Consider the following 233370-nt stretch of genomic DNA (forward strand, 5'->3'; position numbering starts at 1 on the left):
TGAGAAGTTAAATTGCCCAGTTTTATCCACACAAATGCTGAAAATATATACATAAGTGATTTATGCATGTTCCACTTGCTGTCAAATGCATAATTCCCTTTGCATACTGGGACCCATGTACCTAGAACCCCAACCCTTCAAAACATAAGTACATAAGTAATGCTACACTGGGAAAAGACCAAGGGTCCATCGAGCCCAGCATCCTGTCCACGACAGCGGCCAATCCAGGCCAAGGGCACCTGGCAAGCTTCCCAAACGTACAAACATTCTATACATGTTATTCCTGGAATTGTGGATTTTTCCCAAGTCCATTTAGTAGCGGTTTATGGACTTGTCCTTTAGGAAACCGTCCAACCCCTTTTTAAACTCTGCTAAGCTAACCGCCTTCACCACTTTCTCCGGCAACGAATTCCAGAGTTTAATTACACGTTGGGTGAAGAAAGATTTTCTACGATTTGTTTTAAATTTACTACACTGTAGCTTCATCGCATGCCCCCTAGTCCTAGTATTTTTGGAAAGCGTGAACAGACGCTTCACATCCACCTGTTCCACTCCACTCATTATTTTATACGCCTCTATCATGTCTCCCCTCAGCCGTCTCTTCTCCAAGCTGAAAAGCCCTAGCCTCCTTAGTCTTTCTTCATAGGGAAGTCGTCCCATCCCCACTATCATTTTAGTCGCCCTTCACTGCACCTTTTCCAATTCTACATAGGCCCTTTTCATCTGTGACAAGGCTTTCCAGAGGGAAATGCCAAAAGCAGGGGCATAGCTGCTATGGGGCCGCGGGGACCTGGGCCCCCGTAGATTTGGCCCTGGACCCCCCCCCCCCCCCGCCGACGACCCTCTCAACTCCCCCCCTCCCGCCGTCAACCCACCGGCGCCGTCTGCTACCTTTGCTGGCAGGGGACCCCAACCCCCGCCAGCCGAAGTCTTCTTCCTTCGTTTGGTTTCTGAGTCTGACGCCCAGACTCACAGAAACAGAACGAAGCCTTGTGATCTGCAGGGCTTCGTTCTGTTTCTGTGAGTCTGACGTCCTGCACGTTGTACGTGCAGGACGTCAGACTCAGAAACCAAACGAAGGAAGAAGACTTCGGCTGGCGGGGGTTGGGATCCCCCGCCAGCAAAGGTAGGCGACGGCGGGCAGGGGGGGTCAAAGTTGTTGGAGGTGTCGGCAATGGTGGGGGGAGGGGGTCGCATCAGCAATGGCGGGGGGGTTGGCAATGACGCCGGGGGGGGGGGTCTGAGGTGCCGGGGGGGGCTAAAATGTGCCCCCTCACCTCAGCTCTGGACCCCCCTACCGCTGAAGTCTGGCTACGCCCCTGGCAAAAGTACAAATAAATATTCAGCAGAAGAAAAGCCCTTCCCTGCATACCATCCCAAATAGCCCTCCCTCAGCTGCAGTGGCATCCTCCCTTTCCACCACCAATCAAACTGAGCCGCCTTCTGACTGTCCGCCAGCAGGGTGGGCTCCTCCCTGCTTTTCCTCTCTGTTCTTGATATTTGGTAGGATGGATTCCACCAGTGGACTTGGCCCTCTGCCTCCCTCCTTCCTTCCACCATCCATCCACTTTCAGAACCCGCAGGCTGGCACCTTCCAAGTGCTGATCTCACAGTGCCTCAGCCTAGCAGCCAGGAAGTGCCTGCCCTGGAGTTTTGAAAATGCTTCAGACATGTACTGGCGTGTGCCGCAGCTTAAATGAAGCTTTGGTAGGCAAGGTGCACCCTCATGCATGCAGACATGTGCAGCCGCTCTACTGGCGCACCTCAAAAGCCAGCCCTGCAGGTTACAGTTTGCACTGTAATTTATCGATGAATATGGTACTTACTGACGCACTCATTAATCACTTATGAAGCAATATATTTATTAAGTTCTATTAGTAACGTAAGCGGCTATGATATAATCATTTGGCACAGTCTCCAACGCAGGCACATCTTTCACTTAACCACTGATATAGAATATTTTATACTTGCAGTTACTAGTTTCAGATACCTTAATGCCTCTTAGTGCTATATTGTCAACATAATGATTCAGCACAAAGCACCATACATTTAGTCATCCCAAACGATGCTCTTGGCAACCCTGGGTTCTACTGGGACTCACACGCCCATCATTTAGAATTCACTGCAAGGACATTTTCAGTTTCTTGTTTTGTTCTAGATTCATTTTGAGGTTCTACTACTCAAGAAGGATAATTGTATAGACTTTTAAAGGCAAAAAACTGTTTTACACATAAAAAAAATGCTTCTTTTTAGGGTCTCCATGCTGATGAAGTGCTAAGCTGCAGTATATTTGATTAAAAGATAGGTTTTAAATCATTTGTAAAATATAAAATATATATATAATAGCACATAGATTATTACATTACATTTAAGCTTATATATCGCTCTATACCAAATTGGTTCTGAGAAGTTTACAATAATAAAAAACCAAGGCAGCCCCCTGAGAATTTACATGAACAGCAGTGTACAATCAAGTTAAGGACGTATATATAAAAACTAACGGCCATGAGCTAATGTTGTCATTAGCACACAGCCATTTAAAAAAATTACTGTGTGAGCATTTACCACCACTCATTTTAAAGACAGTAAGGGCTCACACAGTAATTTTATTTTTGTTACATTTGTACCCTGCCCTTTCCCACTCATGGCAGGCTCAATGCGGCTTACATGGGGCAATGGAGGGTTAAGTGACTTGCCCAGAGTCACAAGGAGCTGCCTGTGCCTGAAGTGGGAATCGAACTCAGTTCCTCAAAGTCCACCACTAGGCCACTCCTCCACTGTTGCTACTATTTGAGATTCTACATGGAATGTTGCTATTCCACTAGCAACATTCCATGTAGAAGTCAGCCCTTGCAGATCACCAATGTGGCCGCGCAGGCTTCTGCTTCTGTGAGTCTGTAGAATCTCCAATAGTATCTATTTTATTTTTGTTACATTTGTACCCTGCGCTTTTCCACTCATGGCAGGCTCAATGCGGCTTACATGGGGCAATGGAGGGTTAAGTGACTTGCCCAGAGTCACAAGGGGCTGCCTGTGCCTGAAGTGGGAATTGAACTCAGTTCCTCAGGACCAAAGTCCACCACCCTAACCACTAGGCCACTCCTCTTGCACTAACCAGTTAGCACATGGTAACAGGGCCGCCGAGAGACTAGGCCGGGCCCGGGGCAAGGCCGCCCCACCTACCCCCCCCCCCCCCCCCCCCCCCCGCCGCTCCAGTCCGCGGTCTCACCTGCCTGCCTCCGGGCCCCCTTCATTCAAAGCGGCAGTCACAGATCGCGTCTCTTCTGGCCTTCCCTCCCTGTGTCCCGCCCTTGTCTGATGTAACTTCCGGTTTCCGCGAGGGCGGGACACAGGGAGGGAAGGCCAGAAGACAGGCGATCTGCGACTGCCGCTTTGAATGAAGGGGGCCCGGAGCCGTGGAGGCAGGCAGGTGAGACCGAGGACTGCAGCGCCGGCGGCCTGCCCCCGGCGCCGGGCCCCCCTTGGAGGTCCGGGTCCGGGGAATTTTGCCCCCTCCACCTCCCCCTCTCAGCGGCCCTGCATGGTAATGTAGCTACACTAAGGGCCCCTTTTACAAAGCTGACGCAAAAGGGACCCTGCGGTAGTGTCGGTTTGTGGATTTGCTGCGCACCAAGGTAAAAGGCTTTTTCCCTTGAAAAAAGGAAAATGACCGTGCAGTAAGTGAGCCACTTACCAGGCGGACGTTTCCCTTTACCGCCACCCATTTAGGAGGCAGTAGGAGCTCCCGCGATAACCTGGCGGTAACTGTGCCAATTACCACCGGGTAAGCCCCAGCACTAAAAACTAAAAGATATTTTTTAAGCCCGAAAATGATGGGTGCTGGGGGTAGTGCCGAAATGATGTGCGGCAAAGCGGCGGTATGGGTATCGCCTCTTTGTAAAAGGGGCAGTAGCTGATTAGCACAGGAATGCACCCCCCCCCCCAAAAAAAAAATAGAAAACATTTTTAGCACGTGGATTAACATGCGCTAAAATGGCACTTTCTGCAGGATACCTTGGCATGTCCTACAGTCCATCTTAACCTGCGTTAGACACACATTAATGCCTAGCACAGCTTAGTGAAAAGGAGACCCATTATCTATGTCTTTATTTTTTATTTTTTTGTTACATTTGTACCCCGAGCTTTTCCACTCATGGCAGGCTCAATGCGGCTTACATGTTACATTTGTATCCCACATTTTCCCACCTATTTGCAGGCTCAATGTGGCTTACATAGAGGGGCATAATCGAACGAAAACGTCTATCTCCATGGGCGTTTATCTCCGAGAACGGGTCCGTGAAGGGGCGGACCGAACCGTATTTTCGCAAAAAAATAGACGTCCATGTTTTATTCGACAATGTGTGAGCTGGGCGTTTTTGTTTTTCAGCGATAATGGAAAATGAAAGCGCCCAGCTCAAAAATGAATAAATCCAAGGCATTTGTTCTTGGGAGGGGCCAGGATTCGTACTGCACTGGTCCCCCTCACATGCCAGGACACCAACCGGGCACCTTAGGGGGCACTTTTACAAAAACAAAAAAAAAGGTAAAAGAGCTCCCAGGTGCATAGTACCCTTCCCTTGTGTGTTGAGCCCCCCAAATCCCCCTCAAAACCCACTGCCCACAAGTCTACACCATTACTATAGCCCTAAGGGGTGAAGGGGGGCACCTACATGTGGGTACAGTGGGTTTGGGGGGGTTGGACGACTAAGCATTAAGCAGCACAATTGTAACAGGTAGGGGGGGATGGACCTGGGTCCACCTGCCTGACGTCCACTGCACCCCCTAACAACTGCTCCAGGGACCTGCATACTGCTGCCTGGGAGGAGGGTATGACATTTGAGGGTGAAAATAAAAAGTTGTGAAACATAATTTTTTTGTGGTGGGAGGGGGTTAGTGACCACTGGGGGAGTCATGGGAGGTCATCCCCGACTCCCTCTGGTGGTAATCTGGTCATTTAGGGCACTTTTTGGGGCCTTATTCGTGAAAAAACAGGGTCCAGGAAAAGTGCCCTAAATTCTACCTACAAACGCATACTTATTTTCCATTATCGGCGAAAGGCGCCCATCTCTGTTCGGGTGATAACCACGCCCCAGTTCCGCCTTCACCACGCCTCCGACACGCCCCCGTCAACTTTGTACGCATCCGCGACGGAGTGCAGTTGAAAACGTCCAAGTTCGGCTTTCGATTATACCGCTTTATTCGTTTTTGTGAGATAAACGTCCATCTCCCGATTTAGGTCGGAACTTGGGCGTTTTTCTCGTTCGATTATAAGCAGGATAGTACCATAAAGGCGGTCGCCAATTCCAGTATGAACAAATATAGTAATGTTGTGGTAGAATAAGGTTCGTGTGTACAGACACATTAGGGAATCGTAGAGAGGAAGAGTTATTATATGTCCATTACGAGCTTTGGTTTCATTGTGCTGCAGGGTACAGGCATTTAGATCGAATGCTTATGATATTCACATTTATTGTGTAGACATTCTTCATCTTTGAGAACCGTTTACTAAGCTGTAGTAAAATAGAAGATTTGTGCACTATTTTACCATGGGACATTTATTTTGGGAGTACCACAGGTTAGTGAATTGCTCGGTAAATTTATTTTTGCATTGCTGAGGCCAGAAACATCACACCTTCTCTACTGCACCAACAAAATGATAGTGGCCCATAATGGTTAAAAACAATAGACCCCTTCCCCCCCTCATTGACCCAGTACAATTTGAAATTAGAGCAGTTTCTTGTCCCCCCCCCCCCCCCATCTCCACCCAAATCCATGTTCAGAATAGCACAGCCCCTGGCCAACCCTCATCCCCGATTCATTGGTACATCACAGCACTGCCCCCAGAACCATGTCTACAATCTGTGTTTTAAAACACCACACACCCTCCCAGACTCACCTCCGCCCCACCCATGTTTGAACTACAGAGCTCTTCTGAATATACCTCCTACCCCCTGGCACTCCTTGGCACTGTATTTGCACCATAAGACTAGTGTGACAATTTTGATTGAAGACGCTGCCGGGCCAGGAGCATAGAGGGATTGCTCCAGCACCCTCTACCCACCATGAACACACTTGGTAGATGTTGTGGCGGATCAAGAGGAGCAATCGATTTTAAACATGGATCGGGGGGGGGGGGGGGGGTTGAGAAAGCAATTTTTTTACACATCACTGGCCTCTTTAACTTGCTTCTCAGAAACATCAATTCCTGGGGGGAAAATTAACACCTCTTGACTCTGACTGTACATCACAGCCTTTGACGTTTACTGCAAGCTGCACTGTTCCTTATGCATAGTAATGAGCTGCTTTGCTTGTATTTGCATGTTTTTCAGCTCATTATTATTTAACTCCAATTGCGTAAGATGTCTGGCATTAAACTGAATTATGGGCAAATATCACACGTTTTATTACCAATTTATACGTGTTAATTGGCAAACAACACATGCTATTGTCATAACGCAGCTTAGTAAATCGAAGCCTTCATTTGTTATTATTAGCATATGTCTGGCACTGAATATTAAAGTTCTTAGTCAAGTCCAGTAATGACTTTTAAAACAGATTAAGAAGCCTGCGAGATAGAACCCTGGGGGAACCTCACGTTCAGCTGAGACAGTCTAAGAGATTCTTCCCTGCCAGATCACACTCTGGGTTCTGTCAGTCAGACATGCAAAGCCTGCCCCAAGCTTTGAACATAACAAATTTTCATACTGGGCCAGACCAATGGTCCATCTAGCCCAGTGTCCTGCTTCCAACAGTAGCCAATCCAGGTCACAAGTACCTGGCAGAATGCCAAAGAGTACCGAGATCCCATGCTACCAATCCCGGCGACAAGCAGTGACTTCCCCCATGTCTACCTTAATAGCAGTTTACCTCCAGGAACTTGTCCAAACGTTTTTTAAAACTCGGATATGCTAACTGCTTTTAGCATATCCTTCTACTACTACTACTATTTAGCATTTCTATAGCGCTACAAGGCGTACACAGCGCTGCACAAACATAGAAGAAAGACAGTCCCTGCTCAAAGAGCTATGTAATAAAAGTGAGCCAAGTATAGGACAATCAAGCCATTGTGACATCACTGATGAGGTTGGCTCTTATTGGTGGCCTGAGGCATTATGACATCACAATATTAGCTCTGGTTACAAGAGACTACTACTACTACTATTTATCACTTCTATAGCGCTAAAAGGCATACGCAGCGCTGTACACCATACATGAAAAGACAGTCCCTGCTCAAAGAGCTTACAATCTAATAGACAAAAAATAAAGTAAGCAAATCAAATCAATTAATGTGGACGGGAAGGAAGAGAGGAGGGTAGGTGGAGGCGAGTGGTTACAAGTAGTTACGAGTCAAAAGCAATGTTAAAGAGGTGGGCTTTCAGTCTAGATTTAAAGGTGGCCAAGGATGGGGCAAGACGTAGGGGCTCAGGAAGTTTATTCCAGGCGTAGGGTGCAGCAAGACAGAAGGCGCGAAGTCTGGAGTTGGCAGTAGTGGAGAAGGGAACAGATAAGAAGGATTTATCCATGGAGCGGAGTGCACGGGAAGGGCGAGTGTGGAGAGATACTGGGGAGCAGCAGAGTGAGTACATTTATAGGTTAGTAGAAGAAGTTTGAACAGGATGCGAAAACGGATAGGGAGCCAGTGAAGGGTCTTGAGGAGACAGGTAGTATGAGTAAAGCTTCCCCCATGTCTACCTTAATAGCAGTTTACCTCCAGGAACTTGTCCAAACGTTTTTTTAAACTCGGATATGCTAAGTGCTTTTAGCATATCCTTCTACTACTACTACTATTTAGCATTTCTATAGCGCTACAAGACGTACGCAGCGCTGCACAAACATAGAAGAAAGACAGTCCCTGCTCAAAGAGCTTACAATCTAATAGACAAGAAATAAAGTAAGCAAATCAAATCAATTAATGTGTACAGGAAGGAGGAGAGGAGGGTAGGTGGAGGCGAGTGGTTACAAGTGGTTACGAATCTTGCATGGAATCTTGTCACTCTTTAGGATTCCAGAATCTTGCTATTCTTTGGGGTTCTACATGGAATGTTGATACTCCTTGAGACTACTACTACTACTATTTAGCATTTCTATAGCGCTACAAGGCATACGCAGCGCTGCACAAACATAGAAGAAAGCCAGTCCTTGCTCAAAGAGCTTACAATCTAATAGACAAAAAATAAAGTAAGCAAATCAAATCAATTAATGTGTACAGGAAGGAGGAGAGGAGGGTAGGTGGAGGCGAGTGGTTACAAGTGGTTACGAGTCAAAAGCAATGTTAAAGAGGTGGGCTTTCAGTCTAGATTTAAAGGTGGCCAAGGATGGGGCAAGACGTAGGGGCTCAGGAAGTTTATTCCAAACGTAGGGTGCAGCGAGACAGAAGGCGCGAAGTCTGGAGTTGGCAGTAGTGGAGAAGGGAACAGATAAGAAGGATTTATCCATGGAGCGGAGTGCACGGGAAGGGGTGTAGGGAAGGACGAGTGTGGAGAGATACTGGGGAGCAGCAGAGTGAATACATTTATAGGTTAGTAGAAGAAGTTTGAACAGGATGCGAAAACGGATAGGGAGCCAGTGAAGGGTCTTGAGGAGAGGGGTAGTATGAGTAAAGCTTCCCCCATGTCTACCTTAACAGCAGTTTACCTCCAGGAACTTGTCCAAACGTTTTTTTAAACTCGGATATGCTAACTGCTTTTAGCATATCCTTCTCTTTCGAAAATGAGCCTGTTTGTGAATTAAGCATCTTTATTACCATGGGACACTGGAATGATCTTAAAGAGGAGATAAGTGGTTTTATTTTGAAATATGGTGATGCTGAATTTCTTCTTTTTCTTCCGATATACTGTGAAATATGAACGTGTGCGACAGTGGCGTAGCCATGAGTGGGCCTGGGTGGGCCAGGGCCCACCCTATTTGGACTGCGGCCCACCCAAAATTGTGCACTCTTGCTATGGCTTGCAGAGGTCCTCAAACCCCGTCAGCTGAAGATTTCCTCTTTCTCAGGCAGCCAGTGCTCTTTCAAACGGCAGCTGGCAGCGCTTGCCTCGAGCTGGAACCAACACCAGCCCCTCTTCACATGCTTAGTTTTCATGAATGCACAGCCTGCTGGCCGTGGCATCAGCTCAAGGAAAGTGCTGCTGGTTTGTTTGGAAGAGCAGGAGGAAATCTTCAGCTGGCGGGGTTTGTAGATCCCCTCCTGCTCAGGTATTTAATATTGTGGACTTGCAGGTGGAGGGAGGGAGGGATGAAGAGCAGAGCAGAGGGGGGCTAGGGGGGGGGGGGGCATGAATTCCATGCCCACCCAACTTGGACTCAGGCCCACCCAAAATTGGCTGTCTGGCTACGCCCCTGGTGTGCGATGATAGATAACAGCAGTGCTTTTTTTGTGCCGGTACAGCGTACTGGTACCTTTTTTTCCATTATTGTAGAAAAAGTCGTGCTCTAACCAGGGGATGAACGGGTCTTCATAGAGTGAGCTTGCTGTGCTGCTCTGTACAAAAATGGTAATAACAGTCCCATTGGCTATCAAGTTACCGTACTTTAAATTGGCAAGAATGCAAAGAAAGAAAAGAAAAGAATGCTCGATTGACTACTACCTTTAGGACGGAAAAAAGCAGCTTCTAAGCTGATGGGTTTCTTAAAATGAAAAGGTGGGTCCACATAATAGAACAGGAGACCTATTACTTAGTTCTGCTATTAGGCTGTAATAATACACTGGGATATGTTTTAAACGAGAGGAGCTATAAGCAAAGACCAGATGAGTATAATCTGCAGCTAACTAGACTCCATAAAGTGGTACTCTGAGGAGAATCCGCTTGGAGCTGAACCTCCAGAGAGCTTGATTCAGCTTCCTTCCCGATCACAGACCTGCTTTTCACTACCATTTAAGCAAGTCAGTTTGATGTGAGCTGAGGTTACAAGAGGGTGTGTCTACATCAGCCTAAACATGCAAAATCTTGATTTTATTTTCTTGGGGGAAGTGAAGGGAAATCCAAACAAGAGAGTGACTTCCTTAATCTCTTATACAAAAGAAAGGGGAGAAAGAAAGCTCACAAAGGTAGTGGGAATAAAGCACAATTATAAATTAAGGGGCCCTTTTGCAAGGCTCGGTGCGAGTGCAGTGTGTGCCAAAATGAGACTACCGCCAGGCTAGCACGCCCCCCCCCCCCTCCGGTGGTAATTTAGATTTGGCATGTGCCCATAACCGCCGGGACAAATTATTTTTAAATTTCCTACCGTGCATGGCATTTCCGACGTTAATCGGCAGTTGGTGCGTGCCGACTGGTCACGGAGCGTGTAGCTTGTGAGTTCTTACAGCTAGATCAATGGGTGGTGTTAAGGGCTCAGGCCGTAAACAGGTGTGCGCTGGTTTCAATTTTACCGCAGGCCCTTCTCCCAGCCCATTGAAAAAAAGCCCTTTTCCCCAGACATGGTGAAAGCTGGCCCAGCACGCGCCAAAAACACGTGCACACCAGGGACATAGCCAGACTTCGGCGGGAGGGGAGTCCAGACCCCCCCTCCACCGCCGACCCCCCCCCCACTATTTTTGACCCGCCGCCACCAACAACTTTGACCCCCCCCCCCGCTGCCGACCCTCTCGACCCCCCCCCCCCCGCTGCCGCCAACCTTCGCCTGCCACCACTGTCGCCTACCTTTGCTGGCGGGGGACCCCAACCCCCGCCAGCCGAGGTCCTCTTCTTCCGGCGCAAGGCTTCGTTCTGTTTCTGTGAGTCTGACGTCCTGCATGTTATACAGACCTCGGCTGGCGGGGGTTGGGGACCCTGCCAGCAAAGGTAGCAGACGGTGACGGCAGAAGGGGGGTCGAGAGGGTCATAGGCAGGGGGGTCCAGGGCCAGATCTACGGGGGCCCAGGCCCCCATGGCCCCACGTAGCTACGCCCCTGGTGCACACACTACCGCAGGCCATGTTTTGCTGTGGCTTAGTAAAAGGACCCCTAAGAGTGTAAATGTCACTATAACAGAAAAGTACTGCTGGCTTCTTATCATGGGACTCTTGCCAGCTTGATGCTATTCAGTGAGACCCCCCTTAGAACCCAGATCAGCACTTTTCACCCGATCTGCATCAATCAGAAAAAAATCTTCATAAGTCAGACCCTTTGTATTCATAGAATGATTTGACAAGGGCTCCCTGGAGCCTATTCCAACAAATTACTGCAATAAGAGCCTGTACACATTATCCTTTTCATTAGTCTCCATTAATTAATTAATAGGATTTATTTACCACTTTTTTGAAGGAGTTCACTCAAGGTGGGGTACAGCAAGAATAAGTCAAACATAAGAACATCATCAAGAACAAATAGCCTCCGCAGAGGTCAAACAGCAAATGAACACAGCGAAGGAGACAAGAAGGATGATGATCCAAAAAAACCTGTAACGAACGCAAAGAGTTCACATCAAACGTTTAATACTAAAAGCTCGATTCGACATGAATCGTGTTTCGGCCACTTAGGCCTGCCTCAGGAGTTCCTAAACAATGCAAAACATAAGAACAGACAATTACAGTAGTAAAAGTATAAACCTTGGAGCTGGGACCCCGTTCGACCCCACTTACCCCCCCTTTCCGACCTTGCCACCCCCCTAATAACTCTCCGACACTAAAGTTGGGTAACCATAGGCCGCAGCTTGCTTTATTAACCATGTACTTCATAAACTTAATTAACATGAATAAACAGGAATAAACAATGTGACCCCCCTACCCTGAGCTACATATGTCCAGGCTTAACAACAACAGTTAACTCCCCGCCCCCTCCGCCGCTCGCTGTATTAGCAAAGTGGCAATTTGTCGGCATCTTCCGGGCCCCGCCCTACCAGCAAGGGGCCTGATCCGTGCGGACCTCCGCACACCTTCCAGGTCGCCTGACCTGCCTGTCACGCCCTGGCTCAGCCCCCATGAGCCATAGCGCCTGTAGCTTGGGGCTTGATTGCTTCTTTTTGCTGCTGTGACAAAACTCCCAGGCCATCTGCTGGAATGAAAAAGCACAACCAGGAAACTGCCTCTCCTACCTCCTCCTCCCAACCACACCCCATACCAGGGCGGCAGGGTAGGCAAACCGCCTCCAAGGAACAGGACAATGCCCGTATCCTCGGAGGAGCTCTTTTCACTCTCCCCCTTAGCCCCGGCCTCCCCACGCCGCCATCCACCAATAGCGGCCCCCTACACGAGGCCCGCCAAGGGAGCAGCTTTTAACTGGCCACTCACAACGCGTCCTTCCCACGCGTCACACCCGTGGCCCTGTCACCCCTTCACCTCGCTCTTGCCCTTCCAGAACCGTCTGGAACGGGCCCAGCCCTTGTTTAACGGGGCCTGTCGAGACCAGCTCTTGGGCCTTTTATTCAAATGACAATACATAGTATGACACAGCATGCTACATTACAATGTCAACACAATATGCAATAAAACATTTTAATAGACAGCATAGGGTGTAAACAAAGTTGGAATATGTACATAGATAAGATAGAGTAACAGGAGTTAGAAAATACGTATTTGTGTGTACTAATTGTAACAAAACCACTTAATAAAAAATTAAAGTACGAAGGGGACTAATTTAAAGGAAGTTGCAATTGAGGTCAGAAAAGTGCTTGAATATTTTCTTCGCTAGGGTAGGAGTGGATAAACATGTCCTGCTATAGTATGTGCAGCTGGTGTCACTCCTTGTGTATGTGGGATAAACACGAAGGAATCCTGTTCAGTAGGAATGGATCCACAGAAGCTTAGCGGAGATTGGGTGGCAACACCGGTAACTGGGAAGCAAAGCTAGTACTGGGCAGACTTCTACAGTCTGTGCCCTGAAAATGGCAAGGACAAATCAAGGTCAGGTATACATATAAAGTAGCTTATACAATGAGTTTATCTTGTTGGGCAGACTGGATGGACCTTACAGGTCTTTATCTGCTGTCATCTACTATGCTATTTTGTTACTATATTTCTTCCATTAAAGGCCTAGTTCAAGATCCAAGCTTTTACCTGCTTCCAAAGGTAGAAATAGTCTTGTGTTAAGCAAAGCCTTTCAGGGAGTGCATTCCAGAGTGCGGGAGCTACTCCGCAGAAGGCTCGCTAGCAGGTATCACATTGTGTGATGTCCTTTGGAGAGGGTGTAATTAAGGATTCTCATTGGGAAGATCTTAGTGACCTTGGAGGTTTGTAGAGGGAGATCCTGTTCGTCAAGTACTCTGAGCTATTTCCTTTAAGGTCCTTGAAGGTCAGACATAGAGTTTTAAATTTAGCCCTGTATTGTACTGGTAGCCAGTGAAGTTTTTGCAAAAATGGTGTGATGTGATCATGTCGCTTGCAACCTTCTATGAGTCTTGCTACAGCATTCTGAATCAATTGGAGCTGGTGCAGGCCCTTTGTAGTCAGACCAGTGTAGAGTGCATTGCAGTAATCCAGTCTTGATGTTATCATGGCATGCACAACTGAGACAAGACTTGTCTTCTCAATGGAGAGAGACAGTATAGTTCTCACAAATGGTAGAAGCAGCTCTCGAAGATTACTTGGATTTAAGTTATCGGAGTAAGTGTTGAATCTAACTGTATTCCAATCCTGATTTATGGGAGAGTTTGTATTTCCCAGAAGAGATTTGGATGTCAGGTATGTGCCCACTTGTGTTAGGGACCCATAGAAGCTTGGTTTTACTTGAGTTCAGGCAAAGTTTATTTTTAGCCCATTCTTGAATTAATGTTAGACAGGTAATCAGTTTATTCAGGGCTGAGGGTAAGTCAGGTTCAAAGGGTATTGAGTAGCTGCATTTCATCTGTGTAGATGTAAAACTGAGTGTCCATCAACTGAATCAGCTCAGTTAGTGGCTTGAGATAGATATTGAACAGAATAGGTGACAGTATTGAACCTTGTGGTACCCCACAGGTCACTGCTCATGGTGGCAATAAGGGGCTGCTGAACAGTATAGACTGTTGGCTGTCTAATAGATAGGATCTGAACCAAGCAAGTATTGTTCCATTCATACCAAGCTAGCATGATATCAATGATCTACAGGGTCAAAAGCTGCTGAGAAATCTAGCAGTACTAACACCGAGGCAAATCCCCTGTCTCGTTTTCTGTGAAGATCATCTAGTAGGGATACAAGGACTGTTTCTGTTCCATAACCGGGTCTCAACCCAGATTGACATGGATCCAGCTAGTTTCTCTTCTAGCCAGTCATTGAGTTAAACACTGGAGTGGAGGAATGGCCTAGTGGTTAGGGTGGTGGACTTTGGTCCTGGGGAACTGAGGAACTGAGCTCGATTCCCACTTCAGGCACAGGCAGCTCCTTTTGACTCTGGGCAAGTCACTTAACCCTCCATTGCCCCATGTAAGCCGCATTGAGCCTGCCATGAGTGGGAAAGTGCGGGGTACAAATGTAACAAAATACAGACTGTGTGTTCTATAAGTTTTTTTCCTAGAAATGGGGTGTTAGATACTGGCCTGTAACTTTCAAGTTTGTCCTGGTCAAGATGGTCTTCTTTAGTAAGGATGGCAATGGTGGCAATTCTATAAGTGGGTACCTCCACTTGGGTGCCCCTAGGCTGCATGGTAGGAGATTATTCTATAGGAGCCCAGGTTCCATTATACAATACTAGTGTGATCCGGTATAAATGTTCCTAACATTTAAGTGTGCACACCTACACCAGCTGCAGTGCCAGCGCCTAAATGCAGCAGCTGCCTCTATAACATACAGTATTCTGTAAGTTGCATGCATAAGTGGAAGCACCGCCTATGTCCCGCCCATACTCCGCCCCTCTGTAAGTCCCATTGCAAATATAGCTATGAAATTAAGTAGGTATTTGCAGTATAACACGTTAGGTGCCTAGCATTTACCTGTGTATAAATGCTGGTATAATGCTCATGTGAGTGCCTAAGTTATAGAATTACCCTTTATAAGGGTAATTGCATCATGGGTAGGTGCCATTTTTTATAAAGACAAGTAGGCGGATGTTTGTCATTATAAAATACTAGTATATGTGACAGAGAACATGCTTTATAAGGAAACATGAACAGCAAAAAGTGGAGGCAGCCAGGGGGATAATGAAGTCACTGGAGCCACACTCTGGTTATAAATTTTATTTTTGACCCGACACAGCCGTGTTTTGGCAAGTGCCTGTGTCAGGGGTTCTTGTTTTTCAATGTGAGCAAACACAATAGGCCCAATATTCAGCTGGCAGCCAGCAGCGCTTTTGCTGTCCGCCACTGGTGTTAAACCCAGATATTCAATGCCAGGCCACTTCTGGCAACCAGCATTGAATATCCAGCATTTTTTAATTGCTAAAAACTTGACCGGCTAAGCCAATATTCAGCGTTAACCAGTTAACTCTTTAGCAGTTAAAGGTAGGACAGCTATTTATGTGGTCCTATTTGGCTGAATATTGGTCCCTAACTGGATACGTCACGCAATATAGCCGTTATGTGCTAGGCAGTAACCGACAATATTCAGTGGAGATAACTGGTTATCTCTCAATGGATATTAGTGGTTAGGCGCCAATATACTATTTAACAAGTCAGCAGCCATGTCTACAGGGGCGTAGCCAGACTTCAACGAGAGGGGGGTCCAGAGCCCGAGGTGAGGGGGCACATTTTAGACCCCCCCCCCCCCGGCACCGCCGAGCCCCTCCCTGCCTGCTGCCAACTTTCATCCCACCACCGCCGCAACCCTCTCGACCCCCCCTTTCCGCCGCCAACCCTCTCCCACCGTGTACCTTTGATGGAGAGGGACCCCAACCCCTGCCAGCCGAAATCCTCTTCTCAGCCACGCGGCGTTGCTGACCCCCCCCCATTCCCGCCGCCAACCCTCTCCCGCCGCGTACCTTTGCTGGTGGGGGACCCCAATCCCCACCAGCCAAAGTCCTCTTCTCGGCTGCGCAGCGTTGCCGAATGATCTGATCAAGTTTGAATCTGTTTCTGTGCGTGCGTCTGACATCCTGCACGTACAACGTGCAGGACGTCAGACGCACACACAGAAACTTGATCAGATCATTCAACAAGTAACGCCGCGTGGCCGAGAAGAGGACTTCAGCTGGCGGGGGTTGGGGTCCCCCACCAGCAAAGGTACGCGACAGTGGCGGGGGAGGGTTGGCGGCGGGAAGGGGGGGTCGAGAAGGGTGCGGCAGGGGGGTCCAGGGCCAAATCTACGGGGGCCCATGCCCCCATGGCCCCATGATAGCTACGCCACTGCATGTCTAGCTGGTTAAATAGCTTTGAATATCGAGGGGAGTATGTTCACAACCTTTAGTCTCTCATATAATCAGCCAATCCAACAAAATACTGCTGCACCATTCAAAATGGTATTGAAACAGAAAATCAAACTTGCTCCTTTGTGGTCATAAGAATAGCCATACTGGGTCAGACCAATGGTCCATCTATCCCAGTATCCTGCTTCCAACAGTGGCCAATCCAGTTCTCAAGTACCTTGCAGAAACCCAATTAGTAGAAACATTCCATGCAACCAATCCTGGGGTAAGCATTGCTTCCCCTATGTCCATCTTAATAACAGACTATGGACTTTTCCTCCAGGAACTTGTCCAAACCTTTTTAAAACCTAGATACACTAATGACCATTACCACATCCTCCGGCAGCGAGTTCCACAGTTTAATTATTTGTTGAGTGAAAAAATATTTCCTCCTATTTGTATTAAAAGTATTTCCATGTAATTTTGTCGAGTGTCCCCAAAATCTTTGTACTTCTTGAAAGAGTGAAAAATCGATTCATTTTTACCCATTCTACACCACTCAGAATTTTAAAGACCTCAATCATATCCCCCCTCAGCCATCTCTTTTCCAAACTGAAGAGCCCTAACCTCTTTAGCCTTTCTTCATACGGGAGGAGTTCCATCCCCTTTATAATTTTGGTTGATCTTCTTTGAACCTTTTCTAATTCCGCTATATCTTTTTTTGAGACACGGCAACCAGAATTGAATGCAATACTCAAGGTGAGGTCACACCATGAAGTGATACAGAGGCATTAGAATATTCTTGGTCCTATTTTGCATCCCTTTCCTAATAATTCCTAGCATCCTGTTTGCTTTTTTGGCCGCTGCCACACCCTGGGCAGCAGATTTCAGCATATTGTCTACAATGACGCTTAAATATTTTTCTTGAGTTCTGACTCCTAAAGTGGACCCTAGCATCAGGTAACCATGATTCTTCTCAATGTGCATCAGTTTGCATTTGTTCATATTAAATTTCATCTGCCATTTGGACGCCCAGTCTTCCAGGTTCCTAAAGTCTTCCTGCAATTTTTCATGATCCGCATGTGTTTTGACAACTTTGAATAGTTGTATTTTATCTGCAAATGTAATCATTTCACTCATCGTTCCAATTTCCAGATCATTTATAAATGCGTTAAATAGCACTGGTCCCAGTACAGATCCTTGCAGCACACAGCTAACTTAGGAACATAAATCCTTTTGGATATTGGGCCCAATGATCCCACAGGGCCGCCGAGACAGAGCCAGGCCCAGGGCAGGGCCGCCCCTGCCCCATCCCCCAATCAGGCCACCGGCATCACCACCCCCGGGGCAGTTGCCGCTCCCTGCCCCCTTACCTTCCCACATCTTCTCTTCTCCCTCGGTCTGTCAACCTCGCTGCTCCTGTGTGCTGGGACCTCGGACACACAGAAGCAGAAGAGAGACAGACCTTGGTGCCGGTCCCCCTTGGGAGACTGAACCCAGGGAATGTTGCCCCATGCCCCCCCCCCCCCTCAGTGGCCCTGTAATCCCAATCAACATATAACAGAGAGAGGGAAAGAGAGGCTTACTCTGTAGACATTGAGGGGCATAATCGAACGGAAACGCCTATCTCCATAGGCGTTTATCTCCGAGAACGGGTCCGTGAAGGGGCGGGCCGAACCGTATTTTCGAAAAAATGGACGTTTTTGAGCTGGGCATTTGTTTTTTTTAGCGATAATGGAAACTAAAAACGCCCAGCTCAAAAACGTCCTAATCCGAGCCATTTGGTCATGGGAGGGGCCAGGATTGATAGTACACTGGCCCCCCTGATATGCCAGGACACCAACTGGGCACCCTAGGTCAGTGCGGTGGACTTCAGAAAAAGCTCCCACATGCATAGCTCCCTTACCACGGGTGCTGAGCTCCCAACCCCCCTACCCCAAAACCCACTACCCACAAATGTACAACACTACCATAGCTCTTAGGGGTGAAGGGGGCACCTACATGTGGGTACAGTAGGTTTTGGAGGCCTCCCATTTACCAGCACAAGTGTTACAGGTGGGGGGGGATGGGCCTGGGTCCACCTAGCTGAAGTGCACTGCGGTACCCACTAAAAGTGCTCCAGGGACCTGCATATATGCAGGCCTCTAGGACTGGTTGCTGCTGTATAACATTGGCACACCAGTTGACACCTGAAGACTAATCTCTCCGAAAATGTCCTTTATTGGAATAACTGCATTTACTCACAGTTGACTGCAGATCAGAGGTTGTGCCCCACTGGCAACGAGTCTCCCTGGTACTGAGATGAGCAGTAGGTCAGAGCTGGCAGAATGCTGTACAATGCCCTCTTTTAGCCACATTCAAGGTAAGAACTAAGTTCTGTAACGGGGCTAACACAGGAAAGGGAACTAAAACTGGCTTACAAAAATGGCCACTATCGCATGGACTACAACAGGAAACACAGCAGGGCACACTCTGACCCAGTAGGCAGGGGGAAAAGCACCTTGGGAGAAGAGCCTACCAACTACCAACATCGTGAGACTGTAACACAAGCTAATGAAATCACGGAGCCCAATACCCTACACCCACCACAATGCAATGCTGATGTGACCCTGTACTGCACCCGAGATCTATATCTGACCCAGGGAAAGGCTGTGACAGGATCGAACACATTCTGCTGTCATGGAGGTGGGTACAGCATTTGAGGCTGGCATACAGGCTGGAAAAAAAGTTTGTAAAGTGGGGTTTTTTTGGTGGGAGGGGGTTAGTGACCACTGGGGGAGTCCGGGGAAGTCATCCCCGATTCCCTCCAGTGGTCATCTGGGTAGTTGGGGCACTTTTTTGGGACTTGTTCGTGAAAAAAAGGGTCCAAAAAAAGTGACCCAAAATCGCGGTAAAAACACCTTTTTTTTTTTTTTTTTCAATTATCAGCTAAAGACGCCCATCTCTCCTCGGCTGATAACTACGCCCCAGTTCAGCCTCCACCACGCCTCTGACACGCCCCATCAACTTTATTCGTTTCCGCGATGGCGTGCAGTTGGAAACGCCCAAAATCGGCTTTCGATTATACCGATTTGGGCGCCTTTGCGAGATAAACGTCTGTCTCCCGATTTAGGGCGCACTATAGGCGTTTTTCTCTTTTGAAAATAAGCAGGATTATCTCATGCCCTGTCTTGTGAAATACGTAGAGCAACATGTTTAAAGATTTCTGCATTGATACACGTGATGATATTTTCTTTCTTAGTAATGTTTTTTTTTAAATCAAGGGGTGTCAGTCTGACTTGCAAGCTTGTACAAAGCATCACTGTGGGATGCCTCAGGAAAGCAGGTGCAACAATGGGTAATATTAAAAAGAAGCAAAATCTTCAGAACCAGATGAATGTATGCGTCTGCTAATTAGGCATCCTTTTCCAAAAGTGCTTTATTTAAAAATAGTAGTGTCAGATCACCAAATGGAACAATTGTAATAACTTCAGATTATCTCTAGTTAGCCTTGAGAAACAAGGATTCATGTTGCAGCAAATATTTTCCTCGACTTACTGCTGAGTATCAAATATCCGCTCAAATGGAAGATTGATTAGGAATCAGTTTGATCGTAACATCAGCAGAAAAGCTGTAATGCTGTACTCCAAAAACAGCACAACACATATCCCTGGGTTTTCTATAGGCTGCCCAAATGTGGACGCCGATCCCGGATCTGTGCACAAACTAATTAATGGACTGTTAACAATCAATAATTGGTATTAATTGGAAGTCATATGAGTTTATGCGCAGATCTGCCCTGCATCCTATTCTATAAAGCGCAGGCCTAAATTTTATAGTGCACAACACGAGGGCGTGGCCATGGGAAGGGCATGGGTGGGTCAGGAGCATTCCCAGAAATTAGGGGGCCCTTTTACCAAGCTGCGGGAAAAAGGGCCTTGCGCTGGCGGCAGGGGCCGTTTTATTCCATGCGCCAGGGCCCTTTCTCCCGCAGCAAGTAACTCTTACCACATGGCCATACAATGGGGAGCCCTTACCACCACTCATTGAGGTGGCGATAAGGGCTCCCACGCTAACCCGGCAGTAACCGCAATGCCCGATTTCTGTCGGGTTACCGCCACGCAAGCAATTTCCGGGGCTTTACTTTTTCCCCCGGCAATGGCAAGCGTTCAGGACAGGACTACCACCAGCGGCTGCGTTGGGCCGGCGGCAGTCCGGAAAGAGCAAGCAGTAAGCGCACATTGGGCTTACCGCCGCTCTTTAAAAGGGCCCCTAGGTGCAATGTTATAGAATAGGATCACTTACGTGCCCAGCCGTCATTAGTTGCACCCCGGGATTCGTACCGGGTTTCAGCAGGCTGAAGTACCGCGGCCAAAATGAGGCACGACATCTGCGCTAAGCTATTCTCCTGGAAAGGACGCTCTGTGCAGAGCGCTCTTTGCAGAATACTAGTTTAGCACAGATATCACGCCTAACTTTGGGGTCCTTTTACTAAGCAGCGATAGGGCTAAGACGTTCCAAATCGGCACCACCGCAGGGGTAGCGTGGGTGCCTTGCAGTAGTTTTGAAGTTGGCAAGCGCTGTTTCCCACAGAAGGAAACATTTTTCTGTTTTCTACCGCGTGGGGCGTTCCTGGCGATAATCGGCCATGTTGGCGCACGCTGTATGATGACCACGCAAGTAGTGCATGAATCATTACCGCCAGGTCAATGGGTGGCGATAAGGGCACAGGCAGTAAATAGCTGCATGCCACTTTTAATTTTAGCTCAAAGCCATTTACTGGCCCCATCGAAAATCCCTTTTCCCCTGCCTTGGTAAAAGTGGCCCAGCGTGTGCCAAAAACATGCGCCCACACTACCGCAGGCCACATTTTACCACTGCTTAGTAGAAGGACCCCTTTGTTTGTTTATTTATTTATTTTATTATTTATTTATTAAGATTTATTTACCGCCTTTTTGAAGGAATTCACTCAAGGCGGTGTACAGTAAGAATAGATCAAACATGAGCAGTAGGCAATTAGAGCAGTAAAAATATTCGAACAACAAAACAAAGTATTTTAATTTTATTTTATTGCATTTGTATCCCACATTTTCCCACCTATTTGCAGGCTCAATGTGGCTTTCATAGTTTTAATAGCATTGTCATTTCAGGATATCAGATACAGTTAGTATTGTGTAAAGATTAAGTAGGGAAGAGAGAGGAAAAAATGGATTAGGGTAGTTATAGAAGGTGGGCTTTCATAACTGAGTAGATTGGTGGGGTGGTTTAGTGAGGTTATCAGTTATCGGTTCTCATTGTAGGTTTTGTTGAAGAAGTGTGTCTTCAGAGATTTGCGAAAGGTGGTTATTTCGTTGATTGTTTTCAGGTCTGTAGGTAATGCATTCCATAGCTGTGTGCTCATGTAAGAGAAGGTAGTGGCATGGTATACTACTTAACACAACCTGAATTACGGGAACCACTGATTTTAATCTAATTCCTTATTCTATTTCCTTTGGTAAATTATTTATTTGTTTGTTTGTTGCATTTGTATCCCACATTTTCCCACCTCTTTGCATGCTCAATGTGGCTTACATAAAGCCGTAGTGGCAATCGCCATTTACGGAATGAGAAATACAAGGTATTATAAGGTTTAGGGTACAAACAGTAATAAAATAAATTAAAGTAAGTGTATAAACAGTGCATAACAGGTCTAAGAAAGATCATTTACTGACAAAGTAATTGACGTAAACAGTATAAAGAGTTCGATATTATCTTGTTCTGGTAGAGTTTTGAAGTCAGGTCATTTATGAAGGATCATTATGATAAGTCTTTTTGAACAGGTTGGTCTTTAGTAGTTTCCGGAAGGCAATCAAGTCATGCATTGTTTTTGTGGTATTTGGAAGTGCATTCTATAGTTGTGTGCTGATGTAGGCGAAGCTAGATGCATATATTGATTTATATTTAAGTCCTTTTTAACTGTTGCTCTCCCAACAGGTATCTAAGTTACTACTTTTATCCAATTGGACCTCAACGCTTCCAAGCTCCATTAGTAGGGTGGCAGCTCATTTAAATACTGAGCAAAGTGTGATCTCTTTGAGACCAGTCAAGCTTGGAAGCGTTGAGGTCCAATTGGATAAAAGTAGTAACTTAGATACCTGTTGGGAGAGCAATACTCAATTACCAACTGGGAAATAGAATATGGTATGCTACTTGCAATGACAACACAATACGTAATAGAACATTATAATTGGTAGTGAGGGGTAAGGCAAAGTTGTAACATATAGATGAGTAAGAAAGTAGGAAGAATTAGAAAGTAAGGTGATTGATTTGAAGAAAGTTGCTCGTGAGGTCAGAGAGATGGTTAAATATTATCTCAGCTAGGCAGTGGCGTACCAAAGGGGGGGCGGTGGGGGCGGTCCGCCCCGGGTGCACGCCGCTGGGGGGGGTGCCGCAGCGCACGCCTGTCTCCTCCCAGTTCGCTACGCTCACTAAATTCTCTCATTCGCTGCAGCTCCCTCCCTCTGCCCCGGAACAGGAAGTAACCTGTTCCGGGGCAGAAGGAGGGAGCTGCTGCAGCGAACGAGAGAATTTAGCGAGCGTAGCGAACTGGGAGCAGACAGGCGCATGCTGTGGCACCCCTCCCAGTGGCGTGCATCCGGGGGGGGGGGGTCATTTCACGGGGGGGGGGGGGCGCATCGGCTTTCCGCCCCGGGTGCCGTCGAGGCTAGGAACGCCACTGCAGCTAGGGTAGGAGTGAATAAACATGTCCCGCGTCCTGGTCAAGGTTGTTTTTCTTCAGCAGAGGGCAAACCACTGCCCTTTTTAATGCTGTTGGTAGCTTGGTAGCTTTGTGTGCTATTTATACAATTCCCCCCATGGAGGGTAAGTTTATAGCGGGCACCTATAGAAATTCTTTAAAATGTACTTGTTTTATGCCTATTTCTGCTATTTTGTCTTATGAGATTAAAAAAAATAAAGATTGTGTTATTGATGCTGATGTTGAGGATTGTGGATCATGTGACCAAGACAGTTGCCATTGATGCTCCAACAAGGTATCCCGTAACTCTCACTCTTATAAAAAGAGTTGTGGTTTGTTACAGTAGCCAAATTAAGGGGCCCTTTTACTAAAATGGATAAAGAAGCATATCAGCTAATACAATTGCGCCATCGTTTTTAAAATGATTAAATAAATCAATTAAACATTTAGGGGCCTTTTTACTACAAGGCATTAAGGGGTCCTTTTACAAGGGTGTGCTAGCATTTTTAGCGTGCGCTAATGACTTAGCGTGCGCTAACGCTAGAGATGCCCATAGAAATGTATGGGCACCTCTAACATGTAGTACGTACTTATTTTTAGCGCACGCTATAAACGCTAGCTTGCCTTTGTAAAAGGACTCCCAAGCCCTTATTGTTTGTTTTAATATGGGACATTCTCGTGTGCTAAACCCAGATTTAACGTGGAACTTTGTAAGGGTTTTTTTTTAAATTTATGGATTGTATGCTAATGTTGCCATTAGTACATGGTTCCAGGGGCTTTGCCAGACCTACTACTACTTATCATTTCTATAGCGCTACTAGATGTATGCAACGCTGTACATTTGAACATGAAGAGACAGTCCCTGCTTGACAGAGCTTACAATCTAATTAGGACAGACAAACAGGACAAACAAGAGATAAGGGAATATTAAAGTGAGGATGATAAAATAAGGGTTCTGAACAAAGTGAATAAGGGTTAGGAGTTAAAAGCAGCATCAAAAAGGTGGGCTTTTAGCTTAGATTTGAAGACGGCCAGAGATGGAGCTTGATGTACCGGCTCAGGAAGTCTATTCCAGGCATATGGTGCAGCAAGATAAAAGGAACGGAGTCTGGAGTTAGCGGTGGAGGAGAAGGGTGCAGATAAGAGAGACTTACCCAGTGAACGGAGTTCCTGGGAAGGAATGTAGGGAGAGATGAGAATGGAGAGGTACTGAGGAGCTGCAGAGTGAATGCACTTATAGGTCAATAAGAGGAGTTTGAACTGTATGCAGAAACGGATAGGAAGCCAGTGAAGTGACTTGAGAGGGCTAATATGAGCATAGCGACATTGGCGGAATATTAGACCTCAAGGTGGGAGGGGGCCAGAGCCCAAGGCAAGGGGGCTCATTTTGGTCCCCTGCCCCCCTCCACTGCCTTGCCACCCTGCTGTTTCCCACCCACTGCCACCGCTGTGCATCTTGGCTGGCGGGCTCCCCAACCCCCCACCAGCTGAAGCCTTCATCCAGCTCTGGTCTCCGGCGCCAAGCTGCCACCGCAAGAGACCAGCACTGGATGAAGGCTTCAGCTGGCGGGGGTGGGGACCCCTGCCAGCCAAACCAGGGGCCCAGTGCAAATTTAGGGGGGCCCAGGCCCCCATGGCCTCACGTAGCTACACCACTGCATGGTTCCTGCAAAAAATGAATGCGGGAGCACTTACTGCCTCCTATTTAGGAGGTACTAAGGGTTCTCATGTTAACTCTGCATGAGTCAGAACACAAGGAGTGGGAACTGGATCAGGCTCTTCAAAAACAGACTCAGGACTGGCGTCCTGAGTCTGTTTTTGAAGAGCCTGATCCAGTTCCCACTCGTGTTCTGACCAGGGGCGTAACTGCGTGGGGCCACGGGGGCCTGGGCCCCCATAGATTTAGCCCTGGACCCCCATCCCGCTGCCCCTCTGCACCCCCCCTCCCGCTGCCAACCCACCATCGCCTATCTTTGCTGGCGGGGGACCCCCAACCCCGCTAGCCGAAGTGGTCCTCTCTTCCGTTGCAGCAAAGCTTCCTTCAGTTTCAAATTCTGAGTCTGACTCAGAACAGGAAGCTTTGCTGCAACTGAAGAGAGGACCTCGGCTGGCAGGGGTTGGGGTCCTCCGCCAGCTTTGCAACGGAAGGACCTCGGCTGGTGGGGGTTGGGGTCCCCCACCAGCAAAGGTAGGCGATGGCGGCGGGGGAGGGTTGGCGGCGGGAGGGGGGTGGAGAGGGTCGTCGGCAGGGGGGTCAAAGTTGGCGGCGGGGGGAGTCGGCGGCACGGGGGGGGCTAAAATATGCCCCCTCACTCTGGCTTGGCCCCCCCTCCCGCCGAAGTCCACATACGCCTCTGGTTCTGACTCTACTCACCTCGTGGGATCTTTTCATTCTTTCCACTGCCCGTGGTTCCTTTAACTCTGCATGAGTGACTTGGGCCCGCACAGAGTGGCAGGCGTGGCTCTGGCCATCTCATTGAGCAAAACTTGCCACAGAACATAAGACTAAATCCAAATCAAGAATGCTGTGGTAATAAATCACCAGTGCTTCAAAACCTGATGGAAAATGCCTCAGAAGTCTGCGGTACTCAATGAAAGTTCATGACAGTTCAGTACGCAACAGACATCAACTTCATCACCGGCCAGAAAAACCTCCCCCAATTTTTTTTGATCATTTCAAATTTTTCTTTGAAAACTTTCTGTTCTTTTATGAATCAGTGTTCAATAAAAACTTGATATCAACTTGTGTATTGAAATATTTCCTCCGAGGTATTTTTGTTTTTTTTTAAAAGCTGGTGTAGAACACAGGTTCAGTTAATCAGTAAATGAACCAGAGAGGAATGTTTGATCAAGCTGAGCAAATCCACCGAACCTGCCGGGAGCTGCAACTCAAAGATGGGAGAGGTTGCCTTTTCCTTGGTGTGTGATTTACTCTTGTGTGGACATGCACTGTTGATATCACCACCCAACAAGAAATAGTCTCAGAAGTGTATATCAACAGTGCCTGTTTTTCAGAGAATCTTGCCACAAACATGTTTTCATGTGTTATGTTACCTTTGAAATTAAAAAAAAAATCAAAACACAGCAATAGGTGGTTCCCCCACTTTCCGTCTCTGTTGACAACGCCCTCATCTTCCCCACCTCTTCAGCCTGCAATCTAGGAGTCATTTTCGACTCCTCCCTCTCCTTCTCTGCCCATATCCAGCAGACAGCTAAGACCTGTCACTTCTTCCTCTATAATATTAGCAAAATTCGCCCATTCCTCTCTGAACAGACCACCCGAACCCTCGTTCACTCGCTCGTTACCTCTCGTCTTGACTATTGCAACCTTCTCCTCGCTGGCCTCCCGCTTAGCCACCTATCCCCCCTTCAATCTGTCCAAAATACCGCGTGACCCGATACTCTCATATCACCCCTCTCCTCAAGTCGCTTCACTGGCTCCCGATCCGCTACCGTATTCAGTTCAAGCTTCTCCTATTGACCTTCAAGTGCACTCAATCTGCAGCCCCCCATTACCTCTCTACCCTCCTCTCCCCGTATGTTCCCACCCGTAACCTCCGCTCTCAGAACAAATCACTCCTATCTGTACCCTTCTCCACCACCGCTAACTCCAGACTCCGCCCCTTCTGCCTCGCATCACCTTATGCCTGGAACAGACTTCCCGAGCCCATACGCCATGCGCCCTCCCTGCCCATTTTCAAGTCCTTACTCAAAGCCCATCTCTTCTCCCTTGCTTTTGGCACCTAACCACCCTCCCCATTCATGATACCTACACTGACTACATAGTTTGTCACCTTTAGATTGTAAGCTCTCTTGACAGAGACATACAGCTTTATGGTTTATAATGGGCTAGGAACCCCATACAAGAACGTAAGACCTTTGAAGTCAGAATGATTGAATATTTTAACACCCAACAGAAAGGACTTAACAAGGATCTGGGGTTCCTAGCCCATTATAAACCATAAAGCTGTATGTCTCTGTTGATCACCCCACCCCTCACCAATCCACACCCATCCTATTAGAATATCAATGATATGCTTTGATGTCCCCATGCATACCTCCGACCCACCCCCATCCTCCCACCCTGTCAGACTGTCATAGCAATGCTTGAATGTTTTCACTTATATACACTGTCAGCTAGCACATTTGCTTATTTCCGATCTGACGAAGAAGGGCAACCTTCGAAAGCTAATCAAGAAATGTATTAAGTTATGTCCAATAAAAAAGGTATCATCTTATTTTCTTTTCCATGTTTTATTTTGTTTGATTTCTATTGATATACATGGAACTTTGATATCAGAATTTAGACATCCAGGTCAGGGCATGCTCCATTCCGCAAAGCTTTTTGGTAAAATATCTATAAGAGCATGCAGAAATGCCTTTGTATTTCCCAGCACAGCAGCAGGAGCAGCCATTTAAATAAACAGCATGAATCTGGCAACTTCCATGTCCAAGAGATGATTTTGCCACTTCAGTGTGTAAGTGGCATCGCTTCCAGGTATAGACATCCAGTCTTCAAATCTAGACTTGTTAGTGCAACCAATAAAGTAATGAGGCCACAATTTTTATTTTTCTTTGTTTTGGAGGCACAGATAAACCATGAGAGATTAAGGGGAATTAGGCCCTTAATCCGTCATGTAAAGCCCTGTCTGAAACAAGTACTTTCAGCAGATGTAAAAGCAGATGGGGAAATTTTTTTTTCATCATAAAGGTGTATTGCCTTTATAAAATACTTGTGTAGATTTTTGTCCTGTGCAAGGCACATCCAAATCATGTCCCCACCCAGAGGTGTGCTGGTAAATTTTTAACAACAGGCTCTCTCCCTGGTCCACCTTGGTGCCCCCCCCCCCCCGTCCACCACTGCGCCCCCCGTCCACCACTGCGCCTCCATCCACCTCTGCGCCACCCATCCACCTCTGCGCCCCCCAAAATTGCAGAGCTGGCTATAGCCAGTGGGTGGGGGAGGGGGCAATGCATTACTCTCTCCAGGAAAAAAAAATTAAATGATCCCAGGTTCCAATCTAATTCATGTTTAATGTGGGATAAAATGCCATAAATAAGTAAATAAATATAAACTTTTAATGTTGAGCACCTGATTCTCAAAGGGAACATATTCCAAACACTATAATGAAAATAAAATGATTTTTTTCTACCTTTGTTGTCTGGTGACTGTTTTTCTGATCATGCTGGCCCAGTATCCGATTCTGCTGCTATCTGTCCTCTTAACTCCATTTCCAGGGCTTCCTTTCCATTTATTTCTTTCCTTTCCTCCTTTCTTCTTCATTTCTGGTCCTCAGCTTCTGCCTATTTTCTTCATCCATGTGCAGTTTTTCTTCCTTTTCCCTTATCTTATCTCCTTCCTCACTCTTCCCTTCCCTCCATCCATGTCCAGCATTTATTCTCTCTCCCCTCCTCTCCTGCCCTCCATCCACCCATGGCCAGCGACCCTTCTCTCCCCTGCCCTCCATCCACCCATGTCCAGCAGTGACCCTCCTCTCCCCTGCCCTGCATGCACCCATGGCCAGCGACCCTTCTCTCCCCTGCCCTCCATCCACCCATGGCCAGCAGCTCCCTTCTCTCCCCTGCCACCCCCTCCCGACTTGTTCCGCAAATTCTCCTGCTTCCTCCCTCCCTCCCTCCCAATCCGGTCCCTCACCGACCCTACCTTGGCCATCAAATTCTTCGGGGCAGACAGTGTTGCCTGCCCGCTGCCATCGCTGACTTTCCTCCGCCGCTCGATCGCGCTTCAAAATGGCCGCAGAGACTTACAGAAGTCTCGCGAGGCCGCCTCTGGAAGTCTCGGCGGCCATTTTTAAAGCACAAACAGGCGGTGGAGGAAAGTCAGTGATAGCTGCGGGCAGGCAACACTGCCTGCCACGAAGAATTCGATAGTCAAGGTAGGATTGGTGAGGGACCGGATCCGGAGGGCGGAGGGAGGGAGAGCAGGCTCGACCTTTCCAACAACCGGCTCGCAAGTCTGGCCAAAATTTAACAACCGGATCTTGCGAGCCGGAGCAAGCCGGCTCCAGCACACCACTGCCCCCACCACACCCCTTTGAAATCACTGCGTGCTGTGGATCTCTTTGTGTGATTAGCAGCTTTCTGATGTGGAGGGGCGTAATTGAATGGAGCGCCCAAGTTTTCCTGAGGACGTCCTCGCAGTCCTCACGAAGGGGCGGGGAAACCCGTATTATCGAAACAAGATGGGCGGCCATCTTTCATTTTGGTAATATGGTCGGGGACGCCCAAATCTCAGAAACGACCAAATCCAAGCATTTGGTCATGGGAGGAGCCAGCATTCGTAGTGCACTGATCCCCCTGACATGCCAGGACACCAACCGGGCAACCTAGGGGGCACTGCAGTGGACTTCAGAAAAGCTCCCAGGTGCATAGCTCCCTTACCTTATGTACTGAGCCCCCCAAAGCCCACTCCCCACAACTGTACATCACTACCATAGCCCTTGGGGATGAAGGGGGCACCTAGATGTGGGTACAGTGGGTTTGTGGTGGGTTTGTGGTGGGTTTGTGGTGGGTTTGGGAGGGCTCACATTTACCACCACAAGTATAACAGGTGGGGGGGGGATGGGCCTGGGTCCGCCTGCCTGAAGTGCACTGCAGTATTTACTAAAACTGCTCCAGGGACCTGCATACTGCTGAGATGAAGCTGGGTATGATATTTCAGGCTGGCATAGAGGCTGGAAAAAATATTCAAAAAATTTTTTTTGAGGGTGGGAGGGTGTTAGGGACCACTGGGGGAGTAAGGGGAGGTCATTCCCAATTCCCTCTGGTGGTCATCTGGTCATTTAGGACACATTTTTGTGGCTTGGTCGTAAAAAAAAGAGGGCTAAGTAAAGTCGGCCAAGTGTTTGTCAGGGACACCCTTCTTTTTTCCATTATCGGCCGAGGACGCCCATGTGTTAAGCACGCCCCAGTCCCGAATTCGCTATGCTTCCAACACACCCCCAACGGAAAGCAGTTGAGGACGCCCAAAATCGGCTTTCGATTATGCCGATATGGGTGACCTTTGGAGAAGGACGCCCATCTCCCAATTTGTGTCGAAAGATGGGCACCCTTCTCTTTCGAAAATAAGCCTGATAGTCATTCATGTATGCAATGTACGTGTACAAATGCTGGCATTTACACACAAAGATGCTTATGTGGGCCCTGGCTGAATATCGGGCTGGGACCCGCATTAAAGAAAAAGATCTCTTATCCTTCTGATCTCCCCTCCTGCCCCCCCCTGATGAGTTCTGTAGGCCCCTAACCCCTTCCGTTCAATGTTCTGTAGAGCCCCCTACCAACCCAAACCTCTCTCCACAGGTCAGCATCCTCCCACCTCCCGGTCAGGATGGGACCCCCCCCCCCCCCCCGGGCCTACATGACCTCCCTGGTGGTCCAGCGGGCGTCAGGAGCAGGCGTGAACCCCCTCACGCCTGCCCCTAGCAGCAGCTTCCTCAAAATGGCTGCCATGACCTTTTCTGACAGCCTCATGGTACGGCAAGTACCTGGACTGCTAATTACCAAAAAACAAACTCTTAATCCTTAATCCCAATTCTTTATTTAATCCAATGTTTTGACAAGATAAAAAAAACAAGTCAGTCAAAGTTGCATTGAGATGGATTGGGGATTCTGCACATACAGATTGAGTCTGTGTCTGTGGTCAGCCTCTCTCCAGAGAGGAGGAACTGTCAGTGTCTGGTAATCTGGATACTGAAATCAAGCTGCACGATTAACAGTAAGCAGCCACACAGTGTGGTGAAAAATCATTATACCTTTCTAAACTGAGAGGATAAGAAACAAGCAGCAGTTTACTGCCGCAACATGGAGAGTTCATGCCCTCTACATGTTGGATCTAAGACCTAGGTACAGCTTCCAGCCCTCTTTCAATTCTCTCACAGAAAGCAAACAGAGGGAGGGGGAATTCTGCTCCTCCCAGCATGCCTAGAGGCAAGCAATAACAGATCTCTAAAAGACACTGCCAGGAGATGCACAGAACTCCAGCACTGTTCCCTACAGCACCGGAAAATACAGGCTCTCACACCAAGAAACAAATAGCAACCAATGCTCTACGCTAATAGCATTCAAATCATATGCATGATGTTAGTGTTGAGCATTGGTCGGTAAAAGGATCAGAATGTTCCTGGCACATGCCCACAAGAGCTGTGCCGTACGGTGGGTGGTAATTGTAACACTTGACCATATTTTAGTAAAGGGTCCCTAACAGGGGCGTAGCCAGACACCCAATTTTGGGTGGGCCTGGGCCCAAGATGGGTGGGCAGAAGAACCCCGCCCATCCCACAGGTGATTTGGTCTCTCCTTCTCTCACCTGCATGCCAGTGGCGTTCCATGGTTGCCTGACACCCAGGGCGGATCGCCACTGCTCCCCCCTCCCCCCTGGGTGCAGGGCAACACGGCACAGCACCCCCCACCCCACACAGTCCCCACTTGCCTTCCAAATTCCAGCTCCGTCCACCCCAGCGTGGCGCCGCCTCTGCCTCCCCCCTGCCGCAGTCAGTCCCCACCTGCCAACCAGGTTCCAGCTCCATCCACCCCAGCGTGGCGCCTCGCATCTGCAGCGCTGCTGTAAAAAGTGTTGGAATGTATTGTATTTTATATGCATTGCCTGTCACCAATTTTTTCACTGTGATTACTCTGTGACCTCTGATGTGAATTACTTAGAGAGGTCACACCCATGCAACTTCCTGTGGGGGTTAGGCACAGCACATGGAGCTCATGTTCTCTCCTAAGCTGAGAGGATCTATGGTGGTGTGAGCAACCATTACCATCTAAGCACATGGAAAGAGCTGATAATCCAAATGTATAGTATTATGTATATATAAGCCTGTCTGAATATAATCTAACTACAAACTGTGAGTAAACAGATGTTTTGTTACTTCAACTTTAAAGTGACTCAGCAGTGAATTATTCTGGGGTGTATGAGAGAGATGAAGAAAAGAAATTAACATTTCTAAAGCTGAAGCTGTGTGTATAAAATCTGCTAATTATTTACTACAAATAATCCAACAAAAGGGTTATGGGCCCAGGGCCAGGAATTGAAAAAGGAAGAAGAGAAATATTTTCTCTTAAGTTTTAAAAGAAAGATTCAGTCTGTCTCTCTCTCCCCCCACACACCAGACAGAAGGCTAAGAAAATGGCTGAGGGAGGAAATTCACCATTTTTCCACTCTCTCAAGGTGCCTAAATTAACTGAATTTAATTATCAGCAGTGGGAACTAAGATTCATATGTCTCCTTCAAGCAAAGAAATTAAATATATGTTTAGACCAAAACAGAACAGCTGAAAATATGGCTGAATGGGACAATGCAAACTATTATGTGAAGTGCATGTTTTTGGAAGCTCTCTCAGAGAAACAAGCCATATTAGTGGAGGCAAAAGATACAGCAAATGAAATGTTAGATAAACTGAGAACTATGTATGCAACTACATATGCAAAACAGCAACCAATTTGGTTGGCAGAGTTGAATGAAACCAAATTAAGGGATAAAAGTAAGTGTAATGATCACATTATGCATATTATGTCTTCATTTCAAAAGTTAGAACTTTCTGGAATTCCCATGTGTGATGCATTGAAAAGAGCATTTCTTTTTACCTCACTATCAAAGAAGTTTGATGTTTTTAGGTCTGTAAATGAAGCCATTGAAGGGCAATCTTTTGAACAGGCAGCATCAAAACTGAGGCAGGAATGCATAATTAATGATTCTGAGGAGATGTGTTCTCAAAGCAAGTCAGAGAGAAATGAAACAAATTTCTTGGCAAAGAACAGAGGAAGGCGGAGCTATGGGAAAACTCCACCCAAGGGCAAGCTGATTTGCTATTCATGTGGAAAGGAGGGACATGTATCTAAATGGTGTAAGGAAACACAAAACACTCCCTCTAGCTCACCTAAGCCAATGGAACAAAAGAATTCTCCAACCAGGAAATGTATGAAAGACAATGATAAACATAAGGGCTTTCTAATGGCAGAAAAAATCTTTGACTATGGTAAATAATAATTCAAATGAAAGTACTTGGATTTTGGATTCGGGGAGCACATGCCATTTAACCAATTCTAAGGATTTCTTCAGGAAATGTGTCCAGAAGAAGGTATTCTTAATACTGCAAATGCAGGGACTGCTAAGATCCAAGCAAAAGGCATTGGATTCTTAAAATGCAAAGTGTCTAATGAAGTTAAAGAAATTCCTGTAAGTGATGTCTTGTATATTCCCCAAGCAGTTTGCAATATGCTTAGTGTATCTACATTAGATAAGAAGGGATTTGTGATTCATTTTGAAAACAGTAAGTGCACAATCTCTAAAAATGATGAAGTGTATGCTGAAGCTTTTATGCATAATGATGTTTATAAACTGAGCATTTCAGGTGAAGCCTCACATCTGGCGCAAGTAAGGAAGAATGATGGTAATGTAGTCTGGAAATCTGGCACCGCCGCCTGGGACATCGTGATTTTAAGGTGATCCAGGATCTTCACAGTGGGCAACTAGCCACCGGCATTCAGATAAGTGCAGATGCTGGTAAAATGGAGAAATGCATAGACTGTGTTACTCAAAAAGGTGTGAGACCCTCATTTCCTGCATACACAGGAAATAGGAGTAATAAAGTGCTGGACTTAATACACAGTGACTTATGTGGACCGTTTAATATCCCATCATTGGGAAATAACAGATTTGTGCTAATATTCTTGGATGATTTCTCTAGATACTGTGTGGCCTATTTGCTGAAAGAAAAAAGTCAAGTCACAGACATGCTGAAGAAATACGTAGCCATGGTGAGCAATAAATTTGAAAGAAACCAAAGGTTCTTCAGACCGACAATGGTGGTGAGTTCACTTCACAAAGCATGCGCACATTTCTAGAACAAGAAGGCATTCAGCATATCACAACAGTAGCTTATACACCAGAGCAAAATTCTGTTGCAGAGAGAAAATTTAGGTCACTTGTGGAAATGACCAGATGTATGCTGTCAGATAGCAATCTCCCTAAAAGACTATGGGGGGAAGCCATTCTCACAGCAGTGTACCTACAAAACAGAATGCCAACTAAAGGCGCTGAGCGCACACCACATGAGACATGGCATGGTAGGAAGCCAAACCTGTCACACATAAGAACATTTGGAAGTACAGCATATGCTCATGTACCAAAGCAAAGAAGGCATAAGCTGGATTCCACAACAGAAAGGGGCATTTTAGTTGGCTATGCTCCAGGACACAAAGGATATAGAATTTTGAATCTGAAAACTGGCATTGTTGGCATAAGACATGTTACATATTTGATGAAAACAAAAGGGTTGATAAAGGCTGGATTATCCCAGATGAGCCTTATCATCCAGAATATGAAACTAGAACCATAATAGACATGCCAGTGTATATAAATGCCATACCAAGGCAGATGTCTGAAAGCAACTCATCTGTATCTAACGAGGAACAGGCAGAGGAAGCAGACACAGAAAGGATCATCGCAGGAGACAGTACAGTTGGAGAAGGGGAATCAATTGGAGAAGGACTCTCAGATTTAGAGGATGCGGAAAGGTCAGACCAACCTGTTGTCAGACGCTCATCCAGGAAAACAAAGGTGTTCCACCCCAAGACTGTCTTACCTAACAAAGTCAGCAGAAGCTCAAGAGCCCTTAACATGGGATGAGATTGAGAAAATGCCAGCAGAAGAAGCTGCTGAATGGCGTAAAGCTGCACAAGAAGAAATTGATGCATTGGATAAAAATAATACTTGGATTCTTACAAAATTACCTCCTGGCAAGAAAGCTATAGGATGCAAATGGGTATTCAAGTTAAAAAGGAATGCACAAGGAAAAGTGGAAAGGTATAAAGCCAGATTAGTCGCAAAGGGATATCTTCAAAATTATGGAGAAGATTTTGATGAAGTGTTTGCACCTGTAGTGAAACACACGACAATTAGAACACTTCTGAGCATTGCAGTCTCAAAAGGCATGCAAGTCAACCACATTGATGTGAAAACAGCATTTCTTCATGGAGATATAACTGAAGACTTGTACATGGAACAGCCAACAGGTTTCATAAATACAAAACAAAGACAGCTAGTGTGTAAATTAAACAAAGGTCTTTATGGATTAAAGCAAAGTGCGAAATGTTGGAATGACAAATTGCATGAAATATTGACAAATTTAGGATTTAAGCAAGGTGAAGCAGATAAATGCTTGTACACTAGGTGCAGAAATGGACAATATGCATACATTTTAGCTTTTGTTGATGATCTGCTCATTGCAAGCGAAAGTGAGCAAGAGTACAAGGACATTGTAAAATATTTAAACCTGAATGTTGAGATAAAAGAACTTGGTAATGTGTCATACTATCTTGGTATAGAAATTGAGAAACAAAATGATGGTTCTTATCTTCTAAGCCAGAAGCAGAAAATAAATGAGCTTATTGAAAGTTTAGGTATGCAAGATGCCCAAGTTGTAAGCACTCCCATGATCACTGATTTTCTGAAGGATGAAACAGTAAGAGAACCTTTACCAGATAACATCCAATATAGATCAGCCATAGGTAAGCTTTATATCTAACTACCACATACAGGGCTGATATAGCAAATGCAGTAGGAATTTTGAGCAGAAGGGTCAGCTCACCTACCAAATCAGATTGGACTGCAGTTAAAAGGATGGTAAGGTATTTAAAAGGTACCATTGATTGTAAATTAAAGATTTCAGCCAATAGTAATCCAAAACTAATATGTTACTGTGATTCAGATTGGGCAGGGGATCATTCTGATTATAAATCCACAAGTGGATATGTGTTTATGTATGGAAATGTACAAATTTCTTGGGCCAGTCATAAACAAAGTATTGTGAGTCTGTCTTCTACAGAAGCTGAATATGTGGCCGTATCAGAAGCATGCAGAGATCTGATGTGGATTGAAAAACTTTTGCTGGATTTTGGAATAGCTGAACAGAGACCAATCCAGTTAATGGAAGATAATCAGAGCTGCATCCGACTGTCACAGAATGACAAGGTTCAGTCACGCACCAAGCACATCGCAACGAAATACCACAATGTGCGAGAGCTGGCGAAAGAAGGGGTCATCAGTCTACACTATTGTCACACCAATGAGATGACAGCTGACATCATGACCAAACCGTTACCCAGAGAACGTTTTGAGAATCTGCGTATAAAGCTTGGACTTTGTGTGAATTAATAATTGCATGACAGTTATGCATGAGAAGGGGTTTGTTGGAATGTATTGTATTTTATATGCATTGCCTGTCACCAATTTTTTCACTGTGATTACTCTGTGACCTCTGATGTGAATTACTTAGAGAGGTCACACCCATGCAACTTCCTGTGGGGGTTAGGCACAGCACATGGAGCTCATGTTCTCTCCTAAGCTGAGAGGATCTATGGTGGTGTGAGCATCCATTACCATCTAAGCACATGGAAAGAGCTGATAATCCAAATGTATAGTATTATGTATATATAAGCCTGTCTGAATATAATCTAACTACAAACTGTGAGTAAACAGATGTTTTGTTACTTCAACTTTAAAGTGACTCAGCAGTGAATTATTCTGGGGTGTATGAGAGAGATGAAGAAAAGAAATTAACATTTCTAAAGCTGAAGCTGTGTGTATAAAATCTGCTAATTATTTACTACAAATAATCCAACAAAAAGAAGAAAATCGCCTCGTCGTCGGCCCTTCCCTCGCTGTGTCCCGCCCTCGAGGAAATAGGAAGTTATGTCAGAGGGCGGGACACAGTGAGGGAAGGGCCGATGATTAGGCGATTTTCTTCTTTTTACAGCAGCGCTGCAGATGCGAGGCACCACGCTGGGGTGGACGGAGCTGGAATCTGGCTGGCAGGTGGGGACTGCGTCGGGGGGGGGGGGACGGTTCCATGCCAAGGGGGGGGTGTGGACCCGGGGTGGACCGCCCCCACCGCCCCGCCCTTGCTACGCCACTGCTGCATGCCATATGGTCTCTCAAACAACCCCCTTCTCCCGCACACCTTTTAAACAGCAGATTTTCACTGGCAGCATGCAGCAGCTAATACACACTGCTCATGTTGGCCCCACAGTCTTCCCTCTGATGCAACTTCCTGTTTCAGTATAGGCTGGAATACATCAGAGGGAAGGCTGTGGGGCCAGAGTAAGCAGTATGTATCAGCTGCGTCTCACTGCAGGCGAAGATCTGCTATTTACAAGGTATGCAGGAGGGACAGTTGTTGGGAGTTTTCAGCTGGTGGGGCTTGGGAATCCCTGCCAGCTACTGGGTGGGCCTGAGCCCAAAGTGGGTGGGCTGTGGCCCACCCGGCCCAACGTTGGCTACGCCACTGGTCCCTAAGAGAAAAGTGTGGTCTGGCAACAGGACTTGATGGTGTGGAAGGTGAATTCCTGCACTTGTTAGAAGTGAAGCACTGATAACAGTCATTTTGGGGAAATGGAACTAGGGCTGGAGATGGACCACATGAGATTGGAAGGAGGGACTGGAATTGCTTTACTGCCTTGATGTTACATTTTGTGGGTCATTTTAGAAGCATCTTCATGCGTAAATGTCATGTGGGCCCAAATGAATATCAACTGGACTTGTATAAGCTCCAGATGGCCAGCCCAGAAAATGTTAGCCCCTGATATTCAATGCCAGTGCCCGGACATGGCCTGGCACTGCATATCAGGGGCTAATCTAGCCGGTGGCGATTGGAATTTAAGACCACACTGACTGCCGCCAGCTGAATATCAGGGGGTAGGTCTCACTGCATAAAATGGGGCCTGTGCTAACATAGCATGAGTTAGTAATAAAACAATACATCTTAACAGTAGCCCACGTTAGTAACTTCCTCCCTCGGGCCCCGATGCGCAAAGGTAAACGCGGGCGCTAGAGGCCATTTGCACCGGTCTAGCGCCCGCATTTACCTGCGCAGAATGCTCAGAGGGCTCTTGCACAGGGGACAATGAGCGAGCCAAGAGATACCGCAGATGGCGTTTATGTGAGATTGAAATGAGCTCCTTTCCTATTCCCCTGCATGCTCAGAAAACAGCACTGTGAAATTGGGCACTCCTTCCGCTTTAAACCCTTCGCCAGCTCAGAGCTGGCTTTAGGGTCAAAAGGGGAGAAACAGTGTCAAGAGGCAGACAGTCCAACAAGAAGGTCTTACTTGAATTAGGCTTAGAAGAGGGCAGAAACAGTGCCTGCCATGGGAAAAGTGACTTCCACTAAGGAGAGAAAAATCCCCTGGTTTCTCATAAAATTAGAACAACAGTGCTTTCTACCCACCAGCACAGAAGAGAAGCACCTTGGTGGTTACTCACCGGCTTATCCACTGATGAGAACTCGGGCTCCAGCAGGGGGGGGGGGGGGGGGGGGGGGAGGGGCAGGCACTGTCCGCCCTGGTCTTGGGAATGAGAGAGAAAGCAATGGTGGCACCACTCTCCTTCGTCTCCTCCTGTCCGCTTTTGCTGCCCTGCAAGGTGGTGGAGTTGCCCTGCTGTAGGCATCAAATCAACCACAGAAGAGCTTCCACCAAAAAAAAGCATTGCTCCCTCTCACCACCCCCACCCCCATCTCCAACCTGCCACAGCTGCAGGCAGTTCAGCAGATAAAAATACTCCCGCTCTTTTGCGCGTGTTCCCCCCCCTTGTTGCCCCCTCCTTACTTCCCAATGCTCAGAGGTAACCGCGCACATATAATTTGTATGCCATTAGCATTGCGCATTTGGGCGTTATTTTCCAGCATTGTTTTGTACAGTGCTGGAGTTTAGAGTATCCTCCTGTCAGTGTGAAGAGTTTTATATCAGAAGTATTGTATTGGATTGTTTATGCTTTTAACTATGTATGTTACCATTGTAAGCCACCAAGAACTTTCTGGATTGTGTGGGGTAGCAAATGCGCAGTAGAGACTTCCCTCTCTGTCCCGCCCCCGCGTCAATATGCGATGACGGGGGCGGGACAGAGAGGGAAACTACGCGAAGGGGAGGGAGGGAACCGCCGACGTCGCTACCGCTCCCCCCCCCCCCCCCCCCCCCCCCCGAGGTCGCTGCTACCGCTCCCCCCACCCGGAGTCGCCGCCGCCACCCCCCCCCTCCACCTGGCCCGAGCACTCTCTTCTTCGGTATTGAACTTACATCGCAGACACGCAGCAGGCAGATCAGCTGAGCTCCCGTCGGCCTTCCTTCCCTGCCTGTGTCCCGCCCTCACCGACGTTATGTCACACGAGGGCGGGACACAGGCAGAGAAGGAAGGTCGATGGCAGCTCAGCTGATCTGCCCTGCTGCGTTTTCGGCGATGTACTTTCAATAGCGAAGAGAGGGCCCGGGCTGGGTGGAGGGGTGGCGGCGGCGACTCCGGGGGGGGGGGGGGGACCGGTAGCGGCGACCTCGGGGAGGGGCCTTGGAAAAACCCCATACTAGCTCGTTTTAACGGGCTCAGCGGCTAGTAAATAAATAATAAGAGTTCTCCAAAGACAAGCAGGCTGATATTCTCACAAGTGGGTGACGCCACGTCGGCCCCGGAGGATTTTAAAGCAAAATCTCAAAATCTCTTTACGGCGTTCCGACGCGCGAGCGATCGTACTGCGCATGTGCGCACACCTCTTCCCGCTCGCCGTGCAGACACGCCCCTCAGTTTTTCTTTTTCCGCGTCTGAGGAGACACGGAGTTCGTTAGGGCTTCGTGTTTTCTTCAGGTCTTCGGAGTTAAATCTCTTTTTTATTTTTTCATTATGTACTTTTCATGGCAGGCTCATTGTGGCTTATATATACAGGTATTTTTTGTACCTGAGGCAAGAAAAAATTTAAGTAATTGCCAGAGTCACAAGGGGCTGTGCCTGAACAAAGCATTAAGCTTCTCTTTTCTTGAAAGTGCTGGCATATTGTTATCTGTGGGCTCTCTCTAGCCAGCAAACTAAACAAGCCCACATTTTTATGATCCATTTTTTAAAAAAACTTTACAAACGGCTCTCCAGACGCCTCCTGCTCTGCAGGTCATTCGGGCGCATCGGAGGATGTGTCTTGGGCCGGATCATCTCCCTGTGAAGCGCAAGTAGTGTCTCAAAGAAACGAGACGTATTCTACTCTGCCAGGGATGCCCAAAGGAGATCATTCTGGAATCCGACAGAGACCGATGCACGCTGGGTATAGTTATGCATCGAATAGGTCTCCACCTGCCTCGGCGCCTCCTGCTTGGCAGGTCATTCGGGCGCATCGGCGGATGTGTCTTGGGCCGGATCATCTCCCTGTGAAGCGCAAGTAGTGTCTCAAAGTAACGAGACGTATTCTACTCTGCCAGGGATGCCCAAAGGAGATGCCCAGAGCTTTGCTCCCTCGGTTATGGAGGTATCCGGGCTTCAGACATCAGTCGGTGCCGAGAGCGTTGCTCCCTCTGTTATGGAGGTATCTGGCATTGGACGTCGATGCACCGGTACGTCGGTACCAGGTATCGGTACCATGGGTCCCGTCGGCAACCGGGTATCATCGGTACCATGGGTGCCGTCGATGCCGAGTGTCATCGGTGCCATGGGTTGCTGTCGGTACCGGGTATCATCGGTGCCATGAGTGCCGTCGGTACCGAGTATCATCGGTGCCATGGGTACTGTCGGTACCGAATATCATCGGTGCGTCGGTACCGAGGAGTATCGATACCAGGAACATTGGTACCATGGTCGGTGTCATGGGTCCCGTCGGTACCGGGTATCATCGGTACCATGGGTCCCGTCGGCACCGGGTATCATCGGTACCAAGGGTGCCGTCGATGCCGAGTGTCATCGGTGCCATGGGTGCCGTCGGTACCGAGTATCATCGGTGCCATGGGTACTGTCGGTACCGAATATCATCGGTGCATCGGTACCGAGGAGTATCGATGCCAACTACATTGGTACCATGGTCGGTGTCATGGGTCCCGTCGGTACCGGGTATCATCGGTACCATGGGTCCCGTCGGCACCGGGTATCATCGGTACCATGGGTGCCGTTGATGCCGAGTGTCATCGGTGCCATGGGTGCTGTCGGTACCGGGAATCACGGGCACCATCGGCACCAGGTATCATGGGCACCATCGACTATCGGTACCAGGTATCATCGCCCATCGGTACCGAGTATCATGACTGCCATCGGTACCATACTATCAGGTATCGTCGGTACCGTGGATACATGGGTATCAGGTATCATGGATGCCGTCGGCACATGAGTACCATCGATACCAGATATCATGACCAGGTACCATCGGTGCCATGGGTGCCATTGGTACCAGGTGTCATGAGCACCGTCGGTGCCATGTGTACCATCGGTACCGTCGGTGCTGTTGGTGTCGGATATCAGGGGTACCATTGGTACCACATGTCATGGTTACCATCGGTACCAGGTATCATGGGTACCATCGGTACCGGATACCATGACTATCATCGGTACCAAGTACCATGGGTACCATTGGTACCGGGGTCCATCGGTACCATGTGTATCATCGGTACCGTCGGTGCCATGGTCTAGCAGTCTGGTTTCGATTCCCTTGCATTTCCAGACTTTGTCCTGGCTTCGGGACCATGGGTACCATTGGATGCCATGGGTGCTACCGCCTCCTGCGGCATCTGGCTTTTCACCTGGTCTCCTTCACACGATGCTGCCTCTGGTATGGGTGTTCGCACCCTACTGGGGCAACTTCTCGACCCTATTTAGCCTCCATATCGGACGTGTTTGGATCTGTGCTGCTCTGTTTGAGTAGTTAGTTCAGTTCAATGATGGTCATCTGACATTACAGTGGAGATTGTGAATCCCAATGCCCAGATGCTAGAGGTCCTGGACTACTATCTTCACCTGAGTCTTCTGCACTCAGAACAGATAGGAGTTCTAAGAACTTACTTTGGCGCCCCCAGGGCCAGAGCATACATCCTTAGCCTCTTTTGGAGAATGGCGTACCAGGCTGGCATGATCGCATCCCAAATCAAGTCTTGTCAGATCTTTACGAGCATTCCCACCGGAATAGGCTAGACCTTTTCACCAAGTGGTCAGGTAGCACACGGTGTGTCGCAGGTTCCTGTCCAAGGGCATTTTCGACACTTGTAATGTAACACCTAGATTTCTGCTCTAGGTACAGTGACAGACTCTCATGACTATGTGCCTCTCTCCTGGAGGAGGAGACTCAGCAGAAAACTATAGATATGCTGTACATACACTTCCTCATCTTGGAAGTTCTTTAGAGAGAGGAGTAGTTTTCCTTGTGCCTTAAGGGGTCGTACCTATACTCCTACTTCTCGACAGCCGGTTCGGGCTATGCCTCAGCACGCTCGTTCTAGTCAGCGGCGTGCACCTAATCAGGTCCCTGCAGCTATTCCCCAGGAAACAGAGGGGTTTTTGACTGGCTCCAATTCAGTATAGCCACTAAAAAAAAAAAAAAAATGTCCGTACCGGCCATTCTGCCTGTCGGGGGGGGGGGGAAGTTTACATTTTCTCCACCAAAGGTGACTTCTTTATCCTCCAACCGGTAGGGTTTTTCAACTAGTCCGGTTAGGATACATTCTCAATCTGGAATCAAACCCTCCACATTGTTCATTGGAAGCTTAATCCTTTAGCTTCCATCAAAAGTGAGTACTTGCAGAGGAACTCTCTGCTTTTCTCAGCGCCAATGCAGTCGAGCCCGTTCCACCAGGGCAAGAAGGGTTGAGATTCTATTCCAGGTCTTTCTTTGTGGGTTGCGTCCCATCATAGACATAAGGGGCCTAAACAGATTTGGTTCAGGATGCTTTCCCTGGGCATCCTTCTTCCCATACTTCAGGAAAACGATTGGTTATGCTCTCTGGATTTACAGGATACTTATACTCTCTTTGCATCCAGAGTATGTTTTTTTCCTAGTGCCTGGCTGTTGTTGCAGCGTATCTTCATGGACTGGGAGTGCATGTGTTCCCTTAACACGATGATTGCCTGTCTCAACAGATTACAGCACAGTACATATTGAGACTTCTAGACACATGGCTTCCGCAGTTCATGTAACTCCCATGGCACTTTCGCACATGACATCCGCTCAGTGCATCCTAGCTTCCCAGTGGTATCAAGTTTAGGGTATCTAGAGGATGTAACCCGACTGTTCACCAGTCTTCGGTATTCCCCTCAGAGGTGGTTAATTCTCTCTATTTTGATTCTGAGGCATCTTACTCAGTCAAAAGCTGCTGACGAAGGTTGCATCCCTCCTGGCTATCCAACCAAATTATTTTAATTCAACCAAACAATCGGGTTGTGATGAACTCGATAACAAAGGAGTACTGGATCTTGCCCTCTGAGTTAGGATGCCATGCAGATGTAGCGGTGGGCCCGCAATGCGGCATGTTTTCTCCAAGCCACTTATCTAATTGGTGTAAACAGCAGTCTGGCCGACAGGCTGAGCAGGATAATGCTACAGTTGAGCATGCCTATAGTTCGAAAGACCCCTCAGTGGATCTTTTTGCTACTTAGTCCAATCGCAAAGTCCCTCAGTTCTGTTCCAGGCTGCAGGTTCACGGCAGGCTACCATCGGATGCCTTTCTCCTTCTTTGGGAGACAGGTTTTCCGTATGCGTATCCTCCCATACATCTGGTGGAAAAGACTTTGCTGTTTCTCAAGCAAGATTGTGGAGCCATGATTCTGATTGCTCTTTTCTAGCTGCGTCAGATAGGATTCCCTCTTCTTCTGGAGTTGGAATGTTTTCCAGCTCTCATTACGCAGAACGAGGGGGCACTTCTGCATCCCAACCTCAAATCTCTGGCTCACACGGTCTGGATGTTGAGAGTGGGGTTTCGTTGAGTTTTCCAGAGTGTCTCCCGACTCTTGCTTGCTTTCAGAAAAGATTTCACAAAGAGGTGTTATTCTTTTTCATGGAAGAGGTTTGCCGTCTAGTGTGACAGCAAGGCCCTAGATCCTGCATCTTGTCTTATACAGACCTTGCTTGAGTTCTTTCTACACCTGTCTGAGTCTGGTCTCAAGACCAACTCTGTCAGTATTCATCTTTGTGCAATAGAGCTTATCATCAACGTGTGAAAGGTCAGCCTTTAGCTGTCCACTTCACGAGAGGTTTATCTCTCCCCCAATATTGAGAGAATTCCTTGTATGTGTCTAGGGGAGATTATTTCTGTTGGGCTTACCACCCACAATAATTTTGACAGTTGGCTCTTATGCTTCGGTCAGAGTTCCTATCACTCCTTATCCAGTATCTTGGGGTCCCAATGTCGTTTTCATCCAGCTGCTGCAAGCTCAATTCGGGCCACTGGATTCCTGCCATCTGAAGTATTGGACCTGGAAGGTCGTTTTCCTTAGTGGCTGTTCCTTCAACTCGTAAGGTCGGTGAGCTTCGGTCTCTAGTAGCTCAAGCGCCTTACCTTACTTCTCATCTTAACAGAGTAGTTCTCTGCATGCAGACAAAGTTCTTACTGGCGCTGGTATCAGAGTACCAGCTGATCCAGTCAGTTGTCTTACCAACATTCTTTCTCCCTCATCTTACAAGCCCTGGCGAAAGCAAGCTCCGCACTTTTTGCGTGGAGCAGACGAGCTCCCTCGGACGGTCCGCCCAGTTGTTTATTTCTTTTAATGCCAGTTGCTGTCGGAAACTGCATAATTTCTTCTTGGATAGCAGAGTGCATCTCCTTCATTTTTGTCCAAGCTGGACTGACTCTAGAAGGCCATGTCACGGCTCACAAAATTAGAGCCATGGCTAAGTCGGTGGCTCATCTAAGATCAGTCACTATTGAAGAGATCTGCAAAGCTGCGGTGTGGTCATCAGTCCACACATTTCATCTTACTACTGCCTTCAGCAATAGCCGACTCGTCAGTCGGTTTGGGCAGTCGGGGCTGCAGAACTTCTTTGGGGTTTAGAATCCAACTCCAACCCTCCTAAGCCCATTTTTGTTCTGTTCCAGGCTACACTCATTTAGATATTTCTTCTTTTCAGGTCAATTTTATTCTGGCCTCGCCGTTGCGAGACTCAATTGACCACTGTTTGTTGTGTAAGCCTGGAAGCTAGGGATACCCCACTTGTGAGAATATCAGCCTGCTTGTCTTTGGAGAAAGAGTAGTTACTTACCTGTAACAGGTGTTCTCCGAAGACAGCAGGCTGCATATTCTCACAAACCCTCCCACCTTCCCCTTTTGGAGTTGTCTCCTCTATCTTTTGGATTTAACTGAGGGGCGTGTCCGCACGGCGAGCGGGAAGAGGTGTGCGCACATGCGCAGTACGATCGCTCGCGCGTCGGAACGCCGTAAAGAGATTTTGAGATTTTGCTTTAAAATCCTCCGGGGCCGACGTGGCGTCACCCACTTGTGAGAATATGCAGCCTGCTGTCTTCGGAGAACACCTGTTACAGGTAAGTAACTACTCTTTTCAGGCTCTGGTAACCAGAGCTGATATTGTGATGTCATAATGCCTCATTCCACCAATGCCTAAGAGCCAACCACATCAGTGATGTCACAATGGCTTGATTGTCCTATACTTGGCTCACTTTTATTACATACAGTAGTGATTTCCATTTCTAGAGACATCACTCTTTTCTTTAGTTAAGTGGTGGTAATCTATGTGAGCTACCATTAAGACATGTTATTTTACTGTTAACCCCATTTATTAGTAACTAGTTCTCACTACATGAAATGGGACCTGTGCTAAAATAGCACAAGTTAGTGGTAAAATAGCATGTCTTACCAGTAGCCCACATTGATATCTATGTCCCTAACTGGGGAAGGTATCAACATATGCTCCCATTAAGACATGTTATTTTACTGCTAATCCCAGTTATTAGTAACTAGGGGGCTCATTTTCTAAATTTTTGAAAATGACCTTCTTTCCTATTCGGATTGACATTATGTGCAAAACGTCCAAAATCAGACTTAGATGGAAAACAGACAAAGCAGATACGTATATGAAAAAAATAGTATTTAATGGAAATAGAAAGCTTTCTAATTTCAATTTCCATTAAATACTATCGTTTTCATATACGTATCTGCTTTGTCTGTTTTCCATCTTGGAGTTTGCAGATCGGTTGCCCTGCTGTTTTCTTGGACCAAAATCAGACTTAGACATCGTATTGAAAATGCCCCTCCATGTCTCATTCTATAAAATGAGACTACACATCTTAACGGTAGCCCATTTTGATAACTACATCCCTAGTTTTCCTTTTTCCTTTTAAGGAATCCGTTCAATTACTCACTGCACCGGCTCACTCACTACCTCCTCCTTTCCCCCAGGAAATGTAAAGACTAAACTGATATGACTCATAAGAATGTTCTAATGAGCTGCAGAAAACATCCGGTAACTTAGTCACTGTGTCCACCACCAGCCTCAGCAGCGATGGCAGCCCTCTTCCTTTCCTCCAATCTTGCGTTATCTGTCTTCCTTTTTTGTTATTTGGTGATATAAAGAGCCACTGGACTTCTCACATTCAGTACAGGCTCTGTACCAGGGATCATAATGCCTTTCACCCTATATTATGCACTTCTACCAATGGCCAATAATGGAATGAGCCACAGATAGGAGAGAAGCTTCTAGAAGCAGTGGTGTAGCCAGGATTGAGTTTTTATTGGGTCCGAAGCTTAACATAGGTGGGTACTAAGTAGTGCAGATGCTAACTCCTCCCAGTTCTCCTTTCACTGGCCCACTAACTGAGTCTGGCTCCAAAATGGAGGGGCCTTGGCCCATCCAGGCCCACCTGTTCCATTGCCCCTCTCTTGAAGATCTCTGGGCTGGGAAAGAGTGAAGAAGGAAACTCTCTCAGCAGCAAGGAGATGTTCCTCAGATTTGTCTACACACGTGGTCTGGAGACCAATGCAAACATTTATCGTTAGTCAGGAGAGGACGAAGCTACTATGGTTAGCCAAGTTAGAAAGGTAAGTGCCAGTGTTGTAAAGTGAAGTGAGGAGGAGTGGTATTGAGAGAACAACCAGCAGTGTGATGGTAAATAGATAGAATATAAATCAAGGGATGTAACAAGGGAAGGTGAAACTTCAGAGAGGGATTTCCAGAGTTACAGAGAGTGCTTTGAGTTTTTCCCGTGAGGACAAAGTAGATAAGCATAACTGCTCTGGGTGGTGAAGTAGCCTAGTGGTTAGAGTACCAGAATGACATCCAAGGAAGCTCAGTTCAAATCCCACTGCTGTCCCTTGTGATCTTGGGCAACTCACTTAATTCTCCATTGCTATTTTTCAGCGCACCTTAGTAAAAGGACCGCCTAGTTTGCTAGTCTGTAATTACACGCTCAACTGGCATAGCACATAATTGTTATGGAGTTTTCACAGGGGAGGAGCATGAGCTGGCTACAGGCGGGGCCAACATTTACACGGGCAACTTACAGAATACTGTTAGTTACACACATAAATGTTGCGCAGTCCATAGACCTGTCATAAACATTCACGTCTACAGTTTGGTGCACTGATGTGAGTTTAAAATAATATTCTGGGTGTGCAAATGATAGAATCAGCTCACTGCTCACGTCATTCAGCTGCTTAATGGAGACGCCCTGTTGAAGAATTGTCTCCTGTAAATCCAGTTGGTAAAAGAGGGGTATGACTGACCCTATCATATTGTCAGGGTATCTTTTGGCTAAAGCAAGTAAGAAAGAGAGGAGCCGTACGTACAGTCTGCAGTGTGAGAATAATTCAGATCTCCAGGTACTCTGGAGCCTTTTGAGACAAATGTGACAGAGGAAATCCCAACCAGAGAGAGAGAGTAGCTGTCAACTTGAGGGAACAGATGATTAGAGACAGTGGGAGGTACAACAAACCTTAAATATTTCCCCAGCCCTAAAAGCTTGTGTTCATTGAAAGGTGCCAGGACCCTCCTTGGAATGGGAAAAGCTGGTCAGGGAGCTTTTCATTGCCCATGTTATGGAAAATGGGATGTGGGTGGATGTCGCCTGTTCTAAATGTGACATTAGTTCAATTGAAGAATGGAATACCAGGTCTTGTGCAGACCAGGGTGGTTGAACATAGAATCCCGTGATTTTCCAGAGAGGAACATGTAAAGCCCTGCAATATATATATATATATTTTTTTTGTTACATTTGTACCCCGCGTTTTCCCACTCATACCAGGCTCAATGCGGCAATGGAGGGTTAAGTGACTTGCCCAGAGTCACAAGGAGCTGCCTGAGCCTGAAGTGGGAATCAAACTCAGTTCCTCAGGACCAAAGTCCGCCACCCTAACCACTAGGCCACTCCTCCACTATTGCTTCTATTTGAGATTCTACATGGAATGTTGCTATTCCACTAGACGTCGGCCCTTGCAGATCACCAATGTGGCCGCGCAGGCTTCTACATGGAATGTTGCTAGTGGAATAGCAACATTCCATGTAGAATCTCCAATAGTAGCAACATTCCATGTAGAATCTCCAATAGTATCTATTTTATTTTTGTTACATTTGTACCCCGCGCTTTCCCACTCATGGCAGGCTCAATGCGGCTTACATGGGGCAATGGAGGGTTAAGTGACTTGCCCAGAGTCACAAGGAGCTGCCTGTGCCTGAAGTGGGAATCAAACTCATTTCCTCAGTTCCCCAGGACCAAAGTCCACCACCCTAACTACTAGGCCATATCTTCACCCCTGATGGTCATGAACCCACCTACCTCACCCTTTCTTATATAAAACCGAGACAGGAGGTACACAAATATACATGCGATGAATAAGCTGTTAACTAGTTTGAGGTCTGATATCCTGTCAGCCCTAGACTGCTCTGAGTCACACCATCACCATTTCTAGTCAGACAGCCAGAAAAAGTGCTGAACTGTCTTTCTTTTCACATCTTATCTGGGCTGATAGTACAAAGAACAGATTAAAGTGGGGCTAGAAAACTATGAAAATCACTCTATCACTCGCCTGCAGATAGAGCTTATTAAATGTGCGGGGAAGGGATTTTCTTTTATCAGTTTTATTTCCTACAGATTTTAATTCATTTTTTTTTCTTTTTATTAAAAACAAAAAGAATGACAGTGATCGTAAATGATATGAGAACACAGAGAAAATATTGTGCGACTTTGTTTTATAGGTTATTTGAGGACTCCTGGGTTCTAGGGCTGTAAATAAGGAACACTCACACTGGCGTATCAATTTGCATTGCGCCTTTTCTTTAAATTAGTTGAGTTGAACAATTGCGAGGAGCACATGCATTTGTGTAGCTCTTAAAGCTTGCATTTAATAAGGAAAACAAATTATTCTTTAAGGGGCCTTTTTACTAAGCCGCGTAAGCGTCTACATGCGCCCAACGCACGCCAAAAGGAGTTACCGCCCAGCTACCGTGTGGCTCTTGCGGTAATTTCATTTTTGGCACACGCCCTATATGCGTGTCCGAAAAATAATTTTTATTTTCGGACGTGCGTACTGGACGCACTCAGGTCATTATCGCCCAGTTGCCGCGTGAGACTTTACCACTAGGTCAATGGCTGGCGCTAAGATCTCAGACCCAAAATGGATGCGTGGCAATTTTCATTTTGCCCCAAATCCATTCTCGGCAAAAATATTAAAAAGGCGTGATTCTGCGCGCACCCAAAACACGTGTCTACACTACTGCAGGCCATTTTTCAGTGCGCCTTTGTAAAAGGGCCCCTAAGTGTGAGGGAAAGCCAGTAGAGACGAGCATTCATTTGAAATGACACGGGAAGTGTTGGCAATTACCCACCCCAAAACACCAAAAAAGTACCAAGAGCCTTAAAGAATGGGACAAGTCCTTTTATTCCACAACGTAGATCAGTCTTGCACAATGATGATCCGACATGGGCCACGTTTAGAAGTGTCATTTGCACCCTTGACTGCCATTAGTTGCACACCAGCACTTAAGTATATCTCTGTATATAAAACGCACCTCCAATGTTCTAATGAAGCTGGAACTTCCGTAGTTGTGTAGATCGCTTTTGCCCATGAGTGTGTGCCCCGCCCTCGCGTTACAACGTGATGACGTCGAGGGCGGAGCACTCACACTCAACAACTCACCGTGGGAGGGAGAGAAGGAGGGAGGGTGGGGGATTACCTTCCTAGCGCCCCATCGTCATGACGTTGAATTGCATCGCTCAGACGCATAACGCACCTATCCACCACCCGAACAACATCAATCGCCGGCGCAGAGAAGAAGAGAAATGTGGCTGTCGTCAGCACAGGTACGCGACGGCGAACGGGGAGGGTTTTCTGCGGGAAGGGGGAGTCGACAGGGTCACGTCACAGGGGTCAAGGGGTCAGTAACGCCGAGGGGGGGTGTTGAAATCGGAGGGGGGGGGAATCTGGAACTCGGTGGAAGGGGCGTGAGGGGGCCTTGAACTGGGAGGGAGGGACGGGCGTCAGGGGGCCTTGAACTGGTAGGGAGGGAGGGGCGGTCTGCAACTCGGAAACAAGGGAGAGAGGGAGGGGGTCTGGAAATCAGAAGGAAAGGAAGGAAGGAAACAAGGGAGGGAGAGAGGGAAGGGGGTCTGGAACTCGGGAGGGGGGCCTGGAATTCAGGAGGAGGGAGGGGGTCTGGAATAAGGGAGGGGGTCTGGAGACAGGGAGGGAGGAAGGAGGGGGGGAATACCTTGCTAGCGCCCGTTTCATTGCCTACCAAAACGGGCCTTTTATACTAGTAAGTACATAAGTATTGCCATACTGAGACAGACCGAAGGTCCATCAAGCCCAGCATCCTGTTTCCAACAGTGGCCAATCCAGGTCACAAGTACCTGACAAGATCCCAAAATAGTATAACACATGTTATGCTGCTTATTCTAGAAATAAGCAGTGGATTTTCCCCAAGTCCATTTTAATAATGGTCTGTAGACGTTTCCTTTAGGAAGCCATCCAAACCTTTTTTTTTTTAAACCCCGCTAAGCTAACAACTTTTACTTCATTCTCTGACAACGAATTCCAGAGTTTAATTACACGTTGAGTGGAGAAATATTTTCTCCGATTTGTTTTAAATGTACTACTTTGTAGCTTCATTGCGTGCCCCCTAGTCCTAGTATTTTTGGAGAGAGTAAACAAGAGATTCACGACTACCCGTTCCACTCCACTCATTATTTTATAGACACAAGGTTTCAGCAGGTGTAAGTGCCCCTGCTCAAAGTGAGGCACGAGATCTGCACAGAGCACTCTTTGCAGAATACTAATTTAGCACGGATCTTCACGGCACCTAACTTTGGGCGCCATTTACTGAATTCCCTCCTCAATATATAAGTACGAGGATGCATTAACATGGGAGGAGTGTGGGCAGGTCATGGATATGTCTTCAAGATACACACATACACCCAAATTCTATATATGGCACCTACAAAATCAGCCTCGAAAAAAATTTGCTTAGCTTGATACTTTAAATGGACGGCGTCCTTTATAGAATCACGGATCTCCAAAAATTAGAAAAATAGTCAAAGGTCTGGCAGTTAAAATTTAATTTCTAATACTGGGAATGTAACATTATTCAATTCTGTGCTCTCAACTAGTATTCTACATATAGCACAGTGTGCTATATTTAAATATTTAAATTGTTTCAATCAAGTCCCATGATAAAATTGTTAAGTAATTTATAAACCATCAGTGTTTTGTCTCCCATCAATATCAGAAGTGCTTTACACAATGTAGTTTATTTAGTAAATCAAGTACAATAAAAAAAAATTGCTTCAAATCATGCTTATTAAACCATAAACCAACTGTTTCCATCATCCAAATGTTGCTTATTGACATAAACGTTAATCAATATAATGAAAGGAGGGATTCCAACAACTCCACTGAAACTTCCTATTATTTCATAGTCCAGTGATAATAGTTCCAGATGTCCAAAACACTGATATAGAATAGTTAAAATTTAATGCCAAGAAGTACAGAGTGATGCAGTTAGGGTGCCGAAATCCAAAATAGATGTACCAGATAGGAGGGGGGAGACTGCAGGGGCGTAGGCAGACATGCCATTTTGGCTGGGCCCAGTGTTAACCTGGGTGGGCCCTTCTCACTCCCACCCCACCCCTACCTCTATGCAATATAGTGTTTGTTTGTTTTTTTTAATGACCCGACGTCTGCCCTTTTCTCTCTGAACCCCCTCCCCCGGTCCTACCTCAGAGCCGTTCTCCGTCGCACTTCCTATAGGCAACCTGCGCCGGCCCTGCAGGCTTCTCTCTACCACAATCCCACCAAAAAACAAGAAGTGACATAATTGAGGGCAGGACCTGATAGAGAGAAGCCTGCAGGGCCGGGGTAGGATGCCGCTGGCAGTAGCTCTGAGGTAGACTGGGGGGGAGGGGGTAGAGAGGCAGGCAGACACCAGGCCACAAGTGGAGAATAGGGAGAGAGAGTAGTGAGGAACTGCCACTGAAGAGCTTGGGGGGACTCATGGGCTGCTGACTGGGTGGGCCTCAGGCATGAATGGGTGGGCCTGTGCCCACCCAGGCCCACTCTTAGCTACGCCACTGGGAGATTGGTAAGCTCAGCCGAGGAGAGGGACCTTGGGATGATGGTGTCTGAGGATCTCAAGTTGAGGAAATAATGTGATAAGGCGGTGGCCATGGCCAGAAGGATGCTAAGCTGCATAGAGAGGGGTATATCTAGCAGAAAAAAGGAGGTATTGATGCCCCTGTACAAGTCATTGGTGAGGCCCCACTTGGAAAGTTGTGTTCAATTTTGGAGGCTGTATCTTGCTAAGGATGTAAAAAGACTTGAAGCGGTTCAAAAAAGTGACAAAAATGGGTATGGGATTTGTGTAGCAAGAAGTACAAGGAGAGACTTGATGACCTGAACATGTATACCCTGGAGGAAAGGAGAAATAGGGGTGATATGATACACATTCAAACATTTGAAAGGTATTAATCTGCAAACTTTTTCCAGGGATGAGAAGGTGGTCGAACTAGAGGACATGAATTTAGGTTGAAGGGGGGCTGTCTCAGGAATAATGTCAGGATATATTTTTCAACTGAGATGGTGGTAGATACCTGGAATGCCCTCCCGCGGGATGTGTGGAGATGAAAACGGTAATGAAAGAAACTGCTTGCCCTGGGATTTGTAGTATGGAATGTTGCCACAATTTGGGTTTCTGCCAGGTACTTATGACCTGGAAAACATGATACTGGGCTAGATGGACCATTGGTCTGACCCAGTATGGCTACGCTTATGTTCTTATATTCTTATCTAGAAGGAATGGATCCAAAGAAGCCTAGACCCCTGATGCAGGCATTTTATGCCGAAACACGGCAATATAGTGACGTTGAGATGTCTCCTTTCTTGAAGGCTTCTTGTGCTTTTTTGCCTAGTTGCTTTTGCACCTGTGCTTTTGGATTCCCCTCTCCTTTGTATTCACCAGCTCTATGGCTGCCATAAGTGCATGTGCCTAAAATATAAAGGCATGAATTTGACCTCTTAAGCTAGTATACTATCAAGAAATTAAAACTGATTTGCTTCATTCGCTACCTTCTTCAGCCATCAGCACTCAATGTCCTCGTTCGCTCTTTAGTCATTTCAAAACTGGATTACTGCAACTCACTCTATAAATCTCTCACGTCTATGGATGTCTACTGCCTGCAACTTATCCAAAACACAGCTATCAAACTTATACATGGTGCCCGGAAATTTGATCATGTAACTCTCCCTCCTGAGATCATCTCACAGGCTGCCGCCTCAACATATTGTCTACAAAATTTTACTTTGGGTCTTTAAAATTTCGACTACTGGAGAACCAGCCTTCCTAGCAAGTTTGCTGTCTCCTTATATCCCTGCTCGCTCTCTTCATTCACACACACAAAAACGCCTGATCGTCCCCTCATGTAAAAAAATTATTCATGCTAAAATAAGACACTCTATTTTCTCAATACAGGGCCCCGAGCTCTGAAACCAGTTTCCTTAACAACTACAAACCCAATTATCCCTTGTCCGGTTCAAGATAGATTTGAAGATCTGCCTTTTTCTGGAAGCGTCCCCCTGACGACCACCGCAGGATTAGACTGCCCTGAGCACGTTCCTTCCCTTATTTGTGTTCCTATATCCCCCGCTTTCCTATCATGATTATTGTAGTTCTCCCCCTTCTCCCTCTGGCTTCCTGTCCATCTTTGCTTTCTAACTATTTTTGTATAGCCTGTAAGCTGCCTAGCTGGTATTACTGACTACTAATACTTATCATTTCTATAGCGCTACTAGATGTACACAGCGCTGTACACTTGAACTTGAAGAGACAGTCCCTGCTCGACAGAGCTTACAATCTAGATAGGTGAGATACCAAGTTCTTAATAAACTTGGAACTTGGAAAAGTAGGTGCCTACTTTTTGGTATAGAATAGACTCTAAAAGGTGTCTTCCAGGTGCCTAAATATGATTCTCCTTCATAAAATTGCCTTCCAAAAGCCTTATTTAACAGAGTTTCTTTCAATAGGCACAGAATGGGAAAATTCTCTTTTAAGAGGGATCCAGGAGATGGAGGCTACGGTTGGTGAGAGTTTGATTAGGGTCTGAGAAGGTGGTGAGAGATAGGGAAATGAAGGTATGGATAGTGGACGGAAGGCTGGAGGGCGGTAAGGAAGGAAACTTATTGAGCAACATTGAGGGAGCAAAAGAAGTGATGAGATTTGATAGAGGGAAATGAGAGTGGTGGTGAAATAAGAAAGATAACAAGAAGCAAAGGGAAAGACATTGCAGAGACTGAAGGAGGGAGGAAAGACAGCAAGAAAGAGGAACATAAGGGAAGGAGAGCCAAGAAGGGGAATTAGAGAAGACAGACTAGCTATAAGGAAAGATACTTCAAATAGTGTTTCGGAGACAAAGGTAGATATCAAGCATCTTTATTTTTAGCTTAAATTACATGAGATTTAGTTGTTTGTCTTTTGAAAGTTTTAAATTATAGATCCATGTGTTTAAACAGCTTCTGCAGCTGTGGGTTATTGACATATCTGTTTCAGAGGCGTAGCCAGACACCCAATTTTGGGTGGGCCTGAGCCCAAGATGGGTGGGCAGAAGAGCCCCGCCTCATCCCACAGATGATGTGGTCTCTCCTTCTCTCACCTGCATGCCATATGGTCTCTCAAATATCCTCCCTCTCCCACATACCTTTTAAATAGCAGATTTTCACCGGCAACGGCAGCAACTAATACACCCTGCTGATGTTGGCTCCGTACCCTTCCCTCTGATGCAACTTCCTGTTTCCGCCTAGGCAAAAATACATCAGAGTGAAGGCTATGGGGCCGGTGCAAGCAGTGTGCATCTGTCATTGCTCACTGCAGGCGAAGATCTGCTATTTACAAGGTATGCAGTTGTTGGGAGTTTTCGGCTGATTGGGCTTGGGGATCCCTACCAGCCACATTATAGCTATGCTGGTACTGGGTGGGCCTGAGCCCAAAGTGGGTGGGCCTGGGCCCACCCAAGCCCACCCTTGGCTACGCCACTGATCTGTTTTAGTCATGTTAGTTCTATCTCTTGCATTATTTAGCTCGGATGATTTTTTTTTTTCGTTTTTGAGTAGGGGGAAGGGAGTTTACTGTCATTTGCTTCTTTCTTCTCTTGCCTCTATTGCTTCACAAAGAGCATCGTTTGATCAGAATAGTTATCACATGACCCAACCTGCTGAAAAGTTGCCAAAAATCCACAAGAAAGTTGCATTCAAAGACTGAGGCTCACGTCTAGTAGGAAACAAATAACTTGCAGAACTGCGGAATCATAGACGCCCCTTTCTCTCTGTATGCTTAGGGGGGGAAAAAATGAAATTAGACTAATCACTTGGCACAAAAGGTAAACCATATCATTTCTGTCCTGACTTGCATTTAATTTCTGAGGAGAAGTTAACATTGAAAGGTTTTTTGAATGCTTTCCCTACTCGGCCACACCCGTGGTAAGAAACTCAGAACCCTGGGCAGGCATTGCACTGGAATACCTAAAGCATATATATATATATATCTGCAACACCCGGACAGTGAATTCAGGGAGGGAGGTTTTTAAACACAGGGACCCCACTGTAATAAAGAGGCCCATCCTTGACCATCTTTAAATCTAGACTGAAAGCCCACCTCTTTAACATTGCTTTTGACTTGTAACCACTTGTAACCACTCGCCTCCACCTACCCTCCTCTCCTCCTTCCTGTACACATTAATTGATTTGATTTGCTTACTTTATTTTTTGTCTATTAGATTGTAAGCTCTTTGAGCAGGGACTGTCTTTCTTCTATGTTTGTGCAGCGCTGCGTACACTTTGTAGCGCTATAGAAATGCTAAATAGTAGTAGTAGTAGTCTCAAGGAGTATCAACATTCCATGTAGAACCCCAAAGAATAGCAAGATTCTGGAATCCTAAAGAGTGACAAGATTCCAGGCAGAATCTCAAAGAGTAGCAACATTCCATGTAGAACCCCAAAGAATAGCAAGATTCTGGAATCGTAAAGAGTGACAAGATTCCATGCAAGATTCGTAACCACTTGTAACCACTCGCCTCCACCTACCCTCCTCTCCTCCTTCCTGTACACATTAATTGATTTGATTTGCTTACTTTATTTTTTGTCTATTAGATTGTAAGCTCTTTGAGCAGGGACTGTCTTTCTTCTATGTTTGTGCAGCGCTGCGTACGCCTTGTAGCGCTATAGAAATGCTAAATAGTAGTAGTAGAAGCATGGGCTGAAAATGGTTCTTGTTTTTCTAAATGGAAGGAAAGGCATTAGATTTTTGAATCACCCGAGTTGCTACTGCTGGTGTTTGATGCTCTCTAATTAAAAGATGTGAAAACATGAAAAATAAAAATTGGTTTTGGTCTCACAAAAAGTTCAAATTCCTAATGAACGTATTTCTATCTTGGAGAACATAGTTATAACAATTGAAGAGAAGACTGAAAGTAATAGTAAAGATATAAAATTTTTGCCAACAGCTTCAAGCAAATATTATTAAGGAAAACAAGTGGTTGCAGACCAAAATTGAAAATTTGGAGAACCAGCAGAGATCAAAAACTCTACGATTAATACATTTTCCAAGATAGGAATCTGTCGCACCTTTAATGACTTTTAAAAAATATATGTTTGAAAATACTGGAACAAGCTTGCCCACCAGTTTCAAAAATGTACTATTTAATGCCTTATAAGAAAAAAAGTACGTCTGATCAACTTGTAGTTGAAGGAACTGAGGCAATTTTTGAAACTTTAAATCTTACACAAATATTAGAAGAAGACAATTTGGGTTTAAAACCTGCAACGCTTATTGTGACTTTTTTTGTTACAACCAGATAGGGATTGGATGTTAAAACAATTTTTCCAACATAGACAAGAGACCTTTCTAGGCTATAACATTAGAATATTCCCTGATATATCTAAAGCAACTCAAAAGAGGCGTCAAAGTTTTCTTAAGTTCCGTTCTTCAGTTTATCAGTTAGGAGGGCTTTTTTGGCTGAATTTTCCATGTAAGTGTGTAGTGAAACTGAATTCTGTGAAATATATTATTTATGATCCGTTAAGTTCCTTCTTGGAATCCAAGAGGGTAGCAGCCCCATCTCCAAATTCAGAAACGGTCTTGACATCTACACCCTAATCTGTTTTAGAAAGGTTCCTGTGAATCTCCCTTTAGGTCTCTAATTTTGTATTAGTGTATGAGATTATTTTTCCTTTGAGTATGAGACTTGTTCCTCTGTTGAAATTGAGGACTATAATAGGATGAATATATATTTAATTTAATTTTCTTGTAATAATTTGTAAATGGGGGGAAAAATTATTGTGATTATATTCTTCCTTTATTTTTGTACAAGAATAATCTTGGAATTGTAATATTAAACTTTCAATTAAAAAAAAAAAGAAGTACAAGATAATGTTTGAAGAATTGCGATATTAGAGCTAAGGGACCCTTTTACTAAGTGGCCGTAAGCTCAACGCAGACTTTGCGCAAATCTGATGCTGCTGTCCCAGCGTGGGCGCCGGGGATAGTTTCAGCCCTACCACATGCCATTTGCCACGCTAGGGAAAATAACTGGCTATTTTCTTGCGTGGCAGTTACCCGCAGTACCGTGCACTACCAGGTTACCAACAAGTTAGAGCAGGAGCCCTTACCTCCACCTTAATGGGTGACGGTAAGTGCCCTCCCCCCCCCCCCCCCCGGCACGGCCACATAGTAAGAGCAATCTTACCGCATGCTCATGTCTTTTTTTGTCCTTTTTACCCGCTGTGGTAAAAAGGGCCTCTGCGTGCGGCAAAAATAGCCCCCGCTGCTAATGCAGGACCCTTTTTACCACAGCTTGATAAAAGGACCCCAAAATTTGCTTAACGAATAAATAATTTTATTAAATTGTTGTAAAATTTGTAGCTACTGCAGCATAACCCTGGAACATACCACTAGGAAGCTGCAAAGAGATGCTTAACACACTTTAGTAAAAGGGCCCCCAAATCTGTAAGATGAAAGGAAAATTGAGCATGGGAGTGGGACATGCGCTATGCACAGATTCTACATCAGCAATTGTGCATGCTATAGAATACTAGTGTAAGTTCACATTCACGCACCTAACTATAGATGTGAGCACATACAGCACGTTGCTTAGGTGGTTTTATGTTGTTTGTACTTCAGTGTAATTTTATTGTTATATCATTTTTTTTTCATTTTCATGATGATTTGTTTTTAGGAGGGTGTAATTTATTTTCTGTTGGAAAACCATATTATATTCGCTAAGGGCCAAATTTTATTTATGGCGCCTACAAAATCAGCACCAAAAAAAACCACGCTTAGCTCCAAATAACGCCCAATTAATGCTGATAGTTGGTTGTTACCATCCAATTATCAGCGCTGATTGACTCATTATTCAATTAAGTTACGCGGGTAAATTGGGCATGAGCCCAATTTAACACAGTCAACTCCAACAGAAGGTAACCTCTCCACTGAAGATCAATGCCAAGCGAAAAGATGGAGAAAAACAACTTCTCGCAGATGGTGTCCTCAACAAGCTCTTTATTCAAAAACAGTAAGCAAAAAAGCGACCCAACACGAGTCGTGTTTCGGCCCTACCGGCCTGCATCAGGGGTCTAGGAATATTGTAAAGCAGTATACTTTCCTAGAGCGGTTGGATTGCAGCCAAACTCCTATGAAGTATGTATAGCTTTTTCTTCCATATGCAGTCAAATCTTCGAAGTTCAGCCCTGCAGCCATGGCAACAATATTGAAAGGCTTCCTGCGGCCGCCCTGCACTGTACCTTCCAACTAACCTAGGCACCATATACAAAATTTGGGAGTAACTGAAGAAGGGATATAAAATGTCAAATTAACCCGTTTTTGCTCGGTGTTCCTTAGAAATCTAGGGTAAAAATAAATATTTGAGCAAAAATGGGTTAAATTACATTTACCCTCCAGTATCTATTGATTCTCAGGCATCTAGCCTCTCCATGCAACACCTCAGGAATCCAGATTTCTAAGCTACAGTAAGAAGTGGCCTTAGTACACCCTTGTGCAGGTTTTGCCCATGTGTTAAAGCCATTTTTACTGTAACTGTAAAAATTGCGCTAATGTTGCCTTTAGCGTGCAATGTAAATACAGAAGAACACCAGTCTTCGCATGCTCACAATCACAAACAGCACAGCGAAGATGACACAGGAACATAGTTTCAAGACGATGCTGAAAAGTCCAAGTTTATTGTGTAGCTCTAAAGACTCAACACGGCCATGTTTCGGCCAACTGGCCTGCCTCAGGAGTCTTTGAAGTCTTAAAATATTGTCTATGGACAAATCTATCGATATGTTATCCAATGGAAATCTTGTGCATAAAACTCGATGCTCAAACAGCAAATCAAAGGTAGCCTTTTCAATGCTTTGACAGCTCTGTTCCACAGAGTAGACAGTAAAAGGTCGCCTCCTCCAACGTGTAAAACCTTCAGCGTGCGGCCATTAAGAAAATTAGTGCAAGTGCTCATACTGAGTGAATGTCTCTTTAGGTAACTGTACTGATCTCTCATGAGAAACTATTAATTGTATCTGTACTTAGTAAGCAAATAAAAAATATACTTTCTCATATGCACGTAGCCTTGGTCTTTTATCTCTACAAATTGTGGGTAACTGATATATGAAGATTTGGAGAGGTGGTAAAAAGACCTAAACATTTAGCAATTTTATGGGTTTAATTCAACTGCCACCCATTTTGTAGGCAGTAAAGGGTCACACGCTATTCCTGTGCTAACCAGTTAGTGTATAGTAATGTAGATATACGAACTTAGTGTAGAAAAGCTCGCTTTCTACCCCCAGACACACTCCCTCAAAAAAATTAAAACTATTTTCTAGTGCATGATTAGCACACACACATTTGCCCTGGGATTCCATATATTCTATTCTGACTCTGCACAAACTTCGGTCCATCCGTAGTTACCTTGACACTTCTATACAAACCCTCATACACGCTTTTTGGTGTCACGTTTAGATTATTGCAATGTGGTCTATTCCAGTGTTTCCAGCTTCTTGCTTCATCGGCTACAAACACTGCAGAATGCTGCAGCCCGTTTACTCCTTAGAGCACGTAAGTTCGACCATGTTCCACCACTTCTCGCATCCCTGCACTGGCTCTCAATCTTATACCGTCCTCAGTTCAAAACTCTTTGTTTAACACATTGGTGTCCCCTCTTATCTAGCCTCCCTTACCATACCTTATACCCCTACCCATACTCTGAGATCACTTGACTCAAATCATCTTTTTCTACCCTCACCTCGAATAGTCCATTACGAGTCAACAAAGTCTTCTGAGTCTTTCTTTCTGTCCCCTTATTTGTACAGAATCTGAGGTACTAACCCTCAGATTCTGTATAGCGTGCGTAGAGATCAGTGCCAAAATCCAAGCATATTTTATGACTGCAAGTGTAACTTAATTGGCTTAACAACTGGAGTAGAGGAGTGACCTAGTGATTAGAGCAAAGGTCTCAACATCCAGACGTGCCTGGTTCAAACCCCACCGCTTCTCCTTGAGATCTTGGGCAAGTCACCTAACCCTCCGTTGCCTCAAGTAGAAACTTAGATTGTGAGCCGTCCAGGGAAAGGGAAACTTCCAGTGTGCCTGAATGTAACCCACCTTGAGCTACTACTGAAAAAGGTGTGAGCAAAATATAAATAAATAACAAGCTAATCAGCATACTTAACAAGCAATAATTGACAATAATTAGCATTTATGCGCACAACTTGCTAAGGGTATTCTGTAACAAAGACAGCATAGTTATTTACACCAGGGCCGCCGAGAGACTAGGCCGGGCCCGTGGCAAGGCCGCCCCCCCCCCCCCGCCACTGCTGCCCCCTGCCGCTCCCCCTGCCGCCCCCTGTCACTCCCCCCGCCGCTGCCGCCCCCTGTTGCTCCCCCGCTGCTGCAGTCCCCGGTCTCACCTACCTGCCTCCATGGCTCCAGGCCCCCTGCATTCGAAGCGGCAGTCACAGATTGCCTCCCTTCTAGCCTTCCCTCCCTGTGCCCCGCCCTCGTCTGATGTAACTTCCGGCTTCTGCGAGGGCGGGACACAGGGAGGGAAGGCCCGAAGGGAGGCAATCTGTGACTGCCGCTTCGAATGCAGGGGGCCCGGAGCCGAGGAGGCAGGCAGGTGAGACCGGGAACTGCAGCGCCGGCAGCCTGACCCCGGCGCCGGGCCCCCCTTGGAGGCCCGGGCCCGGGGAATTTTGTCCCCCTGCCCCCCCTCTCTCGGCGGCCCTGATTTACACCAGATTTTCAGTGGCATAAATGGCAGCACTTAAATATACACATGCTCCCCCGGCCTATGCACTATTTTATATGCCACATCTTACTGGAGACATGGTTTATGGAATGCCGCTACATGCGTTATTCCGATGTGACTATATTGTAGACGCCATTTACTGAATCTGGCCCTTAATGTGTAACCCTTAAAAAACTTAGGACCACCACCCAAACTCGTGTGATGGATTTCCCATGCACATTTGCCATATGAGAAGCCATATTCTGCTGCAGAGAAATCTTTCCTTTTCCTGTTCAGCACTCTAAATGGTTAATGTTGCTTCATAGGCAGGGGAAGCTTTTCCCTTTTATAAAGTTTGAGTCCTGAAGATAGATCTTTTTTTTTCATATCCTAAGTGTCAGATAATTGGACTGAGTGAACGGGTGGGGCGAGGCTGAAAACTGTGCCACACCTTTGTCAGAACTTGTTGGAAAATGAAAGAACCGGAGAGACACGAGGGAAAGGGATTAAAAACAAGAAAAAGTGAACATTCTTGAGGAATCACTCAGCCACAACGCACCTTGGGAAGGACAGGATAAAAAGTGTAGGAGGGCAAATGTTATAAGAAGGACAGGACAGGAGAGAGGAAGAGGGATCAGGGTGGAACTGTGTCTGGGATATTTTTCACTGAAGTACATCAGGTAAGAAACGGAAAATTATATTTTGCTTACATATATCTGGAATCTGAATAGTTGAACCTGTTAATTTGCATGCACCTATTTTTGTGCATAACATGGAAAATGTGTAATGTGTCTCCTGGTTTTGTTTATGCTTAAAAACGAAGAAATTTTGGTTGCATTCTGGGGGCTGTTTTGGAGTTGGTGCATCTGTAGCTGAGAACAGCTAACTGTGAAAAATATTATAGAAGGGAGCAAGACCAGTGCAGAGAAACACATTCTTATGTGCCTTGTGTCGCCTGCTAACCTGAATTTGGCAAAACGTGTGGAAAGGAAGATCTACTGGAGGCTCAGAGGGCATAGCTTGGCTGAGCAGGTAGAAGGAGTTTGTCACAGCTGGAGCTAGAGGTGCAAACTTTCTATCCCTCACCAGCACAGATGTGTTGCAATATGGGTCGCAGAACAGGGGATTTTAGATCCAAATCCTGAACGTTGCATGACAGCCAGGGCTGTATTTATAGATCTGATTCCAAACTCGTTTTTTTATTGTGGTAAGATCTTTGGGTCTATTCTTCCTCAACAAATGTATTGAGACACACAACATGGACATCTGAACCTTTTTTCTATAAATTTGTTGAGCTGTGAGGTTCTTTTGGCTTTTTAAAACACTTTTCATCAGTTGACTGGAACTGAATAAGGTCTTTTACAGTACATGAATTTGTACCTGTCAAAGAAATTCTTAGGGATGACAGAAAGAATCGCCTGCTTGCTTTTTAAATGTCCTCCCTGGTTTTTGCCTGCTGGCCAGCTGTGTTTTTAATGTGATAACAGCAACACACATCCAGGATCACTGGTGTCATTTTCTATGCTACAGTAATTTTGTTGAGCACTGGAACTAAAGAGGGGTGTAGGTACATGTACATTTTTTCTGGTGTTTGAACTAAGCTGCAGCAGTGTTTAGAGAAACAGATGTGAATATTGAAAAGACTGGTATAGAAACAGTAGTTAATGCTGAGGAGAAGGGAAACTAGCTTAGGATAGAGAAATGGCATTTAACGAAAGGCAGGTTAAATCAGATTTGTATCTCAAGCTGAACTTCCAGATTCACCCTGTTTGGGTTTGAGTAAAGGTAGATTTACCTGGCTATTTCAAGACGGCCAAATATTTCAAATGTGCAACTACTCATACAGATTGGAAGTATTTTCAGAAAAACTTGATTTTCTAAAACAAAAGAAAATGATCTTAACTAGCTGGGATCTAAGCAGGTTTAATTAACCATGCAGATCTGAGTCACCTATTTCTTTCTAGATTTAAATCTGGAGTCCTGCTGGTGCAGAGACAGATTTGCCCGATAGGGTGAATCCGGTCAAAGATTTACCCCCATTGCAAGATGGAAACTATTTCCTGCATTCAGTGGTGTTAACTCAGGACTGGATCCACCTTGCCCGTTGAATCTGAAGCCGGTCGGTAAACCAGTGGGGTAGCCACAGGTGGGCCTGGGTGGGCCGGGGCCCACCCACTTACGGCTCAGGCCCATCCAACAGTAGCACATGGTAATGAAAATGCTGCTCTCCACAATACTGGCACCTTCGCATGCTCAGTTTTCAGCGCATGCCTGCTGCAGACTACCAAGGTGGAGACTGGAGAGAAGCATTTTCCCATCAGCTGAGATATTCTTTTGGTGTGGGGGTGGGGGAGAGAACATTTGGTGCCCACCCACTTCTTGCCTAGGCCCACCCAGAATCTGCTGTCTGGCTACACCCCTGCGGTAAACCTTGATGGAAGAGGGTTGTTTTATCTACCTAAACACAGAATAGTTCCAAAACCTAATATTTAGAACAGCTGGCCCTATCATTATCAGTGAGGCATCTGAACTGTGAAAGTCACCAAGGGTGAAATGTGGCCACCCAACATCCTCGGACCTAGAACAATTATTTCTAAATAGAATTTGGACCTTATGAGTGGACGAGTAACTCTGCTGCCCGTCTCGTCTTCTGCCAGGATCACTTTACTCATATTACCCCTCTCCTCAAGTCGCTTCACTGGCTCCCTATCCGTTTTCGCATCCTGTTCAAACTTCTTCTACTAACCTATAAATGTACTCACTCTGCTGCTCCCCAGTATCTCTCCACACTCGTCCTTCCCTACATCCCTTCCCGTGCACTCCGCTCCATGGATAAATCCTTCTTATCTGTTCCCTTCTCCACTACTGCCAACTCCAGGCTTCGCTCCTTCTGTCTTGCTGCACCCTGTGCCTGGAATAGACTTCCTGAGCCCCTACGTCTTACCTCATCCTTGGCCATCTTTAAATCTAGTTTAAAAGCCCACCTCTTTGATATTGCTTTTGACTTCTAACCACTTGCCTCCACCTACCCTCCTCTCCTCCTTCCTGTACATTAATTGATTTGATTGGCTTACTTTATTTTTTATCTATTAGATTGTAAGCTCTTTGAGCAGGGACTGTCTTTCTTCTATGTTTGTGCAGCGCTGCGTAAGCTTTGTAGTGCTATAGAAATGCTAAATAGTAGTACTAGTAGTAGTAATAGTGCAGTGGTATATCAAATTTGTTACCATTACTCCTTCTGTAACTTTGTGCTTGGCGTATTCCTGGGGGAAGAACCAGTTTCTGTCCTTTGGTGATACTGAATCTAGTAAAGCTGCTCAGGGGCACATATTTTGCCCCCACAGCCGTCCCTTCCACCCCCACTAGGGGGAGAGGGCTGCTGAATGCAACCTTTTCTAAATTCTAACTCTAGTTAGCAGATGATCAAAAGCCCCGCGCTGTTCCAAACAGCGCTGTAAAATAGCACCGGAACAGCGCGGGGCACTATTAGACCTATGATCAGAAATAATGCATGCAAATGTAAGCAACGCAATTATCTCTGATTATGGGGTAGAAGTGTGGGAGAATTGTGCCTGAGCATGGACGTCCTCAACTGCCCTGTTGCAGGGACGGCCAAATTTAAGGGGGTATCGGAGGTATAGCGACGGGGCAGTTAAGGACGTCCAAAATCGGATGGTTCTATGAGAAGGACGTCTTTCTCATAGAGACATCCGATTTTGGACATTTTTAACTGCCCGTTGCTGAACGTCCAAATTTTGGACATCCTGAACTGCCCTCGCTGGCAGGTTTGCTGTAGGGGGGAATGGGGGCCTGCCAGCATGCAAATGCATGCTGGACAGGGCTCACCATTCCTTCCCAATGATCTGCAAACCCTAACGCCAGCTCAGAGCTGGTGTAGGGTTTGTCGCGGCCAGCAACCCAATCTTTGGCGTGCTGGATGCTGATCATTGGGGATAAATGCGTTAAGCACTGATTAGCATGCATTTGCATGCTACTTGTGCTAAGAGCCCTCGAGCACGTTGTTTCACGTGCTCGAGGGCTCTGATCATGGGGCTGTAGCAAACGCCGGTGCTAGTATGGCGCTAACAGCCTCCAGCGCTGGCGTTTGCTTTTGATCATGAGGCCCTAGGTGAGTTAAACTTCAGGTACCTCCGCTATTTTCCTGCCCAAGAGGACATACAATAAAAAGCAAAGATGCCAAGTTACCCGGTTCCAGGCTGAGATTTTGAGCGGTCCTGGATCTCTGACCACCCCATCACGGTGCATTGTGTGACTTGGGACTACAAATCCCACACTGCTCTGGGATGTAAATTCAAAACCAGAACTATCCAAATAATCTCCGGCCTGGAACTGGATAAGTTGGCATCTCTGATAAAATGATTTTTCCAAGGCCACAAGAAGCATCAGTGGGAGAAGTGGAATTTGAACCCTGGCTTTCCGCTGCACCAACCATGATGGCTACTCCTCCATTCCAGTGAAAGTAACATCATACTGTAAAAATTAATCTGCCTTAAGGGCGTATAACACTGTATTTCACCAGAAAGTAAATCGCTAATTTATTGTAACTATTATTCAAAGATGCCAAGTTACCCAGTTCCAGGCTAGAGATTTTGAGCAGTCCTGGTTTTCAACTTACATCCCAAAGCAGCATGGGAGTTGTAGTGCCTGATCTTGCCCATTGAAATAAGCTCTGCAAGTCCCATAATGCACCAGGAAGAGGTGGTCAGAAATCCAGGACTGTCCCAAAATCTCCAGCCTAGGTAACGTAGCATCTCTGAGCAAAGAAAGGACAAAATTCTAATATACTGAAGCCTACATGTTATTAGTCAGATTCCTGCATAAAAATCAAAAGGTCGGTGAACCATGAGCCAGCTCAGTGGGTCTTCAGGATGTCAGCCATGTTATCTTCTATTTTATTTCTAGAGCAAGGGTTCTCAACCCAGTCCTTGGGACATACCCAGCCGGTCAAGCTTTCAGGATTCCCATAATGAATATGCATGAGATAGATTTGCATATAGTGAAGGCAGTGTGTGCAAATTTAGCTCATGTATATTCATCAGGGATATCCTGAAAACCAGACTGACTGGTGTGTCCCAAGGACTGGGTTGAGAACCCCTGCTCTAGAGCATTAAAGTTAGGGTTACCATATGGCTCCAGAAAAAGGAGAACACAAAAAAGGCGGAAGACAACCCAAAACAGACCAAAAACAAGGGCGTTAGAGCGCCAGAAAAGTTTAATAGGACCCTACACGGTCCGTGTTTCGGCCAGCAGGCCTTCCTCAGGGGTCCTGAATCTGACGTTTACAGGTATTCCTCCAAGATATTCATAAAACAAGACGCTGTATGCTGTCAAATGGCGAGCGTGAGCGTGTGTACTGGCTCACGCTCGCCATTTGACAGCATACAGCGTCTTGTTTTATGAATATCTTGGAGGAATACCTGTAAACGTCAGATTCAGGACCCCTGAGGAAGGCCTGCTGGCCAAAAATGGACCGTGTAGGGTCCTATTAAACTTTTCTGGCGCTCTAACTCCCTTGTTTTTGGTCTGTTTTGGGTTGCCTTCTGCCTTTTTTGTGTTTTGTTTTGTCTTCACGGGAGATTTGGACTTCTCTTTTTATATGCTCCAGAAAAAGGAGGACACATTGATCCAGTCCAGGTTTTGCTTCCATTGACAGCAATGGAAGCCAGACTGGCTCAACCTGTCCTCCTTTTTCTGGAGCCATATGGTGACCCTAATTAAAGTGTATATTTCCTTTCTTGCAGTGTTTGTCAGCAATCTACAGCATGTAGCCACATGGAAGAAGGTGAAGGAAAAGTGCGACTATTTAAAGCATTTAATTGCACATACTTATGTAAAATAGCATTGAATTAAGCCTGTCCTTACAGCCTAAGAGTTTGTGACAGCAGAGTTAACATTATCCCTGTTTGAACACACTAATCTTTCCCCTAAGCTAAGGCAATATTTAACCTGTTACTATTTCGTACAAGTTGACCACATCTACATGTGTTGCTGGGAATGGCATTTCATCCATGCATCCATGAAATGCATTTAGTCTACTGGCCTCCCTTCTTCTCTATGTCTGTGATTCACTGCTGCGGCTAGGAAAGCGAATAGAATGTTGGGTGTTATTAGGAAGGGTATGGAGTCCAGGTGTGCGGATGTTATAATGCCGTTGTATCGCTCCATGGTGCGACCGCACCTGGAGTATTGTGTTCAGTACTGGTCTCCGTATCTCAAAAAAGATATAGTAGAATTGGAAAAGGTACAGCGAAGGGCGACGAAAATGATAGTGGGGATGGGACGACTTTCCTATGAAGAGAGGCTGAGAAGGCTAGGGCTTTTCAGCTTGGAGAAGAGACGGCTGAGGGGAGATATGATAGAAGTGTATAAAATAATGAGTGGAATGGATCGGGTGGATGTGAAGCGACTGTTCACGCTATCCAAAAATACTAGGACTAGAGGGCATGAGTTGAAGCTACAGTGTGGTAAATTTAAAACGAATCGGAGAAAATTTTTCTTCACCCAACGTGTAATTAGACTCTGGAATTCGTTGCCGGAGAACGTGGTACGGGCGGTTAGGTTGACGGAGTTTAAAAAGGGGTTAGATAGATTCCTAAAGGACAAGTCCATAGACCGCTATTAAATGGACTTGGAAAAATTCCGCATTTTTAGGTATAACTTGTCTGGAATGTTTTTACGTTTGGGGAGCGTGCCAGGTGCCCTTGACCTGGATTGGCCACTGTCGGTGACAGGATGCTGGGCTAGATGGACCTTTGGTCTTTCCCAGTATGGCACTACTTATGTACTTATGTACTTATGTACTGGCAAAGCCCAAAGACTCACTGCAGCACTGCACACCACTGTATGGGAGGCCAGTGGCGTAGCCAGACCTGACATTTTGGCTGGGCCCAGAGCTAATATGGGTGGGCACTATATATATATATATAGAGAGAGAGAGAGAGAGACCTACTGTGCTGGGCTAGTGGGCTGGCAGCTGCTTGGCAGTAAAGTTGCACCATGGTTCGGTACCAACGAGACTGGAACTCAATTCTCAAAGAACCTTTCCCACATTTCCAGGGCCAGGCTCGCACTAGTTCAATGCTCAACAGCTCAAACCTGCGTGCAGCTATTTTTTTAGCCTGCCCTGATGGCCACAAGTGAGCGGACAGAGCGGAGCGAGAGCGAGGCTGAGCACGCCACCGCGCACAGCCACATCATACGGTCGGGCCATACCGCGTAGGATGGAACAACGAGCTGTGCCATGCCGCGACCTGTGCTGACTGCCGACTCCGAGTCTGCCTCTGCAAGCCCGAAAGGTAGGTGGGCTGGACTCACTGGAGCCTGGAGATCAGCTGAGCGGGTGCCGTCTGCCGTGGTACGCTACGCGATGACTCACGTCACACAGTAGAAAACATGTGATAAAAGGCAGCTGCAGTGTGTGCGCTTGGGTGGGTGGGCGGGCCTGAGCCTAAATTGGATGGGCCTGGGCCCACCCAGGCCTACCCGTAGCTACGCCCCTGTGGGAGACCTAGGTTCAGTTCCAGTTCGGGTTGTTGACTCCACCAAAATCACCTTCCCCATCCCATAGAGGAGAATCTGGCACTCTACAGTGGCATCTACCAGCCAGTATGGAGCATGTTTGCACTGGTACCAATGGAAACCACACTCCATTTTTCTTGGCATGGCCACAGTCACAGCCAAACTATAGAATGAGAGGTAAATGGCTTTGACAGGCCTGAAGATGAATGTGTGGATACCTAGAAGGGTCTACAGAGCTGAAGGCCCAGCACTGAGAAGCAGGAAGCTTTAGACAAATAAAAATAATATTTATTTTTTAATTCTGTGATTCAGTAGAGCTTGGACACCACTAGAAATGTGTAAACAAGTGAAAGTCAAATTCAAGCTATGTCTGGCTTGAATTTAATGGAAATTTCAGATTTCACCCAGTCCCGCTGGTGAATCTAGAAAAATCTGAAATAACCAAAGTAGATTTGACAAAAAAATACATTTCTGATCTTCCACAAATTCAAAGCAAATCTGCAAATCCAATAAAATTCACATCATTTTTTTTTTCAAGTCAATTTTTTTATCCACTTCATATATCTATCTAAAAGATTCAAAACTATCCACAAACCTTCAGATTTGTCGTCAAATCTATTTTAAAGATGTTTACACATCCCAAATCATTCTTGACGCATTCACTTAAAAAATTCCTAGACATTAGGACGAAGTTCAAAATTCATGTCTATAGGATTTTTTGGAAAGGGCAATTACATTTCAGCATAGACCATGATAATGGTTGGATGGTCTTTGGTGTTGGTAAGTCAGTGACACAAGAAATCATTGAAATGAAAGGAAGAAACATCATGAGAGGTTCAGGTGTTGAGCAAAGAAATTTTGCTTTGCATCAGATGTAGGGTTTGCCTGCGGTCAGGCACCCTAGAAACTATGGTTTTCGTGAATCCTTCGGCATTCTACATTTTGATTCTGAAGTCAATGTCATAATTGATTAATGACTTCTAAGCTTAAGCCTTAAACTATAATTAATCATACAAAAAAATTATTTAATTTAGATTGAGTCCTAGTTTCGCTGCAGGCCTCAGCATGCTTTATATACAAAAGATACCTTGTTGAAATCAGTTTTTGTCAGTCTACCATTCACTACCAGCTCTTTTGTTTGATGTATCATGCAGACTAGTTTTCTATTAGCTGTAACATAACAGAATGGTGGATAGACTCTTTATGAAAACAGGGCCTTAGACGTTAATGAAACATATCCTGTAGAGATAGACAAATCATAGAAACATGAGACATGACAGCAATAGAAAATGCAGTGCCCATCTAGTCTGTCCAGTTTCCTTTCCTCCTGCTTACCATGGACCCTGCTTTGATCTCTGAAACTACCTTTGGTTCTCTGCAACTAAGGATTCTTTGGCTTTTTGAATCCGGTTCATGTTTGGTTTCACTTGCACTGCTCCCAGTATCCACCACCACTCTTTCTGTGGATATTTCTGAAAGTTACTTCTGTGTCTACCCACCCTGAGACTCATGCCAGCAGCCTTGCTTTAGAACTTCTGATGATATTAAGGTTATATTTGAAAATAATGGTCCCCCCCCCCCCCATTCAGAGAGGAATATTAGAGGTTAAATGTTAGTATAGTAAATAAGATGGAAAAAAATGTTAGTACAGTAAATAAGATGGAAAATGATTAAATCCTGTCTTTACCAGATGCAGGAAACTTTTATTAGACATAAATATGTTTGGAAAAGAACAGGCAAGTTACTGTGATGTATACAGATGTCTGAGCATTAAGATGAAGTATGGAATAATGTTTGATAGTTCTGCATTCCTATAAAGGTTTGATTTTTACTGGAACCACTAGCAGTGTTGGGAAAGTACTCTCTCCTGAACTTGCAGATGTAAGCAGAATATAATCTAGCCAATGATTTTTCAAAGTTTGTGTCCCATGATTTGTGATGTGACCAGTTAAGTTATGACTTAATGCAGTGGCGTACCAAGGGGGGGGTGGTCAGCCCCGGTTGCACGCCGCTGGGGGGGTGCCGTGGCACGCGCCTGCTCCGAGTTCGCTAAACTTCGTCGCTTCGTCTGCCCTGTTTCGGAGCAGAGAGAGCTGCAGTGAAGCAAAGTTTAGCGAAATCGGAGCAGGCGCGTGCCGCGGCACCCCCCCCCAGTGGCGTGCACCCAGGGGGGGTGTCATTTCACCGGGGGGGGGGACGCTACACCCGAGGGAGGGTGCATCAGCGCTCCACCCCGGGTGCCATCCAGGCCAGGAACGCCGCTGACTTAATGCATTCTTAATCAAAGAGCAGAGGACCTGAGGGATTTTAAGACAGTTCTGGGTGAGCTCACTGTCATTATGTGGGACCCTCAAGCTTTCTCCCAAAGGCCTTTGAGATATATATTTTTTTTTCTAGTGGTATGGGTGTGTTTTCTGTCCTTTGGCCTTCTAGAGATGGGAGTAAAGCGCTGGGTATGTTACCTGCTCCGGTGGGGTCTTAGGCAATCACTTCCTTTCTACTAATGTCATAAGGTGGTTAAGTCTGAAATGCAGTGGTTCACAGTCTTAAAGGTAGAACAGCATCTGAGAACCACAGTTAGTCCTGCGTAGAAGCAGAATACGACTGAATTTTTATTGACATGTTAATATTTAACACAGGCTGCATACCAAATGAGCAGTCATTTTAAGACCCAAATTAAAAAGTCTCGAAAAAGAAAATTTTTATACTAACCAGAATTAAAACATCGAATGAAACATCCCAAGAAATTTTGAATTCTTTTATTTGAAGAAACTTTTCTATTTCAATTTGCGTATACTGCACAATACAGAGTGCATCTGAGAAAGCACAGTGCAGTTCTTGGTCTCACCTACCTACACATGAAGCACAGACAGTGACCACATTGAAGCACAGGCAGGACCAGGAGCGTAGGGTGACTGTCACTATTCCCTCTAAACTGAGCGAGAGTCCTCCAACCGCATTGCTGGGGGGATTAATGACAAAAGGGAGTTGCTGGAGGTGGCACCGAGTGGGGATGATAGAAACTTAATGGAGTGAGAAAGAAATGAGGAAGAAGGATGGAAAAAAATAACTGAGAATTGAAGAGGGAGCATGTGCATGTGGGCAAGTACAGAAGGGGGATGCAGGTGTTTTGTGCAACAGGAAGAGGGGAGAGATGGATACTGAGCATGGAAATGGGGTTAAGGCAGAAGACGGATGCAAGTGTTCTGTGTAACAGGAAGTGGTGAGGGAGAAATGGACACAAGCATGGTAAACATGGGATCAAGGCAGAAGGAGGATGCTGTGCATACGTTTGTGGGGGGGGAGAGGGAGGTGTGTACTGTGCTGTACCCACCACTGTAGCTGTTAACATTAGTAAGCTGAGACAAAGTTGACAGGGCTGCAGGTTTCTCAGCCAATTGGGCTCCTTTCCGTGACCCGCTACCGCTTTTTCACACCGCGTGCGGGTTGCGGGATTGTGGGCAGCTTTTTTTTGCCCCGCCGTGATTTTTTCGCTGGCCGCGGTTTTTTCGCACGGCCGCGGGCTGGCTGGTTTTCCCACGGCCGCAGCCAATAGAACCCCCACGGAGGCAGGCTTAATGATGTTACTTGTATGCAAATGAACTCATTAATATTTATTAATGGTGTCATTCATATGCAAATGACTTTGTGCGGTTTTTGGGGCTGGTTTTGGGCGTGGAAATTTTTTTCCATCTGGCAACACTGAGCTGAGAACAGGGCTGAGTGTAAGTTTGTCTAGGGCACACTGTCCTTGTCTGAGCAGTTCAGCATATTTGGAAACTGGCTGTTTTACAGCAGTGGCTTGTGTGCTTGTGTTTCCATGATACATGTACTTTTATTTGCAGTAAAAAGAGCCATTCACAGGGATGGAGGGTACATGGGTTATTTTACCCCAAACCAGTCGCAAATGCAGTGTACATGCCCCATTTGTATGTTCATACATTAGCTATGCCCCTTACAGAAAGCTGTGGGCTATTCAAAATTACACCCCCTAGTGTTCATCTCTGTGTGTGGGGGGGGGGGGGGGAGTGAATCTATTGGAAAACATAAAAAGCAAAAGGACCAACGGCTTGAGATACAGGCATAAGTGAATTTGTAATAATTACAGAATAATTGCATGGTGGGGGGAGGGGGAAACGCCAGAGGAAGAGCATGTAGGCATAGAGGAAATCAGATTGTTGGTTTGAATTAGTTCTCTTTCTAAAGGTAGAGATCCATAGGGCCTGGGAATAGAGATCCACTTGGTTGATTATTTAACACGCTCTATAAAGGAACAAGTCCAGAACAAGTCCTATCAATGAAAACAACAGTGCCTTTAGTCTTAGGGGTATGGTGAAACCATAAAGCACGAAGACCAGGAAAAAGCTGAGACATGAAAGGCCGTTCACTGATTGAGTTGCACAGCGTTTGGTGTTGGATGGATACCTGTGACTAAGGCTGCAGTGTCTGGAATATAGGAATTATGGGATGACAAACAGTCCTAGTGGCTTACCCACTCAGTCTCACCCCAAAAAAGCAATTCCATGCTCTGTGTGTTTATATTTTTTTGAAGGAAAAATCAACATGACAAAAGCAGAAAAAATACAGGCAATGTCTGTATATTCCACAGTCCAAAATCCTCTCCATGTGCACATCCTCATGATGCAAACTAACAGGCACTCAGGCCTCCCAATGCTCCCACTGGGGTTTTTGCCCCTTAACCCCTCTGGGAATCCTTCTCTCCTACTATGAAGAAACACTCACAGCAAAATACCTTCTTGGTGAACATATGCAGCATGGATGAAGCTCTTATCCCTGAGACCTGGGAATATTCCTTAATCCCTCTCCTAGGCATTGCTCAACAGAGACCTTCCCAGATCCGCTCCAACTGGTGGAAAGAGAGAACCCCACTATCCTAATAGTAACATAGTAACATAGTAGATGACGGAAGAAAAAGACCTGCACGGTCCATCCAGTCTGCCCTACAAGATAAACTCACATGTGCTACTTTTTGTGTATACCTTAGCTTGATTTGTACCTGTCCTTTTCAGGGCACAGACCGTGTAAGTCTGCCCAGCACTATCCCCGCCTCCCACCACCGACTCTGGCACAGACCGTATAAGTCTGCCCAGCACTATCCCCGCCTCCCAACCACCAGCCCCGCCTCCCACCACCGGCTCTGGCACAGACCATATAAGTCTGCCCAGCACTATCCCCGCCTCCCAACCACCAGTCCTGCCTCCCACCACCGGCTCTGGCACAGACCGTATAAGTCTGCCCAGCACCATCCCCGCCTCCCGCCACCGGCTCTGCCACCCAATCTCGGCTAAGCTGCTTAGGATCCATTCCTTCTGAACAAAAAGTCACTGCTCTTCTCCTCCCTGGAGAGCACAGTCAGCGAACACTCCCCTGGACTCACTGAGATCCCTGCATCCTCTCCCCTACCCTAGAGAATGAGCTACCACATCAATCACTCCTGCTTCTCCCATTTAGAAACCTCTCCTCTCTGGAAATTCCCCTGTTTGATAGACATTCACATAAAAACCTCAGTATATTATATATATCACTGTATAGATACAGTAACTATACCCACAGGGAAGTATCTTATTTAGGGTTATAATATGTACATAGATTAAAGAGACGATGGAGATTAGAAAGCCTGATTGCTTTAATTTGTAGTTTATTTTGGTGAGACGGAAAGGATTTGCATTTTCTCACAGCCTAGCCAAAAAGTCAACTAGAATCTCTTGAAATAAAGATCAAAACCTTTATAATTGCTGTTAAATCTGTACTACTTGGCCCCTTTAAGGACCTGGAACTCTTCAGTTTGTATTTGCATCAGACTTAGTGCCTGTAAGCTCTTGTTTCATCCAATGCAATGGGGAGAGATGGAAAGGGAGCAGAGATACTGTAAATGGATACTTGACAACAGTCGATTCTATGGAAGCACAAAATAGGTAGAGAAAACATGGGGAATTCAGTTCTTGTAGAAATTGTAAAACTGCCTTTAATGTTCATGCAGAGGTTTCGGCTTAACACACTTTAGCATGCTAAAAATGTTGAAAAATAAGAGCATAAAGATAGCCATACTGGGTCAAAACAAAGGTTCGACCTGCCCTGTATTGTGCTTCCAACAACGGCCAATCCAGGTCGCAGGTACATGGCAGGATCCCAAAAAGTAGCAAGATCCATTCTGTCAACTCCAGGAATACACAGTGGCTTTTCTCAGGTCTACCTTAATAACAGTTTATTATAGACTTTACCTTCAGGAATTTGTTCAAACCATTTTTAAACCCAGCTATGCTAATTGCTTTTACCACATCCTCTGGCAACAAGTTCTAGAGCTTAATTATGCATTGAGTGAAAAATATTTTCTTCTAGTTGTTCAAATGTACTACTTAGTAACTTCATGGAGTGCCCCCTACTCTTTGTACTTAAAAAAAAAAGTAATCAATCAATTTGCATTTATCCATTTCACTGCACGGAGAACTTTATAGACCTCTATCACATCTCCCCTCAGTCTCCTCTTCTCCAAACTGTAGATCCCCAACCCCCCTACCTTTCCTCATATGAGGATTGTTCCATCCCCTTAATCATTTTGGTCGCCCTTCTTTGTATTTTTTTCTCTTTTTTGAGATGTGGTGACCAGAATGAGCTAAAAATATAGAGAGTCATGCAAAGAAACTTCTTTAAATGTGGTGCAGAACTGCACTGATTTGTACATCTAGAAATGTACATTTTGCATTATATGTATGTAATAATGCAGACTTTAATACACACTAGTGCAGTGCAGTTAAGGTGTGGTTCACTCAAAAGGTTTTATGCATTTTAATGCAGTTTTGTAAATAGGCACCAGTGTATTACAACTTCATGTTCTAATATGCTGATAGAATACACTGATAGAACTGAAAAATGAACTTGCAGAGTTATTGTTAGTAATAGATAATTTATCTTTAAAATCAAGCATGGTACTGGAAGATTGGAGGGTGGCCAATGTAATTCCAATTTTTAAAAAGAGTGCCAGATGTGATCTGGAAATTATAGACCAGTGAGCCTGACGCTGGTGCAGGACAAAACGGTAGAGACTATTATAAAGAACAAAATTACAGAGTGTATACATAAGCATGGATTAATGAAACAATGCCAACATGAATTTAGTCAAGGGAAATCTTGCCTCACCAATCTACACTTCTTTGAAGGGGTGATTAAACATGTGGATAAAGGTGAGCCGGTCGATACTGTATATCTGGATTTTCAAAAGGCATTTGACAAAGTACCTCATGAAAGACTCCAGAGGAAATTGGAGAGTCATGGGATAGGAGCTAGTGTTCTATTGTGGATTAAAAACTGGTTAAAAGACAGAAAACAGAAAATGGTCAGTATTCTCAATGGAGAAGGGTAGATAGTGGGGTTCCCTGTGGATCTGTGCTGGGACCGCTGCTTTTTAACATATTTATAAATGATCTAGAGATGGGAATAACTAGTCAGGTAATTAAATTTGCTGATGACACAAAGTTATTCAAAGTTGTTAAATCACAAGAGGATTGTGAAAAATTACAAGAGGACCTTACAGGACTGGGAGACTGGGCATGCAAATGGCAGATAACATTTAATATTATGTGAGCAAGGGCAAAGTGATGCATGTGTAAAACAGGAACCCAAACTATAGCTATGTGATGCAAGGTTCCACATTAGCAGTCACCTACCAGGAAAAGGATCTAGGTGTCATCGTTGATGATACTTTGAAACTCTCTGCTCAGTGTGCTGCTATGCCTAAGAAAGCAAATAGAATGTTAGGTATTATTAGGAACGGAATGGAAAGCAAAAATGAGAATGTTATAATGCCTTTGTATCCTCCATGGTGCAACCACACCTCGAATACTATGTGCAATTCTGGTCACTGTATCTCAAAAAAGATATAGCAGAATTAGAAAAGGTATAGAGAAAAGTGATATAAATGATAAGGGGGATGGAACAACTTCCTTATAAGAAAAGGCTAAAGCAGCTAGGGTTCCTCAGCTTGGAGAAAAGTCGGCTGAGAGAAGATATGATAGAGGTCTATAAAATAATGAGTGGAGTAGAACGGGTAGACATGAATCACTCAACACATATTTAAACTCTGGAATTCGTTGCCAGAGAATGTGGTAAAAGCTTACCAGGGTTTTGAAAAGGTTTGGATAATTTCCTAAAAGAAAGTCCATAAGCCATTATTAGGATGGAATTCGGAAAATCCACTGCTTATTTCTAGGATAAACAGCATAAAATGTATTGTACTGTCTTGGGATCTTGCCAGGTACTTGTAACCTGGATTGGTCACTGTTGGAAACAGGATACTGAGCTTGATGGACCTTCTGTCCCAGGAGGACAATGCTTATGTTCTTATGTTTTCAGCTCTTGTACTGGGATTGTAAAATGTTTGTGGACATTGCTTGTTCAAAGAGCATCTACCAAGCTTTTATTATCCTTATTTGCCAGCTTGACCCTTAATGGTAGTACCATGAGACTACCACTAGGGGTCAGAGTTGCCATTTTAAACCTGGATCAGTGATGGAGAATGAGCATCCAGGGATTGTTCCTGTCTTTACTAGACTCCAGTGAACCCCAGGGATTGCTACAAGTGAAAGCTCTTTCTTACCATAGCAGCACACATATTTCAGTGCAAAAGCATATATCCTTCATTGGGCATGCAATCTGATACAAATCTAAGAACTTTTCCTAGCGCTGTGCCTTTTTCTTTCAGGTGACTATGGAATGGACAGTGTAACCAAAAAAGGCAGTCGAAACGGTTTGATCACCACTGGAAGAGGTAAGAGAATAGACCAGTTTCACCTCATAACACCACTCCAGACATCTGTCTATCTGTAATCCAGTGGTACTTATCCCAGTCCTCAGGATGCACTCAGTCAGTCGGGTTTTCAGGATACCCACTATGAATATGCAAGACAGAGATTTGCATATAATGGAGGCAGCGCATGCAAATTTATCTCTTGCCTATTGATTGAACGCTAATGGAAATACTAAGAAGCTACTACTACTACTGATCATTTCTATAGTGCTACTAGACGTACGCAGCGCTGTACACTTGAACATGAAGAGACAGTCCCTGCTCCACAGAGCTTACAATCTAATTAGGACAGGCAAACAGGACAAACAAGAGATAAGGGAATGTTAAAGTGAGGATGATAAAATAAGGGTTCTGAACAAAGTGAATAAGGTTTAGGAGTTAAAAGCAGCATCAAAAAGGTGGGCTTTTAGCTTAGATTTGAAGACGGCCAGAGATGGAGCTTGACGTACCAGCTCAGGAAGTCTATTCCAGGCATATGGTGCAGCAAGATAAAAGGAACGGAGTCTGGAGTTAGCGGTGGAGGAGAAGGGTGCAGATAAGAGAGATTTCCCTAGTGAACGGAGTTCCCGGGGAGGAATGTAGGAGAGATGAGAATGGAGAGGTACTGAGGAGCTGCAGAGTGAATGCACTTATAGGTCAATAAGAGGAGTTTGAACTGTATGCGGAAACGGATATGAAGCCAGTGAAGTGACTTGAGGAGAGGACTAATATGAGCAGCCCATAGGTTTAAATAGACTTCTTAGCATTTAGCATGCACTATATCCATTAGCACACACTAAGCATTAGTAAAAGGGCCCTTTAAAAAGGCAGGCTAATGATTAGCATGTGCTAAATGCCATATGGCTCATTGTATACCTACGGGCTGCATGGAACTTAATGCACACTAATTTGTTAGTACATTCTAAATCCATTAACACACCTTAGTAAAAGGACCCTTAGGGACCTTTTTACCAAGCTGCAGCAAAAGGGGGCCAGCACGTCTTTTACACGCATGCCAAGGCCCCCTTTTACCACAGCTGGTAAAAGGGAAGGTCTCGCTTTCCTGCAGGAATTGGCTGGGTGGCAAGTAAAGCACTTGCCGTGCGGCCATTTCATAGGGGGGCCCTTAGGGGAGGTGGTGGTAAGGGCTCCCGTGCCAACCCGGCGGTAACTGAGCAGCATGTGGCACTGCCCGATTACCGCCAGGTACAGTCTGACGCTACAAAAATTAATACATTTTTGTAGTGCCGGAAATGACGGCGCGGTAGGGGTGGGAAGTGCCGCCAGGCTGCTGTGGTAGCCTGGCGGTACTTCCGTTATAGCGAGTGGTAAGCCTGCGTTGGACTTACCGCCGCTTAATAAAAGGAGCCCTTAGTCTTTTGTCTTCAAAGTGTGCTTGTTACACATGTGTGTGAAGGATGGGAGTACAATGGAAGATGCTTTTGACTCGTTACCACTTGTAACCACTCGCCTCCACCTACCCTCCTCTCCTCCTTCCTGTACACATTAATTGATTTGATTTGCTTACTTTATTTTTTGTCTATTAGATTGTAAGCTCTTTGAGCAGGGACTGTCTTTCTTCTATGTTTGTGCAGTGCTGCGTACGCCTTGTAGCGCTATAGAAATGCTAAATAGTAGTAGTAGTAATCTCAAGGAGTATCAACATTCCATGTAGAACCCCAAAGAATAGCAAGATTCTGGAATCGTAAAGAGTGACAAGATTCCATGCAAGATTCGTAACCACTTGTAACCACTCGCCTCCACCTACCCTCCTCTCCTCCTTCCTGTACACATTAATTGATTTGATTTGCTTACTTTATTTATTTTTTGTCTATTAGATTGTAAGCTCTTTGAGCAGGGACTGTCTTTCTTCTATGTTTGTGCAGCGCTGCGTACGCCTTGTAGCGCTATAGAAATGCTAAATAGTAGTAGTAGTAGTAGAACAACTCTACGTAATAAGGCAGCTGGTGGGAGCTTCCATATTCTTCAAAGCTAGCTGGGTCATGGGACCATTTACCACCAAAAGATATCTGACAAACCAACTGTTGTGAACTTGTCAAAACTCTATTAAACTCAGTAGAAAAATCATATTACAATTAAAAAGAAATTCAACATATGCCACAATAGGAGAAATTCCTCTAGATGGTAACAGATCAGATGACTGTGGTTTGGAGAAACACCAATTACAGGTGTTTTCCGTCTACAAGACTGACCTTTTTTATTTTGACTAATGAGTCTATGAGACCAGTTGTCTATAAGAGAGAGAAAAAACAAATCTCATTGAAAGTTTTCAAGTCTTATATTAGAACATATTCATGTCATATGATATTGAATGCATTAATGCGAGTCTAGGGTTGTTTTTTTTTACTGAAGAATAAGCATAACCATTTCAATCTCTATGTCGAATATGGTCTCTCCATAGTCGATGATCTAAAGAATGATACAACCCAATTTCATACTCAGGAACGTTCATGTATTACTATAATTTATTCTTCCAATTTCTTACTCAGGAACTTTCATGTATTACCATAATTTATTCTTCCTTAACATATATATGCACACGATATATATCTATACCATGATCTGTTCACGTATGTTATGTTACATGTATGTTACCATGTATGTATGCAACTTAACACATTACCATTTGTAATTCTGTTACCCGGAAATGGCAACCGCCATTACGGCAAATGTAAGCCACATTGAGCCTGCAAATTGGTGGGAAAATATGGGATACAAATGCTACAAATAAATAACAAAACTCTTGGTTATTTTTCCATCATTACAGAGACTGTCATCACAACAAGACTGACATCGTTACCACCAAGTACGTGCAATTTCCTGTCATCGCAGTTATTCTTAGATGTCAATGTTTTCCATTTTGGTTAAGAAATAGGATCCGAGCACAGTTTCAGAATATTAAGCATGTGCAATGTGAATTCACTATGATTCCTCCTTAGTCTGGAAAAAAATTATTTTATTACAAAAAAAAAATTAGGAAGTGTGATATTCTAGATAATATTGGTCCAACCTTCCATACATTTCTTTTTGCAAGTTGCCAGTTTTGCCTCCCCCCCCCCCCCCCCCCTCTCCTTTAATCAATACTCTGAAGATCCCCCACCCCCACAAAGTGCTTACATTGGCCTCAAACTTTGGTGTAGGAAACTCTAGTGCTTCCAAAGATTTTAGGCAAGGATACAGCCCTAAAACTGTAAACCGCAGCTCACTTTTTGCCATCAGATACACCTCTGTGTTCGATTGAACCAGGCAATTTAGGTATATTACCATTTTCTCCCTTCCAAATGTTCCTTTATTCAAAAGCACTTCAGCAGAAGCATAGAATATTGCCCTATTTTCATTCCCAAATCTCCTTCTTAAGATTGTTTCTGTGTGGGCAGGTTTGAGAACTTCAAAATCCCCCACATGAAGAAGCCACTGATTGGTAACCAGCAAATAAAGAACAGAACTAAGACCTCTCCTAGGCAATACAGCCGTTGTTTCTTCTTCTCCTTCTGTGGTGTAATGTTATAAATGTGGCAGTGTGATTAACAGCTCTATCCTAGGGCCATTGAGAAGGGGGGCGGGAGGGCAAAATTCCCCGGGCCCAGCCTCCAAGCTTCTTCCTGCTTCCTGGTCTGTCCCGTGCTGGGCCCCGGGTTATTGCGTTAATACAACCATCCGGGTCCTGGCACATAGGAGCAGGAGAAGACAGACTGAGGAAGGTAAGGGGGCAGGGGTAGTGGCCCAAATGTGGAAGGGTGGCAGGGCATGCTAGCAGCCCAGGCGGGAGGGGGTCGGTCTTGCCCTGGGCCCGGCTGTGTCTCTTGGCGGCCCTGCTCTATCCCAGAACTTTCTCACCAAATCTCTTTCTAAAGAAGATTCTGCTGACAGTATGGGCTCTGCTTACTAACCAGACCAGGCTTGCTTTATCCGTAGGGACAAATTATATTGAAAACAAGTTCCAACTTAGTGCATTGCGCAGATCACATTTAAAGGTTTATAGCAAAATAAAGTATAAATCCTCCTGAAATCTATAGACCGGTTCTCGATAAAGAGCATACGCATACCTACAGAAATACATGTTGGAAGCACTAGAGTTTTTGCAGGTTGTGACAATTGTTAATTGTTTCAACACAAGAATGATCCAAAGATGTGCCTCAGCTTTTCAGAGCTTCTGTCTTTCCGTCAAATACTGGCTTCTCATAGCCAAAGGGTCTTCTAGGGCTTCTCATAGCCAAAGGGTCTTCTTGGGTCTTGGAAGCTCAGGTACAGTGCTAGCTCTGGATAATTTACATGTTGATCTAATGACATATTAGAACTTGCGGAGACTTCTATTTTCTGGAGAACCAAAAGAGCTACCAGACCTCTGCATATTGGACGTATGAAGTTCTTCCAGGGAAACTGTGTTTGCTTTAGAGGCAGGTGGCACCATAGACTAATCATTTATTGAGGCATGAGCTTATGAGGACCAGAGTATACTTGATCAGATGCCTCAATACATTGTTTGGTCTATAAGGTTTACTACCTCTGTCAATTTTATAACACCAAACTAAGATGGCTTCCCCTTTTGATATGTTTGTCTTAGTGATCCTGAAAACACCGTACAACTGACTGATAATTTAAGATGTTTTCTGGTAGAGCAGTACTGAATAACATATTTTACTATTCAGCCGAATATTATTATTATTATTATTATTAACATTTGTATAGCGCTACCAGACGCACGCAGCGCTGAACACCTGACACAGAGAGACAGTCCCTGCTCGATAGAGCTTACAATCTGAAAATACAGACAGACAAGACAATTAAGGGCGAGGGAAGTACTGGGTGAGAAGGAACAAGGGGAGGGCACTTGAGTAGTGGCTAGGAGCCAAAACATTCCATCTGGAATCTCCAATAGTAGCAACATTCCGTGTAGAATCTCCAATAGTAGCAACATTCCATGTTCCACTGCACTAACCACTAGGCTACTCCTCCACTAGCAACATTCCATGTAGAAGCCTGCCCTTGCAGATGAGCAACGCGGCCGCGTAGGCTTCTGTTTCTGTGAGTCTGACGTCCTGCACGTACGTGCAGGACGTCAGACTCACAGAAACAGAAGCCTGCGCGGCCGCGTTGCTCATCTGCAAGGGCAGGCTTCTACATGGAATGTTATTATTATTAACATTTGTATAGCGCTACCAGACGCACGCAGCGCTGAACACCTGACACAGAGAGACAGTCCCTGCTCGATAGAGCTTACAATCTAAAAACACAGACAGACAAGGATAATGAAAAATATTATTTGGTCGAATATGAATATTGAATACAAATAATAGGTTTTGAGCTTTAACATAAGAAATAATAGAAAAAGCAATGTGAAATCAGAGATCACATGTTTATTTCAATAGGAATTAGCACAGTAGAGCCCCAGATTATTCATATTCGAATTTAAATCACTATTCGGCCGAATACAAATAATGTTTTGGGGGTTGAATCGAATCAAATTCGGTACAGCCCTAGTTTCTGGGCATCCGCTAGACTGCTGTTTTATTGTCAATCAGAATGAGAAATATAATTTGTGTTGTTTTGTATCTGAAATGATATAAACCACTAAACAAAATTTTCATACGTGGTTCGTGTCATTTCAGATGCTTCCCAATTTCCCTTCCCATCCATCTGCTCAGCCTTAAATAAATCTGGCATCTCCTAGGCTCTCCCACTACCTTCCCAACTTACCCAATCTTTGCAAAAGAAGGTGGCTGCTTTTGAACCTTCCCAAAATGCTTCATTCCAAGCTTTGACAACAAGCCAGTAATAAAATAGCTAAACTGCCTCGTCAATGTTTAGGGATAAGCATCTTAATGTAACCAGCATAGCATTATCAGATCAATGCAAGACACTGTGTAGGAAGCAGGTAAGGGACAATCCTGCTTCACGTTCACTGTGAAGGATTTTGGGAGACCCAGAGGAGGGATTGGGGTGGTGGTCAGTTGACATCTGGAGCCACCTTCTTTAACAAAGATTAGGTGGGGCAGATTTTATTTTAAAGGGCAGATGAGTGGGAGGGGGCTCCTGGACCCACACCATGTTTTTTTAAAACAGTGGGCGGGAGGGAGATTGGAAAGGAGCCTTGGAATTTCATTTCTTTTTGTATTTTTAAAAATTTTAACAAAAGTTCAACTTGAAAAAAAAAACCCCCATCATGAAATGAAAGCTCTTTCACTGCACAACCCCTGACATCAACGTAGTGTTGATAATAAGACGCGCTCCCCATCCACCACTGCAACACCGTACATTTTCAGCTTTGTATGACTGCTTCCTTTTGTTCGCTGTGGTCCGGTCTGGTGTTTTCTGGGATCACTCATGCCTTATTTTGTGGGGGTGGGGATTTTGTTTTCCAATAGAAGGAGGAAACAGCAGTGGGGCCAAGGTATCATCACATAGCGGAGGGAGTGGAATGGAAAAGAAGGTTGTAACTCATGGGAGCAGCTACATCACCACAAGTAAGTATTAAACTGTACAGACCAAAAGTACTGTAGGAGGTTAATGGATTCAAAACCTGTACCCTGGTTTATAAAATTATTCATGGCGAGGCCCCGTCGTACATGTCAGACCTCATAGACCTACCAGCAAGGAACACAAAAAGATCATCACGCACTTTCTTGAACCTCCATTACCCCAGTTGCAAAGGACTTAAATATAAATCAACTAGTAAAAAAGGCCCGTTTCGTAAACTAATGAAACGGGCTCTAGCAAGGCTATAGAGAGAGTGAGAGTGTGTATTTGTATGTGTGTCTGTGTGTGTGTGACACAGAGAAAGTGTGTGTGAAAGAGAGTGTGCACAGGTAGGGTGAAAATGAAGAGTCAGCAGTGAAATTTTACATAGGACAGCTGAACCATTTGAGGCGTGTTTGTGTGTCTGTGTGAGAGAGTGTGTATATGTGTGTGGGTGCATGTGTGTGTGAGATAGAGACAGTGTAAGTGTGTGTGTGTGCGTCTGTGTGAAAGAGAGTGTGAAAGGGTAGGGTCAAAATGAAGACAGCATTATAATTGTACAGAGCACAGCACAAACATTTGAGGCAGTTCTTGCCTTATCTCCCCTGCCGCCCCCTCCATACCCAACGATTCGTTCCTTGTCTTCCATCCCCTCTGTGTCCCGTGTGTGTGAGAGAGAGAGGTGCTAGCAGTCCCTGTGATAGTGGCAGGTCAGTCGCTCATTATAGCCAATTAAGAGTGAGAGTGTGTGTATATGTGCTGGTTTTTTTCCTTCCCTCCTATGCCCTCCGTGTCCGTTGTTTGTGTGGAGAGCAGAGATCTATATGGTCCTTTTAGCGTTGCTGTTGACGTCGCGTAGCAACTGTGTGCTGGTTTTCATTGTTCCGCGATGTGTCTTATGTCATGTTCCGTCGCTTAGTAACGGGTTCGCGATGCGATTGGTTGAGTGTCATTGGTCCGCCCTCATGACGTTTGATGCGGGGGGCGGGGCCAACACTCATGGGCGAATTCCTGGTTTCACCACCACACATTTAGAACGTTGGGACTTGTGGAGGCTTCAGAATGTTGGAGGTGCGTTTTATATAGAGAGATATATGCATCTAGCTTCTCCTACATCAGTACGCAACTGTGGACTGCTCTACCACCTGCCATAAAAACTATGCACGTTTTGACAGACTTTCATAAATGACTAAAGACTAACTTGTTCAAAGAGACTTACCTAAAGGATCCTTCATAAATGACCAAACATCAAAACTTTACTATTACAAGTTAACATTGAACTCTATTTGTTTACTTTATTCACATTATTACTGTTGAATGTTTTACATTTACCCTTGATCTTTAATGCCTGAATTGAACTGTGTATACCACTTCTTATAACTTATTTTATATTTTCTGTACTCTAAATGCAATAATATTCTGTATTTCTCATTCCGAAATGGCGATCGCCATTACGGCATAATGTAAGCCACATTGAGCCTGCAAATAGGTGGGAAAATGTGGGATACAAATGCTGCAAAATAAATAAGTAAATAAATAATGGATTATGATCTTTAAACCTGTAAGGGTAAAGAGTGCCAGGTTCTCCCTATAAAGATTGCAATCGTAGATACTACAGGCAGCAAACTTGAGTGTGTTGAAATGATTCTCCTAACCAGGAGGAGAATTTAGTGCCCTGTGCTGAAAAAGAAGAAGAAAACGACCCCTTCTCCCAGAAGGTAGATTGAAGAATTTTGCCTGCATTTCTATCTCCAACTGCCCGGTCTTCCGTTCTCCCAAAGATCCCTTCTGTGCTATCCTTCTACCTACACCCTCATAGCTCTTGCCATGGCCAGCAGCTCACAACATCAGACACTGATTTGGTGCAATTTCATTAATAGCTGATTAAAAGAAAACAAATCATTCATTCTAGTTCCAATGTTCTCAGCCAGTCTGGATTTCAGGATATCCACAATGAATATGCATGAAACTGATTTGCATGCCCTACCTTCATTATGTGCGGATCTTCTCATGCATATTCATTGTGGATATCCTGAAATCCAAACTAGCTGGCTGTGTCCTGAGGACTGAATTGAGAACCACAAATCAGTCTGCTCTAGTCTAGTCTAGCTTACTTCTGCTCTTGTCTGCTGGCTCTATTACAAAAACTAGTAATAGTCATATGTCCTGCCTAAGGGTTATCAAATGTCGGTATGCAAGCTTTTGCCTTTTCCTATAAGAAAACCATTGCCATGGGTTCACTAAAAGGGTAATATTGAGCAAGCCAGCCAGTGGTAAAATTGTCCAGATAAGTCTAAGTAGATTTTCAGGACTTACCTGCAGATGTCTGCTGCTCAATTTATCTGGTTTACATTATCCAGATAACTACTACTATTACTACTATTTGACATTTCTAAAGCGCTACTAGGGTTACGCAGCGCTGTACAATATAACGTAGAAGGACAGTCCCTGCTCTGAGAGCTTACAATCTAATGGACAAATGTACAGACAATCAAGTAGTGGCAGTCAAATTGGGGCAGTCTAAGGTTAGGTGCCGAAGGCAACATTGAAGAGGTGGGCTTTGAGCAAGGATTTAAAGATGGGTAGGGAGGGGGCTCGGCGTAAGGGCTCAGGAAGTTTATTCCAAGCATAGGGTGAGGCGAGGCAGAATGGGCGGAGCCTGGAGTTGGCGGTGGTGGAGAAGGGTACTGAGAGGAGGGATTTGTCCTGTGAGCGGAGGTTTCGGGCGGGAACGTAAGGGGAGATGAGGGTGGAGAGGTAATGAGGGGCTGCAGATTGAGTGCATTTGTAGGTAAGAAGGAGAAGCTTGAACTGTATGCGGTATCTGATCGGAAGCCAGTGAAGTGACTTGAGGAGAGGGGTGATATGAGTATATCGGTTCAGGCAGAATATAAGACGTGCAGCAGAGTTCTGAATGGATTGAAGGGGGGATAGACGGCTAAGTGGGAGGCCAGTGAGGATATTTGGATAACTGTATTTGGATAACTTTAGGCTGAGCTTTGACATTCCAAGGGGAAGACTCAGGTTCAACATCAGGAAATCCTTCAGATCCCAGCACCCAAAGGTTGACAGCTGTTACCCGAAAAGATATTCCCTTTCAGCCTGTATCTTCCATGTAATAGAAATGATTTTGCCCCTTCTCTTCTTTCCCCAACCAATAGGCTATTTTTATTGGGAAATATGACAACCTTGAAAAAGTACAGTCCTAACCCTTAAGGAATGATTAATAATAATGGGAAGTAGTTATTGAATTTCCATGTTCAGCAATATATCATCCTATTTTGCACATCTATCATGGAAATGCAGCCTCCGAAGGGTCATTGTTCAGTGTGAAATCCCCCCCAAATGAAAAAGAACAAAGACTTTGACAGAATAAGCACAAGATAAACTTAAGAGAGGACAGGGAAGAACCAGACTTCAGTTCACAAAGGCACAGACTCTTTTATAATTTTTTATTTATAACCATTTAAATTTTTTACAAGCGACAAAACAACTTGCCGGAAATACAGAGAAAGTAATATATAGGAATTATTTCAGTCAGGTAATTCTATTCTCTTCCTTAGACCACTAAATAGGGAGAGTGAAACAAGACAAGGAGATCAATTAAACAGTAAACAGAAAAAAAAATGTGGTATTAACCTGATTATCCCCAGATATTACTCGTCTAATTCATTATTCCACATTGATCATCTGGTTGGCTTCTTCAAGGCCAATACGGTGTATAGTCAAATCATTTCATTAAAAACATACTTATTGTCCAATATTAAAGGCACAGACTCTTTGTATTAAACCTAAATCCATTATTTTTCCACTCAACTGATGCTCTAGTCAATCTTTCCTGAGGACAAACTTACCTTGACACCAGTGGTCTTTAAATTCTGGTTATCATTTTGTACTGCAATGTCAGGGGCCATGGAATATATATATTTATTTTTTTGAGAAGCTAAACCAAACAATTTTCAGCCCTGCCCCCCCCCCCCCCCCCCCAAAGCTCTCTAGTTGCTAATGCTACGTTGGGCAAAATACTGCTGCCAAGGTGGAAAGAAGCGTTTTCCCACCAGCTGAGATAATTTTTTTTTGGGGGGGGGGGGGGGAAGAGCACTTGGTGCCCACCCAATTCTTGCCTAGGCCAGCTCATTTTCAAAGCACGTAACTTTGTAAGTCTATGTGCTTTGAAAATGAACACCTTAATATACTAACTTATATTTAAAAATCCCCCTTCCACAAAGACCTGTTTTACACATCTGACTGACACAAAAGAGAGGGTAAAACAGCATACAAAATAATGCAGAAACAAAAAAGCAACACTGGGCCTTCAGGATTGAGATGATCAAATTTGAGCCTGCAAAGAGGTGGGAAAATGTGGGATACAAATGCAATAAATAAATAAATAAGACGGATAGACCCGAAATGGGCCGTGTTTTGGTGCACTGGCGCCTGCCTCAGGGGTCAGCTAATCCTGATCAAAAAATTGTAGGTGGTACTGTCACAGTGATTACACGACTCCTGTTTGCTCATAGTTTGTACTGTTATGCTATTTGGAGAGAAGGAATTGTGTACTCTTCAGTGCTTAGCCTTTTGATGTTTTAACTGTTCAAGCACCGTTTAAACATTTGGTGTGTTAACTATCAAAGCACTGGTCAAAACCTCTGGAAGGTGCTACACTGTGACAGTCATAGGAGCCAACTTTTCAAAATTATTGAGGGTGCTAAGCCCAATGGAAATAATCCCTACCTGGACACATACAAGGAATTTTTCCAATATTGGGGGTGCTCAAGCACCCACAGCACCCACAGAGTCGGCTCCAATGGTGACAGTACCACCTACAATTTTTTGATCAGGATTAGCTGACCCCTGAGGCAGGCGCCAGTGCACCGAAACACGGTCCGTGTCGGGTCTATCCGTCAATTAATAAACAAGAGACTTTGACCATCTCAATCCTGAAGGCCCAGTGTTGCTTTTTCTTCCTTCCTTCTTTCTTCCTTACACATCTGACTGCCTCACCAATCAGGAGGCAAGAACAGCGAATCAGACAAAACTGCTATTTGGAACCACAGTGCAACCAAACCACGAGCACTGGCAACCAGGAATCACTGAAGCCATGTCTTGGGACTCGTTTCTAGCTTTGCTTTCTGATTCTTTTTCTGATTTATAGGTAGCAATTCAAGATTACAAGTAGGGTCCTCGGGCTCAAAGCGGGCTCCATCTCCCAGCTCTACGCTCTCTGTTTCACCTAGCTCAACATTTGACAGGAAAACCTATACCTCCATTTCCCACCATGCAGCCTATGAAGGTAGGTGGAGCTATTGTTGTGATAACTAGATAGTTAAGCATGCTCCGGTGAATAAGTTGTTCTTGCATATGGCGGGAAGGATAATTTGATAACAAGGCGCCAATATAGAATGTCCAAAAGGCACCTACTTTATGTTCATTTTATGAAGGCACTTAGATGTCTTTTTATAAAATAGGTACCCATTAGTGCACAAGAAACCAAAGTTACTAGAACGGTGCGACATTCACCAGCAGTATGGGCTATCTGTCCCGCAAGATGACTGAGATACTAGGAATATTGATTTCTGATTACAGAGACAATAATGAATAAACATCAGATTTAGCACTGTAAAAATTATTTCTCTGTACTATGTATTGACATGAACGGTACACCATTTATCACTTCTCTGATGCTACTAGTCATATGCAGCTTTTTACATGTGTTATAGACTCTTGTCTATCTCTTCTCTGTGGAGCTTACAATGTAGTCAGGTCACAAAGACAAGTGGAGGTGTAGTCTAATGGTTAGTGCAGTGGATTGAGATCCTGGGGAACTGGTTCAATTCCCACTGCAGCTCCTTGTGACCATGGGCAAGTCACTTAACCCTCCATTGTCCCAGATGCAAACAATCTTACATACGTGCAGGATGCCAGACTCACAGAAACAGAAGCCTGCGCAGCCGCGTTGCTGATCTGCAAGGGCAGGCTTCTACATTGAATGTTGCTAGTGGAATAGCAACATTAACATTCCATGTAGAATCTCAAATAGTAGCAACAGAATCTCAATAGTAGCAACATTCCATCTAGAATCTACATATAGTTTCAACATTCCATGTAGAATCTCAACTAGGGAAAGGGAGATGGGACTTGATATACTGCCTTTCTGTGGTTTTTGCAACTACATTCAAAGCGGTTTACATAGTATATTCAGGTACTTATTTTGTACCAGGGGCAATGGAGGATTAAGTGACTGGCCCACAGTCACAAGGAGCTGCAGTGGGAATCGAACTCGGTTCCCCAGGATCAAAGTCCACTGCACTAACCACTAGGCTACTCCTCCACTAAGGAGATGCTTGAACTGTATACGGTATCTGATCGGAAGCCAGTGAAGTGACTTGAGGAGAGGGGTGATTTGAGTATATCGGTCAAGGCGGAAGATAAGATGTGCGGCAGAGTTCTGGATGGACTGAAGGGGGGATAGGTGGCTAAGTGGGAGGCCGGTGAGGAGTAGGTTGCAGTAGTCAAGGCGAGAGGTAATGAGAGAGTGGATGAGAGTTCGGGTGGTGTGCTCAGAGAGGAAGGGGCGAATTTTGCTAATGTTGTAGAGGAAGAAGCGGCAGGTCTTGGCTATCTGCTGGATATGCGCAGAGAAGGAGAGGGAGGAGTCGAAGATGACACCGAGGTTGCGGTCTCTGGAAAATGTCTCTGGATAATGTCTCTGGAAAAAGCAGAGTTGCTTTCTTCCGATTCCTCATGCATGTGCAGCATCTGCTATAGAAAGGGACGTCATAGAAATCACACGCTAGTGAAAAGCTGAGATTGTTCTCTGTTCTTCTTTAGGAAGCTCCAGTGGAAATTCTTCTCCAGAATACCCAAGAAAAGAATTTGGTATGTTTATGTACTGTTTCTCAGTAATTGAATGTTTATGTTGATCTCATTTATCACAAAAGTCAAATTATTAATCACTGGGGAAAAACTGAGCTTATGGAGGATTCACCTGTATTACTGGACTGCTAGATTAATTGATAGGTGATACAAATTTGATAGTTCCCATATTATGAACAGATGACTCTGGGCAAGTCACTTAACCCTCCATTGCCCCATGTAAGCCGCATTGAGCCTGCCGTGAGTGGGAAAGTGCGGGGTACAAATGTAACAAAAATAAAATAGATACTATTGGAGATTCTACATGGAATGTTGCTATTCCACTAGCAACATTCCATGTAAAAGGCTGCGCAGGCTTCTGTGAGTCTGACGTCCTGCACATACGTCAGACTCACAGAAGGAGAAGCCTGCGCGGCCACATTGGTGGAATAGCAACATTCCATGTAGAATCTCAAATAGTAGCAACAGTGGAGGAGTGGCCTAGTGGTTAGGGTGGTGGACTTTGGTCCTGAGGAACTGAGTTCGATTCCCACTTTGATTCCCCCATGTAAGCCGCATTGAGCCTGCCATGAGTGGGAAAGCGCTGGGTACAAATGTAACAAAAATAAAATACAATGTCACAGTCGGCTTCCTTATGCAGTAAGTAGAACCTAGGAGGGAAATGAAGTTGGCTTAATGCTGAAGAAGAGGGAAAGATAAGGAGAGTAGAGAGACACCAGGACACTGGAAAGAGATGGGCAACGAGGGAGAGCAGGGAGAAACATAAGGAGAATGACACTGATAAAACTGGAGATGACTGGATTGACATTGCGAGAGGAGTCCAAGAGGAAAAACGAGAGAGAAGAAGGGAATGGGAGAGAGACCAGTGGAATTAAACTACAGAAAGGGAGAGATACTAAAGGAGGAAGAGCTGGGAGCAGTGAGAGAATGACATGCAAGGAGGGAGTCTGGAAGAGCCAGAAGGCAAATTAGGGAAATAGGAGTTTGCCCCTGTGTGTAATACCAAAATAATATGATTTCATTTTTTTTTTTGTTACATTTGTACCCCGCGCTTTCCCACTCATGGCAGGCTCAATGCGGCTTGCATGGGGCAATGGAGGGTTAAGTGACTTGCCCAGAGTCACAAGGAGCTGCCTGTGCTTGGAATCGAACTCAGTTCCTTAGTTCCCCAGGGCCAAAGTCCACCACCCTAACCACTAGGCCACTCCTCGTGCTATTTGAGATTCTACATGGAATGTTGCTATTCCACTAGCAACATTCCATGTAGAGGTCAGCCCTTGCAGATCACCAATGTGGCCGCGCAGGCTTCTGCTTCTGTGAGTCTGACGTCCTGCACGTACGTGCAGGACGTCAGACTCACAGAAACAGAAGCCTGCGCAGCCTTCTACATGGAATGTTGCTAGTGGAATAGCAACATTCCATGTAGAATCTCCAATAGTAGCAACATTCCATGTAGAATCTCCAATAGTATCTATTTTATTTTTGTTACATTTGTACCCTGCGCTTTCCCACTGATGGCAGGCTCAATGCGGCTTACAAGGGGCAAAGGAGGGTTAAGTGACTTGCCTAGAGTATCATACATACTCACATTGCATTGTATTCATTTTCTCATGAAAAGGAAAGAACAACAAGCTCCTGTAATTTAAATTCTCTCAGAATTGAAATGAAATGAAAGGAATTTTCATGCATGATGCGTTTTGCTTCTGGCAGAACCTAACACTCCTTTTTTTCTCAATTTCTTCTCAGCATCTTCCTCCACCAGGGGGCGGACTCAGAGCAGAGGTGAGTTGTGGCCCAGGGTAACGCTAGTTCCCTCTTTTCACACCCCATAGAGATATTAGGCTCAGGGTTCCATATGGTTCATTTAGGTGCAATGTGTATAATGCCATTCTTGGCTATACCAAGGCCAGCTGTGGGAAAGCTCTCCCAGTAACTTCAGCGCTATTAAATAGTTCGGTCGCAAGATTCCACAGAAACAGACACCGGGCCCTGTCTGTGCATTCTTTGGGAACAACACTACAGACAGCATCATACAGTCATTATTTTAAACTCTCAACTCTAAGGAGCTAAAGAGCAAAGAGAGGCCAACCAGGAAATCAAACAAAGCACATGGTACATGCCATTAAATCCTTGCCATGCTCACAGCAGTATTTATCAAGACATAACATATCCTGTGCGAATCCACTGACAGGCAGCTTACGTTCTTGAAAACCTTTCAACCGGGCAAGATTGTTTACTGATGGAATTGGTGTAATTAGCTACTTCATTAGAAAACCTTTAAAATAGCCAGTTAATTACATTATATGAGCCTCTAAGGCAGGGTTTCTCAACCCAGTCCTCAGGACACACCCAGCCAGGCTGGTTTTCAGGACAGCCACAGTGAATACACGTACACTGCCTCTCCTGTAGGCAAATCTATCTCATGAACATTCATTGTATAACACTCACAGTATAAGTCTGATACTGTGAGTGTTATATAATTATATCAGTCTGATACTGTGAGTGTTATATAATTAAAAGAGTATTCAGTTATCATTGATATCTCGTTGAGTAATAGATGAACATTCATTGGGGATATCCTGGATACCCGACTGGCTGGGTGTGTCCTGAGGATTGAGTTGAGAGCTTGACGGAGATCTAGGGGTGCGAATATTGAAAACCTTGCAGGTATTAAAAGTAGGCAGATGCATGCTGGTTGGAATTCGCTTTTGCATCCAAGAACCTCCCAGCAGACACCGATCCCTCACACGGATTGTATAAATAGGCAGAGGAGCAGGATCAAGCAGGCTTCTTACCCTTTATAGAGGAATATTTCTATGGGGTTGTTATGTATTTTCACCTGCCTTTGCATTTTAGAGAGAACAATAGGGTCATAGAATAAGCAGGATTAGTGCCACAGGCAGCCCGATCAAGGCCAGAGTTTGGAATGTGAGATGCCTGGGCTTTGATCCCAACTGAAACATGCCCCAACCTCACGCTGAACAGGTCCCGTCCGGACTTCAGTGGGGTCTAATTACAGTTTTCCCTGTAATTTCCCAGCAAAAAAAAAAAAAAATTAGACAGAGGCCAATATTATAGATCAGAACTCCATTTGCAGTTATGTCTTTTCAGCAGCGCCAGTGAAAATTAACGTAGAATTTGAAACAGATATTTATCCATTTAAAGGTAGGCCTGCTGTTTACCCATCACCCCTTGGACAGCTAAATTTTGCAGCTGAACATACACCCCTTCATTCTATAAACTGACTCCTAAATATAAGTGCCAATTACGCACAGGATGACGCCAATAATTGGCAGTTATGCAGATACGTCCTAGACGCTATTCTATGAACAGTGCACCTAATTCACGGGCAGCCCCGTTTTAGACAAGTCGTAGAAGCAGGAATTGAGACGTGCAGGTCAGAAGAAACGCTCATTTATGTCCGACATTCAAAGCAATTTAAACAGTCCAGAAAGGCTCCTGACCGTTTAAATTGCTTGTCCGTGGCTTAACCACAAATTATCAGTGGCACTTAACCAGTTATTTATTTATTAGCAGAACTTTCTATACCGTTAGTGCCGCTGAATATTCATGGTTGGCGCCTGAGCCGAAACTGGCTAACTTGTGGGTGTTCTAGGGACGGAGTTGGCTGAGACTGAGACCCTTGCCAGCACTGCTTTTAACTCCTAGACCTAAACCTAGCCCTTCAACTGTCCCCTATCCCTGATATGTCCTGTCTGTCTGTCATAATTAGATTGTAAGCTCTATTGAGCAGGGACTGTCTCTCCATGTTCAAGTGCGAAGCGCTGCGTACGTCCGGTAGCGCTATAGAAATGATAAGTATTAGTAGTAGCACTGTCCCTAATTTTCCTAGCAGAAGCAGCTGTTGAGAAATGCTCTGTTTCCCTTAAAACATCATAGCCCTAGCTCAGCCCTAACAATCCAAGCCCAGGCATGTTACGCTTCCAGGTGAATGTACTTAAGGGACTTCAGTCACATTTCCACAGCAAAACAGTAATCCTCAGGTGAAACTATCACTCTCTTGACAGTTGCGACAGTCTCGCTCAAACCTGCAGCGTATTGACAGTGGAGCAGAAACCTGACAGCAAACTGATGGGGAACATGACAGAAAATGAAACAACAGCCGTCGACCCTAAGCCCCATCCGTAATCAGAATAGGGTGTCAGTATCAGGTCACCAAAGAACTAATGCTAGCTATTTTCTTCCTTCTACAGAGAGTGAAATCCGGGTACGGCTGCAGAGTGCTTCTCCCTCCACGAGATGTAAGTGACCCAGTGGCGTAGGAAGGGAGGGGGCGGTGGGGCGGTCCGCCCCGGGTGCACGCCGCTGGGGGGGTGTCCACTCCGTTGGTTCCTTGCTCCCTGTGCCCCGGAACAGGTTACTTCCTGTTCCGGGGCAGAGAGAGCAAGGAACCAACGGAGCCGATGCAGCTCCCAGCGACGTGGACTCGGGGGCGGATCGGCCCTCCCGCCCGCCTCTCGCTTTTAAATCAATTAAAAATGCTCTTCGGGGGGAGGGTGCACTCCGGAGGGGGGGTGCGCGCCTAGGGGGGGGCACCGTGCTGCACCCGGGGGGGGGGGTGTGCAGCGGCGACCCGCCCCGGGTGTCAGCCGCCCTCGCTACGGCACTGAAGTGACCCCTCTGTTCTTCTCTAAACCCCGCTGACCAGCTGCAAGTCCGTCTTCTGAATGTCCTCAGTTAATTGTCTGTCTTTAATGGATGACTTTGAAGTTAGCTGCTGCTCAGCCAGAGGGAGGGAGGATGTTCTCCGTGCGTGTGATATGGATTATCATACAAAATGCCCATAAAAAAAATTAACACTCCTATTAGAAATGAAAGCAGCTTCACCTGCGGATGTTAATAAAAAGTAATTAATGAGGGCTAATGATGATGATGGCAGTAATGATAGTTATAGATTAGTTCTTAACCTTCGGTGGGTAGCACAGCTTCAACCTCTGAGTGATTTGTGAGAGGCTTCTCCTTTAAATCTGCATTCTAATGTATCTCAAGCTATGCAAAGCTAGAATTCTGACAAATTCCCAAAGGGAGCAACCAAAAGAACATCTGCAGGTGACCTGGTAATGATAGGAATGCCCTTGCCTCGTACAGATGGATGTGAATGTTCACTGGAAATGTATATAATTTGTACAATGGTTATATCACAAACACTGTTTCCTCTAGAAAAGGTACAAAGAAGGGCAGTGAAAATGATAAAGGGCGGGGCTGGTGGTTGGGAGGCGGGACTAGTGCTGGGCAGACTTATACGGTCTGTACCCTGACAATGGCAGATACAAATCAAGGTAAGGTATACACAAAAAGTAGCACATGTGAAATTATCTTGTTGGGCAGACTGGATGGACCGTGCAGGTCTTTTTCTGCCGTCATCTACTATGTTACTATGTTACTCTAAGCTGAGCCAGAGTCCTCTTCCTATGTTTTTGCCAGTGGGTGGTGCTGCTTCAACATTGTGTTTTCAGTCTGTAGGGACAGGTTCCTGCTGAGCTTGTCTATTGAAAATGTGATGGTGAAACAGCACCACCCACTGGCAAGACCATAGGAAGAGGACTCAGGCTCAGCTTAGCGGAAACAGTGGTTACAAACCCCTCAAATGCTATGAATGGTACCCAAGTAAGGTGTACAATTGGGAGAACAGGTATAGAATTGGACCAGCGACACACATAACATAATTAACTACTTAAATTGGTGATAAATACCAATAATTGACATTAATAAGCATTAATTGGTGCTAATTTGCTATTACGTGTGTAACAGGCATTAACACGGGAGGGAAAGGGATGTGTCAGGAAGCTGAGCGGGAGTCCTCCATGTACAGTCCTGCCAGAAGGTGGTGCTGTTTCACTATCACATTTTCAATAGTGAGGGACAGGCAAGTTCGTAGTTCCTGGTGCTAAGCGCTATTCTATAAATGGTGCCTAACTTTGAGTGCCATGTATAGAATAGCCATAAGCGCTATCTTTTTCAGCACTGATTTTTTAGGTGCCATTTATTGAATTTAGTCCATCATTTACAGAATTCTGTAGCTTAGACATGTTTCTTCAGAATTTAGACACAGACTCTTGCACCAGTTTCGTGGCTGGTGTAAGTGCTGACGCTTAGACGCATGCGTACGTCTATACCCCATTACACTAGTATTTCATAATGGAAGTAGGCACCAAATTTCCTACATAGAACAGGCTCCTAGCAGGCGCCCTGTTAAAGAATTGCCCTCCACAATACTTAGAAAAAGAGGAACCAGATAAATAGTGACCTCTGTTTAAAAATATCAAGGGGTTTAAAAAGTCAGATGCGTCAATTCTTCTGTACCCAAACTAGTAAACTCCCCTCCCCCCATGGCATACATATTTCCATGAAAATACAAATCCAAAATAGAGGGAAAAAAATAGTTGAATAAGCAAATACCAAAATAAACAAAAGTGGAAACTATCACAACTTTCTTCTCAAAAGAAACTAACCCCCCCCCCCCCACCCCCCACCGTTTACAAAGCCTCGCTAGCAGCATTGCCGACACAGCCCATTCAAAGTGAATGGGCTGTGTCGGCAGTACTGCAGCTCCAGCCGCTAGTGCAGCTTTGTGATCAGGGGCCTAAGATTCTAATTGTGAGGCGCAAGCACCAGACGAAATCAACACCGGTCCCATATGGGAATTCCAGTTCCTTCATGTTCACAGCTCACAATTTCATTGACATGCAAACAGCCAAAGTACGTTCGTCAATGTTCGTTGACCAATGACCGAAATTGTGAGCTGTGCATATGAAGGAACTGGTATTCCCATATGGGATCGCTGTTGACTTCATCTGATGACATCAAGAAGCCAGCTGAGATCTTTTTCCTCCATTTTTCATGATTGTGATACCTATTTCCCTGGCAATTTCATATCCCAGTAGAAAAGCAATTTGCAGACTAAAAATGTTGACATTACATTCAGTTAGATTAGATCCTCAATTACGCAGTGTGTCTTCTCAAACTTCTCAAGAAGCTACGTCCTCTGCTAGATCCATATAGACTATTCGATTCCCTCTGAAGGAGCACGGGAAATGGTTGGATTTATTTGTCAAAAGTGGACTTTGTGTGAACCAGTTTAAGTTCTTAGAAATGTTAGCAAAGATATGCTCGTACCTTTTGGGGGTTTACAAGTTCTGAGCTCATTCTGATAATCCAAAGGCATTTATCAATTTAGAAAAATTAACAAAGGTTTAAAAGTAAAGGATTTTAGGGATGGGGAGTGCGGGGGTGGGGGTAGTAGGAATGTCAGTGGTTGGTGGGCATAGAGTTGTTGTTAGTTGGGAGAAAGGGGGGGGGGGATGTTATATTAAAATATCAATAATACAAGTGAATGTTTTTCTTCTGTGAATTTGACATGTTAACCAGCGTGGTGTCAGTTGAATTTAACAGGCTTTTATTTTTTTTGTTACATTTGTACCCCGCGCTTTCCCACTCATGGCAGGCTCAATGCGGCTTACATGGGGCAATGGAGGGTTAAGTGACTTGCCCAGAGTCACAAGGAGCTGCCATGGGGAATCAAACTCAGTTCCTCAGCTCCCCAGGACCAAAGTCCACCACTCTAACCACTAGGCCACTCCTCCACTGTTGCTACTATTTGAGATTCTACATGGAATGTTGCTATTCCACTAGAAGTGCTATTCCATGTAGAAGTCGGCCCTTGCAGATCACCAATGTGGCCGCGCAGGCTTCTGCTTCTGTGAGTCTGACGTCAGACTCACAGAAACAGAAGCCTGCGCAGCCTTCTACATGGACCTAGTGGAATAGGAACATTCCATGTAGAATCTCCAATAGTAGCAACATTCCATGTAGAATCTCCAATAGTATCTATTTTATTTTTGTTACATTTGTACCCTGCGCTTTCCCACTCATGGCAGGCTCAATGCGGCTTACATGGGGCAATGGAGGGTTAAGTGACTTGCCCAGAGTCACAAGGAGCTGCCTGTGCCTGAAGTGGGAATCGAACTCAGTTCCTCAGCTCCCCAGGACCAAAGTCCACCACCCTAACCACTAGGCCACTCCTCCACTCACAGTTGTATTGCAAATGTTGCTTCACCAATAAAAATTGTTGAAACATAAAAGTAAAGGATTTTATTAAGTCAAAAAATAAAGGACAAGGATAGTTCTGTGGTATTTTTACATCTTGTAACTCTATGGGGTCCTTTTGCCAAAGCTCCAGTAAGCCCTAATGCATGCTTACAGCAGGGTGCACTGAGGCATCCTGAGGTAAAATCCTGATGTGTGTGCATTACCCATGCCCTAAAAAATAAATTTTATTTTTTTAGCCGCGAGGGTGTATCTGGGGATGGAGACTGGACGTGTCTGTGCTAATCAGGGCGTAGCCAGACAACAGATTTTGGGGGGGCCTAAGCAAGAAGTGGGTGGGCACCAAGTGTTCCCCCCCCCCCATGACCAGAAAATATCTCAGCTGGCGGGAAAACGCTTCTTTCCACCTTGGAAGCCTGCAGCAGGCATGCACTGAAAACTGAGCATGCGCAGGTGCCGGTATCATGGAGAGTAGCGTTTTCGTTACCATCAGGGGGAAGTCTTCAGCTGGCGGCGCTTGGGATCCCCACCAGCTACCGCTAAACATGTGCTACTGTTGGGTGGGCCTGAGCCCTAAGTGGGTGGGCCCTGACCCACCCAGGCCCACCTGTGGCTACGCCACTGGTTAGCACAGCCATTTTGTCGCGCGCTACCTGATTAATGCGTGATTAGCAAGTGAGCCCTTACCACCTACAAAATGGATGGCGGTAAGGGCTCACACACTAATGGCATCATTAGCGCATGGCCATTAATGCCAAAAATAGAAAATAAAAAAAATCAGCCATTTTTAGACTGCAGGAAAAGTGGCCTAGCATGTGGGAAAGACCCGCATCAGGGAACACTTTTTGCCATGGCTTTGTAAAAGGGCCCCTGTTTATAAGCCTGAGAACTGAGCTGTTGAACGTCATCCATTCATGTATTACAAATTTTTTTTTAAAAATCACACAATGAAAGATTAGATAGAATAAAGATTGTTTTTAGAGTTGTTGCATTCCCACAGTCCTGCCGTTAAATGAACACTTTGTTTTCTCTCCCAGGGACAGAACTCGACGATGTGAAACGTTTAGTGAAGGGAGGCCGGTCCACCAGCCTCAGCCCCACTCGCTCCCCTTCGAACACTCTCCCCATCCCCAAGAAAGCCACTGTGGAAACCAAGATAGTAACAGAGGGTTCGCAATCAGGTACCACTCCGATTTGTAGATGCGCAATCACTGTGCGGTATCGATTTTGAGTCTATCTTATGGAAACACATGGGTGCCCCAACATGTCTGACCCTGAGTCACATAAAAGTATGTGCTGCCTTGTCACCATGCATACTTTTCTGTGTGGGGTAATTGTATGAAGCCTTTCACATGTTTAAAACTGTGCTTACCATGAAATGACCCCTCAATAATTTACCACATACTAAGTGGTTTTTGTTAGCATGACACTGTGCTTTTCAGGCCCTAGCTAGAAAGTTAGTCTCTACTCTGACCAAGGCTTCAGGGCCTACCCAGAGAATTAGCCTGACCAAGCCCTCTGGGACTTATTGTAAGCAGCTTTCACTCCTGGTCTGATCCCTGGTGATGTCAGTGTAAGCCCTGAACAGCGCAGTGTCACGCTAACAGTTTCAGTATCCACCGAAATCATATATCACTTATAAAATGAAACATAAATAAAGAAATGAGACAGTTTATTTCCTACAGACCCCTATCATAAATATTATAGGCCTGATATTCTAAAGGTTAAACCGTGCCGAGCAGGCTGGAAGAGGATATGAGCAGCAATGAACTGGGTAGCACGACGGACGGAATATTCCCTCCGACTGCTGCAGCATTCTCCAAGCAGTGCAGGGGGCAGTCTGAAAGCAAAGCTGAGGCAGAGTCAGGATTTATGAGCTAGTGATGATATTCAGTCCGCTAACTGGATAAGTATGCAGATAAAGTTGAGACAGCAAAAAGGCTGTCCTAATGTTATCTGCTGAGCTACCCAGACACCAGTCTGAGTATCAGCCAGTGCCCGGGTAAATTCTGGGTAGCCAGGCTGATCCAGATATTCAAAGCCGGTGCCCGACCTGGCCTGGCATTGAATATTTCAGGCTTAATTCAGTCCACAGCAATAAACAGCTGACCACTACCAGCTGAATATTGCCCCTATAATGCCAGTCTACCTGGCACTGTAAGCTTGAATATTTCATTGCTAAGTGCCTGCTTCTAAGTTATGAATCATTGCCTTTCTTTGTTAATATGCTCTATGTATTTATTTGGATTTTGCTCACACCTTTTTCAGTAGTAGCTCAAGGTGAGTTACATTCTGCCACATTGGGTATTTCCCTTTCCCTGAAGGGCTCACAGTCTAATTTTGTACACGAGGCAACGGAGGGTTAAGTGATCTGCCCAAGATCACAAGGCACAGTGGTGGGATTTGAACCTGGCATCTCTGGATGTTGAGATGGGTGCTCTAACCACTAGGCTACACCTCCCCTTAATGAAATCAGTCGCCTTAAATGCATATACTTGATAGCATGCCTCACAAAAAAAAAAAACCTGAAGTGTGTTACAAGGTTAAGTGCATAGTAGCCCAATATTCAAAGTCAACTTACACATTCACCCTGTATTTTAAAATCTGGTGGTTTTGAAAGTGCACGTGGAAATGTACAGTTACACACACTGCTTTCGGAGTTTGTAGCTCCATGACTTTTTTGTTATTGTTGTTAATTCAGCATCAGGAACTTATGATACAACCATCTTGGATGCTGCCCTTCCATCCTACATGTGGACCTCCACCCTACCCATCGGATCCTCCGTCAGTGGTTACCACAACAACATGACCCATAGTTCATCTCTGTTGAATGCAAACACGCAGTCAACGGGTTCAGGTAGAGTATCTGCAGCAGGACACTATGAAAGAAGTCACTGAGGTCCACTGCTCTGTCCTCCTTTGGGGAAAGGGATTGTGTCGCATTAGTGATGCATAAACGAAACTGTATGCCTTCCATATAAAGCTACTTTGCAGTACCCACTGTTAGGCAGTTTTTTTCAGACTCCCGTTATATCATAGTTTGACCTATTCCCCCCCCCCCCCCTAATTCTGAGTTTAATCGTAATTATAGGTAAAGAGCACCTTTCCCTCTAGGCTGAGTTGGAGTCCTCCACCTACAGTCCTGCCAGCGGGTGGCACTGTTTTACTATCACATTTTCAATAGTGAGGGACAGGCAAGTTCTAAAGGACTCCAGGGAACCTGCCTGTCCCTAGTGATTCAAAACACAATATTGAAGCAGCACCCCCTACTGGTAGAAATGCAGTTGGAGGACCCCTGCTCAGCTTAGAGGGAACAGTGGTAAAGAGTTCTTGAGTTTAAGGTTTTGTGGAAAACAACAGTGCATGTTTCTAGAAAGTAGCTAGTCTTAAGATGGACGACATGAGCCCAGATATAATAGCATTTCATTGTGCAAAGTGCATAGATCTGGTATTCTTCAATATTTCTTCTCTTGCAGTGTTTGCCTTTCCGAACAACCTGGCTCCCAGCCACCCTACACTGAACTCTGGGCTCAACACATCCTCTACAGGTTAGTTTCTATACAAAGTTGCCATGTTTCTTCTTACGTCTGTGTGTTACCCGCCTTGAACTATATGTGGTATTTGCAGTTTATAATATTATCAATAGAAATCAAACAAAATAAAACATGGAAAAGAAAATAAGATGATACCTTTTTTATTGGACATAACTTAATACATTTCTTGATTGCTTTCGAAGGTTGCCCTTCTTCCTCAGATCTTCTAACTCATTATAAACCATAAAGCTGTATGTCTCTGTTGATCACCCTCCCCTCCCTCACCTATCCACACCCATCCTGTTAGAATATCAATGATATGCTTTGATGTCCCCATGCATACCTCCGACCCACCCCATCCTCCCACCCTGTCAGACTGTCATAGTAATGCTTGAATGTTTTCACTTATATACACTGTCAGCTAGCACATTTGCTTATTTCCCATCTGACGAAGAAGGGCAACCTTCAAAAGCTAATCAAGAAATGTATTAAGTTATGTCCAATAAAAAAGGTATCATCTTATTTTCTTTTCCATGTTTTATTTTGTTTGATTTCTATAGATTCTACATGGAATGTTGCTATTCCACTAGCAACATTCCATGTAGAAGTCAGCCCTTGCAGATCACCAATGTGGCCGCGCAGGCTTCTACATGGAATGTTGCTAGTGGAATAGCAACATTCCATGTAGAATCTCCAATAGTAGCAACATTCCATGTAGAATCTCCAATGGTATCTATTTTACTGTCATAGTAATGCTTGAATGTTTTCACTTATATACACTGTCAGCTAGCACATTTGCTTATTTCCGATCTGAGGAAGAAGGGCAACCTTGGAAAGCTAATCAAGAAATGTATTAAGTTATGTCCAATAAAAAAGGTGTCATCTTATTTTCTTTTCCATGTTTTATTTTGTTTGATTTCTATTGAAAACCTTTAAGAGTGGACTAACACGGCTACCACACCTCTCAGTTTATAATAATAACCTGAAATAGTTCACAGGTTCTGAGAGCTTTGCAATTCCAATAGACGTAAGCAGACAAAAAGGCTGCTGTGCAAAGAATATTATGCAAACTCCTCTTTGCGCATAAAAGTGGCAAATAGCTTATGTTATTTGTGAGAGAATGCAGTATCCGGAATTTGAGCATGCAAAGTTTACTTTGCAAAACTTTTCTCCTGTGCAGATAATAACATTTCACACTTAGTTTTACATTTGTGGACTTTTTTTTTTTTTTTTTAAATTAATAGCTCATGAGTGACTGAAATACAAAATTTTGCAAAGCATACTATTTGTGATAGTAAAAGTGAGCAAAGCAGATTTCCCCCAAAAATAATAACTTTGCACTCCATTGTTCTACCATGTAAGTCCCAATAGAAAAATTTACACAGGCAGTTTTGCAAATAGTGTGCAAAAGCCCCTTCGGCTTAGTACATTGCCTTCTGTAATCTCATTTAAGAAAAAAAAAGAGAGAGAGAGAAATAAAAATCCTTCTTGGATATATATAAAGGTTGGACCGATAGTGCTGTAACAGTGCTGCTCAGGGCTCTGTGCAAAATCTGGATTTGATTCCAACACCCATCTTCCACCCTTCAGGGCGAAGATGCTGCATAGGCAGCGTTGACAGCCCTTCAGGGGAGGAATGGAGCAAGCAACCTGTGCATGTGGAATTCTAGGTGGAAGTGTGCTGGGCTCTCAAGGTCTGCAGCACTCTACTGAGGACTGTTGCTATGGTAACTGAACAGATTGGAGGGAAAAGCCTTGGTAGCCAGAAACAAAGGCCTTTGGGAGAGATTCTGGGCTCAGCGGCGTACCGAGGGCAGGGCGGTGGGGGGTAGTCCGCCCCGGGTGCACGCTGCAGGAGGGGTGCAGGGAGCAGCCGCGCAGCTATCGGCTCTGCCGGTTCCCTGCTCCCTCTGATGTTACTTCCTGTTCCGGGAAAGAGGGAGCAGGAATCTGGCGGAGCTGACAGCCACACAGCTGCTCCCAGCACCCCAGGAGATAAAAGTAATATACCCGGGGGGGGGGGGGGGTTGGAGGTGATGCGCCGGGGGGGGGGACACTACACCCAGGGGGTGTCAATGCTGCACTGTTGGGGGATAACGCTGCACCCAGGGGGGTGCGCAGCGGCTAGAGGAAAGCGAGCTAGACCAAAAAATGTAGGGGTCAATACAGTGGCGTTCCTAGGGTGGCTGACACCAGGGGCGGATCACCAATGTGCCCTCCCCCCCCCCCCGGGTGCGCGCAACCCCCCCACCCCCGGCAAAAGGACACCCCCCCCCCCCGGGTGCATTTTTACCTGCTGGGGGGGTGCCGCGCGCCTGTCGTCTTCGCTCATTCCATGCTCCCTCTGCCCCGGGAGTAACCTGTTCCGGGGCAGAGGAAGCACAGAACGAGCGGAGCTGACAGGCGCATGGCCCCCCCCCCCCCAGCGGCGTGCACCCAGGGCACACCGCCCCCCCCCGCCCCCCCCCCTTGGTATGCCACTGGGTCAATATTCAAAGTGATTTAATCAGGCACCAGAGGCTCCTACCCAGTTAAATTGCCTGTGCGAGGCTCTATCCACTGATATTCAGCCGCAATTAACTGGATTTTGCCGCTGAATTCAGACCACAGGAGTTAGCCCAGCTATCTTCCGCAGTCGGTCGGTGCTAAGCCCAGATATTTGATGTCTTACCGTTTCCGGTGACCGGCATTGAGTATCCAGTTTATTTTTGGCTGGTTCAAACTTAACCGGCCAAGCCAATATTCAGTGCTGGCCAGTTAGGTTTGAACCGGCTAAAGATAGGCCTGGTATTCATGCGACCAAATATGGCCACTAAACTCACGCTGAAAATCAGCGGATGTAACCAGCTAGCTGCAATCCAGAAATGAGGAGTGTTGTTATAGAGTACTTGCATTTGCGTGCTTAACTGCTATCAGCTGGGCGCAGGGATTTACACCAGGTTTGGCGTAAGTCTTCACACCCAAAGTTGGGCATGGGAATCCACTCTAAGGGCCTCTTGCAATAAGGCGCACTAGCGTTTTTAGTGTACGCTAATATTTAGGGTGCACTAACATTTAGTGTGCTCTAAATAATAGCGCATGCTAAAAACACTAGCGCGCCTTAGTAAAAGACCTCCTAACAGGCTTATTTTCGAAAGAAAAGGATGCCCATCTTTCGGCACAAATCGCAAGATGGGCGTCCTTCTCACAGGGCCGCCCAAATCAGCATAATCGAAAGCCGATTTTGGCCATCCTCAACTGCTTTCTGTCGCGGGGACGACCAAAGTTCACGGGGGCGTGTTGTTGGCGTAGCAAAGGCGGGACTGGGGCATGCTTAACACATGGGCGTCCTCGACCAATAATGGAAAAAAGAAGGGCGTCCCTGACGAACACTTAGACGACTTTATTTGGTCCTTTTTTTTTTTTTTACGACCAAGCCACAAAAATGTGCCCTAAATGACCAGATGTCCACCGGAAGGAATTGGGGATGACCTCCCCTTACTCCCCCAGTGGTCACTAACCCCCTCCCACCCTCAAATATCATGGGGGGCTCAGCACACAAGGTAAGGGAGCTATACACCTGGGAGCAATTTCTGAAGTCCACTTCAGTGCCCTCTAGGGTGCCCGGTTGGTGTTCTGGCATGTCAGGGGGACCAGTGCACTACGAATGCTGACTCCTCCCATAACCAAATGGCTTGGATTTGGTTGTTTCTGAGATGGGTGTCCTCGGTTTCCATTATCGCCGAAATCGGGGACGACCATCTCTAAGGACGACCATCTCTAAGGTTGACCTAAATTTCCAGATTTGGGCGTCCCTGACCATATTATCGAAACGAAAGATGGGCGTCCATCTTGTTTCGATAATACGGGTTTCCCCGCCCCAGTCTGGGGACGTCCTGCGAGGACGTCCTCAGGAAAGCTTGGGCGTCCCTTTCGATTATGCCCCTCCACATCAGTCAAAGCGCTAAGCAACCTTCATAGAACTGGCATTTAGTGTGGATCTTAACAGCACCTAACTTTGGGTGCCATGTACTGAATCCAGCCCTATGAGTGTACATTTGATTTTTAAGTCATCATTCCAGGCCACATGAAAGACCAGAGTTTCTAACACATATAGATTTAGATTCTATTTATATTTTCTGAAAATCTTTTTTGCAGTATTTGGCGTTCAGAACAACCTTACTCCAAGCTCCGGTCTCATCAGCAGCAACACAGTCACAGCATCGTCTGCAGGTCAGTAGCACATCCCCTGCTAACACTGGAACTGTACAGTTACAGCTACCCGGAGTCAGGTTTACAGAGCATCACAACTGGGTAATACTAGGCTTGTTATGGATGAAGCAAATCATTAGTGTGTCTGAACCTTCAGAAAATAAACATCCCAAAATTACAGACTGTGAGGTCCTTTTACAAAGGCACGCTGAAAAATGGTCTGCGGTAGTGTAGACGCAGGTTTTGGGTGCGCGCAGAATCGTTTTTCAGCGCACCTGTAAAAAATGCCTTTAAAAAAAAATTTGCCGAAAATGGACGTGCGCAAAAATCCAAATTGCCACGCGTCCATTTTAGGTCTGAGACTTTACCGCCAGCCATTGGCCTAGTGGTAAAGTCTCACGCGGTAACTGGGCGGTAATAGCCTTCATGCGCCAAATGCCACTTGGAACACGGCCGATACGTACGGCCGAAAATAAAAATTATTTTTGGATGCATATATTGGACACACACCAAAAAATGAAATTACCGCAAGACCCATGCGGTAGCCATGCGGTAACTCCATTTTGGTGCACGTGGGGAGCGCGTAGACGCTTACCCGGCTTAGTAAAAGGGCCCTTAAAAGACCTAGGCACTAAAGATTTTCACCTACTGCATATGCATCAGTTAAATGCTTAGTAGTACTCCACAGGGCTCTTAGGTTTAAAAATAAGAAAAATAATGTATGCTAGAAAGCTAGAAAAAGGAACAAGATGAGAATGATGGGAATATAAGAAAGTGATAACGGATACTTACAAAAACAAGGACATAAAAATATAAGGCAAACTATATCAGCAGTCGCTGGTGATATTCAAAACTGTCAGATATTGAGTTTCATGGATTATTATCAACCTTATATTTAACAGCTACTTAGATATATATTGTAGGTTCATATTTTTCCTTGCTGGTTGGAAGGAGGAGGTAGAGGATGCCCGATGGTGGTGAAGGCCGGTGTCCTGGTAGAGTTTGGGCATGCTTGACACAGTGGTGGGTGTAGGATGCCTGATGGAGGTGCAGTCCAGTGCATTGGTAGAGTTTTGGCATGCTTAGGACAGTGGAAGGAGTAGGGTTGAGATCCACACTGGGAAAGAGGAGCTGGTAGTTAGTTACTCATGAGAATTTAAATGCTTAGGTAGCCAAAGTGCTAGAGAACCAGTAAGGAGGACCACTGGGCAGACTGGATGGGCCCTCATAGCCTAGGCTATTCTACTACTATATCTTCAGTATTGTAAGCTCATAATTTCTTGCAATATTTCATAATTTCAGCCATGCAGCAGACACTATTGCTGATTTCTAAACTGAGTTATAGATCAGCTTCTGTTGCACAATTTAATTGTAAACTCTGTGGTAACTAGCTATTTTATTTAATGGCTGTTTTGCAGTATAGATAGCTGGAGTGCATTTCAGCACAAATCTTGATTTATATTCAGAATTGCATTTTATTGTGCAGCTGTCTGGTTTTGCAGCTCTGCCATGTGCTATATAACAACCCAGTATTATGCTTCATCAGAAGACCCATTCCAAACAATCCAAGTGGACTACATCAACGCCAGATCCGCAGTAAACAAAACAGCAATACTAACAGACTGGATCATGGCAGAAAACCTTGACCTACTCTTCATCAATGAAACCTGGATCCACGACCAAAAGGACCCCATAATCCTAGACCTCTGCCCTCCAGGATACAAAATCACACACTGGACCAGAAAATAAAAAAAGAGGCTGAGGCATAGCACTAATCTATCGATCCCATTTCACCACTGAAACCACTGCCGAGTCCATGACACCTCAACTTGAAATTGCCTCAATCAGAATCCACAACAAAACCCTATGTGATCATTTGAATTGTGTCTTGTTTTACAGACCTCCAGGCAATTGGAACGAAGGCCAGGCTAACTTCATGGACTTCGTTTCAAACACATGTGTAACTAACTCCAATGTACTAGTATTAGGAGACATCAACCTTCACTTAGAAGACCCAAACTCAATCAACGCCTGGGAATGTAAGGAATTCCTCTACCTATGTTATCTCAAATGGCCACAAATGCAAGCAACCCACGTCAAAGGGCACACACTTGATCTTATCTCACACAAACTTTCAACAGACCAGAAACTAATAATAACAGATATTAAATGGACAGAAACACCCAGGCTGATCACTACAAATTAAATTTATCCTTACACTGGCGGAAGAAGGGATTACACCAAATACAAGAACACACATCCTACAGCACAAGAGCTCAAGTAGACATGAAAACATTCTGGCAACAGATATACAACAATGATTGGACAGCACAAACAGACTCCATATATTACCTCTTGGAATGGGATAAAAGATGCAAATGCATATTAGATGAAATAGCACCCTTATGAACAAGAACTTCACTTAAGCATAACTCGATACCATGGTTCAATGATGAACTGAAAAAGCTACAAACACAATCCAGGAAACTTGAAAGAGCATGGAGAAAAACAAAAGACGAACACACACTCAACACATAGAAGCAATCACAAAGAAAATACAAATATGCAATAAGACAGACCAAAAGATCATACTATAAAACTAAAATAGGGACAGATTACAGAGACACGAAGAAATTATACCAACTCGTGAGCAAACTCCTAGACACCAACTTGGTCACTACATCGAATACAGACATCCCATCTGCAGACAAACTTGCCAAGTATTTCAATGAAAAAATTGCAAACCTACGCAACACGCTACCTCAGGACAACACTGACTTCGAAATCTTCCTTAATGAGTTGGACCCAACCACTGGAGAATACCCAGCTGACCGAACCTGGTTAAAATTCACCCTCCTTACTGTCGATGCAGTTGCACAGGCGATCAGCAGGTTATCAAACACCCACTGTAAGCTAGATACCTGTCCCAACTACCTAATGAAATCCGCCCCTGACAGCTTCATAGCAGACCTCACATCCCACCTAAACTATATGCTTCAGCAAGGTCTCTTCCCTAAGGAAAATGGCAATATCCTACTCACTCCGATACCAAAAGACACCAAGAAAAAAAACAAAAGAAATCACTAACCACCGCCCAGTAGCATCCATTCCGTTGTCAGTCAAACTGATGGAAAGCATGGTAGCCAAACAACTTACAGATTATATAAACAAATTCTCAATATTACACGAATCACAGTCAGGTTTTCGCCCCCTCCACAGCACAGAAACAGTACTACTCACTCTCCTAGCCAAATTCAAGCAGGAAATAGCAATAGGCAAAAACATCCTCCTCCTCCAATTCGACATGTCTAGTGCATTTGACATGTGGTAAACCATAATATATTAATAAGATTACTAGATAAGTTCGGGATTGGTGGAAACATACTTAGCTGGATCAAGGGTTTCCTAACCACAAGAACATATCAAGTAAAATCAAACTCAAACATATCATCGCCGTGGAAAGCAGACTGCGGAGTACCACAAGGATCACTGCTATCACCGATCCTCTTCAACCCATTGATGACCCCACTAGCCAAGTCCTTAACCCTTTCATCTATGCAGATGATGTCACAATATTCATTCCTTACAAATCTAACCTGACAGAAATCACCAACGAAATCAAGATCAGCTTGAACATCATGGACTCTTGGGCAAATGCATTTCAACTAAAACTAAACAAAGAAAAAACACAGTCTCATCCTCTCATCCCTACACAGCAAGGATAACCCCACTATTATCAACACCCCAGATTACACCCTCCCTATCTCAGACAGCCTAAAAATCCTCGGCGTTACAATGGACCGCAACTTAATACTAGAGAGCCAAGTGACATCCACAACAAAGAAAATGTTCCACTCAATGTGGAAACTCAAATGCATGAAACAATTCTTGCCGAGGGGAACATTTCGCAAACTGATACAATCAATGGTACTAAGCCATGTAGACTACTGCAATGGAATTTGTGCAGGATGCAACGAACAATCCTTAAAGAAACTTCAGACTGCTCAAAACACGGCAGCTAGGCTTATCTTCGGAAAAATGCAATTTGAAAGTGCAAAACCCCTTCGCGAAAAACTACACTGGCTCCCGATCAAAGAACGCATTGCTTTCAAAATCTGCACTCTGGTTCACAAAATTATCTACAGTGAAGCTCAGGGATACTTGACAGACTTGATCGACCTACCAACTAGAAACACATTCGAATCAACACGAACGTACCTAAATCTGCATTACCCAAGCTGCAAAGAACTCAAATACAAATCAACTTACGCATCCAGTTTTTCCTACATAAGCACACAACTGTGGAATGCATTACCAAAAGCCTTGAAAACTACGAATGACCACCTAAACTTCCGGAAAACACTAAAAACTAACCTGTTTAAAAAGGCATACCCTACCGATCCAACGTAAATGCCTGATCTTTGCAACACAGCAAAACTAAAGAACGTAATGGACATAACACAACTCTTCCATTGTACGATTCCCTAGTGTGGCTGTGCCACATGAACTTTATCCTACCACAACATCACTTTGTATTTGTTTACACCGGAGTCTCTCCGGTACTATGTAAACCACATTGAACCTACAAATAGGTGGGAAAATGTGGGATATAAATGTAACAAATTAATAAATATACAGAAATGGGGATTAATAAATATCCTTTTGGTGGTTTTATAAAAAAATAAAAATGGTGGCAGTTCAAAAATCAGATATGCCAATTTGTCCTAGTAACTGCTTTTTTCCACAGTCCAAAAACATCACCTAATGATATTTTGCCCCTTCTTTTTGTTCCATTGTAGCATATGGAGTTAAAAAGAATGTCCCTCCTTGCAGCCACAGCACTGGGGTCCTCAGCAGCACCATATCCACATCGGCTGGTAAGTTCTCCAGGGATATTCATAAGGATCAGCATGATGAGTCTATATCAGATACCCAGCTTAAATGTCCCTTAAAGATCACAGAATGATATGGTCAGGCTGCATAACCAGTGCTTATGCTATTCTGCAACTTGCTTCTCACAGGTTTCCCACTACACCATTTCTCTCTCCTTCAATCCGTTCAAAATTCTGCTGCACGACTTATATTCCGCCAGTGTCGCTACGCTCATATTAGCCCTCAAGTCACCTCATTGGCTCCCTATCCATTTCCACACATAGGTCAAACTCCTCTTATTGACTTGCAAGTGTATTCACTCTGCAGCTCCTCAGTACCTCTCCACTCTTATCCCCTCCCTACACTCCTTCCTGGGCGCATGGTTCATCAGATAAGTCTGTCTTATCTGTACCCTTCTCCCCCCACTTTCAACTCCAGACTCTATTTCTTGCTGCACCACATGCCTGGAATAGACTTACTGAGTCTTACATCAAGCTCAATCTCTGGCTGTCTTCAAATCTAGACTAAAAGCCCACCTTTCTGTTCAGTACCACGTCTGTTTTAATCATTCCCACCATAAGTAATTCCCTAATCTGTTATTTGTCCTGTTTGTCTGTCTCAACTAAATTGTTAAGTTCTGTCAAGCAGGGACTGCCTCATATGTGTTTAGTGTAGAGTACTGCGTACATCTAGTAGTGCTTTAGAAATGATAAGTAGTAGTAGTAGTAATTATCTTACTACTTAGTAGACACATTCCCTTACTGTTGTACCAGTACATGGATTAGGCTTACAAGTGAGCATGGCAGCATAGGTAAATCTCTCTTATCTGCACCTTTCTCCTCCACTGCTAACTCCAGACTCCGTTCCTTTTATCTTGCTGCACCATATGCCTGGAATAGACTTCCTGAGCCGGTACGTCAAGCTCCATCTCTGGCCGTCTTCAAATCTAAGCTAAAAGCCCACCTTTTTGATGCTGCTTTTAACTCCTAACACTTACTCACTTGTTCAGTGCCCATGTTTTATCATTCTCACCTTAGTAATTCCCTTATCCCTTATTTGTCCTGTTTGTCTGTCCTAATTAGATTGTAAGCTCTGCATACGTCTAGTAGTGTTATAGAAATGATAAGTAGTAGTAGTATTATACAGTGGCATACCGCGGGGGGGGGGGCGGTCCGCCCCGGGTGCACGCCGCTGGGGGGGTGCCGCGCGCCTGTTGGCCGAGTCTGCTCGTTCCCTCCCTGCTGCTCCCTCTGTGCGGAACAGGTTACTTCCTGTTCCGGGGCAGAGGGAGCAGCAGGGAGGGAACAAGCGGACTCGGCCAACAGGCGCGCGGCACCCCCCCCCCCCCCCCACAGCAGGTAAAAATGCACCCGGGGGGGAGGGTGTAATTTCGCCAGGGGGGGTGTAATTTCGCTGGGGGGGGTCGTGCTGCACCCGGGGGAGGGCGCATCGGCGATCCACCCCGGGTGTCAGGCAGCCTAGGAACGCCACTGGTATTATACATTATCAAGTTTGTCTTCATTGAGAATTTAATTCATAGTGTGTGAGTGTTCCTCACCAAAGTTTTTCCCCTTGATTTTTTTACAGCTAACACTGGGACCACCCGCAGCGACGATATCCTGATGAAGGATTACAAGTTCCTGCTGCTGGAGAAGGAGAATGCTCCACCAAAGAAGGAGTCAGACATCCTGATCATGTCCAAGGACAGCGGGAAGGTCTTCACAGCTTCCACCACTGGAATCAGCAGTACGTTCTCCCAACACCTTACCAACGGCTGTACCAGCTGTTTGGCTGCACAGGGCACAAACATTGCTCCTAGTCCACTGGCTGCTTTCATTAGGTGTGGCAAAGTGGGCGGGGAAGGAAGCCCCAGTGAACAAGTTGCACAGGGTGCAACCACAGCTTGGTACAGTCCTGTGTTCTCCAGTCTGGCGTGTGTCAGATGCTTCTATCAGTCAAATGAAAAGGGACTTAGATTAACTCTGCCACTTCTACAGGCCACATTCCTGGTGTGCTGCAAATTTATTTATATATCAGGGAGGACAGTTTTCAAAGCTGTTTACTTAAGTGAACAGAGATTTATCCAGGTAAACTGGCCTGTCTGAAAATTGTCCTTAGCTACAGTGTTATAATGCCGTTATATCGCTCCATGGTGCGACCGCACCTTGAGTATTGTGTTCAATTCTGGTCGCCGCATCTCAAGAAAGATATAGTGGAATTGGAAAAGGTGCAGCGAAGGGCGACTAAAATGATAGCGGGGATGGGATGACTTCCCTATGAAGAAAGACTAAGGAGGCTAGGGCTTTTCAGCTTGGAGAAGAGACGGCTGAGGGGAGACATGATAGAGGTATATAAAATAATGAGTGGAGTGGAACAGGTGGATGTGAAGCGTCTGTTCACGCTTTCCAAAAATACTAGGACTAGGGGGCATGCAATGAAACTACAGTGTAGTAAATTTAAAACAAATCGGAGAAAATTTTTCTTCACCCAACATGTAATTAAACTCCGGAGAACGTGGTGAAGGCGGTTAGCTTGGCAGAGTTTAAAAGGGGGTTAGACGGTTTCCTAAAGGACAAGTCCATAAACCGCTACTAAATGGACTTGGGAAAAATCCACAATTCCGGGAATAACATGTATGGAATGTTTGTACGTTTGGGAAGTTCACCAGGTGCCCTTGGCCTGGATTGGCCGCTGTCTTGGACAGGATGCTGGGCTCGATGGACCCTTGGTCTTTTCCCAGTGTGGCATTACTTATGTACTTATGTACAAATACATATGGGATTCACCACTTCCACACCATGTACTTTAAATGGTGCATTCTCAGTAGGTCAGGGTAATCAAGAAAGTGCACACAGAATGGAATTTTAAAATGTGCATGCAGACAATCTGCTTTTCGCAAAGTCCACAGATAATTTTGTTGCCAGGTGCCCCCTAAGCAAACTTTCAAGAGAAAAAAGACACACATCATTTTTTTTTTTTAAATTTTGGGTGCAAAACTACTTCTGGACTTTGCACTGGGACGGGTTTCTGAAAATTACCCCACAGGTTTAGCATTAGCATTGGGCAACAGGAGTGGGTGTTCTAACCCATGCATCGTGAGATGCTGCCTTCAGGAGTGTAGTGGAAGAGTTACACGCTTCACCACAGAGACCTCCTTCCACGAATACACCTCACAGATTGCTCCAGTGCTGTGCCAGCTCACTGCCATTAACAAGATAAGGCAAACAGCTGCTTCCCAGGATTTCTCTGGGCCAGGCTTCAGGACTAGAACAGCAAGAAAAACACACATGCAAAGCTAAATGGTGCAAGCAGTTCATTCTTCCACTGAGCAAAATCCACATTGCCCCAGTCCTTAGGCCAAAAATGTACATTTCACGGAAATGTTTGTTCCATGAGAACTGCACTTTTTATTTATTCCCATCTGGTGTAACATAGATCCCATCCCTTATCCTATTAAAACCATTATTTATCAGGACATTGTTGCACATAAATGGGACCTGCCTAGACCTGAAGATATAACGGGTTATAAATTTTCCTCTGGGCAATTGTGAAATGGCAGAAGGTTTGCTTCATGTATAAATTTGATGAAAGGCCAAATATATGCAAATATTCTTTTCACAAGCTAAAACACACAAAAAGCTTTTGTCCAGGACTTAAGTTTCACCCTTTAAGGCCAAGGAATTGTGGTTGCTGTATTAATCCACCTGAATATGTGAATTAGGGGCAACAAGCACGTTGTAGGTGACAGCTTCCGAATGGCCTAACTTCATACACTCTTATTTCCACATTTCGGACAAATGTCTCTCAGAGCTTTTTCTGCATAAATGTTTGTTTGCAATTTTTCCCCATCTGAAAGGTGCAACAAGTCAAATCCTTGGGCCAACAATGCTCTGTTTGATAACTCAGTATATGCCATAACACAGATCAACTTCACTGATCACAACAGCAGATAATCATCTATATCGATGTAAAAAAAGAAATTTCTAAAAAAATACAAAAAGTTTTGCATAGCTCAAAAGAAAAAAAACACGAAAAAATTTCTTTGAGGGTTTTTTGTCGATGATTACTTTTTTGACTGTGTGCATATAAATTGTGATAGTCACTCTTCACTGTGTGGTTTTTTTGATGATTATCTGCTGTTTGAAAACTCCACAACGAAATGTTCTTGCCAGGTCTTTTTGTATATTGTAAATGTTTGCATCACAATTAAAGTAAAGATGCAACTTTTCACAGTAACATTATACATTAAACCCAATATCTGTCTTCTTTCTTAACACCTTGATCAATAGATTGCCACCCACCCACCCATTCCCCTCCTCCTTGAATCTTCTTCACCCCACTTTACAGAATAATCCCACTGAACCAATTACATCAGCCATCCTTAAATTGCTCCCCCTGGTGCTCTGTTGTTCCTTCAGTGCACCAGCCCAGCCTACTTTCTAGATTATTTATTTTGTTTATTTATTTATAGCATTTGTATCCCACATTTTCCCACCATTTTGCAGGCTCCATGTGGCTTACATTTGCCGTAATGGTGGTTGCCATTTCCGGGTAACAGAATCACAAATGGTATTGCGTTAAGGTGCATACATACATGGTAACATACATGGAACATAAATATATATGGAACAGATCATGGTATATATATATATATATTATGTTCCCCTTCCTCTCCCTTTGCCCCTCTCCCCCCCCCCCCCCCCCCCCCACACTTTCTCCTGCCTCTAGAGTCTTGTTCCTTCAGTCCTCTTTCCCAAATCCCTGTTCCCATCTTGCCCTCCCAATACCTATCATAATGCTTGTCCAGGTCTTTGTTTGTTTGTTTTCTAATGTCCCAATATGTTTCCTCTTCCTTTCGACCAGCACTCTGACAGAACCATCCCTCATTTGCAATTAACAACTATGGGAGAGCTTTCCTATACAACTTTTCAGCTCAGACATAGCACTCAAATTTTACCTTTCTCTAGAAACTAGCTAATACACGACCACTAGATGTCACCAAAGGGCAATGGATGAGACTCCCTCCCCACAAGGGCTGTGAATGCTGTCTCTGTGACATCTTCATCCTTCTTCACCCCAGGGAACAGAAGTGTGACCTGGGAATCAAACTCAGGTCCTCTGCATGGATGTGTATGGCACATGCCACAAGGTCACCAGACTGGTTTTGTGGCTTACATCTAAAACCACAGAAAGAAGGAAGATTTGAATTTCACTCACACATTTTCAGTGCTAGCAAAAGGCAAGTTATGTTTAGATACAATAGGCATTTCCCTGTCCCCAGAAGGTTTACAATCTACCCCCTCCCCCCTTTTACAAAGCTGGATTAGTGGCTGCCGATGCGGTAATGCCGACACAGTTCAGAAGTATTCCCATAAAATATCTGAAAAACTAAGCAAACCATTTTGAAAGTAATTCGCACAGGTATACAAACCCAATGTAACTCTTTAAGATAACCAGAGACACTATCATAATTCCTTAATCGAATAATCAGCCGTACTGCAATATTCTGTAAAAGCTGGAGTTTGACTAATAACTTACTGCTCAGTCCAATATATAAAGAATTGCAATAATCCATATTAGATAACTCCAGCATCTGAACCAACACAGCAAATTGTGACCTTTGAAAGTAAGACCTGATCAACCTCAGTTGATGCAAACGAAAGAAGGATTTTTTCCAGACTTGACTAATCCGAGCTTCAAAGGTCAAAGAAGAATCCAAAATAACGCCCAAGACCCTAGATTCTTTTACCGCATTTCAAGTCATTCCATTAGGCATCGCTAAATTGAAAGGAACATCATTCACAGAATTAGAAAACCATAACAATTTTATCTTGGTCTGGTTTAATTGATGCTTGTGTTCTATAACCCATTTCTGAATTTTATTCATGGCACAAGAAACTCTATCAGACACATTTCACTCAACATAGAACTTGCAGGAACCAACATTAAAATATGATCAGCATATGAAAAATAACCGCTCACCATCACCCAAAACAATGTGAGAAAAAGATTGAATAACAGGGGGAACAAAAAATCATAATGTGTCCATACTAAACATTGGTGTGTGTGTGTGTGTGTGTGTGTGTGTGTGTGTGTGTGTGTGTGTGTGTGTGTTGTGTCCATACTAAACATTGGTGTGTGTGTGTGTGTGTGTGTGTGTGTGTGTGTGTGTGTGTTGTGTCCATACTAAACATTGGTGTATGTGTGTGTGTGTGTGTGTGTGTGTGTTGTGTCCATACTAAACATTGGTGTGTGTGTGTGTGTGTGTGTGTGTGTGTTGTGTCCATACTAAACATTGGTGTGTGTGTGTGTGTGTGTGTGTGTGTGTTGTGTCCATACTAAACATTGGTGTATGTGTGTGTGTGTGTGTGTGTGTGTTGTGTCCATACTAAACATTGGTGTGTGTGTGTGTGTGTGTGTTGTGTCCATACTAAACATTGGTGTGTGTGTGTGTGTGTGTGTGTGTGTGTGTGTGTGTGTGTGTGTGTGTGTGTGTGTGTGTGATTAAATGGAAGATGATTCATGTATGAATGGAGGAATGCCTCTCTGGATATAAGCTGTGAAGTTTCAGAAAATATAGAGAAACATATCGCCCGCAAAGGTATTTCGGTCTCTTTACATGTTTGTACTGTCTTCTCTCTCAGCTTCACTGGGTGAAGACACCCTCAAGAAAGAGAAGCAGATAATTATCAGTAATGGAGACTCCTATCTGAAATCGGAGGCAAATGGTGAGGACACTTTATATTGTATGCTGGAAGGGATGCGATAATTAACATTCAGCATCTCATTTCCTTACAGTAGCCTGGAGAATATTGTTTTAAAAAGGTTCTAATTACAATCTGTTAATTGTTTCATCACCAGGCGGTCTAAAAGTCACAAAGGACAAAGCCACCTATGCAGGTAAGTGAGTTTTCTAGTTATTTCTAGCAGTAAAGGCCAGTGCACTAATTTTCTGGTGAACAGTGAAACCTCTAATATTCCTTAACTCAGGGTGTCTGAGATTTTTCAGTTGTAGAAGATCAGAGACCTATGTGCTTGCGAGCACAATATTTTCATGCCACATGACCAGAAATCCATATATGTGTGGGTCACATATATATTTTATTGATAACTAGAGAAATAGAACCTGTTAGATACTCTAAAATACTGTTCACAAATAGTTATAATTACTTTATCACAGTAATTCTCACTTACAATTACAAATTCAGTTTCATATGTGCCAGCTCAGGTAAGAGCCACGTCTTAGACACCCCTGAAGGATATGGGTTACCTGGTTGGGACATATAGGGGGTCTTTTACAAAGCATTGGTATGCCCAATGCGGGCTAACCGAACGCTAAATTGGGACTACCATATTTGTCTGGGGGCTTTTTACCTGCTGCAGTAAAAAGAGCCCTGGAGCGTAGGAAAAACAGTCCCCGCTGCTAGCGCAGGGCCCTTTTTCCCGCAGCTTGGTAAAAGGACCCTATAATGAACCATTACCCTGGGAACAGTAACTCAAGCAGCAAGCTATCAGGAAATATACCTGGTAACAAAATCCAGCAGAGCCATCCTTCCTACAGAAGGGCGTAGTACATGCTGACGTGAAGAATACCACATGTATTACAATGCAAATTAATAAGGGGCATGCCGTGCATTTTAATTTCTGTAAATCTGTTAAAGACATGTGGCACAGAGGTTGTAATCCTTATTGCAACACCACATCACATCCCTGTTTATGTAAAATGTTTTGACGCTGCTCTGTGAAATGACGGAGACCAAAGTAAATTATTCCTTACTGTCTTCCCTTTCCTTTCGGCTTCAGAAATCCATAAAGATTACGGAGCAGGCGGAGGCGGAGGAGGAATAGGTGCAGCTCCGGCTTGGTGTCCTTGTGGTTCTTGCTGTAGCTGGTGGAAATGGCTCTTAGGTTTGCTCTTGGCCTGGTTGCTGCTTCTCGGTCTACTCTTTGGACTCATTGCTTTAGGTAACGACCAGTTAAAAGACAAATATTTCTGGTGTGTCGTTGATGCATTGCATTTGAGAGGCTTTAAGAGGACAGGCAATGGAAATCAGTCACATATCTGACCCCTAAAAAATTAAGAAAGGAAAGCATGCAGCTCTTAAAGACATAATTTGTCAGAGATCCAAAATGAATATCAGAAAGGTTGTCCATGATGGGAAGAAAGTCTGCAGATCTTTTTTACCTTCAGTCTTGGTACCAGTTTTGAGAGAAACTTTCTCCCGGATTGTATAGATGGTGCTGAACAATGTGCAACGGAATTTCCATGCAGATGGAAGATGCACAAACAAATTAATTAGCTACTGAGACATTATTGTACAATAAATTGATGTTAACAATCAATTATTGCAGTTAATTGGCAGTAATTGGAATTTGTGTCTGCATCTCCCTACGCGCTATTCTATAACACCAGACGCTCAAATCCAGTAGTGCACAACTCAAAAGGGGGCATGGCCAGGGGCAGGGCAGGAGCAAGCCAGATGGCAAGAGTTGGGCGCTGGCATGTATGCAAGGATTCAGCTGGCATAAATACCAGTGCCCAACTTTGTACGCAGGAATCATTTCTAAGTGCTATTCTATAAATGGCGCTCAACTCAGAGCACCATTTATAGGCTGGCGCTCTGCACATATTTTTTCCAGCTCCAATTTTTCAGCATCGTTTATAGAATTTACCCCTTGGTGCATAATGGAAGCAATCCAATAAATGGGTACGTGTAATTATGCACACCTAAGTGTCACCCTAATTGGCAAGATATACACCAAAATGCATGGGTGGAGCCGTGGGTGTGACATGAAGCGATGCATTCAACTTTTAGAATACCACGAGTTGTGTGCTTTGCATTGCACATTCAGGTGTGCGCACTTACACTCGCTGTTGACCTGACATAACTGATTGCGCCCAGCTTTCGGTGTCCCAAGGCAGGTTTACGCCGGTATTGTATAACTTTAGGTGCACCTGCTACATGCCATTATAAAATTGGCATTCATCATGCTCCATCGCAATGCCTAATTTGAGACGCCAGGTTATAAAAGTAACCTGTTCAAAAAGGCACACCCTACCGACCCAGCTTAAATGCCTGAACCCTGCAACACAACGAAACCAAAGCTCGTACTGGACATAACGTAACTCTTCCTCCCTACGATTCCCTAATGCGTCTGTTACACATGATCTTTATTCTACCACAAAATCACTTTGTATTTGTTCATACCGGAATTGGCGATCGCCATTGCGGTACTATGTAAGCCACATTGAGCCTGCAAATAGGTGGGAAAATGTGGGATACAAATGTAACAAATATAAATAAAAATAAATAAACTTCCAATATGTCACTTTGGAACTTGCCATTAGTACAAAGTCCCCACTGACATTTCTGCTTTTTTTGTGTGGTTATATTTTTGGTGGAAAATGGCATGCATAGTTTTGAAAATGCAGTCTAGGCAGTGGCGTAGGAAGGGGGGGCGGTGGGGCGGTCCGCCCCGGGTGCACGCCGCTGGGGGGGGTGTCGGCTCCGCCGGTTCCCTGCTCCCTCTGCCCCGGAACAGGTTTACTTCCTGTTCCGGGGCAGAGATAGCAAGGAACCAACGGAGCCGACGCAGTTCCCAGCAACGTGCACTCGGGGGTGGATCGGCCCTCTCGCCCACCCCTCGCTTCCTAATGCAAGTAAGAATGCACTCTGAGAGGGAGGGTGCGCTCCGGAGGAGGGAGGGTGCGCGCCGAGGGGCGGGCGCCGTGCTGCACCCGGGGACGGGGGGCGCAGCGGCGACCCGCCCCGGGTGTCAGCCGCCCTCGCTACGGCACTGAGTCTAGGCACATTATGTTCCTATCCTCCAAGAACGCCTCTTCTAATGGCAGCTGAATGATCACACACTGTACAACAAATGTTATACTACTACTTATTTCTGTAGCATTAATAGATGTATGCAGCACTGTACACAAACCCGTTAGTCAGTCCCTGCTCGACAGAGCTTACAATCTAGTGAGGGAAAGTCATTTTCAGTGAAGCAATTCTCAACCTAAATTGCTATTTACCCATTTAAATGGCTTGGAAATGTGTCCTCTCGAACGTTACTATTATAACTGTTCTCTTCTAAAAGAGTTGCTAGTCAATCCCAAATTATAATAGTATCAGATGCAGTGGCGTAGCCACAGGTGGGCCTGGGTGGGCCAGGGCCCACCCACTTAGGGCTCAGGCCCACGCAACAGTAGCACATATTTAGCGGTAGCTGGTGGAGATCCCAAGCTCTGCCAGCTGAAGACTTTCCCCTGATCGTAACAAAATTCTACTCCCCACAATACTGGCACCTGCGCATGCTCAGTTTTCAGTGCATGCCTGCTGCAGACTGCCAAGGTGGAAAGAAGCATTCTCCTGCCAGCTGAGATATTTTTTTGGTGGTGGTGGGGGGGAGAACATTTGGTGCCCACCCACTTCTTACCTAGGCCCACCCAAAATCTGTTGTCTGGCTACGCCCCTGATCAGATGCCCAATGAATTCCATCTCCCTGAACACTTTTATACAAAACAAAAAGGGGGAAACAGGGAGAATTCAAAATAGGCTGTGACCACAGCCGAGCTTAATTTCAGTGAGAACAGCTGAGATTTAAAGCTCTATACATCATTAATACTCCCTATATTTTGTATCCCTTAATTAATTGCCTTTTTTAAAATCAAACACTTATTTTACTTTACAATTTTATATATTTTATTATAAAGAATCAAGGTTGTGAAAAATTCAATGGGAATCCATGCAAGCAAAACTTCCCAACCGTTGACTGAAGAGCTAAACATAAATATGTCCAAAAACAAACAAAGCACCAGAAATGGAGGAACAGGAAGAAGCGAAATTATCTTGACTTGTGCTCTGTTGTCCAGGCAGCACCGGGGTCCCTGATGGAGAATTTTGAAATAGGGATTTCTGTTGGACGTTTGGGACAGTTAGTGCAATAGGAACGGAGTACAAGTTATAGCGACGGAATTCAAACATGCGTGGGATAAGCATAAAGGAATCCTGTGCCAAAGGAATGGATCCTCAGGAGCTTAGTCAAGATCGGGAGGCGGGGCTGGTGGTTGGGAGGCAGGGATAGTGCTGGACAGGCTTGTACGGTCTGTGCCAGAGCCGGTGGTTGGGAGGCAGGGCTGGTGGTTGGGAGGTGAGGATAGTGCTGGGCAGACTTATACGGTCTGTGCCAGAGCCGGTGGTTGGGAGGAGGGGCTGGTGGTTGGGAGGCGGGGATAGTGCTGGGCAGACTTATACGGTCTGTGCCAGAGCCAGTGGTTGGGAGGAGGGGCTGGTGGTTGGGAGGCGGGGATAGTGCTGGGCAGACTTATACGGTCTGTGCCAGAGCCGGTGGTTGGGAGGAGGGGCTGGTGGTTGGGAGGTGGGGATAGTGCTGGGCAGACTTATACGGTCTGTGCCAGAGCCGGTGGTTGGGAGGAGGGGCTGGTGGTTGGGAGGCGGGGATAGTGCTGGGCAGACTTATACGGTCTGTGCCCTGAAGAGCACAGGTACAAATCAAAGTAGGGTATACACAAAAAGCAGCAAATATGAGTTATCTTGTTGGGCAGACTGGATGGACCGTGCAGGTCTTTTTCTGCCGTCATCTACTATGTTACCTTATCTTATTTAGCACACCCACTAACTGTATAGATAGATAAGCAGCCTTCTAGTTCTATATTTCAATATTTTTGCATTGTTGAAGCCATACGATTATTTACTTGTTTCTAAGTTTTGTACTGTTTATAAAAAAAATTTCAATAAAATATTGAAAAAAAGAAAAATGGAAAAATAGCATAAAATTTTCCATAGTCTATCCAGATGAAGCCAGGATGCTAATTTATTTATTTATTTATTAGGATTTATTTACCGCCTTTTTGAAGGAATTCGCTCAAGGCGGTGTACAGTAAGAATAGATCAAACATGAGCAGGAGGCAATTAGAGCAGTAAAAATATTCGAATAACAATACAAAGTATGGCATGGTATACTACTTGCAATGACAACACAATATGTACTAGAACATTATAATTGGTAGTGAAGGGTAAGGCAAAGTTGTAATATATAGATGAGTAAGAAAGTAGGAAGAATTAGAAAGTAAGGTGATTGATTTGAAGAAAGTTGCACGTGAACACTTATCCCCATTCTTCAAGATAGGTCAGTATATAAACTAAATTCAAGTTATCCCTCAATTTTGTCTTTATCTTATTCATGACAGCGGAGGAGGTGAAGGCACTGAAATCTCGTGTGACAGAGTTGGAAAGCCTGAGTCACACTAATCGACTTACCTCTGTGGATATCAATGGTTTAAACCTTGCAAAGTCAGAACGCATACATGACCTGAAACACCGAACGGAAATCAATACCTTGGATGCAGATTTTCACGGTCAGACACGAGAGAACCTGTGGCTGTATATACGAGACAGAATGCGGACAGACAAAGACCTAGGTGAGGATCAAATCTGAACGAACTGAAAGCAAACGCCCGCTTTCTAGGACTGTGCGTGGATAAAAAAAAAAGTCTGTTTCATTTTGGTTTTGTTTTCTATTTATTTTATGATTTTTTCATTTTCTTTTATTTTCAAAGAATGTCAGTTCAGCAGGTAATAAATCAACTTTAACATATGCTAAAACGGTTTAGGGCCAGATATTCAAAAAGACTCTGCCAATATTCAGAGGCATTGCAGGGCCCTTTTATTAAATTGTGCACTAATAGAAATTGGCGCAGGCCAAGCGCCATGTGACCCATCAGTATAAAATAGGATGCACAGTATTTAGGGATGCTTTTACTGAACTGCGCTAAAAAGTGGCATGCGGTAGTGTGGACATGTGAAATTGGCAGGCGCTAGGGCCATTTTTTACCGCGGCTGGGAAAAAGGTTTTTTTTTTTAATGGGGGCAGTAAATGGCCATGTGGAGACATCGAAAGTAGCGTGTGGCTATTTCCTGCCTGAGCCCTAGCAGTAAGGGCTCATGCACCACTCGTGCGGTAATCAGGCAGCTCGCACCAATGTGGCTACATTGCTGATTACCACTGGGAATGCCCCCCCCCCCCCCCCCCCCCACGGTAGAAAATAGAAAATTATTTTCTACCGTGGGAAACGGAGCACGCCGACCTCGAAACTACTGCAGGGTGTCTGTGCTACCACTGCAGTAGTGACATTTTGGCACACGCTACCCAGGCCTTAGCCCTAGTGCTGCTTAGTGAAAGAGCCTCTAAGCGTGTGCTAATGCCTCTCAGCACACGCTAAGCTTTAAAGGGCCCCAATGTGATCGCGCCACTGAATATTTTTACAGCTTCCTCAGCATTATTCAGATAGTGCTGGTGATGAGCAAGATTAAAGCATGAGCTTTCTGGCTAACTTTACCGTTAAGTCATCGATCAGGCCACAATCTGCATCGCTCTACAGATAAAAGTAGACCCAGGAAAAAGGCTGTTAGGGTTGTGCAAACTTTAAAAATGCAGTCAAAGTTTACCAACCAGTTTGATGGACCTAAATAGGGCTGCATGTTTGTCAAATTAGTTTAATCCGAGACAAGGGGTGAGATGCTCCAGGAAAGCTTTATTAGGGACCCTACATGGTCCGTGTTTCGGCTTTTAAAAAAGCCTTCATCAGGGGTCGATAAGTGGTTGCTCATAAAATGTCGTCTCTGAATAAAATGAAATAGACAGTATTGCCTCGTACCAACAGGTTCAATTTGAAATAGTATTTTTTTCAATACTATTTCAAATTGAACCTGTTGGTACGAGGCCATACTGTCTATTTCATTTTATTCAGAGACGACATTTTATGAGCTCCATTGTCTGTCAGTATATATTCTGTGCAACCACTGATCGACCCCTGATGAAGGCTTTTTTAAAAGCCGAAACACGGACCGTGTAGGGTCCCTAATAAAGCTTTCCTGGAGCATCTCACCCCTTGTCTCGGATTGATCTCTTGAAGTTGTGTTTTTCCACTTTTTTCTTTTTTGTTGAACTTTTGTGGAAACTTCGAACCCCTTTTTGTTTCTGCGGTTGTCAAATTAGTTTGACACCCTGGTGGCTGTGGTGGGGGGGAGAGGTTAAACACTGAACAGATGCATCAAAGTCCAAGCATTTGTGTGGCCCTCAGTGGGTAGATTCAATGCAGATTAAAGAGTTGCACCCAGTAAAACAGGAATATAAGATCAGCCTTAAAATGATTATGGCGGTTGACAAATTCTAGAAAAGTGGGCATGCTTGTATTTGTCTGATGCCAGACATGGATGTGTCCTAACCAGAAAGGTCACTGCAATGATATATAAAGATACTATCTTGATTGCAAATAAGACATTTATTTATCTATTTTGTAACCTGCCTATTGCGTAGATGGGTACAGAAAAACATGCACAAATGTAAAAACATTTAAAAGTCACACAAAAACAAACACGCTGAGATTCCCCCTAAAACAACCAAGCAGAAATACTACTCCATCAAGTAGATGTAATAGCATAAACCCATTTTAAAAAATAAAGCCTGAGAAAAAAAAGATACGAAATGCAACCTAGGCAATATTTTGACCTTCAGAAAACAAAGAATGGAGGAAAATCAACTTCACTAAATATTTTCATTTTTTTCATTTCAGCATATTTCAAGGGAGAGAGGGGAGAGCCTGGACAGAAAGGTAAACAGATGTTTCATTCTTTGAAAAAGAGAATTTCTACTGTATGGTTTCTCAAAACGTGCAGCAAATCAGTTAAATAGAACATTTAGTGGCATAGTTATCAATGGGCCTCTTTTACTAAACCTCGCTAGCAATTCCCACGCAGCAAATGCGACGCAGCCCATTCAAAATTAATTGGGTGGCAGCACATTTGCCGTGCCGGAAATCGCTAGCGCGGTTTAGTAAAAGGAGCCCAATGTGTGTTACCGTTAAGATGTATTATTTTACCACTGACTCCTGCTATGTCAGTACAGGTCCCATTTTATGCAGTGAGACCTAGTTAATAATAACTGGGGTGAACAGTAGAATAACATGTCTTAATGGTAGCCCACGCTGATAACTTTCCCCTCTTAATTAAAGAAAAGACAAATGTCTTTAGAAATGGAAATCACTGCTGTATGTAGTAAAAGTGAGCCAAGTATAGGACAATCAAGCCATTGTGACATCACTGATGAGGTTAGCTTTTAGGCATTGGTGCAATGAGGCATTATGACATCACAAGATCAGCTCTGGTTAAATCACTGCTATATGTAATAAAAGTGAGCCAAGTATAGGGCAATCAATCCATTGTGACATCACTGATGAGGTTAGCTTTTAGGCATTGGTGGAATGAGGCATTATGACATCACAATATCAGCTCTGGTTACCAGAGACTGAAACTCTTCACACTAAGAGGCCATTTTACCAAGCTGCGGTAAAAGGGGCCCTGCACTAGCAGCAGTAGCCATTTTTGCTGCGCACCAGGGCCCCTTTTACCACAATGGGTAAAAAGCCCAAAACAAGAAATGGCTGTGCGGTAAGTTTGCACTTGCAACATGGCCATTTCGGAGGGAGCATTTACTTCCACCCACCGAGGTGATGGTAAGGGCTCCTGCGCTATTTTGGTGGTAACTGGGCAGTGCAAAGTACCGCTGGGCAACCCCCTCATGAAATAGTTTTCCAATATTTCTGCTAGCGCCATAAACGCCATGCATTGGGAGTGCAACTACTACCGGAGCCTGCATTGGGCCAGCAGTAGTTCTGGATTGCTGCGCAGCAACGCAACCCTTTAGTAAAAGGGCCCTTACGGGAGGAAGTTATCAATGTGGGCTAGCATTAAAAGTTTTTTTTGGGGGGGGGGGGTTACTACTAATTTGTGCTATTCTAGCACAGATCCCAGTTTATGCAATGGGACCTAGTTACTAGTAAGAGTTAACTGGGATTAACAGCAGAGGCGTAGCCAGACTTCGGCAGGAGGGGGGTCCAGAGCCCGAGGTGAAGGGGCACATTTTATCCCCCCACCCCCACCATTTTGACCCCCCCCCCCCCGTCGCTGCCACCACCACCCTTGACCCCCCCCCCCCCCCCGCGCCAACCCTTTCGACCCCCCTTTCCCACCGCCGTCACCGTCGGGTACTTTTGCTGGCGGGCGGCCGCATTGCTGATCTGCAAGTCTTCTTTTCTGTGAGTCTGACGTCCTGCATGTACAACGTGCGCCGGAGAACAGGACTTCCACTGGCGGGGGTTGGGGACCCCTGCCAGCAAAGGTACCTGATGGTGACGGCTGCGGGGCGGGGAGGGTTGGCAACGGGAGGGGGGGTCAAAGGGGTTGGCGGCAGGGGGAGCCAGGGTCAAATCTATAGGGGCCCATGCCCCCTTGGCCCCATGTAGCTACGCCCCTGGTTAACAGTAAAATAACCCAACTTCACAGTAGGCCAGGATAACTTCTCCACTTAACAGGAATATCCGCACACACTAACTGTTCTCTTTTTTCCCTCAGGTGATATGGGAATACAGGGTTCTAAAGGTGAGATTCAGATTCAAGACTTTCAACTTTATTGGCAATTTGTGCGTGATCTCTCTGCTTTAACATCCTGCCTGGCAGTTCTGCTGACTCTAAAATGCAGATAAAGGACACATCAGCAGAGCATGATGTGACAGGCTTCCATGCTACAATCCCTTAGATAGCTCTAGCAGGTCCCGGTATGGTAATACCGACAAATGCCATTCACTTTGAATTGCTGTGCAGGAGCCCGCTAGCGCAGCTATAAGAGGCCCAAAATGCTGTAAGTCAGTCAAGGTCAATATTTTTCAAACTGCCCACCTCCTAGTTCATTAGCATTGAAGGACAGTAAAAGCAAGTTTGGCATGCCATGGCCCAGTGAACTTAAGAGTTGCAAATACTGCTTGAACCCTGGCCATCTGGTCAAACAGTCAATGAGAAAGGAAATGTTCATGCCATCAGACTATAGCAACATACAATATGCCACCAAGATCAAGCAAGCATGACAATAAAGTATGATCCTCATCTGTGATTTCAAAATCGGTCAGAATTGATCAGGGGGGTATTTTGTAGGTATCAACATACCTTCCTTGTAAAAGCTTCCCAAGATTCCATGGTATATTAAACTTTTTATTGGAAATCCACTATCTCTAGAAAAGACTTTTGAATGTTGTTGGGCATGAATATTCATCAAGGCAAAGGACTCAGGTGTATAAACCTTAGAGCTCATTTTTAATGATACATACATGCACATTATTATTATTATTATTATTATTTAGTGCATTTGATAATACCACTGAGGCCTTCACATAGGCATACAGTAATTAAGTATATAAGTACATAAGTATTGCCATACTGGGAAAGACCAAAGGTCCATCGAGCCCAGCATCCTGTTTCCAACAGTGGCCAATCCAGGTCACAAATACCCGGCAAGAATCCAAAAATGTACAAAACATTTTATACTGCTTATCCCAGAAATAGTGGATTTTCACCAAATCCATTTAATAACAGTCTATGGACTTTTCCTTTAGGAAGCCTCCAAACCTTTTTTAAACTCCGCTAAGCTAACCACCTTTACCATATTCTCTGGCAACGAATTCCAGAGTTTAATTACACGTTGAGTGAAGAAAACTTTTCTCCGATTCATTTTAAATGTACTACATTTAAATTCATCACATGCCCCCTAGTCCTAGTATTTTGGGAAAGCGTGAACAGACGCTTCACATCTACCCGTTCAACTCCACTCATTATTTTATAGACCTCTATCATATCTCCCCTCAGGCACCTTTTCTCCAAGCTGAAGAGCGCTAGCCGCTTTAGCCTTTCCTCATAGTACAATTTTGTTTTTCTATACAGGTACTAGTACTGTCCCTAATGGGCTCACAATCTATGCAGTATTAGTTTATATTGTTCTGGGGCAATGAAGGGCTAAGTGATTTGCCCAGGGTCACATGGAGCTGCAGAGACTATTGAACCCAGGATCTCACTCCACTGCTGACCATTAGGCTGCAGCAGGCGTCAAACCTGGCTCCCCAGGTCCACAACCCATTGCACTAGCCATTAGGCCACTCCTCCCATGTATGCACATTAGACCTGCCTTGGAGCGGGTGGAAATGTATGCATTTAGTTTCTCTGAGGTAGTTTTTAAAGGCCTTTATTGAAAAGATGCAATATGTGTACTTGTGTGCTTTGACAGTCTAGATTCCCTGTTATAAAATGTCCTCCTGAACACTCATTAGTAAGACAGCTGTCCAGCCTATTTCAGCCCTAAGCTAGCAAGTTAGACTGTGGTAGAATCCTGGCATAAAGCTAGACAGCTATGATATGGCTGGCTAGATTCAAGCATGCCGTTCCCACGTTCATCACATAGGTTACTGGCTGGTGCTTAAATTTGCTCTAGCTGGCTAAGCTCCCCCAACCCAGTCATGCTTCTGTGGCAAATACCCTTTTTTGAGTGCCTAGACATATGCACCTAATGAACTTAGCTGGCTACATTTAGCCAGTGTGCAGGGGAAATTTTCAAAAGCTCAGATCTAGCCAGTAAACTCATGAAATTAACAACTAGATTCTTTGCTAACCTCCCTCTTAGCATCTATGTCCTTAGTCTTCAAGAGCAGCTCAACTCCTGAGAAATGTGACAACATAAAAACTCACAGCGCCCTCTATAGGATGCACGTCTGGTTTCTTAAAATTGTAATCCACCACACTGAACTGTGAGGTGGATGTGGAATACAAGAACATTTTGTATTTGCATTTGTATTTTAATAAATTCACCATCAATTACCAAAGACTTCCAGAATGAACTGTAAGCAAAATCTGCTTGAATACATAGCGCCGGGCAACAGGGTAGTTAATCATTGACCGACATCATAATTCTCTAATTAAAGCATAATAAATGGGAAAGGGCTACAGTTATAGGGATAATGCAAGGCAATGGTTTTGTGGGAAATAAATGATTAATGTGTTTTTAATCCTTTGTTCAAACAGGAGATCGTGGGCTCCCGGGACCATCAGGTATGCAAATCTCAGTAGGATATTCCATCAGCTTGATGGATTGTGTAAAGTTACCAAGCCACTAAGGGAGATGATGAAAGATGAGGATAGAAATTCCAGGGTTACTACTGTAGCTGAAGTTTGTTAACACTCTGAATGTCTTCTATTTGCTTACTGCTATCCCTCGCTTCTGAAAATATCACTGATATAGGCTTAGAAATCTTTATTTCAAATTAAATTATGGCCAGGTACTAAGTGTTTTTTCCCATTGGCACAAAAGGGGTAAAACCCATAGCTAAGGTCACCATGCCCAGCTATGGCAACTAGATTTATGTAGCTGTGGCTAGGGAAAACAAACAGAAAAGTGGGCACAAAACCAGGAGTCCCAGAGACTGGATCACAGTAAAGCTAAAACCAAATTTTATTAATTAGTATATTTGACTCGACACAACCATTGTGTTTCGGCCAAAAGGCCTGCATCAGGAACAGTGGCGTAGCCACAGGTGGGCCTGGGTGGGCTGGGGCCCACCCACTTAGGGCTCAGGCCCATCCAACAGTAGCACATGGTAATGAAAATGCTGCTCTCCACAATATTGGCACCTTCGCATGTTCAGTTTTCAGCGCATGCCTGCTGCAGACTACCAAGGTGGAGACTGGAGAGAAGCATTTTCCCACCAGCTGAGATATTTTTTTGATGTGGGGGTGGGGAAGAGAACATTTGGTGCCCACCCACTTCTTGCCTAGGCCCACCCAAAATCTGCTGTCTGGCTACGCCCCTGATCAGGAATCTAAATACTAAGGTAGACAGCTAATGATGATCCAGAATAAGAAATACTGGCGAATAGTGTATAAATGGTCTTTAAAAAGACCTTTGTATTGAATTGTGGAACGGATCACTTGCGCGAAGGGTTCAGCAGTAAATTTACTGTGATCCAGTCTCTGGGACGTCCTGGTTTTGTGCCCACTTTTCTGTTTGTTTTACAAAGTATCCATGGGTCTTCTTTGAGTTCTCCACATTTTGTGGATTCTCTATTGGCTGTGGCTAGGGAAGACATCCCAAAATACTCACAGCACACGCTCACTTTCATGCTACCAGAAACATTTATAGAAGGTTGTCTATTCTTGCTAAGTTTCCCTTATTCGGTTAGAAAACAAAGGTAGAAATGGAAAAAACATATTTCCTCTTCACTCTCTCCTGTTATTGCTTTCTGTTCTCCGTGGCCCAGCAGTTTTTTTCTTCTGCTCATTTGGGCTTCCAGCTCAGTCACAACCCAGGGCTGGAAACTGGTGCCATAAGCCTTCATTTGCAACTTCCTGAGGATTATTTTCCCTTCTTTCATACCCCATCCAAACTTTCTTTAGTGTAATCATTGCAGGTATAGTCCTCAGACAGGGGTCACAAATCAGGATTCCTTCAGGAGCCCAATAATCGTGGAACCTAAATTCAGCCAGTAGGTGACACTGTTGTGCAACAGCTGGGACTCCCGAATGCCTTGGAGAAGGCTGAAGGGGAAATGCCTCAGTACTGAGGTCCCTTTGCATGATGTCTTTTAGCTTCTGTGAGGTGAACTACTTTGGTTTGCCCTGTGAGCATGGGTGTGCTGGTACATTTTTAACAACAGGCTCTTTCTACGGACGTAGCCAGCTCTGCAGTTGGAAGGGCTAGGGGTAGCCGGGGGGAGGGGGGAGCAACACTTGTCTCTCTGTCCTCCCTCCCTTCGTGCAGGCACGCTAGGCATACCTTTGCTGGCAGCCAATAAATGGACTGCCACCACTCCCAACGTCTTCCTCTGAGCAGCATGCTGGAACTTCTCACACATGCTTGAGAAATCCCAGCCTGCTGCTCAGAGCTGGAAACAAGGGGCGGGGAGCAGCAGCAGTCTATTTACTTGGCTGGCAGGGCTCAGCATCCCCACCAGCAAAGTAAAAGATAATTCAGAAGGGGACCCAAGCCCACATTTTGGGAGCCAGTTGTTAAAGTAGCCATGGAGGGCCCTACTTTAACAACCGGCTCCCAAAATTCTTAAAAACTTAACAACCGGCTCTTGCGAGCCTGTGAGAGCCTGCTCCAGCACACCACTGCCTGTGAGGGTATAAGGTGGTACATAAGCCTAACAATGCATATGGATTTTTAGATTACCTTTTCTGTAATGAAGGAGTTGCATAGTAGCTATTTCCCTTCCCAAGTGTGCTTACAATCTGACTTATATCTGAGGCAAAGGAGGGCAATTGACTTGCCCAAGGTCAGAGGAGCAGCTCCGGGATTTGAACTCTGGCTTTTCTGGTTTTCAACCTGCTGTTCTAACCACTGGGCAATTCTCTCTCTCTGCTGTGCTGAATGTCCAGGAGAGAGAAGAATGCACCCAGAAACTGAAGGATAAGCTCTAAGAATGTCAGGACAACTGAGTGTTCAAAGCTTTCCCAGTTAAGGAGCTGTCTCAGTTTATCCATATAGAAAAGCCTTAGGTAAAAAGGTCACCAAAGAAGGTTAAGGATAGGGTCACCATATGTCCGGATTTCCCCGGACATGTCCTCTTTTTGAGGACATGCCGCCGACAGTTGAAGCGGCCTCACGAGACTTCAACTCTCGGCGGCCATTTTGAATCCCGAGCCGAGACCGAGAAGGATGCAGGGCAAGGCAGCGCTCCGGGCAGGAAAGAGGGGGCTCTTTCCTGCCCCGAAGAGGTCACTAGACCACCAGGGCAGTAGATAGTAAGTAAGGGGAGGGGAGGGGAACATGTGACAAGGGTGAGGGGAGGTGACGGGGGGGGGGGGGGGCAGGGAGGGGAATATGTGACCCGGGGGCGGGGAATATGTGACAGGGGGCGGGGGTGAGAGCGAGAAAGGGCGGGGCGAGGATCCGAAAGGAACGTGGTGTGGGTGGGGCAGGGGGCATGATGTGGGCGGAGCAGGGGCGTGGCATGTGTCCTCTTTTTCAGAGGACAAAATATGGTAACCCTAGTTAAGGAGTCAGTGGTAACAGTATGTGACTTTGATTCTCATTGTGCATTCTCACTTTGATTCTCATTGTGCCTTCCTGCCTCTCTTGTGCTCAGTGACTTCTCCTTCCATGCATTGTGCACTACCTATAAACACATGCTCTCTCCAATATATCTTGTATTGCCTGCTTTAACTGGCTGAATGCAAACCCTTTTAGCTCCCCTTTGCCTCCTCTTACTTTCCTTAAGCCCCACCCCATGTCTTACCAGCAGTAAAATAACCAGGTCTCTGTTCACTGCAGGGCCTCAAGGGCTTCTTGGACACACAGGACCAGAAGGACCCAAGGGAACAAAGGGCAGTACAGGTAAGGACAAAGTTATCGTCATTTTATTTCCATCATTCAGTGTTCATGACAAGAGACTTGCAGGGGGGAGGGCAGGGGGTGTTAGCCATCTCTAGTGCTGACAGTTAACAGGTAGTGCCTAACAACGCCTGACAGGAACATCCAGTAGTGTTCTAAGGATGCACAAGCGTGTGCTTTCCTGCTCCTAAGAACGGGACTGCAAAAATTCACTCTACTGGTGAACATCTATTTCTCGACTTCTAACGCCCTACTGTCTGTCTAGAATGTTGCGCTCAATGCAACAGAACAGGCTCATTGTTCCCTCATTCTGTGACATTGTGTATGATTCCATTAGCTGTTCCACTTTCTCCATCCAGGGTCCAGAACAGGGGTGTATCTGCGTGAGCCCACGGGGGCCTGGGCCCCCGCAGATTTTGCCCTGGACCCCCCTCCCACCGTCGACCCTCCCCCGCCGTCACCGTGGGCTACCTTTGCTGACGGGGGACCCCAACCCCTGCCAGTCGAGGTCCGCTTCCTCCTGCCTCTGCCTTTAAAAATATTCCTTCAGCTGGTGGGGGATCCCAACCTCCGCCAGCCGAGCCGAGGTCTTTTAAGTTCTTCTTCATCCTCCGTGCTGTTCGAAGCTGCTGAATCCAGTTTCGGAGTCTGACATTGCAGCACGTTGTACGTGCAGGACATCAGACTCACAGAACAGTCTGTGAGTCTGACGTCCTGCACGTACAACGTGCAGCGACGTCAGACTCCGAAACTGGATTCAGCAGCTTTGAACAGCACGGAGGATGAAGAACTTAAAAGACCTCGGCTCGGCTGGCGGGGGTTGGGGTCCCCCGCCAGCAAAGGTAGGTGACGGCGGCAGGGGGGGGTCGGCAGTGGTGGCCGGGGGGTCAGCAATGGCAGCGGTGGTGGCGGCGATGGTGGCGGCGGGGGGGTATATTGTTCCTCCTCACTCTGGCCCCCCCTACCGCCGAAGTTCAGATACGCCTCTGGTCCAGAACACTGGAATGCTCTACCAAACCACCTCAGACTCCATTCTTCCCTTCAACTTTTCAAGACATTTAAAAATTTACCTGTTCAGGGATGCTTACTCTTAGACAGTTAAGCTCTGGAACTCTTTGCTGGAAGATGTAGTAAAAGCTGTTAACGTATCTGGGTTTAAAAAAGGTTTGGACAAGTTCCTGGAGGAAAAGTCCATAGTCTGCTATTGAGACAGACATAGGGAAGCCACTGCTTGTCCTGGGATTGGTAGCATTGGATGTTGCTACTATTTGGGTTTTTCTGTCAGGTACTTGTGATCTGGATTGGTCTCTGTCGGAAATAGGATACTGGGCTATATGGACCACTGGTCTGATGCGGTATGGCTATTCTTATGTTCTTACATAACCCCTTCTTTTTCTTATTACCATTGTAATTCTTTCCTCCTTCCCTCATCTTTGTAGCCCTTGTCTGTCCCTTCCTTCTCTTCTTGTCCCCTATATTAGTCTGTAAGCTGCCCAGACATTTGCTCAATGGGTGGCTGTGACAAAATGCCTATCCACCCACCCGGAGATAACCTTGCGGCCACCTGGAGGGTCTGCCCCAGCACAGCTCAGGTCTACCTGCACCTGCCACCTGTGCTCTACACTAGCACCCTCCACCCCACCGACTGGGTCTCACTTGCCTCTGGATGAGTCTCCCACTCTCAGGTTATTCCTCAGTAATTTCTATGTTACTTGGGCCACATTCTCAGGGGTCCCACAGTTCTCAGAAAGCACCCACAGACTAAAACACAAACCACCAGGATTCTTAGTCCAGACAAGCAGAGGCAATTAACTAAAGAAGGTTTATTGTCATAAAAATATTGAACAGTGAACCCTATAAACAGGTGGAAAAGAACAGGCAAACTGAATATGGATCAAATATAAAACTAAACATTTATCTACTACCTAAATAGTACCTGGGGAGTTCAGTAACAACATATAGCTGTTCACAGGTTATCAAATCTAACTGTTCACAGGGTCTCAGGAAAAGAGAACCTTCTCTTTCCACTCCCTTATCTGCAAGAAAAAAAAATTACTTCACAGCTTAAACTAACAGCTTTTGGCAGGAAGAAGAAACTGACAGTTCTGTAATAACTCTACAAACAAAATATAGTCACCACCTGCTGGACAAACATCATAAACAATAGCTATACCTCTTTCAAGCAGGAAAATTCCCTTGTTTCGCCACAGTGGGATAGTAAATCTTTGAATAAACTTGAAACTTGAAACTGGGGAAGGGCAAGAGAAGGGACAAAGCTGGATTACAGGGGCAAAAGGAAGGAAGGAAGGGGGTAGGGCCATGAATCACCCCTGGAGGAGCACAGAGCTAAAACTTTGCCTGGGGTGTCAATACCTTTTTCCTGGACTTGTAGGTGGCTACCTTCTGCCTTCCATCCTCAGGATCATGCACTTTATGAACACCTACATCTAAACTTTGCCATTTGATGGGAGGAAATTATCACTCTGAGGAACCTAGTGGGCTGGATCCCTTTGAATCTCAGCTGTATTGTGACATCACAAAGAGTGTTCTAAAAGTTATTCTTTAAACACAGTGCCTAGTTACAGTTAAACATTATTCCAAGAGCAAGCTAATTTAAGAATGTAACTAATTTGTTTCAACTGGGTAACCCCAAGTGTTTATACCATGACTACAGATCTCTGAAAAGCTACAGAAACTTAATTAAAACAGCAAAGCATTCAGAAACTATTTTTATATCTAGCAGCAGTCTGAAATCCTAGGAAATTATGGGTTTTTCCAGAAAAAAAAATACTGAAAATCAAATGGTGTTTCTAATCAAAAATAAAAGAGTTACACATCCTGTTTGTCAGGCAGAGCAGTAATCAGTTACAATAGCCACATAGTCAACAAAGGTCAACAAATTCTAGCCACACAAGCAAGCAATTACACGTAACAAGTTCCTGACCACTGATCCTTTAAAATGCCACCCAGGTACCTGAAGAGCTAACACATCCAGATGTAGAGTCTTTACTGTTGTTCTACAGGGGTTTCTGCTTTATGAAACCCCAAAATTTGTTTTCCGGACTCCTAGGTTTCCAGTGAAAGGAGGTGTTGCTGGTGTCATGGAGCCTTATTGTTGGAGCATGTTGAATTTACTACTACTACTACTATTTAGCATTTCTATAGCGCTACAAGGCGTACGCAGCGCTGCACAAACATAGAAGAAAGCCAGTCCCTGCTCAAAGAGCTTACAATCTAATAGACAAAAAATAAAGTAAGCAAATCAAATCAATTAATGTGTACAGGAAGGAGGAGAGGAGAGTAGGTGGAGGCGAGTGGTTACAAGTGGTTACGAATCTTGCATGGAATCTTGTCACTCTTTACGATTCCAGAATCTTGCTATTCTTTGGGGTTCTACATGGAATGTTGCTACTCTTTGAGATTCTGCATGGAATCTTGTCACTCTTTAGGATTCCAGAATCTTGCTATTCTTTGGGGTTCTACATGGAATATTGATACTCCTTGAGATTACTACTACTACTATTTAGCATTTCTATAGCGCTACAAGGCGTACGCAGCGCTGCACAAACATGAATTTCTTATGGAAGGTGAAGGTTGGACAGTCATTTTCAGCAGAAGAGAAAATGCTCGTGCTTGTTTTTCAGGTGAATCTGGTATGGAGGGACCCATGGGACAGAGAGGACGAGAAGGTCCACCTGGGCCTCGTGGTGAGCCTGGACCATCCGGATTTGGGGAGAAGGGAGACAGAGGTAAGAGGCTTTCTTTCATCCATTCTTCGTTAGAAAAAGGTTAAATAACATTGTGTGATTCAGGGGAGCAATTGTAGAACTGGGCGACTATAAATAGTTGCCTAGAGGTTGCCTGGTAGGACCTTATTGCTTATTCTCTAAGGGGGTCTTTTACTTAGGCACACTGGCATTTTTAGCACCAGTGGCATAGCTTGGGGGGGCTTGGGCTCCCGTAGATTTGGCCCTGGACCCCCCTGCTGACTACCCTCTTGACCCCCCCTCCCGCCGTCAACTGCCTTTGCTGGCAGGGGACCCCAACGTCTCTGATGTCAGAGACAGAAAGAAGCCTTTTGCGGGAAGAAGAGGACCTAGGCTGACGAGGGTTGGGGTCCCCTGCCAGCAAAGGTTGACGACGGTGGGTTGGCGGCGGGAGGGGGGTCGAGAGGGTTGTCGGCAGGGGGGAAAAGTTGGTGGTGGTGGTGGTAGTGGCGGCGGCGGTGGCAATGGCGGTGGGGTGGATGTCGACGAATGTTGGCAATGGCGGGGGGGGGGGTCAGCGGTGCTGGGAGGGGCTAAAATGTGCCCATCACCTCGGGCTCTGGACCCCCCTCCCGCCGAAGTCTGGCTACGCCCCTCTTTAGCACGCGTTAAAAATAGGCACGCGCTAAAAGCTAAAGACGCCCATAGGAATACATTGGTGTCTTTAGTGTTTAGCATGTGCCTATTTTTAGCACGCGCTAAAAACATCAACGCACCTTAGTAAAAGACCCCATAATGGAATGTAGGTGTCTGCTTTCCTTTATTAAAAACAAAATACTAGCACAACGGCAAAAATACGCACCTACAATTTAAGCTTGAGCACTTATACCAGCCAAAGAGCTGGCTTGTGTGTGCCTAAATGCTGGAGCTATGTTTAGTTTATTCATTTATATTCCGCATAAAAAACTATGCGGCTAACAGGGAAAGATACGCAGTTCCAGAAAAATTAATACATAAATGTACAAATCACAATTGAACAATAAATACCTGCCTAAAGTTATGCCCATGTCAGTCCCACCTATGTTCCACCCAGACTCCTCCCATGTGTACACCTACCTGTAAAATACACATATTTTGGGAATAGTGCTTAGGCAGAATTTTGGCATATATGAAATATATATGTGCACATGCATGCATATATGCTAATGGCATACGTACATAATTATGGCGTAACTGTTCATCCATTCTTTATAGAACTGCTTTCCAGGTGATTTGTAAATCCGGTCAGCAAATAAGGACGATTCATTTCTGCAGCTGACACAGCTGGAATTAATTGTTCATTTTCTTGCACATTCCCGGTTTCATTTTGCTTCCAGCAGAGCAATGACCAATTTCTTTTTTTTTTGTATTATTATTAATAACAAGAAGAGAGATGGATTTTATCATGTGATGAGCTTAGGAGGGTAGGAAAGGCCTTTAAATGCTTCTGGTTTCTCACTTCATTGCGAGGATGTTTCATGATACTCCAGAGCCTATTAGGCCATGATTACTGACTAAATTATGCCACCGAAGAGAGAGAACCAAAATCATCAAAGAATCATTTCTGTGTCATTCTCAGTCGTTAAAGTGATTCATAAAGCTAACCAGAATGGAGAGGTTGTGCTTTCTTTTATTGTACAGCATCTCTTTCAGATTTTGTTTTCATTGTTGTTCTTAAGTGGAAATAATGAAAAGCCACCTGCAATGCCCCGATTGATTTGCCCAGTCATAATCGCTTTGGAAGTAATCAAAATGTGGAAGCCATTTAATAAATAAAATGACGAGAGGTGATTCACTTATAAGAAGGCTGTGAATGTCGCCAAACTGAGGGAACTCAATTTTGACTCATCTTGAGGATTTCCGCTCAAGAGAAATGTCTGTGGCAGACTTCTCCATGCCTTGTTGACCTGTAGAAGACCATGTATTTCTTGATTAGATGACTGATTGATTTAGCGGATTGATTGCCCACCGATCCTGAGTACCTACTGTTGGTGGATTACAAGAGATATCAAACATGCACCTTACAAATTCAATTTAACATCCCACCAATCCAAGCTCTTTGGTGGAGGGGCTACGAAGTTGGGCTTTTCCTGATGATCAAAACGTTCTAGTTGGTTCATACTTTGATAGGCTATAAATACTGAGTGGCAGTGTCTCTGATGATTAGCAGGTGACTCCTTGAACAATAGGGCAGGTTACAATGCAGCAAATTCATTTATGTTCTGATGTACTTTGCAGGTCCAACAGGAGAACCAGGTCTTCCAGGGTCACCAGGTGTACCAGGTTCGGTGGGTCCCAAAGGTAAAGAATACAATGTCAGATACAATGATCACCGTGAACTTTGCATGGTGAAATTCCTGTTGCATAGAAACAGAAGGGTCAATAGACAGATATTCAGCAGCACTAAGCAGATAGTGCTACAGAATACTTCCTCCAACCACCCTGACACCATCCAGAAAGTACTGGGGTGATTCATGGATAGAGCTTGGGCAGGGATGGAGGTTATCCAGTTGACCGTGATATTCAGAGTGCTAACCAGCTAGCTATCCGGATAAAGTTAGGACAACCGAAAGATTTGTTCAAAAGAGGTTTGGAAAAATTCCTGGAGGAAAAGTCTGAAAAAACAATATTAGCCAGGTAGATCTGGGTGAACCATTGCTTATTCCTTGAAATGAGCTATGAGAAATGTCGGTCTGTTTGTGACATCTGCCGGGTACTTGTGATGCAGCCCGGCCACCTTTTGAGAAAGGGTGCTGGACCTTGGTCTAGCTCAGCATGGATTGTAATCTGTTCTTATGTTCTAAGGCTGTAGACATTTAAGGGTTTGCACACCACTGTGTCATGATTTTTAATCGGGAAAAGCAGTTTATAAATTATTAAATTAAATCAAAAGAGCACATTTGTGTCTAAGCCTGCATGAAACAAGGCAGTTTTCAAACCCAAGGTGCCTGTGTACACTCGACCTGATATTCAGCACTTTTTAAAAGGCCAGAAACAGCTCCTTTGAACAGCACTAGCAGAGGGTGAAAAATGTCATAGCGTATCTAATACTCCCATACAGTCAGGCAAATCCTACATAAGTCCTAGCAGCGCAGCAATTGAGACCGCTACAGCGAAGGCATTAAGAAAGCGTGATACAGTGACGGCATTAAGAAAACGCTCTGTTCAAAGGAGTTTGCCTTTCTTTTTGTGTCTGTCTTCGAGAGCATTTGGACCCCTGAGGCAGGCATTGTTATGCTGAAACACAGCCCGCGTCGGGTCATTATGAATAAAGGACTCCCGATTGTTCCAGGCTTGGAGGCCCTGTTGTGCTTTTTTTCTTTTGCTGTTTGCCAGGTGTAAGTCTGGCACCTAAAAGTTCAGTGCAGAACCGGCACTAAGAGCAATTGTATAGACCACTTGTGTCCTTTATAGAATCACGCTTAGCGCCAATGTATTTGGGTGCTGAATTTTGAGTACCATTTACTGAATCCAGTCCTTAATGTTTAGATTATAGAACTGCCCTTAATTTATCAAGCAACTAAAAAATCCACCTAGCCAGACACGTTTGATTTTGGTAGATTAACTCTGAAAGTTCACCCCACAATTCTTAATATGATCCAAAAAGAAAACTGAAGGATTTTGTAGCTGGAATTCCCTACCTGTATCTCACAGCTGCTTTTTTTTTCATATTCCTTGTTCTTCCTCTAACATTTTACCCCTTTGTGAATGCAAACAAATACTTTGAAAGAACTGTTACACGTGAATCCCTGTTAACAATGACCTGGTCATGTTATACTTTCCTGTACAGGTAACTCCGGATCTGCTGGACCACAGGGCATTCCAGGTAAGTTTCTTGTTTATAATATCACTCCTCTTACTTTGGCCTTGGAGGATTAGGGTTTGTTAGCCACCTTTCTAGTGACATAAGTTCAAATAAGGTCCCCCATAGTGGGGATAGGGGGAGAAACTGCCCCCCCCCCCCGATTACCCAGCCCTAACATAATAGATGACAGCAGATAAAGACCTGTACGGTCCATCCAGTCTGCCCAACAAGATAAACTCATATGTGCTACTTTATATGTATACCTGACCTTGATTTGTCCTTCATTTATTTATTTATTACATGTGCACCCCGCGCTTTCCCACTCAAAGCAGGTTCAATGCGGCTTACATAGTAATTGGGATTACAAAGTATTGGTGGAGAGAAATAAGTTGAGTATTATCGGATTAATAAAAGAAATAGGAATGTAGAAACGCAGGGATGAGGGGAGCAGGAGAAGTACGAGCAAGGGTAAATGAGCAATTGGAGGGGTAGATCAGGCGGAGGGGGATGGGCAAGAGCGAAGGGAGTAGGAGAGGTGTGAGTAAGGGTAGGTGAGCATTGGGGGAGGGGTCGATGAGGCGAAAGGGGATAGAACAAGGCAGGGGCGTAGCCAGACTTCCGTGGGAGGGGGGTCCAGAGCCCGAGGGGAGGGGGCACATTTTAGCCCTCCCCCCCCGGAGCCGCCCCCCCTCACCACCATTGCCGCCCCCCTCCCGCCGCGAACCTTCCCCCGCCGCCGCCTACCTTCACTTTTGCTGGCGGGGGACCCCAGTCCCCGCCAGCCAACGTCCTCTCCGTCCTGCTCCTGCAATGTATTGCAATTTGCTGACGTCCTGCAAATTGCAATACATTGCAGGAGCAGGACGGAGAGGACGTCGGCTGGCGGGGAGTGGGGTCCCCCGCCAGCAAAAGTGAAGGTAGGCGGCGGCAGGGGCGGGTTCGCCGGGAGGGGGGTCCAGGGTGGAATCTACGGGGGCCCAGGCCCCACGTAGCTACGCCACTGGAACAAGGGATAAGCAGGGGGAAATGTGGCGGGAGATGTAGTCTAGGCCGTTGCCATTGTCTCCTGGATATGTGACGAATAGATGGGTTTGTGGGCATTGCCATTTTCCTGTTTAACAGACCTGGAACGACACCTGGCCTGTTAAATGGCACATAGCCGGCTATCTCCCACTGAATATCGCCAGTTAGCGGATAGCCAGTTATATCATATGATATAACCGACTGCCTATTTTTAGCGTGGGTTTTTCCACAGCCATCTTTGGCCACATGTGTAGCTGGTATATCTTTAGTCGGTTTGAACTTAACCAGCTAGTTACATTCAAACCGGCTAAACATAAGCCAGATCTTCAATGTTGGTGGCCAGAACTAGCCCAGCATTCAATATTTGCCAGTAGCACCAACTGTGGGAGTTAACCGGGCCATCTGAATATCGGCCCCTTAAAGCGTCAGTATTTGTTATCGCTTCTAGATTTTGGGAGGGTTGGGCTGCCACGGAGGGGGAGGTGACTGCCCGTGGGGCTGTTATAACTGTTTCTACCCACCGAGGGGAGAGGCATCTCAGGGGCTATTAAAACTGCAGGTGGCTTTCTTTGGGGTTGGGGGAGAACAGCTGTCCGCAATATCAGACGCAAGAAGGAATCCAGGGCTTGAAGGGGGCTAAGCCAATACTGCTGACAAACACATGCTTACATCAAGAAAGTTCTGTAAAAGCAATTCAGAGGACAATAAAACCCAGTTTCCCCCCAAGAAGCTGTTTCAGCTGCCCCTCAGCTTCCCACAGAAGGGGGCCAGCTCTTGCTGTTTCTCATAATGTCTGATCACAGTGATGTAAAGTGCATTCCCAAAATACCTTTACTTTTGAGCTTTACACTCCAGCCAGAAATCCAAACAGCCATGGATTTATAGCAAGCCATTTAATATTAGTTAAGATTTGTAATTTCATAAAGGCCCTGCCAGTTTATTGCTGTTTCCACCATTAGACTGTTTGCAATCTACCTCCCAGAGCTAATATCTAGGGACAAATCAATCCTGCAGCAGGATTGAACAATAAGTACTATATGATCCCCTGGGGTGATATCTAATGCTGCCCAGTTAACCTTACTGCTTAATATTTCATGTGTTCTACAGGTAGTCCAGGCATTCAAGGTTTCCGAGGTGAGGCAGGTCTTCCAGGTCCTAAAGGTAAGCCGGAACTACTGATTAATAATACCTCAGCCATAAATTAAAGCCTATAGGAGGCTGCAATCTATTGTAAGGCCACTAGATGACACTGTTCTGTTTTGTTTGTTACTTACTTTCTGGCCAATATTCAGCCCACAGGAGGCAGACCAGCTAAGTGCTGAAATTTTTTTTGTTGTTGTTGTTACATTTGTACCCCGCACTTTCCCACTCATGGCAGGCTCAATGTGGCTTACATATTGTATACAGGTACTTATTTGTACCTCAGCGATCGGTGCTGAGCCTGAATTTTCAATGCCAGATCATTTCCGATGACCTGCATTGAATATCAGGGGGGGGGGGGGGGGAGGTCGGCCAGCTTAAACTTAACCAGCCAAGTCAATATTCAGTACTAGCCGGTTAAATTTATAGTGGCCAAAGATAGGCCTGCTAGTTAGGCGGCCCAGTTTGGCCAACTATATAGAGCATTATAGCCAGATAACCACTATGCACTAGGTACTAATATTCAGCTGAGATAACTGGCTCTCTCGTGCTGAATATTAGCATTTAGCCAGCTCAGGGCCACCCGGGGGGGGGAGCATGGGGGTCAAAATTCCCCGGTCCAGGGCCTCCAAGGGGGATGCCTGACACCGGGGTCTTTCTCTCTCCCAACAGGAGCAGGAGAGAGAAAACTCCATCGCTGGGCCCCCCCCTTGGAGTCTGGGGAGGACCCGGAGGAGCAGACACAGCAGAATGGCGGGGGTCCCTCCAGGCCCTGCCAGCAGAAGAGATCTTCCTCCAGCGCTGCTGTTCTTCATTCTGCCGCATTGGCTACCAAGCAACTGCTTTTCCCCTCAGGCTGCACATGCTCGGTTTTGAAACCGATGCATGCACGACGTGAGAGAAAAGCAGCCGCAGGGGCAGGCCATGCAGCAGAGTGACGAAGAGCCATGCTGGATGCTGGCGGGGCCTTGTGATCCCCACCAGCCAAGGCATTTACAGTTGCAGCGGGGGGGGGGGGGGGGCGGCAGCAGCAGCAATGATCCTTTTGGGGGCAGTGGTCGACGGCGGCCCTACCCTGGGCCCGACTCAGTCTCTCAGTGCCCCTGAGCCAGCTTAGTACTATTTAACCAGCCAGGAGCCATTCCTGACCACTTAAATGACTGAATATTGGCCTGTTTATTTTCACTTCCTTTTCTGACTGATCCTTCACTGGAGGGATAACTTCTCTCCCTGTCTCAAGGTAGAATACATTGAAAAACCCTGTATACAAAACATATGTCCTGTGTCAGATTCCTGCTGAATCTTGTTCTTAAGTATTTTGGAATAAGCTTAGTTTGGAGCAGAGACCAAAGATGCAGAGACAGTTCCAGCAGGGAGACCAGACCTGAATGAACAATCATTCCAAACTGCTCCAAACTAAGCTTAAGTAGAACAGGAGGTGAAGAAATCCAGAGAGAGTCCAGTGAATGGCAGAAATTGATACTTACAAGGGCCAGTGTTTTGTCTTTCCAGTCACTGACACCCTTTTCAAAAATCAGCCAGGTTGGCCAAACAGTAGCCAATTTGCAAACCTAGACCACCCCCACCTTCAGTAGTTCTGGCCTACAGGATGAAGAGGCCTGAAATGAAAACAGATGAGTGTCATGCAGTGGCGTAGCCAGACTTGACATTTTGGCTGGGCCCAGAGCGGGTGGGCACATTTTACTAACCTGACTGAAGTCGTGACTGCAAAACAAGCAGAGTACAGCCGGCTCAGCCTTCCCCTTCTCTCTCAGTGTCCCACCCTTGCGTAAACAGGAAATGAGGGCGGGACTACAGCTGAGAGAGAAGGGGAAGGCTGAGCCGGCTGTACTCTGCTTGTTTTGCAGTCACGACTTCAGTCAGGTTAGTAAAATGAGTTTTGGATGTTGTGGGCTAGTTAGGGTGGGCGGGCCTGGAGTAAAAGTGGCTGGGCCTGGGCCCATCCAGGCCCACACGTGGCTACGCCCCTGGTGTCATGACATTGAAAGAAGATACATTACGGTTTGGTCTTCTCCCACATATCGTCCTGAATCTCAGACATGTATTACTGAGAATCTCAGACTGAGTGTCATTAGCTTCTCCAATACAGGAAGAGAAATGGATTAATGTTGCTTAGCCATTTACAGTGAGGTCAATATTCAGCTGATGGTGGTCAGCATTTTATTTTTAAATGCTGACCGTCACTGGCTAAATTTGACCCAGATATTCAGTGCCGGGCTCTATCCGGGCACTCGCACTCAGTATTCAAACCTATCCTACTACCCCCGGATTCTATATATGGCGCTCAAAATTATGCATGCAACTTCAAGCACGCGCCCAACTTAATCCAGTAATGAGACAATTAGCGCTGATAATCGGCTGCTAGCAATCAATTTTTTGGCGCTAATTGGCAATAATTAGAATTTACTCAACGCATCTTGCTAGGCGCTATACTATAAGGATGCGCGTGTAAATTCTTATATTTGCAAGCAGCGTTACAGAATACAGCAGATCCGCGTGTAAATTAGGCATGAGGATTTACGCCAGGTCTCAGCTGGCATAAATCCTCGCACTTAAAAGTTAGGCGTGGATCCCAGCGCTACATGTTATTCTAAAACCTTTGCCCAACTCGGGGCACTGTTTATAAAATAGCACACTCTACTTAAAAATTCAGCACAAAGCTTCTTCCTTTGGGGGGAAGAGAATCCCATAATGGTTCCCACATAGCCCGAAATTTGAGGCCTGGAACACTCTCAAGGTTTGCAATACCACAGCGATCCATACGCATCTGCTTTATTAACTGTGACCTCCAAAGTTGTAATAAAGGCCCTGCAGTAGACCTCCAGGCCTGCAGGATAGAGGTAATCCTATAGTATATGGCTATCTTAATAAAACCCCCGGAAGCCCTCTGGGGGGTCTGATGTGTATATAAAGTTATTGAAAAGCAACAGTGGGTCATAAAGTAAGGGAGGGAGGGAAGGGGGGAAGGGGGGGAGAGATAGGATGAAGGTACTGTTATATTCACTGATTACAGACAGGGTGTGAGGGAAAATATTAAAAGAATGTAAATAATTTGTTCTGGTTCGGGGGCACCCGTCTCTGAACCCATAACACTATGTTAGTTTTCTGTTATATGTACTGGTATTGTATTATGCGTACTGGTGTATCCAGAGTTTGTATTACGCTTCATCAATAAAAATCATTTGAACTTAAAATAGCACACTTAACGCTCAATATTTTTCATGCCGATGTTTCAGCACCATAGATAGAATTTGGTCCCTAATGCCCAGCTCCGCACCGACTCTGCCCTCAGACTGCCCCAATACTAACCGACAAGTACTGCATGGGCCAGAGAGGATATTTTATTTATTTATTTATTTTTATTTATTGCATTTGTATCCCACATTTTCCCACCTTTTTGCAGGCTCAATGTGGCTTACAATGTGTCGTTATTGGTAGGTAGTAAATTAGGAGCTAACAATTAGTGTTACATAGAAAGTCACATCATTGCGAATCAAACAGTAAGTATAAGTAGAAAACATTGGTGATAATAGGTAAAGGTAGAGATATCATAGAAAATAGCGAGATCGAAATTCAATCAAGTAGATATAAGCAAGAACATTGTTGAGGTACGTAGGTTGCAATGTATTACTCTCTTTGGTACATTCAATGACACTGTTCCATTAAGTATCACGGAATATCTGCTTCCATCCTGCTCCGCATAGGAGCCTGTCCTGCCCAGTTAATTCCTTTTGACTATTAACCCCCAATGCTTTCAAAATGGGTAAACCCTGAATTTGTCTTTCAGGTGATAAGGGAACTATGGGAGCACCAGGACCGAAAGGTAAGCTTGACTATTAAATTAGTTCATGATGCCATTAATTGCAAATAATCAAAGGAAAGTAAAGCTATTACCGACGCTGTCTGTAGGTCTGCTTTCTCTGCCCCTCGACTAAGTCCATTGGGCCAGACGTAGAAGTGGTTTCTCCCATTATGGCCTTGATGTTATAATAAGACACCTACTGTATATGAGAAGTCCAAAACCCACTTTTTGTAAGGCAACATAGACGCTGGTGTTCCTTTACAAAACAGGCTCCCAGAAACAGGGCCGATTTTAGACGTGCTGGGGGCCCAAGGCAGAAATTAAGGAGAGGACCCCTGATCCCCTCTCCCCCTCCCACCATTGGTACCATGTAGTCCGGGCATCTCTTAGTCTTCTCCCCACCACAGGCCAACTCCCTCCCTTCCCCTCACCTTCCCGGTCTTCTTTAAAATTTATTTCCCTTTTCAGGTGGGCCCTGGTGCTGCCTGCAGCTGCCATGAAACCTTTCTCTCTGCTGTGATCCACCCAGGTGAAAACAGGAAGTTGCATCAGAGGGGGGTGGGGGGCGGATCATGGCAGAGGAAAAGCTTTGGGGAAGCTGCGGGCAGCTTGTGAGGATAGCTGCCACACTGGGGCCCCTCTGAGAAGGGGAATTGATTTTTAAATAACATCGGGAAGGTGAGGGGAAGGGAGGAGGAGACGGAACATGGTGGGGAGAAGGGGGAAGAGATTCCTGGACTGCGGGGGCCCAGGGCAGCTGCCCTGTTTGCCCCCCCCCCCCCCCCCCCAACGCCGGCCTGACCAGAACCAGCCCCCAACAGTGCTCAAATACCCACAAACAAGTTTGCATCTGCTCCGAAAAAAAGATATAAATTAGTGATTGTGATCTATGCATGTAGTCATGTGTTTCATAAAATAGAAGTGTGTATTGTAACATAGTAACATAGTAGTAACATAGTAGATGACGGCAGAAAAAGACCTGCACGGTCCATCCAGTCTGCCCAACAAGATAACTCATATGTGCTACTTTTTGTGTATACCCTGCTTTGATTTGTACCTGTGCTCTTCAGGGCACAGACCGTATAAGTCTGCCCAGCACTATCCCCGCCTCCCAACCACCAGCCCCGCCTCCCAACACCGGCTCTGGCACAGACCGTATAAGTCTGCCCAGCACTACCCCCGCCTCCCAACCACCAGCCCCGCCTCCCAACCACCAGCTCTGGCACAGACCGTATAAGTCTGCCCAGTACTATCCCCGCCTCCCAACCACCAGCCCCGCCTCCCACCACCGGCTCTGGCACAGACCGTATAAGTCTGCCCAGCACTAACCCCACCTCCCAACCACCAGTCCCGCCTCCCAACCACTGGCTCTCTGTCTCTGCTTTGCCCAAACTACACCCTTGGAAATGCTGACACCCAGGCTTTCCATGCAGGCACTTTTACACACATATACAATTGCACCATTTTATTAAAACCCCTTTCCCCGTGTAAAGCAGGCTTTCCACATAGAAAACGTTTTACAGGCTTACCCCCCCCCCCCCCCCCCCGAGGTGCCCTGTTATAAAATCAAGGCCTTTGTGTCAAGCTATTCTTTGCATCTGAGCCACTGGTATCAATCTGCTGTCTTTATCTGCAGTAATATAGTGTGTTAGGCTCACTGTTCAGCCATTTTCAGCTGTGCCTGTGGTTTTATAGCGCGATTACACGGTGCAAAATTCCTTTCCTAGGAATCAAAAGCGGCAATCTGTATATACTGTAAACACACCCAGAACATCTTATAATTCAGCCAGTGAAACAAAAACAATGAATTGAGAAATCAGCCTTTCTTTTATCTATTTAAAAAGGACGATTACACAAAAGTCCAAGACCAGCAAGCTGTGGACACCAAACTACTTTTGACAGAGTTATTCATTTCTGTCTTTTATTTCAGGTGACCATGGAGACAAAGGTTCTCGAGGCCTGACAGGTCAGTGCAGAAAATGTCACTTCTGTGGGAGAGGTGGGAAGACTTATACAGTTACACACAGACAAATTCCAGTCAGAAACGCACAGGATTCAGAAGGGCCTGTTGCTGGCCTTGGGGGAGGTTTTGCTTTTGCCATTGGAAATGGGAGCTGATTACCTCTAACAATTTTACCTCTAACATCAGTGTCTGAATCACTGGATCGTAAGCTCTTGCTGGATCGTAAGAGTTCTAAGGAACAACTGAAGTTACCAAATCGAACTGAATTTGTCACCTGGGGCCCATTTCAATCACATGTTTTTCTGGTGAAGTTTGGAGTACTGCAGGGTCTATTGTGTCCCCTACACGTGTTTATCTGCATTTGCCACCCCTTAGTCAATTGTTACTGGAATTTCAGGTAAAATAGATCATGTATACAGATGGCTGGTAGGGGGGGGGGGGGGGGGAATTCTATAACTGGCACTCAAAAACAGCCGCTGGAAAAGATGGGCACTAAGCAGTATTCTAAGGGCGTGCTGACCCTTTATAGAACAGCGCTTAGTGACGAGTTTCTGGGCGCCAGGCTTATGCCTGCTGAAACCTGGTATAAAGCTTGGTGCCCAAGATGGCCGCTCTGACTGATTATTCTATAACACTGTGTGCAACGTTTTGGAACGCCCCAACCCTTCCATGCCCACGCCCCCTTTTTGGTTACGCACTATGGAATTTGGGCTCCCAGTATTATAGAATAGAGCCAGAAGGTGCGCAAATCCTAATTAGTGCCAATTGACGTCAATTGGTTGTTAGCATCCAATTATTGATAGTTCACAGCTCATTAACCAATCAAGTTGCGTGCACATCTCGGGAGTACATCCAAATCTGAGCGTCATACATATAATCCAGGGGGATAATGTTCAACTATTTTATCTTGCCGTGATGAAGATACGTCCATTAAAAGTTTCACCAACAGTCTGCCTGACGTTGCCTCCTGGCTGAGGGAAATTGCTCTTGAACACAAAGCAAAGCCTTCTGGCTGAGCAGGGAACAGTTAGATGGCGTTTGGAAGTTCCTGGTGCTTGCCGGGATGCAAACTTTGGGCTTGACCATAGTCCGTTATTGATGGAACATCAGTTACACAGAATTAGAGGGCAATGCTTTGGTCCTGGTAGACAAAAAACATACCACAGTAAAAGTAACAGTACAAGAAAAAGCTTGTTCCAAACGCATTGTGGAGCTTCTCCTGATCCTTCAGTTCATTTCAGAGCAAAGTCCCACAGTGCTTCTTCGCTGCACTAGTCTTTTTCTCTGGAAAATTTCCCCTCCAAAATACAGGAAATCAAACAGATGCGCTATCTTAGGATTGTGCAATGTGCAAACAGACCTAATGGTCAGGGTTTTCTCACTTTTCTTTTCTTCATTTTAACCAAGTCTTTAACGTGGCCCAATGTGTTATAAATATACTACTACTACTACTTATCATTTCTATAGCACTACTAGACGTACACAGCGCTGTACACTTGAACATGAAGAGACAGTCCCTGCTCGACAGAGCTTACAATCTAATTAGGACAGACAAACAGGACAAATAAGAGATAAGAACAAAGAGTTACAAGATTCCGGAATCCAAAGAGTAGCAAGATTCTGTGCAGAATCCCAGAGAGTAGCAAGATTCCGCAATCCCAAACACTACTACTTATCATTTCTATAGCGCTACTAGACGTACGCAGCGCTGTACACTTGAACATGAAGAGACAGCCCCAGCTCAACAGAGCTTACAATCTAATTAGGACAGACAAACAGGACAAACAAGAGATAAGGGAATATTAAAGTGAGGATGATAAAATAAGGGTTCTGAACAAGTGAATAAGGGTTAGGAGTTAAAAGCAGCAATATGATTCCTCTGAACTGTTCTATCAGGGGAGAAAATCTCCAGCTCTCTTTACAGTATACTGTATCTAACCTATTAATTCCTTAATGTTAAAGAGACTTCAGAGTTCAATAGCCGTGTATGACAAAGATATTTGTTTTAATTGTACTTTCTTGCCTTACAGGAGAACCAGGTGCCCGGGGATTACCTGGCCCTATAGGAGAGGCAGGGGTCAAAGGCTCAGCAGGTACATTTTCTAGACAGGTGTTTCAAAACTTCAGGCGATCGTTAAAGTCCTATCTGTTTTGCAAGGCCTACCCTATCGGCCCTACTTAAATGCCTCAACTCTGCAATGCATCAATACCTTACATCACATTGGACATTATATATTCCTTTATTTCCTTGTCCCCTTTTGTACCTGTTTACTCTAACCTTACCTAACCCTTATTTTAAATTGCATTTGTTTAACATCTACCGGACTTGGCGATCGCCTTTATGGTATTATGTAAGCCACATCGAGCCTGCTAATGGGTGGGAAAATGTGGGATTAAAATGTTACAAATAAATACATTAATTAATTAAACCTGCTCATCCCGAGCTACGTAACAGCATGTTTGAAAAGAGGACCAGTTCTGATCCATTTTTCAGGACGCTACTATCACTTGCAATAGGAAGCTGGGATTTTGGAAACAAACATCTGTTTGAGAAACCAGTCCTCTTGGTTTTAGATTTTAATGTGGTAGAAGCAAAACCAGTGGCGTACCAAGGGGGGCGGTGGGGGCGGTCCGCACTGGGTGCACGCCGCTGGGGGGGGGTGCAGCGCGCCTGTTGGCCGAGTCCGCTCGTTCCCTCCCTGCTGCTCCCTCTGCGCGGAACAGGTTACTTCCTGTTCCGGGGCAGAGGGAGTAGCAGGGAACGAGCGGACTCGGAGCCGACAGGCGCAAGGCACCCCCCTCCCCCCCAGCAGGTAAAAATGCACCCGGGGGGGGGTCGTGCTGCACCCGGGGGGGGGTGTAACTTCGCCGGGGGGGGCGCATCGGCGATCCGCCCCGGGTGTCAGCCAGCCTAGAAACGCCACTGAGTAAAACCACCAGAGGGTGGAAGAGAACAGAACTAGGTACAGGAGTGGGAACAGAACCAGGCTCTTCAAGAAGCAGACCCAAGGCGTCCAATGTATAAAGTATGGTTTTATTGAAAGAAGACTCTACAAGATTGTAGTGCCGAAACAGGGTACCTTGTAGAGTCTTCTTTCAATAAAACCATACTTTATACATTGGACACAATGTGGTACTATGATAGTGTTACTAGTGTTATCCGGGCACAACATTCCTGTCGTAACATCACAATGGTACCACAACAGGAGTCGCTCTCATCAGTGGCAAGAGGCAAATTTGTCACATTGGCATATCAAAAGTAGAAAAAGGAGGGCCTAATCTACAAAATAGGGACTGCTTTTGAAAATCACAGCCTTCTGTGGAAAGGGATAACAATGGTCCAGAGCCAAGGCAGGCTTCTGGATGAACTGAAGTGGTTTCTTTGCTAACTCGTGTGTTTTGAATAGGTGCACCTGGACCGGATGGACGCCAGGGTCTAAGAGGTATGTAATTATTTTTTTACATTACTCTATGGAATGACCTTGCAAAAGACAAAAACAAAGTCAGCTATTTATAGCATTAGGCACAAATCAATCTACTGTACTTTGGGAGACTGTATGTTGGCATGCTGGAGTCACGTGACTGACTGATGGGGATTACATGAATTGGTCGGTTTTGTCCAGTAGAAACCCACCGAAGTGGAGAACTCTGAGATCCCATGGGATATAACAACAGCAGAAAACAAGTGGGAAATCGACCATGGACTCCAGAAACGAGAGGGACAAAACCTTGATACTTCTTATAAGATTTATTGATAAAAAGACTCGACAAGGCACCAGTGCCGTAGCGAGGGCAGCTGACACTCGGGGCGGGTCGCCACTGTGCACCCCCCCCCCCCCCCCCGGGTGCAGCACGGCGCACCATCCCCCCTCCGGAGCGCACCACCACCCCCACCACCCCCGGAGCACGTACTTACATGGGAAAGCGGCGAGGGAAGGGCGGGAGGGCCGAACTGCCCCGAGTGCATGTCGCTGGGAGCTGCGTCGGCTCCGCTGGTTCCCTGCTCTCTCTGCCCCGGAACAGGAAGTAACCTGTTCTGGGGCAGAGGGAGCAGGGAACCAGAGGAGCCGACACCCCCCCAGCAGCGTTCACCCGGGGCGGACCGCCCCACCGCCCCCCTTTCCTACGCCACTGCACGGCACCATGTTTCGGCCTACAGCCTGCCTCAGGAGTCTGTTGATGACAAATAGATGACAAAATCTCCAATGTAGTATCTTTTTCAATGCAAAAAACGTTAAAGAAGGGTCTTGAAAAAGACCGTAAAATAAAAGTCAGTGCTTCCTATAGTCGCATAGCCGATGAATCAAATTTGGAGCCCACGGTCGATTTCCCACTTGTTTTCTACTATTGGTCAGTTATGTTCCATTCACACGTGAACCGATTAGACATTATAAGTCGCTTTAACATCCTGCATTTATAAGGAAGACTTCCCTCCTTACATGATTGGAGAATGATAGAATCTAACTCAAGCTTAATCTCTAAGGGGTTCTTTTCCTAAACTGCAGTAAAATGTGGCACACCCTTAGGTGGGTCTTTCCCACGCACTAAGGCCACTTTTACCACAGCCAGAAAATGGGCAATTTTCCATTTTTTCCAATTAATGGTCAGGCGCTAAGATTTCCATTAGCGTACGACCATTAACAAATATTAGTGAGTGCAGTGGCGTACCAAGGGGGGGCCGGTGAGGGCGGTCCGCCCCGGGTTCATGCCGCTGGGGGGTGCCGCGGCGCGCGCCTGCTGCGAGAGTTCGCTAACATCTCTCGTTCGCTGCAGCTCCCTCTGCCCCGGAACAGGTTACTTCCTGTTCCGGGGCAGAGGGAGCTGTAGCGAAAGAGCAAAGTTAGTAAACTCGCAGCAGGCATGCGCTGCGGCACCCCCCCAGCGGCATGCACCCGGGGGGAGCTCTTTCGCGGGAGGGGTCTTTCACCGGGGTGGTCCGTGCTGCATCGGAGGGGGGCGCTGCACCCGAGGGGCGGGGCGCCGCCCCAGGTGTCTGCCCCCCTAGGAACGCCACTGAGTGAGTGAGCTCTTTCTGCCACCCATTTTGTAGGTGGTTAGGGTTTACACGCTAATCAGTTAGGGTGCAGTAATGTAGCTGCACTGATTCATGCTGTCATGCCCACTCTCCGCCCCAGGTACTATCTAGTTTCTTCATCTGTGCATATTTAGGGGTCGATATTTAAAGTGGTTTAACTGGCCAGAAATGGCTCCTGGACAGTTTAATCTCTTGTTCAGGGCTAGTCGGGCATATTCATCAGCATTTAACTGGATAATGCTGCTGAAAATGTCAGCTTAGTGCCCAAAGCGAAATGAGCTATTTGGAGGGCCTTCCAGGGGCGGAGTCAGCACTTGGCTGGTAAACCACATAAACAGAACCACATAAAAGTCAGTCCTATCTTTATATATAAACTTCTCTTACTGACCTTTAAATGCATCCACTCTGCAGCCCCCTATTACCTCTCCACTCTCGTCTCTCCTTACATTCCTCCCCGTGAACTCCGCTCTCTGGACAGATCTCTCTTGTCGTCCCCCTTCTCCTCCACCGCTAACTCCAGGCTTCGTTCCTTTTCTCTTGCGGCACCTTATGCCTGGAATTGTCTTCCTGGACCTATACATCTAGCTCCATCTCTACCTGTTTTCAAATCCATGCTGAAAACCCACCTTTTCACTGCTGTTTTTGGCTTCTAGCCACTACTCAATTGCCCTCCCCTTGCTCCTTCCTTCCTTCTCACCCAGTACTTCCCTCACCCGTAACTGTCTTGTCTGTCTGTATTATTTAGATTGTAAGCTCTTTTGAGCAGGGACTGTCTCTTTGTGTCAGGTGTTCAGCGCTGCGTGCGTCTGGTAGCGCTATACAAATGCTAATAATAATAATATGGTGCCCCATAGCTGATGAAGTGCTGAATATTGCACTTAACCAACTAGGGTTTCTGGCTCCATAAACCTGGAAATTCAATGCTGGAGCCAGGGCATGCCCCCGGCATTGAATTTTCTGGCATAACGCCAGCGGAAGTCAGCAAAACGCTGCGCACTGCTAGCTGAATATTAATCCCATAATTTGTACTATTCAGGACTTTACTTTTAAACAGAAATAAATGTTTACTGCAATTCTTTCTAGGAGAAACAGGACTTATGGGATTAGCTGGACCCCGAGGCCCACCTGGTCCGGCAGGAGATGCAGGATTAGCCGGTGAGTCATAAGAAAAAGTTAATTTATTAAAAAAGAAAACACAGAGCTGCTTGCTTACTAATTAGGAGAAGGATTCACAGAACAAGCTGAACTTAAAACAGAGCAGTAAGGCATAGCGCAGTAAGGAGCAGAAAGGTGAATCTTAGCCTTAGTAACTGTCCGATAGAAGAGTTCATTTTGCATTTGTGTGGATCTGTCACCGTTACCACGGCTAGGAATTCAAATACCCAGCTCAGTTCTCCATAACCTGGCAAACCAAGAACCAAGCTCCAGTTTGAAATTAAAATTCATCTGAAGCCCTTTCAGCTCTGGGGATGCTGAGTTTGATTTGTAGTTTGTGCACTGGAAAGATCTATTTTCTGAAAAATAGATTGGGGTTAGATTAAGTTCAACCGTTTCTGACTGACCTTTCATGACTGACATTCATGGGCCTTGTTTACTACTAGTTCTAGTACCACTAAGACAGATTGATCTTCAAAGCAGCAGATCAAAGGTCTTGGCATACCGGGACCTTTTTCTTTCCCCAATTCATAACCACATCTACTGGATCCAAAACCTACATGAATGAAAAATATCCCACACTAGGCCCTTCTGCCATCAGTGCAATGGTTAGAACAGCAGGCCAAAGAGCCAGAGAAGCCAGGGTTCAAATCCCACCAAGGTCCTTAAGACCTTGGGCAAATCACATAACCCTTCATTGCCTCAGGTACAAACATAAGAGGCAATGCTCTCATATAATTAAGCACCTCAGTGTTGAACACTAATTCTATAAGGACATATGCAGGACGTCAGACTCACAGAAACAGAAGCCTGCACAGCCTTCTACATGGAATGTTGCTAGTGGAATAGCAACATTCCATGTAGAATCTCCAATAGTAGCAACATTCCATGTAGAATCTCCAATAGTATCTATTTTATTTTTGTTACATTTGTACCCCGCGCTTTCCCACTCATGGCAGGCTCAATGCGGCTTACATGGGGCAATGGAGGGTTAAGTGACTTGCCCAGAGTCACAAGGAGCTGCCTGTGCCTGAAGTGGGAAGCGAACTCAGTTCCTCAGTTCCCCAGGACCAAAGTCCACCACCCTCTTCTGTATTTGTTATACTGCTTGTTTGTTTGTTTTTTAATTGAAAGAAGTCTTTATTCAGAATTGGGAGAGTTAACAAAATGCTTGCAAAACAAGTAATTGTCGATATAATACAGACATTAGTTAGCATTAAGTATCAATCTTATAACGCCTGAGATTAAACTATGTAAAGCTCCCACAACATAGTTAACAATATTAATAAACTTCTGTATTTATGTAATTGAATACAATTTTCCCCCTATCCCCTCCCTTCCCTACCCAACAAAGACGAAAGAAAGATATGAGAGGAAAAAGAAAAGCAAAGATAAAAAAATGTTTTAAAACCCTACTCGAGAACCCCCTCCCCCCACCTCCAACATCAACCATCAGCACGAGCAGTTAGAAATAAAAGGGTGCCAGGTAGCTTCCCATTTAGATATTGCTTTTCAGCGCTTTGCCCAAAGTCTTTCCATTTCGCATATGTACCATAGCTTATTAAGCCACTTAACAATGGAGGGTGCCTGCCAGGACTTCCATGAAGCAGCCAAAACGACCCTGGCCGCCAACATAGCTTGACGAGCCAATAAAGATTGTGAAGTGGTCAGGCCAGGTGGTTTCTTAGAAAAGAGAAAAAAATTCAGGAGACCACTTTAGGGGCTTGGAGAGCCACCTCTGGAGTCTGTTCTGTACCGACTTCCAGAAAGCAGGAACTGGTTTTTTGAGATCCTGTGACTTTGTTTGACCACGTGAGGTGTTTCAATTATAGAATACAAGCATTGGCCAGCCTCTGTACACCTACACTTTGGCAGGCCCACTCACACTATGCAGCTAACCAGGGGAGGCCTGACCATTAGGCCACCTGAGTCGGAGGCCTCAGGCAGCCCGCTTTAGGAGTGGCAACTTAGGGGAGCGGCTTCGTGGCGTTTTACCTGGTCACTGCGACTTTTCAAGCCAACAGCAGCAGCGATTCCCATATGCTGCCCTGCCACCGCCAGCACCCGCCTCTTCCCTTTACTGCGGCCACCTGAAGTAACTTCCTGTTTCGCCCAGGCAGCCGCAGTAAAGGGAAGAGGCGGGTGCCAGCGGCGGCAGGGCAGTGTATGGGAATTGCTGCCGCTGCTGGGTTAGAAGGTTGCCGTGACCAGGTAAAACGTCGGGGGGGAGGGCAGCATCTCAGCCGGGGGGGGGGGGGGGGCGGATGGTATCTCGGCTGGGGGGGGGGGGCAGTAAGTCAGATGGCATCTTGCCTTGTGCTGGCCCTGCCTGTAACTTTTAGCATTCTGTAAGTTACACACGTGAGTACTGCTCCTTCTAAGCCGTGGGGGGCGGGGTCTTCCAACTGCATTGCTGCCAGTAGGAGGCGATGCTTGAATATTGTATTTTCATTCACTAGGGACAGGCAGGTTCCCTGGAGTCCTGCAGAATTTGCCTGTCCCTCACTGGCAGGATTGTAGGTGGAGGGACTCCTACTCAGCTTAGAGGGAACCAAGCACATAAGAGGGTAAATTCTATAAGTGGCACCTAAAAATCAGTGTTGAAAACTTTACATGCTGAGCGCTATTCTATAAAGGGCATATGTCCTTTATAGAATAGTGTTTAGGGCGTAAACCGCGCCTAACATTAGGCGCTAACAATTATGCCCGCTAAAAGCAGGTGTAAATTGCCGGCACCTAAATTAGGCGTGATTCGGCTGAATTCTGTATGTATGTGCATAATGTTGGAATACCCCAGAACAACCCCAAAATCCTGCTGGCCATGCCCCCAAAATGTTTGCATGTGTTAGGATTTACACGTGGATTATTATAGAATACGATCTATGCATAGATCCTAATTAAGGCCAATTAGCCTTGCCACAGAACTGCAAGTGCCCAGTCATAGAATTGCCCTGTTAGATTGTACGCCGTCCAGGGGTGGGGAAATATCCACTGTACCTGAATGTATGTCGCCAGGGGCGGCCCAAGACAATCTGTTGGGCAGACTGGATGGACTGTACAGGTTTTTATCTGCCGTCATTTACTATGTTACTATGTATATGTATGTTACCACCCGAAGTGAGGTATGAGCTGCCACCCTGGTTCCTCATCCACTGCCCCCCACCATGATCTGACATCTCCCCCTTTCCTTCCCCAACCTCCTTCCCTGAATTTACCTTTCCTTTTCTTGTTTTTCAAAAGGCGGAGGCGACAGTGGAAGCAGCGATTCCCATGGGCTGCCCTGCCACTGGTCCCAGCCCCGTCTCTTTACTATGGCCCACCTTCAAGGAAACAGGAAGTTATGTCAGAGAGGTGGGCCGCGGCAGAGAGAAGGGGCCAGGACCGGCAGCAGGGCAGCCTATGGGAATCACTGCTGTCGCTGTCAGCACCGCCTTTTAAAAAAACAAGAAAAGAAAAGGTAAGTTTGAGGAAGAGGGTTGGGGAAGGAAGGACGGGGGTGAAGCCACCTCAGAAGAGTGGCGCCTGAGGCCCCTTCCTCAGGTGGCCTAATGGAAGGGCCACCACTGTATCTTGCCTTGAGCTACCAATGAAAAAGACTGAGATAAATTTAAATAAATTGACTTGGTACCTCTGACATTCACACTGAGTGTCACAGACAGTGATATGACACACTATTCATATAAATTCATCTACATTACTGAGAGTTTTTTTGGGGGGTACCGTTTCAAATTTTTGTATTTTTAAGGAGGTTTAGGGGGTTTTTTTTGCCACTGATTAAGCTACACAAGAAAGGTGTATATTTGAACACCTGAGTATTCAGAGGCCTTTCCCTCCTTTTTGAGCTTTTCATGTTAATTGGTGAAGATTGATTTGGGGTTTGCCATATTTGCACTGTGTAATAGGACATGGAAGTTACTGGAAGTGGCCTCGCAGATGGCTCACAGTACAATCATTCTTAATTCAAAGCACAGAGTTAAAATTTTAAACTTCAAAAAGTGTGACTTAGCCACTCAGAGGGACCAGGCCACATCTCAAATAGATTCTCACTGCAACGAGTTAAGTGATGCTAAGCATTAGTGCCCAAGCCGAGAAAAGCGAGGATATGCACGTAGCAGTCAGGAGCTCTAATGAGGCCTCTCCAGTACAAATGGACTGCGAAGGAAAACACAGTATAAAAATGAACACGTTTTGGCAATTTATTCTTCAGTGGTAATGCTGGTTACAGAGCCATCTTACAGAAATAAGAGACTGTCATGTGCAAGGTGATGGATGCATCTGATTGGCTGATGCCTTCATCATGTTGTGTGACCTCATCATCCTGCCGACCCTTTGCAGGCTGAATTAATTCTCAATGCCTCTTTTGACCAGGGGAGGCCGGCCTGTGTTGTGTACTGACTATTCCAATTCATTTAGCTGTTTGCTTTATTGCATAAAATGTCAGTGTTGTAATTTGTAGATTAAAATGCATTCGCTACCCTGTGAAATCATCTATAATTTATTCCCTTTCACTGCAGGGATTCCAGGATTACAAGGACCTCCAGGCAAGTGGTTCCATATCCCTGCACAATTTATCACAACTGACAGCAATAGTAACATCCCACTGTCCCAAACAGTTCTCCAGTGTGAAGACTTTTTTTTTTTTGCACATTAGAAAATGATAGTATAATGAAATGGAAGCTGGCAAAAGTAAGCACTGTCGGATCCGTCTAAATTGCCCGTTTTGCAGCCTAAGACACTTCTGTCATCTCTTCCTTCCTCGCTACTAGGGGTCCTTTTATTTTTGTCCCAAGTTTTCTTGAATTTTGAAGTTTTAGTTTCATGCGGGGTTTTTTTCAGACTTACTGTGCCATCTTTTGTAAGCAACATCAAAACAGTTTACAGTAACACAGCAACAATAAATAAAAAACAACAAAGCAGTGGAATCAAATGCATTTATTGGAACAATACCCGACGTGGTAATGCTAATGCATATCAGTTCAGTTGGAAGTAGCAGATAAATGGAACTAGATTTTTGGAACTACTAGTGTGTATGATATATTTACATACACTTTTGATAGTTTGTACCCCTGACACAGCCTGAGGGCGCAACGTGGCCACATCGGGTATTGTTCCAATAAATGCATTTGATTCCACTGCTTTGTTGTTTTTTATCTACTGTTTTGTAAGCAGTTGTGTGCCTTTTTGTTTTTTTTGTTTTGACACAGCAACAATAATAAAACACAAATGATTAATAGAGGAATAGAGGAGGACAGAACAGAGAAAGAGAAGTGAAGCTATCTTTAATTTTGCAGCTTCTCGGGCCCTTTGTTCTAGAAGGAAAATCTGTTGGAATGGGCTTCTTCTACTGTTTTGTGTAACCTGAATGGTAGTCTTCCACCTACAGTCATGCCAGTGGGGGCGGGGGCGGTTGCACTATCACGCTTTCAATAGTGAGAGACAGATAAACTCTGCAGGACTCCAGGGAATAGCCTGGTCCTAGTGATTGAAAACACAATATTGAAGCACCACCCCCTACTGGCAGCAATGAGGTTGGAGGGCTCCCACTCAGATTAGAGGGAACACTGGTTTCTCCTTGTGCATTATTTACACCTTTCAAGTATTTCAGTGTCTTTATCATATGTTCCTTTTGTTTTCTCTCCCTTAAGCCTTATCTCTTAGAACATTCTGGGTTGCCTCTGTTCTTTCTTTTTAACGCCTGTTCCTCCAGACATGAAACTTCCAGACAGAGATATGATAATCCATCCCCAGTGCCGTAGCGAGGGCGGCTGACACCCGGGGCGGTTTGCCGCTGCGCACCCCCCCCTCGGCGCATGCACCCCCCCCCAGAGCGCATTCTTACCACTGGTGTAGGAAAGGAGGCGGGTGGGAGGGCCGCTCCGCCCCGAGTGCACGTCGCTGGGAGCTGCGTCGGCTCCACTGGTTCCCTGCTCTCTCTGCCCCTGAATAGGAAGTAACCTGTTCCGGGGCAGAGAAAGCAGGGAACCAGCAGAGCCAACACCCCCCCCAGCGGCGTGCACCCAGGGCGCACTGCCCCACCGCCCCCCCTTCCTACGCCACTGCCCATCCCTCATCCTATGCATCCTTCTATCTTTCGCCGTCGCCTTTTCTACCTGTTGGCCACCATAAGATCATCACATATAATCATACCCAAGTCCTGCTCCTCTTTCATGCACAAAGGTTCTTCGCCCCCTAAAATGTACCATTCTCTCAGGTTTTTGCAGCCCAAATGCATGACCCTGCATTTTTAGCATTACATTTTAGTTGCCAAATTCTAGACCAAGCTGAAAAGCAAACTGGCTGGGAGGTCTCCAGGACAGCCCTGATCTGTGAAAACCCCATTGCCTTATTGAAGTCAGTGGAGAAGTAGCAGGTTGCTCTAGGGTAGGAAAAAGAAAAGAACTTGAGGAAGGGAAGTTATCTGAGCACAAACTGTTCTCTTACTGTGTCCTAAGGAGCTGCCAGTAACTCCCAAGGGATCTTCTCTGTGATCCCAGGGCAGCACAGTAAACTGTGTTCAGCAGTGGTCATAATTAACAGTTACAGGAGAGAATAAAATGGTATAAGACTGAGCCAGTTCTGCATCTGGAAATAACTCACTGGGTATTACGCCCTTCCAAAGAAGGATCTTGCTAAAAAGAAAAACATTAAAAATACTGCCAAGTGTTTAAAAATCTATTTTGTAAAGTAACTGGAAATAAAAGGGTTAACTGTGTGATTTGTATTGCAGGGCTTCGGGGTGAGCCAGGGCGACCAGGGGCAAAAGGTGAGTCTGATCTCTCACTGAAATGGATAGTTTCCATTCTGCAGTTTCCTCATAATTAACATTTGCTGGCCAGTTCCACTGGATAGCTGGATCAACAGCGCCATCTAGTGGACACAGGAACAAAAACAGGAACAAATGGGTTTCCTAGATTTCTCAACCGCCGAGCACCAGAACAAGCCTGAGAAGCTGAAATAGCAGAGAAACCCAGTTCCAGGCTTGAGATTTTGGGACAGTCCTGGTTTTGAGCTTACATCCCAAAGCACGGTGGGTTTTGTAGTGCCTGATCCTGCTCATTGAAATCAGGGCTGCAGCTCCCATAATGCACCAGGGTGGGGTGCTCAGAAAGCCAGGACTACCCTAAATCTCCAGCCTGGAACTGGACAATTTGGCATCTCACAGTTTTCCTGTATTGTATCAGACACAAGAGTGGACAGTTTTTGCAAGAAAAAGTTATTGCTTCTGTTGTCAGGAAGTATTTTTTCACGGAGAGGGTGGTAGACACTTGGAATGCCCTCCCGCGGGAGGTGGTGGAGATGAAAACGGTAACGGAGTTCAAACATGCGTGGGATATGCATAGAGGAATCCTGTGCAGAAGGAATGGATCCTCAGAAGCTTAGCTGAAATTGGGTGGCGGAGCAGGTGGGGGGAAGAGGGGGTGGTGGTTGGGAGGCGAGGATAGGGGAGGGCAGACTTATACGGTCTGTACCAGAGCCGGTGATGGGAGGCGGTACTGGTGGTTGGGAGGCGGAAAATACTGCTGGGCAGATTTATACGGTCTGTGCCCTGAAAAGGACAGGTACAAATTCAAGGTAAGGTATACACATATGAGTTTGTCTTGGGCAGACTGGATGGACCATGCAGGTCTTTTTCTGCCATCATCTACTATGTAACTATGACTGTTTTTCTGCTGTCCCCTACACAAAATTTCATTTTGCCCATTGCATTTCCAAGTTAATTTTGCTTTATTCTCATTCAAAATGTTTCAAAATGTTCCACAAACAGATTTTGAAATGTGACCATCCTAATACTCTGAGGCTCTAAAGCCCAAAATGAGCCATCTGGAGGATCTAGCATTATATAAGTCTAGAGAAATAAAAAGACCCATGTGGTTTAGCCAATTATAGCCTGCCAAGCCTCAGCTGCATGTTCTAAAGTATACTGGTTGATTGCATGAGCAAGGTTTGGGTAGGCTACCCAGGGATCAACCAGTAGAAGGAGGCTTGGGGGGGGGGGGGGGGGAGAGGCAGGCAGGTGGAGGTGGGGAGAAAAATGTTTTATAAAAGGGATGGATTTCCAGCATCATGTAGATGTCCTCAGTTTACTACCATTCCTCATTTTATTTATCCTCTTTCTAAAGAATAATTTTGCATAGCAAAATGTGGAGTTTGTAAGAGGCAAACGGGCATTTTTCGAAAGAGAAGGGCGCCCATCTTCTGACACAAATCAGGAGATGGGCGTCCTTCTCTCAGGGGCGCCCAAATCGGCATAATCAAAAGCCGAGTTTGGGCGTCCCTGACGAGCATTTGGCTGACTTGGTCTATTTTGTTTTGCGACCAAGCCTCGAAAAGGTGCCTGAACTGACCAGATGACCACCGGAGGGAGTCGGGAATGACCTCCCCTTACTCCCCCAGTGGTCACCAACCCCCTCCCACACAAAAACAAAAAATTAAAAAACATTTTTTGCCAGCCTCAAATGTCATACCCAGCTCCATGACAGCAGTATGCAGGTCCCTGGAGCAGTTTTTAGTGGGTGCAGTGCACTTCAGGCAGGCGGACCCAGGCCCACCCCCACCCCCACCCCCTCCCCCCCACACACACCTGTTACACTTGTGGTGGAAAATGTAAGCCCTCCAAAACCCACCCAGAAACCCACGGTATCCACATCTAGGTGCCCCCTTCACTCGAAAGGGCTATGGTAGTGGTGTACAGTTGTAGGGGAGTGGGTTTTGGGGGGCTCAACACACAAGGTAAGGGAGTTATGCACCTGGGAGCAATTTGTGAAGTCCACTGCAGTGCCCCCTAGGCTGCCCGGTTGGTGTCCTGGCATGTCAGGGGGACCAGTGCACTACGAATGCTGGCTCCTTCCACGATCAAATGCCTTGGATTTGGTCGTTTTTGAGGTAGGCGTTCTCGGTTTCCATTATCGGCGAAAACCGAGGTTGCCCATCTCTAAGGTCGGCGATCTCAACATTTAGATCGACCATTTCTTAGGTCGACCTAAATGTTGAGATTTGGGCGTCCCTGACCGTATTATCGAAACGAAAGATGGACGCCCATCTTGTTTCGATAATACAGGATGCCCCGCCCCTTCACAGCGCCGTCCTTAGAGATGGGCGTCCTTAGAGATGGTCGTCCCCGTTCGAAAATACCCCTCAAAGTGTCATAAACTAAACTGAATAGAGAAGTTCACAGTGCCACTGCTGTTCTTGCAATGCAGGAAAGAACCTTTTAGCCAGCTATGCACCAGAGGTTGAATTCTGCACTGGTCTAATAGCCCTCGCTCCCATTCCACCAGTGTGAATCTACTTGTTACTAGCCTAGTGTACCACTGGCTGAAATTATTCACAGACATTGTTTCTCAGTAGGTTGCTTACGTATATGTTTTCGGAGTCTCCACTTTTCCCTCTGACCTGGTCAGATCTGTTGCTTCTCTATCCTGGCGGCCAGTAAAACATTCTACCTAAATGCCAGCACACCTTTGTGTCCTCTCTCTGTCCCAACACAGTAGGATATTATCCTACCTGAGGATGCTTTAGCTTAATGTCGTACAATGCTATTGGGTTATTACACATTATCTTCAGGATGCAAAACACACACAAATACAATGGCATGTATATTACTAAAAAAACATAATAAATGCTTACCTGACAAAATGTTATGTTCATTCCGTTTTTTGCAGGCGATACTGGATCTGCAGGCAGGGTTATCAGTGCAGGTATACATCAATTGGATTCTCCAATAATTCGTGTCAATTCAATTTTTTCTCTGCCTATATGTATATTTGCATGCAGGATACTTCATAGTTTAAAGTGTATCATGCAAATGTGACTGAGGAAACTTTGTTCCTGTGTTTGCTTTCCAGAGGGCTTGTCATCTTTTAATATTCCTGGCCCTCCTGGTCCACCAGGACCTACTGGCCCTGAAGGTCCACCAGGTGTTCCAGGTAGGTAAACCTTAGCAGATGACTCATACGTAGCTTTCCATCCAATAAACCTTATAATTTTAATCCACACATGAGAAGTAAGGTTAATTTAAAGACTGTAACAGTGGGTAAAATAAGCAGAGCCCTGCAAAAGTGTTGTTTGAGGTTGGGAAATGACCTTACAGTCACCTTGTCCAAACTCCTTCCATTTTGTATATGTGGTGCTGCCTAAACCTCTTTTGTACTGAAGTTTGCCAATCAAGTGAAGCAATTTCCTTCTAGGGGCTTAAATGTCTGACTGTGGAATGACCCACAAATAGCATTTTATAGGATGCCAACAGGCTATTATTCAGGGGATGCTGAGTGCCTTAATTTAAGCACCTCAGTTAGGGGCTCCTAATCCCTAATGCAGCTTAGGCCAAATTCTATAAGTAGCGCCTAAAAATCAGCGCTGAAAATTTAACACGCTTAGCGCAATTCTACAAGTGTCCTTTATAGAATCGCACTTATTAGGCGTCTGCAATAGCAGGCCTAGATGTAGGTGCCCTACAGTTAGACACGATTCTATATGTACGCGCTTAAAATTTAAGAACACCCCAAAATTGCCCTTAGCCACGCCCACAAATAGTTACACATTAGGATTTATGCACAAATTGTTATAGAATACCTGTCATTTCTTCCTCTATCATATCACCAAAATTCATCCCTTCTTTTCTGAGACCACTACCAAAACCCATATCCACACTCATCACTTCATGCTTAGACTACTGCAACTTGCTTCTCACACAAGTCTCCCACCCTTAATCCCCCAGTGCCCCCCCCCTCCCCACCCCCAAAATCAATAATGTCAAATGACTGCTGGCTTTATAACATAAGAACAAAATAATAGCCATACTGGGTCAGACCAATGGCCCATCTAGCCCAGAATCCTACTTCCAATAGTAGCCAATCTAGGTCACAAGTACCCGGCAGAATAGTAGCAAGATTCCATGCTACCAATCCCAGGGCAAACAGTGGCTTGCCCCATGTCTATTTCAATAACAGACTATGGACTTTTCCTCCAGGAACTTGGCCAAACCTTTTTTTTAAACCCAGATATGCTAACTATTGTTGCTTATTAATTATTGTACGCCACATTGAGCCTGCCTATGGGTGGGAATACTGTGGGATATAAATGTCATAAATAAAATAAAATAACCAATTGGGAAAACATAGATGTGTAGATTTCTGCAAGTATTGGCACGTATACATCTATGATCCAAAGTACCAACATATATGTGTTTGTGCCAGGGGCGGCCTGAACATTAGGCCACCTGAGGCGGCCCTCTTTCAGGAGCAGCATCTCCCCCTTCCTTCCTCCACCCAGTTACTTGAGTTTACCTTCTTTCTTCATGTTCCAAAAGCTGCCGGCGGCAGGCACGATTCCCATACGCTACCCTGCCATCTGCACCCGCCCCTTCTTGTGTAACTTCCTGTTTCCTCAGAGGTGGCTGCAGTAGAGAAGAGGCTAGTGCCAGCGGCAGGGCAGTGTATGGGAATCGCTGCCACCGCCGGCTTTTGCACCATGAAGAAAGAAGGTAAACTTGGAGAACAGGGTGGAGAAAGGAAGGGGGGAGAGACCAGAACTTGGTCCAGGCAGGGCGCAGCATCTCGGTCAGGGGAAAGGGTGTTATCTTGGCCCGGGGAGGCGGCATCTCAGCCCGGGGGAGGCAGCATCTCAGCCCTCTTGCCTTGGGCCACCCCTGGTTTGCATCAACATTTAGACACGCATGTTGCCAAGTTGCCTGAACAAATATTGTGGTTGACATTTGCAAAATAGGAGCCGTCACCACATGTCGCTGGCACATACACATCCATTTCTTCATGTATTTTAGAAAAGACTCTATACCAGCAGACCCTGTTCTAAAATACTACCAGAATTTGACACGTTCCCGACCTGCACTTCCCAATTCTCATTTCTACGTTCTTTCTAAAATTTGCCTTCACCTCTTTAACATTCGATTCCAGTCTTCACCCTTCTGGGAACTTCTAGGAGCAAAAAAACCAAGAAGAAAGCACTTAATTCTCAGGATTATTCCAGTTCTGTAAAAAAAAAAAAGCAAGAGGAAATGAATACTAATGCCTAAACATAAGGGATTAGATTCAGTAAATGATGCTCGAAAAACAGTGCTGAAAAAAATTCCACATGGGGCGCTATTCTATAAACAGCACTCCGAGTTCTGCGCCATTTATAGAACAGCGCTTAGAGCTGATTTCCACACCAAACTTTGGGCACAAGGATTTATACCAACTGAAACTTGGTGTAAATCCTGGCGCGTCAGTTAGGCGCAGATCCCCGGTATTCAGCAATACTGCACATATCTTTAGTGGACAGCACTGAACCGCCCATGCCCCTCCCATGGCCGCATCCCTTTTTTGAATTGCACGCTATAAGATTTGCATGTTGATCTTTATAGAATAGCGCCTAGCAGGATGCACATGCAAATCCGAAATGTTGTCAATTAGCACCAATAATCAGTTGTGAGCACCCAATTATTGGCACTAATTGACTCGTTAGCCAATTAAGTTGCACACGCATTAAATTTGTGCACCGTTTAATTAATTAATTTAATTAATTTGTTATTTAGCCCGTCCTACTGATAACGTCCCGAACAGGTTACAGAAGTACATACATAATAAAATCAACAAACAAAAAATTCAGAATATAAAAAAACAAATAAAATAACTTTACGTAGTAAATAATCTTTAAAAAACACACAGTTCACAGATCATTCCATCAGATAAATTTCAGTGAAACAGATAAGTCTTAATAGCTCTTTGAAATCCTAATAAATCATCTAATGATCTGAAAGAGGAAGGTATTTTATTCCATAACAGGTGTATCTTTAAGAAAGCAGGGGTGCAGTGTTGTAGGATAAGCTGAATAACCCACAACATCAAAGAAGATTTGATGAGCATTAAAATTCTTAATGCTGAGACCTACTGTATTTATCTTCAATTGATTAGTCCAAATGCTGATTTATTCATCATGAAGATTTAGTAATATCTTTCTTTGCTTTCTAAACCAGGTTCTATTGGGCCAGCTGGACTCCCAGGACAGCCAGGTACTGAGATTTACATTAGATAGTGTAAAAATGCTTCTCAGTTGCTGATCTATTGCACTAAATGTTGACTTTGTTATATTAGACCTAGGGGCTTCATTACTAGAGTGCAGTAAGTGTTTTGCACTTAACACGTTAGGTGCAAAAATTAACGCACAATGCAATGTGAAGACTGTTGGGGGTGCTGCCAACATCTGCACAGGGGAAGACACTTACCACATTGTAAACACGTTTGTAGATAGTGATGTAAGTGCATTTGTGTTGTCTGCCAATGCATTTACTGTGGCCCCACGCATTTCAAACAATCCCCATCCTGAGCATTACCCCCACCCCAATTCTCCATTCCCCTGCCTAGATCAGCATCCTGATTCCTCTCCCACTCTTTCAAAGTGTTTGTAGACTCCTCAATCGGCTAGAGCATCCACCCTTTTCAGCCCCACTGATGAGACCCTGACTTCCCCCACCCTCTTGGTCTCCCCTGGGGTTTTCCATGGTAGTTTAGTGGTGAAGCAGGAGTAATCCCTGGATGCCCCTGCTCCATTGCTATCCTGGGTTCAAAATGGCAATCTGACTCCTAGTGGTATTCCCACAGCACTACCATTAGGGGCCAAGCTGCCAAACGTTCATAACCTACTACTGCAGGCACTATCGACTCCCAATCTCTGCCCATAACCCACGTACTACACAACAGCAAGCAGTTGGCGTGGTATTTTTAGCGCACTGGCTATTTTTGGTGTGTAGCAGCTATTACCATAGGCTTGCACTAAATATTAGAGTGCCCTAAATTTTGTGCAACTGCTTCACATTAAATGTTAGAGTGCACTAAATCTCGTGCAACTGCTTCGTACTAAATGTTAGAGTGCCCTAAATTTTGTGCAACTGCTTCGCATTAAATGTTAGAGTGCACTAAATCTTGTGCAACTGCTTCGCACTAAATGTTAGAGTGCCCTAAATTTTGTGCAACTGCTTCGCACTAAATGTTAGAGTGCCCTAAATTTTGTGCAACTGCTTCGCATTAAATGTTAGAGTGCACTAAAACTTGTGCAACTGCTTCGCACTAAATGTTAGAGTGCACTAAATCTTGTGCAACTGCTTCGCACTAAATGTTAGAGTGCACTAAATCTTGTGCAACTGCTTCGCACTAAATGTTAGAGTGCCCTGCATTTTGTGCAACTTCTTACTGCATTTTATTAAACATGTCCAGGGCTAGCGCAAGAGTATTAGGCACCCTACACAAAACTTCCACCTTGTGCCCCTCCTTTTACTTTCAGACCTCATCTGCTGGCACTGATCTAATTACTTTCTTGAGAGTTGTAGGCTGTGAGTACTGGGTCATGCTTCACTGATCTACTATTTGTTTCGTCCCTGTCACTTTGTTGGACATTACCTAGACACCACCAGCCTGTTGTTGGCCTGGTTGGTTTCCAGAGAGTTCTCGTCTGCCGGTTCCAATCCGGTTACCCTAAGGTCCTATACAGGCTTCCTTTATCATCCTTCCTTGTTTCCACCTTATCAGTTCTACCCTTGACCCTGCTCTTGAGGGCGTGAAAGGTGGGTTCCTGCCGCATTCTTCTTCATCCATCCCAAACATGCTTGAATTCTGTTACAGTGTTGATTTCCACCGTCTCTGCTATGGCTTATGCCAGGCAGCTACCACACTTTCAGTAAAGTAGCATTTCCTCATCATGTTTTAACATTTTTCCAATCAGCTTGATGGAAATTGTATATTTTCCATTCTTCCCTATGTAGGTCAAAAAGGAGCCCGCGGTGAGGCAGGAGAAGCTGTGTATGTGACTAGGACAGAGTCGTCAAGATCAGAAAGTAAGTGGATTTCAAGGTCTTTCATTTACCTCCCTGAAGTGGTATCTAATGAGATGGAATTATGTTGATTGTATCAAAAGGACCGTTCTCATCAAAGGTGAAAACATGAAAGTGTGCAATGGATGCCATGATGGATTTATTTTTATTTTCAATTCTACATATATAAAACTACACTAAAAGACTAAAAGAGCGAATTGCGTTCAAAGTCTGCACCCTGGTCCACAAGATCGTTCACGGGGAAGCCCCGACCTACATGTCAGACCTTATAGACCTGCCTACTAGGAACGCAAAAAGATCAGCACGCACATTCCTCAATCTCCACTACCCCAACTGCAAAGGGCTAAAATATAAATCCACATATGCGACCAGTTTCTCATACATCTGTACCCAGCTATGGAACGCGCTACCGAAGGCCATAAAAACAACGCAAGACCTAAGTATCTTCCGAAGACTACTGAAAACAGATCTGTTCAAGAAGGCATACCACAAACATCCATCTTAAATACTAAAAAATAAGAATGTACACGGCCTAGACACAACCTAAATCTTATCACGTGACTGATTAACCTCTTTGCTATTAGTGCACAAGCACTATCACTTTTATCCCTATGTCGAATATGGTCTCTCCATAGTCGATGACCTAATGTATGTTATAATCCAATTATCACTCAGGAACCTGCATGCAATACCATAATGTATTCTTCTTTACCATGTACGTATGCACATAGTATATATATAGACCATGAACTGTTCCATGTATGTTATGTTCCATCTATGTTACTATGTATGTACACACCTTAATGCAACACCATTTGTAATTCTGTTACCCGGAAATGGCAACCGCCATTACGGCAAATGTAAGCCACATTGAGCCTGTAAATTGGTGGGAAAATGTGGGATACAAATGCTACAAATAAATAAATATAGGAACGCAGGCACTGTACAGACATCATGCATCATTTGACTCAGAAACATACCAACAAAGTTTCAAACCTCCGACGCTCAGGAAATGCACTTTCAATAAGGATTTTAAAATTCAGTAGGACATTCAATAGGCTAAATGCAAGGACCTTTTACATTTTGAGAGCTTCAAAATAGCAGTTGGCCACTTGGTTAAAACCGAGTGATGCATAATAATTCTTAAATTAGAGGAGATTATTTGCTTTAAAAAGCTGTCACGTGACTGCTAATGGGTTCCCACCCTAGAACACAAGTGTCAATCTGTCCAGAGTGATCATCAGACCCAATGATTGATATATGATGATATAGGATACATTTTATTTGACTTTTGCTCACATCTTTTTTTCAGTAGTAGCTCAAGGTGAGTTACATTCAGGTACCGTGTGTACTTTCCTGTTCCCGAAAGGTTTACAATCTAAGCATACACCTGAGGCAACGGAAGGTTATCTGACTTGCCCAAGATCACAAGGAACAGCAGTCAAAGTTATTTATAAAAATGTATATACTGTCTCCCCCTTGGTATCACAAAAAACACTAGTCAAAATGGTACAGAATCATAAAAGACCCCAGCTGACGTAACATCAAGGAAATTACGAAGACTTTAGTACTTTCCTAAACCACAAACCCAACTTCTCTCACATCTGGCAACTTATTCCAATCTAACACAGCTCTTATCCTAAACGCCCTCTTTCTCCATACCTCCATTTTCATCACAACTGTATTGGGAAACATCAAAAGACCTGTAGAGGAGGCAGGGCCGGCATTAGGGGCTGGAAAACAGGGCAATTGTCCTAGTCCCCCAAACCTGCCTCAAACTGAAGAAGGAGGAAAATGAGCAAGCAGATCAGTATATTATCCAAAATATTTTATTGAAGATATAAGACAGTTGCCCGACATAGGCCATGTTTCGCCCACAAAAGGGCTGCGTCAGGGGCTAGTCTGTATCTCTACGAATAAGAACAATTGAAAATTGCATATCAGGACAAGGAAAAAGGAAATGCAAAAAAAACCCCAGCACAAACAGCGTGTCCTGTTGTGTTTCCAAATCACCAGCAAGTAGTCTGCTATCAAAGCTGGAAAATTTGCAATTGTTCTTGTTCGTAGAGATACAGACTAGCCCTTGATGCAGCCCTTTTTTAGGCGAAAGACGGCCTGTGTCGGGCAACTGTCTTATATACGGTATCTTCAATAAAATATTTTGGATAATATACTGATCTGCTTGCTCATTTTCCACGTTGGATTTCGCAGATCGTTTGCCTTGCCGTTTTCTCAAACTGAAGAAGACATAGGCCGAAGACCAGCTTCAGGGAGCCCCCCCTCCCCAGTTTCTGCTCTGAGCCCTTGAATGTCTAACACCAGCCCTGAAAGGAGGACTGAAGAGGATGTGTGGGCGCATACTGCACTAGTCGAGATGCTAACAATTGTGGCTGGCCACCCCCCGCACAGCCTTAAATGTCATCTCAAGTAATTGAAAAACACTGTGTTCCTGCATTGGTAACCAGTGCAATTGTCTAAGCAACGGGGCAGCTCCGTTCCTCCGGGTCACCTTATATAAAAACCTAGCCTACAAAGTTTGAGCTACTTGAAGTTTTCTTGTCAAACCCACATAGAAAAAAAAAATACTCCAACACACTCCCCACCACCTCTGCAAATAAGGCCTTGTTGTCAGTCTGGTGCTCGAACCACTAGACCAGTCCTCCATATCCTGCACCAATTTTTTGTAGAATAATTAGGCACATTGATGTACAAGGGAGATGATGATATCATTTTAATAACTGCTTGCTTCTTCTCTTGTTTCTACAGGAGTTGGTAATGCTGAAGCTCAGGCTGGATACACGGGAGCACAAGCAGGACCTCCAGGGCCCCCAGGTCCTCCAGGCCCACCAGGTAGACCAAAGCAGCTAGCAGTATATATTACTTCTTTACCTAAGCAGCCATTACTGTGAGGCCCAGAGAGTGCTTGAACTTGGACATTTACCAGCCTTCAAATTGGTTGTAAGGAGTTTTCATGCAAATAATCTTCATTTATGTTTTAGGAGCTTCCATTCAGGGGCCACCAGGACCACCAGGCATTCCAGGTAAGAATCACTTTCACTCAGCACACAAGTAGCAAAGAAATTAAACTTTCAAAATCCTGCCTGCCACATGACGCACCACAAGTATGACTGAGGCCTGCATTTTTTTCTGATTCTCCAGACAGGTCAACTTTTCTAAAAATGACAGAAAATGCAATGAATACCACCACCAAGATAGGAAGGGTTGAATGTTGGGTAGCAAGTTTCTGCTGTTCATGGCATATCACAAGGGGAGGGGGGGGGGGGGAAACACAGTAAACTGCACAAGGGCTAAGGTAGCCTTGTTAATGTTAACCTAGCAGTTCAGGGGTCGATATTCGAAGCAATTTAAATGGCCAGAAATGGCTCCTGGCCATTTAAATCACTTGTCCAGGGCATATTCAGCGGCATTTAACCAGATGGTGCTGCTCAAAAATGTCCAGGTAGCACTGAAGCCGAAACCGACTACTTTGTGGGCATTCTGGGGGCGGAGTCAGCATTTAACCAGCTCGGATAACCACATAAGACAGAGTCCTATCTTTATGCGGTTCATCGTAGCCAGTTAGGTGCTCAATACTGCACTTAACTGGTTCTGTTTTATCCGCCCATGTATGCCTGGATAGTCAATGCTGGTGCTGGGACATAGCCTGGCACTGAATATCTGGGAATAAAGCAGGTGGCAGTCAGCAAAATGCTGAATATCTGCCCCAGGGGTGTAGCCAGATGGCCAATTTTGGGTGGGCCAGAGCCCAAGGTGGGTAGGCATGGAATTTGCCCCCCCCCCCCCGGTCCCCCACCGGTTTGCTCCTCTCTCCACCCCTCCCTGCCCACAAACCCCAAATATTAAACACTTGAGCTAGCATGGATCCCCAAACCCTGCCAGCTGAAGATTTCCTCCTCCTCCTCGAGCAGCCAGCACCCTTCCAAACGGCAGCTGGCAGCACTTGCCTCAAAGTGATGCTGCTTCCGGCAGGCTGTGCATGCTCAGCACTTTTGCATATGAGAAAACTGAGCATGTGCAGAAGGGCCCGTCTCAGCCTCAGCTCAAGGCAAGTGCTGCTGGCTGACATTTGAAAGAGCGCTGGCTGGCCAAGTAGAGAAAATCTTCAGCTGGCAAGGTTTGGGGATTTGCACCAGCCACAGCAAGAGTGTCACAATTTTGGTTGGTACTGAGTCCAAAGTGGGTGGGCCCTGGCCCACCTATGGCTATGCCACTGATCTGCTCCTCATTGTTTAGTTAGGATGGGCCCTTGTCTTAGGTGGACAAATGACCCTCTGAGCCCTATCTCTCTTTCTTCAAGCAGTAATTCCATTTTCTGTATGTTTATGTTTGCTTACCGCCTTTCGTTTCACATAACAAGTGAGTGCAAGATGCTAAATATTAAGTCCCCCATAATCCCCTCCTGTAAAACAAAAGAAAACTTTATTAAGTGTTAGCGTTCATGGGGAATAAAGTCACTAATAATATTGCTCTTTTTAAAGGCATTTAGTCTAATTTAAGGATCCATCCATGGCACTTCCATGTACTCTCTGAAACGTCTTTTCTTCTGCCTCTTTTGTCTAGGGGAAGGCAGACAGGGACCACCAGGTCCACCAGGATCTTTTGTACCTACTTCAGGTAAGTGTCCTATTAAGGGGGGAAGTTACAAAACTGCAGTAAAATATGGCATTTTGTGCAACTTAGATTACCACAGGAGTCACTAAGCAGCAGTAATGCAACGTGCGTTATTCTGCCGGCCGGGAGCATCAGGCCACTGACTTGCAGCTCAGTGCTCCCGAGGAGCCTCTGTGAAAGGGAACAGAGCTGCACAAGTACAAGAATCCTCCACGGTGATCTTTACTAGAGAGAGTTGCATGAGGAGAGGAATTTCACCCGTTCCCGCTGGAATCTGCTCCATCCCCGCCCATCCCCATATGTAATATCCTCTATTACCACCCATCCCCTGTACTAAAATAACCCAACTTAACAGTAGCCCATGTTGATAACGTCCCCTCTCAGTGCTTATAGGGATTTCAATGCTATCAACCATATCTATTAATTTTTTTAGTGCTATTATAATTGCCATGGCACAAGGAAAGAATAGGTAGGCTGACCTGGCACTACACTTCTCTGGGATCCCCACAAGACCTGCATCCATTCCTGCTGGATCCCCACAGGACCTGTGTCCATCCCCACAAGAGTCCTGAGGGCCTGGAGGGGATCTTCGTGGGATTCCTGCAAATCCTGTTCCTGTGCAGCTCTCTAATCCTCAGCCCACCACCCCATGAAGGCCTTTGCGAGTAACAGGTGTCTTTTTGAACCGGTGCCAGCAAGGACAGGAGCAACTGGGAATGGATCGTGTCATGGTTACTGAAGATTAGCCTGGGATTTAGGGTTCTGGGAGGGGCCACAGGGGATGGGGCAGGGCTTAATCTCTTGACCACATAGATGTCTTTAGGGGGTGAAGGGGCATCTTTTGGATGGAGATAAACTGGATTATTCTGGAGAATATAGACGTAGTTTATATGAATGGAGGCGACAGTAAGATTAATATGAAAATGGAGACTTTGGTGTGATTGTTGTTTGAATATTTTGTTTTAATTATGTTATTTTTAATATTGTGAATGTATCTATTGTGAGCTGCCTAGTATACTATGAGTTTTAAATAAATTAATAAAGTCGTTGGGGAAGACTCCTGGTGGAAGGGGGAAGGGGAAAAGGGAAGTGGGAGGGGTGGGGGTACTTCCAGAGCACTCCTTTATTTGTGCAACTCCGGCCTCTTTAAGGTGGCACCTGGGAGTATGAGGCCATGTGTTAGATAGTAACAACCCCCTCCCCCCACCACACACATATTCCTATAGTCCAATGACCGTGAGACAATGTCGGATAAAGTTTTACTGTTCTTTCCGGTCTTCCACAGTCATTGTGCCCCATCATTTTAAAATTGGTCTGTAATAACAGCGGTATTTATACTGTGTGATGGAAAGTATTGTGATGTTTCATGACAGGATAGTTACAACATTGACTATGTGCAAAAATCCCCCCAAAAAACCCCAAAGCCACATGTTTAGTAACTAGTTACTATTTTGATTTCATGCTTTTTTTTTTTTTTTGCAGAAACCTTCTTTGCAGGACCCCCAGGTCCTCCTGGCCCACCTGGCCCTAAGGGAGATCAAGGTAAGCCTGGTGGACTGACAGTGTTCTGGGCCCTCGGGCAATAAGGGCCATGGGCCCCTAACCACCTAGCAAAAGTGATAAAATGAGATGGAAGCTAGGAGAGAGCGGGACCCCGGTCACTGCCCTGTTGTTCCAATGGTCAGTCCACCCCTGGATCCTACCAACTCTTATCCCTGGGGAAAAAGGACCTACTGAGGGTCCTACAGGGCGCCTGGGTTAACTGGGCAGGAAGGCACATATTTGCAGCCTGTCTTATAAAGACACGAGGAGGCGTATTTTCAAAGCACTTAGACTTACAAAGTTACATAGGCACTTAGGTATCTCTATAAAATATTAGCACAAATCCAGCATCAATAACATCTAGACTGAAGGAGCGAACATTAAGTCTGCTCGAGAACAGGCACTGATGGCTACTACTTCTTCTTGTCATATATATATATATTTTGTTACATTTGTACCCCGCACTTTCCCACTCATGGCAGGCTCAATGGGGCTTAAGTGACTTGCCCAGAGTCACAAGGAGCTGCCTGTGCCTGAAGTGGGAATCAAACTCAGTTCCTCAGGACCAAAGTCCACCACCCTAACCACTAGAAGTCAGCCCTTGCAGATCACCAATGTGGCCACGCAGGCTTCTGCTTGTGTGAGTCTGACGTCCTGGTGCAGGATGTCAGACTTACAGAAACAGAAGCCTGCACAGCCTTCTACATGGAATGTTGCTAATAGCAACATTCCATGTAGAATCTCCAATAGAAGCAACATTCCATGTAGAATCTCCAATAGTATCTATTTTATTTTTGTTACATTTGTACCCCGCGCTTTCCCACTCATGGCAGGCTCAATGCGGCTTACATGGGGCAATGGAGGGTTAAGTGACTTGCCCAGAGTCACAAGGAGCTGCCTGTGCCTGAAGTGGGAATTGAACTCAGTTCCTCAGGACCAAACTCCACCACCCTAACCACTAGGCCACTCCTCAGCTAGATGTACTAGATGTATGCAGTGCTGTACACTGCATACATAGGTACGCAGATGTGGAATTCACTCCCAAAGCACTTGAAAATGATTAACGAATTAAATAACTTCTGCAAATCTCTGAAAACCTACCTCTTTAACAAGGCCTACCAGAAGAACCCATAACTATCTACGAAACAACACCTATCTACCTTTATTCAGAATGTATCTTTCTATAATTGCTTGACCAAATCTTCTTGTTTTCCTTGACTTCTGTATAATACCAACTGTATTCCTTACCCTGGTATGGCGATGCCATAACAGGTCTCTGTAAGCCACATTGAGCCTGCAAATAGGTGGGAAAATGTGGGATACAAGTGCCATAAATAAATAAATAAATAAATACACTAAACATGTAAGAGACAACCCCTGCTTGACAGGAATATGCAGATGGGCTTGCAAGACCTCCACGGCATGTAGAGCCGTATATAGGGGTTGATATTAAAAAGGATGTAGCAAGGTAGGAGCAGCCAGATGGCACCCCGACATAATAGCCCTGACAAAACAGCCTTGTAACAAAATAGCCCCCTAGACAAAAATAACACATCACAAAAAAAAGATGATAAACTACAAGTGAAATCTTCACTGATAAAGGCTCCTACCAGCATTGCATTGCATAAAGCATATATAAATAAACAAAATTCTATAGCTACCAACTGGTATTCATGATCTGTTCTGCTGTTTAAAGAAACTATTCTTCCATCAACATGCTAATTTAAAAAAAACAAAACAATATTGTCATCATTTTCATAGTCTTACCAACCTTATCCTGTTTGGCAAGGTAAGATTATTACTAAAAAATGCCATATTCTGGGCAGCCTGATCGGGCCCTTTGGTCTGGGGGCTAATTTGTCAAGGGTTATTTTGTGGGCAGGCAGTTTTGACAGTGGCTGTTATGTCAGGGGCTATTATGTTGGGAACTTTTTTGTCGGGGCTATTTTTTCGGGCGCCATTTTGTCGGGGCTATTTTGACCAGGTACCATAGCCAGACATAGTATTTTGGGTGGGCCTGAGCCCAAACTGGGTGGGCACATAATTCCCCCTCCCCGTGCTTTCCACCCCTGCTCCTGCCCCAGTGACCCCAAACAATAAAATAAATACCTGAACTAACAGGGATCCCCAAGCCCCGCCAGCTGAAGGTGTCCTCCGGTGGCCAGAGCAAATAATTTCCCTACCTGCTCTAGCTGGCGGCACTTTCCACCCATTGCCACCACACCAGCCTCTTCCCTCCCGCACACACTCAATTTTTTGTGCATGCATGAAAACCGAGCTTGTGTGTGGGATAGGGGTTGGTGTGGCGACAACAGGTGAAAGCGCAGCCAGCTGTAGCGGGTAGGGAAATCACTTGCTCTGGCCACAGGAGGACATCTTCAGCTGGCGGGGCTTGGGGATCCTCACTAGCCATAAGGGTGCCAGAATTTTGGGTGGGCCTGAGCTCAAACTCGGTGGGCCCAGGCCCACCTGAGTCCACCCATGGATACGCCACTGGGTAGGAGAGGCTGCTGTCCAGTTAAACTAACTGGGTAGTGCCGCTGAACATCTCCACTAGCCGGCCATCCCGTAAATGACTAGGTTAGGGGCAGGCTCAGACGGAGTAAAGGTGGAGCGGCAACAGCTGGAGCGACTTAACTTCTGGGTCAGGGCACATCCGGATAATCAATGCCAGCTGCCATGCATGTTCTGGCATGCAATATTCAGAGTTAGGTCAGCCCACGGCTGGAAGTGGCTTACAAGCTGCATACCTTTGTGGTCTGAATATTGCCCCAGTAGATTGTATCATATTTTACAACCGTTGTGCTTACTTCAGGCTTCAGCCCACCCTGAGTCTGACCAGCCTGCTGCTCCACTGGAACTGGAGGTGGGGCTGGGTTGTGGAGCTGAGGGACATGCCAGGATTTCATTTTGAAACCCCTACACGGTCTTTACCCCATTTATATCTTGCTACTTAAACATCACCATGAGTGGAGCAGTGGCCTAGTGGTTAGAGTGCCAGTCTTGACATCCAGAGGTGTCAGGGTTCAAATCCCCCTAGTGCTCCTTGTGATCTTGGACAAGTCACTTAACCCTCCACTGCCTTAGGTACCAAATTAGATTGTGAGCCTTCCAAGGACAGGGAAATACCCCAGTGTATCTGAATGTAGCTCATCTTGAGCTACTACTGAAAGGGTGTGAGCAAAGCCTAAATTAAAAAAAAAAAATAAGTGCTGATGGTGAGTGTATTTTGAAAGGGAAGTTCTAAGGGTTTTCCATTTAGCTATCCACTTGGAGACCTACAGCTCAATGGGGAGACTCAAAATGTACCCCTCCCCCCCTCCATACCTTCATTCAGTATCTCTTCTTTATTCGCCAAATACAAGTTGCTCTGTATTGTTGATGACGATCCAGCATTCCACATTGTTCATTAATCAGAAGGAAACATGACTATAGACGTGATACAAGATTAAAATGGGATTCGAAAGTTGGAAAAATTGACTGATAAGCGTAAGGGGAGATAATTCAGGGGTGTGCTGGTAAATTGTTAACAGGGGGCTCTCTCTGGCCAGCAAAGTAAAAGAGAATTCAGGAGGGGCCCAAGCCCACATTTTGGGATCCATTTGTTAAAGTAGCCATGGAGAACCGGCTCCCAAAATTCTTAAAAACTTAACAAACGGCTCTCGAGAGCCTGTGAGAGCCTGCTCCAGCACACCACTGGATATAATCCAGAGGCACCTGAATGGATTCATCTAACAGATAATGAGGGGGTTTAGGGGGGGTTAGGCTATTGGGGGAATCAGTTGTTGAGGAGTTAGTGGGGGGGGGGGGTGAGGGGGGGAAGGGTGGGGGGAATAGGGGGGATAAAAGGGTTATAGGCATAATGTTAAAATAAAAATTAAATTGTTGCATTGTCATGTGCTGGAGCCAATGGCTCGTTGTTATGTTTGAGATGTTATTTCAATAAAAATTCAAAGGTAAAAAAAAATGGGATTCGAAAAGACTCCCCCCCCCCCCCCCCCACACACACACCCACATACAAACCCAGTGCACAGTACAGTGAAATAGGATTCAGCGCTCATTAAAGAGAGAGAAACTAGTGTTGAGAACTGCATCGGAACACGCAGTTCAGTGAAATCCCCTATACCTGAATGTTACATTATACTAATGTGAACGGGACATTGGATTAACCAGAACTGTGAATAGAACATCCAACAGCTAACACTCTTATCTTCCTTTGTATAGGTGAACGAGGGCGACAAGGATTCCAAGGTAAATGCGACCTATAGCTCAGAATTTATTATTATTAGCATTTGTATAGTGCTACCAGATGCATGCAGTGCTGAACACCTGCTCAATAGAGCTTACAATCAAAAAATACAGACAGACAAGACAATTAAGGGCGAGGGAAGTACTGGGTGAGAAAGGAACAAGGGGAGGGCAATTGAGTAGTGGCTAGGAGCCAAAAGCAGTGGTGAAAAGGTGGGTTTTTAGCATAGATTTGAAAACAGGTAGAGATGGAGCTAGACGTACAGGCTCAGGAAGTCTATTCCAGGCATAAGGTGCCGCGAGGGAAAAGGAACGAAGTCTGGAGTTGGCAGTGAATTTCAGTGAAAATGCTTGAAGTGCACTTCCATAGTGCAGTCAGGCTCATGATTCATGTATCTGTATTTTTAACAGGTGAACCCGGACAGCCAGGCCTCCCAGGAGTCACAGGACGTGAAGGTCAGTTCACTTTTTCCTGCCGTTAACAAACCTATTGCACATAAAGAGCTAGATTCTATTTATGACGCCTAAAAAATCAGTGCCAAAAAAAAGTAAGCTTAGGCGTATTCTATATACTATGCCTAAATGTAGGCGCAGTTTGTAGAACACGCATACATTTTGGTGTACTTTATAGAATATGCCCAGCACCTATTTTCTGTGACTATATTTGGTCGTGGCCACTTACACCAACTAAAACCTGGTGTAAATGCCGAAGCAGAGCTACAACCACGTGAAAACTGCCAGGGTTGTGCCATTCATTTTATCCATTGTATGTTTCTAAAATGCCTAAATGTATGTGCTCTCCTACAGGTATTTTAGAAAAAGCTCTGCGTTAGCTAGGCCTCTTCTAAGATACTACTGGAACTGAGTACGTTCCTGCCTAGATATCTCAATTCCAATCTCCATGTTCTCTATAAAATTGGTCTCTATACTGGTAGGACATGTCATGTTATATACAGGACTTTTTTTGAGGGGGTACTTGGGGGTACTGAGTACCGGCACCTTTTCCATTTTCTGCTAAAATTGACCCATGCTCCCCATGTTTTAATGAAAGAGCTCAGGCTCTACACAACAATACTGCCTTGTCATAGATTCTGTGACTAGTTGCAGGGGCCTGGCTATTGTGGGGTGGGTCCAGTGGCGTTCCTAGCCTGGATGGCACCCAGGGCGGATCGCTGATGCGCCCCCCCCCCCCCCCCGGCGAAATGACACCCTCCCCGGGTGCATGCCGCTGGGGGGGGGGGGTTTCGCGGCGCGCACCTGTCGGCTCCGAGTTTGCTAACTTCGCTCGTTCGCTGCAGCTCCCTCTGCCCCGGAAAAGGTTACTTCCTGTTCTGGGGCAGAGGGAGCTGCAGCGAACGAGCGAAGTTAGCAAACTCGGAGCTGACAGGCGTGCGCTGTGGCACCCCCCAGCGGCGTGCACCCGGGCCGGACCGCCCCCCCCCTTGGTACGCCACTGGGTGGGTCCCCTCAGTGATCACCCCACCCCTGAAGGGTGGCCTGACATTTGAGTACCGGCACCTTTTCCACTAGAAAAAAATGTACTGGTTATATAATCTCAATGCAAAAACCCCAGAGCAATACCCAGGGCTGTGCATGGGGTGTGGCTGGTCAGAGCACAAGGGAAGTGGGACTTGCTCTGTCCATTGTCTCCTTGGCTGTGTTGCAGGGGCATCGGAGGAGTGGCCTAGTGGTTAGGGTGGTGGACTTTGGTCCTGGGGAACTGAAGACTGAGTTCAATTCCTGGCACAGGCAGCTCCTTGTGACTCTGGGCAAGTCACTTAACTCTCCATTGCCTGCCGCATTGAGGCTGCCATGAGTGGGAACCGTGGGGTACAAATGTAACTAAAATAAAATCGGGGGAGGGGGTGTCACACAGCTTGGTATGTTCCAGAAAAATCATCTGGCTGAATATAGACTGCAGTTACCAGCAATGAGACATAACAATAAGCAAATCAAGAACAGTTGGAGTGAGGAGCTCTTTACCAAACTGCATTGCTTAAGGGGTTTTCAACCCAGTCCTCAGGGCACACCTATCCAGTTGGGGTTTTCAGGATATCCTCATTGAATTCAATGGGGATATCAATACTGGAAAACAGCCAAACTCAATCTCAAAGGGTCTTAGAAAGAGTACATGTCAGCAATGCCCTTTTTTTTTGTATATTACTTTGTTTAACCAATGGGAAATAACCTCAGAAGCCAAGGTCTCTGCCAAGGTCTGACCATCAGGACACTAATTATCTATAAAAGATTTATGTGCCTGTGATCTTGTCTCTTTCTGTGATCAGTAGGAGTTTAGAATTGAAGTAATCCTATCTATACCCCTGAAACATTCATGCAGTAGTGGAGTGGCTCCTGATGAAGCCCCTAAGTGGGTGAAACGATCTGGGCCCCGCTGAATAAAATTGAAAGTCACCAATTGGAGTGCGGGGTGTTAAGCCAGTCGTTTGAAAGCTAAGTTTATTCACTTAAGTTTTGCTGTGGCTTGGAAAGTTTTTCTCAGTAATGTTTTGCAAGATTGGTTGCCTATGGGAAGAATCCACCCTATGAAAGAGACAAGATCACAGGCACATAAATCTTTTATAGATAACTAGTAAAAAAAGGCCCGTTTCTGGAGCCAATGAAACGGGCGCTAGCAAGGCTTTCCTGTGGCCCCCCCGCCCCCCCACCCATCGTCAATGTTGGTGAATTGGTCTGCCTCCGCCCTCAACGTCATAACGTTTGACGCGAGGGCGGTGAATTGCTCCGCCTCCGCCCTCAACGTCATAACGTTTGACGCGAGGGCAGGGCCCAGAGACTGTGTTTTTCGACCCGTCGTCGATGTTGGTGAATTGATCCGCCTCCGCCCTCAACGTCATAACGTTTGACACGAGGGCGGTGAATTGCTCCGCCTCCGCCCTCAACGTCATAACGTTTGACGCGAGGGCGATGAATTGCTCCGCCTCCGCCCTCAACGTCATAACGTTTGATGCGAGGGCGGGGCCCAGAGACTGTGTTTTTCGACCCGTCGTCGATGTTGGTGAATTGGTCCGCCTCCGCCCTCAACGTCATAACGTTTGACGCGAGGGCGGTGAATTGCTCCGGCTCCGCCTTCAACGTCATAACGTTTGACACGAGGGCGGGGCCCAGAGACTGTGTTTTTCGAGGCTTCAGAGCTTCGAACATACGAACCTTGGCTTCAGTGACGTCAGAAGCCAATAGAACGTTGAGGGTGAGTTTTATAGGGAGCAGATGGGCGTGGCTGAGTACTGAGGGTGAGTAGTCCCAATAGTAGCCTTGCCTACCAGGAGGACAGGAGTTCAGGGCTTCACTGCCACAGATAGAGTGAGCTTCAGAACTCTGAGGGGGGATTTTATTTATATAGATTAGTGTCCTGATGGTCAGACCTTGGCAGAGACCTTGGCTTCTGAGGTTATTTCCCATTGGTTAAACAAAGTAATATACAAAAAAAGGGCATTGCTGACATGTACTCTTTGTATGACCCTTTGAGATTGAGTTTGGCTGTTTTCCAGTATTTGTAGTATTTGATTACCTTAGTTAATAGGATATACAGCCCATACTGTTTATTGAACTGTTGTCTGATATCCTGAAATCCCCAACTGGATGGGTGTGCCCTGAGGACTGGGTTGAAATATTTTGTATGGTGTGAGCAGATAGGAGATTGGAGTGCCTGATATTGTTCCTTAAGGGGAAAGGGAAAGGGAAAGGGGACTTGATATACCACAAGTAGAAGGGGAAGGCTTTTCACATTGATCCTGTCTCTGGGGTGGCCTCAGCAAGGGACAAAATAAAGAGGTGATCCCTTTTCATCTATGGCAGAGGTTAACAAACCTGGTCCTGGAGGCACCCCAACCTGTCAGGTTTTCAGGATACCCACAATGAATATTAATGAGAGAGATTTTCATGCACTGCCTTCGCCGCATGTAAATCTCTCTCATGAATATTCATTGTGGATATCCTGAAAACCTGGGATGCCTCCAGGACCAGGTTTAAGAACCACTGATATGGAGTACACCATGGTGAGAAGTGGTTACTAGCTGGGCCATTTCAAGTAATAGACAAGCTGGGTGACTACACTGGGTATCAATCTGGCAAGTCAGTCTGCTAAAAGCTTGGCTTGGTGGGCACCGTCTTCTTGTGGTTATTCTCACTCTCTTGGGTGTTTTGGGTTATAAGTGTAAGGTTTTATCCTGTCTAGCAATGGCCCTGCCGCTGATGAAACCCAAAGTATGCAGGCCAAAGCATTGCGCTCTCTTTCTCTGGCTCGGTGGCAGTCCCCCTTTGGCAGGTTGTTGCTAACAGCTCTGCTGTCCATAAGCCGGGGAAGAAAAGCCTGCTGAACTGCATTTGCTCACTGCCTGTGTAGACACCCTAACGCCAGCTCCAAGCTGGCATAGAGTTTGCAGCAGTGGCGTACCGAGGGAGGGGAGGTGGGGCGGTCCGCCCCGGGTGCACGCTGCAGGAGGGGTGCAGGGAGCAGCCGTGCAGCTGTCGGCTCTGCCGGTTCCCTGCTCCCTTTGCTGTTACTTCCTGTTCCGGGGCAGAGGGAGCAGGGAACCTGCAGTGCCGACAGCCGTGTGGCTGCTCCCAGCACCCCAGCAGGTAAGAAGAATGCACCGGGGGGGGGGGGGGGCTGGAAGTGATGCACTGGGGGGGGGGGGGGTGGACAGTGATGCGCCGGAAGGGGGATGCTGCACCCAGGGGTAGGTGGCAGCCGACCAAGGAACACCACTGATTTGCAGTGTTTACTCTGCATCAGAGGAAATAGGAAATTTACTCATTTGCATGCTCATTGTGCTGTTCTTCAGCTCTGTGTTAGTTCCCGCGCTCCAAGCCTTCTGTGCACTTGGAAGTGCGGGCACTGGTCCAGTGCTAAAGGCCTGTAGCACCCACATTTGCTTCTGAGCAACGGGGCACCAGTGAGGGAGCTCAACCTGGGTGCCAGAGGAAGAGGGCAGGACAAAATGTTCACATTCTTTAAAATGTTCTTAGGCTTGTGGATCATACAGCATTGCCTGGATTTGAAAAGCCAATTGCAATGCTTTTAAGAGAAGCTAGCATTTTGTGCTCATATGATTACAATTCAGGTTACTTGCTTTCAGGTCAAATAGTAATTGGACCTATGGGACCTCCCGGCAATCCAGGCCTTCCAGGCCCACAAGGACCACCAGGAGAAAGAGGTTAGTGCGAAAGTGAAAGATCAGTGAAAGAGTTGAGGAGTGGCCTAGTGGTTAGGGTGGTGGACTTTGGTCCTGGGGACCTGAGGAATTGAGTTTGATTCCCACTTCAGGCACGGGCAGCTCCTTGTGACTCTGGGCAAGTCACTTAACCCTCCATTGCCCCATGTAAGCTGCATTGAGCCTGCCATGAGTGGGACAGTGCGGGGTACAAATATAACAAAAAAAGTGAAAGTAAAGCATTTTTTCAACCGGTAAAGATAGTCAACTTTTCTCAGTTCTTGATGCAAAGTCTACCTTATTGCAGTAAACTGCAGGAGCAAACCTCATACAGCATCCTGACACTCCACGTAACACACACGCATATATATATATATATTGTCAGACTCCTGAGGCAGGCACGTTTTATGCCGAAACACGGTGCCGTGTCGAGTCTTGAGTACTAATTTTATGTTATTGTGTACTGTTTTATATGTATCATAGCAATAAATTTTTAATCTCATCGACCCTGAGGTTTGTCTAGCCTTCCTCCGTTCCCCAGTGGCGTAGCCAGACCTGACATTTTGGGTGGGCCCAGAGCTAATATGGGTGGGCACTGTGTATATAGGTATGAGTAGTGTTTCTTGGGATACTACAAAATTATGCTTTAGAATGCACTTGATGATGGATTTCTAAGTAGTGTACCCAACAGCTGCACTGCAGAGTCCACCTGAACCCAGAAATCCATCTACATAAAATTTAAAACTTTTTAATTTTTAACCTGGGCACTGCAGACCATCCCCACCCAAAACAACCACCATCTGTTAAAATTTAACCTGAACACTATTAAAATTTATTGTTGGTGGGTTTCTAGTGGGGATGGGCTCTTCACTGCCTAGGACAAAAGTATATTTAATGATTAAATATACCATTCTTTGCCCTAGGCAATGAAAAGTTCACCCTCCACCCAGAAGCCTACCAGCAGCCAGCATTCATTTTGATTACACGTCGTACATGTTAAAATTAAAAAACATTTATTTTACCTGGGCAGCTGCTTGCAGATGGTGCGGGGGGGGGGGGGGGAAATCGATCAATATCAAAAGGTTGATTGTAACGTGATACAGCGAGGGCACCCGTGATCTGGCACAGTGGAGGAGCCGCAACACAGCCGGCAGCCTTTCCCATGCAGCATTGCGAGGAGCAGCAAGGCTGAGCAGCTTACAAAATGGAAGTTAGCGAGGCGAGCATGGACGTAGTTTGACTGTTTCATTCTTTACAAGATCTCCAGTCCATCTCCTATTTTTTCTCTCCCTTCCGGTCTTCTTCACTTCTTCTCCTATATCCATCTCTGACTTTGATCTTTTCCCTTCAGCTTTCCTTCATTTATTTTTCTCTCTCTCAGTCTGCTCAGACTTCATTTGTAGTATTCAATCTCCTTTATTCAACCACATCTACCTACAGCTTTTCATGTCCCTCACTCCAATCATCCCATTCTTCATCCTGTTATTCTTGTTTCTTTTTGTTGCTAACTCTCCCCTCTTCCAGCACCCTCTCTTTCTATTTTCACTCCTCTTTTCTCTTCCCTTCCTCCTATCATCCATTCACGGTCCAGTGTCTCTCCCCCTTTCCCCAAGTCCAGTCTCCCTTCTTCCCTCTTACCAGCTAATCCACATCTAACAATCCCTTCTCCCTCCCCCCCAAATCCAGCACCTCTTCCTCTCTGTCCATCACCCCCCCAAATATACAGCACAGCAGGACCTGCACCTCTCTCCCTCCATCCTGTAGATCCTCCTCCTGCCCTCCATTCACCCCTACCCACATGGTTCCATCACCTCTCTCCTCCCAAAGGTCCAGCAGAACAGTACCTCCATCTTTCTCCTTTTCTCACCCCTCCCCCCATCGCAGTTCCAGCGTCTCTCCCTTTTCCTTCCTCCTCACAGTCCAATTTTCCCTTACGTTGATCTCTGCCGGTAGTGGCACTGCAGCCAGCAATAACAGCAGTCTGCCTCGGAGCCTCGGTCTTCCCTGCTACACGTCCCGCCTCCTCTGGTACAACTTCCTGTTCCGCATAGGCGGGACCTGTGGCAGGGAAGGCCGAGGCTCCGAGGCAGACTGTTGTAATCGCTGCAGCGCCGACACAACAGCCCCTGGTACCAAAGTTGCAGTGGTGAACGGGCGGCCAACGGTAGTAAAAGCAGTAAGCAGCCAGGTTTAACTCCGTCCTTCACTTCCCTGCCCTCTCTGCGTACCGCCTTCCTGTGATGTCATTTCCTTTCGGGCGGGATGCTGAGAGGGCAGGGAAGTGAAGGACGGAGTTAAACCTGGCTGCTTACTGCTTTTACTACTGGAGTGGCGCCCCGCCCGCCAGTTCGCCGCTGCGGGTTGTCATCATCGTTTGGGGGGGGCAATGCCCCCTCGCCCCCCCCCCCCAGTCTACATCCATGGAGGCGAGGGAGTAGCGGCACTAACATGCAGCCCTTAATGGCATACCGATACATCCACATTCGGGACCCGATCCGCACTAAAAATAAGAACATTTTAGGAGGAAGAGGACCGCCTGGGAGAGCTGCCTAAAAGCAGATGGGAGGTGGCTGAGCTGCAGAAGAAAGACTGCGCACTTTGGTGCCTAAATTGGGTGGACCCGAGTGGAGATTGGGTGGGCCTGGGCCCACCCAGGCCCACCCGTAGCTATGCCCCTGCCGTTCCCACTCATTTGTGCACTATATCATAATTAGAGAAGCATGAGGATTTAAGAAATACAAATTTGGACAGTAAAGAAAGCAGAGAGGTACAAAACCAAGAGACAAGAAGCAGTGAAACCCGAAATGAGACCATTCGATATTTTGAAAAACGGAACTGGTAGTACGGCTTCAAAACTTCCTGTCTTCTCTTCCCACCAATGGAAGTTCTGTTCTTTTCTTAGGTGAAGCAGGTGTTCCAGGGGCACCCGGCATCCCAGGAGCAGCACGAGGTAAGAAGAAAGATTTTATGGAACGTTTTGGGGGCCTTTTAACTAAAGTAAGGTAAAGTTTTGCAGTTAACCACATAGCAAGAGGGTCATTCTGTAAAGGGGCATCTACGTTTAGGTGCCTACAACACGCCTCTTTAGAGCTTCCGAAATGTACATGTGCAATCTTTATAAAATACTAATGTAACGTTAATAACATGTAGGTGAGGCAAAAAAATAACCACTAACCCCCTAGAGATTTTTTTGCTGTTTTCTCAGCAACCGCTCGGAATTTCAACATGAAATTTTACAGCTTTATTTGTTGTTAATATCCACATCTATACGCTGAGTGGGATGAGCTTATCTTTATGTTTCAACGTTTTTATTGATGACAAGTTATATAGAACAAATCCAACTCACCACATTGACATCTGTGCAATTTCACAACCGGCAAATGGCCACAGGAAAAATACAGCACTGCCAACAGTCATCAAACTTTTAACATTTTAACCCCCACTTTTTACCTATGCTTTATCTAATCCATCCTTTAGGTACTAATAAAGCAAAGCACAAACAATCTACAAACCTCATCCCCCTCATACCAAGTACTAAATACCCGATCCCAAACCAGCAGCCGGGAAACATAAGGCCAACCAACACTTCCCGCCACCACTGGAAAAGACAACCATTATCCTCCAAGATCAATTACTAACACCCCATTTCCCACCTAACCCTTCCCCCCCCACCCTAACCCCCCCCCCAGTCTAACCAATTCCCCTTTATTCCACCCACCCTCCCTCCCATCCCCATATTCCCAAGGAACTCCCCCCGATACTCGCCCCACCATCACCCTAGCCTCCCAACAAGATATTCCTACCCAACCCCCCTGTTACCTAACACGCAAGCCACATTCACCGCCCCCCCCCCCTAGGGTTACCATATGGCTCCAGAAAAAGGAGGACGGATTGAGCCAGCCGGGTTTTACTTCCATTGCTTTCATTGGAAGTAATTGAGACAGCTTTCAATGGAAAGCAATGGAAGTAAAACCCGGCTGGCTCAATCCGTCCTCCTTTTTCTGGAGCCATATGGTAACCCTACCCCCCCCCCCCCCCCCCCCCCACCTACTTAACACTATCCAAGTCCAACCCCTGACTATAACCCATTAACCACCAAACTCCTGCCCTTGGGGGACAAAACCAACAGGCATGGGCCCCAGAGCTTCAGAAACCGTACCCTCTGTTTGGCTGACCCTCTAGCCTCCCGAGATGAGCTTATCTTTAAATACGGCGGTTACACAAGTTTTAACTTGACCACCTAGCGATTTTTGCGCGTTCAAAAATGTTTGCACTGTAAAATTACAGTGATTTGAAAAAAAGAAAAATGGGGTACCAGCTTACTGTTAATGATGTCACAGTGATGTAGACTTTTGTCTGGAGAGTGATGTTGGAGGCCTATCACAAGCTCCACCCAAAGCCGCAAACAATCGCCAAACTCAAGGAAGCGCAGCAGATGATCTGGGACTGCCTGCCACAGGGACCGATCAACAATGGCTGTTAAGAACTTCCCAACGCGACTGAAGGCCTGTGTTAAAGCTGCGGGTGGACACTTTTAGCAATTTGAATGCCGTTATTTTACTGTGTTTTAGCTCGAACATTTTGTAACATGCAAAAATCACTTGGTAGTAACGCTAAAAGGTTAGTGACGTCAACATAGCTTAAGATAATTAAATGTTATTTAATAGTAAAGTATGATGACTAAATAAGTATATAAACTTTTGCTTTGAAATTCAAAGTGGTTGCTGAGAAAATGGCAAAAAAAAACTCTAGGGGGTTACTTCCCCCCCCCCCCACCTTACCCTGTAGGTGCAATCACTTACCCCAGCCATAAAGTTGGTATAATTGCTCACACCTAGGGCCCTGTTTACTAAGCAGCGTTATAAGCGCATTAAAGTTTTATCACGTGTTAACCACGTACAAGCGCTAACCGTGTACGTGCCTACAATATCCCTATAGGCGCCTGCATGGTTAGCGCGCAGGCTAAGTGTAGGCACCAGGGGCGTAGCCAGACTTCGGCGGGAGGGGGGCCAGAGCCCGAGGTGAGGGGGCACATTGTAGCCCCCCCCCCCCCCGGTGCCCTTCTTCTTTTGACCCCCCGTTCCCGCTGCCACCAACCCTCCCCCCGAGTCCCCCGCCACCGCCATTGGGTACCTGTGCTGGTGCGGGTCCCCAACCCCCACCAGCCGAAGTCCTTCTCAGCTGATGTGGAAGCCTAGGATTCTGTTTCTTCTGTGTAAGTCGTCCTGACATCCTGCACGAACGTGCAGGACGTCAGGATGACTCACACAGAAACAAAGCCAAGGCTTCCACATCTGCTGCAACAACGCGCCGGCCCGGAGACCAGCTGAAGAGAACTTCGGCTGGCGGGGGTTGGGGACCCACGCCAGCACAGGTACCCAATGGCGGCGGCGGCGGGGGAGAGTTAGCAGCGGCAGGAAGGGGGGTCAAAAGGGTCAGCGAGGAGCAGGGTCAAATCTGGGGGGGCCCGTCCCTATGGCCCCACGTAGCTGCGCCCCTGGTAGGCACGCTAAAAACACTAACGTACCTTAGTAAACAGGGCTCCTAGAGTGCTACAGAATGCACGTAGATCACAGCATTCTGATATCTGTGCATGTAAATGTGTCCCCCCCCCCCCCCATCCACGCTCCTTCCATGTGTACATTCCTTCGAACTACATGCTATCCACTTCCACCCAGGTGGGATGACCTTATATATATATGCAGGAGATACACACATAAGTTTAAGTGCATTTACTCTGCACAGTTTATAAAAAGGTCATTTCTGCATGTGAGATGCTGCTCCATCCACAGAAATACCCTTTAAAATTAGTCATCTATAATTTTAGAGAACAACTCCACAGGTTTCTTGCAAACGAGGGTTCAGGGCACCAGATCCCTGCCCCAGGAGAAAACTGGCAGGCCAAACAAAATGGTAAATTCAGTTTATCACTAAAGGGGCCATTTTTCTAATTATGACTGAGGTTTGTGAGTTAAAATAATTGAGTTTAAGGCTATACCCTTAAGTTCACCTTTATTATCTGTTCCTGTAGTACAGATGCAGAATCAATGTTTCTTTCTTTCCCCCAGTTTCAGGTTCAGGTTCAGTTTCAAGTTCAGGTTCCTGGACCCAGGGACCCCCAGGTCCCCCTGGCCCTCCTGGTCCACCCGGAGCTGCCGGACGTAGCTCTCAGGAAATCCAGCAGTTCATTGCTGAGTACCTTCAGAGTAAGTAACTTACTACTACTACTACTATTTAGCATTTCTATAGCGCTACAAGGCGTACACAGCGCTGCACAAACATAGAAGAAAGACAGTCCCTGCTCAAAGAGCTTACAATCTAATAGACAAAAAATAAAGTAAGCAAATCAAATCAATTAATGTGTACAGGAAGGAGGAGAGGAGGGTAGGTGGAGGCGAGTGGTTACAAAGTGGTTACGAATCTTGCATGGAATCTTGTCACTCTTTACGATTCCAGAATCTTGCTATTCTTTGGGGTTCTACATGGAATGTTGCTACTCTTTGAGATTCTGCATGGAATCTTGTCACTCTTTAGGATTCCAGAATCTTGCTATTCTTTGGGGTTCTACATGGAATGTTGATACTCCTTGAGACTACTACTACTACTATTTAGCATTTCTATAGCGCTACAAGGCGTACGCAGCGCTGCACAAACATAGAAGAAAGACAGTCCCTGCTCAAAGAGCTTACAATCTAATAGACAAAAAATAAAGTAAGCAAATCAAATCAATTAATGTGTACAGGAAGGAGGAGAGGAGGGTAGGTGGAGGCGAGTGGTTACGAGTCAAAACTTGCTGCTTCATTGTAACCACTGCTGAGGTTAGTTCTGGTCACCGTATCTGTACCTGAAAATGTTGTCGTGTAACACAATATTTCATGAGTCCTCATCACCATTGTGAATTGCCATCTTCGATATGAAGGTGAGAAACTGTGGTGCTTCAGATGTTTCACTGCTCTGCCTTCCTCTTTGGGCCGGATATTCAGCCGGCGATGATCAGCAATTTCTGACCACTGCCGGAGTTAAACAGAGCTGCCAAGGGGGCCCAGCCGCTGAGCGGGAGTTTTAGGGTCTGTCCTCCGCCCCACCCTGCCCATTGCTCCACCCAGCTCCACCCATGACCGCCCATTCTCCACCCCCAGCACGGCTGATTTGTGACAGCAGCTACAGGAGTGGTCTCCCCGTCCAGCGGCAGCAGGAAACACCTTAATGAAACGTCATCTCCTGCTGCCGCGGGGCATGGGATCAGCGGTAGCAGGAGATGGTGCTTTATGAAGGCACTTCCTGCTGTCGCTGGATGGGAGGTCCAGGAGGGAGATCCTGATTTCTCAGAGTGAAACGACCCACAAAAGCAGAAGGTCGGGTCTGGTTAAACCTGGGAATTCAATGCTGGGCCTTGTCCAGGCCACCAGCATTGAATTTCCAGGTTTCCAGAGGCGGCTAACACATAACCAGTTATGGGGTCCTTTTCCTAAGCTGTGGTAAAAGGGGGCCTGCGCTAGCATCATCTCGTGCTTTTGACAGGCACTGAGGCCCCCTTTTACAGCAGCAGGAAAAAGGCTGTCTTTTTTTCTCGACAAGAAATGGCTGTGTGGCAAGTGAACCACTTACCGTGCGGCCATTTTGGGGGGAAGCACTTACCGCCACCCTTTGAGGTGGTGGTAAGGGCTCCCGCACTAACTCGACGGCGCTACTAAAATAGAAAATAGCGCATGGGGGGGGGGGGGTGAAGAAAATAGGAACCTTTTATTTTATTTTATTTATTTATGTCGATTTATATACCGTATCTTATTGCAACTGCCAAAACAGAACGGTTTACATATGTATAAAAACAACTAATGTATACAAATAAACGAACAAAGGAATTCCATTCATGACAGGAAAGCACAGCAAATCAGAATTAACTACATAATAAAAACCAATACAAATTAAAAATCTAATATACAATTAAGCTACCCTTTTTTTTTCTTTTTTTCTTTTTTTTGACCTTATCTCTTAAGCTAAATTCTGTTCTACATAGCTTATAAAAAAGAAGGTTTTCAAAAGTTTTCGAAAATGGATGTAAGATTTCTCTAATCTGATCTCCTTTGGAAGGCCATTCCAAAGGGAAGGGGACAAATAGAAAACAGCCGATCTCCGTGTAGATTCCCATCTAGCCTTAGCAAGAGGGGGAATAACTAACCTATTATCTGTTAGGGATCTAAGATTTCGCAGAGCGGTGTAAGGAATTGTTAAATTCGATAAGTAACTAGGGTTTAATGAGTAAAAGGCCTTGTGAGTCAGAACAAGAGCTTTAAACTTAACTCTTGCTTCGCCAATGCAGACGATGCAGTAAAGGTGTTACGCTGTCATCCCTTTGCATTGCACTGTTGACATCAAGCGACCCCTGACGGAAGCACTGTGCCCCGAAACACAGCCCGTGTCGGGTCATTGATGTACAAGACCATATGATTGTTAGATTCATGTATGTAATTAAATACTGGGGTTTGTTTTCTTTTAGGTATTGGGTACGCATCTGGTTTGCCAGGGCCACTGCGTCCTGCAGGAGCCTCAGGGATTTCTGATGAAATCATTTTACTACTGCAAAGTAAGTTTGGGTAATGTGTTTGACGATACAGATGCTTTTGTTGTCACAGAGCTGTGCTCATGAACTACCGTAAAGAAACAAGGCCACTATCTTATATTCCATGAAAGGTCTGGCTGAGTTTGCTACCTTGAGTTACTTTTAACAATAGAGACTTAGCGTGTTCTGTGAGGCCTTTTCATCATGTGCTTTGGAGGTGAACCTGTAAAATTGGCTTCATTGTGTTAGCCTTTTGAATTCATTTCTTATTTTATTTATTCTGCTTTGTTTGCATTCATTTTTTTTATTCTTAGTGCGTGCAATTTGCAAATACCCTGTTTCCCCGAAAGTAAGACATCCCCCGAAAATAAGACCTAGTAGAGGTTTTCCTGAATTGGTAGATATAAGGCCTCCCCCGAAAGTAAGAGCTAGCAAATTTTTGTTTGAAAGCAGGGCCGCTGAGAGCCGGACAAGGCCGCCCCCGGGCCGCCCCCCCCCCCACCCAATGTCACCGGGCCCCCCCCCCCTCCGTCGCTCCCGGAACTAACCTTAAACGCCTCCTTTCACCTTCGCAGCAAGCAGCAGCAGGGCAGACCTCTCCTTTCTTTTGTGCCCCGCCCTCACGGACGTTACGTCAGGCGAGGGCGGGACACGGAAGGAAGGAGTGGCCTGCCCTGCTGCTGCTGCTTGCTGCGAAGGTGAAAGGAGGCGTTTAAGGTTAGTTCCGGGAGCGACGGAGGGCGGGCGGGCCAACCCTGATCCAACCCCGATGTTTCCCCGAAAAATAAGACAGCCCCTGAAAATAAAACCTAGCGCATTTTGGGGGCAAAAATTAATATAAGACAGTGTCTTATTTTCGGGGAAACACGGTAGCACATGCTCAAATGTTTTTCATGCACCCCCTTTACAAACAGCAGGCACTAAAGCATTTTTAGCAGATGCTATTTTCATACAGCACATATAAAACCGACACAAAACGTCATTTGAAATAACTACACATCTCTATAATGCAACCTGAGAGCAGCGGCCCAGATAGGGAGCGCCGGAGCTGGTTAGGCACAAACAGAACAGAACAAAAGAGAGACTGGCAAAAAAGGCAGGAAATCAGCGCCTGCAACAATCCAGTCTGCAAGCGAAAGCAAACTTGCAAATATATCAGTAAACATTGTCAATATTTAAATGCTGTGGTCAGCATTCTTAAAATCACTGGTGGCGGTCCGTAAAAAGATCATTTTCAGCACCACTATTCGTATTACAAATGGGTTCTGAATACACGGATAGAGAGGGGAGTGGCAATATTGAGACTGCTATGCAGACAGCTAGCCGGATAAATTTAGGACAGCTGTTTCGGTGGCTTCAGTTTATCAGGTCAGTTATTTGACTAGACTGAACATCACCACTCTCCGGCTAACTTGCCAGTCTGCTCGTGCGCTATCCCAGAACTATCTGCAGAGCACTGAAGTGGCCTGTAAGGCTTTTCACCAGCACTTTCCCGATAATATCCCAATAGTAGCATAGTACCATAGTAGAGGACGGCAGAAAAAGACCTGCATGGTCCATCCAGTCTGCCCAACAAGATAAACTCATATGTGCTACTTTTTGTGTACACCTTACCTTGATTTGTACCTGTCCTTTTCAGGGCACAGACTGTGTAAGTCTGCTCAGCACTAGCCCCGCCTCCCGCCACCGGCTCTGCCACCCAATCTCAGCTAAGCTCCTTAGGATCCATTCCTTAGGAGCTTAGCCGAGATTGGGTGGCAGAGCCGGTGGCAGGAGGCGGGGATAGTGCTGGGCAGACTTATACGATCTGTGCCAGAGCCGGTGGTGGGAGGCGGGACTGGTGGTTGGGAGGCGGGGATAGTGCTGGGCAGACTTATACGGACAATAACAGTTGTCGTTACCTGGATAGTTCTCTGAATATCAGTTCATGTGTTCTTTGCCATAGAATGCACTTAGAGAATCACAATGCCATATCAGAAGTTGCAAAGTGCTTTTTCTTATGTATTTCAGGAGATGATGTTCGTCAGTACCTCATTGGTCCTCCTGGTCCACCAGGGCCCTCTGGAGGTGGTTCCGTCTCCTTGGATTATTCCGAGCTGGCTAGCCGACTTATGACCTACATGAGCAGTATGCATTAATCTCAGTTTTGTTTTGTTTGGGTTTTTTTTTTTTAAACCTGACCTGCTACACCAAAGGATTATAAGATTTAGCACAACATACATATTCAAAATAAGCGAATAGAGATGATAAAAAATGACTTAGGGCTACAATTTGACATTACATTTAAAGATCTATTATAAAAGATATACATTGGGTTGGGTTTAGTAAAAGTTGTTACTGAATGCTAATGTGTATTAAGGCACATTATTTACCACAGGTATCATCTGCTAACAAGGCGTGTTATTTGCATTAAAATGCACACTCTAGTAAATCTAGCACAATACGCAGTACATTTTCAATTAGGCGCTTAGCATCAAACACGCATGTGTACTTTACAGCCTGTACAGACCAGTCTTATAGTCAACCACAAAAGTGCTCTTTTCAAAGCAGATGGATAGCTCAAAATGGCCAAAAAAGGTCCATCTACCAAAAATGTCCAGATTGCAATTTTCAAAAGGCAGAATTTAGACATCTTACACTGTAGTTTGTCCCAAATAGCAAGAGCGTGTGTGTCCCTCCCTCACTCCTGAAAGTGACACTGTAAAGGGAACCTAGGGCTCCCTGACAACATCAGGTACTGTGGGCATTTTGAACGCAGCAGCAAGTGGTCAGTACAGCAGACCATAAATCAGGGAACCCAGGTTCAAATCCCATTTTAACTCTCTTTCTATTTTTAAACTTTAAATTGTGAATCCTCCAGAAAGAGAGATGTACTACTGTACCTAATTATTAAAGACACCTGCAAGCCAGAGGGCTATTCAGGTGGTGCACGGCTTTTTCTGAGGTGGTACTTGGGGGCACTGAGTACCACCACCTTTTCCATTGTCTGCTAAAATTGACCCATGGTCTCCAAGTTTTAATGAAAGAGCTCAGGCTCTACACACCAGTTCTGCCTTGTTGTAGATTCTGTGACTGGTTTCAGGGGGTCTGGCTATTGTGGGTTGGGTCCCTCAGTGATCACCCCACCCCTGAAGGGTGGCCTGGCATTTGAGTACCGGCACCTTTTTCGTTAGAAAAAATGCACTGTAGGTATTTCCCTGTCTATGGAGAGCTCACCATTTAAAATAACAGAGTTGCAGAATTTGAACCTGGATTTCCTGGATTAAAGTCCACTGCGCTGACCGTTAGGCTGCCCATCTGCTCTGCAGGGAGATCTGTGTGGCCATTGTTGTACAAATGCTGCCAAACAGACGTTCTTGTCCCTGTTTTGTTTTTTTCGTGTTCATAATTTGGATATTTTCATTTGGAAAATGGCTGTTCATTTTGGATGTTCTCAGATATTTTCGAACAGGAAACCACAACGTTTTTCCTGTTCAAAAATGGCTGTGAGATGAACAGAGTTTCTTTTGTTTTGCCATTATGAGCGGGACACCCTAATTCTGACTTGGGCATCCTTTCAAAGGTGCCCCTTAAAGTGTCTATATGGCTTTTCTTTGAAGGTTATAAGAGTATAAAGTATGTCCCTAGTTTTAAGTCATGCCAAATCAAGGTGTCGTTACAAACCAAGGGGTCCTTTTACTAAGGCATGCCTAAAAGTGACCTTCGCTGTTGTAGGTGTGTGTGTTTTGGATGCGCACTGGTCCATTTCCTCAGTGCGCCTGGAAATAGGCATTTGTTTTGTGCCAGAAAATGGATGTGCGGCAAAATTAAAACCAGCGCACAGCCTGTGACCTTACCGCCACCCATTGACTTAGCGGTAAGGTCTCAGACGCTAACCGTGCGGTAAGCATTCTACACGTGTAAACTGCCGATTACTGCCAGGTAAGCGCCACGGTATTTTCTACTGCGTGTTTTAGCTGCGCACAAAATATGGAATTACCACCCGGGGCACGTGGTAGCCGGGCAGTAGTGCTAATTTGACGCACATTGGACGCACGTAGGTGCCTATACACCTTAGTAAAAGGACCCCCAAGTTAGTTTCAGTATAAACTATGCACATTCGTTACATACATACATTTTTTAAATGCCTCCAGAATGCCTCCTTTTAATTCTACTAAAAGTGCTTGTGGTCTGAAAGAATGGTCACACTTTTCAAAGTCCACATAAAAGAATGGTCATATGTTTCGTAGGCAACTGAAAGTCAACATAAGCGGATTCAGCTGATCTGTCAGCATAACTCCTGATTCTAAAGTCTTTGAAAATGTACTTGTTTTTTGTACTGGGCTATCTCACTACCTACTAGAAAAAACAACACAGTAATTATGGAACTGAAAGAGATTTCTTTATTATTTAATATTTGCTGTTATACTTTTATAGATTCTGGGATTAGTATTGGTGTCCCTGGTCCACCTGGTTCTCCTGGTCTCCCTGGACTATCGTATGGTGATATAACAGCTCTGCTCCAAAGTAAGAAGCAATTATATCCAGTAATCAATGCACAAGTCTCTGGTGAAAATCTGACTAGTAAACAGAATGGCATTAGTGTCTGCTGAGATTCCAGATTATGTCCAACACCTAAAAACTCACCGTGGACCATCACAGTTTCATGTCATTTTATAAAGCTAATGAGAATACTTTCCCATAGAGCAAGAAGTACAGTATTGAATAAGTTTCAGAGTGTTTCCTAAGTTGATACTGTTATATTAGGGGTTGTTTGGGGGTTCTGTGACTGGGTAGGGGAGGGTGGCTAGGGAATGTAGGAGCTTAGTCAAGATCGGGAGGCGGGGCTGGTGGTTGGGAGGCGGGGATAGTGCTGGACAGACTTGTACGGTCTGTGCCAGAGCCTGTGGTTGGGAGGTGAGGATAGTGCTGGGCAGACTTATACGGTCTGTGCCAGAGCCGGTGGTGGGCAGCGGGGACTGGTGGTTGGGAGGCGGGGATAGTGCTGGACAGACTTGTATGGTCTGTGCCAGAGCCGGTGGTTGGGAGGTGGGGCTGGTGATTGGGAGGCGAGGATAGTGCTGGGCAGACTTATACGGTCTGTGCCAGAGCCGGTGGTGGGCAGCGGGACTGGTGGTTGGGAGGCGGGGATAGTGCTGGACAGACTTGTACGGTCTGTGCCAGAGCCGGTGGTTGGGAGGTGGGGCTGGTGATTGGGAGGTGAGGATAGTGCTGGGCAGACTTATACGGTCTGTGCCAGAGCCGGTGGTGGGCAGCGGGACTGGTGGTTGGGAGGCGGGGATAGTGCTGGACAGACTTATACGGTCTGTGCCAGAGCCGGTGGTTGGGAGGCGGGGCTGGTGGTTGGGAGGCGTGGATAGTGCTGGGCAGACTTATACGGTCTGTGCCCTGAAGAGCACAGGTACAAATCAAAGTAGGGTATACACAAAAAGCAGCAAATATGAGTTATCTTGTTGGGCAGACTGGATGGACCGTGCAGGTCTTTTTCTGCCGTCATCTACTATGTTACTATGTTATCCTTTCACAGATGGTCTGGCGTTATCAGAGTCCAAATGCCGGGTCATTGTGTGCGTTGAAGATAGTGAGGAGGAGGGTGTGGGAGTCTTCTCACAAAATAAAAATGGGATCATACGTTATCCAGCTTTATGCTGTATGAAGTTTTTGCTTATTACTAAGCTATGCTTGGTTATTGTCATATAATTGCTCAATGTTTTTGTTTCGCCTTGTTGTTTAGCCGTTCGATGTTGGATTTGTTTGATCCTGAATAAAAATCATTAAACCTTAAAGCTAATAAGAATACTTTAGTAGGAATATTTCATTTGCTCCCTTTAAAGATTTCCTGAAAAATATCAAACTCCTATTTCAGGAAAATAAAAATATTCTTTCTCTTAATCAACCCCCGTTTGGAAATGTGCTTTACAAGATCCTTCCTGACACATTTCCCCCTACAGGGACCTAGTATAGAAATTTTAGTTCACTGGGTGGTGATAGTCCTTAGAGCTTGTAATGACTCGTATTAGGGCTCAAAGTACTCTGCTAGAAGTGCAAATGTATATAGATATAGCTATAGGATGTGTGTGTAAAAATGACAAAATGACAAAAGCTATGATGCTATAAGCCCTGTATAGTGTGACAAATTTGGATAACCTAAAAACATAAACATAAAGGAATCCTTTTCAGAAGGAATGTATCCTTGGGAGCTTAGCCGAGTTTAGGTGGCAGAGCCGGTGGTGGGAGGCGGGGATAGTGCTGGGCAGACTTATACGGTCTGTGCCAGAGCCGGTGGTGGGAGGCAGGACTGGTGGTTGGGAGGTGGAGATAGTGCTGGGCAGACTTATACAGTCTGTGCCAGAGCTGGTGGTGGGAGGCAGGACTGGTAGTTGGGAGGCGGGGATAGTGCTGGGCAGACTTATACGGTCTGTGCCAGAGCTGGTGGTGGGAGGCGGGGCTGGTGGTTGGGAGGAGGGGATAGTGCTGGCCAGACTTATACAGTCTGTGCCTTGAAGAGGACAGGTACAAATAAAAAGTAGCACATATGAATTTATCTTGTTGGGCAGACTGGATGTTACCTGACTGGCCGTGGGGGTTCCTGGAACAGGTTTAGGTCGCCCTAGTTGAGCTTTAGGAAAGCAACTAGCTGCCTAGTTCTGAGAATCAGCACCTAATTATTTTTCCCCATCCTAATTCGACTCCTGTAGCCAACCATGATTTTGGTTTACAGTAAGATCAACCAGGCAGATTCCTGGGAAATACTTCGCAATAATTAAACCAAGTAGGATAAAATGAAGTTAAAAACAACAATTATCAAAATATCGTTTGATCAAGTAAGTTTTCAGTTGTTTTCTGAACATCATATAATCAGAAATTGATCTGAGAGTTAAAGGTAAAGAATTCCAAATATTGGTCGCTTGTTAAGAAAGCAAAAGATGAATAAAATTGTTAAATTTGATATTTATCGCAGAAAGAAAATGCAAAATCAGTGGATTACGTTGGGTCCTATTGGCAATGATGAGAAAGCTAGGGGCAATAGATAAGATGGTACCAAACCATAAAAATTTCTAAAGACCAGATAACACAATTTAAATAATGACCGGCCTTGAATTGCTAACCAACTTCAACAATGGAGTAGCTGAATCAAATTTACATGCATTGCAGATAAGTCTAGCTGAAACATTTTGCATTGTCTGTAGCTGCTTCCTTATTTAATAAATTCCTAAACGTAGGCAGTCAGCCCTTGTCAATTTTCAAAGGGGCCAATTTAGACAGCTTAACTCCCGGGTTTTAGGCACCAGATCATTTGAAAACTAAACCCTTATCCATTAGTTTATAAGAATTCCTAAACAACTGGGAAATATTAACAAAGATTAGCAGATCTAAGTTTGTATAGAATACATTTTCCCATCCTTAGTTGTGATCTTCAGATAAAATAATGTTGGAAATGATATAAAAAATATTCCACAACCTCACCCACATAAAAATTAATGATTTCAATTCTTTTTTTATACCAAATTTCAGCTTCTGAATTTAGTAGGATTGTTGGGCCACCAGGACCTCCAGGGCAACCCGGTCATCCAGGATCCCCAGGACCTGTTGGGCCACCAGGACCTCTCAGTTCAAGTCAAGTTGGCTTCAGCGTGGAGCAAATGGCTGCCTACCTAGAACGTAAGGAATTTGTTGATTCTGGAAATTCATTTTCACCTGGCGTTTTGGTCCTAATCTTCTTTTCACTCTCTAGATTTCTGTTCTAGATCATTCACCTTCATCCTTTTATAAACTACTAGTTTTGCAAATGTATATTTTATTTCTGATGTATAGAAAATATGTACATTCATGGGGGAAATTGCCAATTATAATATGGAAAACAATTGAACATCTGCTCTTAACTACAAAAATAAAATCAACCAATTTTAGTTAAAGGCTGAATCAGTGTAATACATTTTGCAAAGTACAATCTTCTCAAGGAACACTGATTAGGAAAGAAGAGAAAACTGTATCTGAAAATCTGCCATTTTTTCCTGTTCCTGTGTTAAACTACTGATACGTACTGGCAGTTGTGGAAATGGATTACTGTAACTTCTCAGTATCCTTTCTGCTTCAGTTCTCCATCCACTGTCACTCATGTCAAAAGTTGCCTTCAAGTCTGTCTAGCCACTCTTCCTTACCATTGCTTTAAGCATCTCACTGGCTTTTTCACTCCTCCTGGCTCATACAGTGCTTGCTTGATTTTTTAAATAATTTATTTAAACATTTAAATTTTCAACCTTTGCCTATGATCATACATTTTTTTTTGTTACATTTGTACCCTACGCTTTCCCACTCATGGCAGGCTCAATGTGGTTTACATGGGGCAATGGAGGGTTAAGTGACTTGCCCAGAGTCACAAGGAGCTGCCTGTGCCTGAAGTGGGACTTGAACTCAGTTCCTCAGGACCAAAGTCCACCACCCTAACCACTAGGCCACTCCTCCACTGTTGCTACTATTTGAGATTCTACATGGAATGTTGCTATTCCACTAGCACATTCCATGTAGAAGTCGGCCCTTGCAGATCACCAATGTGGCCGCGCAGGCTTCTACATGGAATGTTGCTAGTGGAATAGCAACATTCCATGTAGAATCTCCAATAGTAGCAACATTCCATGTAGAATCTCCAATAGTATCTATTTTATTTTTGTTACATTTGTACCCTGCACTTTCCCACTCATGGCAGGCTCAATGCGGCTTACATGGGGCAATGGAGGGTTAAGTGACTTGCCCAGAGTCACAAGGAGCTGCCTGTGCCTGAAGTGGGAAATTGAACTCAGTTCCTCAGGACCAAAGTCCACCACCCTAACCACTAGGCCACTCCTCTACTCCACTCCGCCTTGTCCCTTAAAAGTTTTTATGTCCTTCTATCCAGGTTCTCAACTGTTACCTTGCACTCTGCTCTTCCTTTCCAGAATAACTTTTGCTCTCCCCACAAATCCTTTTAGCGATATTGAAAGAAAAGTAGCCATACAGAGTGGGGATCCTTCCCCTGAGGAAATGTTCATCTCATGACTCAAATTTGGTGTGCATTTTGTCTGGCTTTCAAAACATAAATGAAAGCTGTTTTCTTCTGAATGACACGCGCCTTAAGTTTGCATTCTGTCATTTAATGAGACAGAAAACAACAAGGCAGGGAGTCCGCCAAATCCAATGTGGAAGATATGAAACAAGGAGGCAGGTCATATAAAAAGGCTATCTCTAAAGTAAAATGTTCCCAGGTTAATAGTAATCTGTGCCCGACATAGCCATGTTTCGCCAGAATAAACCAGGTGGTGGATACAGCAGACTTCACCTAGTCTGGTCCAGCAAAGTAATACAATAGAGGCAATGTTCTTATACCTGGAAGTTTCAACATTGATCTACAAGCCTCCAAGTACAAGAACAAATACAAAACAACCTACGCATCTGGCTTCTCCTACGTAAGCGCACAACTATGGAATGGCCTCCCAAAAGCTGTGAAAACAATCCATGACCACCTGAACTTCAGGAAATCACTAAAAACCAATCTCTTCAAAAAGGCCTACCCCAACGACCCTACGTAAACCTCCTCACCCAAAGCACAACATGACTAATGATCGTACTGGACAACACACAACCTTCATCCCTTCGGACCCCCACACATACCTCATTCGATCACTATACAACTTTGTATTTGTTATCAACCGACTGGGCAAACGCCTAACGGTACTATGTAAGCCACATTGAGCCTACAAATAGGTGGGAAAATGTCGGATACAAATGCAACAAATAAATAAATAAACATTGCCTATATCACATCACTTTGCTGTATACACCCCTGATGCAGCCATTATTACTGGCGAAACATGGCCATGTCGGGCACAGATGATTATTAACCTGGGAGCATTTTACTTTATTAAAGACTGCCTTTTTGTATGATCTGCCTCCTTGTTTCAGATCTTCTGCCATATAAGGCAGCATTAGGACCTCTGCTGTTCGGAGTGCCAAAGGAGAAAAACTCCTCTCTGAGTGGACTAAATTCTACGTATTGTCCTTTGTACACTTTTAGATTTTTCAGTTCTTTCTCCTAGTTTGTGTCTCTTTATGATTTACATCTAATTGTCCATGTGTTGATAACCTACGGTACGTATGCTATTTATAAAGCATTTCTTAAAGCCCCTCACAAAACACATTTTGCAACAAACAGCTGTAATGTAAAATTGTATTCAAAGTATTTTAGATGAGATATTCAGAGTAAGAAATTATATGTATACTGTATATATATATTTTTTTTTCAAAAGTATCTTTCAATCCCGCTTCTTCCCAAAGGTGCAGGTTACGTTGGAGGAATCCAAGGACCACCCGGACCCCCAGGACCTCAGGGGCCGCCTGGCAACTCCGGACTGGTCTCCTATGCTGAAAATATCCAAAGTGATCGATTCAGGACCGAGCTGATTGAATATCTATCAAGTAATTAGCCCTTTCTTGTGCCATACATTTTAGCATGTCCTTTGCCCATGCCGATGGATGCTCTGCAATTAAGAATGACACCCCAAGGCTCCTCTGTACTTGTGTCTCTTGTTAGAAACAAACGTAACTCCAAATGCAATCAGGGAAGGAGAAGCTCACATGGGGGCCTTTCAGTTTGAAACATTTGCACCTGCGTTACAGCCCATGCCAATGGATGGGTAAAACTGGAGTCCTGTCCCCCGTGAATGTTTGCATTTTTGAAGGGAAACTCCTTGTTGGGTCCTTTTGAAAATGGGCTTGCAGGGATTTCAGTTCTTACAAGCAGATCCAGTTCTGGATTAAATCCATTATGGAGGCAGGTCTACAACTGAGTGCCTTCGTATAAGTGCCCCAATGCTGCAGAGTGAGAGTCTGTTCTATAATGACACCCAGAATATTATTATTATTACTAGTAAAAAAGCCCCGTTTCTGATGCAAATGAAACGGGGGCTAGCAAGGTTTTCTTCTGTGTGCATGTGGGAGTGTGTGTGTCCCTGCCCTCTGCCCTCTCTCCCCTCCCCCCCTCTGAGTCCTTCACTGCTTTGCTGTGTTTTCCTTCACTGACTGTTTGTGTTACAGAGAGGGCGGGGCAGACACTCATGGGGAAACCGGATATCTCTCCCCCTTCACACTTCCGGCTGGAGGCTTCATAGAACGTTGGTGTTGCCTTTTATATAGAGAGATTATTTGTTGCATTTGTATCCCACATTTTCCCACCTATTTGCAGGCTCAATGTGGCTTACATAGGACCGGAATGGCGATTGCCATTCTTGGGTCAAGATTTCCTGTGTTTCATTCAAACAGTTTGAAACCACACTGTAGCGTAACCCGGCATTGCTGTGCCTTGCATTTAGGTGCCTGCAGTTACAAGGGTGTGCCTAATTACTCTGTTCTGCAAGCTGCATGTATACGTGGCAGTCCACCCCTTGCATTTATGGGCTATGCCACTTAAAACACACCCTTACAGAATAATGCTCAGTCCATTTGCTGCAAGCCAGTATTCCTGTTTATTTGTGCACTCAATTGGCACGCATCTGCAAGTGTCCAGCTATAGTACTACCCTTACAGTCCCTCCCACCTCACTGACAGTTGCCTGAATCTTTTGCGCATTGGAACCAAGGCTGGCTCAAGGGAGTGTGCAACCCCCCTCCCCCCTCACTTCCACCCTCCTGCTGTGGGTCCAACCTCTGTCTCCTCCTTCCGCACCCCGTGGGTTTGGTATTGGTCCTTCTCCTCTCTCTTTCTCTCTCCCCCCCCCCCATCCTGTAACCTATATGCTAATTACTGGCTGCTGCAGCAGCAGCAGCAGCAGCTTCAGGCTGCTTTTGCAAAGGCCCTATGTCTTTCTTCTGTCGTGTTCTGCACATAGGAAATTTCATCAGAGGAAGTGGGACATGGCAGAGGGAAGATCTAGGGCCTGGGCAAAAGCAGCTTGAGGCAGCTGCTGCTGCTGCCGGTAATTCGCACATAGGCTACAGGACTGGGGAAGGGAGGGAGAGAGAACAAGGAGGAGCAACTTCAGACCTGCGGGGAAGAGGGCACAAAGGGGAGAGGGAAACCCGGCCCAGAGGGAGGTGTAGAGAGAGAGATGCTGAACTTGCAAAGAGGATGGGAAAGAGAAGGCTTAACAATTAGACCAGGTGACATCACAGGTTGGGGATTTTGGCATCTTTTATCACCGGCGCCCTGAGCCAGTGCCTCACCTGGTCCAGTGGTTAAGCAGGCCCTGCATGGAACAACTGCAGAGATCACCATGCATGCTTACAACTTTACACTAGGCTCTAATCTCTGGCAGAACCATTCCTTTTCAGTGCTGTCAGATGTCAGGTGAGCAACACTGCCTTCCTGTTTCCTGTCTGAATACACAAATGACAGATTCTGGGTCGTACCGTGAAGTAAGATAGTCACTGTGACAGCACCTTGAGGCAGTAGAGGTTTAAAAAATCATGGAGATCCCTTGGGTAGTTGTAAAGGGACTCATGAGACTGTAGTCTCATTCTGATTGAACTGGAAATCCAAAATATAGGAGGAGTCTTATAGGCCAAAAGATGTGTATAGAGTTTGGGTTCTCAACCCAGCACAGGGCACACAATGAAGACTGTGCATGCAAATCTCTCATAGGCATATTTATTGTGGATATGTGGCTGGATGTGTTATGAGTATTGGATTGAGCCCCCTGATTCAGAGAGAGTCACAGAAAGAGAGAGACAGGTAGGTAGACAGACAGTCAGAGAAGATAATTAGTAGCTATGGACATATTACTGGCACTAAGCTCTAGTGTTTTTTTTTTCTAGGTGACAGTGTCCGAAGGTACATTTCAGGACCCCCAGGGCCTCAAGGACCACCAGGACCTAAAGGAGATAGTGGAATTTTGTCATCTTCTTCATCGCTATCATCCTCATCCTCATCGTCCTTATCATCTTCTTCAACTTCATCTTCATCGCTGGCATCAATGCTAGATTATAGTGAGATATCGACCCGGGTGGTTGAAAACATACAGAGTAAGTTTGAGATCAGCGTGCTTCCTTTCATCTTGTAAAGCACTCACATTCATTCTAGATATGATACCAGAAGAAACGTTTACACTAATGACATTTATAGGCCAAAGTTGCTTGAATATATCAGAGACATTAATGAACCGAAACCAACTGGTATGACCTCAATAAACCATACTATGTGTTATGCTTCCAGTAAAAAGAATACCAGGGAGATTGCTCGTCACTAGGGCTCTTTTGCCACATGCATAAGCTTTAGAGGTCTTTAAGGCTTTCTGATCTCATTTTGGTAAAATTTCAGAGCTGGGGAAAAGACCGATTTTCTGGAGATGTTTGGCCCTTGCCACTTTGCTGTTTTGTAATCTATTCAACTGTGTTCCACAGAGATTTAGGGGCCCTTTTACTAAGCTGTGTAGGCGTGTACGCAGGTCCTACGCTCGTCAATTTGGAGTTACCATGTGGCCCAGGCGGTAATTTAGTTTTTTACGTGCGTCCGCTATGCGCCAGAAAATAATTTTTATTTTCCTGCACGCTGCGGAAACTGGGCGGTAATCGTAATTCTACGCGTGTAGATGGTTACTGTGTGAGACCTTGCTGCTAAGTCAGTGGGTGGTGGTAAGGTCTCAGACCCAAAAACGGACTTGCACCAATTTTTATTTTGCCGCACGTCCATTTTCAGCAAAAATAAAAAAGGCCCTTTTTTTTTTACAGGTGTGCTGAAAAATGGATCTGCGGGCGCCCAAAACACGTGCCTACACTAGCGCAGCCCATTTTTCAGCACACCTTAGTAAAAGGACCCCTTACGCCTCTACATGTATGCTTTGCACACCTCAGCATATTAGTGAATGGATGCCTCTCTGGGGGGGGGGGGGGAGGGGGGGGGGGGGGGGGGGGGTGAGAGGGGTTATCAACGTGGGCTGCTCTTCAGTCGAGTTATGTTCCCACAGGATCTTATGGCATAAAATGGGACTTTGTGCTAAAATAACCCAATGTAAATGTAGCTCACATTGATAACATTCCCACCCCCCCCCCCCCGCCCCGCCCCGCCCCGCCCAATAGGAAAAACACTGGTTATGTTCTATTGGGCAGATTCATGCTTTTTGAATAAGAAATACTCTTTTCCATATGGCTGGTTTGTTAATGTGCTGCATTATATTTGCTGTTAAGGATCTTGTTGAGTTTAATTGTTTTCTCTCCCCTTAACTAAAATGGGCAATGAAGTTTTGGTTTTTCTGTAAATAAAAGGCTTTTCTCCTTCGCTATGTGCCTGCACTGTATGACATTACTGTAACCCCTTAGAGGCCCTATTATAATCATTTTACAACACAGAGGCCAATCTATGAACATGCATTAATTAGCTTAATGTTAACAGCCCATGTTAATGATATGCAAACGAGTTTTGCAGTAAATTACTAGCTTTGAAGTTAACACATTAATGTGGACATTATCACAAAACTTAATGACATGTCCCTGAGGTATAATTTAGCGTTTCATGATAATGGGTCTATGTTCCACCTTTGCAAATTTTAACAACCATTATTTTCCATGTAGTAATACAGGGATTATCAACCCAGTGCTTGGGACGCAACAAGCCAGTCTGGTTTTCAGGATATTCAATAAGGAATATGCATGAGATACACTGAAGGCAATTCATGTAAATCTATCTCATACATATCTATTGTGAATATCCTTAAATTCAGAGCACTTGGAGTGTTGGCCAAGGCTGGTTTGGAGCTTGTTACCTCGTCAGTATAAATTTTTCTAATAACATTTCCATCATCTAATTAACGTTTATAAACTAGAATGTATGTGCTGACAGCATTTGGGGCTGGGGTAGAAAGTTTGTAAAGCATTTTCCACAAGACGTAAAGCATGTTTTGCACACAGAAAATGGCTTTAATAAAGTCATGTGGTCTAATATATGACATATATAGTCATTCCCGGCATAGTTTGGGTGGAGCAAGGGTGCAGTTGCGATGTACAGCTGTATTCATTGGCAAGCACAGAAGAAAGCGGACCTCCGCCATGGAAAAACCAAGAAAAGAACACAGCGAAGGTAACAAGATGGATGACGCCAAACAAACTTCTACTGGACTCAGTTTTTTAAGAATAAACTCTTGCTGTGAACTTTTTTTCTGAGTCCAGTAGAAGTTTGTTTGGCGTCATCCATCTTGTCACCTTCGCTGTGTTCTTTTCTTAGCTGTATTTAATAGAATATGTGTATACATGCTCACATTTACAACTTCCTTGGAGCAGATAAAAATTTGCACATGAGGATTTATGTACAACTAGGCCGATGTTGCCTTTTTAAAACAGGCACCTCTTTGGAAATTTCACATAGTCACCCTATTACAAATTCAACTTCCTAGAAGGTAATTTTCTGACAGGTCATCTAGGTGGCGTGCCCACGTGTCTTTATAACATACCAAAGTTACAATGTGGCAGTATACATTTACATCGGCTCCAGGGCAGGGGTAAATGTATGCGACTGAAGTATGTGCCTAGGTTATTCTAATCTATGTATTTACTTCAAGACTCCGCCCACACTGTGCCTCCCCTAAAGACACTTATATCCAGGTCATGTACCAATAAACACGTTTTGTCATAGCACATACTAGTACATGGGGGTGAGGGGATTTTATTCAAGCTACTTTATGTGCATATGCGTATGAAAACATTCTTTTTTAAAATTACCCCCTTATCCCAGATTCTACATAGCGCACCTAGAGATCTGCACCAAAATCCAAATGGATTCTATAACAATGCACATAACTTATCAGTGCTCATTAGCTTAACAGCACTTAACAAGCAGTAATAATGAGCACAAATTGGCACTAATTAGAATTTACACGCACAACTCACCAAGCATATTCTGTAACAAAGTGCGCCAAACTTCTAAAGTGTTCAGCAGGGGCGTAGCCAGACTTCGGCAGGAGGGGGGGTCCAGAGCCCGAGGTGAGGGGGCACATTTTAGCCCCCCCCCCCGGCATCGCCGCCATCACCAACTTTGCCCCCCCCCCCCCGACGACGACCCTCTCGACCCCCCTCCCGCCGCCAACTCGCCATCACCTACCTTTGCTGGTGGGGGACCCCAACTCCCGCCAGCTGAGGTCCTCTTGGGTGTTCAAGTTATAACTTGAGGAATTAGGTAAGAACATGGTTAATTGAGATCAGATGGAATAGTGGAAGATGGGGTAAGGTGACGTGAGTGGGTATTATTGCATAGGGATTCTTGTATCCTTAAAGGTTAAGCTGAAGAGATGGGGTGTCAGTAGGTTAGGACGAAGTGATCCTTTGTGTTTATCCCATACCTTTTTGAGTTTCTTCATTAATTGGGGAAAAATATGAAGTTAAGTAGTATTTCAATATGTATTCCAAAAAATGTTGTTGGGTATGACATTTATTTATGAGATGCGATAACTGATGTGGGTACTATTTTTTTGCTAATTAAACACATCAAGATTCAGTGAAACTTATTGTTTATATACCCCCCTTTTATAAAACTGCACTAGCGGCTGCCAGTGCGGTAATGCTGACACAGCCCATTCAGAATGAATGGGCTATGTCGGTATTACCGCATGGCTTTGTAAAAGAAGGGGAGGGGGATAAAAAGTTATGTATGACATATAAACATTCATTATAATATCTGATTTTGAGACAATTGTTACAAAAAAGGGGGCAGCAGATTTGAAAATTAAATGGTAGCTAAAATAGAAATATTAAAAAAAAAAAAAATTTCACTTACCTCAAAACTAACCATAACGAATTAACTGAGATTATAATTGATATGGCCCATGTCATGCACTACTACATGAAAAAACATAACTACACTACTGCAGACAAGACTCTAATGAAATAAACAAGATGAGTCAAAATAAATGCAAATTTGTTAATTTCATGTCAATATTTCAGATCAAGGACTGCTTCAGGACGTTACTTATACTGTGCAGGGAATTCCAGGTTTACCTGGACCTCCAGGGCCTCCTGGGAGACCCGGAGTCAGCAGAGTATTTGCAGCATATGGAAATGTTACCGAGGATCTCATGGACTTTTTCAGAAGTAAGGAAAACCACCTCCTTTTCCCCTCTGTTCATTACTAAGGTGATGCTGAGCTGTCAGTGATTTGGAGACTTCTGCAGTAATCAGCTGCTTACCAGATGTAGTTAGATGCTGGTTTATTTACAGACACACTAAACTTAAATAGATCCTGTCTTAACGTTATTGAAGCCATAAAGTAATAGGTAGCAAGACTACAAACACTTGTGGCTGAATAAAGTGTAAATCCAGTTCTACAAGGCTATGCAAGAGTTCAATATCCAAAAGATATACATTATTAACATCAGAGTAAGAGCTCATGGATCTTCCATAGGCATCTCACACTGCTTCATAGCCTCTGAGCCTTCCAAAGCCTAGGAATGCCGCCTTGGCTTCCCAGCACCCTTTCTGAGTTCCTATGGGCCAATCTGGAGCTTAAGGGGTGGGGCCATATACCAGACTATCAACTGCTTTATAGATGTCCTTGTTTAAGCTATTCTGTGGTGTTGAGCAGAATTCACCAAACTTAAATCAAGCAACAAAACCCAGTTCAAGGCCAGCTGAGGGGCACATACTCAAATTGCAATGTTCTCTCTAAGTTCAATTGTTTTCATTCTATTTAGTATGTCAGGCTGGAGATGAGAATACGATTACTGCTATATTGTGATTACCAAAATTTGGTTCATTGGTATTTCTTATTGTGAAGATGCAGTCATTTATGGGATGTTGTAATTGTGGATCAGCCTGGAAAATATCTAATTACTACTACCACTACTACTATTTAGCACTTTTATAGCGCTACAAGGCGTACGCAGCGCTGCACAAACATAGAAGAAAGACAGTCCCTGCTCAAAAAGCTTACAATCTAATAGACAAAAAATAAAATAAGCAAATCAAATCAATTAATGTGTACGGGAAGGAAGAGAGGAGGGTAGGTGGAGGCAAGTGGTTACAAGTGGTTACGAGTCAAAAGCAATGTTAAAGAGGTGGGCTTTCAGTCTAGATTTAAAGGTGGCCAAGGATGGGGCAAGACGTAGGGGCTCAGGAAGTTTATTCCAGGCGTAGGGTGCAGCGAGACAGAAGGCGCGAAGTCTGGAGTTGGCAGTAGTGGAGAAGGGAACAGATAAGAAGGATTTATCCATGGAGCGGAGTGCACGGGAAGGGGTGTAGGGAAAGACGAGATTCTGGGGAGCAGCAGAGTGAGTACATTTATAGGTTAGTAGAAGAAGTTTGAACAGGATGCGAAAACGGATAGGGAGCCAGTGAAACGACCTGAGGAGAGGGGTAGTATAAGTATAGCGACCCTGGCGGAAGACGAGACGGGCAGCAGAGTTTTGAACCGACTGGAGAGGGGAGAGGTGACTAAGTGGGAGGCCAGCAAGAAGCAGATTGCAGTAGTCTAATCTCTACTACAGTCTATTCAAAATTCTGCTCCATGACTTATCTTCTTCTAATGTATTTGCACTCTCTCTTCTCATGTCATGCTATTGATTCCTCCACTTCTTCATACAGTTCAATGTTCTCCTACTCATCTAGAGCTGTATTTATAATACAGCTACTTATTACTTCGTCTCTCATCTCCCTCTACACCCTATCTCATTGCCACCATTCATTGAGCAACTTGCCAACTCTTGACTCTGCACATCTTCCCTCTCAAACAGTAGTGATCATAACTATTTAACATGTGAAATAGACTAAGTATGCTAGGGACAAGAACAGTGGATATGAATAAATTAAAGAGTTTGTTGATCTTCAGTGACATATCTTGCTAACTTGCCTGTATTTTTCAACAGCTTATGGTACAATTCCAGGCACCCCTGGTATCCCAGGTCAGAAAGGAGAGAGAGGATTCCCTGGTCCCAAAGGTGAGAATTTCAAACTCTAGTGTAAGCTATGTCAGAAGTAAAGTAGGTACTTTCCTAAGAGCCCAAGCTCCCACCAAAATGAAGGCATACTATAATGAGGTTCCTTCCTTCTGCTTCGACAAGTCATGCTTCCCTAAAAGTTTCAACTTTGCTGAAATTGCAGAAGGCTTCCTCCTTCTAGAGGCTCCGTCACTGTAAATGTAGGCCTATTGTAGAAGCAAAATCCAAAGGCACTCAAAAAGCACTCCCATGTCTTCTAAAAGTGGTTTGTTGTGGGTGATATAAGATTTCTTCTTACCATTTTAAGGTTGGACAGTTATTTTAGTTGAGTTGCTCACAGTTCTGTTCTACTGACTGCGTAGTAACTCAGGCTGTAGCAATAGGGTTTGTCAACCATAGAATACTGTGGTTCTATTCAAGAAAGCAGTTTTTAAATTGAACAAGATTTTACACCATATATCGATCTGGATTTTGATGCTGTTCGAGAATACCAGAATGTTTACTCTACTTTGTGGAGGAGTGGCCTAGTGGTTAGTGCAGTGGACTGATCCTGGGGAACTGAGTTCGATTCCCACTGCAGCTCCTTGTGACTCGGGGCAAGTCACTTAAACCTCCATTGCCCCTGGTACAAAATAAGTACCTGAATATATGTAAACCACTTTGAATGTAGTTGCAAAAACCTCAGAAAGGCAGTATATCAAGTCCAATTTCCCTTTCCTTAAAGCAATTCTGCAGCCATGGTAGGGCCTTTGCTGAGGAATAGAATGTTAGGTATTATTAGGAAAGGAATGTAAAACAAAAATGAGGATTTTATAATGCCTTTGTATCATCGCTCCATGGTGTGACTGCACCTCAAATATTGTGTTCAATTCTGGTTGCCGCATCTCAAAAAAGATATAGTGGAATTAGAAAAGGTGCAGAGAAGGGCGACGAAAATGATAAAGGAGATGGGACGATGTCCCTATGAGGAAAGGCTAAAGCAGCTAGGGCTCTTCAGCTTGGAGAAAAGGTGCCTGAGGGGAGATATGATAGAGGTCTATAAAATAATGAGTGGAGTTGAACGGGTAGATGTGAAGCATCTGTTTACGCTTTCCAAAATTACTAGGACTAGGGGGCATGCAATGAAGCTACAATGTAGTAAATTTAAAACGAATCAGAGAAAATGTTTCTTCACTCAACGTGTAATTAAACTCTGGAATTCGTTGCCAGAGAATGTGGTAAAGGCGGTTAGCTTAGTGAAGTTTAAAAAAGGTTTGGACGGCTTCCTAAAGGAAAAGTCCATAGACCATTATTAAATGGGGAAAATCCACTATTTCTGGGATAAGCAGTATAAAATGTTTTGTACTTTTTTGGGATCTTGCCAGGTATTTGTGGCCTGGATTGGCCACTGTTGGAGGCAGGATGCTGGGCTCGATGGACCTTTGGTCTTTCCCAGTATGGCAATACTTATGTACTTATTGCTGCAATAGATCAGGGGCAGGTGCAAAGATTCAGTAGAGGGGGTTAATGGCTGAAACAAAGGCAACCCTTCTTCTCTGTTTCCACCTTCTTCCCCACCCCAATCTTCTCACATCAGCTAAGAGCTTGAAAGAGAAGAACAATAGTACAATGCATTGAGCCTCATCCTCCTTCTCTCCTGCTTGACATCTGAATATCATGCTGTATACACATGTGCAAAGTGTGACATTCAGGTGCGCTGGAAGAGAAGGACATTGCCCTATGTGTTGTACTGCCATTACCCTCCTTTAAGCATCACACCATGAGAGAAGGGTCAATGATAGTGTCAGGAAGGGGGTCTTGGTGGTGGCGACGGCAGTGGCAGAAGGGAAAGACAAAGACAGAAAGCGATAAATAGAGGGTTAGTAAGAAGTGTACAGGGTAAGGGAACGTGAAGGGAAAAGTGACTTAGGGAATGTATGGAGAATATGCCTGAAAAAGAGTGAGATGAGTGGAATAGATGCAAATTGTGAGTGGGAAGAAGAGGGTATTGGTCATGTGTGGGCAACCATGGTCCTCGAGGGCCACAAACCCACTTGGGTTTTCAGGATTTCCCACTGACTGTGCATGAGATCTTATTTGCATAAAATGGAGGCAGTGCATGCAAATAGGTCTCGTACATATTCATTGGGGAAATTCTGAAAACCCGATTGGGTTGTGGCTCTCAAGGACTGAGATTGCCACCTCTGATATAGGTTGTGTGAAGGAAGGAACGTGAGTGATGGGATTGGAAATGGGATATGGGAAGATAGTGATGGGATCTAAGGGGGGGGTATGGGAGGGATAAGGGATCAGATGAGGTGATATGAGGGTACAAAAGGGATCAGAGGTGCTGTAGATGATGAGTAAAGATTGGAGATGAAGGTGGGGGGAGAGAAGGAAGCTATCAGAGGGGCTCATTCCTCCCACCTCCTCTCCCTCCCCCTACAGCCCCATCCATCATCTCTCTCCTTCCCTTTATTCACTACTCCTGTCCTTCTTTCCCAGTACCAATCTTTGTGTCCTTAAAAAGCATCAAATAAAAGGGACACAAATGCCAGAAAATGACATTTTTATAACATTTTTTAAACTTTGCATATATTTCTATATTAAACTATGTAATCTCTGAAAATGTGCCACATAATAGAATTGGCTATAGAATTTTCAAACTCTTGCTACAGAATTTTGAAAAGGTGGCTGTATTAAAGCAGGGGTAACAGTATGAAAGCTAAATGTTGAAGACAAAATTCACTAGCAATCTAATAAGTGCCTATGACCTATTCTTAACAGAGGGCCCTATTAGAATATGGAAGATGCAGTTAATTAAGAGTTATAGAACAATAAGAAGCACGTGTCCCACTAGATATAAGCTCCCTGCTCTTTTGAAAATGTCACAAATCTGTTAGGTGATGCTCCTGGAGCTCATGTGCAAGTGGCTTGCACTGTCCATACCTCCTGAGTAGCTGCAAGTGCGTAGTAAAATATCCTCCCTGCTGGGAGCATCAGCAGAAAAGGATATAATTGGTAGCAGGGAAGGAAGAGGAGAGAACAGCTGGAGGAAGAGCAGCAGAAGCAAACAGAGGGACTTTCAGTGTAGTCAGCACAGGATGCTGATGCAGGACCAAAGAAGGGAGGCTGGCTTCAGTTTTGTAAGAAATTACATTATTTATGAGAACATTTTTGACATAGGTGGGTTGAAGAACATCTGGATTAAGGAATCGGGTTGCGAGTTACATTATTGATCAGGCAATGCTGATTTAAATAGCATTTTTAAAAATCCGTTTTAATTATGTATTGCAGGTCTGAATAGTTCATTTGGTGGGGCAAGATTGTTTATGAATTACTATTATATTGTACTTGTTTCCTGAAGTAATCAAGCAAATATAATTCATTTTGTGCACCATAAGTAAAATCATTCCATGTGATAAATTCAATGACCTAATAGGAGACTAACTTAAAAAATGAGCATTAGCTGTACAGTGCATAAGCTGTCCCTGCCTTCTGAGTGATTATTTACACATCTCCTGTAATCCTTCTGCATCAGCTAATGTAAGACTTCATGTTTTTCACCTTATGACTGAGTAATATCACTTCTACATGTCATACTTCCTCTCATATAAAATGATAAAACATATTTGCACAAAGGTAAATGCTGTAATATGAAGCAGTGGCTTTTAACATATTTTAACTATTACTGCAGGTGAGATTGGACTACAAGGTTTTCCAGGCCCTCAAGGACCAAGGGGACAGAAAGGTACGGTCACAAATGCTAAACAATTTAGCTCATTGATATAATTTGGCATGCCGAAGGTAATTCTGTTACAGGGTACCCACCATAGGTGCCTACTTTTCATTATAGAATATTAATGCAAATAGTCCAAAATGGGCAAAGATGAATCATAGTCACGTGACCCCCCCCCCCCCAAGATGAATCATAGTCATTTAAAGCAGCCCTACAGCTGATGTAAATGCCTGCATCTAGAGGTTACTACTACTACTTATCATTTCTATAGTGCTACTAGACGTATGCAGCGCTGTACACTTGAACATGAAGAGACAGTCCCTGCTCGACAGAGCTTACAATCTAATTAGGACAGACAAACAGGACAAACAAGAGATAAGGGAATATTAAAGTGAGGATGATAAAATAAGGGTTCTGAACAAGTGAATAAGGGTTAGGAGTTAAAAGCAGCATCAAAAAGGTGGGCTTTTAGCTTAGGTTTGAAGACGGCCAGAGATGGAGTTTGACGTACCGGCTCAGGAAGTCTATTCCAGGCATATGGTGTAGCAAGATAAAAGGAACGGAGTCTGGAGTTAGCAGTGGAGGAGAAGGGTGCAAATAAGAGAGATTTACCCAGGTTAGCACATACACACATAAATAATAGAATTCTATTCTCTATGGGCATACCTATATGTTCTACTCATACATATTCCCATCAGCAAATCATGGCACATACTTTCCTCTAGTCAGTTTTGTAGAAGAGTCCACTCATACATGAAGGGGGAAATTCTATATATGGCAACTAACCCCTCCTTTTACAAAGCCACGCTAGTGGCCGCCGGTGCAGTAATGTTGACACAGCCCATTCAATGTGAATGGGCTGTGTCAGCATTACCACGCAACTTTGAAAAAAAAAAAAAAAGGGGGGGGGGGGGTAAAGTTGCATGTGCAAATTTGGCAGTGTGGCCAAATTGTGCACGCAATTTAATTAACAAGTCAATCATGCAATCATCAGCACTAATTAGAATTTACATGCACAACTTTCTAAGCGTATTCTGTAAAGTGGTCTGCATAAATTCTAAAGCCCTTATCTCAAAAGGGGACATAGCCATGGGAGGGGCATGGGCAGGCCATGAGCATTCCTAAAAATTTCACACAGTGTAACAGAATATGCCCGATCCGCACCTAAAATAGGTGTGGATATTTACACCAGGTGGTGTAAATCCATTCCTAAATTTTAGTCATGAGGACAGGCGTATGCATATTCTATAAACTGCACCTAACTCTAGGCAAGGTTTTTTTTGGCACCATATATAGAATTGCCCCTGAAATTACTAGAATCCCACCATTTATGCACCTTCCTGCTAACTAAAATCTGGGCAGCTCCTGACAGAATTATCATCATAGAGTTTATGAATAACTTGCAGGGTGGCAAGCAGTTATAGCCTAAGAACACAGCCTTGCCTGTCTGATAGACTATCAAGTAGAACAAATACTAACAATTTCCAAAAATTAGAGAAGTAATTATCACATAATAGTATGCACTTCTCTAGAACACATTTAGGCCAAACCATCTCTTACAAATGTAAGATACGCTAGAGGAATTTTCTTGTTTTAAATGATATCTCCAAATATTTGAATGAGAAGCTAGGGCGAAGTTATTGCCAAAAGTGAAATAGCAGCTGAAGTTGGCAAGGACTGTATGGTGCCCGTGATTTCTGGAATGGCTGAACTATTGTGCCACTGAGTGGACTTTCCAGAAAGTTTTGAAGTGTGGAGGTCGATTTTTAAAAAGCCGGGGGGGTGGGAACTGAAAACTAATTTGGAAGAGAAAGTGTAAAAGTTCCCTTTAAAGTTCGGGCTAGCAAGGGGAGAGGAAAATGCAGGTACTTTGCTCCTGCTTTGAAGTACATATACCTCACACTGAGAAGGTACCCATTTTCAAATTGTGTTTTTAGGCAGGCAAATGTGTTTACCTGTTTAAACAAAATTGAAATCATCTTCATAATCATCATTTCTTACTAACCATTGCAAATTCAATGAGGTCTACATACATGTAATCTATCTGCAAGCCCATGGAGACTAGACTTAGTTTAGGGTGAACATGGAGTGGCAGTGCCCTCCCCAATTTGCAGGGACTAATGCTGAATTGGTCCCCTTCCTCCCACTGTTAATATGGCTTACTTACTCTCCCCCCCTACCAAAAGTAAGAAGCTAAACTACACCTATAACAGGCATCATTTATTTAGGGGCTGTTTTATAAGGGTGCGTAATGGCCTACGTGTGTCCAGCACAAGCCAAATCGGGCATTACCGCCCAGCTACCACGTGCCCTAGGCAGTAATTCTGAATTTGGCATGTGCCAAAAACACACGTTAGAAAACACACGACCGCACCTTGAGTATTGTGTTCAATTCTGGTCGCCGCATCTCAAGAAAGATATATTAGAATTGGAAAAGGTGCAGCGAAGGGCGACTAAAATGATAGCGGGGATGAGACGACTTCCCTATGAAGAAAGACTAAGGAGGCTAGGGCTTTTCAGTTTGGAGAAGAGACGGCTGAGGGGAGACATGATAGAGGTATATAAAATAATGAGTGGAGTGGAACAGGTAAGTGTCTGTTCATGCTTTCCAAAAATACTAGGACTAGGGGGCATGCGATGAAACTACAGAGTAGTAAATTTAAAACAAATCGGAGAAAAATTTTCTTCACCCAACGCATAATTAAACTCTGGAATTCGTTGCCGGAGAACGTGGTGAAGGCGGTTAGCTTGGCAGAGTTTAAAAAGGGGTTAGACAGTTTCCTAAAGGACAAGTCCATAAACCACTACTAAATGGACTTGGGAAAAATCCACAATTCCAGGAATAACATGTATAGAATGTTTGTATGTTTGGGAAGGTCGCCAGGTGCCCTTGGCCTGGATTGGCCGCTGTCGTGGACAGGATGCTGGGCTCGATGGACCCTTGGTCTTTTCCCAGTGTGGCATTACTTATGTACTTTCTACCGTGTGATGCTTACCCAGTGGTAAATGGCAGCGGGCACGTACAGCATGCCTACAACCCGAGTAATGCGTGAGGCCTTACCGCTAAGTCAATGGGTGGCGGTAAGGTCTCAGGCCAAAAATGGACAAACTCTGGTTTTTATTTTGCTGCCCCTTATAAATAGGGCCCTTTTCCAGGATGCAATAAAAACTGGCCCAGCGTGCACCCAAAAGACACACTCGCACTGCCGCAGGCCACTCTTTGCCATGGCTTAGTAAAAGGGCCCCTTAGTTATTTGATATGTAACCTACCCCAAAAGCTACAAAGGGGCCCCTTTTACAAAGCTGCACTAATGCTTGCTTACCGCAGGGTTAAAGACACTAGCACAGGGCACATGCAGGTGTCCTGCAGTAGTCTTATGTTCGGCGCACGCTACCCACACAGTAAAAAATAGAAACTTTTTTTTTAGTGCTCAGGGCAGGTCTGGAGAGTATTTGTGCCCAGCACTAATCAGTTAGCATAGCTACATTGCAATGTACCAACCAATTAGCACATGGTTAGAGCAGCTCCTACTGCCTAGAAAACAGGTGTCGGTAAACGCTCACTTGCTAATGGGGAAACTAGCATGTGGAGAGAGAAAACCACAGAAGCTGATGACTATGTTCCACTACGTCAAAAAATCCAAAAACAAGGAGTAGTGTGACCAGCAAGGCACTTCAAATGACACCAGGAAGACGGAATGATAGTAATAACAACTTTATTAATAATGCCCAACACGGCACAGTGTTTTGGCAAAGTGCCTGCCTCAGGGGCCTTGATATTGATAAACGTAAACTCCAAAGTTATAAGCACTCATTGTCTTGAAAAAAACGCAGTGCAAAGAAGGAGCACGAAAGTAGGTCAACGCTGTAAAGCAGGATACGCATGTGACCATTAATAGAGAAAATGAAAAATGCGGCCTTTACAACCGCACTAAAAGTGGCCTCAGTGCGTGGCAAAGCTCCGCACTAGTGATAGCGCTTCCCACTTTTTATCACAGCTTAGTAAAAGGGGCCCCCAGAGTGTCTTAAAATCATAAGCATTACATAGAAATAGAATTACTATAGCTATAAATTAATTTTTAAAAAAAATCTTAATTTTATAGTAGTAGAAGCTGCCTCAAATAGCCAATCAGTTTAAGATTCATGGGAACAGGGTTCCAACAGATAAGACTAATGCAAGAAAAAAAAAAAGACCTCATTCTTCTTTTGCATAGGTTTATCTTTTTCTAGAATATGAATAAGAGCTGTATATACCATGCATAATATAGAGCCATAAAGCACAACTTTGCTGGAGCTGCCTGAATCTGCCAGTTTGACTTGCTGGCAGCTCTTTTCCTGGCTAATTAACATAATTATGCACCATTGCACAAATTATCTGTATTAGCCCTGGGTTTTGGGAGGGGTTTTATTTTTGGCATATAGGTAAATGTGCTTTGAATTTAATTCTTATGCTTAATTCTTTTTCCCTAAGGTGAACAAGCCATCATTGGCAGACGGAAAAGAAGAAGTACTGGCTTATGATTTGAGAACACAAATCTGCATGATGTGAGACATCAGAAACCAAACAAACCTACTTACTACCCAGTAGTGTTACAGTACAACCCGTAGAAAGTTAAGCTGATCTTCAAGGACAACACATTAGACTTTCTTGCAGCTTGATCCACTAGGCAAAGGTTAAGAATGGTACATTTGTTTTCTAATTAAACCTGCATTTGTGTTTTGCTTTCTGTGTGACAAGCACATTTGAGTATCCACTTATGGCCAGTGGCATCAAACCATATTTAAAAGACATGCTATTTAGAACTTAAAAAGTATCACTCCTCCAGATTGACCTCATTGTATAAATTTACAGCAGACATCAACTTGAAGTATTAAGAAATAAATAACACTCTTTTTCATTGCTACAACTTCCAGAGTTATATTGTGAGCCCATTAGGGACAGAGAAATAAATTTAAACCACAGTATATCAAATCCATGACCCCCTTTATCTGTGTCTCTAGTACCCAAAATAACCCAGATATTGATGCTGCTAACAGATGTATGAAGTCATGAAATGCAAATGCACCTGACAACATAACTCTTGTCATCTAAAGTTTGTGCCTCCAGAAACTGGTTAGGCTATAAGGTGCCTTGTAGAGCATAGATTGATGATATATGAGACACCTTTGTCATCATCATAAACTCTTTAGAGGGGGAATTCATCAAACAGCATTAGGGCCTTAAAATGCATTAAGGGACTTAGCACATGCTAAATACTAAAAGCTTATAGGTAAAGAATGAATTCTCTCCTTAGACACTAAGGTGGCACCAGTCTCTGTCTCATATTTTTATTGGTAGTTATATCTTTATTTGACCATATCATTTTAAACTTTTCAAGCATCCCTTGTGTCCAAATATATGCAAGAAAAACATAAAAATTCTTAACACATGGTATGAGGAGTAGATTCTCAGGCCTGTTTATGGCCCTTGAGGGCCATAACTGAAATTGTTTTGTATATGATTATAGTATTTCTAAAGTGAAAAATGTTTTTTTTAATATAAAGCTACCAATTAAAGTTGTTTTTTTAAAAATAAATTGTGAGCTCTCATGTTTCATCTAATATTTTAAAACTGTTGTGGTTTCCAAAGGATCCTAACACACACATAGTAATGTTAAGAAAATATTTTAATTCCTCTCTTTGCAGTTTGGATGTATAGATGGACTGTATCTTGCAACATTTTAAGAATTTTATGCACAATCTGTTTCCTTAATCACTGGGTTTCAGCAAGAGTTTTAGCCATGACAGTACTTGTGCCCTTCTGCAAATTAATCCAATACTGGAAACAAATTGCTGAATAACATAATTTGCAGTATAATTTCTATTGTAATTCATTGATTGATGGTATTAGCTAATTGTATTGCTGCTATATCAGACATTGAAAGAAGGGACTCAAAGCCTATACATGTCACCTTTGGATAATCCTGATGGTGAGCTAATAAAAGGATCACAAGTTTTGAAGAATCTGGTTTCCTCCAGGACCACTGCCACAGAAGAACAGAAAAACCACTCCATGTAAGCAAGCTGCACATCTCTGAAGCTCTTGCCACTCATAGACTTACATATTGCCCAACTTCCAAACTCCCAATGATGTAAAATAGTCACATTGTGAAGAAGCTGTTTAACAAAGAATTTGCATGCTGGACAGGCAGAATAACTTACTCATTTGCAAGCCACAAATTAGCCAATCCCAAGCCTCAGATTGGCTAATATATAATCATATTGGACACTAAATATTTCTGCGCAGAATATTATAGTCAAATGCAGCATGTCCAGAATAGCAAACAGGGACTATAATACTATGAGCATTCTACATGCTTGATGATTTAAATATTTATTATGCACCTTGGTGATTATGAGTGCCAACATGTACCCTATCTATAGCTTCAGACTTAGGGGCCCTTTTCCTAAGCCATGTAGGCGCGTATGCGAGTTCTACATGCATCATTTTTGAACTACCGCCTGGCTACCACATGGCCTGGGCGGTAATTTCATTTCTTATGTGCGTCCACTAAGCATGCCGGAAATGAGGCGCTAACTGGGCGGTAATCAGCATTGTACACACGTAGACCATTACCGCCCAGTTAACGCATGAGACCTTACCGTTATGTCAATGGGTGGCCGCAAGGTCTCAGGCCCAAAATGGATGCGTGCCAATTTTTATTTTACCCTATGTCCATTTTTGTCCAAAGAAAAAAGGCCTTTTTTGCAGGTGCGCTGAAAAATGGACCTGCGTGCATCCAATACATGTGTCTACAACAGCACAGGCCATTTTTAGGTGCACCTTAGTAAAAGGACCCTTTAGTAGTGTGGTGCACATTTTCAACCTTATAAGTCTATGTTCTTTGAAAACGAGCCTCTATGTTTACTAAGGTGTGGCATGCATTAACATGTGCTATTATTCTTTATTCATTGTGAAGAGGAACCGTGGTAAATAACATGCTGCACCTTAGCATAGACCTTTTTGCATACACAAATATCATAATTATCTGTCCTGGAGCAGGTGTACATGTTCTCTACACCTACTCATCCCTTATTATCTTCTGCCACAACAATAACTTTCAATCCTACCAGCTGCCTGTTCACTGCTCTGAAATGGAAGACTACAGCAGGAAATAAGTTCTGTTATTATCAACCCCTTAAGATACTACACATCTGGGGAGAAACCAAAAATATCTGAAAAACTGCTTTCTTGATGTGCAGATAAGAACAGAACATTCCATAATCTATTCTGCTGTGAAAGAATTATCTAAACATACAACATGATGTCAGAAAAAGAGTAAATGAGCCTATCCAGTCTGCCCATCCAAACCAAATGCCCATTCTCTACAATCCCTTCTTCTCCCTCAGTACCTGTCGCTTGCTTTCTTCAATTTAGAAAGTTCTTTCCCCACCACTTCCACTGGAAGACTGTTCCATGCATCTCCTATCGTTATTAGAGACATAGCCAGTGTTTAGAAATTCCTTACATTATATCTGAGTCTATCCCTTTTTACACTCGTTAGGGTTCCAGACCTTCTGTTTTGGTGAAAGAGGACCAGCTTCTTGGGTGTTTTTAAAAGTTTATCATAGCCTCCTTATGCTGCCTCTCTTCCAGAATATACATATTAGGATTTTAAGACTATTCCTATACACTTTATGACAAAGATGGTTAACCAGTTAGTAGCTGCCCTGTGGACCAACTCCAACTTTATATCATTTTCCAGGTATGGAAGTAAATTGATTGGAATCAGTCTAGAGCAGGGGTGGGCAACAACAGTCCTCAATGGCCAGAATCCAGTTGGGTTTTCAAGATTTCCACAATGAATATGTAGGAGATTGATTTGAATGTACTGCTTCTGTTATATTCAAATAGATTTCATATTCACTATGCAAATCTTGAAAATCTGATTGGATTATAGCCCTCAATGACTGCAGTTGCCCATCCCTGGTTTAGAGGATGGCTACTAAAATAGTCAACTTAGCTTTAGAATCTTAAGTCACCAGGAATTGAGATAACTTCTTTCAATTTAGCTTGCTTTAATTTGCCATGTTGGAGCGGTGGCCCAGTCAGAGGCAGAGCTGTGTGTGTGTGTCGGGGGGGGGGGGGGGGGCACAAGTCACCCCCCAAATAGATTTTAAAGAAAACGGCACCTAGACAGATGCCAGCTGTTGTCAATCAAGGATTTCTTTTTTAAATTGGCAGTATTGACTTTCTCCTCTTCCATCCCCACCACATCGTGGAACTGGCACCCCTCCCTCCCCGAGTGCAACACCACTTTCTGTTTTCCCTCCCCCAAAACATCAAACCTCCTTCGTTTAGTGGCTCCTGCAGCATATAACACGCTGCTGCCTGAGCTGGTGTCATCCCGCCATCATGGATATAGGAAGTTGTGTCAGAAGGGAAGGACATGCAGAGGCAAGGATACAATGCTGGCTCAGGAAGCAGCATGATATATGCTGCAGGGGCTGCTAAACAAAGGTTGGCTGGTCTGGGGGGGGGGGGGGAGTGAGAACAGAAAGCGGTGCTGGACTTGGAGAAGTGGCTTGAAGGAAGCAGGCGCTGGACCACAACAGGGGGGAGGTGGTGGCTGAAGAAAGGAGGAGGTACTGGACCGGGGGAGGGGGGTTGAAGGAAGAAGGTATTGGAAAAGGGGGAGATAGGGAGGGACACTGCTGGAAAATGGTGGGTGAGATGGGGACATGCTGGAAAGGGAGGGAGGGAGGGGCATGGGGGTTATGTTGGAAAGGGAGGGACGCTACTGGAAAAGGAGGAGGGATAGAGTTCGTTCTCTTGAGGCTACAGTAGCAGACTTGGAGGAGCTGAGGGAGACAGCGAGGTACATAAAGGAGGCCTACAGGGACGTTGTAAAGAAGTCTCACCTCCAATCTGGCAGCCTCTGTGCTGCCTTGGAGGACAGAGGCCTCCTAAAACAAGAGCATCACCCTGGTGAGGCTGGAAGTAATCCTGTAGACAGGACCAGCACACCAGGGAATGCAATATCCTCTTGCACTAAGGATGTGTCTCTAGGACCTACTGACCAGGAGGGAAGGGTTAGGACAGCTGTTGTAGTGGGTGATTCGATTATTAGGAATGAAGATAGCTGGGTGGCTGGTGGATGTGAGGATCACCTGGTGACTTGCCTGCCTGGTGCGAAGGTGGCGGACCTCACACGTCACTTAGATAGGATTTTAGATAGTGCTGGGGAGGAGTCGGCTGTCTTGGTACATGTGGGTACCAATGACATAGGAAAATGTGGGAGAGAGGTTCTGGAAGACAAATTTAGGCTCTAAGGTAGAAAGCTCAAATCCAGAACCTCTAGGATAGCATTTTCTGAAGTGCTACCCGTTCCACGCGCAGGGCCCAAGAGACAGGCAGAGCTCCGGAGTCTCAATGCATGGATGAGACGATGGTGCAGGGAGGAGGGTTTTAGATTTGTTAGGAACTGGGCAACACACTGGGGAAGGATGAACCTATTCCAAAAGGATGGGCTCCACCTTAACTGGGACCAGGCTGCTGGCATCAGCATTTAATTTGCCAGAAGTCTTTATTGACAGTTCAAACAAGTGGGCAAAACATACAACGTCATTTACAGCAATATTCAGTCATTGCATATCAAATATTTAGTTACATGCATACACAAAAAAAGGTGGGGGTAAAGATTAAAGTGCCTTCCCCACAATCCAAACTGGCGCATTATTGCTCAACCAAACTTCTTGAGATTTTTATTTTCCATTTTATTCCCCAAACAACTTGTAATAGTATCAAGTAACTCTACTCCCCTCCCCCATTTAAGTAAACAGATTAAGGATTTCCTAAACCAAAGCCTTAAAATAATCAAACTGAGCAATGTACAATAAAAGGTTCCCACGTGGATTCCCATTTATGCCTCTGGTGCCTACATTCTGCTAGGAGCCGCTCCATTTCGCAGATAAACCACAGCTTATTAAGCCACTTCGTTAATGGGGGCACTGAGTTCTGCTTCCAGTGTGCAGCCACTGTTACCCGAGCTGCGCTCATTGCATACCTAACCAAAACAGCATTAGCAGGTGTTAACGCCGGAATCTTTTTAGGAAATAGAAAATAATCAGGTGTCCAAAGCATGGATAACCCCAACCATGTCTGTAATCTACAATGCATTGCTTTCCAATAAGCTCTTACTTTTACACAGGTCCACCACATATGTCCCATTGTGCCAGTTTCTCCGCATCCCCTCCAACAAATGCCCGACTGCGCTGGGTAAATGCGCCGGAGTTGAGGTGTTAAGTACCAGCGAAATATTACCTTAACAGCATTTTGTCTAAGAGGCACATGAAGAGACACCCTCGCCAAGGCCCTCTCCAAGGTCTCCCACTCATCCTCCCTCAGCTCCAGGCCCAACTCACGGCTCCAATTCTTTCTATGAAGGGTATACACTGGAGACTTTTAGCAAATATGTTTATGAAGACAGGTTATCAGGCCTCTCGTGGACCTGGAGTCCTCACATAAGTCTTCCAAGAATGAGTCCTCTCTCCTTACTAGTGAACAAATAGATTTCCCCCTCAGGAAGTGAGAGATCTGGAGATAAGCATACCTGTCGTGTATAATACATGGATATTCCTCTTTCAAAAGAGACAATGTTTGCAGCGACTCCTCCTTGAACATCTGACCCCAGGTCCTCAAGCACCCAATGGTCTGACACCCAATGAAAATGGCTCCAAATGTATCTACAACTTGTGTGGCAACGTATGGTACCACTATTGCTGCATGCGCCTGAGCTGCCCTGTAGTACCAATAGATGTTTGGAACTCTCATCCCACCCTTTTTCCTGTCTTGATATAAAAATGACTGAGGGAGTCGTGGGCGCTTACCTGCCCATATGAAACACATTATGTGATCTTGCAAAATAGAAAGAGTTCTCTTGGGTATCTGCAATGAGAGTACTTGGAAAAAGTATGGGAGACAGGGTAATACATTCATTGTAATCATGGCTATTCTACCAAACCAAGACAAAGTCAGATCCTCCCATCTCTCCAAATCCCGGGCCAGTGCTCTAATCATACCTGGGTAATTTGCAGAATACAAATCCGAAAAGCACGGGGTCAAGGCTCCCAAGTAATGGATTCCTTTCGCTGCCCAACGAAATGAAAAAGAATCCTGCAGTGTACTCACTAGTCTTGGTGGCAAAGTAACGTTAAGGGCCTTTGACTTAGTCATGTTGTTTTTGAATCCAGGTATCACTGCATATTCATTCACAGTTCGCAGATTTGGGAATGAGATGACCGGACGCGTTACAGTTAACAACACATCATCAGTAAAGTGTCATTTTATGCTCTCTCTCCCCTATGCAAACCCTGATATATCTGGGTTCAGATTGACCTCAAAATAAATTGAACTAGGTGAGAGTGTAGACTGGAACAGAACAGAAATGGGCCTAGGAGGGTGGAGTTGGATTCTAAACCCCAAACAGATTCTGCAGCATCGACTGCCCAAACCGACTGTTGTGTCGGGTATCCTGCTGGAGGCAGTTGTGAGATGTGAATGTGCCTTGCAAATCTCTTCAATGGAGGCTGACTTTAAGTGAGCCACTGACACAGCCATGGCTCTAACATTATGAGCCATGACATGGCCCTCTAAAGTCAGACCAGCTTGGGCGTAAGTGAAGGAAATGCAATCTGCTAGCCAATTGGAGATGGTGCGTTTTCCAATGGCAACTCCCATCCTGTTGGGATTAAAAGAAACAAACAGCTGGGTGGACTGGCGGTAGGGCTTTGTCCGCTCCACATAAAAGGCCAATGCTCTCTTACAGTCCAAGGTGTGCAACTTGTCCTCACCAGGGCGGGTATGTGGACGGGGAAAAAATGTTGGCAAGACAATTGACTGGTTCAGATGGAACTCAGACACTACCTTCAACAAGAACTTAGGGTGAGTGCGGAGGACTACTCTGTTATGATGAAATTTAATATAAGGTGCATGGACTACCAAGGCTTAGAGCTCACTGACTCTACGAGCTGAAGTAACAGCCACCAAGAAAATGACCTTCCAGGTCAAGTACTTCAGATGGCAGGAATTCAGTGGCTCAAAAGGAGCTTTCATCAGCTGGGTGAGAACGACGTTGAGATCCCATGACACTGGCGGAGGTTTTACCGGGGGCTTTGATAAAAGCAAACCTCTCATGAAGCAAAAAACTAAAGGCTGTCCAGAGATAGGCTGACCTTCTACACGTTCATGGTAAGCACTAATTGTACTAAGATGAACTCTTACGGAGTTAGTCTTAAGACCAGACTCTGATAAGTGTAGAAGGTATTCAAGCAGGGTCCGTGTAGGACAAGAAAAGGGATCTAGGGCCTTGCTGTCACACCAGATGGCAAACCTTCTCCATTTAAAAGAATAACACTTTTTTGTGGAATCTTTCCTGGAAGCAAGCAAGACTCGGGATACACCCTTGGAGGTCAACTCCAGAAGAAGAGGGAACCAGATCTGATGAGGCCAAAAAGGTGCAATCAGAATCATGGTTCCGCAGTCTTGCCTGAGTTTCAGAAGAGTTTTCCCTACAAGAGGTATGGGAGAATACACATACAGAAGGCCTGTCCCCCAATGAAGGAGAAAAGCATCCAACGCTAGTCTGTCGTGGGCCTGAAGTCTGGAACAGAACTGAGGGACTTTGCGATTGAACTGAGTGGCAAAAAGATCCACCGAGGGGGTGTCCCACGCGTGGAAGATCTTGTGGACAACGTCCATGTTGAGTGACCACTCGTGAGGTTGCATGATTCTGCTTAGTCTGTCGGCCAAACTGTTGTTTACGCCTGCCAGATACGTGGCCTGGAGAAACATACCGTGATGGTGAGCCCACAGCCACATCCTGACGACTTCCTGACATAGAGGGTGAGATCCGGTGCCCCCCTATTTGTTGGTGTAATACATAGCAACCTGATTGTCTGTCTGGATTAGAATAATTTGATTGGACAGCCGATCTCTGAAAGCCTTGAGAGCGTTCCAGATCGCTCGTAATTCCAGGAAGTTGATCTGAAAATCCTTCTCCTGAAAGGACCAAGCTCCCACAGAGTGTGAAGTCCATCTACATGAGCTCCCCACCCTAGGAGGGATGCATCCGTCGTCAGCAGTTTTTGCAGCTGAGAAATTTGGAATGGACGTCCCAAGGTCAGATTGGATCGAATTGTCCACCACTGAAGGGAATTCTGAAAGTCGGTGGACAGCTGTATCACATCCTCTAGATCTCCCGCAGCTTGATACCACTGGGAAGCTAGGGTCCATTGAGCTGATCTCATGTGTAGATGTGCCATGGGAGTTACATGAACTGTGGAAGCCATGTGCCCTAAAAGTCTCAACATCTGCCGAGCTGTGATCTGTTGAGATGCTCGAGCAGAGGACACTAGGGCCAGGAGACTGTCTGCCCTTGCCTGGGGGAGATAAGCTCGAGACGTCTGTGTGTCCAACAGAGCTCCAATGAACTCCAATTTTTGCACTGGAACAAGGTGGGACTTGGATAATTTACTACAAATTCCAGTAGCTCCATCAATTGAATAGTCATCTGCATGGATTGTAGAGCCCCTGCCTCTGAAGTGTTCTTCACCAATCAATCGTCGAGATAGGGGAAGACATGCACTCCCAGTCTAATTAGTGATGCTGCGACAACTGCCAAGCACTTTGTAAAGACCCTGGGTACAGATGCTAGGCCAAAGGGTAGTACATGGTACTGAAAGTGATGAGTTCCCAGTCGAAATCAAAAGGTATTTCCTGTGAGTTGGGAGCACCGAGATGTGAATATAGGCATCATTTAAGTCCAGAGAGCATAGCCAATCGTTTTCCTGAATCATGGGAAGAAGGGTGCCCAGGGAAACCATCCTGAACTTTTCTCGGACTAGGAATTTGTTCAGGGCCCTTAGGTCTAGGATGGGACACATCCCCCGTTTTGTTTGGCACAAGGAAGTACCTGGAATAGAATCCCAGCCCTTCTTCCCCTGGTGGAACGGGTTCAACTGCACTGGCCTTTAGAACGGCGGAGAGTTCCTCTGCAAGGACCTGCTTGTGCTGGGAGCTGAAGGATTGAGTTCCCGGTGGGCAATTTGGAGGCTTGGATGCCAGACTGAGTGTATATCCTAACAAGAGGCCACCCTTTGGTGAAAAAATATCAACCTCCCCCTGACCGGCAAGTCGCCTGGTACGGACACTTTTACTGCAGCTATGCAGCACTGGGGCCAGTCCCTTGCTTTTACTGGGGAGCCGTAAGGGCCTTTGGCGCACGGCGTTGACGAGAACATGCATGCTGGGGCTGAGCCTGAACTGGCTGCCGAGAGGCAGGAGTGTACCTACACCTATTATAGGAATAGGGAGCAGTCCTCCTCCCTCCAAAAAACCTCCTGGATGAGGAGGCAGTAGCAGAAGACGTCCGGTGGGAGAGAGAATCCATGGCGTCATGATGCTTTTTCATCTGTTCAACCATATCCTCTACTTTCTCTCCAAAGAGATTATCCCTCCCCCCCCCCCCGTCAAGGAACATCCGCCATTTGCTGCTGGGTCTTCAATGTCCAGGTCAGAGACACGCAGCCAGAAGAGTCCGCGCATCACTATACCCTGAGCAGCTACTCGGGATGCCGCATCAAAAGTGTCGTAAGCCCCCCTGGCCAGGAATTTGCGACACGCCTTCTGCTGCCTGACCACCTGGTGAAAAGGTTCAGCAAGCTCCGGAGGAAGTGCGTCAACTAAACTAGACAGTTGCCTCATCGAGTTCCGTAAGTGAATGCTCGTGTACAACTGGTATGTTTGGATCTTGGTGGCGAGCATTGCGGCCTGATACGTACACCTCCCAAAAGAATCCAAGGTCCTAGACTCTCTGCCTGGAGGCGCCGAGGCATAGTCTCTAGTGCTCTTGGCTCTTCTGAGAGCAGAGTCCATCACCATGGAATCGTGAGGAAGTTGGGCCTTCACCATTACAGGCTCTCCATGGACTCTGTACTGGAACTTGGACTTCTTGTGAACCGAGTTAGAGAGAGGGCAAGACCAATTCCGCATCATCACTTCCCTGAGTGTATTGTGCAGGGGGGCCGTTGCAACATCTGCAGGTGGAGAAGGATAATCCAGGACCTCGAGCATCTCAGCCCTGGGCTCATCCACAACCTCCAAAGGGAATGGAATGTCCTTAGACATTTCCCATACAAAAGATTAAAAATTAAGACCCTCAGGTGGAGTAGGATCAGAGGGAAGCCCACAGGACTCTTCCTCCGAAAAATACCTGGGGTCTTCCTCTTCTCCCCATGAGCGCTCCTCTTCGGTATCGGACAGAAGCTCTCTCAGAGCAGCCCGAACCCGAGCCTGTCTCGACTTAGAGGACCGACGTCCTCGTGGGGAATGCCGAGAAGTCAAACCCTGCCTGGACTCTGGTGAAGCTTCCTTCACCGACGTTGAGGAGTTGACCCGGGTGGCAACCGGCACCGAGGGCGGGGATCTCCGCACAGGTGATGGCCCAGATGCAGTCTCAGCAGTCGGGACGGGAGGCGCAAGCACCTCTGACACCGAGGCAGACTGATGAAGCAATCCTTCCAGAAGTTCTGGAAGAAGGTCCCGGATACGCTCATCAAGAGCTGCCATCGGAAAAGACTGTGGGGCCAGTACTGGAGCCGATGCCAGAATCTGAGGGGGTTTGAGAGCCGGTACCAGGCTGCTGGATGACTGACGCATCAGCACCTCCTGAATGGAGGGTGAGCGCTCCTCCCAGCGCCAACGCTTTTCAGGTGCCAACTCCCTCGGCTCCCCGGAGCTCTCTGTACCGTGTCTGGAAGGAGATCAATGACAGTGCTTCTTCGCTTTCGCTCGACGCCCGTCATTGACACTCCTTGGCACTGATGACGTGGAATCCTCACGCCTCCTCGGGGCCGGGTCCGACTCAGGTCAGTCCCGGGGGGGCCTGCATAGCAGTAGGCCTCGAGACGGGTGGAGAATCACTCGATGCCTCTCAGCAGCCATTACCTGGACTCTTGGTGCTGCTTCCCTCCGACGTCGACGACCTCGGTATCGATGTCGATGCTGAAGGACCAATCAGCAAAGCTCGAGCCACCTGGGTCCTTCTCTTCATTAACTTACACAGCTTAC

General features: G+C 45.2%; 1 protein-coding gene across 3 annotated transcripts; it reads left to right on the plus strand.

Annotated features, from left to right (window-relative positions):
• Positions 1–61910: 61910 nt before the first annotated feature.
• COL17A1 (collagen type XVII alpha 1 chain) lies at positions 61911–231376 on the plus strand. 3 transcript variants are annotated; one of them, XR_003942098.1, is made up of 58 exons: positions 61911–62083; positions 77662–77727; positions 80534–80572; positions 84132–84230; positions 89378–89515; positions 91054–91101; positions 92845–92880; positions 95313–95360; positions 100203–100346; positions 101867–102022; positions 102642–102713; positions 106836–106910; positions 111689–111766; positions 113349–113507; positions 118406–118489; positions 118623–118661; positions 119565–119726; positions 123970–124200; positions 126355–126393; positions 128192–128218; positions 130682–130708; positions 133929–133991; positions 137633–137737; positions 139973–140035; positions 141525–141560; positions 143670–143723; positions 147511–147546; positions 149456–149491; positions 151519–151581; positions 152896–152931; positions 155607–155678; positions 160193–160219; positions 162406–162441; positions 165341–165376; positions 165524–165604; positions 168652–168687; positions 170434–170505; positions 173269–173352; positions 173502–173543; positions 175084–175137; positions 176617–176676; positions 180901–180927; positions 181336–181380; positions 186024–186101; positions 189001–189048; positions 192167–192304; positions 194596–194682; positions 196669–196785; positions 199075–199164; positions 202174–202320; positions 204970–205110; positions 207444–207650; positions 211557–211703; positions 213473–213544; positions 217221–217274; positions 221734–222648; positions 224137–224141; positions 231367–231376. XR_003942098.1 is itself a non-coding variant. In XM_030202785.1 (56 exons), exons 2-56 carry the CDS (start codon positions 77673–77675, stop codon positions 221781–221783), a joined length of 4296 nt encoding a protein of 1431 aa, XP_030058645.1. In that variant the 5' UTR covers positions 61911–62083; positions 77662–77672; the 3' UTR covers positions 221784–222832. The 3 variants fall into 3 exon arrangements, 2 of the variants coding, with proteins under 2 accessions (XP_030058645.1, XP_030058646.1); XM_030202785.1 differs by lacking the exons at positions 224137–224141; positions 231367–231376 and having other exon boundaries at positions 221734–222832; XM_030202786.1 differs by lacking the exons at positions 80534–80572; positions 224137–224141; positions 231367–231376 and having other exon boundaries at positions 221734–222832.
• Positions 231377–233370: the final 1994 nt, after the last annotated feature.

This window comes from Microcaecilia unicolor, chromosome 5 (genome assembly GCF_901765095.1).
Source record: "Microcaecilia unicolor chromosome 5, aMicUni1.1, whole genome shotgun sequence".
Taxonomy (NCBI): Eukaryota; Metazoa; Chordata; class Amphibia; order Gymnophiona; family Siphonopidae; genus Microcaecilia; species Microcaecilia unicolor.

What these genes read in the sequence shown, in the direction of transcription:
- COL17A1 (XM_030202785.1), top strand. Translation starts at nt 77,673, where the DNA reads ATGGACAGTGTAACCAAAAAAGGCAGTCGAAACGGTTTGATCACCACT. An exon ending in GCTCAACACATCCTCTACAG is followed by an intron (nt 102,714 to 106,835) that starts GTTAGTTTCTAT and finishes TCTTTTTTGCAG; the next exon opens with TATTTGGCGTTCAGAACAAC. An exon ending in AGTCACAGCATCGTCTGCAG is followed by an intron (nt 106,911 to 111,688) that starts GTCAGTAGCACA and finishes GTTCCATTGTAG; the next exon opens with CATATGGAGTTAAAAAGAAT.